The 288358-nt window shown below is 42.7% G+C and overlaps 6 protein-coding genes across 13 annotated transcripts; 3 read left to right on the plus strand and 3 right to left on the minus strand.

Annotated features, from left to right (window-relative positions):
- Positions 1–580: 580 nt before the first annotated feature.
- Positions 581–92807, minus strand: LOC124150270 (echinoderm microtubule-associated protein-like 2). Of its 3 annotated transcripts, none has more exons than XM_048380810.1 (27): positions 92706–92807; positions 46177–46338; positions 45641–45710; positions 43845–44011; positions 42914–43034; positions 40633–40835; positions 38945–39039; positions 38001–38178; positions 35159–35387; positions 24709–24810; positions 23477–23663; positions 22763–22912; positions 22064–22136; positions 19704–19808; positions 18816–18902; positions 17721–17864; positions 16104–16244; positions 15688–15801; positions 14243–14395; positions 13306–13446; positions 11284–11354; positions 10387–10487; positions 7659–7765; positions 7387–7486; positions 6497–6589; positions 4046–4179; positions 581–1663 (listed from the first exon to the last, which is right to left on the minus strand). In XM_048380810.1, the coding sequence occupies exons 2-27, from the start codon at positions 46288–46290 to the stop codon at positions 1541–1543; spliced, it is 3303 nt and encodes a 1100-aa protein (XP_048236767.1). In that variant the 5' UTR covers positions 46291–46338; positions 92706–92807; the 3' UTR covers positions 581–1540. The 3 variants fall into 3 exon arrangements, with proteins under 3 accessions (XP_048236767.1, XP_048236768.1, XP_048236766.1); XM_048380811.1 differs by lacking the exon at positions 92706–92807 and adding an exon at positions 73699–73894; XM_048380809.1 differs by lacking the exon at positions 92706–92807 and adding an exon at positions 46977–49649.
- Positions 92808–99395: 6588 nt separating this feature from the next.
- Positions 99396–107171, minus strand: LOC124150319 (protein KTI12 homolog). Its single transcript, XM_046522297.2, has 9 exons — positions 107012–107171; positions 106814–106865; positions 105073–105125; positions 104001–104056; positions 103246–103325; positions 102310–102469; positions 101641–101703; positions 100435–100503; positions 99396–99619 (listed from the first exon to the last, which is right to left on the minus strand). The coding sequence occupies exons 1-9, from the start codon at positions 107163–107165 to the stop codon at positions 99476–99478; spliced, it is 831 nt and encodes a 276-aa protein (XP_046378253.2). The 5' UTR covers positions 107166–107171; the 3' UTR covers positions 99396–99475.
- A 2229-nt stretch (positions 107172–109400) lies between these two features.
- On the plus strand, positions 109401–116368 carry LOC124150320 (deoxyuridine 5'-triphosphate nucleotidohydrolase-like). The gene is made up of 6 exons (XM_046522298.2): positions 109401–109614; positions 110268–110359; positions 112829–112873; positions 113845–113919; positions 115322–115392; positions 115997–116368. Exons 1-6 carry the CDS (start codon positions 109412–109414, stop codon positions 116051–116053), a joined length of 543 nt encoding a protein of 180 aa, XP_046378254.2. The 5' UTR covers positions 109401–109411; the 3' UTR covers positions 116054–116368.
- A 3702-nt stretch (positions 116369–120070) lies between these two features.
- LOC124150317 (dTDP-glucose 4,6-dehydratase-like) lies at positions 120071–155501 on the plus strand. 2 transcript variants are annotated; one of them, XM_046522296.2, is made up of 14 exons: positions 120071–120110; positions 128028–128089; positions 128827–128883; positions 129577–129631; positions 130689–130780; positions 131138–131251; positions 131973–131987; positions 144546–144699; positions 145796–145848; positions 147366–147492; positions 149371–149456; positions 150671–150784; positions 152999–153100; positions 153800–155501. In XM_046522296.2, exons 1-14 carry the CDS (start codon positions 120071–120073, stop codon positions 153947–153949), a joined length of 1221 nt encoding a protein of 406 aa, XP_046378252.2. In that variant the 3' UTR covers positions 153950–155501. The 2 variants fall into 2 exon arrangements, with proteins under 2 accessions (XP_046378252.2, XP_048236835.1); XM_048380878.1 differs by lacking the exon at positions 131973–131987.
- Positions 155502–174323: 18822 nt separating this feature from the next.
- Positions 174324–221451, plus strand: LOC124150316 (cytoplasmic aconitate hydratase-like). Of its 4 annotated transcripts, none has more exons than XM_048380791.1 (23): positions 174324–174385; positions 187044–187142; positions 187784–187952; positions 188722–188859; positions 190782–190934; positions 193824–193893; positions 195126–195309; positions 196254–196393; positions 198754–198925; positions 200323–200423; positions 201418–201546; positions 202021–202168; positions 204702–204837; positions 207200–207284; positions 207651–207807; positions 210295–210359; positions 210935–210994; positions 211902–212006; positions 212775–212920; positions 214873–215020; positions 216847–216969; positions 218105–218290; positions 219576–221451. In XM_048380791.1, exons 1-23 carry the CDS (start codon positions 174373–174375, stop codon positions 219684–219686), a joined length of 2838 nt encoding a protein of 945 aa, XP_048236748.1. In that variant the 5' UTR covers positions 174324–174372; the 3' UTR covers positions 219687–221451. The 4 variants fall into 4 exon arrangements, with proteins under 4 accessions (XP_048236748.1, XP_046378251.2, XP_048236747.1 ...); XM_046522295.2 differs by lacking the exon at positions 174324–174385 and adding an exon at positions 179204–179298; XM_048380790.1 differs by lacking the exons at positions 174324–174385; positions 190782–190934 and adding an exon at positions 179205–179298.
- A 6150-nt stretch (positions 221452–227601) lies between these two features.
- LOC124150276 lies at positions 227602–266937 on the minus strand. Of its 2 annotated transcripts, none has more exons than XM_046522248.2 (3): positions 266552–266937; positions 231965–232114; positions 227602–227878 (listed from the first exon to the last, which is right to left on the minus strand). In XM_046522248.2, exons 1-3 carry the CDS (start codon positions 266733–266735, stop codon positions 227775–227777), a joined length of 438 nt encoding a protein of 145 aa, XP_046378204.2. In that variant the 5' UTR covers positions 266736–266937; the 3' UTR covers positions 227602–227774. The 2 variants fall into 2 exon arrangements, with proteins under 2 accessions (XP_046378204.2, XP_046378205.2); XM_046522249.2 differs by having other exon boundaries at positions 231971–232114; positions 266552–266925.
- Between the last annotated feature and the right edge of the window lie 21421 nt (positions 266938–288358).

Raw genomic sequence — 288358 nt, forward strand, 5'->3', positions numbered from 1 at the left:
ATCTGTAAAGGGACACAAAGTATGGGGGTTCATCTGTTAGCTACCACTGACAAGATTCGGTGTCAGCTCAATGGCCTGTTTGTGTTCCTGTACTGTTCATCTGTTCTCAAGATGTTTAGATCTGACAGTTCATCTGTTGTCAGGATGTTTAGTTCTGACATTTCATCTGTTGTCAGGATGTTAAGTTCTGACAGTTCATCTGTTGTCAGGATGTTTAGTTCTGATTGTTCATCTGTTGTCAGGATGTTTAGTTCTGACAGTTCATCTGTTGTCAGGATGTTAAGTTCTGACAGTTCATCTGTTGTCAGGATGTTTAGTTCTGACAGTTCATCTGTTGTCAGGATGTTAAGTTCTGACAGTTCATCTGTTGTCAGGATGTTAAGTTCTGACAGTTCATCTGTTGTCAGGATGTTTAGTTCTGATTGTTCATCTGTTGTCAGGATGTTAAGTTCTGACAGTTCATCTGTTGTCAGGATGTTTAGTTCTGATTGTTCATCTGTTGTCAGGATGTTAAGTTCTGACAGTTCATCTGTTGTCAGGATGTTTAGTTCTGACAGTTCATCTGTTGTCAGGTTGTTAGTTCTGACAGTTCATATGTTGTCAGGATGTTAGTTCTGACAGTTCATCTGTTGTCAGGATGTTTAGTTCTGACTGTTCATCTGTTGTCAGGATGTTTAGTTCTGACTGTTCATCTGTTGTCAGGATGTTAGTTCTGACAGTTCATCTGTTGTCAGGATGTTAGTTCTGACTGTTCATCTGTTGTCAGGATGTTAGTTCTGACAGTTCATCTGTTGTCAGGATGTTTAGTTCTGACTGTTCATCTGTACTTAAGTGTGTCCGATTCTGTTTCCATTAATAATAATTGGAAAGATTGATACAAAGTAGAGCTTCTTCGTGCCTTATTGGACCAAGCATACATTGTCCATAAGTTGTCTTAGAGCTATAGGGGCGGTGGAGTAGCCTAGTGGTTAAAGCCGAAGGCCCGGGTTCGATTCCCCAATGTGTAAATCCCATTTCTGGTCTTCCCCTGCCGTGATATTGCTGTAATATTGCTAAAAGCGGCGTAAAACCTCCCTCACTTTGGTGAGTGGACTTTAGAGATGGGGACTTTTTGGAATAAGGACCAGGAAGGTATTCACAATCATATGTCAAAATAATCACGACATGAATATTTGTTTCCTTGGCAAAGGGATCACTGTGACACGATCAAAAGCCTGTTGCAAGACTGAGGGACTTGTGTAGGGGGGCTTATTTCCAGATAAATGATCATGAATAATCTTTTTCTTCCCATGAACACACAAAGTAACTTAAGTGTGTTTCAAGGAGGGACAACGTAATGTAGGACCATGGGCTAATTTGAAGACAGATGATGTTTAATGTGTGTGTTTCAAGGCGGTGAGGGAATGCACGTATATATAGAACCATGGGCTAATGCTAAGATAGATGCTGTTTGGTTCAGGACAATTGGGACCTACAGTTCTTATTATAGATGATACGTAAGAATAACGTGTCGAGACAAAGTCACTTGACTGTGTTTGTTCTATACAATCTTCCACTGCATGACACAGGAGTCGCGCCCGCCGATGGTGAGGACGTACTTGCCGCTGGGGGAGAACCTCACGGTCTGGACGTTCAGGTGGCATTTGTAGGTGTGGCTGAAAGCCTGCAACATGCACATAAACAGGTACAGTAAACTACGGTTATAACGAACACGGTTATAACGAACTGACGGATATAACGAACTTACTATTTTGTCCCGACTAACTGCTGTAGTTATACTGTATATATGCTTATAACGAACTACGGTTATAACGAACAGAAATTAGTAGTCCCTTTGAGTTCGTTATAACCGTACTTTACTGTATATGTCATCAGAGCTACATATAAGCTGCGTATTTGCGAAAAAATACTCTCCAAAAGTATTCAAAATCCAAGTACTTTCAATTATATAGCGTACGGAAACGCATGCATTCATGGATGCATCAGCATGCGTACAATGGAGCTAATTTCCGCAACACAATTACGAACTAATATGCTTTCCGAGTCAAGCCTATTGTTAGAACCGTCATACATGTATACATCCAAAACCTTTTTTTTTAAATCTCAAAATGTTAACTCATTTTGGGAAAAAACAACAACAGAGTGATGATACCAGTTTCGATCTGTCCGATCTTTTTTCCCATGCAGCATTTCGCTGCGGTAAAACGTTGACCCATTTCCGTGTAGATGGAAGTCATTGTTGGGAAAGACCCGTGAAGATCCGGGGTAGAATAGGTCTACAGTAACCCATGCTTGACGTAAAAGGCGACTATGCTTGTCGTAAGAGGCGACTAACGGGATCGACTGGTCAGGCTCGCTGACTTGGTTGATGCATGTCATCGTATCCCAATTGCGTGGATCGATATTCATGATGTCAATCACTGGATTGTCTGGTCTAGACTCGATTATTTACAAACCGCCGTCATATAGCTGGAATATTGCTGAGTGCGGCGTTAAACAACAAACAACAACAACATTGTTGTGAAAACATGTGACTAGTTTTGTTTTCATAATATGTTTGTTTTCTACCTTTATATTACATACATATTTAAACTGAAATGTGTCATACTCCCACTCCCGATGCTGACGGTACCCCGCGTATCGGTGGCAGCTGTACAACAACCACTTGCTCGTTCATTTACATGGTATTAGTGAATACAACCAATCTTATTAAAATCAGATCAAAGCTCCCGCAACCACCAAACAAAGATCTGAGGACATCCCATTACGGGTCACGTCAGAACGAACTTTCATCCGACCAATCAGTGAGTCGCTAACCAAATCGGTGAAGTGACTGTCGAAATGCGTTTTCTAATCATGCAACCTCGGAAAAAGGATAACACGGGTATTCCGAACGACAATTACAGGATGAACGACGCATCCCGTCAACATCATCTGGGTTAAACATTTGAAACGTAGGAAGCTGTCCATACCCCATGGGAAGTATTGCCGTACAATTTCGGCCATCTATTAGACATTCCAGAATGTCCTATTGTTAATTTTCAAATTAATATATTTGTCAAAGCATAGTCCCGTATGGAACTCGCCAGTTTGGAACTAGTGCCGTAAAACTGGAAAAAGCTCAGCCTGGTTCCCTAGGTATGCTGCGCTGGCGCTACACTGACCCAGGCAATGACTGCACAATCGCCTTCTCCACTCGACGAACAAACATGGCGGACACGCATCATCATCAATACTCTTGCAAAGTGTTTGTTTTTTTCTCGTCATTATAGTGGGCGTTCAATAACTCCACGAAACCCACCACTTTACAATGGGAGAAAACGGGGCATAATCGGCGACATTTGTGTTATCAGATTTGCTACAATAAAGATGCTAACGGTATTTTATTGACATAGTGGCTTAATTCCATGTATTATGTGTACGATTTCGTGACAACAGTGAGCTGACACGAAATATTAACGCACATATCACTGTTGAAAATGGGGTCTGTGTCATTGTTTACATTTCACCGATGTGACGGCCACTTTCGAGTCTCTAAACAGCGTTGATGAAAATGCTAAGAAAAACATTCAACCACCCGTTCTAGCGTTTTTCAATAGTAAATACATGTCGTGTCCGCCATGTTCGTTCGCCTAGTGGAGGCGGCCATTGTGCAGTCATTGCCTGGGTCAGTGTAGCGCCAGCGCAGCATACCAAGGGAACCAGGCTGGAAAAAGCTGCATTCAGATTGGCTAATGTCGACTTCTTGTTAGTCATTTGATTGGTCGGTCTAAATGAGCAACGTGAACTATAATGGATTGATTGAGTTTGATTTTACGCCGCTTTTAGCAATATTCCAGCAATATCACGGCGGGGGACACCAGAAATGGGCTTCACACCTTGTACCCATGTCGGGAATCGAACCCGGGTCTTCGGCGTGACGAGCGAACGCTTTAACCACTAGGCTACCCGACCGCCCCGAACTATAATGGAATGTCCTGAGAACTTTGTTTAGCGGTAGCGGGAACTAGGATCTGATTTCAAGGAGATTGTAGACACCACCTACCCCATCTTTGGGACAGGGGTATCTGAAGAGGCTAAGGCAGCCGTTGTTATCTCCCATGGCGATGACGGTCTTGTTGGGGTTGACGTCTATGGTGTTGACAGTCGCCTCCTTTGCCTGCTTGGAGGACCAAATACCTGGTGAACATAGAGAGCATGTCAACACAACATACCGAGAACACACCTGGTCAACACAGACACCTGGTCAACACAGACACACCTGGTCAACACAGACACCTGGTCAACACAGACACACCTGGTCAACACAGACACACCTGGTCAACACAGACACACCTGGCATACAGACACACCTGGTCAACACAAACACACCTGTCAACACAGACACAACTGGTCAACACAAACACACCTGGTCAACACGAACACACCTGGTCAACACAAACACACATCTGTCAACACGAACACACCTGGTCAACACAAACACACCCGGTCAACACAAACACACCCGGTCAACACAAACACATATCTGTCAACACAAACACACCTGGTCAACACAAACACACCTGGTCAACACAGACACACCTGGTCAACACAAACACACCTGGTCAATACAAACACACCTGTCAACACAGACACACCCGGTCAACATAAACACACCTGGTCAACACAAACACACCTGGTCAACACAAACACACCTGGTCAATACAAACACACCTGGACAACACAGATACACCTGGTCAACACAAACACACCTGGACAACACAAACACACATTTGTCAACACGAACACACCTGGTCAACATAAACACACATCTGTCAACAGAAACACACATGGTCAACACAAACACACCTGGTCAACACGAACACACCTGGTCAACACGAACACACCTGGTCAACACAGACACACCTGTCAACACAATCACACACCTGGTCAACATAAACACCTGGACACCACAGACACACCTAGTCAACACAGACACACATGGTCAATACAAACACACCTGGTCAACACAGACACACCTGGTCAACACAAACACACATATGTCAACACGAACACACCTGGTCAACATAAACACATCTGTCAACAGAAACACACCTGGTCAACACAAACACACCTGGTCAACACGAACACACCTGGTCAACACGGACACACCTGGTCAACACAAACACACCTGGTCAACACAAACATACCTAGTCAACACAGACACACCTGGTCAACACAAACACACCTGGTCAACACAAACACACCTGGTCAACACAAACATACCTGGTCAACACAGACACACCTGGTCAACACAAACACACCTGGTCAACACAAACACACCTGGTCAACACAAACATACCTAGTCAACACAGACACACCTGGTCAACACAGACACACCTGGTCAACACAAACACACCTGGTCAACACAAACATACCTGGTCAACACAGACACACCTGGTCAACACAAACACACCTGGTCAACACAAACACACCTGGTCAACACAAACACACCTGTCAACACGAACACACCTGGTCAACACAGACACACCTGGTCAACACAGACACACCTGGTCAACACAGACACACCTGGTACACACAGACACACCCGGTCAACACAGACACACCTGGTCAACACAGACACACCTGGACAACACAAACACGCCTGGTCAACACAAACAAACACCTGGTCAACACAGACACACCTGGTCAACACAGACACACCTGGTACACAACTATGCACCATCAGTGGCCCTGCAATAACTAATTGTGACAACAATATTTTGCTGCTACTTTGTAGCTGAGGCAGCATGGTTTCTGTGGTACTCTCGTTGATTACGCATGCCCTTGCCCCGTGGGGGTTCGGGTTTAAAGTAAGCCCCAGCAACCTATGCTTGTTGTAGAGACGACTGCATGGATTGGATGGTTTGTCTCGTAGGCTTGGTTCATTACATGTCATCGTATCCCATCGTGGTGAATCGTGGCTCTTAATATCAATCAAGACTCAGCTATTTACAGGCCGCCGTAACTGTAACATTGCTGAGTGCAGCGTAAAAACATCTTGGAAAATAAACGATTCTGATTGGTCAATCAGAGGTTTTAAATCACAATAACTACTTTTGATTGAAACAGCTGATTTGACGCCGCGTTACCACCGAGGCTAATATTAATAGAACGTACTTCTTTCTCAATCATTGTCGGTAGGCTTTGTGAACACTTGTACTCGTATATTATCAAATGCAACGTCTGCGTGGCCATGCACAGAGAGTTCTTTTCAAGGTTTATTTTTTCGGGGAATATGGGGATACAATCTGGCACTTTTCTATTTCCGACAGGGACGTTACCTCTTGAGCGGTGTGACGTCACAATAGTGACGTGTGTTAGACAGTGAAACCTTGCAAGACTTGTTTAGTTTTTAGGGGTGCAGAATAAATGTTGGCTCCAATTTCAAGTAACCAGGTAAAGGTTACAGGTAACAACCCTACATTTCCCAAACAAATCTACATGTTGTACCCACCAGCGACAGCGTAGTCCACGGTGCAGTTGCTGGTGCACCATGACAGCGACACTGCGTTCTTTCCCTCCTCCCGCGCACACGTCGTTGGATTCCCTGTCAACACACGCCACAGAGTCAATCATGTCAATCATTAAAGATGTAGGTTACTAGGCTCCCTACCTTAGTCACCGAGTCAATCATCAGAGACGTTGGCCATTAGACTCCCTTCCCTTACACCCCAGAGTCAATCACGTCAATCATTAAAGATGTAGGTTACTAGGCTCCCTACCCTCGTCCCACAGTCAATCATGTCAATCATTAAAGATGTAGGTTACGAGGCTCCCTACCCTAGTCACAGAGTCAATCATCAGAGACGTTGGCCATTAGACTCCCTTCTCTTACGCCCCAGAGTCAATCACGTCAATCATTAAAGATGTAGGTTACTAGGCTCCCTACACTCGTCACACAGTCAATCATGTCAATCACGTCAATCATTAAAGATGTAGGTTACTAGGCTCCCTACCCTCGTCACAGTCAATCACGTCAATCATTAAAGATGTAGGTTACTAGGCTCCCTACCCTCGTCACAGTCAATCACGTCAATCATTAAAGATGTAGGTTACTAGGCTCCCTACCCTCGTCACAGTCAATCATGTCAATCATTAAAGATGTAGGTTACTAGGCTCCCTACCCTAGTCACCGAGTCAATCATCAGAAATGTAGGGCATTAGACTCCCTTCCTTTACGCCCCAGAGTCAATCACGTCAATCATTCAAGAGGCACGCTACTAAATGCAGTGGCTTATAATATACTCATGATTAACAACCTCGAAAATGTTTATACCGACTCTACGTATAGATATGGCTTCTCCAATATAAGAACAGTAACAATGGGTTAGTGACGACACATACAAAAGAACTGCTCAGGAGTCGTCGAGCTTGACCTGAGCAGGTGCGTGTTGCCGACCTTCTCTCTTGACCAGTCGATGGCGGTGACCGGTCCGCGGTGACCCTAAACAGAAGGTTACAATAGCGGCGAAGTGGAACATACAAAAAACACGGTCATGTGATCCTTAGCAAACTCTGAGTAGTATATGGGATAAATTGTTACGTTTTTGTGAGGTGAAAATCGGCCATGTACGTGTTGGTGATTAAAATAGAAGAGCAACTTTCTATGTACTCACCTTGCACTTGCCGAGCATTTCCCAGGCCTTGTCCCCCTCCTCTTTATCCTGCAGGGAGTAGATGTACACCGCCCTGTCGTGACCCCCCACCGCCAGGGACGCGCAGTCTGAAACAGCGTCCCATTAGATTTGAATGAGCTACATTTGAAACTTCAAATAGTCACTCGATAAGTTACAGGTAACATGGATCTAAAGCGAAAGCGCGGTGTGTGTTTCTCATTTATTTAAGAAACAAACGACAAGTGGGAGTTGTTTATCGTACAATAAAATGCTGCATGGAGAATAAACCATGATGGGCGCATTGTACGATAAACAACGACCACGGGGCATTTATTTCTTATATGAGATAGAAACAGTATGTACAGCCTCTTTACTAAAACGTACAAGATTTAAAAATAATTGCCCGTATTTAAATAATGTTCACTCCCTCAACAGAATCCGATCTCGGCAATGTCGGAAAAGACCTTTTTATGCACAGGTGGGTATTTCCCGCATATTCTCACAATCCTCACGTCAATGACCTGTACCTTTACTCCCAATAACGATTGCCATATTTCTTTAAGATACGATCGTTCGGCCATCGCGTTTATCTGCGTTGCTCAGCTACATCTATGAGGAACAACTCACAAGACATTCCCCTCTCAAAATTAACGTCGTCAAACATACGACGTCATTAAGTTGCGAGCGCATGTTCGAATCTCCAGAAATAACGTCATGATAGAACAATGTTTTATCGTGAAATAAACCACGCTTCGTTCTTCACTGTTTTTTGCGAGTTATCACGTAGTTGTCTTAAAAAGTGAAATACATTGGATGTGACTGCGCTAGGATCAAGATGTTGAGGCCACGCTGCTTGTCGTCAAAGGTAACATAACTGTTTATCTCCTAGATGACACCCTTTTTCCAGGGCCCTGTTCCACAAAGCGACCGTAGCGCCCAGATGATCGTAGCGCCCAGATGACAGTAGCGCCCAATTGATCGTAACTCCCTGATGATCGTAGCGCCCAGATGTCCGTAGCGCCCAGATGATCATAACTCCCTGATGATCGTAGCGCCCAGATGACCGTAGCGCCCAGATGATCGTAACTCCCAGATGATCGTAGCGCCCAGATGACCGTAGCGCCAAGATGATCGTAACTCCCTGATGATCGTAGCGCCCAGATGACCGTAGCGCCCAGATGATCGTAACTCCCTGATGATCGTAGCGCCCAGATGATCGTAGCGTCAAGATGATCGTAGCGCCAAGATGATCGTAGCGTCAAGATGATCGTAACTCCCTGATGATCGTAGCGCCCAGATGATCGTAACTCCCTGATGATCGTAGCGCCCCGATGATCGTAGCGCCCAGATGATCGTAGCGTCAAGATGATCGTAGCGCCCTGATGATCGTAGCGCCCAGATGATCGTAGCGCCCTGATGGTCGTAGCGCCCAGATGATCGTAGCGCCCAGATGATCGTAGCGCCCAGATGATCGTAGCGCCCTGGTGATCGTAGCGCCCTGATGATCGTAGCGCCCAGATGATCGTAGCGCCCAGATGATCGTAGCGTCAAGATGATCGTAGCGCCCTGATGATCGTAGCGCCCAGATGATCGTAGCGCCCTGATGGTCGTAGCGCCCAGATGATCGTAGCGCCCAGATGATCGTAGCGCCCAGATGATCGTAGCGCCCTGGTGATCGTAGCGCCCTGATGATCGTAGCGCCCAGATGATCGTAGCGCCCTGATGATCGTAACTCCCTGATGATCGTAGCGCCCAGATGATCGTAGCGCCCAGATGATCGTAGCGTCCAGATGATCGAAGCGCCCAGATGATCGTAGCGCCCAGATGATCGTAGCGCCCTGATGATCGTAGCGCCCAGATGATCGTAGCGCCCTGATGATCGTAGCGCCCTGATGATCGTAGCGCCCTGATGATCGTACCGCCCAGATGACCGTAGCGCCCTGATGATCGTAGCGCCCAGATGATCGTAGCGCCCAGATGATCGTAGCGCCTAGATGATCGTAGCGCCCTGATGATCGTAGCGCCCTGATGATCGTAGCGCCCAGATGATCGTAGGGCCCTGATGATCGTAACTCCCATACTTTAACATAGACGTACGAGAGTCGTAGTACTACGATCACTTTATGGAACAGAGCCCAGTACCTCATCTTGGAAGCCAGTGAGGTGAGGTGAGGTGGAATGGGGTTTAACGTCGCGTCAAAGATTATTGCACTTATATAACGAGTGCATACACGTGTGTGTGTTTGTGTGGCTGCTTGTACTAGTCCGGACTCATGCCGATTTATAGTGCTAGCTCACTGAGATACCATGCCGCAGTTTAACATGAATGCCCCACTCAGATACAGTATACTGACTCCGAGCCGACCAGTCCTTGTTTTAGCCCCTTAATGCCGAGCGCCAGACAGGGTAACAACAAGTACCATCTTTTAACGTTTTTTGGTATGACGCGGCCGGGGATCAAACCCCGTACCTTCCGCTCTCCGGCGGACGCTCTACCACTAGACCATGGAGGCGGTCGGAAGCCAGTGGGTAACTAGGTAGGAATATAGGTCCCCAGCAACCCATGCTTGTCGCAAGATCCGACTAAATGGATCTGTGGTCATCGGTGACTTGGTTGATACATGACGTGGTGTCCCAACTGCGTGTCAATCACTGGTTTGTATGGTGCAGAAACGATGGGACCTGAGATATCGTTGAGTAGGGCGTTTTACAACAAACCAACACTTACCCGGGGCTAGTCTGATGGAGTCCAGTCTGTCCTTGGAGATCTTCTTGTTGCAGACCTCCGTGACCGACAGATCCTCCGCGTCCAACCCCAGGATCACGAGGCTGCAATGCAAGTAAGGTAGGTGAAATGGGGTTTAGATCCGTGAAGATCCGGGGTAGAATAGGTCTCGCCGTAAAGGCGACTATGCTTGTCGTAAGAGGCGACTAACGGGATCGGGGGGTCAGGTTCGCTGACTTGGTTGATGCTTGTCATCGTATCCCAAATGCAAGGATTGAAGCTCATGATCTCAATCACTGGATTGTCTGGTCCAGATTCGATTATTTACAGACCGCTGTCATATAGCTGGAATATTGCTGAGTGCGTCGTTAAACAACAAACAAACAAACAAATAAACAAGAGATGGGGTTTAACGTTTGGTTTCATGTTATTGCACATATATAGCAGCGTGTGTGTGTTTGTGTCTGCTTTGACATGTCCAACAAATGCCGGTTTTCTCCCCTTAATGTCGAGCACCAGGCAGGGAAACAACAAGTGCCTTCTTTTAAAATTATTGGTAAGACACGGTCGGGGATCGAACCACCGACCTTCCGCTCTTCGGGCCAACAGTCTATCCACTAGACCACGGAAGCGGTCCAATCATTCTGACACAGGTATTAGCACCGTGAGGCATACATGCCCCTGGAGATTCGTGTGAGAACTGGTCCTCAGCAACCTAGCTGAATAGATCGGGTGGTCAGACTCAGTGATCGACATACCATTGGTCGGTTCGGAGGATTAGGTAAAGCACAAGATATTGGCTAATTAGAGGTAAAATATATTCGTAGTTACTTTAGAATTGTACAAGATAACATGGGATATAATGTTAGTAAGATGACTTAGATGCATTGTTCAACATACTGTCCGTCGTGTGTTCCCAACACCAGGAGTTTGCCGTCAATGCTGCAGTCTGCACACAGGAAGGTTGCCCCCTAGGAACATAAACACATCATAGCGTTAGCATATCTTAACCAACCTACCCGTGAAGATTCCGGGGTAGAATAGGTCTTCAGCAACCCATGATTGCAGTAAAAGGTGACTATGCTTGTCGTAAAAGGCGACTAACGGGATCGGGTGGTCAGGCTCGCTGACTTGGTTGATGCATGTCATCGATCCCAATTGCGTGGATCGATGCTCATGATATCAATCACTGGATTGTCTAGTCCAGACTCGATTATTTACAGACCGCCGTTATATAGCTGGAATATTGCTGAGTGCGGCGTTAAACAACAAACCAAACCAAACCAAACAAAAACCTTAACCAACCCTTAAAATATAACAAATGTCATATTTGGGATAACACTTTCTTAGTAAAGTACAGATTCTCGTACTGTTTTGGGCTGAGTCCAGTCCGGGATTCGAACCCACACTGCCAGAGTGAGGCACCTGATCGCCGGCACACAATACCAGCGATATAACCCACTCAGCCACCGGTGCTTCCACAAAAATGAAAGTCCGACATCTGGTAGTCTAGATCACGCACTTTGCATACCCCTCTGACAAATGTAAATTGGCACGGCTTCCGGTGTATTCATAACCCTTAAAATAGTCTGCACAACACAGACGGTAATATATCTTTGTACCACTGACGCATCACAGCGTTAAAATACCTGAAGATACCCTTAAAATACCCTACACAACCAATTATTGCTACATCTTTGTACCACTGACGCATCACAGCGTTAAAATACCCGAATATACCCTTAAAATACCCTACACAACCAATTATTGCTACATCTTTGTACCACTGACGCATCACAGCGTTAAAATACCCGAATATACCCTTAAAATACCCCACACCACCAATTATTGCTACATCTTTGGACCACTGACGCATCACAGCGTTAAAACACCCGATATACCCTTAAAATACCCTACACAACCAATTATTGCTGCATCTTTGTACCACTGACGCATCACAGCGTTAAAACAACCGAATATACCCTTAAAATACCCTACACCACCAATTATTGCTATATCTTTGTACCACTGACGCATCACAGCGTTAAAATACCCGAAGATACCCTTAAAATACCCTACACAACCAATTATTGCTACATCTTTGTACCACTGACGCATCACATCCTTAAAATACCCGAAGATACCCTTAAAATATCCTACACAACTAATTATTGCTACATCTTTGTACCACTGACGCATCACAGCATTAAAACACCCGAATATACCCTTAAAATACCCCACACAACTAATTATTGCTATATCTTTGTACCACTGACGCATCACAGCGATAAAATACCTGAATATACCCTTAAAATACCCAACACAACTAATTATTGCTACATCTTTGTACCACTGACGCATCACAGCGTTAAAACACCCGAATATACCCTTAAAATACCCTACACAACTAATTATTGCTATATCTTTGTTATGCTGACGGCATACCTCTGTTAGTCCCGAGTGTCACCTCAACATACATCTATAAATACCCAACTGAGCGTTGTATAATTCGCCTAGCATCTTAGATCGTACTTTGATATGGATAAATCAGGACATGCAAACTCTTCGTGAACACCCGGTTTTCCGTGATCCATTCCTATTATTTTCAGTACCATTTTGTCTTTTACGCCCTAAGGAATCTGTTTCAGCAGATTATCGAGACTGATTATTCTCTGGCGTTAACATACTGAATTTTGAAGCCAAGTATAACCCCATAAGAGGTATAAGTGGGTGAGTTGGGACTTTCGACATTTTTAACAGTATTTCAGTTATATTACAGCGAGTCAGCTTGATGTGGGAGCAAAGCCCAAAGCAAATAAGACCTAAGCGATTAACACTTTAAAACTCGTAGGTTCCTGGGACGCCTAAGGGACGCAACTCTTGTGGCAATGTAGACGACTAGGTACCCGTACAGGTTTCTACCTTCATGACTATTTTCCACACAGGTTGATGGATCTCAGTGCTGAACTTGCAGATGATGCCATCCACCCCAGCTGTCAGGAAATCTGCTCCGATGAATGACTGGGGCATCGTCGTCAGCCCTCGCAGCTCATCAAAATGTCCCTGAAATACGAACAATGTAATACGTTGTAGATATAACACACGTGCGGATATAAATGGGACAAGTGGGAGTTGTTTATCGTACAATAAAGCACTGCAGGGAGAATAAACCCCGAGTGGTATATTTTCCCTGCAGTGTTTTATTGTACGATAAACAACGAACACGAGTCGTGTATTTCTTGTATGAGATGGCAACATTATGTTTTGTTTTGTTTGTTTGTTTAACGCCACACTCCGCAATACTTCAGCTATATGACGGCGGTCTGTAACTAATGGTGTCTGGACCAGATAATCCAGTGATTGAGATCATGCGCATCGATCCACGCAATTGGGACACGCGATGACATGCAACAACCAAGTCAGCAAGCCTGACCACCCGATCCCGTTAGTCAGCTCTTACGACAAGCATAGTCGCCTTTTCCGGCAAGCATGGGTTGCCGAAGACCTATTCTACCCCGGATCTTCACGGGTCGGCAACATTATGCGAGTGAGTTAAGATTTAACGTCGCATAGGCATTATTTCACCTCTATGTACAGCCTCATTGGGGATGATGATAAAATGTACAAGCATTAAAAACATTTACATGTTGATGATGACTCCCTCAAAAGAATCCGACCTAGGCAATTTCGGACAAGTACATTTCATGCATAGGTGGGAATTTCCCGCATATTCTCACAATCCACACCTGAGCTTTTAGCGCACCAGCATAGAAAACATGACATAATCACGACGATAGGCTAGTGCTTGGCCTGTCTGCTAATACTTTAAGTTTGTGTCCATACAGAGGGTTATCTTTACCTGTGTAAGAGGCAACATCTCAAGTGTAGCGCCATCAAGCGGGGATCCTTTCGTTGCCATGACGACAGACAACAAGGAGTTCATGGTGGTTCCTAAGAGAAGAGTCTCTTTGTGTATCTGAATCATCCTGACTCCGCCCTCCGACTTGGAAATCTGCAACAGATGAGGGGTTGTTTAATGACTCTTTGATATCATCACCAAGATACACGCATGAGGACGGCAAGAACCGATGCGATTATGTTCAGTAATGATGGTTTCATGCCGTTTCCACACTCTCCAACTCAGAGCTCCTTGCGGTCGGGACATCTCACAATCCTTTCAACAAAATACTTGTTTTTCATTTTGAAAAGTCTACACATTTAGATCAACATACGTTATAAAACGGTAACTGTCATTAAGAAAATATCCTAACACGTGAAAACTATTTTACCCTTTGTTTACAAGGGCTGTACGGTGCTGTATTCGAAGAGCCTCGGGACAGACAACCCTTGATTCCTCCAAACTAACTACTCCACGATTCAAACAGCGTATTGGAGTTTTAGGAGCAGAATTTATTGATGTCAACTTCTTTATCACGAGGGACACAACGTTTCGGAGTATATGCTTACTTCTTCATCAGGTGAATGGGGGCGGTGGGGTAGCCCAGTGGTTAAAGCGTTCGCTCAACATGCCGAAGACCCGGGTTCGATTCCCGACATGGGTACAAAGTGTGAAACCCATTTCTGGTGTCCCCCGCCGTGATATTGCTGGAATATTGCTAAAAGCGGCGTAAAGCCATACCCACTCACTCATTAGGTGAATGAATGCCATTTACGTCCTGGCTTCCAGTGGTCCATACCTATCAGCGCTAATTACTGTAAAGTGTTGGCTGCATTGTCTATTGCTAATCACCTATCAGCACCAATTACCTGTTGGCTTCCCTTGTTAAGTTTCCATCTCTTGTGATCTTATTATTTTTGTTGTTCTGACATGTACACACACACACACACACACACACACACACACACACACACACACACACACACACACACACACACACACACACACACACACACACACGCAGCATATATTATCCGAAACGTCGTGTACGTCATAATAAAGAAGTTGACATCTATAAATTCTCTTCCTTATGTGTATCGGCGTTAAATGCCTTTCAAAGACGTTATTGGAATATGTAATCCATGAGGCGGGACCAGCAAACACTTCATCCACTGGGCTACCCTGGTTCATGAAGTCATCACCTTTCCCTGTCGACATTGTACAACAACAAGCGGTAAAGTGTACCGTATTTCCTCTATTAGACGCCGGGCCTCTAATAGAAGCCAGGTCAATTGTTCAGTGCAAAAAATAGAAGCCCGGCCTCTAATTGACGCCGGGTCAAAGGCTTGTCCGAAATATATAGAAGCCTGGGCGTCTAATGGAGGAAATACGGTATAAATTGTTACCTCGACTTTCCCGGCCCCGTCCATGTTCTTGGTCCACTGCCAACTGTACATGACCCCGTCCCGCCCGCCGGACACCAGGTGGTGGCGGTGATGTAGCACTGTGAACACCGGGCCCTGCAAACACAGTAGTACACCCTCACGAAACAATGTGTGTGAGTATGGTTTTACGCCGCTTTTAGCAATATTCCAGCAATATCACGGGTTCGATTCCCGTTATGGGTACAATGTGTGAAGCCCATTTCTGGTGTCCCCTAAAGGTGGCGTAAAACCATATTCACTAACTCAAAGCACCGGTACTTCTAACTAGTAACAAGAATGCCAAATTACGCGGTCCTAAGTCTAACCAGGCCGCAACTTTGCGACACGCTGTTGGCGGGGTGGTCGCAGCCGGCTGCGTATCGGGTGACTACACCTACATCATGTCCATGCTTGACGAAGTTGGTGATCTTGTTGCCGCCGTCTCCCCAAACGTAGATGGTGCCGTTTGAGTCGCCGGTGACGAGGTCTCCCTTGTCTGTGTGGGTCAGACAAATGACGAACTTGGCCCGGAGGTAATTCTGCAAGCAGAGGCACACGCACTTCGTGAGTACAGACATAAACAGTTTCTAGGGTTGTTATACTGCTCAAAAGGTCATAGGGATTGTCATAGGGATTATAGCGCAACCGTAGATAAGCTCCGCCCACCGTGATTGAGACAGGCGCGATTTTTTATGATAAACTACAGAAACTTTATTGACTAATATCCAGATATGGAGCCATTTCTGGTTGTTGTTATACTGCTCAAAAGGTCATAGGTATTGTCATAGGGATTATAGCGCAACCGTAGATAAGCTCCGCCCACTGTGACACGACTGATTCGATTTTTTAGGATCTTTAGAAACTTTATTGACTTTTATCTAGATATGGAGCCATTTCTGGTATCCATGGTTTTGTCATTCAAGTTCATACGAAGTTTGGCGGTCTTTGGAGATTTTGTTTTCGTACGGTTTTCAAAAAGCTTCTCTCGACATTCAGTTGTGTTTACGCTGCCAGTCACTGAAACACCGCCACCTTGTGGGCTCTATATAGTCAGGGTGGGGCTTTAACAAGTCATATGTAGTGTGTAGGTTTACGCCGCAATGAGAAGCATTCAAGCCATAAGAAGGCGGAGAGTTGATAATCGAAACCAGTGGTTGATAGCATGAGCAATGATACACAAATGGCAGGGTGACTCGGTTCAGCCAGGAATTTTATGATAAAAAAATGCAATTATACAAAATAAAACTATGTACAAACGAGTATTTAAGGCTAACAAATCATCACTTAAGTCTTTGAATGGCATTTAGAAGTGATACACATAAGGAAGATAATTTATGGATGTCAGCTTCTTTATCATGAGGAACACAACGTTTCGGGGTACATACTTACTCCTTCATCGGGTGAATGAAGATGATGAAGGAGTAAGTATGCACTCCGAAACGTTGTCTTCCTCATAATAAAGTGAGTGAGTGAGTGAGTTGGGTTCAACGCCGCTTTTTAACAGTATGCCAGTTATATTACGGCGTGTCAGCTTAATGTGGGAGGAAAGCCAGAAGTGATGCAGATGCAGGTTTCAGACGTTTACCACTTCGGTGAAACACACGAGCACGGGTATGGTGCTGACAAACCTAGAAACATAATTGGGCCGAACCGGGATTCGAACCCACAATTATATATTTCTGGCGTGCCCAACTGCACCGCCTTAGACGACTTGGCCACTTGTGCCCCCTCCTCATAATAAAGAAGTTGACATCCATAAATTCTCTCTCTCATCGCAGGTTTGTCCAATGGCGGCCATCTTGAAAAATGATGTCATGTACAGTTAGTAAATCACAACATGTCAGACAGTTGTACTTGAAAGCATATTAAAGGTCATTTTTCTATTATTGGATTTATGAAGAATGTAATGACAAGGGGTTTATGCTGCTCTGGGTTTCCCAGGGGAAACAGATAGATGAGACTGGCTTTTAATATACGTGAATATCGCTAAGTATCAAGCAACATCAGAAGCTTACATCGTACTCCGGTTTGGCGTGTGTGGTTATCTTATTGGTCTCCGGATAGACCTTCCACCAGGCCAGATGTTCCTTGCCAATAGACACCAGCAGGTCGGTGTGGTGGGGGTTGAAGCCAATGTCGCAGATGACGTCCACGTGCAGCTGAAACACAGAAGGGTATGTGTAGGAGAGGGGAGGGTCTCGCTGCTTCTGTACTGCAGTTGAATGGGTTTTGTAATGCAGTGTCACGAGGACGGTCTGTCACAGCTTGATATAACTTTGGTGGTTTACCTGCCTACCCACCTCGATTATCCTGTGTAGAACATCTTTATTCTATATCGATAAACACCCGTGAAGATCCGGGGTAGAATAGGTCTTCAGCAACCCATGTTTGTCGTAAAAGGCGACTATGCTTGTAAGAGGCGACTGACGGGATCGAGTGGTCAGGCTCGCTGACTTGGTTGATGCATGCCACCGTATCCAAATTGAGTGGATCGATGTTCATGATATTAATCACTGGGTTGTCTGGTCCAGACTCGATTATTTACAGACCGCCGTCATATACCTGGAATATTGCTGAGTGCGGCGTTAAACAACAAACAAACACAGCAGATAGTGAGCCCGATCAGCTTGTGTCAGACAGCCGGAAAGAAGCCAGAGATTAGTGCCCATCAACAAACAAACAAACTATAGTGATAAATGCCCAGGGGCAAATCGTTATCATGATTGGACGGTTGACGACAGAGTCAAGACAATCAAATAGGGATTTAAAACGGAGCAATGCTAGATAATGGGTAGATATTTATCATAATTGTATGACCAAGCGTTGTTATATTGCCAGGCCACTGTGATACCATGCCGCAGTTTAACATGAAACCCAACATAGACACATTATACCACGACCCAGCCAGTCCTCATTTTATTCCCTTAGTGCCTAGCGCTAGGCCCTTTGGTATGAAATGGTCAGAAGGTCGAACCACCGACCTTCCGCTTTCCGGCAGATGCTCTGTCCATAACACAAGGAGCCGGTCTATTCAATTATTATGTTCATATAACTAGGCCTTCAACAGTCAGGATAATAAAGAATAAATATTGACACTTAGCTTGACGTACCACGGTGCTGGCAACATGGGTGCCGTCAGCCACGTTCCACAGGGACAGCGTCTTCTCCTGACTGTTGTCCACCGCCGCGAGCAGATCCTGGAGGCGATAAAGATCTCAAAGGTCATATCAAGCTCACGTCGTACCACTGAATACCAAGGTCACTTCACTACGCTCCAGGTCAAGGTCATATGGTCACATCATTTAGTACCCTCACACATATGACAATGTGACGGGCGGTGGGGTAGCCTAGTGGTTAACGCGTTCGCTCGTCATGCCCCAAACCCTGGTTCTCTCTCCCCACATGGGTAAAATGTGTGAAGCCCATTTCTGGTGTCACCTGCTGAGATATTGCTAAAATATTGCTAAAAGCGGCGTAAAACCATACTAACTCACATTGTTTCGTGTTGTGACATTCTACACAAGGTTCACAAAAGCAGCGCTACACAAAAACAACGTTTCGTTTTGTCATGAACTCACACCGTCTAAAACATTCCTTAGCAAATCTAGGGTTTGGTTGTGTTCAACTACAGCAAGCACGTAAGACCAAACAAATTCACATGTTCGTCAGTATCGACTTTTGCAGAAAATCCGTTAGAACAGATTAAACCCTCCCCTGATGATCACGAAAGATCAAACATCAGTAATGCATGCTTGGTAGTTACATCAATTCATATAAAATGTCCATAACTTTCATCTCTCGGTAACTATCTTTATTGTATGGAATCCTAGAAGGGCCATTGCCGCATTGTCGCGTGGCCAAAATGTCGCATTGTCGCACTGTGATTAATTTATGACTCGTTTTGCTTTTTTTTTGTTAGGGCGACAATGTCCCTTCAAGGATTCCATAATAGTCATCCCAACAACGGAAGTCCGTCCTCCGTGTGTCCATCAACCTACCGAGTCCTTCTGGAAGGAGAGGCACATGACGGCCTTGATGAAGTTTCCCAGACCCAGGACATGGACCGTCCCCAGGGTGTCGGCCCGCCACACCCGGATGTGTGCCTACAACAACAGATGGTGCTCTTTAGGTTGGTTTGTCCTTTAACACCGCACTCAGCAATATCCCAGCTATATGACGGCGACCTCTAAATAGTCGAGTCTGGACCAGACCCACCAGTGATTGATATTATGAGCAACGATCCACGGGGATCAATGGTAACAATGGCAACACGGGGAACAATGGGAACAATGGCAACACGGGGAACAATGGCAACACGGGGAACAATGGGAACAATGGCAACACGGGGAACAATGACAACACGGGGAACAATGGGAACACGGGGAACAATGGCAACACGGGGAACAATGGGAACAATGGCAACACGGGGAACAATGGCAACACGGGGAACAATGGCAACACGGGGAACAATGGCAACACGGGGAACAATGGGAACAATGGCAACACGGGGAACAATGGCAACACGGGGAACAATGGCAACAATGGCAACACGGGGAACAATGGCAACACGGGGAACAATGGGAACAATGGCAACACGGGGAACAATGACAACACGGGGAACAATGGGAACACGGGGAACAATGGCAACACGGGGAACAATGGGAACAATGGCAACACGGGGAACAATGGGAACAATGGCAACACGGGGAACAATGGCAACACGGGGAACAATGGGAACAATGGCAACACGGGGAACAATGACAACACGGGGAACAATGGGAACACGGGGAACAATGGCAACACGGGGAACAATGGGAACAATGGCAACACGGGGAACAATGGCAACACGGGGAACAATGGGAACAATGGCAACACGGGGAACAATGGCAACACGGGGAACAATGGCAACACGGGGAACAATGGGAACACGGGGAACAATGGCAACACGGGGAACAATGGCAACACGGGGAACAATGGGAACAATGGCAACACGGGGAACAATGGGAACAATGGCAACACGGGGAACAATGGGAACAATGGCAACACGGGGAACAATGGGAACACGGGGAACAATGGCAACACGGGGAACAATGGCAACACGGGGAACAATGGGAACAATGGCAACACGGGGAACAATGGGAACAATGGGAACAATGGCAACACGGGGAACAATGACAACACGGGGAACAATGGCAACACGGGGAACAATGGCAACACGGGGAACAATGGCAACACGGGGAACAATGGGAACAATGGCAACACGGGGAACAATGGCAACACGGGGAACAATGGCAACACGGGGAACAATGGGAACAATGGCAACACGGGGAACAATGGCAACACGGGGAACAATGGCAACACGGGGAACAATGGGAACACGGGGAACAATGGCAACACGGGGAACAATGGCAACACGGGGAACAATGGCAACACGGGGAACAATGGCAACACGGGGAACAATGGGAACAATGGCAACACGGGGAACAATGGGAACAATGGCAACACGGGGATCAATGGCAACACGGGGAACAATGGGAACACAGGGAACAATGGGAACACGGGGAACAATGGCAACACGGGGAACAATGGGAACAATGGCAACACGGGGAACAATGGCAACACGGGGAACAATGGGAACAATGGCAACACGGGGAACAATGGCAACACGGGGAACAATGGCAACACGGGGAACAATGGCAACACGGGGAACAATGGGAACAATGGCAACACGGGGAACAATGGGAACACGGGGAACAATGGCAACACGGGGATCAATGGCATCACGGGGATCAATGGCAACACGGGGAACAATGGGAACACGGGGAACAATGGCAACACGGGGAACAATGGGAACAATGGCAACACGGGGAACAATGGCAACACGGGGAACAATGGCAACACGGGGAACAATGGGAACAATGGCAACACGGGGAACAATGGGAACAATGGCAACACGGGGAACAATGGCAACACGGGGAACAATGACACGCACTCAACCAAGTCACGGAGCCTGGTCACCAGACCCATGCAGTCGCCCAGAATAGCTTGCCGGGGACTTATTCTCATCCTGTATCCCCACGGGGGAATAACATACTAACAACACGCACGGCCAAAGTGTGGAGCTCTAGGGCCAAATATTGGGAATAATTTCAAATCAATTTTAGTCATGATGTTGGGTATTTTTTAACTGAACCTTGAAAAAATTGCATCTCTTTGACAATTTCCACTCTTATTACGACCCCTGTATTCATTTGGGATTCGAACGGTTGACGGCGTGATGTGCAGAGCTTTACCCACACGGTGTGTTCTCAGGGTGACACTTAGCTTGACGTACCAGGGTGGTAAATTGCCTACTTACCTGCGACTTGTCATCCTTCTTCCCCGCATACTGACCAGTGGCTACTATGTTGCCGTTGGAATGGACGGCCATACTGAAACAGCACGAAGAATGTCAACTGAAGCCATGTAATAATACATAAATATTTTTCATATCTTGGGACGAAACAGAAAAATCGGATTTCTGAAATTGGAAATCTTACCCTTGTCAAACACGAAGTACGATTATATTTGTTTGTTGTTTAACGCGGCACTCGCAATACTCCAGTTATCTGACGGTAGTCAGTGAATAATCGATAATGCAATCTAGTGAATGACATCGTGAGCATCAATCTAGGCAACTGGGATACGATAACATGCATCAACCAAGCCAGCGAGCCTCTTACGACAAGCATGGGTTGCTGAAGACCAATTTTAACCCGGACCTTCACGAACGCCTCTTACGACAAGTATGAGTTGCTGAGAACCAATTCTAACCCGGATCTTCACGAACGCCTCTTACGACAAGCATGGGCTGCTGAAGACCAATTCTAACTCGGACCTTCACGAACGCCTCGTACGACAAGCATGAGTTGCTGAAGAACAATTATAACCCGGACCTTCACGAACGCCTCGTGCGACCAGCGAAGGGGCCTATTCTGACCCAGGATGTCCACAGGAGTATATCTGTGGACCAAGTTTTCGAGAAAATCCATCAAAAGTTTGGGGCGGTTGTACTGACCACTTGATGTCTTCCGTGTGTTCCTTGTAGTGACGTTGTGTGTGGACGTCACGGTTGTACATGACAGCGATGTTGGAGATGAAGTAGATGATCTCGTCGTTGTCCAGGATGTAGATGTTGCATCGACAGTCGTTGCCACGGTAACCATACCTAAGTATCGATATCTCTTGTCAGAACTTTCATTTCCAATTTTTCCAAATTTGACCTTTTATGTTTTGATTTTCTTGCATTGTATAATCATGAAGCTTAAACTTGTTTTATTTGTTTGTTTGTTTGTTTGTTTGTTTAATATCCGTACTCAACAATAGTCCAGCTATATGACGGCGGTCTGTAAATAATCGAGTCTGGGCCAGACAATCCAGTGATTGGTATCATGAGCATCGATCCACGCAATTGGGATACGATGACATGCATCAACAAAGTCAGCCAAAGTGACCACCTGTCTCGTTAGTCGCCTCTTACTACAAGCATAGTCGCCTTTTATGGCAAACATGGGTTGCTGAAGACCTATTCTCTAGCCGGATCTTCACGGGTGAGGAGTTGTTTAGTAAAACACATGAACATGTATTGATAGACTATTCAATTAGTGATGTTGAATGGAAGAAACAAGAGATTTGTCTGACTTTAATGTTTGATCGTCTGACGGAAAATACGTATTTATACATAATAGTAGAAGCGTTTTATATAACTTGCGGTAGCGCAGTGAAGACTTACACCCAGTCCAGCTGTAGCCTCTCCTGGGGCGGGTCTATAGGTAGGGAAGAGTCTTTGTATGCCTCTGGCTGAACGACCTTAACCTTCTTGCCGTGAACCTCCAAGGTCACGGCGTGCTTGTTGCTTTCATCTATATCCGGTTCCAGTGGAGGCTCTGGTTCCGGTGCAACTGCGCCTTTTGGTGGTCCTGGAAATATTAGGGGTGCTGATAAGTTAGTTTGAAGACAAACGATATATGTCATTTCCTCGATTTAAAGGTAGTTATCAATCGCTCATTGCAAACGCTGCTTAATCACAGATCGTTTCAGCGTAAAAGTATTCACATGAGTGAGTGAGTATGGTTGTACGCCGCTTTTAGCAATATTGCAGCAATATCACGGCGGGGGACACCAGAAATCTGCTTCACACATTGTACCGATACGGGGAATCGAACCCGGGCCTTCGGTGTGACGAGCGAACGCTTTAACCACTAGGCTACCCCATCGCCCCTATTTGCATTAAGTACTTACATAAATTATATAACGATAAATGTAACCGTATACCGAAGGGTTTGTTTGCTTGTTTGTTGAACAAACATGGTCTGACAAAGGTTATTCTTAGATTCGGAATCCTTGAAAAGTAATCCTGTTAGCTCTTCTCCATGTGTAGTGTAATGAAATATAGTTTTGCACTAAGCTATCACAACGTCAAGGCATTCGACAAGCGCCCCGTGTTTTAACTGTGATATTTCAGGGCAAAGCTATATTTTATTACACTACACGTGGGGATAGAGAAAACTTTATTTCTGAAGTAAATAACACAGGTTTATCACAACATACAAGAAGTCACACTGACTTCTCCGGGGTGTTTGTAGTGACATGGGTAATCCTGCGTGGCCCGTGAAGACCCGGTCTAGAACAGGTCTTCAGTAACCCATGCTTGCCGTAAAAGGCGACTATGCTTGTCGTAAAAGGCGACTATGCTTGCCGTAAAAGGCGACTATGCTTGCCGTAAAAGGCGACTATGCTTGCCGTAAAAGGCGACTATGCTTGTCGACTAACGGGATCGGGTGGTCAGGCTCGCTGACTTCATGCATGTCATCGTATCCCAATTGCGCAGATCGATGCTCATGATGTCAATCCCTGTATTATCTGGTCCAGACTTGATTATTTACAGACCGCCGTCATACAGCTGGAATATTGTGGGTGCGGCGTTAAACAACAAACAAGCAAACAATGCTTCTTATATTTGACCTTGTGTGCTTTGTTTGGTCGGAGTGCCACTGCCCTCGTCTGACGGCTTGTCCACTTCAATCATTGGTGGCGGCCCAGGGGCGTCATCCGGGGACTTTTTCGCTGTAAGGAGACAAGATATTATATCCCTCGTCCCTGCTGTTTACTGGTATATATTCATTAATTCTCATTCGGTTTAGTTTAATAAAATATTACATGGCAACACATATTTGTGAGATGTATTCTACGTCAAATTGAACAGTAGTGCAATTATATTACAGCGTGCAAACTTAAGGATGACCGACTCCGTGGTGTAGTAGGGAGAGCGTCTGCCCAGACAGCGGAAAGTCGGTTTCGATCCCCTGGTCGCGTCACACGAAAAGACGTAAACAGATGGTGCTTGTTGTTACCCTGTCTGGGTATTAAAGGGATAGGTGAGATGAAATGGGGTTTAACGTCGCGTCCAAGATTATTGCACTTATATAGCGATGTGCATGCACGTGTGTGTGTGTGTGTGTGTGTGTGTGTGTGTGTGTGGCTGCTTGTACTAGTCCGGACTGATGCCGATTTATAGTGCTAGCACACTGAGATACCATGCCGCAGTTTAACATGAAAACCCCACTCAGACACAGTATACTGAATCCGAGCCGACCAGTCCTTGTTTTAGCCCCTTAATGCCGAGCGCCAGACAGTACCATCTTTTGGTATGACGCGGCTGGGGATCGAACCCCGGACCCTCCGCTCTCCGGGCGGACGCTCTACCATTAGACCACGGAGGCGGTCCTTAAAAGATAGAAAAGGACTGGTCGGCGTGAAGTCGCTGTAAGGTGTCTAAGTGGGATATCAATAATAACATTGCGGCATGGCATCTTAGTGAGCTAGCACTATAAAACCAGTATTAGTGTGGAAAAGCACAGACACCTTAATAAAGAAAGACTAATATTGAGCAGTTTAACAATTTGCTGTGAAACCAAGGTTCATAAACATAGCGAAGCTGCCACGCGAATACACCACCATCGGATCCTGGCACAACTAAGCGAAGCAATTATGTACAGCGACTTTCGGCGTCTCAGACCAATGTGCTGCCAGTGCCTCAATAGTCAAAGCGATGATTTGAGTGAGTGGTTATTGTTTTACACCGCTTCTTAGCAATATTCTAGCAAAATCACGGCGCGGGACATCAGAGATGGGCTTTGAACCCGGACATTCGACGTAATGAGTGAACACTTTAACCAGTAGGCTACCCCTCGCCCCGATAATTTCAATTCAGACATCCATGTACCAAATCTCACACAACAAACACCCTATTTCATTTAATTAAATGGTCGTAAGTTAATCCTTTCCGTTAACAGTAGAACTAGTCGCCCAGTATTCACGATTTAAATTGTTCAATTACAATATAATTTCTCTTAAGTATAGAACAAAACACACGAGAAAGTAATAAATGTCTTCGAAAAAAGTCTAAAATCACACAGGTCGTAGTCCAGTTTGGTAAAACCACCAAACCACAGCTATGGGATTCGAACCACGACTAGCAGATCCTTGCAGGTAAGGGGCACAACTCTGAGCAGTGAACTGCGACACTTTACTACTCGACCAACCGTGCTGTTTTTTACTTTTTACAGAAACGTCGATATAAACTGCAGGGCCAAAGAAATGTTATCAAAACATTACTCGGCCGAAACACTACAACTGTACGGTTGAAAACATAACTAAGACACCCGTACAAATACATCACCATCGAATAACCATTTCTTGTTTGTTCATTTTTAATCACCATCAAATATGGATGTATTCTTTCTTTTCTCAAGCAGTTTATTACAAAGGCTCCGGTGTATTGCTTAACCGTATTTTTATATATTTTTATTTCTTATTGTGTAATTGCATCAATCACCATGACGACAACATGCATAATTACAGGTGTAAACAAATATGATATGTGTGCACGTGCTTGATGGACCATGTACAAGTGATATTGACATGCCTGGCAAAAACAACATCACACGTCAACAACACACGTGACACCTGCAACACATCAGTTTCAATCTAGGTCCAATATATCTTAGAGGCCATATTCTATCTTTCCAAATCTTACAGATCGATCCAGGAAATCGACTGACTATTAATGTTTCATAACAAGCATGTGGACCGTTTGTAAGTAGAAACACGTTCTTAAGGATGAAGGCCGGGGGAGTAGCCCCGTAGTTAAAGCGTTCGGTCGTCATGCCTTAGGCCCGGGTTCGATTCCAAACATGAGTTCCCTAATATGTGAAGCCCATTTGTGGTGTTCCGCGCCATGATACTGCTGACACTTTGCAAATAGGAAGTGGGAAAGGCTTTATACCGTCTTAGCAATATCCCAGCAAGTATCACGTCGTGGTACCCGAAATAGGCTTCAACAAGCACACATCTGCACGGGGAATAAATCCAGGACTTCGGCGTGACGTGTGAATACTTTAACCAACAGGCTATCCCAACAGCATACACAAGGGTGTGTGTGCTGAACAAATGTAATTAGGGGTTTTGAATATTTTGGGGATATATTTATGAAATTATGTGCTCAGTCTTCACTACAAAAAGATGTCCCCCAAAACATTCATCATCCCTAACATTTTCGGTAATAACAGAATGGGCGAGGTGAACATTTAACATCGCATCGACATTATCTCCCCCACATAGCGATGTATGTAATCACTGCTGGTATTCTTTGCCTTATCCTCTGAGCATCACTTCAAATAGACAGGGGCGGTCGGGCAGCCTAGTGGTTGAAGCTTACCTCGTCACGCCGAAGACCCGGGTTCGATTCCCGACATGGGTACAATGTGTGAAGCCCATTTCTGGTGTCCCCCGCCGTGATATTGCTGGACTATTGCTAAAACCGGCGTAAAACCATACTCACTCACTCACTCAAATAGACAGGATGGCTTGACAATAGCCTAAAGGATATCGTATTTTAGCCCACTGTCCTCTCCTCTTACATATTTACAATCATGCATACATTAATACTATAGCAATGTGGGACACTGGAGGTTTATAGTCAGATGACGCCCTTGCCTCGGGAAGATGGAGATTGTCGTTGTATGACATACCGTCGTTTCCCTTTTTACATAGAAAAACATGCCTTGTCACTAGCTATTGGGATATTGTCATTAGATAGCCGACTGTCCACCCATTGTTACGCACTGACAATGATGCATGCATTGCCACCAGACAGTGGGAGCTTGTCGTTATATCGGCAAATGCACATTACTCTTATATATGACAATAATGGATGCATTAACTAAGAGGAGATTGTCTTAAGAAAATATACTGTGCCTTGTCCCTTATATACTGATTATACTAATGGGAGCTTGTCATTACATATCCGACTGCACGATACACTTATATACTGACAATGTATTAACACTAGCTAATGGGAGCTTGTCATTACATATCCGACTGCTCGATACACTTATATACTGACAATACATTAACACTAGCTAATGGGAGCTTGTCATTACATATCCAACTGCACGATACACTTATATACTGAGACTAATGCATGCATTAACATCATGGAATGGGAACTTTTCTATAGATTACCAACAGTACGTTACACTTATATACTGACAATACATTAACACTAGCTAATGGGAGCTTGTCATTACATATCCGACTGCTCGATACACTTATATACTGACAATGTATTAACACTAGCTAATGGGAGCTTGTCATTACATATCCGACTGCTCGATACACTTATATACTGACAATGTATTAACACTAGCTAATGGGAGCTTGTCATTACATATCCAACTGCACGATACACTTATATACTGACAATGTATTAACACTAGCTAATGGGAGCTTGTCATTACATATCCGACTGCTCGATACACTTATATACTGACAATACATTAACACTAGCTAATGGGAGCTTGTCATTACATATCCGACTGCTCGATACACTTATATACTGACAATACATTAACACTAGCTAATGGGAGCTTGTCATTACATATCCGACTGCTCGATACACTTATATACTGACAATGTATTAACACTAGCTAATGGGAGCTTGTCATTACATATCCGACTGCTCGATACACTTATATACTGACAATGTATTAACACTAGCTAATGGGAGCTTGTCATTACATATCCGACTGCTCGATACACTTATATACTGACAATACATTAACACTAGCTAATGGGAGCTTGTCATTACATATCCGACTGCTCGATACACTTATATACTGACAATACATTAACACTAGCTAATGGGAGCTTGTCATTACATATCCGACTGCTCGATACACTTATATACTGACAATGTATTAACACTAGCTAATGGGAGCTTGTCATTACATATCCGACTGCTCGATACACTTATATACTGACAATACATTAACACTAGCTAATGGGAGCTTGTCATTACATATCCGACTGCTCGATACACTTATATACTGACAATGTATTAACACTAGCTAATGGGAGCTTGTCATTACATATCCGACTGCTCGATACACTTATATACTGACAATACATTAACACTAGCTAATGGGAGCTTGTCATTACATATCCGACTGCTCGATACACTTATATACTGACAATACATTAACACTAGCTAATGGGAGCTTGTCATTACATATCCGACTGCTCGATACACTTATATACTGACAATGTATTAACACTAGCTAATGGGAGCTTGTCATTACATATCCGACTGCTCGATACACTTATATACTGACAATGTATTAACACTAGCTAATGGGAGCTTGTCATTACATATCCGACTGCTCGATACACTTATATACTGACAATACATTAACACTAGCTAATGGGAGCTTGTCATTACATATCCGACTGCTCGATACACTTATATACTGACAATACATTAACACTAGCTAATGGGAGCTTGTCATTACATATCCGACTGCTCGATACACTTATATACTGACAATGTATTAACACTAGCTAATGGGAGCTTGTCATTACATATCCGACTGCTCGATACACTTATATACTGACAATGTATTAACACTAGCTAATGGGAGCTTGTCATTACATATCCGACTGCTCGATACACTTATATACTGACAATACATTAACACTAGCTAATGGGAGCTTGTCATTACATATCCGACTGCTCGATACACTTATATACTGACAATACATTAACACTAGCTAATGGGAGCTTGTCATTACATATCCGACTGCTCGATACACTTATATACTGACAATGTATTAACACTAGCTAATGGGAGCTTGTCATTACATATCCGACTGCTCGATACACTTATATACTGACAATGTATTAACACTAGCTAATGGGAGCTTGTCATTACATATCCGACTGCTCGATACACTTATATGCTGAGACTAATGCATGCATTAACATCATGGAATGGGAACTTTTCTATAGATTACCAACAGTACGTTACACTTATATACTGACAATACATTAACACTAGCTAATGGGAGCTTGTCATTACATATCCGACTGCTCGATACACTTATATACTGACAATACATTAACACTAGCTAATGGGAGCTTGTCATTACATATCCGACTGCTCGATACACTTATATGCTGAGACTAATGCATGCATTAACATCATGGAATGGGAACTTTTCTATAGATTACCAACAGTACGTTACACTTATATACTGACAATACATTAACACTAGCTAATGGGAGCTTGTCATTACATATCCGACTGCTCGATACACTTATATACTGACAATACATTAACACTAGCTAATGGGAGCTTGTCATTACATATCCGACTGCTCGATTCACTTATATACTGACAATACATTAACACTAGCTAATGGGAGCTTGTCATTACATATCCGACTGCTCGATACACTTATATACTGACAATGTATTAACACTAGCTAATGGGAGCTTGTCATTACATATCCGACTGCTCGATACACTTATATACTGACAATACATTAACACTAGCTAATGGGAGCTTGTCATTACATATCCGACTGCTCGATACACTTATATACTGACAATGTATTAACACTAGCTAATGGGAGCTTGTCATTACATATCCGACTGCTCGATACACTTATATACTGACAATACATTAACACTAGCTAATGGGAGCTTGTCATTACATATCCGACTGCTCGATACACTTATATACTGACAATGTATTAACACTAGCTAATGGGAGCTTGTCATTACATATCCGACTGCTCGATACACTTATATACTGACAATGTATTAACACTAGCTAATGGGAGCTTGTCATTACATATCCGACTGCTCGATACACTTATATGCTGAGACTAATGCATGCATTAACATCATGGAATGGGAACTTTTCTATAGATTATCAACAGTACGTTACACTTATATACTGACAATACATTAACACTAGCTAATGGGAGCTTGTCATTACATATCCGACTGCTCGATACACTTATATACTGACAATGTATTAACACTAGCTAATGGGAGCTTGTCATTACATATCCGACTGCTCGATACACTTATATACTGACAATACATTAACACTAGCTAATGGGAGCTTGTCATTACATATCCGACTGCTCGATACACTTATATACTGACAATGTATTAACACTAGCTAATGGGAGCTTGTCATTACATATCCGACTGCTCGATACACTTATATACTGACAATACATTAACACTAGCTAATGGGAGCTTGTCATTACATATCCGACTGCTCGATACACTTATATACTGACAATGTATTAACACTAGCTAATGGGAGCTTGTCATTACATATCCGACTGCTCGATACACTTATATGCTGAGACTAATGCATGCATTAACATCATGGAATGGGAACTTTTCTATAGATTACCAACAGTACGTTACACTTATATACTGACAATACATTAACACTAGCTAATGGGAGCTTGTCATTACATATCCGACTGCTCGATACACTTATATACTGACAATACATTAACACTAGCTAATGGGAGCTTGTCATTACATATCCGACTGCTCGATACACTTATATGCTGAGACTAATGCATGCATTAACATCATGGAATGGGAACTTTTCTATAGATTACCAACAGTACGTTACACTTATATACTGACAATACATTAACACTAGCTAATGGGAGCTTGTCATTACATATCCGACTGCTCGATACACTTATATACTGACAATACATTAACACTAGCTAATGGGAGCTTGTCATTACATATCCGACTGCTCGATACACTTATATACTGACAATACATTAACACTAGCTAATGGGAGCTTGTCATTACATATCCGACTGCTCGATACACTTATATACTGACAATGTATTAACACTAGCTAATGGGAGCTTGTCATTACATATCCGACTGCTCGATACACTTATATACTGACAATACATTAACACTAGCTAATGGGAGCTTGTCATTACATATCCGACTGCTCGATACACTTATATACTGACAATGTATTAACACTAGCTAATGGGAGCTTGTCATTACATATCCGACTGCTCGATACACTTATATACTGACAATACATTAACACTAGCTAATGGGAGCTTGTCATTACATATCCGACTGCTCGATACACTTATATACTGACAATACATTAACACTAGCTAATGGGAGCTTGTCATTACATATCCGACTGCTCGATACACTTATATACTGACAATGTATTAACACTAGCTAATGGGAGCTTGTCATTACATATCCGACTGCTCGATACACTTATATACTGACAATGTATTAACACTAGCTAATGGGAGCTTGTCATTACATATCCGACTGCTCGATACACTTATATACTGACAATACATTAACACTAGCTAATGGGAGCTTGTCATTACATATCCGACTGCTCGATACACTTATATACTGACAATACATTAACACTAGCTAATGGGAGCTTGTCATTACATATCCGACTGCTCGATACACTTATATACTGACAATACATTAACACTAGCTAATGGGAGCTTGTCATTACATATCCGACTGCTCGATACACTTATATACTGACAATACATTAACACTAGCTAATGGGAGCTTGTCATTACATATCCGACTGCTCGATACACTTATATACTGACAATACATTAACACTAGCTAATGGGAGCTTGTCATTACATATCCGACTGCTCGATACACTTATATACTGACAATACATTAACACTAGCTAATGGGAGCTTGTCATTACATATCCGACTGCTCGATACACTTATATACTGACAATACATTAACACTAGCTAATGGGAGCTTGTCATTACATATCCGACTGCTCGATACACTTATATACTGACAATGTATTAACACTAGCTAATGGGAGCTTGTCATTACATATCCGACTGCTCGATACACTTATATACTGACAATACATTAACACTAGCTAATGGGAGCTTGTCATTACATATCCGACTGCTCGATACACTTATATACTGACAATGTATTAACACTAGCTAATGGGAGCTTGTCATTACATATCCGACTGCTCGATACACTTATATACTGACAATGTATTAACACTAGCTAATGGGAGCTTGTCATTACATATCCGACTGCTCGATACACTTATATACTGACAATACATTAACACTAGCTAATGGGAGCTTGTCATTACATATCCGACTGCTCGATACACTTATATACTGACAATACATTAACACTAGCTAATGGGAGCTTGTCATTACATATCCGACTGCTCGATACACTTATATACTGACAATACATTAACACTAGCTAATGGGAGCTTGTCATTACATATCCGACTGCTCGATACACTTATATACTGACAATGTATTAACACTAGCTAATGGGAGCTTGTCATTACATATCCGACTGCTCGATACACTTATATACTGACAATGCATTAACACTAGCTAATGGGAGCTTGTCATTACATATCCGACTGCTCGATACACTTATATACTGACAATACATTAACACTAGCTAATGGGAGCTTGTCATTACATATCCGACTGCTCGATACACTTATATACTGACAATGTATTAACACTAGCTAATGGGAGCTTGTCATTACATATCCGACTGCTCGATACACTTATATACTGACAATACATTAACACTAGCTAATGGGAGCTTGTCATTACATATCCGACTGCTCGATACACTTATATGCTGAGACTAATGCATGCATTAACATCATGGAATGGGAACTTTTCTATAGATTACCAACAGTACGTTACACTTATATACTGACAATACATTAACACTAGCTAATGGGAGCTTGTTATTACATATCCAACTGTAGGTGACACTTATATACTGACAATGCATTGACACTAGCTAATGGGGGCTTGTCATTATATATCCAACTGTAGGTTACATTAATATACTGACAATGCATTTACACTAGCTAATGGGGGCTTGTCATTATATATCCAACTGTAGGTTACACTTATATACTGACAATGCATTAACACTAGCAAATGGGAGCTTGTCATTACATATCCAACTGCACGTTACACTTATGTATTGACAATGCATTTTCACCTAGCAATGGGAGCTTGTCTTTCAATGGTCTACTGTGCCCTTTCCCTTATATATATTGACAATAATGCATGCATTCACTCTCGCCAATGGGAGCTTGTCGTTATGTAGACAGCTGCTCGTTACTCTTATATATGACAATAATGCATGCATTAACACTGACCAATTGGATGCTATCGTTACTGCCTGCCTAACTGGGGCAATGTCGTTGACCTACATAATGACATGCACAAAACATGCTATCAAGAAAGACATACACAAAGCGTGTGTTGATTCTGGCAAGGCGAATGTGCTATGTATATGCATTCTAAACTAGCTACCGATATTAGTCAATACTGTAAGCCCGCGTATGTTATACAAAGTCCCTGTGTAGCTGTGGACTATGATGCATGCACTAGCGCTACCCAGAAGATTATGTCAGTATACAGCATGCTGGTTGTACCGCTGTTCATTAGAGCCCTGACTGTGGATACGAGGCTAGTAGATGCAATCAGACCACGCACTCGTAGGAAACCTTAGGAGAAACGGTTGGAAAGACACAGAAACACAACTCAAAACCATGTTACATAAAGACTAAATGAATTTTGTTAACGACGCACTGAGCTATATTCCAGCGGTCTATAAATAATCGAGTCTGGACCAGACAATCCAGTGAGTGACATCATGAGCATCGATCCACGCAATTGGGATACGATGACACGCATCAACCAAGTCAGCGAGCCTGACCACCCGATCCCGTTAGTCGCCTCTTACGACAAGCATAGTCGCCTCTTACGGCAAGCATGGGTTGCTGAAGACCAATTCTAACCTGGATCTTCACGGGTTGTATACAATGTGCATTAGCAGATCGCCTCAATACAAAAGAAATATATTAGCATTTTCTTCTTCTATATAAGTACTACTGTTTGGACACTTATGACAAAGAACATCTCAACATGAATTTTAATGTATTGATTGTTTACTAGTTTTCAGTCTGTTTTTAACAAGACCAGACCTTACCTTGTTTGACAGATGTGTCCTTACTCTCCTTCTCTTTGCTATCAGGTACTGCTTTGACCGGATCTGGCTCTGTCTTCTGATTGGCTGGTTCAATCTTTGGCGAGGGTTGATTGGCTTGTTGGGGTGGGTTCGGCTGCTCATTGGTTGTCGTTGCTTGAGGGACACTTTCGTCAACGGACTTCTCTCGACTTATTGTCGATAATGTTGATTTTTCTTTTTGTAATGATGCCTGTGAAAGAGAATATGTGGGTTTTTCTTATCCAGCTGCATTGCAATGTCGGGAAGATCTGACTGTCGGTTTAGAGAAGGGCTCTATTCGCGGTGATTGGACAGTGGCAGTTAGTTTCAAGCCATTCGTCAGTTGTCTTGGTGATCTTCATGTGTATCACACGTAACTGAACAAAATCCACATAAAAAGATTTGACAATTATTTAGGAATGTTCACAGATGATTTACGCTCCCAAAAACATTCCGGATTCAAAGTTAGAAGGTTTCCGGACAGTTTCCGGATTATTTCCGGATAGTTTCCGGATTATTTCCGGAACACGGAACCTGGCTTTTCATGCTGTGTCTGCTTGCTCTGATCTACAGCGGACATCATTATAACAGTTGATATTGTCACACCCACATAATTTTTCAGAACAACCACCTAGTCCAGTAACGATTTTCTTGGTAGGACCTGAAACATGATTATTTTTTGGTAGGACCTGAAGCATGGTTACTTTTGTACCAGTATCTACCCGAACGAATTGGTTGTTTCAGACTAATCCCAGTGACGCGTGGCTATTGTTTCAGTCAGATAATGAAGGAGGCCGTGTATACTTCATGAAGTCAGATGCGGCCTACTTCATGCATGAATTTTGTTCGAACTGTAACGTTGCCAGATATTGAGCAATGTGGATCTGGAGTAGATAGCCGCAAAACTGTAGCAAATGTTGCAGTAGAAATATTGCCGATGTAATCTGAACCCTCGCTGGTTTCCCCTCTATGTAACGTAAACCGGAAACGCCAGACTGCACCCAGTCTCGATAATCTGCCGAAATAGATTCCAATGGTAAAAGACAAAATGGCGGTGAAATTATATGAATGGATAACTGAAAATACCGGATGACACCGGATGTTCGCGAAAAGGGTGAGCATGCCCTGCCCGCCATGCTATGGTTTGTTCGTTAGTTATACAAATAACGTTAAAATGACCGTAGATGTAGATGTAGATGTAATGCATACGAGCCGTGATGCTTGCCGTACCAGGCGACTATGCTTGTCGTAAGAGGCGACTAACGGGATCGGGTGGTCAGGCTCGCTGACTTGGTTGAAGCATGTCATCGATCCCAATTGCGCGGATTGATGCTCATGGTATTAATCACTGGATTGTCTGGTTCAGACTCGCTTATGTACAGACCGCCGTCATATAGCAAGAATATTGCTAAGTGCGGCGTTAAACAACAAACCCACCAACCTAAAGACAATACACGTAGGTGTGGATGAACATCTCACATCACTCACATCCTTTCTTGATCCTTTGTATTCCTCAGGTCAGAGCTCATATGTACATTGAGACTAAGCGTGTGTAACTGTTTATTCTCAGTGCCATTAGACGGTTCAATGACACATCGATTGAACAGTTTCCACATACCTCAAGTTATGTTTGCAACATTTATTTATGGACTTATGGATTAATGAGTGAGTGAGTGACGTAACTTCAACGTATTTTAGCATTATTCAAACACCAAGACAGCGGACGACACCGGAAATGACATCAACACTTTGTACCCATGTAGGGAATCGAACCCGGACTTTCTAATGGAACAACCAGGCCACCCTCCACTCCACTATAGATCTAGGACCTGAGTTTGTGCAGTATGTAACAGTGTCAGGTGACATTAAGGAGGGCCTATTGATTGAACATATATCTGACAGACGCACGTGCCTGCAATCCATCCCCGTCACGATCTGTGTGTACGCTGTGTATTGATCCACTCATCGTTAGAGTGGCATGTCATCTAGACCATTGTTCAGCTGGAGATGTTTACACCAGGGAATTCTGAGATGTACCGGAGGTACCGATGACGCCTTTATGGATACGGTAGTGATGAGATCGCGTTTAACTGTATTTCACATTGGTCAGATGATGGCGGGATCCGTGATGATCCGGGTTAGAATAGGTCTTCAGAAGCCCATGCTTGCCAATGCTCAAAATGTCAATCACTGGATTGTCTGGTCCAGACTCGATTATTTACAGACCGCCGTCATATAGCTGGAATATTGCTGAGTGCGGCGTTAAACAACAAACATACAAAGAGTTGACGTGGGAGTGAGTGAGTGAGTGAGTTGGTATGGTTTAACGCCGCTTTTAGCAATATTCCAGCAATATATGGCGGGGAACACCAGAAATGGGCTTCATACATTGTACCCATGTCGGGAATCGAACCCGGGTCTTCGTCACTAGGCTACCCGACCGCCCCGTTGACGTGAGAGGAAAGCCCAACATGATCAATGTCTCAAGCGTTTTACCACTTTGATGAGTATGGGTATGGTTTTACAAACCTAGAAACACAATCAAGGCGAACTGGGATTTGAAACCACGACCATAGGTTTCTGAAATTTGAAGGTTATGAGGTGAGGTGAAATGGCGATTATATAGCAACGTGCTAACGTTGGATCATCGTTGGGTCAACGTCTCAATGGTGGCTGGACAAGAGGGAGATATATTTAAGTATATATTTATGGGAATGTCAGTGATATTCTCTTAAACGGACCAGATCCTAACATTCACATACGTCTGGGTGTTGATGGGGACGAGAAACACCCTGTAGGTGATAGGGCTGACGTGGGTACTCACCTTCTTCAGAAGACGGGAGACAACTCTTGTCTTGGCGCCACTGGACAGTTCCTCGATGGGGTTGGAGGCAATACTGAAGGCAGCCAGTTTCGCCTTCTCTGGCAGCTCGGCAAGTTCCGGGCATCTCCGCCACGCCATCTGCTGAGACTTTTCCAGGAAGCTGAGAAACTCAGGCCAGCTGAAATGAGTGAATAAGTGAGTTATTTGGATTTAACGCTGCATTGAACACTGAGTGAGTGAGTTGTTTTTAACGCGCTTTAAACATTATTCCAGTTATATCGCGGCGTGTCAGCTTAATGTACGAGGAAAGCCTTAAGTGATGGAGGTCTCAGACGTTTACCACTTCGGTCAAACCCACGAGAACGGGTATGGTGCTGACAAACCTAGAAACATAATCGGGGCGAACCGGGATTCGAACAAAGAATCATAGGTTTCTGGCGTGCCCAAGGGACGCAACTCTGCACAGCGAATCGCGGCGCCTTGGACGACTGGGCCACCCGTGCCCCCCAGTATTTACGAAGAATTTAATGGTAAACATGCGGATGAAATTGCCAAATCTGACGCATCAACACCAAATGATGTCTGATCCAATTCCTTATTTTAACCTGTACCACATGTACCCGTGTTTGTTCAGGTGAACACTTGACCTGCCTCTGCACAGCGAATCGCGGCGCCTTAGACGACTGGGCCACCCGTGCACCCGCATTGAACAGTATTTCAGTTACATCACATCATTTTAGCTTAATGTTAAAGGAAAGCTCAAAGTGATGCAGGACCTAGACGTCCTGTGAAACGGACACGGGTATGGTGCTGACAAACCAATCTGAGATTCGAACCCATGATCTGGTACGCCAAAGTTGTTTTTTTCTAAACATAACACTGACATTTGATATGAAAGGTATAAAGTATCGTTCAGTATCATTGTGTGAAGTGTATTGTCTCACCTGATCATATCGTTATGATCCTCGTCACATCTCTTGAGCAGATTCTTTAACAGAGCTCCATACAGTGGCGTCCGCATGTCACACACCAGGAAAACCTGCAGTAGACGCGCATTCATGTCAACATATTACCCCACGTGGCGACAGGCATACACCGGGGACACTTCAGTGTAGTCATTACACACCGTCATAGAGTTCACATCGTACATCACAAAATAATATCTCCTATTTTGTTGTTATTTTTATCAATTTGTTCCCAGTATGTAAGAGGTGTTTTACATAATATCTTCCCATCTCCGCTTACCATTTCCCTGGCTGCCTTCTCATTCCTGCTTACCATTTCTATGGCTACCTTCCCATCCCCCCTAACCGTTTCCCTGGCTACCTTCCCATCCCCGCTTACTGTATCCTTGGCTACCTTCCCATCCCCACTTACCTTTTCCTTGGCTACCTTCCCATCCCCGCTTATCGTTTTTTTGGCTACCTTCCCATCCCCGCTTACCGTTTCCCTGCCTACCTTCCCCTCCCCGCTTACCGTTTCCCTGGATATCTTCCCCTCCCGCTTACCGTTTCTCTGGATATCTTCCCATCCTGCTTACTGTTTCTCTGGATATCTTCCCATCCCCGCTTACCGTTTCTCTGGATATCTTCCCATCCCGCTTACCGTTTCTCTGGATATCTTCCCATCCTGCTTACTGTTTCTCTGGATATCTTGCCATCCCGCTTACTGTTTCCCTGGCTTTCTTCCCATCCCGCTTACAATTTCCCTGGCTATCTTCCCATCCCGCTTACTGTTTCTCTAGATATCTTCCCATCCCGCTTACTGTTTCTCTGGATATATTCTCATCCCCACTTACCGTTTCCCTGGCTATCTTCCCATCCCTGCTTACAGATTCTCTGGATATCTTCCCATCCCACTAACCGTTTCTCTGGATATCTTCCCATCCCGCTAACCGTTTCTCTGGCTATCTTCCCATCTCCGCTTACCGTTTCTCTGGATATCTTCCCTTCTCGCTTACCGTTTCCCTGGATATCTTCCCATCCCGCTAACCGTTTCTCTGGATATCTTCCCTTCTCGCTTACCGTTTCCCTGGCTATCTTCCCATCCCGCTTACTGTTTCTCTGGATATCTTCCCTTCTCGCTTACCGTTTCTCTGGATATCTTCCCTTCTCGCTCACCGTTTCCCTGGCTATCTTCCCATCAAGCTAACCGTTTATCTGGATATCTTCCCTTCTCGCTTACCGTTTCCCTGGATATCTTCCAATCCCGCTAACCGTTTCCCTGGCTATCTTCCCATCCCGCTTACCGTTTCTCTGGATATCTTCCCTTCTCGCTTACCGTTTATCTGGATATCTTCCCTTCTTGCTTACCGTTTCCCTGGCTATCTTCCCATCCCGCTTACCGTTTCTCTGGATATCTTCCCTTCTCGCTTACCGTTTCTCTGGATATCTTCTCTTCTCGCTTACCGTTTCCCTGGCTATCTTCCCATCAAGCTAACCGTTTATCTGGATATCTTCCCTTCTTGCTTACCGTTTCCCTGGCTATCTTCCCATCCAGCTTACTGTTTCTCTGGATATCTTCCCATCCCGCTTACCGTTTCTCTGGATATCTTCCCATCCCGCTTACCGTTTCTCTGGATATCTTCCCTTCTCGCTTACCGTTTCCCTGGCTATCTTCCCATGCCGCTTACCGTTTCCCTGCCTATCTTCCCCGTCCTGTTCGTGTCCTTGCCCTGGAAGTCCTTCCTGAGGACCTCGATGTCGAAGAACGTCCTGTCCTGGATCAGCAGGTCCTCGAGGCGACACAGGAAGTCGTAGTCGCGCTGCTCCTTGGACATCTCCTGCTTGGAGGTGAGGTCGTTGCGCATCAGACGGGCCTTCACACTGTCGCGCCCTGCCACACAAAGTACACATGGATATCGCGAGGTGAGGTGAAATGAGACACAACTTACAAACTTACATAGCGACGTGCATGTACCTGTGTTTGTGGCTGCTTGTGTTAGTCCGGACCCATGCCGATATAATTTTGCTGGCCCACTGAGACACCTGGCCACAGTTTGTCATGGTTACCCCACTCGACAAAATGTACTCAATCAGTCCTAGTTTAATCCAAATAATGCCGAACAAAAAGTACCATCATCTAATGACATTAGGCTAGGAGATCTAAAACCCGATCTTCTGCTTTCCGGACAGGCGCTCTACCATTAGAACACGTAGGGGGTCTGAAGGCTATGAAAAATCACTTAAAACATTACTTAAATGTCACTAGAGGTCCTTCTTCGAGTTACAATGACCTCCAAGTTAAAAGCCAAGGAGGCGTTAAACCCAACTAGCTCACCTTGAATGACTCTCCAAGCAGGTGTTGGTATGAATGTCCGTCTGTTTGAATGATTGACTTTATAACTGTCTGAAAGAGTGTATCTGTATTTACCAATGTATGTTGAACTGAATGAGCGCATGTATATCAGTCTTTCTGAATAAGCGTCTGTTTGTCTGAGAGCCTGGCTGTCTGAGTGCCTGACTGTCTGAGTGTCTGACTGTCTGAGAGCCTGACTGTCTGAGTGTCTGACTGTCTGAGTGCCTGACTGTCTGAGTGTCTGACTGTCTGAGAGCCTGACTGTCTGAGTGTCTGACTGTCTGAGTGCCTGACTGTCTGAGTGCCTGATTGTCTGAGTGCCTGACTGTCTGACTGTCTGAGTGTCTGAGTGTCTGTTTGAGTGACTGACTGTCTGAGTGCCTGGCCGTCTGAGTGTCTGACTGTCTTAGTGTCTATTTGAGTGTCTGACTGTCTGAGTGCCTACCTGTCTGAATGCCTGACTGTCTGAGTGTCTGAGTGTCTGTTTGAGTGTCTGACTGTCTGAGTGCCTGGTATGTATATCAGTCTTTCTGAATGAGCGTCTGTTTGTCTTAGAGCCTGGCTGTCTGAGTGTCTGACTGTCTGAGTGTTTGACTGAGTGTCTGGCTGTCTGACTGTCTGAGTGTCTGACTGACTGTCTGAGTGTCTGGCCGTCTGAGTGTCTGACTGTCTGAGTGCCTGGCTGTCTGACTGTCTGAGTGCCTGGCTGTCTGACTGTCTGAGTGCCTGGCTGTCTGAGTGCCTGGCCGTCTGAGTGTCAGACTGTCTGAGTGCCTGGCTGTCTGAGTGCCTGGCTGTCTGACTGTCTGAGTGCCTGGCCGTCTGAGTGTCTGACTGTCTGAGTGCCTGGCTGTCTGACTGTCTGAGTGCCTGGCTGTCTGACTGTCTGAGTGCCTGGCTGTCTGACTGTCTGACTGTCTGACTGTCTGAGTGCCTGGCTGTCTGAGTGTCAGACTGTCTGAGTGCCTGGCTGTCTGACTGTCTGAGTGCCTGGCCGTCTGAGTGTCTGACTGTCTGAGTGCCTGGCTGTCTGACTGTCTGAGTGCCTGGCTGTCTGACTGTCTGAGTGCCTGGCTGTCTGACTGTCTGAGTGCCCGGCCGTCTGAGTGTCTGACTGTCTGAGTGCCTGGCTGTCTGACTGTCTGAGTGCCTGGCTGTCTGACTGTCTGAGTGCCCGGCCGTCTGAGTGTCTGACTGTCTGAGTGCCTGGCTGTCTGACTGTCTGAGTGCCTGGCTGTCTGACTGTCTGAGTGCCCGGCCGTCTGAGTGTCTGACTGTCTGAGTGCCTGGCTGTCTGACTGTCTGAGTGCCTGGCTGTCTGACTGTCTGAGTGCCCGGCCGTCTGAGTGTCTGACTGTCTGAGTGCCTGGCTGTCTGACTGTCTGAGTGCCTGGCTGTCTGACTGTCTGAGTGCCTGGCCGTCTGAGTGTCAGACTGCCTGAGTGCCTGGCTGTCTGACTGTCTGACTGTCTGAGTGCCTGGCTGTCTGAGTGCCTGGCTGTCTGAGTGTCAGACTGCCTGAGTGCCTGGCTGTCTGAGTGCCTGGCTGTCTGAGTGCCTGGCTGTCTGAGTGCCTGGCCGTCTGAGTGTCTGTGTTCCTGTTTGTTGCAGCTCACCTGTCTTCAGATGAGCAGCCATGAGGCACTTGTACAGCCGCTCGTAGTCCACCCCGCCGTGGTCCTCGTAGATCTCCGTCATCATCTGCAGCAGGCGGTGGGAGAACTTGATCTGGTTCTCCTGCAACACAGGACAAAGAGGTGATAGTGGTCAACATGGAGGTCAGCACTGAGGTCAACACGGAGATCAATGTGGGGTGAAGCACGGAGGTCAAATTGGTGGCGGTATGAAGGTCAACATGTAGGACAACACAGAGGTCAACACCTTTACCATCACGGCGATGAACATGAAGTTTTAGAAGCTGCGCAACACGGGGGGGGGGGGGGGGGGGGGGGGGCGGCATTCTCGCAATGTGATAAATAAATAGTCCTCGACGTGACTTCGTTTCTGACAATTGACCATTAACGCTAGTTAAACGTCTTTCTTGGAGACACTGTTTTCCAAAATGGATAACAGCAATGTGTCCTTTACCTACGACCATAGGGCACGCTAGTTGAATGTCTGTCAGAGAGACCTTGTTCGCCAGATTGGATCTTTCTATCATTTTCACAGCCTTTGTTCTCCACAGTTTGACCTTGACCTCTACCTTTAAAACATCTGACCGTGAACGCTAGTTGAAGGTCCTTCTGGGAGACTCTGTTCTCCACATGTATCAACCAAAGCATGACCTTGACCTTGACCTCTACCTATAAAACATCTTACTGTCCTTCACATGTATCAACCAAAGCATGACCTTGACCCTGACCTCTACCTATAAAACATCTTACAGTGAACGCTAGTTAAAGGTCCTTCTGGGAGATTCTGTTCTCCGTGGGATCAACCAAAGCATGACCTTGACCTAGACAGAGGTCTAGGTCAAGGTCATGCTTTGGTTGATCCCACGGAGAACAGAATCTCCCAGGGGTGAAGCACGTGACTAAAACATCTTACCGTGAACGCCAGTTGCAGGTCCTTCTGGGAAACTCTGTTCTCCACAGAGCCGTATCGGCGGAGACTCATGTGTGTCGCCCGGAGTCTCTGCCTGCTGTGGTCCGCCAGGGCTTCGATCAACAACAGGGCGAGTTTCTCCTCCGGGTCCACCGTCTCAGGGCCATTGTCTGCACCAATACAAGAACAGAGACACCCACGAGGCCGTCATAGAATCATAAGAGTGAGTGAGTGAGTGAGTGAGTGAGTGAGTGAGTGAGTGAGTGAGTGAGTGAGTGAGTGAGTGAGTGAGTGAGTGAGTGAGTGAGTGAGTGAGTGAGTGAGTTAGTTAGTTAGTTTCTCCTCCGGGTCCACCGTCTCAGGGCCATTGTTTGCACCAACACAAGAACAGAGACACCCACGAGGCCGTCATAGAATCATTCGCTAAAAGAGTGAATGAGTGAGTGAGTGAGTGAGTTCGGTTTAACGCCTCTTTGACAGTAGCCATTTTGTCTTTTGGCATGTCTTTAGTCACATGATCACATATGCACTGAAACAAATCCAGTATTCATTTATTGATGCTTGAATCTGGAAATGTTTACATGTAAGACGAAAGAAGAGAAAATAGTTTCAGCTTTAGATGTCGATGCAAGCATCAATATGGTGTCTTCTTACGCAAGAGTGAGTGAGTAAGTGAGTGAGTGAGTGAGTGAGTGAGTTGGGTTAAACGCCGCTTTTAACAGTATTCCAGTTATTTCGCGGGGTGTTAGCTTAATCTGGGAGGAAAGCCCGAAGTGATGCAGGTCTCAGGCGTTTACCGCTTCGGTGAAACCCACGAGCACGGGTATGGTGCTGACAAACCTAGAAACATAATCGGAGCAAACCGGGATTCGAACCAACAATCATAGGATTCTGCACAGCGAATGGCGGCGCCTTAGAAGACTGGGTCACCCGTGCCCCCCATTCGCACAGGTTGGTAATGTCGTGTCATCGCACAGAAGAATCATTGATTATGCGATAGGAATACAATAGTAATTATTATCATCAAATGAATTATTAATATTGAATTATAAATTGTAGGGACTAAATAGTAACACACGCCTCATTATTTTTTGTTGAATACAACATCAATTATTGAGATCTCTATTACATGCAGACTCAGAAAACCTAATAATCGATTTAGCGATACCAAAACATCATATTATTGCCCACGTTGTGTGGCGGTCGGGTAGCCTAGTGATAAAAGCGTTTGCTAAAAGTTCAGTTTCCACCCTTGTCGAACAAGGCTGGAATTTCTGGGCTCAGTCGTAGTGCCACCAGTGGCTATTATGAGTTTTATCCCTTCTATGCCCTTCCAATTGACCAATCAGATTCCATCTCTCATATCACTTGCATTAGCTTTAAAGGAAATGGCGACGCCGAGTCAAGACGATCTGATCGATTTTCAAGATCTATATTGTAATACAACGGGTCTTACCTCGCGAAGTGCATCAAATCACGTGTGCACCTTGATTAAAATCATGAAAATATTTGGAAATTAGCTGTTAACGCCCAGTTGATGGAACACATCCTTTGCAAATCCTGCAGTCGACCGAAATCTGCACGTTGAAATCCATGTTGTTTACGAACTTGATGTCGATTCTTAACGCGAATTTGATTGGATTATGCATAGACTCCTTAGTCCAACCAAAGCGTAACTCCAAAATTCCAACCTAGTTCGGCTTGTTTGGAAACTGGACTTTTTCAGTCAGTTAACTGCCCGGGAAGATGACAGTCTATATGGGGTTTCAATAACAGATCTGCATGTGACGTCTTCTTACCTTCCTCTTCCCCACGTCTTCTCCTCGCTGAACGCGGCCCCAGGGCGGAGTGGAGGCGCCCTCTTCTCCCCTGAACACACAAGCGCATGAGTGAGTGAGGGACTTGTTAAACACAGCTTTAAACAGGAGTAGATCAGTTATTTTACGGCTTAATGTGGGAGGAAAGCCCAAAGTCAGACCAATTTGGCGAAACGACGGTAGGTTAAAACAAACCAAGGATCATAATCGGAGCGAATCTTGGATTCGAACCCACGAAAAGCGGATCCTGTCTGTGCTTTGGTACGCAAGCTTTCACAGCAACTCTCGATGCCTGAGCCCACTGTGCCACCAGATTAAATATATCATGTAGGTGTATGGATCGGAGTAATAGTTGTTTTTTTCAACATGCTGTCACATTTAGGAAATAATAAATATGTGTTTTTCCGATTTGTAGCTGTTATTGAGTATTCGATGCCCGGGAATTTCAATTGGCGTCATTGCCAATTATGTGTGTTTGTTTAACGTTACGAGACTGTGAGAAATGTCAGCTGTCTTACCGTGTCCATCCCTTCCAGAGAGGTGTTTGAGCTCGACTGGGTAATGGACTTGCTCCCGGGACGCCCCCTTCCCCTTCCCCTAGGGGTGGTCCCCCCTACCCCTGGAGTCGGCATCGGGGTGTCGTCACTGCTGACCTCTACAGTTGAAGTATCCGAGTCAGACTGAAAAACACAAAACATGTTGTTTTGTTTTTTTGTTTTCATGGGAGATAGGGTAGAGGATAAGGTGTTCGCTCGTTCTGCATAATACGGGTTCTATTTTCTCTAGTTGGTGCAAGACAAACATACATACACACGCTGACACAGACACACGTGCATGCACGTCGCTATATAAGTGCAATAATCGTGAATGCGGCGTTAAAATCCTTTTTAACTCAACTCAATACATTACGTACCGAACAAAGGAGACTCCCAGGAGAAAAGTCCTTGTAACTGTTTACAGACCAGCGGAAATTATCATTTCAATTAGTGAAAAAAAACTTTCCACAACGGCAGAATAATTGATCTGTCGAGTACCTGACAGGCAAACAAATACAGTAAACTACGTTTATAACGAACATGCTTATAACGAACTGACCGATATAACGAACTTCTTTTAGTCCCGGTCATTTGTTGCATATATGCTGTATATATGCTTATAACGAACTGACCGATATAACGAACTTCTTTTAGTCCCGGTCATTTGTTGCATATATGCTGTATATATGCTTAAAACGAACTACAGTTATTACGAACTAAAATTTGTGGTCCCTTTGAGTTGGTTATAACCGTAGTTTACTGTAACCAATTCTACAACAAACCTCATAGGAATCCATTGTAGATATGTCCATTGTGTGGTTGTTTCCTGTAGTATATGACCTGTTGCAATAGCTACAGTGACACGTTCACTACCGTAGTTCACCAGTCAGGCCTGGGTTCAATGTCTTCACACTAAGCTCTTCGTTCGCCAATGACAATGTTGTTTTAATCAAGTTCCAGTGAGTGAATACTCGGCTATATATGAACCGGTTAAACAGTTACAATTTGCATCCGTGTGTAATGTATGACCATTGAATAAATCCGTATTTGTAATTATATGTGGAACATTGTGAACCTTCCATACATGAGCAGTTCATAATAAACTTCTTCAAAATTAAAGATTTTGGGGTAACAATGGTTTATAAATAAAACAGTCTGCGAGTTCTTCTGAACATATTTGTAATATAAATTATCTGTATGATCCGAATGGCAAAACTATTACTCTTCTTTGCAATGAGTAATAACTTGACCCACTTCCTCAACATACATCGTATTGCTTATTTGGTGGTATTGTCAACATGAACATATCCCGCACGGTAAATCACCGACAGTCAAATACAACGATGCACCGCAATGATGTTCCTGTTATCTCATAAACCTTGGCTCAGACTAAACTGATGTGCAGTTTGGGTGTGTAAGTCTTCTATCAGCACATCTGAAATATTGGACACCTCACCCAAGAATCAATTACTTCAAAGTGTAAACAAGTCATCACTATGTAGCACAGCTTGGTACTTTCTTGACTGGAAAAAATACATTTATGTTGTTGTCAATGAAACTTCTGAGGATTTATCGGAAACTGGTATCTCTTGAAAGTCCCCCATTTTCAATTGAACATCTGTTTCCTTGGTATAAATTTTCGTAAAGCTGCTTCAGTGATGATCTCGCACCATCCTTTCTTCTTGTCCGTCACAATACTCCCGTTGTATAACAAGCAGTGTCATACATATATGAACTCAGACACAACGAAATGAGGCAGTATTGATGGTGCATATGTATAATTCACAAGCTGTCGATAACATTTCATTATATGAACAATGTAAGAAGTATTGATGACCTTTAAAGGTGATCACTGAATTGGGTGACAGTCATTACGTTTGTAAATCTTATCATTCGTGACGTTACAGAGTCTATATATCAGGATATCTCTATTGATTTTGTTAAATATGTCGATTGTCTTGCACTTGGTGCTGTTTCTTAAAGGCGGTGGTCTGTCTGCATCGATGTATACATCTGGAGATCTAGTTCCATTTACCAATAGCCGGTGCCCCTGACGAACAAGAAATATTAACGTCGACGCTTGAGAATAACCAGCCTCAATTTTCCTACGAACACAGATCCCATTTGATGAAAAAGACAAATAGCGGAGACAATTATATGAATGGAACACACAGACTCATTTACTAGCACAGTCTCGTTCACAAACAGCTTAGATACAGGCACTCATGACACGTAGAACCTTAAGGATTAAGATGGTAACTGTTGCATCGTACAAGCTGTGTCTTATTTTTTTTACAATGGAATTCAAATCAACTAGGAAATTTACTCATGTGCATAATTTAAGGCTCCAAAGCAATTCGTTCCAATGCGTGGTTCAGCAGTGATACTGATCTCCCTACGCACGGGGTCCCTTCTGTTCAAGAACCATTCTGATCAGGAGCTCTTTGCTTTAAGATCTCTTCTCCTTGGGACTGTGGGAACTGTTTCCTCTTCCCTCCTCTTCAAAATCTCATCTCTTTATGAACTCTTCTCTTGGAACTCTCTACTTACCAGGGTCGCTAATCTTTAGGAGCTGTTAAAAATCTCCTCTTGAAGAGCTGCTCCTTTCAAGATCTATTCTCATTTCCAATTCCAACTATCGCTTCTCCTTAGGACCACTCACTCATCAATAGGAACTCTTCTCATTGAGGACTCTCCCCACTGGTAGTTCTTTTCTTTAAGAGCTCTTCCCAATGGGAGTCCTCATATATATAGCTTCACCTTTGGGGCTCTAATGATTAAGAACGCTTTCCTTCAAAAACTCTTCTCACTGGTAGCTCTTAGATCTCTTCTCCTCAGGATCCCTTATCAGTATGAACGTTCAATTAGATGGCACTTCTTGACGAATCTGACCATTCTCACTTCCACCTCTCATTTAGGGCACAAACCATCACGCACTGATCCATATTAGGAAATCTCATCGGGAAGACTTCTCCTGTGTTTATGGTTCTGGGTCAGCTAGACACGGTGCTACCTTGTATTGAGTAAACCTTTCGATCGATAGCAGTTACTGGCTCTGCTTCCGTGATTTGACTCGGGACACAATAAACATCAATACAAATATTCTATGTTAATAATAAAAATATATAGATCCCGTTTTTTCGAACGAATGTCTTGTCAGGACAAAGGGTATCATAACATTGACACAGATGGGTTAAGAATCACGCACACAGAATTGTATCACACTGTTAATTCCTTGTGTGTCGGCGTTCCATGATATCGGAAATCCATACGTTAATCAAAAGCAAGGAAATCCGTCAACCTTGTTGAATTCCTGGAAGGTTAGTGTCAGAAACCTTCTTGTGATCAGCTCACAATACAACAATACAACAGCTCCTCTCCAGATAGAAATGTAGAATGTTCCGATTCCAAATGACCAAATCTAGTTCCTCAACAACATTATGGTGAGTGAGTGAGTTGGGTTTAACGCCGCTTTTAACATTATTCCAGTTATATCACGGTGTGTCAGCTTAATGTGGAAGGAGAGTCCGAAGTGATGGAGGTCTCAGACGTTTACCACTTCGGTGAAACCCACGAGCACGGGTATGGTGCTGACAAACCTAGAAACATAATCGGGGCGAACCAGGATTCGAACAAAGAATCATAGGTTTCTGGCATGCCCAAGGGATGCAACTCTGCACAGCGAATCGCGGCGCCTTAGACGACTGGGCCACCCGTGCCCCATACAACAGTATGGCCAAGCTGTATTCCGCTTATTCGAGAGACGTAAGTAGCAAGAGTCTTGGTCTTATTTTGTCCACACCTACCTATTTTATGTACCCTTGGTCAGTACCCAATACCATGCCGAAGTATACATAAACCAGATCTTGATCTCTTCATAACCATTTATATATATGTTTGATTCCAGCAAGAGCACAGTTATGGCCAATCGGACGTCACAATTACATTTCTGTTTAGAAACGGCCTCCTTTCTGAAACTTTCCTCCACAGGGTGGTATTAAACCACGATGACCCTTTTCCAGTAACCTTGGTCTTCTTTCTTCAAAGCATGACTAGTAAACCTCAGTGATCAGAGTAAAGGTCTCTGAAGCACTCGTTCCCATTTTAATCTCAACATGACGCCAATGAAGCTCCTGTGTGTTCTTCGTGCTGTCTGATCCTTGAAAAGGGCAACATTGTGACTCACATATTCAAATATCCAGTTTCTGCTCAAAACAATAAATGGTGAACAAGCTTCCAGCCCAAAATTACTTTAACAAAACTGTTGCTTATTTCTTCTTCCTCTAGAGAGGCTGCATTGTCCCAGGGCATGAATGTAGAGTCCCTGCACTTATATATATCCAGTCCCCACACAATATCAGGATGTGTCCAGTCCAGGATGTGTTCAGGGAGAAGGCGGTAATAAGTGCTTCACTTGTGCCCAATCCCTTTGTCTTTTTGGACAATAAAATATGTTTAATAATAATAATAATGTGTCCAGTCAAATAACGCAGCAACCTAACACGTTTCCATCCCTGATGACGTCACCAAATCCAGTTCTCAGGCCTTTGCTCAATTTGTTTCTCTGTTTCTCACTGTTTCCCTTCCTTCTAGATAGGTAACCTGTTCAAATTGACACACAAGTTCCACTATCCAAAACCAATAACCTCGGTGATACAAGTCATGGTTATCAAAGCAGCAATCTGAGTTTCCAACCTTAAATCCCTTGCCCAGACCAACTCAAATCGTCTAAAACTGGAAAGGCTGCATTGTCATCATAGCCTGAATGTTCCTGTGCTTGTATATCTCCACAGCAAGACCAATCTCAACACGCCATCAGGATCCAGTCAAGGAATGCAGCACCTCACGATTCCGACACTGAATGACTTCAACAAACTTATTCCCAAACCATTGCTCGTTTTCTCTGCGCCGAGAAATCCAGCATTGTCCTAATGGTGAGAATGTGTCAGGACCTGTGAATATATGTCTTCAAAACACGTCAATCACCACACACTATCAGGTTGTTTCAGCAAGAATACCCAGCAACCGAACTCCTAATCCTGAATTACTTCAAATAATTCATTCCAAAACCATTGCTCGTTTCCTCTGCATCTGGCAAGCCTGCGTTGTCCTAATGGCTCGAATATTCCAGTACCTGTGTTTATATATCTCAACAACAAGACCGATACGATGAGAGCACTGGTGCCAGTCTCCTGACAACAGCAGGATGTTTCCAGCCAAACAATGCTGGTGACCCGCCTCTTGATCCCTCTATACGGCACCTCACGCCTGATTCAGGATCGGTGTATACATCTATTGTCCTCGTCATATCTCCCTCTCGGGAGTTCTATTGTTACCTTTGTTCCCTTCTCACACTCCATCAGTTAACGGCTTGATACTCAGTGTCGAGAGACCGCCATTGTTCTCTCTATACAATCAGGAGTAGTGACCCGGGTCATTTGTTATCGTCTGTGACAGGAAGTCAATGAAAATCAGCAGACGACAGTTCGGCGGCCAATTAGGGGTCAAGTCAAAGCAGTGGTGGGAGTAGATATTGGGTTTAACGTCGCGTTCAAGATTATTGCACTTATATAGCGACGTGCATGCACGTGTGTGTGGCTGCTTGTACTAGTCCGGACTAATTCCAGTTTTATAGTGCTAGCCCACTGAGAAACCATGCTGCAGTTTAACATGGATACGCCACTCAGACACAGTATACTGACTCAAGGCCGGCTGGTCGTAGTTTAGTCCCTAAATGCCTCGCGCCAGGCAGGGTAACAACAAGTACCGTTATTTAACGTCATTTGGTATGACGCGGCCGGGGATCGAACAACCGGCATACCGCTCCCCGGGCTGACGCTCTATCCACGGGACGAAGGCTGCAAACAGGTAAGTAGCACATTTAGGCACATAGGCTGCTTTGAAGATTCTGGATGAGAAATGTTCCTCAGAAACCCATTCTAGACCAACTCGTGTTATTCCGCGACAAGCCGAATAGCGACTCGTGCCCTTCTCATGGCCATTTTTGCGACCGAATTCCGTCTTAGCGCAAACGGGCATACCTAAAACAATTGTCAACTCTTTGCGTAATGGTTCACATACATTTCCCCATATATTATATATTTTTCAGATGCAATTTAAAGCACATCGGGACATGCGGAATTATACGGTATCATTGAACACATTTAACTGTGTCTTGGGTATATGTTTAGATGCAAGACATATGTAAAATTAAAAACTATTTCTGAGGGATTCTTTGAGGAAGAACTTGGAATCATACGCGCATTCTGATTGGTTTGTCGTATTTTCGCACATAATTTTCATCGATAGGGGGACGAGTCTTCTTGCAGGTTACGGAAAGGGACGAGTGGTGACGAATGTCAGCAACCCTTGCTTCTCGTAAGGACAACGTAAAAAATCGAGTGGTCAGGCTCAGTGACCTGGTTGCCATAATTTGGTGTGACGGGGTCGGGGATCGAACCACTGATCTTCGATTCTCAAAAGTGCTCAACAATTTTAACTGTACCAAAAAGCCATTTTGATCACGATTCGGACTACATGATCAACATGCGTTCATCAATTACTATAATTATTATTATTATAGTATGTTCATTGTGATTGACAAGATTCAGGAAAAACATGGCAAATATGCGGACCTCGCTTTCGAAATGTCACTATAATAGATAATATGTAATGGATAAACAAGTTATTATAATGGGCACACCTCTGACATGGTTTTGGTGTGACCCAATGTAATTTAAACATGTGTGTGCAAGTGAGTGACAGTTTTATACACACAGAGAGTAAAAGAACATATATATAATATATAATACATTGTCAGTTCCCCCTTGGGACATCCTCGATGATCCAGGGAATTCTATTCTATTCTATTCTATTCTATTCTATTCTGATAAATTCCTTGACCCATTTTATCCCGAACCGAAATTTAGGACGCTAAAATATCCAGCTAATCTCACAATCGAGAGAAATGTTGAGCTAAATATGCATATAAAACGTCAACGCCTGAGAATAACCAGTCTCGATTATCCATCGAAACAGATTCCATTGGGCGTGAATTGGGCGTGAAATGCGAAATAGCGGTGAAACGTATATGAATGGATCACTGAAAATCAATAATGACACCAGGTGAGCATGTCATGCCGGTAACACCCACCATTTACGCAATTTGCATTTAAACTGGGGCGGACGGGTAGCCTAGTGATTGAAGCGTTCGCTCGTCACGCCGAAGACCCGAGTTCGATTCCCGACATGGGTACAATGTGTGAAGCCCATTTCTGGTGTCCCCCGCAGTGATATTGCTGGAAGATTGCTAAAAGCGGCGTAAAACCATACAATCAATCAATGCATTTAAACTTCTAACGGAGTAGGTACAACGCAAACATACCGGAACAGCAAATGCAAAACATTAATGAATGAGAAAAAACAGGTGTTGGGTGAAAGAGAGGGTCTCCAGTGAGCCTTAGCTATGACCACAATAACAAAGGTTCATAAACAGTTAGCTTGAAGACGAGTATTAAGGGGAGTACCAGCCAAACCTTAGAGGATTTTAAAACTTGTAATTCAGTTGCATACAATAAAAGGGCGAAAAAATAATGCATTTTATATTAAAATGTAACATTCAATGTTTATGAGTGTGTGGTGTTATGTGGGTGGAGGTGGGCGTTGCCATGATTAAATTTTGCCGCCACTGTGTGATAGCTAGCCACCGGATATGGAAGTATGCTAAACTAAAAACCGGACAATCCTGTCCTTGGAGAAGTAACTCCTACCGTTTAATTTTTTTTCACTCTGGAAAACACAGGTACGCAGCAAACATACCGGAACAGCAAATGCAGAGCATTAGTGAATGAGAAAAAAACACATGTGTTGGGTGAAAGAGAGGGTCTCGTTTAATGACATGGGAAAACTTTACATTCAGCAAAAGGGAAAGAGCCAGCAGAAACTCTTAAACCCCCAAAACGAGAAAGACACCCTTTTACCCCAAACACACGTCCAGACACAATCGGGAAGCATATTTGTAACAACAGTCCTGTAATGATTGAGAACAGCTTGAAGAATTTGATCAACATACGCCAAGTAGGCAGCACTTTTCCAATCACCCATGAGCTTCACGATTCCCCCGGCACACCACAGCCAAGCGCACAGGTGGCACCACCTCGCCTGAAGCTATGACTTGATACATCACCCTCTACCCTGGCCTTGGTAGCGAGAGCTTTGAGATCTGTAGTGAATTTTGAGCTGGTCATTGCAACTGGTTTACCCTTCTGGTAACTGAGGAAAAAATGGTGACTCCAGAGAACCGCCATTGTTCACATTGAACAGGTGAAGGATCAATCTCATTAAAATCAGATCTTAGTTCTCGCTACCGTTTAACAAAGATCTGAGGACATTCCATTAGGGGTCACGTCCGCCCAATCAGAGCGTCGCTTACCAGATCATGAAAGTGACAGTCGGAATGTGATTTCTAATCATGCAACCTCGAAAACTTTAAAACGGGGTATTCCGAAAGATAATTACGGGCTTAACGACTGAATCCATACAATATAGACCATCTATTAGCTATTAGAGAATGTTCTTTTGTTCAAGTTTCAATCTTTTAAGCGAGAACTTGTCAAAATATGTTTCGAAGCGTAGTCGTCAATTTGAAATTAGTGCCGTAAAGCACGAGAAAGCTGCCTTCTGATTCGCTAATTCGTAATTCCATTGGTCGGTCAGAGTTCGCGCAAGGTCGGACTGACGTGACCCGTAATGGGATGTCCTCAGATCTTTGTTTAGCGGCAGCGAGAACTAAGATCTGATTATAATGAGATTGGTGAAGGATAGCTCTAATGTAACAAAGGGAATGTGGGTGAATACACGGTATTATTGCCATATGCAGTGAAATGTCTTTTTGATATTTGCACAGTGTGCAATTAGTGATTCTCGAAGCTGATTGGTCAGTTAAACTTGTCAATTTTCATTGGACGACGGGACTATTTTTCTCTCATTGAGTTCATTCACAAATTCAGGGCATTCATCCACATGTTTTACGTGCTACAATCTCACTTAATCGAGATGTATAACACTAGAACATAGTTTCATATCAACCACATGACTTCACATTATAATGAATAAATCATTTATTTCGCATGAGTTTTAGTTGACAATAAACGTAATTACAAAAGACAAAACTAAGTCCGCTTTGTTTGTAAACAAACATGGCTAACCATATGACACCTGTCCAAGTAAATGACCTCGTTAAAGTGGACGGAGATCTGACTGAAAGAGTTATTCGCATAATTCAACCTCATACATTCTTTCCTTAAACAGAATAGTTTTGGACCAATTCACTCTCACTCCAAGTAGACAGTCCGAGTTCTCTAAGTCAGGGAAAAGGTTGGACTTGCGAAATAATAAAAAAAACACATCAAACAGCATAGCAGCCCACAAGTTTACATGTAAATGGTTGCTGAATTCGAGCTCTCATTTGAGTTGTAGCAACATGATCGGTGTCATAGGCGTCTTCCTATGTACAACACATCCTTAATTCTTGAAATTCCTCTGAGAGTAGACTTCAGAAGCCAACTATCTTGAAACTGGTGCTCATACCAACGCTCAAGATGCAACATTCGCACAATATTCAAATACTGTTTGATTGAAGCAGGCTTCAATCTTCTTGCTAGGAAAAGGGGCATAGAGCACAACATGCCACACTGTGACAGGGACGGGAGCCCACCCTACTAACTCACAAAACTTCAGATATGCACTCAAATGCGACTTGTACGTTCTCACAGTATTCTCTCAGAAAGTCGATGCACGGTCCTCAGAAACGTCCTAGATGAGCAAGGATTATATTTTGCCGCCACTGTATGCTTGCAAGCCACCGGATATGGAAGTATGCTAAACTAAAAACCGGACAATCCTGCCCTAGGGGCGGTAACTCCTACAGCTTAATTTATTTTCACTCTGGAAAAACACAACAAAGTTAGTGTTTTGTTGCCTGAAACTGCACAGCAGTTCTCCTACCTTTCAACAACGACCTGTGAACAAACCAGACTATCAAGTGATCGACGGACCAGAAAGGCCATGGGAAGCGTTACATTTCTCTGTACAATAATGGAATTTGTATATGTTTGACATTGACTATTGAGAACTGGAGCACCTCTCTTTTAGATTGTGTGGAAGGGATTCAGTGATTACTTTGTCTGACCAAGGTGTGCTGCTCACGTGGGACTCATTAAACTCTGGTACGTTTGTAAACGCATTAGCTATGTAACCAAGAGGTTAATGAGTGCAGCAGTCATCCATTCAGATCTCACTTGACAGGATATGACAGGCGGAGTTCAACATCTTAACTAATGGTTTGGATGATGGAGAAGGATGATGTTGTTGTTGTTGATGACCCGTGAAGATCCAGGGTAGAATAGGTCTTCAGCAACCCATGCTTGCCTAAGAGGCAACTATGCTTGTTGTAAGAGGCGACTAACGGGATCGGGTGGTCAGGCTCGCTGGCTTGTTTGATGCATGTCATCGTATCCCAATTGCGTGGATCGATGCTCATGATGTCACAGTTTTATCTGGCCTAGATTCGATTATTTACATACCACCTTCATATAGCTGGAATATTGCCGACTGCGGCGTTACACAACAAACACAAAAACAAATAACACAGTGTCTGTGTGTCTTCAGTCCGCAGAGTTTCCAATGATCGTCAAGTTCTGTTTACAGGTTGATAAAACCTGCCTCTTAAACAGCTGGAATAAACAGCTAATGTTCACTCACTCTTTATTAAAGTATCGAATCTGTAATATTTATTTAATCCCACATTATTAAATCATGTTTAATCTCAAGCGGGTATTTAAAAAACCCTGAACAAATAATTGGTCGCCATAGAGACACAAACAATCTGTTATATATTGTGTGTTTTACAGCGAAAAGTCCACACAGGAGGGATTCACGACTCTCTGATTGTTGACATTCTCTGCCGTGGCAGTACGAGGGAAGGATTTCAGATGAATAGTTCCATTATGGAGAGATCAATGAACACGTGGTATTGGGGAGGCAAAGGGATAATGGATGTTGATTGCGTCCATTTGGGTATTGTCAATATTCTTTCAGGAAATATATTTATTCTTTTTTAAAACAATTGGACTAAAAACATCATTACTCTTGACAACAAAAACACTTGTTGGAGGCTCTTTTTAATAAAGGCTGAATCATTATTGAATATTGTTTGTTGAAGATTGTTTATTCAGTGTGCAAAATATATGCCAGAACGTGGAACATCCTGTATGTTTAATGACAGTGAAACAAAAGCGAAAAAAACATTTCCACAATCTTAAGAAATCTCTGCTAAAATCACAAGCAAATAGTAATGGCACCAAGTGTTCGCGGAAAGGTCAGTCTCATTAAAATCAGATCTTAGTTCTTGCTACCGCTAAACAAAGATCTGAGGACATCACCATTACGGGTCATGTCAGACCGACCTTTCGCGAACTTTGACCGACCAATTGAATGACTGAGAAGAAGTCGACATTAGCCAATCAGAAGGCAGCTTTCTCGTGCTTCTAATTTCAAATTTGCGACTACGCTTCGAAACCTATTTTTTTAGAAATTCTCGATTCAAAATTTTAAACCTGAACAAAAGCACATTCTGGAATGGCTCATAGATGGTCTATATTGTATGGATTCAGACGATAAGCCCGTAACTATCGTTCGTAATACCCCCTGTTAAAGGCTGCATGATTAGAAAACACATTCCGACTCTCACTTTCATGATCTGGTAAGCGACGCTCTGATTGGTCGGATGAAAGGTCGTTCTGACGTGACCCCTAATGGGATGACCTCAGATCTTTGTTCAGCGATAGCGTATCCTGTTCTACCGGTGACAAGTTATCCAAGGTAACAAGCTCACACGAGCTTACGCCACAGATTCCAGTGGCACCCGTGATTGACTACAGGACAGATCCTAGTGGCACCCGTGATCGAATACAGGACAGATCAGAGTGGCATATGTGATCGAATACAGGACAGATCCTAGTGGCACCCGTGATCGAATACAGGACAGATCCCAGTGGGACCTATGATCGAATACAGGACAGATCCCAGTGGTACCCATGATCGAATACAGGACAGATCCCAGTGGAACCCGTGATAAGCTACAGGACAGATCCCAGTGGAACCCATGATCGGCTACAGGACAGATCCTAGGGGAACCTGTCATCGGCTACAGGACAGATCCCAGTGGAAGCCGTGATCGAATACAGGACAGATCCCAGTGGTACCCATGATCGAATACAGGACAGATCTCAGTGGTACCCATGATCGAATACAGGACAGATCTCAGTGGTACCCATGATCGAATACAGGACAGATCCCAGAGGTACCCATGATCGAATACAGGACAGATCTCAGTGGTACCCATGATCTAATACAGGACAGATCCCAGTGGAACCCGTGATCGGCTACAGGACAGATCCCAGTGGAAGCCGTGATCGAATACAGGACAGATCCCAGTGGTACCCATGATCGAATACAGGACAGATCTCAGTGGTACCCATGATCTAATACAGGACAGATCCCAGTGGAACCCGTGATCGGCTACAGGACAGATCCCAGTGGAACCCGTGATCGGCTACAGGACAGATCCCAGTGGAACCCATGATCGGCTACAGGACAGATCCCAGTGGTACCCGTGATTGGCTCAGGACAGATCCCAGTGGAACCCGTGATTGGCTCAGGACAGATCCCAGTGGTACCCGTGATTGGCTCAGGACAGATCCCAGTGGTACCCGTGATTGGCTCAGGACAGATCCCAGTGGAACCCGTGATCTGCTACAGGACAGATCCCAGTGGAACCCGTGATCGGCTACAGGACAGATCCCAGTGGTACCCGTGATTGGCTCAGGACAGATCCCAGTGGAACCCGTGATTGGCTCAGGACAGATCCCAGTGGTACCCGTGATTGGCTCAGGACAGATCCCAGTGGTACCCGTGATTGGCTCAGGACAGATCCTAGTGGAACCCGTGATCGAATACACGACAGATCCTGGTGTCACCGTGATGGACTACAGGACAGATCCTAGTGGTACCCGTGATCGAATACAGGACAGATCTCAGTGGAAGCCGTGATCGAATACAGGACAGATCCCAGTGGTACCCATGATCGAATACAGGACAGATCTCAGTGGTACCCATGATCTAATACAGGACAGATCCCAGTGGAACCCGTGATCGGCTACAGGACAGATCCCAGTGGAACCCGTGATCGGCTACAGGACAGATCCCAGTGGAACCCATGATCGGCTACAGGACAGATCCCAGTGGTACCCGTGATTGGCTCAGGACAGATCCCAGTGGAACCCGTGATTGGCTCAGGACAGATCCCAGTGGTACCCGTGATTGGCTCAGGACAGATCCCAGTGGTACCCGTGATTGGCTCAGGACAGATCCCAGTGGAACCCGTGATCTGCTACAGGACAGATCCCAGTGGAACCCGTGATCGGCTACAGGACAGATCCCAGTGGTACCCGTGATTGGCTCAGGACAGATCCCAGTGGAACCCGTGATTGGCTCAGGACAGATCCCAGTGGTACCCGTGATTGGCTCAGGACAGATCCCAGTGGTACCCGTGATTGGCTCAGGACAGATCCCAGTGGAACCCGTGATCGAATACACGACAGATCCTGGTGTCACCGTGATGGACTACAGGACAGATCCTAGTGGTACCCGTGATCGAATACAGGACAGATCTCAGTGGAACAGATGATCAGCTACAGGACAGATCCCAGTGGAACACGTGATCGGCTACAGAACAGATCTCGGTGGTACCTGTGATCAAATACAGGACAGATCCCAGTGGAACCCATAATCGAATACACGACAGATCCTGGTGTCACCGTGATTGACTACAGGACAGATCCCAGTGGTACCCGTGATCGAATACAGGACAGATCCTAGTGGCCCCCGTGATCGAATACAGGACAAATCCTAGTGGCACCGCGATCGAATACAGGACAGATCCTAGTGGCACCCGTGATCGGCTACAGGACAGATCCCAGTGGTACCCATGATCGAATACAGGACAGATCCCAGTGGTACCCATAATCGAATACAGGACAGATTCCAGTGGCAACCGTGATCGAATACAGGACAGTTCCCAGTGGTACCCATGATCGAATACAGGACAGATCCCAGTGGTACCCATAATCGAATACAGGACAGATTCCAGTGGCAACCGTGATTGACTACAGGACATATCCTAGTGGCACCGGTGATCGAATACAGGACAGATCAGAGTGGCATATGTGATCGAATAAAGGACAGATCCTAGTGGCACCCGTGATCGAATACAGGACAAATCCCAGTGGTACCCATGATCGGCTACAGGACAGATCCCAGTGGTACCCATGATCGAATACAGGACAGATCCCAGTGGAATCCGTGATAAGCTACAGGACAGATCCCAGTGGAACAGATGATCGGCTACAGGTGAGATCCTAGGGGAAGCCGTGATCGAATACAGGACAGATCCCAGTGGTACCCATGATCGAATACAGGACAGATCCCAGTGGTACCCATGATCGAATACAGGACAGATCTCAGTGGTACCCATGATCTAATACAGGACAGATCCCAATGGACCCCGTGATTGGCTCAGGACAGATCCCAGTGGAACCCATGATTGGCTCAGGACAGATCCTAGGGGAACCCGTGATCGAATACACGACAGATCCTGGTGTCACCGTGATGGACTACAGGACAGATCCCAGTGGTACCCGTGATCGAATACAGGACAGATCTCAGTGAAACCCGTGATCAGCTACAGGACAGATCCCAGTGGAACACGTGATCGGCTACAGAACAGATCTCGGTGGTACCTGTGATCGAATACAGGACAGATCCAAGTGGAACCCATAATCGAATACAGGACAGATCCTGGTGTCACCGTGATTGACTACAGGACAGATCCCAGTGGCAACCGTGATTGACTACAGGACATATCCTAGTGGCACCGGTGATCGAATACAGGACAGATCAGAGTGGCATATGTGATCGAATAAAGGACAGATCCTAGTGGCACCCGTGATCGAATACAGGACAAATCCCAGTGGTACCCGTGATCGGCTACAGGACAGATCCCAGTGGTACCCATGATCGAATACAGGACAGATCCCAGTGGAATCCGTGATAAGCTACAGGACAGATCCCAGTGGAACAGATGATCGGCTACAGGTGAGATCCTAGGGGAAGCCGTGATCGAATACAGGACAGATCCCAGTGGTACCCATGATCGAATACAGGACAGATCCCAGTGGTACCCATGATCGAATACAGGACAGATCTCAGTGGTACCCATGATCTAATACAGGACAGATCCCAATGGACCCCGTGATTGGCTCAGGACAGATCCCAGTGGAACCCATGACTGGCTCAGGACAGATCCTAGGGGAACCCGTGATCGAATACACGACAGATCCTGGTGTCACCGTGATGGACTACAGGACAGATCCCAGTGGTACCCGTGATCGAATACAGGACAGATCTCAGTGAAACCCGTGATCAGCTACAGGACAGATCCCAGTGGAACACGTGATCGGCTACAGAACAGATCTCGGTGGTACCTGTGATCGAATACAGGACAGATCCAAGTGGAACCCATAATCGAATACAGGACAGATCCTGGTGTCACCGTGATTGACTACAGGACAGATCCCAGTGGTACCCGTGATCGAATACAGGACAGATCCTAGTGGTACCCGCGATCGAATACAGGACAGATCCTAGTGGCATCCGTGATCGAATACAGGACAGATCCTAGTGGCCCCCGTGATCGAATACAGGACAAATCCTAGTGGTACCCGCGATCGAATACAGGACAGATTCTAATGGCAGACGTGATCGAATACAGGACAAATCCTAATGGTACCCGTGATCGAATACAGGACAGATCCTAGTGGCAGACGTTATTATACAGGACAATTCCTAGTGGCAACAATGATCGAATAACGGACAAATCCTAGTGTCACCCATGATCGAATACAGGACAGATTCCAGAAGTACTCATTATCGAATACAGGACAAATTAGATAAGAATCTTAAAAATAAATCTCAAATCGATAAATAACCTCCAGATATAATTACTACATAAGGCTACAGTCTACTGTTGCACTGACTGCCCGTCACGGTGGCTTTCTCCGTACAATAGATGCACTATTGATTCCGCACAAAGCTTCTCTCCCACAGAACGACACATCAACAGTAACAACGGTAGTCGGAAACACAAAACATTGTAACAGGCATTGTCATGGTATTAGTTGTAGGCGTGTGCATATAGTATGCTAGTCCATGGGAATGTTGCGTGGATTATTCTAGTCTACCCTTGAGTATGACCAGATATCATGGACCTCTGTTGTCAAACCCGGCGTGTCCCATGAGACAGTTTCAATTATACTCACACTAAGATGATAACCAGTTAAGCCAGTTAACCTACCTTCACATAACAATTGGGAACGAATATGAAACATAAATTAATACACTTTGGATCATGACATGTATGCGCATAATAATTTATTCTTTGGTTATATGATATATCATTCTGGAAAAACATATTTCAGAGCTGGGCTTTTAAGTAAAATTGGGAGTGATCGAAAACTGGTAAAAGGCATTGTTTCATGTATGAAAAATTACTTCCGGTTCTCGGTTACTTAGCAACCGCCATCTTTAAACAAGCCAGCATGCTGAGAGATTCACGAACGCGTGACCTGCTATTCTCATGATTATATTACATCCCATGCCGCTACGTGAAATATCACCATACGCTTTTAATAACGAATCGATGACAATAACCAGGGTTCGTATCATAAGTCAGTGCTTCTATTTTGTGTTCTATGAAAAATTGATGAGGTGGTTTTATCGACCCGGGGTGTATTTTGCGACAGGAAGAAAGTCGATATGGTTGGGTAATTTCTTTTTTCTGTAGCTGGCTTAACGGCCTTATTATTTCGACGTCAATCTAATGACAATTATATGAATGGATCACTGAAAATCAGTGATGACACAAGGTGTTCGCGAAAATTGTAAGCAACATAAGCTGATTTTTTTTAATTTCAAGATAATAAGTTGACAAGTTGTCACCACTACTGCTCGTTCACAACTTGCCGTCACCAGTGTAATGTTTATTTGTTGTTTAACACCGCAATATTCCAGCTATATGACGGCGGTCTGAATATAATCGAGTCTGGACCAGACAATCCAGTGAATGACATCATGAGCATCGATCCGCGCAATTGGGATACGATGAGATGCATCAACCAAGTCTGCTAGCCTGACCACCCGATCCCGTTAGTTACCTCTTATGACAAGCATGAGTTGCTGAAGACCAATTCTAACCCGGAATCTTCATAGGATTCGGAACATGAGCTTCACACATTGTACCCATGTGGGGAATCAAACCCGGGTCTTCGGCGTGACGAGCCGACGTTTTACAACTTGGCTACCCCAAAACCCCTTTTTTCAGTCTGAAGCAAAATAGAACCTGGAATACAAATCGAAATACAGTAAACTACGCTTATAACGAACACGCTTAAACGAACTAACGGATATAACGAACTAACTTTTTAGTCCCGACTATATGCTGTAATAATGCTGTATATATGCTTATAACGAATTACGGTTATAACGAACTAAAATTAGTAGTCCCTTTGAGTTCGTTATAACCGTAGTTTACTGTATATTTAATGGTAAAATAAACGGGGGAAAAACTTGTGCTTGTCGCCTTTTACGGCAAGCATGTGTTGCTGAAGTCCTATTCTATCCCGGCTCTTCACGGGTCAACAGAGTAATGACCAACATGTACACTATATAGATGTGTATATCATCGGAATACCTGAAGCGTTAGTTAAATAGTGTTGAATTATCAAGATAACAGGTTGAAATTTCCAATTAATATCTTGAAATTTTAATTTATCATCTTAAGATTTCAACGTCATTATCTTGGATATTGTGTCTTGAAATTTCAACATATGTCTTAAAATTTCAACTTAGTATCTTAAAGCTTAAAATAAAATAAAAAAGCAGATGGCCCTAAAAGGGTTCCGTACTTTTTCATTGACAACAAGTATGTGAGATTTGGGCATAGGACATACAGGCAAAAAGTAGGCATCCCTAAAGGCACCGACTGCGCTCCCCTCCCTGCAGATCTGTTTCTGTGAGCATATGAATCGGGATTTGTGCTCGGAACGGCAAAATTAAAACGAGGTAATTTGGCCAAGACGTTTAACTAGTGCTTCAGGTAAAGCGATGATCTGATATCGTTTCCACATTTGACAAATAGATAATTCCCCTCCACCGATTTTCCCACTTAACTAGAAATAGTGAGTGAGTGAGTATGGTTTTACGCCGCTTTTAGCAATATTCCAGCAATATCACGGCGGGGGACACCAGAAATGGGCTTCACACATTGTACCCATGTCGGGAATCGAACCCGTGTCTTCGGCGTGACGAGCGAACGCTTTAACCACTAGGCTACCCGACCGCCCCTAATTAGAAATAAGAGTGAGCAGTCAGACCGCCTCATCTGTTTCATATCTAGATCCGTGCATGGAGTTCAAAGTGACAACAGAGTATCCACACAAGAGGGATGACATCAGCCTTCCAATAGTCAACCTTCCCTTCATGTCGAGCAATATCCCAGCACCTCCTGCCTTTGATGTCTATATTTGAGTGAGTGAGTGAGTGAGTGACTATGGTTTTACGCCGCTTTTAGCAATTTTCCAGCAATATCACGGCGGGGGACACCAGAAATGGGCTTCACACATTGTACCCATGTCGGGAATCGAACCCGTGACGAGCGAACGCTTTAACCACTAGGCTACCCGACCGCCCCGTCTACATTTGAGCCGCTTTTAACAGTATTACAGTTATATGCAAGCTTAATGTGGGAGGAAAGCCCAAAGTGATGCAGATCTCAGACGCTTACCACTTCGGTGAAACCTACGAGCACGGGTATGGTGCTGACAAACCTAGACATATAATCGGGGCGAACCGGGATTCGAACCCACAATCATTGGTTTCTGGCGTGCCCAGGGGACGCAACTCTGCACAGCGAATCGCGGCCCCTTCGACAACAGGGCCACCCGTGCCCCCTGTATTTACGATGATTAATGGTAAACATGGGGAGGGCATTGCCAAATTTGACGCATCAACACAAAATGGTATCTGATCCAATTCCCTATTTTAACTTGTACCACATGTTCCCGCGTTTGTTCAGGTGAACACTTGACTTGCCTCTGTATGTGTTTGGGACGGATGGGGTCGGATAGGTTCACCTTTTCGCGAACACCCGTTGTCATCACTGACTGAATGCGATTCATAAACACATGCTTATGATATAGTCGGAATCGTACAATGGTCTCTGATTTTAGCAGAGATTTCTTAGGATTATGGAAATGTTTTGTTTTCGCTTTTATTTCACTTTTATTATACATACAGGATCTTTAACGTACGGACACATTTGTGTACACTGAATAAACAATTCTTGATCTTCAATTGAGATTCAGCTTGTAAACAAACAAAACAAAAAAATATTCTTTGTTGTCAAGAGTAATGATTTTTTTTCGTCCAAAATTTTAAAAATGGATGATTATCTTTTTTTTATAGAACATTGACATTTCCCAAATGAATGTAATCAGCATCCTCATCCCCTTGCCTCCCCAGTACCACGTGTTCATTGATCCCTCCATAATAGAACTATTCATCTGAAATCCTTCCCTCGTACTGCCACGGCAGAGAATGTCAACAATCAGAGAGTCGTGAATCCCTCCCGTGTGGACTTTTCGCTGTAAAACACACAGTATATAACAGTATGTTTGTGTATCTATGGCGACTAAGCATTTGTTTGTACGCGTCCTCGAGGCTTTTTAAAATCCGCTTGAGAATAAACATGATTCTATAATGTGAGATTAAGTAAATATTACAGATTCGATACGATAAGAAAGAGTGCGTGAACATTAGGTGTATTTTTCCAGCTGTTTAAGTGGCTGTAGTTATCAACCTGTTTACATAACTTGACGATCATTGGAAACTGTGAGGACGGAAGAGTGAGTGAGTGAGTGAGTTGAACGCTGTCTGCGGTAAGCCCGAGGCGATGTAGGCCTCAGACGTTTACCGCTTTGGTGAAACCCACGAGTGATATCATCTCCATTCTATCTTCATAATCAAAACCATCGTCATCATCACAATTATCATCAACATTATAATAATCATCAACAACATTTATGGCAAGCATGGGTTGCTGAAGACCTATTTAACCCCGGGTCTTCACAGGTCGACACTGTGTTGGAGTGGAACACTCACGTGAGTGAGTGAGTTGGGTTTAACACCGCTTTAAAAAGTCATTCAGCTTTCACGGCGTGTCATCTTGGTGTGGGAGGAAAACCCCAAGGGATGTTGGTCCTAAGCGTTTACCACTTTGGTGAAACCCACGAGTGATATCATCCTCATCCATCTTCACGATCATCATCATCATCATCATCATCATCATCAACATTAAAATCATCATTAACAACAACAACATCATCCTTTGCCATCATCCAAACCATTAGTTAAGATGTTGAACTCCGCCTGTCATATCCTGTCAAGTGAGATCTGAATGGATGACTGCTGCACTAATTAACCTCTTGGTTACATAGCTAATGCGTTTACAAACGTACCAGAGTTTAATGAGTCTCACGTGAGCAGCACACCTTGGTCAGACAAAGTAATCACTGAATCCCTTCCACACAATCTAAAAGAGAGGTGCTCCATTTCTCAATAATCAATGTCAAACATATATAAATTCCATTAGTGTACAGAGAAATGTAACGCTTCCCTTGGCTTGTGTCGACTGAAGACACACCCGCGCGTTAGATTGAGTGAGTGAGTTTAACGCCGCTTGTGTCAACTTGATGTAGGAGGAACGAGGTGATACAGGTTTCAGAGGTTTACCTCTTTGGTGAAACCCAAAAGCAAGGGTGTTGTGCTGACAAACCTAGAGAGATATGCAGGGCAAACCGGGACTTCAAACCCACAATCATAGGTTTCTGGCACGCCTAAGGGACGCAACTCGGCACAGCGAATTTTGCTTAACACGACTTTTGTCCCGTTGTTGGAAAGTGTTTTACAGACAGACAGATGTTTATTCAATATTTTAGATCATATGACCTATAGTACAGAAGTGGTTGGGTTGTTTTTTAGGTATCAACATTGTACAGTCACGTGTAGGTAATAATAAGTTCACATAAAATATTAACGTCTAATTTCAAAAATCTTCTTCAGGAATATTGACAGAGATGATATTGTATAAGCATTGCGGGAGTTCAACAATTTTTTCATCAGTTGTTCATCTTTGTACATAGTTGAAATCATAGGGAGGTATCTATTTCTAAGAAGCTGATAATATTTACAAATGAGAAGTACATGAAACTCATCCTCAACATAGCCTTCATTACAATAACGGCATAAACTACTTTCTTTATCTTGTACATTTTTCTTTCTGAGATTATTAACATTAAAATTATGTAATGATATACGTTATTTACACAAAGATCTTCTCAAAGCTCTATCCTGAAGTTCAGATACACATTTTTCAGGAACAAGTAATGATTTTATATTCGTATAATGGCATAAAAACCTTGAGGATGATATTTGACAGTGCCAATCTATCAAGTAATCTTTGCTTAAGCATGAAGATAAATAGTTTATCATTTCCAACATCTTGAGATATCCATGCAAGAGAAAAACCAGACATACAAAGAATATTCCTGATATCAGACACCCATAAACAATATTTACCCTTTTCATCCAAGGCTTTTAACATATTATAACAATGAAGAGTAAATCTATTTGAATTCATACGAAGTAGCTTCATCCAATATTAACTGCCCGTAGCTGGGATGAAACAAAAAGACTGGTACGACCAGTTTCTCCTAGTGTTTTGACTACAATGAATATATCCATGTAGGCTTTTTCTCACATAAAAGTGCAGACATCCCCAAGAGTTTCGTAAAACTAAGAACACTATGTATATCTGCGTGTATCGGTTTCATGGCAGGCTTTGTCCCCAGTACGTCATGCATACAATATGTTTGTTTGTTTGTTTGTTGTCTAACGCCGCATTTATATCAGCTATATGACGGCGGTCTGTAAATAATCGAGTCTGGACTAGACAATCCAGTGATTGACAACATGGGCATCGATCTACGCAATTGGGATACGATGACATGCATCAACCAAGTCAGCGAGCCTGACCACCCGATCCCGTTAGTCGCCTTTTACGGCAAGCATAGTCGCCTTTAACGGCTACCATGGGTTGCTGAAGACCTATTCTACCCCGGATCTTCACGGGTAGCATACTCTAATGTATAAAGTTTCAGACCATGCGTATATATGTATATATTGTTTGTTTTGTGTGTTTGTTGTTTTGCTTAACGCACTTAACAATTTTACCGCAAAACTGTGGGACAAAAAATAGTACACATTTGACCAAAAAACTACAAACGTTATCCAAACGTTGCTAGGCTGAAGAAACACTGCAAAAGTAAGATCCAAAACTCAACTACCAATACCCGTGTCAAATACGTCACCATCGAATAACCATTTCTTGCTTGTTTCATTTTTAGCCCCCATCAAACCTGGTGTATACCATCTTTTCCCCGGCAGTTAAAAAAACGGCGGCCTGTAAACAATTGAGTGTTTCAGTTACATGTGTGGGAAGCGGGGTGCTGGATTGTACGGAAATGAACGGAAGTGTACGAGAATGTACGAGAATGTACGGGAATGTACGAACTGTATGGCCCTATCCACCCCGTTACAGAACTTTCAGCTCGTTCGACCCGCTACCGACAAATGTAGCAAATTTATCACAGATTAATGCATAAAAATTCCTGTGTGTGACATTCAGATCTGCACTATCCCCGCCTCGGGACTTCCTGTACGGCAACTCTGTGTAGAAACTGCATCAACTGTGACGAGACAAGGTTACACGGTACCTTTTCTGACTGAACATCCCACTGCGGTACGTGATGGTAAATTACATGCTGGATAATTGATGGGTATTTGTCTGCACATTTACCTAGACCGCGGAGGCTGGTGCAAATGCAAATATAAACAAGATTCACCATTCGTCACCACTCGTCCCTTTCCGTAACCTGCTAGAAGACTCGTCCCCCTATCGATGAATGTGATGTGCGAAAATACGACAAACCAATCAGAATACGCGTATGATTTCAAGTTCTTCGTCAAAGAATCCCTCAGAAATAATTTTTGATTTTACATATGTCTTGCATCTAAAATATACCAAAGACACAGTTAAATGTGTTCAATCATACTGTATGATTCCGCACGTCCTGATGTGCTTTAAATTGCATCTGAAATGTATATAATATATGGGGAAAATGTGTGAACTATTACGCAACGAGTTGACAATTGTTTTAGGTATGCCCGTTTGCGCTAAGACGGAACCCGGTCGCAAAAATGGCCACGAGAGGGGCACGAGTCGCTATTCGGCTTGTCCCGGAATAACACGAGTTGGTTACGAATGCCAGTCTTGAGTATCCGTCGGGACAGATTCTATTGGGCGTTGAAGGTGAAATGGCAGTGACAGTTGTATGAATGGATTACTAAAGACCAGTGGTGACACCAGGTGTTCGCGAAAAGGGTGAGCATGTTCTGCCCTACCCGTAACACCTTAAAGTCGATACATTCATGCCCTAAGTCTCTGACAGGCATTCAGAAGTTTTGTTTGTTGGTTGGTTGTTCAACGCATCACTCAGCAATATTTCAGCTATATGCCGGCTGTCTGTAAATAATCGAGTCTGGATCAGACAACCCAGTGATTGACATTTAATGATACACATAAGAGAATTAGGTGATGAAGGAGTAAGCATATACCCCGAAACGTTGTGTTCCTCACAATAAAGAAGCTGACATCCATAAATCCTCTTCCTTATTCATGCCCTAGTTCACAAGTCTTAAAGACCGCCTCCGTGGCCTAGTGGTAGAGCGTCCGCCGGAGAGCGGAAGGTCCGGGGTTCGATCTCCGGCCGCGTCATACCAAATGACGTTAAAAGATGGTACTTTTTGTTACCCTGTCTGGCGCTCGGCATTAAGGGGCTAAAACAAGGACTGGTCAGCTCGGAGTCAGTATACCGTGTCTGAGTGGGGTATTCATGTTAAACTGTGTCATGGTATCTCAGCACTATAAATCGGCATCAGTCCGGACTAGTACAAGCAGCCACATAAAGACACACACACGTACATGCACGTCGCTATATAAAGGTAATAATCTTGGACGCGACGTTAAACCCCATTTCACCTCACCTCACCTCACAAGTCTTACTTTAACGACAAAACAACAAACAAGTCACTACTTCGGTACGTAGCCCAGCTATTACGTCTAGAACCCTAACTAACATAAAACATGAAAGTCCCCAAGTTACCCTTTTACTCAAACCATCAGTAGTACAACAAATAACATTTTAGTGTTTGTATAGAGAATCTCACCCGAGTGTCTTTTGATATCAAATATATCAACACGAGTTGATAAAAGTGGGAAAACTACGAGGCTTGCCGAGGATTTTTTCCAATATTATCAACGAGTGTTGATATATTTGATATCAAAAGACACGAGGGTGAAATTTTATTTTTCATCCAACATCATTCTTCCAACTTTTTCAGTTTGTAGACAGTAATAAGAGTGTCTTAAGTGTAAAAAGTACTGCTAACATCTACAGTGGCAGAGCCATAAGTGATGTCATTTGATTGTGACGTCATGGTAACCAATGACGTCACAATGGTCTGCAAAGCATTGTGATGCAATTTCATTACAGCGATACCTAAAGTGTAGATATCGCTTGATCTCACCCAAGCGATATGTCTTCTGGGAGTCAGTTTTGGATGATAAACACCATTAACATTTAGTTATGAATGCTTAAGTATTTATCTCATCAACCGAGCTTTCTTAATGTAACGATAGAATCTGTATATAAACTGCCAAGCAAAAGTAGTATATACACCCATGTTTGATGGCGGGTAAAAATTACTATTCGATGGTGATGTATTTTATACGGGTATCATAGTTGTGTTTTGGATCGTGTGAAATGTTCCGCTGACTGTCAAATCCATTTTTTAAACACATACTTTCTTCTGCCCGGCAATTTACGAATGCTTAAATATTTATTCAATTAATCTTGCTTACTGTATATAATGATACTCTTCCATATATCTTCCAGGTACTGGCATGTTACAGAGGACTAGATCTACCTCTTACCTGCGCAGTGCTCCTTCCTGCCCTGTAAATGTCTAGACGTGTCGTCAGAGCACAGTGCCAACACTGGTCGATATGTTGCTATGTGTGGAGTTTATACCACTTAGCATTCACAAAGATCCCCGGAGACCTACTTACTTCACGACTAGAAACCACATATACTCGCAATATTCAATAACCACCCTAATGTCATTGAATAATGTACTGTTGTGGACATCGATTGGATGGGTGAGTTTTGGGTGAATTGGGTGGATGAGTGGATGGATGAATGGATGAGTGGGTGGCTGAGTGGGTGGATGAGCGGGTGGATGAATGGGTGGATATGTGGATGAGTGGGTGGATGAGTGGGTGGATGGATGAATGGGTGGATATGTGGATGAATGGATGGATGAATGGATTGAGTTGGTGGATGAATGGATGGATGAATGGATGAGTGGGTGGATATGTGGATGAGTTGGTGGATAAATGGATGGATGGGTTAGTGGATGAGCGAGTTAATGAGTGGATGGATAAGTGGATGTGTTAGCGCATAGACGAGTGCTGAGTAATGGAGTGAGCTCCTGCTGGTGCGAACTGCAGAGTGTGAAACACATCCGTAGTGCGATACAACGGCAGTTACAAACACACGTCTCGACATGTTCCAGGATCCAGCATGCTCAAAGCAGTAATCTCAAAACACTAAAATCTTGTCCCTCTTTTTTAGCACAACGACCTGTTCTACATCTAGCACAAAGTCTTGTTCCTCTATATCTAGCATAACGACCTGTTCTATATCTAGCATAACGACCTGTTCCTCTAAATCTAGCATAACGACCTGTTCTATATCTAGCATAACGACCTGTTCTATATCTAGCATAACAACCTGTTCCTCTAAATCTAGCATAACGACCTGTTCTATATCCAGCTGAAAGACTTGTTCTGTATGTAGCTTTTGCATAACGACATATTTAGCATAATATGTGTTCCTCTATCTAGCATAACGACCTGTTCTATATCTATCATAACGACTTGTTCTATATCTATCATAACGACTTGTTCTATATTTTGCATAACGACCTGTTCCGCTATATCTAGCATAGCGACTTGTTCCTCTATCTTTCATAATGGCCTGTTCCTCTAAATCTAGCATAACTACTTGTTCTATATCTAGCTTAAAGACTTGTTCTGTATCTAGCTTTTGCATAACGACATATCTAGCATAATATTTGTTCCTCTATCTAGCATAACGACCTGTTCTATATCTGTCATAACGACTTGTTCTATATTTTGCATAAAGACCTGTTCCTCTAAATTTAGCATAACGACCTGTTCTATATCTCGTATAACGACTTGTTCCTCTATATCTAGCATAACGACTTGTTCCTCTAAATTTAGCATAACGACCTGTTCTTTATCTAGCATAACGACCTGTTCAGCTATATCTAGCATAACGACTTGTTCCTCTATCTTTCATAATGACCTGTTCCTCTAAATCTAGCATAACTACCTCGTTGATAAATATCTAGTTTAAAGACTTGTTCTATATCTAGCTTTTGCATAACGACATGTTCCTCTATATCTAGCTAGTATTTGTTCCTCTATCTAGCATAACGACCTGTTTTATATCTATCATAACGACTTGTTCTACATTTTGCATAACGACCTGTTCCTCTAAATTTAGCATAACGACCTGTTCTTTATCTAGCATAACGACCTGTTCAGCTATATCTAGCATAACGACTTGTTCCTCTATCTTTCATAATGACCTGTTCCTCTAAATCTAGCATAACTACCTCGTTGATAAATATCTAGTTTAAAGACTTGTTCTATATCTAGCTTTTGCATAACGACATGTTCCTCTATATCTAGCTAGTATTTGTTCCTCTATCTAGCATAACGACCTGTTTTATATCTATCATAACGACTTGTTCTACATTTTGCATAACGACCTGTTCCTCTAAATTTAGCATAACGACCTGTTCTAAATCTAGTATAACGACTCGATCCTCTAAACTAGCATAACGACCTGTTCTATATCTAGTATAACGACCCGTTCCTCTAAACTAGCATAACGACCTGGACCTCTGTATCTAACATAACGCCTTTTTCCTTTTATATCTAGCAACTTGGCCCCCTTATATTTCTCCATCTGTGTTCCCTCTCAGATAATCGTTGACCGAACGCCCGGTAAATAAACGACAAGTGAATATATGTATCTGACCAGATCGAGAAATCCAACGTACCTTGGTCGGCGACGCGTTCCTCCGTCCCTACAGCAGACAAGACACACTCCTCAGATAACGGTTTCTAGCCCAAACAAGTAAACCACATTCGGGTTATCCTTGTCGCCTACAGCAGAAAAAGTACCCTGTGCAAGTGATGCTCTTTTTTACCGAGCAAGTAACCTGACTACAGGAGACAAGATACCCCACGTCAGGGTGTTTTGTTTGCTCGGGGTGGATCAATATGTTGACGACACTGGCTTCAATAGCTGACAATCACGTGGGGCTCCCCCCGGACCCACGCGGCTAACGCCAGACCCCGATTCGGAGAATAAAAATACTTGATTCTTTATTGATCTGATGGAATCACTTCCTCCGATTCACCGGGTCTCCAGTGTGGAGTGAGGAAGCGATTAACTGGGTTGAAAGACCACTTACAGATGACGGGAAAGATTATGAAGACGACGATTCAAAATTGAAGAATGAAAGATGTTTCAAAGACGATGGGGATATGATTAAAGACGGCTGAAAGATTCTCTAAAGATGTTTTAAAGATGATTTGAAGACGACTGGATGATGATTCAGGGGTGACTGAAAGATGATTCAGGGACAACTGAAACTGAATCCAAGACGACTAAAAAAAGTTCAACTACGACTGGAAGATGATTCAAAGACGACTGGAAGATAATCCAAAAACGACTGGAAGATAATCCAAAAACGACTGGAAGATAATCCAAACACGACTGGGAGATGATTCAAAGACGACTGGGAGATGATTCAAACACAACTAGAATATGATTCAAAAACGACTAAAAGATGATTAAAAGACGACTGAAAAATAATTCAAAGACCCAGGAAGATGATTTAAAGACGACTGGAAGATGATTCAAAGACGACTGGAAGATGATTCAAAGGCGACTAAAAATGATTCAAACACGACTAAAAGATGATTCAAACACGCCTAAAAGAACAACCAAACACGACTAAAAAAATATTCAAACACGACTAAAAATGATTCAAACACGACTAAAAATGATTCAAACACGACTAAAAGATGATTCAAACACGACTAAAAATGATTCAAACACGACTAAAAGATGATTCAAACACGACTAAAAGATGATTCAAACACGCCTAAAAGAACAACCAAACACGACTAAAAAAATATTCAAACACGACTAAAAATGATTCAAACACGACTAAAAATGATTCAAACACGACTAAAAGATGATTCAAACACGACTAAAAATGATTCAAACACGACTAAAAGATGATTCAAACACGACTAAAAGATGATTCAAACACGCCTAAAAGAACAATCAAACACGACTTAAAGATTTTTCAAAGTCGACTGGAAAATAAGTCAAAGACACTGGAAGATGATTCAAAGACTATAGGAAGATAATTCAAAGATGCCTGAAATAGTTTTTGAAGATGACTGGAAGATTTCTCCAACACGACTTAAAGATGATTCAAAGACGACTGAAAAATGGCCAGAGATTTAAAGACGGCTACATGATGATCAAAGACGACTGAAAGACAATTCAATGACGACTTGAAATGATGACGAAGCGAGTCACAGCCTTAAGCCAAAACCGGAGGAAAAAACAAAACTAAAGATGTTCCAACGACGGTTTAAAGATGATCTAAGAATGACCTAAAGCCAACAAAAAGATGGCTCAAAACGAATCATGATAATTCACAGATGAATTAAAAGCGATTCAATGCCGAGCGAAGAATGATTGAAAAGATGAATAAAACACAATTGAAAGATATTTCAAAGACCCCATCAGAGAACCATAAAATACCTACATATAATTGCTACAACAGAGTTAGAATTACACAACGCTGGTTGGTAGATTCAAAGCAATGTCAATGTCAAGGCCACCATGAACGGTCTTGTGCGGAAGGTCCGGGGTTCGATCCCCGACCACGTCATACCAAAAGACGTTAAAAGATGGTACTTGTTGGTACCCTGTCTGGCGCTCGGCATTACGCGACTAAAACAAGGACTGGTCGGCTCGGAGTCAGTATACTGTGTCTGAGTGTGGTATTCATGTTAAACAGCGGCATGGTATCTCAGTGAGCTAGCACTGTAAATCGGCCTCAGTCCGGTCTAGTACAAGCAGCCACACAAACACACAAACGTACATGCACGTCGCTATATAAGTGCAATAATCTTGGACGCCACGTTAAAACCCCATTTCACCTCACCTCACCTCACATTAAAGATGAAGAAATTGATGAAATTGTCGTTTCAAATAATCCAAACACTTCGATGGAGTTTCCAAGGTTATCGGGTACAGGAATAGCATTTAAAAACATATTTAAATATATATCAGCATGCCACGGGGCCTCGTGACGTCAAATTTCAAACGATACATGTGCAACTCAAGGAGACATGAAAACGAATAAAGAGATAAAAGGTTTGAATTACGTAAATCAAATTTGTAAAAACATGTGTAATCATCTATGCAAACAAGCACAAGTTTTTTCCGATTATTTTGCCATTAAAGATATTCGATTTGTTTTCCAGGTTCTCTAAAAAAGGGGTTTTGGGGTAGCCAAGTTGTAAAACGTCGGCTCGTCACGCCGAAGACCCGGGTTTGATTCCCCACATGGGTACAATGTGTGAAGTTCATTTTCCGGGTCCCGTGAAGATTCCGGGTTAGAATTGGTCTTCAGCAACTCATGCTTGTCGTAAGAGGTGACTAACGGGATCGGGTGGTCAGGCTCGCTGACTTGGTTGATGCACGTCATCGTATCCCATTTTCGTGGATCGATGCTCATAATGTCAATCACTGGATTGTCTGGTCCAGACTCGATTATTTACAGACCGCCATCATATAGCTGGAATTTTGATGAGTGCGGCGTTAAACAAACAAACACGTTCCGGTGTTTGTGCCGTCATATTGCTGGAATATTGCTAAAAGCGGCGTAAAACCATACTCACTCACACACTCACTCAGAACTAAAAAAGGTTCCCTCAAAAGAGCGGTATAATCCAACATGGAATTATCACTGACAAGATGAAAAAGGAAAGCAATTTAACAAATTAAATACATAACAAATGTGCACGTGACCTTGATGAGAATCTGATAATGGAAACACGCTGAGGTAACATACAATTCTACTTACATACATAATTGTACCCTATCGATCTCTTTGATCGATTTGTAATCAGATTGCCGTATATTCGTATGATCTAAACATAGGAAATGGACAGCAAATACCAATTAGTCTGATGGAGAATTCATCGATCTTCCGTCCACACGTAGGAGTTAAATATCTGTAGCATTGCTAAGGGGATCGATTTAACAGTGGACATTTATTTCTGTTACACCGGAGTACTATCAGTGATGGGTACCCTTGTATGATAAACCAGGTATGCATCCTAGCTAAGGTAAATATGCGGTGCGACTCCCAGATAGCCGAGGGCCATTATTGTATGTATATATATAATTTCTTCCAACGCAAACCGTCTTAAAGCCTCAACCGGTGCTGTGTCGTCCATTGAGTTCCGGGTTTGACTGGGTTCCTGTCTACCTAAACGGGTAAACAGGCGGGGGCCGATTTCTCTAAGGCTGCGATTGGACGACACTAAACATGGCATTCATTGGTCCTCGGCATAGTCTAATAAGAAATAGCGTACTACGGGAATTTTGTGAAGTGCAATTGCACTAAGGGTCAATTTGATATATTTTGTATCGCCTAAAAGAGACTCTCTAGGTATGGACATGTCCGTATTTTAATCCATAATGCGCATCTACAACCGGATATGGTACAAATGTTTGGACTATGCATGCTGGGTAAAGGCGCTGAGCGCTGCGCGAACCAACAGTGGAACCAGTTTAACTCCGCGCCGGAAAATATTCAGAGAACTCCATGCGTGTCGTTAGAAACCCCTGCAATGAGGTGACAATGTGTCAGAGTTTCCACACATCCAAACCGTGGCTCATTTGTGTCTGTTACTTGTCTGGTGCAGACTCGGTTATTTACAAACAGAAGTAATATAACTGGGTGACTCAAAATGCGGCGTAAAACCACATTCACTCATTTTTTCTGTGCCCATTAGATTGGCTGACTTCTTCGTACGATATGAATGAGTAGACTGGGTTTAACGTCGTTATGAACAAAATTTCAGTATTTTCATAGCGTGTCTGATTTTGTGGTAGGGGAGCCTAAAGTGGACTGGCATACTGATGACAAATCAAAAACATAGTCCGCGCGAATGTGGGATTCGAACCCTCGATAAGCGAAAGCTTGCACGGCAAAGGGACATAACTCTATATAGCAAATGGCGGCACGTTAATTGACAACTGGCCTAACAGTGCCACTTTTCTTTCGTCGAATACGGTGTTTGATCACGATGAATAATTATTTAAGTACAATAATTCTTCTAACAGACGGCCCTGTGGGTATTTCTTCTGACAGACGACCCTTATTTTTCGTACATTCTTATGGCCGGCGATCCCAGTGGGGTTTTCGTGTTAGAATTGGTCCACAGTGACCTTTGCGGGTTAAATGGATCTGGTGATCAGACTGATAGGGTGTCAATGGTAGATGGATCATTCACTGAATTGTCTTGACCACACTTGACAGTTACAGATACGCATACTACTGCCTTGAAAAAAAACAAAAAAACAAACAGTGACCCTGCGGATACTCATCAATATTACTCAGTGTGCGGTTGACTCACATTAAGTCACAGAAATAAAGTTATCTTATTTTAAAATATATGTCTACGAAATAAAAATAATAAAATCCAAAAGTAACACAGAACTATTCTTAAATTCAGGAGCTGGGGCAATCTAGACTTGCTCAATAATTCTAGACTTGAGTTGGACTCCTTTTTCAATATATTCTCCAGGGTCTAGGAGACAGACTTGGGTGAGGGCGCAGTGAGGTTAAACCAAGATGAAACAGTCCGGATGAAATGACCCCGAGAGGTCAATTCGGCCATTCGGCTTGTCTCGGAATGACACGAGTGATCACGAATGGAGCTTCCATCGTGACCAACTCGTGTTATTCCGGGACAAGACGAATAGCGACTCGTGCCCATCGCGTTTCCATTTTTACCACTGGGTTCCGTCTAAGGGCATTGTTAAAAGAACTGTCAACTCGTTGCGTAATAATTCACGTATATTTTCCCCCACGTCATGTATATTTCAGATGTTATTTGAAACACATCGGGACTTACAGTATGTATACAGTATGATTGAATACGTTTAACTGTATCTTAGGTATATTTTTAGATGCAAGACATATGTAAAATCAAATTAATCCAGAGAGATTCTTTGACCGAAGTACGCGCATTCTGATTGGTTTGTAGTGTTTTCGCACATGACATTCATCGATAGGGGGACGAGTCTTCTTGCAGGTTACGGAAAGGGGCGAGTGGTGACGAATGGAGTCTTCTTGCAGGCTACGGAAAGGGGCGACTGGTGACGAATGCTTCCAGCCGTCGACCAAGCTTACACTTAAACCGGTTCGTGTGTGTCAGATACCAAAACGAAGGTTTTGATCGCGCTGGTCATGTAAACCGGTTTAACATTCGGGTTCGGTTCGGATTAGGGCAGTAACTACTCCACATGCAGTAAACATCTAAATCCGTCCATACGACATTTATACCGTACGCTAGTCCTACAAATGTTTTTAATTCATGCAGAGTTCAATGTAAGTAAATATATTAAAGCGAATATATTTTGGTTGTTTCTTGTATTATTTAATTAAGTCCGTGTGCGTGCGTGTGTGCGTGCGTGTGTGCGTGCGTATGTGTCTATTAATGCGTGAGTGTGTTTGTTTTTTTGGGGTTTTTTTGTTTGTTTTTTGTTTTGTTTTGGGGTTGTTGTTTGTTTTGTTGTTGTTTTTGTGTTGTTGTTTTTTGGGGGGTGCGTGCGTGCGTGCGTGCGTGCGTGCGTGCGTGCGTGTGTGCGTGTGAGGGTGAGTATATATTGTACCCAACCCCATTCCTCTAAATAGGCTTTCACAAGGTATCTTCTAGAGGAAATTCGGTATTACATAATGATTTGGGACATCAAATATTCAAATGTGTTCGTTAATCTGCAAATGCTACACACGTCCACTCACGTCGCTTTATATCGCCCAGAAATAATACATGAAACAGCTGTCTACTGTATGGCTTGTAGTCAGACAATAAAACAATCTAAGCAGTACAGACGCCGGTAAAGAAACCTATTTTGTTATTAACAATCCACCGGCAATGAAATGTGATAGCTTTGTCGAGTACGGTGAACACACGCTAATTACAGATAATTATCAAGCCAATCAAAGTCCTATCAGCTTTTATTATATCGATCTAACGGTAACTGAGAGTCTGAAAATATCGCCCCCCGCGCCTGGTTCATTACACCGTGATTGGATGTCAATAATAGCTGTGAATGGTTAGTCGAAACAAAGTGATCGATTTGTAGACATTATTGAGCTGTGCTATGTTATACCTTGGACATTGCAAAAAATTGTACTCAGATTTTTACGGTGGAAATAATCGGCCATAAAGGTCCATGATGCGCAAAGAACATCAAGACGATAGTTTGGGTGTGGCAAGACGATAGTTTGGGTGTGGCAAGACGATAGTATGGGTGTGTGTCAAGACGATAGTTTGGGTGTGTGACAAGACGATAGTTTGGGTGTGTGGCAAGACGATAGTTTAGGTGTGTGACAAGACGATAGTTTGGGTGTGGGAAGACGATAGTTTGGGTGTGTGGCAAGACGATAGTTATGGTGTGTGGCAAGGCGATAGTTTGGGAGTATGGCAAGACGATAGTTTGGGTGTGTGGCAAGGCGATAGTTTGGGTGTGGTAAGACGATAGTTTGGGTGTGTGGCAAGACGATAGTTTGGATGTATGTCAAGACGATAGTTTGGGTGTGGCAAGACGATAGTTTGGGTGTGTGGCAAGACGATAGTTTGGGTGTGTGACCCACGATAGTTTGGGTGTGTGGCAAGGCGATAGTTTGGGTTTGTGGCAAGACGATAGTTTGGGGGTGTGGTAAGACGATAGTTTGGGTGTGTGGCAAGACGATAGTTTGGGTGTGTGGTAAGACGATAGTTTGGGTGTGGCAAGACGATAGTTTGGGTGTGTGACAAGACGATAGTTTGGGTGTGTAACAAGACGATAGTTTGGGTGTGTGGCAAGACGATAGTTTGGGTGTGGCAAGACGATAGTTTGGGTGTGTGACCCACGATAGTTTGGGTGTGTGGCAAGGCGATAGTTTGGGTTTGTGGCAAGACGATAGTTTGGGGGTGTGGTAAGACGATAGTTTGGGTGTGTGGCAAGACGATAGTTTGGGTGTATGTCAAGACGATAGTTTGGGTGTGGCAATGCATAGTTTGGGTGTGGTAAGACGATAGTTTGGGTGTGTGGCAAGACGATAGTTTGGGTGTGTGACCCACGATAGTTTAATTTGGGTGTGTGGCAAGGCGATAGTTTGGGTTTGTGGCAAGACGATAGTTTGGGGGTGTGGTAAGACGATAGTTTGGGTGTGTGGCAAGACGATAGTTTGGGTGTGTGGCAAGACGATAGTTTGGGTGTATGTCAAGACGATAGTTTGGGTGTGGCAAGGCGATAGTTTGGGTGTGGTAAGACGATAGTTTGGGTGTGTGGCAAGGCGATAGTTTGGGTGTATGTCAAGACGATAGCTTGGGTGTGTGGCAAGGCGATAGTTTGGGTGTGGTAAGACGATAGTTTGGGTGTGTGGCAAGACGATAGTTTGGGTGTGTGGAAAGACGATAGTTTTGGTGTGGTAAGACGATAGTTTGTGTGTGTGGCAAGACGATAGTTTGGGTGTGTGGCAAGACGATAGTTTGGGTGTGTGGCAAGACGATAGTTTGGGTGTGTGGTAAGACGATAGTTTGGGTGTGTGGAAAGACGATAGTTTGGGTGTGGTAAGACGATAGTTTGGGGGTGTGGCAAGACGATAGTTTGGGTGTGTGGCAAGACGATAGTTTGGGTGTGTGACCCACGATAGTTTGGGTGTGGCAAGACGATAGTTTTGGTGTGTGACAAGACGATAGTTTGGGTGTGGCAAGACGATAGTTTGGGTGTGGCAAGACGATAGTTTGGGTGTGTGGCAAGACGATAGTTTGGGTGTGTGGCAAGACGATAGTTTGGGGGTGTGGTAAGACGATAGTTTGGGTGTGTGGCAAGACGATAGTTTGGGTGTGTGGTAAGACGATAGTTTGGGTGTGGCAAGACGATAGTTTGGGTGTGTGACAAGACGATAGTTTGGGTGTGTAACAAGACGATAGTTTGGGTGTGTGACCCACGATAGTTTGGGTATGTGGCAAGGCGATAGTTTTGGTATGTGGCAAGGCGATAGTTTGGGTTTGTGGCTTTAAGGGAAATGACCGACGTGTAGGCAGACAGCCCCAAGGGTTGGTGCAGCAGACCAGGCATGTTACGTCATGGCGGATCAACCAGACGTCGTCCCCAAATATACACACGGACAAAAGAAACGCGAATACCATACATTTTGGTCAATACATGAAGAACTACTCATTTTCAAAAGATATTTGATTGGTTCGATGCACAAACCGTACAGGCCGCACCGTACGTCCACCAATAGATGTACTCTTCAATACTACTGGTTGACAGGCCGTACCGTACGTCCTCCAATAGATGTACTTTTCAATAATACTGGTTGACAGGCCGTACCGTACGTCCACCAATAGATGTACACTTCAATACTACTGGTTGACAGGCCGCACCGTACGTCCACCAATAGATGTACTCTTCAATACTACTGGTTGACAGGCCGTACCGTACGTCCACCAATAGATGTACTCTTCAATACTACTGGTTGACAGGCCGTACCGTACGTCCACCAGTAGATGTACTCTTCAATACTACTGGTTGACAGGCCGTACCGTACGTCCACCAATAGATGTACTCTTCAATACTACTGGTTGACAGGCCGTACCGTACGTCCACCAGTAGATGGACTCTTCAATAATACTGGTTGACAGGTCGTACCGTACGTCCACCAATAGATGTACACTTCAATACTACTGGTTGACAGGCCGCACCGTACGTCCTCCAATAGATGTACTCTTCAATACTACTGGTTGACAGGCCGTACCGTACGTCCACCCAAAGATGTACTTTTCAATACTACTGGTTGACAGGCCTTGCCGTACGTCCACCAATAGATGTACTCTTCAATATTACAGGTTGACCGGCCGTACCGTACGTCCACCCAAAGATGTACTTTTCAATACTACTGGTTGACAGGCCGTACCGTACGTCCACCAATAGATGTACTCTTCAATACTACTGGTTGACAGGCCGTACCGTACGTCCACCCAAAGATGTACTTTTCAATACTACTGGTTGACAGGCCGTACCGTACGTCCACCAATAGATGTACACTTCAATACTACTGGTTGACAGGCCGCACCGTACGTCCTCCAATAGATGGACTCTTCAATACTACTGGTTGACGGGCCGTACCGTTTGTCCAGCAATAAATGTACTCTTCAATACTACTGGTTGACAGGCCGTACCGTACGTCCACCCAAAGATGTACTTTTCAATACTACTGGTTGACATGCCGTACCGTACGTCCACCAATAGATGTACACTTCAATACTACTGGTTGACAGGCCGCACCGTACGTCCTCCAATAGATGGACTCTTCAATACTACTGGTTGACGGGCCGTACCGTTTGTCCAGCAATAAATGTACTCTTCAATACTACTGGTTGACAGGCCGTACCGTACGTCCAACAATAGATGTACTCTTCAATACTACTGGTTGAAAGGCCGTACCGTACGTCCACCAATAGATGTACTCTTCAATGTTACTGGTTGACAGGCCGTACCGTACGTCCACCAATAGATGTACTCTTCAATGTTACTGGTTGACAGGCCGTACCGTACGTCCACCAATAGATGTACTCTTCAATATTACAGGTTGACAGGCCGTACCGTACGTCCACCCAAAGATGTACTTTTCAATACTACTGGTTGACAGGCCGTACCGTACGTCCACCAATAGATGGACTCTTCAATACTACTGGTTGACAGGCCGTACCGTTTGTCCAGCAATAAATGTACTTTTCAATACTACTGGTTGAAAGGCCGTACCGTACGTCCACCAATAGATGTACTCTTCAATGTTACTGGTTGACAGGCCGTACCGTACGTCCACCAATAGATGGACTCTTCAATACTCCTGGTTGACGGGCCGTACCGTTTGTCCAGCAATAAATGTACTCTTCAATACTACTGGTTGACAGGCCGTACCGTACGTCCACCCAAAGATGTACTTTTCAATACTACTGGTTGACATGCCGTACCGTACGTCCACCAATAGATGTACACTTCAATACTACTGGTTGACAGGCCGCACCGTACGTCCTCCAATAGATGGACTCTTCAATACTACTGGTTGACGGGCCGTACCGTTTGTCCAGCAATAAATGTACTCTTCAATACTACTGGTTGACAGGCCGTACCGTACGTCCAACAATAGATGTACTCTTCAATACTACTGGTTGAAAGGCCGTACCGTATGTCCACCAATAGATGTACTCTTCAATGTTACTGGTTGACAGGCCGTACCGTACGTCCACCAATAGATGTACTCTTCAATGTTACTGGTGGACAGGCCGTACCGTACGTCCACCAATAGATGTACTCTTCAATATTACAGGTTGACCGGCCGTACCGTACGTCCACCCAAAGATGTACTTTTCAATACTACTGGTTGACAGGCCGTACCGTACGTCCACCAATAGATGGACTCTTCAATACTACTGGTTGACAGGCCGTACCGTTTGTCCAGCAATAAATGTCCTTTTCAATACTACTGGTTGACAGGCCGTACCGTACGTCCACCAATAGATGTACTCTTCAATACAACTGGTTGACAGGCCGTACCGTACGTCCACCCAAAGATGTACTTTTCAATACTACTGGTTGACAGGCCGTACCGTACGTCCACCAATAGATGGACTCTTCAATACTACTGGTTGACAGGCCGTACCGTTTGTCCAGCAATAAATGTACTCTTCAATACTACTGGTTGACAGGCCGTACCGTACGTCCACCAATAGATGTACTCTTCAATACTATTGGTTGACAGGCCGTACCGTACGTCCACCAATAGATGTACTCTTCAATACTACAGGTTGAAAGGCCGTACCGTACGTCCACCAATAGATGTACACTTCAATACTACTGGTTGACAGGCCGCACCGTACGTCCACCAATAGATGTACTCTTCAATACTACTGGTTGACAGGCCGTACCGTACGTCCACCAATAGATGTACTCTTCAATACTACTGGTTGACAGGCCGTACCGTACGTCCACCAGTAGATGTACTCTTCAATACTACTGGTTGACAGGCCGTACCGTACGTCCACCAATAGATGTACTCTTCAATACTACTGGTTGACAGGCCGTACCGTACGTCCACCAATAGATGGACTCTTCAATAATACTGGTTGACAGGTCGTACCGTACGTCCACCAATAGATGTACACTTCAATACTACTGGTTGACAGGCCGCACCGTACGTCCTCCAATAGATGTACTCTTCAATACTACTGGTTGACAGGCCGTACCGTACGTCCACCCAAAGATGTACTTTTCAATACTACTGGTTGACAGGCCTTGCCGTACGTCCACCAATAGATGTACTCTTCAATATTACAGGTTGACCGGCCGTACCGTACGTCCACCCAAAGATGTACTTTTCAATACTACTGGTTGACAGGCCGTACCGTACGTCCACCAATAGATGTACTCTTCAATACTACTGGTTGACAGGCCGTACCGTACGTCCACCCAAAGATGTACTTTTCAATACTACTGGTTGACAGGCCGTACCGTACGTCCACCAATAGATGTACACTTCAATACTACTGGTTGACAGGCCGCACCGTACGTCCTCCAATAGATGGACTCTTCAATACTACTGGTTGACGGGCCGTACCGTTTGTCCAGCAATAAATGTACTCTTCAATACTACTGGTTGACAGGCCGTACCGTACGTCCACCCAAAGATGTACTTTTCAATACTACTGGTTGACATGCCGTACCGTACGTCCACCAATAGATGTACACTTCAATACTACTGGTTGACAGGCCGCACCGTACGTCCTCCAATAGATGGACTCTTCAATACTACTGGTTGACGGGCCGTACCGTTTGTCCAGCAATAAATGTACTCTTCAATACTACTGGTTGACAGGCCGTACCGTACGTCCAACAATAGATGTACTCTTCAATACTACTGGTTGAAAGGCCGTACCGTACGTCCACCAATAGATGTACTCTTCAATGTTACTGGTTGACAGGCCGTACCGTACGTCCACCAATAGATGGACTCTTCAATACTACTGGTTGACGGGCCGTACCGTTTGTCCAGCAATAAATGTACTCTTCAATACTACTGGTTGACAGGCCGTACCGTACGTCCACCAATAGATGTACTCTTCAATACTATTGGTTGACAGGCCGTACCGTACGTCCACCAATAGATGTACTCTTCAATAATACTGGTTGAAAGGCCGTACCGTACGTCCACCAATAGATGTACTCTTCAATGTTACTGGTTGACAGGCCGTACCGTACGTCCACCAATAGATGTACTCTTCAATGTTACTGGTTGACAGGCCGTACCGTACGTCCACCAATAGATGTACTCTTCAATGTTACTGGTTGACAGGCCGTACCGTACGTCCACCAATAGATGTACTCTTCAATGTTACTGGTTGACAGGCCTTGCCGTACGTCCACCAATAGATGTACTCATGAATGCTGTACATATTGTCTGTAGGCTTATTTAAGGTTATTTGAAAACTTATTAACCTGGTATACATGTAAGGGAGACCTGCTATGACCTCGAGGACAGAACGGGTTCTCAGTACATCATACTTGTCTTCCTGGGGTGTTCGGGACACAATAGATTCAAAGTCACTCCATTCCTGTCTCGTCGTGAGGAGTCGCTTCACCAGAACCCACTCTTCTCCATCCGTGAGTACTCCGCTAGTAAATACATCACACTGTGCAATAGATCCCCAAAATCTAACGTTTGACTCCCTGTGGGTATTCCAGTTCAGAATATGAACCTACTACAGCCACGCTTTTCTCCCTGTGGGTGTTCCAGGTCAGAATATGTACCTACTACAGCCACGCTTTTCTCCCTGTGGGTGTTCCAGGTCATAATATGTACATACTACAGCCACGCTTTTCTCCCTGTGGGTATTCCAGGTCATAATATGTACCTACTACAGCCACGCTTTTCTCCCTGTGGGTATTCCAGGTCAGAATATGTACCTACTACAGCCACGCTTTTCTCCCTGTGGGTATTCCAGGTCAGAATATGTACATACTACAGCCATGTTTTTCTCTCTGTGAGTATTTCAGGTCAGAATATGTACCTACTACAGCCACGCTTTTCTCTCTGAGGGTGTTCAGGTGAGAATAAGACCTACTACAGCCATGCTTTTCTCCCTGTGGGTATTCCAGGTCAGAAAAGGCCACCAATACCGTCTCAACACGTTTCCAGTGCTTCATGCTTTACACCTTGTGCGTACTCAAGGGCGAAAATGGGGCGGTCGGGTAGCCTAGTGGTTAAAGCGTTCGCTCGTCACGCTGAAGACCCGGGTTCGATTCCCGACATGGATACAATGTGTGAAGCCCATTTCTGGTGTCCCCCGCCGTGATATTGCCGGAATATTGCTAAAAGCGGCGTAAAACCATACTCACTCTCTCACTCCCTTAAGGGCGAAATACGCTCCAGGCGCCTCATGGGGTGGATAGCAATGTTATCTGAGGCAGCGCAGTTTGCTACACCACTGAAGCACAGGGATATTATATTTCAATTCATCCGCACGGGGAACAGTGACATGGATACTCGAGAATTCTCTAAGATGATCGTAACTCCCATACTTTTACATAGGCTCACAATAGTTGTAGTGCTAAGATCGCTTTGTGCAAGTGGGCCCAGGTCTCTGTTCTACAAATCGATCTTAGCGGTGTCATAACATAGAAAGACGACAATCGTAGCGCTTAGATAACTTTGTTGATCGGAGCCTAGGATATGATGGGATACTCAAGGGAACAAGTGTCGGCGTTTTTCGTATTTTTCTATAATGGCAAATGTTCCTTTATAGCATTTTATTAATGAGGAATTCATGGCTCGTTCCAGAGAGACCGATCGATGCTACGTCACAGGACGTTGCGCACTAGTTGTGAGAGAAGGTAATAAATCCCAAATCCCAAGCGCTTTCTGTGGGCGTTGACAAAGTTTGCCTCGAATAAGGCTCAATAAAAGTATCATGTGTTTTAAAAAAGGAATTTTACAGTCAATAGATAATAACCAACAAACAAATTTAAAATCGTTGCGTCAAGAACAACACTTGTTCCAAAGGAAATTATTGTACACTGAGTTTAATTTCATGTTCAATTTCACATTTGATTTCATTTAGGTATCAGCGAAAACGAACTTAGTTTAGAACATTTATAACCCTTGGTCCTCCGCTTGAATTGTCGGTCGGTGGGGTAGTCGAGTGGTTACAGCGTTCGCTCGTCACGCCGAAAACCAGGGTTCGATTCCGTACATGGGGACAATGTGTGAAGCCCATTTCCGGTTTCCATCGCCGTGATTTTGCTGGAATATCGCTAAAAGCGTAAAACCATACTTTCTCATTGTCTTGTTTTGGGTGGGAATTCCGGGGAGAAAACGAATAAGTATGGTTTAACGCCGCTTTTAGTGATCAAACTGTCGGAGGTTCTGTGGTTGTTGCTGACGTCCTCGCAGTCGTTTATCCAGTGCATCTCATAATTGTTCGATTGGATATAAATCTGGAGACCTGGATGTTTTTCAGGATGTGATTCCTGAAAACAGCTGTTGTCAGTCTTGCCGTGTGAGGTCGGGCGTTTTCTTGTTGAAAAATGACGTTCGCTTGTTGCATTATGGGAAGGACACGTGATCGAGGAATCTCATCCGTGTAACGGTTTGCCGTTTAATTCCCAAGAACTTGCACGAAGTCTGTTCTACCAGTGTAGGAGATGGCGGCCCACATCATCACACTACCACCACCAAATCCGTCCACATCATGTATGCAGTTTCGTGAATAACCTCCCCCGCAACGCCTGGAAACACGACGTCTGCCTTCCGCACGGCGAAGCTTGTCTCCATCGCAGTTGTGGCCATACTCTGTTACCTTGATGCCTTTGACGTCGCAGCCGATGATGCAGGTCCGACAAAATGACACCTCGAACCGGTCATCTAGCGCGAATACCTACAGCACGTAAACGGTTCCTCTCTTTCTGGGCTAATATCCTGGTATTGACGTAGGGGTGGCCCTGGTGGTTCGATTCACGTAAATGACGTAGCTGTATGAAGCTGTCCTGTGCTCTAGTAGTGATACGTAGTCGACCGGATCTGGGAATGCCACGTGTTGTCCCTTGTATCTGATAACGGTCTTGTAATGTTTCTTGGTGCTATGTGGAAAAACCTGGCTGTGGCTGAAGATGATTCTCCTGTTTGCAGTCATCTTCCCGAGGCAAGAGAGTTAACTGACTATAAAAGTCCAGTTTCCACCCTTGCCGAACTAGGCTGGTATTATGGAGTTACATTTTGGCTGGACTATCGAGTCTATGCATAGTCCAAGCAAATTCCCGCTCGAAATCGAAATCCGGTTCGTAAACTGTCGTGCAGATTTCGGTCGATTGCAGGATTTGCAAAGCATGTGCACCGCCAACTCGTTGTCAGCAGATATTTTCCAAATCTTTTCATGTTTTTAATCAAGGTGTTCATGTGATTTGATGCGATGCAAGACACATTTTATCACAATATAGATCTTGATTATCGATCAGATCGTCCTGATTTGGCGCCACCATTTTGTGTGAAGCAAACGCAAGTGATACGAGAGGTGGAATCTGATTGGTCCATAGGAGAGGCTTAGAAGGGACATAACTGGTAATAGCCACTGGTGGCGCTACGATCGAGCCAAGTAATTCCTGCCAAGTTCGGCAAGCGTGGAAACTGGACTTTTAAAGTCAGTTAACTCTCTTGCCTCGGGAAGATGGTTTGCAGTAGGCCGATGGCGTTGTAGCGTTGGGCTTCCGTCAGCCCTGGCATGTTTCCGCTGTTCACTTGCTGTAAGATTGTGGTGGCATGCAAATGGAAACCCAACGTTTCTAGCCCAACAAGTGATGTTGCACGCGCACGTCATGTTGGTAGTTTCGGCGCAAGGCTCTCATGTGTTTGTGTTTTGACGATTTTTCCATCTTTTCACCAAAATTCTGCAGTACCTTATCCTTTTCAGACAAATCAATCCCAATCCATGCATGAATGACCAATTCTCTTTTTGTATTAATTTTGTATGGATGTGGGTAATATTCTGTCAGATATTTACTATAGTTTCTTATTTTTGCGTTTCCTTTTTGGCAGAGTATATATGACTGAAATCTCGTTTGCTTCTCCGTGTTCATTTTACACTTTAGTATATTGACTTTTTAATCCATTGTTTCCTAACACATATTTGAAGAAGCACAATGACAAAGACAGATCTCGTCAGGCCTGCTTGCGCTACACTGGATCATTGTGCAGATGCGTTGAATATTTAAAACATTTTGTACAAAAACGACCGTTTCAAATTCGAACACCTTGAAAAATCGATGATTGTTTACGTGAAAAGGTGTTTCCTTCCTGTTAACGCAGGATATTATTGTCTTGTTGTCAAAACAAAAGGGTTTTTCTTTAATCTCGATAAGATGGTTGGTCGCCATTACCTAACTGTGAGCATCGCACCTGAAATCGGACGGTTGGATGGCCAGGTGTTTAAAGTGTTCGTTAGTCAGATCGAACGCCCGGGTTCGATTCTCAGCATATATACGAATATATTCAATAGAAAAGTCTGTTATTGTATATGTATTCACCACCATATTGTATTGTCATCTGTATATATTCATCAAAATATTGTATCGTCATCTGTATATTTTCATCAAAATATTATATCGTCAAATGTATATTTTCATCACCATATTGTATTGTCATATGTATATTTTCATCGCCATATTGTATTGTCATAAGTATAATTTCATCGCCATATTGTATTGTCATATGTTTATTTTCATCGCCATATTGTATTGTTATAAGTATAATTTCATCGCCATATTGTATCGTCATATGTATATGTTCATCACCATATTGTATTGTCATAAGTATAATTTCATCGCAATATTGTATTGTCATATGTTTATTTTCATCGCCATATTGTATTGTCATAAGTATAATTTCATCGCCATATTGTATTGTTATAAGTATAATTTCATCGCCATATTGTATCGTCATATGTATATGTTCATCGCCATATTGTATTGTCATAAGTATAATTTCATCGCCATATTGTATTGTTATAAGTATATTTTCATCGCCATATTGTATTGTCATAAGTATAATTTCATCGCCATATTGTATTGTCGTATGTATATTTTCATCACCATATTGTATTGTTATAAGTATAATTTCATCGCCATATTGTATCGTCATATGTATATTTTCATCACCATAATGTATTGTCGTATGTATATTTTCATCACCATATTGTATTGTCATAAGTATAATTTCATCGCCATATTGTATCGTCATATGTATAATTTCATCACCATAATGTATTGTCGTATGTATATTTTCATCACCATATTGTATTGTTATACGTATTTGTTCACCTCCATGTGGTTTTGCCCTGTGTATCTTTTCACCATCATATCGTACGTATTGCCATATGTGTATTTTCATCAACTTATTGTGTTGTTATAAATGGTGTGTATTTCTACCAGTATGTTGTTATAATGTGTATATTTTCGTCAACATATTGTATTGTTATCCGTACATATAAGATAGCTACGCGATAAATCGCAAAGAATAAAGAATGAAGCGTGGTTTATTTCACGATAAAACACTGTTCTGTCATGACGTCATTTCTGGATAGTCGTATATGCGCTCGCAACTTGATGACGTCATATTTTGGACGACGTAACTTTTGAGAGGGAAGTGTTTACTGTTAGTAAGTTGTTCGTTCCACTAGACTACGCAGATAAACACACTGGCCGAACGATCGCCTACAAATGTGGGAGACGTATGACAATCGGTATTAGGAGAAAAGGTACAGACGTGAAGATTGTGAGAATATGCAGGAAATACACAAATTTAACCCAGCTGTTCGTAAAATGGACTTCTCCGACACTTCCGAGGTCGGATTCTATTCAAGGGTCATCATAATTAAAATTTGGGGACATATCTTTAAATCTTGTATATTTTGTCAACAACATTAAAGTTTTTTTGTTTTTTGTTGTTTTTTGTTGTTTTGCTTAACGCTGCACTCAGCAATATTCCAGCGGTATGACGGCAGTCCGTAAATAATCGAGGCTGGACCAGACAATCTAGTGATTGACATCATGAGCATCGATCCACGCAATTGGGATATGTTGACATGCAAGTATGGGTTGCTGAAAACCTATTCTACCCCGGATCTTCACGGGTCACATCTTTAAAGAGGATTTACATAATGCTGATATCTCATATAGAAATAAACGACTCGTGGTCGTTTAAATGAGTACCAGGAAATTTTCGGATAATACGTATATAATTGTGTTGTACGCATATAATTACAAGGAATCTGTTTTATATAATATGTATATAATTACCAGCAACTTGTTATAATACTTATAAAAGTACCAGCAAATTGTCTTATAAAAGGTATATAATTATCAGGATGTTCTTTCGCGCATGTAACTACCAGGAAATTGTTTTATATAATGCGAATGTAATTATCAGCAAAGTGCAACTGTTGCTGTATTTTTCAGGTATACTGTTATTATACCTATCTATTTTCCAGCAGAGTGGTTCATTTTAAATATACATGCATCAGTAAAGTATGACACTACAAATCACCTTGGCCATTAAGTGTGTCAGATAGTGCACATATAAAATGTGTGTCATGTAATAACAGTATTAATTAGAGAGAGCATATCGTGAAAACTTACCTCACCCCGTGATCCGAGTCGCTTGATGTACAGTATCCATATCTGACTGCCTGAACGACGCTCAACGTGTGTGAGAACACTTTCTACGCCGACTGTGACACATTCGGAACACACCACCCGGTGCTTCCGACAATCAATGGAATATTTTAGCAGGTCTATAGCCCGTATTAGAATAGTCGATTATTCAGTCGCTTAACATACAACGGCCGTCAGATCGAAGGATGTATTCTGCTGCCAGGAATAGGCAGAGGAGATTGTGTATGACTCGGCAATGCGTCGTTAACTGGTATCCAAAGTAATCGGATATAGGAAAATGGAATTTGGAATAATTTACATTTATATTGAAAGTAAAGGAAACTGGTCGAAAATAATAATGTATTCCCCATCAATGAGTGATGTTTCCAATCCGAGTCATTATACTTCGACTGAAACATCATTAGGCAATGCTTCAACGTGATAAAAGGGGTGTTATGTATATGGGAATTCTTTGAAAGTGGTGTCATTTCCAAATCCAAATTTGATTGTGTGGGAAGACTTTGTGAAAGGAAGTGTGATTGAGCGTCATTGTAACAGATCAACGTGGAATAACACGGGGTATTTCATGAAGGGGTATTTTCATTATTTGAATACCGGGCAACGTAAGGTAACGCCCTGTTGGAGAGGGTTGTCATGGTGACGTAATAAAACGGGTCTTACTTCGCGAAGCGCATCAAACCACATGAGCACCTTTATTAAAAACATGCAAAGATTGGAAAATGTCTGTCGACGCCCAGTTGACGGTACACATCTTTTGCAAATCCTGCAGTGCACCGAAAACTGCACATTGAAATCCATGTTGCTCACGAACCCGATCGTTACGCGATTTTGATTGGACTGTGCAAAGACTCATTAGTCCAGCCACAAAATAACTCAATAATTGCATTCTAGTTCGGCAAGGGTGGAAACTGGACATAGACAGTCAGTTAACTCCCTTTCCTCAGGAAGATGGGTAACATTGAGACCCTGTTGGACAGGGCTGACATGGTGACGTTAACCCTTACTGTGCAACGAGGGGTACTGGTGGGCGGAGTTGTCATAGTGACGTGTCTACCGGGCAACGGGTGGTAACATAGAGGGGCAACGAGGGGTACTGTTGAACAGGGTTGCCATGGTGACGTGTCAATTGGGCACTAAGGTAACATAGACACCCCTGATGCATGACATCACATGAACTGCGCCCAAAACAGCCCTGTCCCTTCATGGGTCTCTATGTAACATCCTTGCCCAATAGGGGTCACGGGTGGCCCAGTCGTCTTAGGCGCCGTGATTCGCTGTGCAGAGTTGCGTCTCTTGGGCCAGAAACAAATGATTGTGGGTCCGAATCCCGGTTCGCCCAGATTATATATGTTTCTTGGTTTGTCAGCACCATACCCTTGCTCGTGGGTTTCACCGAAGTGGTAAACGTCTGACACCTGCATCACTTCGGGCTTTCCTCCCACATTAATCTGAGACGCCGCGTTATAACTGGAATACTAAACCTAACTCACTCGCTCACTCCTTGCCTGATAGACACGTCACCATGGCAACCCTGTTCAACAATAGTCATATCACCAAGACAACCCTTATATACAAAGCCAAATACAGTCCCAATCCCCTGCAATAGTAGTTGTTTCAAATTAAGTTTTTGCTTTGTTTTACGCTGCACTCAGCAATGTTCGTGCCGTATTCGTCACAATATTCAGGACCTATGAAGATTCCGGGGTAGAATAGGTCTTCAGCAACCCATGCTTGCCGTAAAAGGTGACTATGCATGTCGTAAAAGGCGACTAACGGGATCGGGTGGTCAGGCTCGCTGACTTGGTTGATGCATGTCATCGATCCCATTTGCGTGGATCGATGCTCATGATATCAATCACTGGATTGTCTGGTCCAGACTCGATTATTTACAGACCGCCGTCATATAGCTGGAATATTGCTGAGTGCGGCGTTAAACAACAAACAAACAAACAAACAAAGCACAATATTCAGTTATATAACGTCGTGTCTGCTTGATGTAGGAGTAAAGCCCGCAGTGATGCAGGTCTCAGACGTTTACCACTTTGGTGAAACCCACGAGCATGGGTATGGTGCTGATAAACCTAGAGACATAATCGGGGCGGACTGTAGATTCGAACCTACAATCATAGGTTTCTGACGCAACTCTGCACAGCGAATTGTGGCGCCTTAGACAACTGGGCAACCCGTGCCACTTGACTTCCTTGAGTCATACACGGCCTCATATTATATCAACATAAGACACGTTACGACTACACTGCACAGCAGCCACGTGTCATGACGTTGGTGACACCGCCTCCGTGGCCTAGTGGATAGAGTGCTATCCGCAGTATGCAAGGTCGGGGTTCGTTCTCCGCCCGCGTCATACCAAGAGAAGTTAAAAGATGATACTTGTTATTTGCCTGGCGCTCGGCATTAAGGGGCTAAAACAAGGACGGGTCGGCTGTGTCTGAGTGGGGTATCCATGTTAAACTGGGGCATGGTATCTCAGTGAGCTAGCACTATAAATCGGCAATAATTCGGACTAGTACAAGCAATCACGTGCATGCACGTCGCTGTAGCAGTGCAATAATCTTGCGTGCGACGTTAAACCCCATTTCACCTCAACTCACGTCTTGGAGACCGAGCCATTCTTTGCGTAGAAGGGGTGATGGATATTTGTCCAAGAAAATGCTGGAAAAAACGTCCCCTGGTTTAACAGAAAAAGGTTTCCTGGGTGTCCTGTAAAACTGTGTCCTGATCCTCCCTTAAGATACCTTTGTGAAGCCGGTCCTATTCTTGAACATACTCTTACTTTAGTCGTACCGCTAATATCCATGGATCCCAAAACAATTGTCTGGTCCACCCTGCCGATAGCTAACCATCTCATTTGCTGACACTCGAACCCCTTAGCTAAACTGCCGGACAAAAGAAAGTATACACTTGAAAATTGGATTTGACCAAAAATTACAAACGTTACTAGAATGAAAACTGTCGCCGAAACACTGCAAACTTAAGATCCAAAACATAACTATGATACCCATATTAAATACATCACCATAGAATAACCATTTCTTGTTTGTTTCATTTTGGGCCCACATCAAACATGGGTGTCACTTTCCTTTGTCCCGTATTGTCATTCTTTGTGAAGCGTGTTCTTACTGCTTTCACAAACACTTCTTGTTTTACAGTACCATATGTCATATCCTCTTTATCAACTCATACACGTCCTGGTGCAAATATGATTAACTGAGGAGTCTCTCAGTTAAATATTAACCAGTAATAACGCTACATGGGAATAACATCTTAAATCTCCCTGCTGTCTGTAGGCGTGTTTGGTCGCCCAATGTCTTGCAGTGTGGTGAACTGAGATCGATGACGTTGTTTCACATGACAATGTCCCACTGTAGGCGAATCAGGGTGGATCGATACCCGTCGGATGCACTTGTTATAGTGTGTTTTAGACTTTACGCTCATAAACATACACACGTAAATGAAATAACCACAAAGAACATTAATAAAACGACAGCCATATATACACTGAATGTACGATTCAGTCGCGGGAAAACAAATCAGTCCCACGTGTACTTGGCAAGGGTAATTCCTTTAAAAAATAGTGTGCATGGAATGTGAAAGAATAAAACTATTCAATTGTTACGAATGAATAAATTGAAAATATGGCAAAATATTTTAGCAATATATAGATCTTTCATTTCTTTATCTAAATTAATATGGATTTATTTGTAAATAAAACAAACAACCACAGCAACGTTTACTTTATTTGTTGAGGTAGAAATTAATTTAATTAGTTTACCACAACTTGGGTAGAAATTGTTTGCTCGGTAGAAGAGAAAAATACACATTTGTCGATATTTTACTTGTTGTTCTAAAAGATTAACATCGATTAAGGAAAGAAACAAAATATGTCATGAAATCATGCCAAGGTCAAGAGTTTTTCCTCTATCAATACGGTAGTACCGGGGGAATGAATGAACTGCATTCTGGGGGAGCGAGCTAGTCTCTGGGGACCCGTTACACCCGCGGTCGGTCAGTACAGACCCATTGATCGAAGAGAGGGTAGCGGCGTGATAAAAACTGAAAACTGAAATTAAAATACAGCTTAGACGTCACTCTATTGTTCAAGTGTAGATTATTTGTAATGAACTGACAGTTTAGTGACCTACTTTCTGCAATACAAATGTTAGGCTCATTCATTAGTTATAATCACGTGCATGACGGATGTGCTGGCTACGGCGATCAAACCGCACAGATTGCGCGTGCAGTACGAATATACGGGCGAGTTCAAACGCAGCACAGGTATCGGAGCACGAAGATAACGATTCTGACGTATTACGAATGTATGCATGAAATTTCAGTGAAGCATATTTGCGTTGTATAAATTTTCATTTATTCATTGTATTTTTTTAACTTCCAGGGTGTATTAAAATCTGATTTTAAATCTCTCACAGAGTACAGTCTATAGAGAGTTGCGTCCCTTGGGCACGCCAGAAACCTATGATCGCGGGTTCGAATCCCATTTCGCTCCGAATATGTTTCTAGGTACGCCAGCACAATTCCCGTGGGTTTTACCAAAGTAATAAACGTCTGTGACCTGCATCACTTCGGGTTTTCCACCCAAACAATGTATGATGTCCACCGTATATAGCATAAATGTACAGTGAATGGTCAACGATCGCTGGACACTATGACCAGGCTAGATTTAGCAATCCTTGTAAAACAAATGTGATGCTGTGCTGCAATCTACGGAAGCACTTTAGGGACAAAAAAATATTTATTACCATGAAAATTCAAGTTACCCGGCAACAATATCATCTCAAAGTAGAAAGTCAAGCTTACAGAAATTAATTTCCTGAATTCAGTTTTTTATCTTGAATTTTCAACTTAATAAGTTGACTTTTTAAGATAAGAACTTGAACGTTTAAACGCGGTTTCTTGACTTTCATGACAAGTATAAACATGGCATAGCCCTGATGGGTTTCCGTAGAAATCTGTTTGGCTGATACATGTTGTAAAATTGGATTATTTCGCACTTTAAACTGCGTATTGATACTTTAAAGTTGATAAATATCTACTTCTCTCAATCCTAAATTTGAAAAAAAACAAACATTCCACTTGGCAAACTGTACACCTATTTAATTAAATATTTAGTTTTATGAATATCTACGAAATAACATATTAGATTTCCCTTTGTTTCACATTCTGCTAACCGGGCGGTTCTAGGTGGCACGAAAGCTTGTGACGTCATCGATGCCTTGAAAGGACGAGTTGTGATAATGGCCTTTTTATGCCACAGGGTCTGAATAAGTTAGGAATTATGCAGTACCTTTAGAAATTGCTATGAAAGTTGTGGGATGTGTTCATGTGGATGAGCACTTTGTTCAAATCAATATTTGCGAAACTGGCCAAATTTCAATGCGTTTCATTTCGTATGTGTCGGCCATCGGCCCATGGTTACATTTGTATTACGATGGATGTGATGTACACAGCTGTTATTGTTCTGACAATAATGTACTACGAAGTGACATCGCTTGATAGATATAGATATAGTCTACAGCTAGAAGTATAATTAATTTACGATCAGTTGTAGACATAATATTTACTATTTGTATAGTTGAATATTCTCAATATTTCTTTGGTACGTGATCCACCCGTAGCTTATTATAACCGGAGCAAACTAACAGAAAATGTTATTTGTCCTCCACATATCCAGCGTTAGAAACACAACGTAATCTTCTGTTTCTGTTTCAACATTGTGGCAAAGGGTTCATTTTAAAGGTGATCCGGCTACCCAGGGCACCAGACTGGGGGAACCTGGACATTGGGACGAGCCATCCCCGAGGCTTATTCTGTCAATCCGCTTTTAGCCAACTGATAAACCGAAATTAAAATCTGAAACAGAATATTTCGATTTCGTGTTTCCATCTTTCTATTAACCCCAGGAAACGGACGTAAAATATCACTTGTTGGCGGGCATGTACTTGAAAAAGAGATTCTTAAAAGCACAGTGTCTTATCCGCGAGTACGACTTCCAGGTTCGATCCCACTGAAATGTAGTGAGTGAGTTGGGTTTAACGCCGCTTTAACAGTATTCCAGTTATATCACGGCGTGTCAGCTTAATGTGGGAGGAAAGCCCGAAGTGATGCAAGTCTTAGACGTTTACCACTTTGGTGAAACCCACGAGCACGAGCACGGTATGGTGCTGACAAACCTAGAAACATAATTGGGGTGAACCGGGATTCAAACCCACAATCATAGGTTTCTGGCGTACCCCACTGAAATGTAAGTAACATCTGTTGTCTGATTTTGATATCATTCTGCACATGTCCTTCAGTTGCCATGGTGATGCCTTTTCAATCGCAAAATAGACCCATGAAGATGGTAGAGAATAGGTCTTCCGCAACCCATGCTTGCCGTCGACTATGCCTGTCGTTAGAGGCAACCAATGGGATCGGGGGTCAGGCTCCCTGACTTGGTTGATGTATGTCATCATATCACAAATGTGTAGATCAATGCTCATGGTATCAATCCCTGGATTATCTGGTCCAGAGCGTCGTCATATAGCTGAATTAAGATTTATAAAACAAACAAAAGCCACAAACACACTACACATGAACAAACAGAAGTGAAAACTGGCAAATGACAAGACATATTCTCACTTTCTAAAAGAAAATTTTATTTACAAATTATATTTACAAATAAAATTTAGACAGTCACATCTTCGTGAGAAAGGCTGGGGTCACCTGAGACTGTTGTTGAGGTATTGTACGAACATGTTTGCTAGTCGCGCTGTATCCTCCACTGGGTGCATCTTGGTGTATGTGATGAACTGACGTCGCTGCCGATGCAACTCCGACAGAGTTATCGTTCTTGTTAGCTCTATCTGGCCTTAATAAGGAAATCAAACCATTCCAATTTTGGTGAGATATTTTGAATTCATATACGATCTCAAATAGAATTTGTCTTACAATCGCCTGTATGTCACCTAAATTGATCACAGAATCACTCCATAACTAATCAGACATTGATCAAAAGTAATTCTAGGACATTGCGGTAAAACCTCTGATCTGTATGTTCAGAGCTATCAGCATTACACTAGACCAGTATGAGGTCCCACTGGGTTCAAGGATATAAGTGAGTGAGTGAGTTTGATTTTACGCCGCTTTAAGCAATATTCCAGCAATATCACGGCGGGGTACACCAGAAATGGGTGTAGATATCGCTGCAATGAAATTGCATCACAATGCTTTGCAGACCATTATGACGTCATTGGTTACCATGACATCACAATCAAATGACATCACTAATGGCTCTGCTACTGAAGCTGTTAGCAGTACTTTTTACACTTAAGACACTGCTTATTACTTTCTACAAACTGAAAAAGTTGGAAGAATGATGTTGGATGATAAATAAAATCTCTCCCTCGTGTCTTTTGATATCAAATATATCAACACTCGTTGATAAAAGTAAAAAAAAATCCTTGGAAAGTCTTGGAGTTTTTCCACTTTTATCAACTCGTGTTGATATATTTGATATCAAAAGACACTCGGGTGAGATTCTCTATATATCGCACACTGATATTTGCCTGAAATTCCAATCACTGGATTGTCTGGTTGCAGCCATCATACAGCTGGAGTAGTACCGAGTGTGAATCTCCATCTGAAAGAGATATTGGTGATGATGGAACAGGAAGGATACTTTCTCCGTGGCGCCGGGGATGGTGATCTTGTCTCCAGGCAGACCCATCTTCTGTGCTTCCATCATGGCCTGAAAATCAGAAACTCTCCATTAATCTTGTGTTTTCCCAGAGTGGGGAAAGTCTTCCTGATGTCAATACCATGAGTTGAAGCAGGATCACGAGGGGAACATGGGGTTTACGTGTCCCGCGGAGGCGAGGGGTTAAAACCTAACGTGGGACGCATGAAACTCCATGTACCCCGAGTGATCCTGCTACAACGAATTTATCTTACCGACATGTTTTATTATATTGTAAAACAATTTAAACAACTTCAAAATTGATAGAAAACAGGTGTTCGATTGAGCTGAGGTAAACTTGTGCTATGTCACGTGACTTCCATTGTCTCGGAAAAATCGAGCAGCTCTTTGCTTTAAAGCATGCAGCCTGATTTGCTCATGGTGGGGTATAATTTGCTCACTGAGAAATTTATTCCCCTCCAAGGGGGGTTACACAGTATTTTATCAAGGTCACATGGACCAATCAGATCTCGTCATTCTGACATGGAGGAATGATACAGGTTTACACAATGACACAATACCTCGAAGCAGCCCAAGGCTTTAGCATCTAGTCAGAAGTGAGTGAGTGAGTATGGTTTTACGCCGCTTTTAGCAATATTCCAGCAATATCACGGCGGGGGACACCAGAAATGGGCTTCACACATTGTGCCCATGTCGGGAATCGAACCCGGGTCTTCGGCGTAACGAGCGAACGCTTTAACCACAAGGCTACCCGACCGCCCTCTAGTCAGAAGCCTGAGTTTAGTCAAATTGTCTTTGGTCTTATAGCTCCATATATTCATGCTTAAACCTACTAAAATGATGCCAAAAGACAATTTCAGGCAGTTTGATGTAGAAGACTACAAGGTGAAGTGACCTGATTCAATTATTCAATAATGGAGACTTGAAGTAAATGTTCATGACAAAATTTTAACCAAACTAAATTTAATTATTCTACAATTTTATACTTTTACTTTTTGAGTAACAATGAGCTGTAAGGTTTTTTCATCACACACAGGTTATTTCAATACAAGTCAAGTTCAGTGACATTCATATTCCATTCTAATTGCAAAAAGAGACAATTCAAACTTCTTTACTAATTGAGTACACATTCCATAGAAAAGGTCTCTTCGTTTCTGGGTAAATATTTGTGTTGTCATGGTTACTTACAGTGAGTGTTTCCTGGGTGATGCGGTCCAGTTCATACAGGAAGTTAGTGGAGGAGAGAGGTTGCTGGAACAGTGAGCAAGTGAGTGGGTTGGGTTTAACGCTGCTTTAAAGAGAATTTTAGTCATAACGTTTGTTTGTTTGTTGTTTAAGCCGCACTCAGCAATATTCCAGCTATATGACTGCAATCTGTTAATAATCGAGTCTGGACCAGACAATCCAGTGATTGACATCATGAGCATCGCAAATTGCAGCCCCTGTGTGAGTGAGTGGTCTTCATAGGGGGCACTAATAAATAAATATTACTTACATCGGTCTAGAATTTGGTCAGGAATCACTTGCTGGAGCAGAGCACTTACTACGGTGAATACAGGAGGTCCACAAACAGTAAAGTCAATCGGAGAAGACCCGTGAAGGTCCGGGGTGGAATAGCAACCCATGCTTGCTGTAAAAGGTGACCTACATGATCGGGAGGTCAGGTTCTCTGACTTGGTTAATGCATGTCATCAAACCAACTTGCGTGGTTCGATGCTCATGATGTCAATCACAGGATTGTCTAGTCCAGACTTGATTATTTACAGACCGCTGTCATATAGCTGGAATATTGTTGAGTGCAGCATTAAAACACAAACAAATAAACAAACAATCTGAGAATGTGTTTGGCACACTTACCGACTGTGTTGACTGGTTTGGGGGCGGTGGCTTCCGGTCAAACAGCGCCTGGCAGATTTGTACAGTGGGGAGGTCGTCTTCCACTTGGACAACAAACAGAGGGCTGTCCCATCTTGTGCTGGAGTTGGGGGACTCAAACCTCATCACCAGCCCATCAAAGCTGGAACATACCATTGAGCCATGAAACATTCACCAGCAGCTTTAACATACAATAACACCTGGGCTAGACAAACTATTATTGGATATTACAGCTGAGTATTGCCTGTATCGATACAATTCGTATCATGATACAGACTGACGATACTTTGTCTGTTTGTTGTTTAACGCCTCACTCAGCAATATCCCAGCTATATGACGCTGGTCTGAAAATACAGACAATGCAGTGACTGACATCATGAGCATCGATCCACGCATTAAGGATCCATGACATGCATCAACCAAGTCAGCGAGCCTGACCACCCCTTTAGTCGCCTCTTACGACAAGCATAGTCCCCATTTACGGCAATCATGGGTTGCTGAAGACCTATTCCTACCCGGATCTTCACTGGTCCAGGGGAACGTCAGATTATGAGAGGCAAACATATCGATGTGGATCGGGTGGTCAGACTTTTGAACTTGATCGTGTCATCCAACTCCAAACGGCGTCGATGTTGTACACAATCTCAATCACTGGATAGCCTTGTCAAGACTCAATTATTTACAGGTTGTCATCATATTGCTGAGTGCAATGTAAACAAACAAACAAACAAATAAACAAATAAACAAACCATAGACATAAGACTTTTGTTTTCGAACCAATTCTTAAAAATGTGGAATAAAACTTAAATCATGAGTACAGGCATTTTGATCCTTCTGAATTTGCTGCAATAATATTTGACATTTGCCCATTTTGGCGGCCGATGTGTCAACAGCTTAGTAACACTGTAGGAGACTCACATGTCCTGAGTGTATCTGTCCTGCTCATCTCGCTGCAGATTGAACTCTGACGCACGCTCCGAGCTGATATCACAGAATATCTGAAAATGAATTTCATTTAGTTTTTGACATTCAACAACATGTAGACATGTTAGAGGCGAGTTAGAACTGCTTAGGTGAGGATTGTATCATACACAGATGCAGAGTGGGGGTGCAGGGAAGTGCATCCCCCGCCCCCCTTCCCCCCAATTTTAATCATGTTGTAGTTTAAAAAATATAACAAACAAACATAAATTATTTTCATATCTATTAGCATTTTTTTTTATATGTCAAGGGTGCCGCAATATTGCTGGGATATTGCTAAAAGCGTCGTAAAACCATACTCACTCACTCTCTCACTATTATGGCTTAAAAAAATGAAAGCATTTGTTCTCAGGCAAAGACTTTAGACTTTAGCTGGGGCTTTGCTTGTTCAAACTAGTATGTAACCATCAACCTGGGAAAGGGCCTCCCTACATAAAGAATCATACAAACTCCTATTGCCGCCATGACCATGACACGAGATGCACAGTAAACCAGTGTGCATGTCAAGGGAAAGGAATTGCATGCTATAATGGATCACATATTTTAAAGTATAAGGATTTTTATTTTATTTTTTAAATGGAAATAAAAACGAAACATGCAACAGACTTAATGATGATGCAGGCAGAGCCTGAGAACCAAGACTTTTTTTTAGCCAAACAATTAATAATTGAAAGTATCGCCATTTCACTTACAACACAGTGCGGTGTGTGGCAGGCCTTCGTGACGCAGAACAGCTCATATCGGAAACCTGAAACACCCAATGGTAATAACACTCAAGAAACAACATCTCAGGCAAAGTTTATGAAAAAACTCTCACATTTGTATTTTAAACCTGTTAAATGCAAGAAAACATGCCAGAGTGGTCACAGACATGAACTGACTGGCAGCTGTTTCTAAACACCTCATACCAGCCGTCTAGAAGCGGACACAGACATGAACTGACTGGCGGCTGTTTCTAAACACCTCATACCAGCAGTCTAGAAGCGGACACAGACATGAACTGATTGGCAGCTGTTTCTAAACACCTCATACCAGCCGTCTAGAAGCGGACACAGACATGAACTGACTGGCGGCTGTTTCTAAACACCTCATACCAGCAGTCTAGAAGCGGACACAGACATGAACTGACTGGCAGCTGTTTCTAAACACCTCATACCAGCCGTCTAGAAGCGGACACAGACATGAACTGACTGGCGGCTGTTTCTAAACACCTCATACCAGCAGTCTAGAAGCGGACACAGACATGAACTGACTGGCAGCTGTTTCTAAACACCTCATACCAGCCGTCTAGCAGCGGACTCACGTGGCCTGGCCTGGCCTGATGTGCCTAGTTTGGTGAGATTGTATTTTTATCTATATAAAATTTGGCTATGCATTCCTGTAAACATTGTATTTCATGATAAAACCAGTATGATTTGATCTCCTTTTTTACCCCATGAAGATCTGGGGTAGAATAGATTTTCAGAAACGCATGCTTGCTGTAAAAGGCGACTATGCTTGTTGTAAGAGGCGGCTAACAGGACAGGTGGTCAGGCTTGCTGACTTGGTTGATGTAAGTCATCGTATCCCAATCGCGTGGATAGATGCTCATGATATCAATCACTGGATTGTCTGCTCCAGACTCGATCATTTACAGACTGCCGTCATACAGCTGGTATATTGTGTGCGGCGTTAAACAACAAACCAATCTCACCTCACACATTATTAACAAAATGAATCGAAGCATGAAACAGTTCAGTTTCCGTGTTGTTCGCCCCAACCTACCCTTTATGTAGTTCAAGGAGTCCAGTATGACGACGTCCTCTTTGTTCAGTAATCTGAAAAGACAAAATGTGTCAGTACGGAATCACAAGCATCATCCCTGAGTATGTTTTGTTTTTGTTTGTTTGTTGTTTAACCTCGAACAGGTCGAATGCCTTCTTTAAGTTAGAGTAACATCTAGTCTCTGAAATGAACATATCGTACAAAAAAAAAAAGTTGTTCAGTTATCTTAATAAAAAATATAATAAAAGGGAGCCCAGTGACTCTCTTCATTTTCAGAAACGGTAATCTAGACTTGCCAAACATTATAGACTTGCATGGGCTGTATTTGATATATCAGGGTCTGTAAGACAGACTATCTTAAAGTCTAAGAAGCCGCAGTAAAAACGTTTTTTTGGTGCCAACATATTGATTTTTAGAACACAGAGCTTGTAACGTAAATATATTTTCGGTTGTAGAATAGCCGGGCCTAAACCCGGCTTGTGTTTCACTAAGGAATTCATTTAGTTCCACCTATGATTTTGTTTGTTTGTTTGTTGTTTAACACCACAATCAGCATTATTCCAGCTATATGACAGCGGTCTGTAAATAATCGAGTCTGGACCAGACAATCCAGTGATTAATATCATGAGCATCGATCCATGAAATGTAGGGTATCTGTCTGCATCTGCTTGCAGCTTCCTCTCTGGAAAGAACATTTTTGTTCGCAAAACTTAACATACCTGGTAGTAAGAAAGGCGGTATTCTTTTAATCACCAATCCACGACTGTTTAAAATACAACATATACATAGACTAGGCACGATGTGCTTTTCAAATGGCATCTATAAGTATTATTATCGCACAACATTTTCGGAATGTATCTGTTGGTAAGTGAATTTTGTGATTGGCTGATACACAATCATGTTATCTAACAGTTGTTATATACGCAACTGTTTTATCTAATAGTTGTAATATATGCTTATTTCAATAGCGTATTTATAGTTTTTGTTGCGTATTTGATATGCTAGGATTTTATTTGTCTGTGTATTTCAGTTTATTTAAAGCGTATTTTACGCAAATACACAGTTTGTCTCGAGCTCTGATGTTAAAACCCAACTCACTCACAGACACCTGCTCATGAACTTGAATTCAACAACCAATCAAAGCCCTTTCTGAACTTTTTTTACAATCAAATCATGACCACATTATAAGACTGTTATAAATATTTTTTTAGCTGGTAAAGATGATGTTTTTTAGTGACAAGACTGAAACATCATGAAAGAACAGTGTAACTTGATTAATTGGACATCTATTTTTGGCATTTTTCCATTTAAGTAGAAAAAACTTGGTATCCAGATACTTATGAGAGACAAAATCTAAAAACAACCACAATATCAAATTTCTTTGGTTTTTCTCAAATGACTTGGACCCACGAAGAGCCGGGGTCTTCAGCAACCCATGCTTGCCATAAAAGGCGACTATGCTTGTCGTAAGAGACAACTAACGGGATCGGGTGGTCAGGCTCACTGTCTTGATTCATGTCATTGTATCACAATTGCATGAATCGATGCTCATGATGTCAATCACTGGATTGTTTGGTCCAGACTCGATTATTTACAGACCACAGTCATATAGCTGGAATATTGCTGAGTGAGGCGTTAAACAACAAACAAAACAGTCTAGCCTTATTTCGTGTCAGAATAGAACAGATGATTTTATTGATGCTTCACTTAGCGACAGGCTGCGGAAACGACGTGCACACACCTCTGAGCTGTTGACTTTAGCGATCCCCGAACCTCTTTCTCTCGCCTGGACTCTGTAAGCACAATATCAACGTGTTGTCATGGTAATAATAACGGAAACATTCAGTGTTAGGTTATTCAAGGTACCATCGTAACATTTTCATAACGATTCCGACACTGGTATTTTGATGATGATGTTTTGTTGAAAATGTCACTGTACCTGCATAAACCGAATTTCTCTCAACTCCATTGTTATGGTCGCTAACAATGTGAATTTTCTTGTTGGGGTAATTTGTTTCTACATGTTTCTTCAATTCATTTGTTCGCCTAGTCTTGCCACTTGATGGAAAACCACACAAAACTACTAAAGGCATGTTAATATTTACCGGAAGTAATGGTAGAGTTACGCACCTAAGCTGGTTCCCGGCTTCCTATTCGCGTCGTCAACTTGTGATATTAGAGACGGGGCTCAGCTTATTCGTACGATACATTTCTATTTTGTCAGAAGAGTCACATCATATATATATTACGAGTTATTCCTTATTCCTTAAATGGAACACCAACCCACGTAAACATAAACATTTTGACGTCATGGAATGGCAAAGTTAGGAATATCTTCTATGCGACATTTATATTGTACATCTATGCGTGGCTCTACATATGTCGACTATACCAATCTCATTAAAATCAGACCTCAGTTCTCGCTATCGCTAAACAAAGTTTGTTTAGAGGTAGCGAGAACTAAGATCTGATTTTAATGAGATTGACATATACAAATTTCCCACATGCGTATCTCGTTCAAATACCTGAGAATATTTTATTCGCTCAAAGTTTTCTGGCAAGTGTATAATAAATATTTTACTCGCATAGCACAATTTGGGGGTGTATTCGAAAACCTACGAAATGTTCATGCAAAGAATACGCTAGACAATATTCACTTTTTTTTCTCTTACATATTGATATCATGTACGTAAAATGCATGAAGAAAATAATATTGGAAATATAATTTCCTACAATTGAGTACAATTTAAAGTTTTAAGGTCTTTCCTGCACCAGATAGTGACACATCGCTTACTTACTTACTTACATTGGAGATTTTACGTGCGCTTTCCGACCGAGAGCGTATTTCGGGGGGGGGGGGGGGGGGGGGGGGGGGGGTGCAACCCGGAATGGGACTTTTAAGGGTTGCTTATGTTGTAATTGGGAGATTTGGTATGGATGCAAGGGTGGGGAGGGACTAAGAGAGCCGTGTGGGGTGTATGGTTGTTTGATTATGTAGTTTTGGGTGGGTGAGTGAGTTGGATGGTTTTTAGATGCGGTTTAATATATCTGTTTTAATTAGGTATACGCCTAGAGCTTTGAAATGCATTACGTTATTTAATGGGTTCAGGATTGTCTCTAGAGTTAGTCCTTGCTGTAGGTTTAGTGTGGTTTGTAGAGTTGTTCTGTGTCTTGTAGTGAGTGCAGTGTATAAGAGGGTGTTGTGGGGTTTCTTGTTGGGTGCAGTGTTTGGGCAGGTTCTTGTTGCGTGTCGTTTAAGTTTTTTAAGGTGGTTATTTAGTTTTGTGTGGCCTGTCTGGAGCTTTGTTATGACCCTGTCTATGTTTTTGGAGGGGTGTAGTACTTTTGGTTTGGTTAAGTTGTTTTTTTAATATTTTCCTAATTTAATTGACAGTCTGAGTTTAGGAAGTTTGTTTGCAATTTCTTTTAGATTTTTTGTTTGTGGTACTTTTGATTTCAGACTTAGAGATTGGTAGGTTAAGGCTTATATTTGGGATTTTAAGGGATAGTTTATCTGCTTCGTCTGCTTTTTCGTTGCCGAAAATACCTACATGGGCAGGGATCCAAAGAAATTGTATGTTTTTCCCAGCTTTAGTTAGTTCGCTTGTGCTTTTGAGTGTTTGGTTAATTAATGTTTGGGCGGTTTTTAAGGTGTTATTTTGGAGTGCCTGGAGACCACCGAGGGAGTCTGTTAGGATGAGGATGTTTTGATGGTTTGTAGTTTGTAGTTTGTTGGCTGTGGAGGGTTGTGGCCATGCCCATAAGTTCGGTTGTAAATATGGATTGGTTGTTTGGGAGTCGGTAAGATTTGGTTTAAAGTAAGACGAGTTCTATGGATGAACAACTTCTTTATTACAATCAGTGCGACATTTCGGGTTAGATCCTAACACCTTTATCAAGCTAGAGGTCGTCTTACTTCATCACACCAACTTCTGTGGTTTGGTTGTGAGACGTGTCCTCTGAAACCTGTGTGATTGGAGATCTGATCTGAAGATCCGTCTGTGTAGATGTGACACCAATTTGGCCAAGTCTCGTGAATGTATGCGAGTGAGGTGTTTTGGGCTATGTTGGGGTCTGTTTGCTTGTTTAGTGTAATGGATAGTGACGTATCTATCTTAGATATTCGGAGTAAGTGTTCATCTAAAAATAGCGACCAATGAAACATTACCTAACATAGTGTATGTCTAATATTTCGAAGGCGTTCACAGCCATCGTCTCATTGGCCTGTACCGGCTCGTATATTGTGATATTAGAGACGGGGCCCAGCTTTAGGGGCTTCTCAGGCATGTGTTTCTATTTTTAGAATTTGACTGGGTTCCTATCTGTGCGCTCTCAAAACATGATTGTTCAGCGCCTCTTTTGGCGCCAAATTGGAGTTATTCTTCTCGCGCCAAAGTTGAGGGCAGTCGTGTCAAGACCTCCGTCAAATCAGTTCTGCAAAATGCCCACAGACAATGTCACGCTCCAGTTTGCCAAACTGACAGAGAATGGCCGTGCACCAACCAGAGGATCAAAATATGCAGCAGGTTATGATTTGTACAGGTAAAAACTTTGAAAACTTGTATCATACCGCGATGTGAAATCTCCGCGGAAACGCGGAAAATCGCGTTTTTTAAAACAGTAGTCCTCGGAAAAAATCGTCTTCCGCGTAAAATTTAAATAAAAAAATTGAAAAAAAAATATGATTCATATTCCCTCAACTGTGATTGTGATCGAAACTGTGCACAGTTTTAAGAGTTAATATATGCTGCATGGCCAACACTTTTTCTTTCTCTTTTTCTTAGCATCATCTAGTCAAAATACATACATACATACATACATACATACATAAAATGAGGTCTATTGCACATATGGAATTTCTTTTTATATTTTACATATATATATATATATATATACAAAAATGAGGTAATATATATACATACTTAATTTAGACCTATTGGATTCAATGTTACTGTCTATCATGCTGACACTGCCATTTCTCTTCCATGATATCTGTCTGCATCAAGTTTGTTAGAGTAGGGGATATGCGAGTTGTCTCCCCTGGTCAGTAACTTTCTGTTACATTAATTTTGGCCTAATTTTGTAGGACTAGAGTCAGTTTAAATTAGCCCCATTGTTGCGTACCCATCAGCATGATCAGAGCTGTAGCAAAAGACCAGTTAAAGCTTCATTGTAATTGAATCCCCTGTTTTCAGTGCCTATGACTATGTGATCCCGGCAGGAGACAAGATCATTGCCAAGACAGACATCCAAATTGCTGTTCCAGATGGGTCATATGGCAGAGTTGGTATGTCGGAATCCACACCAACTAACTCAACTCGTATTCTTTGTTATGAGAGCATGGTTCCCACTGCCACTGGAAAACCTGGAAATGTGTTGGAAATATCCAGTCAGGGAAATATCTGGGAATTCACTAAAAACTTCAAAATCAGGGATTTATCAGGGATTTTTTGCTCTTGGAACTCATACTCTCTATTATTTAATGGTTGTGGCAGCCACTCAAATTTAAGCAATGGAGTTTATTCGTTTGAAAAAGAGGTATTTGTCAAATTTTACTATATCAAGGTCAAGGTCAATGTGGCTGATAGGGATTTGCGCCCCTTACCTCCAGAGCTAACTAAATTCTAAATTTAAAATATTTTGAGTAAAATATTACATTGCCTTGGTATTAGTTTACCATTTGAATTTCAGAAATCAATATGAATGTAAAATTTCAAATCTCATAAAGTTCTACTGTTCAAGTAAACAAAATAATGCAATTAGGATTCTATAAAGCTCTTTGTTAATGAAAAGTGTATCAGTGTTAGATAAATCATTGGAAAAACTTAGGGTGACTTCAGTTGTGGTTATAATTATCTATTCCCTGGTGACCTTTTGAAAGTGCAGATGTATATTTGAATGGTTAGTTTGTGAAATGCTGTGCATGAATGTTGCACTGAAAGTAGTGATGGTATTTACTTTATTATAATGTTACTAATTAGTTCACGTTCATGTTTCTAAAGTTGTGAGATCCTAGTCCTGAAGTCCATTTTCAAAAATTGTAATACTTGTTTTGATTAGGCAATGATTGATGGAGTTAATTTGTAGTTTGAACTCTTTAAATGGTGGCAGATGGATGGCCTTAAGGGGAGGATAATTTCTTGGTGACTTAGTTTTCCTTAAACCAAACATAACACACTTTTGTACAGAAATATCTAAAAAAAGACGTTTCCATTGTTCTATTTTAAAGCTGTTTATAAAATAAAGTTAAAACACCACTCCCAGTTGTTATAATGGAGGCCGTGTAATGCAGTCTGGAAAAGTTCTAAGTTTTGGAAATATCAGGGAATTTTTCGGAAGAAAAAAAGTGGGAACCATGGAGAGTTAAATAATTATTGGGGTGCCCTTGTCCTTGAGGATTTCTGCTACCGTATTTGCTGTAATAAGCACTCGCATGGAAATTGATGAACAAAAAGGATGTACCCAGGTACCCACAAGACTACCCGGACCGTGGTTAGTCACGTGATACACTGTTTAATGACATTAACAATAAAACTCCATGGTTACACTGCAAGTATAGCTCAAGTTGACATTTCTTTATCACTAAGCAAGATTATACATTCGAGGAAGGAAAAAGCGCTAACAACTTCAGTGTATGCATGATCAGATCATTTCATACGTGTATGTAAATGTTTCTTTGCCAGGGCTTCAGTAAAACAATTCCCATTTGGACATTTTGTACCCAACTCATGAGACTACAGCGCGTGCCTGCGTAGGGTCTGGTAATAGGCTGTCAGGTACCTGGGTAGTAAATTTGTCATTGTCCAAGCCCTATTGCATGGCACACTACAAATAAAGGGATTCTATTCTTGGTTTGTGCAAACTGTCACTAGTACACATGATAGACATGTGCACACCCTACTGGTGTCATTTTTCACTAGACCCATGAAGATCTGGGGTAGAATAGTTCTTAGCAACCCATGCATGCCGTAAAAGGTGACTGTGCTTGTTGTAAGAGGCGACTAACGGGATACGGCGATCAGGCATTGCTGTCTTGGTTGATACATGTCATCATTTCCAAATTGATGTCATGATGTCAATCACTGGATTGTCTGGTCAAGACTGGATAATTTTTTGACCACTGGCATATAGCTGGAATATTGCCGAGTGTGGCGTTAAACAACAAACAAACAACATTTTTCACTAAATACAAACAATTGGGGATTCCGGGTTAGACTTGGCCCCCAGCAGCCTATGCTGTTTGTAAGAGGCAACTAAATCTGGTGGTCAGGTTCTGTGAGTTGGTTGATCGTGTCATTTTCCCTCAAAGGCGTGGATCGTTATTGACAATATCAATCACTGACTTATCTGGTCCAGACTTTATTGTTTACAGACCATACCCATGAAGATCTGGGGTAGAATAGGTCTTGAGCAATCATGCTTGTCGTAAAAGGTGACTAATGGTATCGGGTGGTCAGACTCGCTGACTTGGTTGATGCATGTCATCATATCCCAATTGCGTAGATCAATGCTCATGATATCAATCACTGGATTGTCTGGTCCAGACTCGATTGTTTACAGACCGCCGTCGTATAGCTGGAATATTGCTGAGTGCGGCGTTAAACAAACAAAACAACAAACAACACCGAATGCATATGTTGCAATTCCAGTGTTGTGCATCAAAGATTGCTGACTTCTTTTGTCATAAAACACATCACATCACATTATCATGTTTGTTATCAAGAGAAATGTGTATGGTCTGTGTCGTGTGTTTCAGCTCCTCGTTCTGGCCTGGCAGCCAAACATTTCATTGATGTAGGAGGTGAGTACATCATAGATAGATGGACCCGTGAAGATCCGGGCTAGAATAGGTCTTCAGCAACCCATGCTTGCCGTAAAAGGTGACTTTGCTTGTCTTAAAAGGCAACTAATGGGATCGGGTGGTCTGACTTGGTTGATGCATGTCATCGATTCCAATTGCATGGATCGATGCTCATGATGTCAGTCACTGGATTGTCTGGTCCAGGCTCGATTATTTATAGACTGCTGGAATATTGCCGAGTGCGGCAACCCTCTTACAAACGGTAATTTACAGTATCTCAACAATGGTTAATGTGTGGAATTTCCGACAAGACCTTGAATGAACAATGACTGGAAATTGTTGGGGAAAATGTGTACTGGATCTAGTGTAGGGCGAAATGAAGGCCAGGAAGTATTCACTTCGATTGTCTTTAATAAACAAATGACATGTATTTGTAAGATACTGTTGTGTGCAACTGCTGAGGGATGTCAAGATCACATGCAGTGTTCAAAATTAAGGTGGTCCAGGGTTCATTCTAGGAATTTTCTAACAGTACCCCTAATGTGAAAATTTCAAATATTCCATAGGTACGGTTAAATGTTAAAATGTCCCAATGTATTTAAAAATGTTGGCCTTTTTTTCAAATTTAGGGGCTAAAACACAAGGCCCCACCCTAGAATTATCCCTGGTTGTCATGATTTGCCACAATTACATTCAGGTCTAGCACTCGAGAAACCCACAGAAGTACTTCCATGCTTGCCGTCAAAGGTGACTATGCTTAAGAGGCGACTAACAGGATCGGGTAGTCAGGCTCGCTGACTTGGTTGATGCATGTCATCCTATCCCAATCACTGGATTGTCTGGTCCAGGCTCGATTATTTACAGACTGCCGTCATATAGCTGGAATATTGCTGTGTGTAGCGTTAAACAACAAACTGTTGTTTAATCATGTTAATAAATTCCAGCTGGTGTATACATGCTATCTGTTTCAGCTGGTGTTATTGACCAGGACTACAGAGGGAATGTTGGCGTTGTTATGTTCAACTTTAGTAAAGAAGATTTCAAAGGCAAGACTTAAAACAACGTCAATTTTTTTATTTAAAGAGGGACTTTGTTCCACACTATGTGCCTGTCTCAGTCACATTTTGACATCTCCATGGCAGCGGATCCCAATTTGTGGTACTTGTTGTTACCCTGCCTGCTTGGCAATATTTTTTTTGGGGGGGGTAGGGTGGGCGTGATGACAAGGACTGGTTAAAAATACTGTCTGAATGGAGAATCCATTTTAAATTGAGGTATTGCCGTGGGCTACTACTATAAAACTGGTTTTGGTTAAACAATAATAACTATACCTGTACTTCCAGTTGTCTTATATCTTTACCCAATGTACCATAACATTGATAATATATTGCAATAAAAGTGCAGTTTCCACCAAAGCTGTAATTTCGTAATGCAATATTCATTGTTTGAAAGGAGTATTGCACTGTACTGGTAATAAAATGTAGTCCTTACTCCTATAGGAGTTAGGCTTGTTAAAATACAGTAGGAATTTCAGGCATTAAATGATCTAAAAAAAATTAACTGTTAGAAAACAACTTTTCAGCTTGGCTTTCTTCTTGCATATAAGGCTGATAAAGTTTTGCTTTGAAAGTCAGTTTGACCTATTGAAACATTTTATGGCGGGTTTTTTTTGTTTTTTTTGTTTTGGTGCAAACTCACCTTCAGAAAGACATAAATAGTTGTGTACATTCACGCTAATTGTAGTTTTCATTTTGCCAATAAATATATGTGGTCAGGAATCGGCAAAGCGTTCAGATAAGTGACTCCTCTCTACAGGGCATACAATAATTTTAATGTGCGCTTTGGTGATTTCGCCTAAGTACACAAAAGAACTGGTTTTATGCTCAAAATTTGTAAACCTCATTTTCAAGAGGCCAACTGCTAAATAATTACATTTATGAAAATCCTCCCTTCCCACCATGTCAATTTGGGAGGGGGAGTCGTAAAGAAACAAGAATGTATTTTACCTGCCCGTTTGCTCATCACGATGAAGGATGGGTTCTATTCCCCAGATGGATACAACAAATGAAGCCTATATCTGGTCTCTCCGTGTTATGTTGCTGGAATATTGCTTAAGAGATGTAAGACCCAACTTGAGACTAAGCACTTGGAAACCAGTGAAGATCTGGAGTAGAATAGGTCTCCAGCAGCCCATGCTTGCCGTAAAAAGGCCACGGTGCTTGTCGTAAGAGGCAACTAACATAATCAGGCTCGCTGACTTGGTTGATGCATGTCATCGTATCCCAATTGCTTGGATCGATGCTCATGATGTCAGTCACTGGATTGTCTGGTCCAGACTCAATTATTTACAGACCGTCGTCTTATAGCTGGAATATTTCTGAGTGTTGCGTTTAACAACAAACAAACTAAGCATTTGGTCTTGGCTAATGTTTATTTCTTTGTTTTCAGTGAACAGTGGTGATCGTATTGCACAGCTCATCTGTGAAAGAATATACATTCCTGAACTGAAAGAATTGGAGGTAATATTCTATACTTATTTGACTTGCTGTCACCTTGCCCCTGAGGGCGTATTGTAATATCTTAATTCCAAACTAAGTGCTATTGGCAGCTAAACTTAGAATATATTTTTTCTACATTAGGATTTATGTCAAAATTATTTTTTTTAAATTGCAAAATTAAAAGGTATTGTTAGTTTTCAGGGTTTTAATGTATATGCTTTTCTGTGTTTCATGTTTTTGACAATATTCAGGGTTTGCCTGTTCTAAAAGAGGTGTAACCAGTAATAGTTTGAGAGAAATATTTGATACTCAAAAAACACTTGCATAGACGGATCCAGAGGGGAATCTGGATGGACCCCCCCCCAGTAAAATTGACCCGGACCCCTCCTTTTCAAAAATGCTGGATTCTAAACAGGGATAGGAATTAGCTCTAACCCAGTAGCCCGGGCCATTTTTGTTAAGGTATCCTAAGGGCTAGTAGAATTTCCATCATTTTAGGGGGATTGCTATATGTTATTCAGGCTTGTAGACATTCTTGGTTATTTGCCATTCCTGCTATGTTGAAAATGTTTCCATATCCCCTATAGGCCACTGAACTACCCTTCTTTCTTCTGTTCCTTCACAGGAGCTGGGCAACACTGAGAGAGGGTCTGGCGGGTTCGGATCCACTGGCAAGAACTGATGGGCGTAATTGTTATATATGTGCAATGTAGGTGTCAGACAGTGGCAGTTGTCCTCCAAGAACGTGCTATATTGAAGGACAATGCAGTGTGAATGAATGCTGACCAAGCATTTAATCCCTGGGTTCTACGACGATGTCCAGGTGTAGCAGCTTTTGGACATTCATATTTTGCATTTATTTTCTCCATCATGTTTACCTTTAAGATGGTCATTCAGAGGGCCTTAGATATCATCTTCATGGGTCTGATATCATCAAATACCGTTTTGTGTTCTGTTAAGACATGCAGCTATTCAATAAACCTTTTGTATATTGTTATTTGCAAGTTATTACCTTTATTCTCATTTATGTTATTATTTGGGAGGAAAAGGGTTGCCATCTTCCCGAGACAAACGGGTGGCCCAGTCATCTAAGCCACAGCAAATCGCTGTGCAGAGTTGTGTCCCTTGGGCACGCCAGAAACCTATGTTTGTGGGTTCGAATCCATGTTTGCCCCGATTATGTTTCTAGGTTTGTCAGCACCATATACGTGCTCGTGGGTTTCAAGGAAGTGGTAAACGTCTGAGAGCTGCATCAATTCGGGTTTCCCACCCACATTTAGCTGACACACGTGATATAACTGGAATAATGTAAAAAGCAGCGTTAAACCCAAACCAGCTCACTCTCTCACTCACTACAGTGGTGCATGGCTGGAGGTAGCATTGTTTTTTTTAAAGGATGTAGTTCGTATATTGGATTTCATCACACGCTGGTCAGATGTGTTTCCTGGCAACAGACCACATCTTTACGCTGCCTTGACTAAATATGTTGACTTAGCTGGCGGTTTAACTTCATTTCGATGTCAGTACGGTAGACCCTGGCTTATTTATTAGTTCGATGCAACATTACATCTCTGAACCAATTTTATCTTGGCATCCAATTTCAGAACTCTTTAGTCATATCAGTGTACACAGCTGATACCAGTAAATTAGGCTTCTGACTTTGACGGGTGGTGGGGCAGCCTAATGGTTAAAGCGTTTGCTCGTCACGTCAAAGACCCGGGTTCGACTCCCCACATTGGTACAATGTGTGAAGCCCATTTCTGGTGGCCCCCGCCCTGATATTGCTGGAATATTGCTAAAATGGGAATAAATATTCCATTGAATTGTCACTCTTTGCAAGGGAAAAAAACTATACTAATGCATTTCAACATTGAAATATTGGCATCAGCGTACCAGATAAACATTTCATGACGTCCATCATACTGTACATCCGGAAAACCACTTAAAAGGGCTCAGCATTCAGTGTACCAAGAGGAGATGTATAGCAGTCTCAAGGGGCAGTCGGGTGGCCTAGTGGTTAAAGCGTTCGCTCGTCACCCTGAAGACCCGGGTTCTATTCCCCCCGTGGGTACAATGTGTGAAGCCCATTTCTGGTGTCCCCCGCCGTGATATTGCTCGAATATTGCTAAAAGCGGCGTTAAACCAAACTCACTCACAATAGCAGTCTCAATGAAATTGCATAACTTATACGTAAGATCCCGCGACGTAAGGAGGTGTTAATTGAATTTTATAGATAGCGCTGGATATTAAGGTTCCTACTTCCCTCGTCATACCGAAGACCCGGGTTCTATTCCCCACATGGGTACAATGTGTGAAGCCCATTTCTGATGTCCCCCGCCGTGATATTGCTAAAAGCGGCGTTAAACTACACTCACTCACTCACTCACTAAGGTTCCTGCCCGGAGGGGCTTATGATAAGTGGGGATACGCCGAATGTTTGCTGAATACACATGCATATTAAACAGACAAAGGGCATAGGATATCGGTGCACTTGGAAACATATTGAACCAATTATGTGTTTTAGATGAATGAATTTTAAAATAAAAGTATTGAAATGGTTTTCGCTTTTTTTAAATAAAAGTATTGAAATGGTTTTCACTATAACGTATAGCTGTATACTAGTATTTAAGAAATATACGACGAATGGGAATTGCTTATCGTACAATAAATAACTGCAGGGAGAATAAGCCGTAAGAGCTGCAGACCCTGATTTGTATATTCTCCCTGCTGTGTTTTATTGTACGATAAATAACGACCATGAGTCGTTTATTTCTTATATGGGATATCAACATTATATACAGCATCTTTCCGGATGATGCTGAAATTTACAAGCGTTAAGAATAGTTGCCCGTATTTTATTAATGACGACTCCCTCAATAGGATCCGACCTCGGCAATGTCGGGCAAGTCGATTTAACCACAGGTGGGCATATTCTTACAATCCTCAAGTCGATTATCTGTACCGTTTCTTCCAATACCGATGGTCAATCCTCTCCCGCTTTCGGGGGTGATCGTTCGACCATCGCGTTTTTTTCTGCCTTGCCCAGCTACTCCCCTCTCAAAATAACGACGTCATCAAGTTGCGAGTGCATGTGCCAATCTCAAGAAATGATGTCATGATAGAACAATGTTTAATTTAGGTTGGTTGGTTAGTTGTTAACGCCACACTCAGCAATATTCCAGCTATATGACTACGGTCTGTAGGTGAGGTGAAATGGGGTTTAACGTCGCGTCCAATTTTATCTAACTTATACAGCGACGTGTGTGTGTGTGTGTGTGTGTGTGTGTGCTTGTTCTAGTCCGGACTAATGCCGATTAATAGTGCTAGCTCACTGAGATGCCATGCCGCAGTTTAACATGAATACCCCACTTAGACACAGTATACTGACTCCGAGCCTACCAGTCCTTGTTTTATCCGTTCATGTCGAGCGCCAGACAGGGTAACAACAAGTACCATCTTACCGTCTTTTGGTATGACGCGGCCGGGGATCGAACCCCGGACCTTCCGCTCTCCGGGCGGACGCTCTACCACTAAACCACGGAGGCGGCCGACTTGATCCAAGACGTCTGACAGTCGACGAAATACTTTATATAACGGACGATGGTTACAACTAACTAAAAGAGTGGTCGTTATAAGCCGTAGTCTACTGTACTCTTGTAATCTTATTTTTACTACCTATTTCATACGTTTCTAGGTAAGCTCTGAGTGCGAAATCGGCTCAAATGGAAGCGCTCGTAAAATCTCCAATACCATCATAATCATTGTTCTGTTATAAGTTTTATTTGTTGGTGCTCGAGGAGGTAAATTTTAAAAAAAAACTTGCCGTTATTATATACTTCGATTTCAAGGATAGATTTCGAGTTTGATTTGATCTTTGTTTGTTTGTTGTTTAACGCTGCACTCATCAATATTCCAGCCATATGACGGCGGTCTGTAAATAATACCGAGTCTGGACCAGACACTCCAGTGATTGACATCATGAGCATCGATCCACGCAATTGGGATACGATGACATGCATCAACCAAGTCAGCGAGCCTGACCACCCGATCCCGTTAGTCGTCTCTTACGACAAGCATGCGTTGCTGAGGACCTATTCTACCCCGGACCTTCACGTGTCTGAAAGCATAAATATATTTGTATTTCGATTTTCACAATTATTCTTTTGAAAAGATAACGACTCTCTTTTACAATACATATTTCAATCTTCATCGATAAGGAGTCTAAACATTAAACATGTTGAATACCCAGAGAAAACCATCAAAACCGTATGTGAATATAATAAACATTAGAATAAATATTTAAGGCATCAAAAATATGTTTCTAATCAAATCCAGATTTTTGAAATAACAAGGTGCCAGTTTCTCCTTGACTTCATTTTTTGTGTGTACACAAAACAGCAAACAGCGAATGAAAGAAGAAAAACAGAGAAAGTAAATTATTTCAACTTTCACAATTACTATTTTTGAAAACCTAACGACTCTCTTTTACGATACACGTTTTAAACTCCGATTTTAAAGCAAAATCGATTCAAAACCCTTGTTCGTAAGTGTGAAGCCGTGATATTGCTCAAGGCGGCGTAACACCATACTCACTCACTCATTTACCCTTGTTCGTAATATTGCTTTGCTGTGGGTTTAAAAAAACAGCGGGATACCAATTGACGGGACACCGTCTGTCACGTGATTTCCATATTGCAAAATGGCGGAAAAGCAACGTGCACGCGTGCTTATACTGGGAGGTAAGGCTTATGTTTATGACTCAACCCATTCTTGAGTATGTTAGGCGTGCATTGCACTTATGAACTGACTCATTGATACGAATTTTAGCTAAATATGATTGAGAAGTATTTCAAATTAACGATTTTTATTCAAAATCTTCTGTGTTGTTTTTCTACTATATCAGCTGATGACAGCGATGGCTGATGAATTTATCAATAATTCCATGTGTCTGGCTTTGGTCGGGGTCGATGTTTCAGGTAATGAAACTTGTTCATCGTGAGTCAGAAGCTTACGCCTTTGCAGTTGAACCTGCATATAATTTATTCTTTACCTGGCTAGTGTTTAAATCTGTGATGTGCTGTTCTATAATAGGGTGGATTCAATTGGAAGACGATCATAGGGATTATTCAAGTCATTGTGTTTGTGAACATGAATGTTATATTTATGTCATACAGAAAACTGTTCTGTCTTTCACACGAATGAGGGTCGAAATGTTTGACAAATATTAAATGATAAGACTTATAAGCTGATCATAAGGGCAAAATTAGTTATTCAAGGATAGAACTAAAGGAGGCCCGGGGCTAGTTCAAATTCCTGCAGGCTAGTATTGAGTTTCCCCATTGTTTTAAAATTACAAGGACAATTTCACTACAGGAACAGATATTCCTTTGACATAAATGCTGCACTTTATAGGGATAAAACTGACACTGTGGTCTAGTGGTAGAGCGTCTACCTGGAGAGAAAGTCATGGGTCAGATCCCCAGCTGTGTCATACCAAAAGATGTTAAAAGATGGTACTTGTTGTTACTCTGTCTGATGCTCATTAAGGGGCTAAAACAAGGATTGGTCGGCTTGGAGTCAGTATACTGTATCTTTGTGGGGTATTCATGTTAAACTGCGGCATGATATCTCAGTGGGCTAGCATTGTAAAATTGGTATTACTCCAGACTAGTACAAGCAGCCACACACACACATATATTAGTATATAAGTGCAATAATCTTGAACATGATGTTAAACCCCATTTCACCTTGCCGAGCCAAGCCTATATTTTAAACCGTTATAAACATCTTAAACATTATTTCATTTTTTTAAGTCCCAAAATGCTTACTCATCACAGCACTCAAAGCAGAAATATTTAAAAAGAGTGTCCACTTATTTCAAGATACCCAAGAAAGTAAAAATATATTGAATACTCAAGGAAAACAATCACTACGAAAACAAGTGAGTAAATACTTAAGCATGTTAAGGCCAGAAACATTTATGTTTGATTTTTGGCCGAATGCGTGTAACCATGGTAACATATATCTGGGGCCCAGCACCGGACACTGTATATGTTGTCAACTGTTGGACAATGGATTGAGAAAATTAAGGAAGTACAAGGTTTCTTTCATAAGACACCAACACATATCTCATATCACTTCCTGATTTTCGACACAATTGTTATATATCTAGTTTCTTCAAACCGTTCATACTGTCTGTGCCAAATCATTTTGAGTCTACTAGGTGAAAGGTTGGTGGTTTGATTCCCAGCCTCGTATCAGAAGTATTTATTGTTATTCACCCGTGAAGATCCGGGGATCAGCAACCCATGCTTGCCGTAAAAGGTGACTATGCTTGTCGTAAGAGGTGACTAACGGGATGGGGTGGTCAGACTCGCTGACTTAGTTTATGCATGTCATCATATCTCAATAGTGTGGATCGATGCTCATGATGTCAATCACTGGATTGTCTGGTCCAGACTCAATTATTTACAGACTATAATCATATAGCTGGAATATTGCTGAGTGCGGTGTTAAACAACAATTAAAACTGTTCCTGGCCCTTAGCATTAATATGATTATGGTGATAAAACAAGAGCAGGAACACTGTCTGAGTGGGGTATCCATGTTAAACTGTGGCATGGTATCTCAGTGGGCTAGCACTGTAAAACCGTCATAAACACATCTAGTACAAGCAGCCTCACAAACATGAACATGTTCATAAGTACAATAATCTTGAACGTGACGTTAAACAATACCTCACCTCAATCATGAAAATCTCTGCAAATATTATATTTCAACTGAACATTGAACCGTTTTGAATGTCTTGCATGTTGTGATACTAGATCTTGGCATGATAGACGTAAAGCTAGTATAATCTTTTATGGACTATGCTACACATGCATATTCATTGGGCTCAAAGTGACAAAAATGGAAATATTCAGATAATATAAGGGTAACGCTATTTTTCAGGGCATTATCATTTGCAGAAGCCCGAGGTCTTCTATTAACTGCCTGACGAAGGAGGGCAGTTGAAAAGACCGAGGGCTTCTGCAAATGATAATGCCCTGAAAAAAAGCGTTACCGTTATTACAGCTACAATGGATGGAATTTGTCATCAAATAAAAAGAAACAACAATGTCGATTTTGAAACATTTACTGCAATCAACATGAATGTCACTGACCCACTTTTACAAATATGGAAACATCATAGAACAAACCAGATGACGCCACTATTAAACGTTACGTCACCTTTCCCTATCCTATGACGTCACCTAACAACGGGCGTGATAATGGCCCATCGTCAAGTAATATGAGGGCATTATCAAGTTACAGTGGCCCACTCATTTCTGATAACATGCGGGCGTTTTTATGATAATTCTATCCATTTTAGCTATAATGACAGATAGTCAGATACTTGATGGGCAGAAAATGTATTCTATTCAAGGAAGGGGGGCCACGGGTGGCCCAGTTGTCTAAGAAGTCGCAGAGTTGCGTCCCTTGGGCACGCCAGAAACCTATGATTGTGGGTTCGAATCCCGGTTTGCCCTGATTATGTTTCTAGGTTTGTCAGCACCATACCCGTGCTCGTGGGTTTCACCGAAGAGGTAAACGTCTGAGACCTGCATCACTTCTGGCTTTCCTCCCACATTAAGCTGACACGCTGGAATACACTGTAGTTCACTGAAACTTACTCAGACATATACAAGTCCAAAGGAATGAGTACATCGTCAGAAAGAAATGCGAACATCAGCGACTTTTGGTGTAACCACTGAGCAGAAGTGAGTTTTTGTCATCAAACAATATGTCACGTGACTAACCACGGGTCCGGGTAGTCCCGTGGGTACCCGGATCCTTCTCGGGACCCACCCGACCCAAGTACCCGAGTTATCCGCCCCAGCCCTAATATGTTGCCTTGGTCATTACCCCCAAAAGTTTGTTGTTTAACGCCACGCTCAGCAATATTTCTGCTGTATGGCAGCAGTCTGTAAATAGTCGAGTCTGGACCAGACAATCCAGTGATTGGTATTGCGAACAACGATCCACGCCATCAGGGTTGGATGAAACGGCATCAACCAAGTCAGCAAGCCTTCTTTCCCGATCTGTTACGTTGTCTCTTACGACCAGCATAGGTATAGCTGGGGACCAATTCTAACCTGAAATCCCCATGGGGGGGGGGGGGGGGGGGGGGGCTGTGTTAAGGTTAAACCTGAGGGGGTGTTTTATCTGACTTCTAAACCAAATGCAAAATCTGAAACAACATTTATCAATAATTTTATTTTTCCAACACACCTTCGGGACGTAATACACATCATGCAACGTTCATGTACTTAAAAAGAGACTGCTAAAATATTGTGATTTATCAGCGCCTCTATAGCCTAGTACTAGTTGTAGCTCATAGACTAGACTACGAGTATGAAGGTTGCAAGTTCAGTCCACTTGGGCTGGGATGGGTAACTCGGGTACTCGGGTCGGTAGGGTCCTTAGTAGCACCTGGGTACCCACAGAACTACCCGGACCTGTGGTTACTCACGTGACATATTGTTTAATGACAAAAACCCACTATAGCTCAGTGGTTACACTACAAGTCCCTAATGTTCGCATTTCTTTCTGACGATGCACACGTTACTTTTGATTTGTATATGTTTGAGTAAAGATAAAAATTCAGTCAACTTCAGTGCACGCATGATATGATTGTTTGATGCATGTATTTATGTTGTTTTGCCAGGGCTGCGGTAAAACAATCCCCAATCAGACATTTTGTTCCCAACTCTTGAGACCTGCAGTGGGTACCAAGGTTGGGTCAGGTAATATGGTGTTGGTTACCCAGGTAGTAAATTTGGACTCGTCCCAGCCCCACAATCCACAGAAATATTTTTTTGATGTTACATCTATCCACACATTTCCTACAGTTAGCATTGTAATGCGTAGCCGACCATTTGATTTTCAGGGGTGGGCAGGCTTGGATATGTCACAACAATGTGTTTTTTTGGCCAACAGTCAGAAGTTCAATATATTTCAAGCATTCACCCCCCCCCCCCCCCCCATGAATATCAAATGGTCGGACTGTTATGTAGAGGATTAGAGGATGTAATTTAATAGCGGGGACTTTCAATAGATTATCCAGGGGACAGAGTTATATTCTGTAGGAAGTTCCTCGTTCCTGCTACAGGTTTATTCTATGAAAATAAGACTTCATTAAAACAATGACAACACTATATAGAGTTTTATGAATAAATGTAGGCGTTCACAGTTCTGTAGCAGGGCCGGGGTTAAGGAAGAGTTGCTTGTGCAGACAAGGGTTAAGCAAACTAAATTGCAGGAATGTTATCTTGCCTAACATTTTCCTGTGTGTGTTGAGAAGGAAGAGAAAGTTTGTCATCTCCGTGGTGGTGATAGCGGATTGTTTACAAACATTACTTTCTTGAACACAAACTCAGTCAATTTGTTACTGGATGTTGGTCAAGAAAAACACATCTGTTCATGAAAAAAGCAAACATTTGCTGATAACGCAAATACTGTCTTGTGATATGAGCCATTTTATATGTGGCTTGCAGAAAGAAATGGAGACTTGCTTACTGAAATAGAAAATGTTCAAGCCAGCATGATTAGATAGCACGATGCAGTTTTGATTCCGTTTGTTGATAAGCGTAATAACATGAATACCTGTGTTTTTTTAGGATTTTAAAACAAATTCCCCTGACGGGCAAATTGGAGTTAAAAGTTGTTAAAAATTGTGATTTTTTATTCAAAGTTCATTTTTCCTCAGTTCAAATTGATATTGCTGGAATAAAGAGGCATAAAATCATACTCACTCACTCACTCTTAAATTTAGAGGTAGGCCTATTTTAACCTTGTATTTTGAGGTTGCATTTAATGTAATGATATATGTAACTAAACATTAAAACCTCTTCCCATGTATCGGTCCTGTTTTCAGTGGAATACAGGATATTTCTACAAAATCATAAAATTAGTTGAAATGAATTTGGAAAACTCTTATTTCCATTTTGAGAATTGTTAATGGAATTTGCAGCAGACTTGGGCTAAATATCGGCCTGTGCCAGTGTGAGCAGGTCGAGATATTAGCTTGGATAAGGAAATAAAATGTGTCTGTTTCGGGTCGTATTCCAGAAGTTGGTTGCAGATCATCGAGATAAATGTCTGGTGGTGTCAACTGCCACCTGCTTAATTTTCCTTGGCCGTCAAGACATTAAGTGTAAACTACAAAGTGAATTGATGCGAGAATTTAATTCTCTTCTTTCTCTACAGGGGCACTGGTGGCCCAGTTTTTTAAGGTGGTGAACTCACTGTGCCAAGTTCGTCATTAGGCATGCCAAAACCTGTGATCCTGGGTTTGAATCCTTGATTCAGTCTTGTCATGTCTCTTGGTTTGTCTGCACCATACTCTTGATCTTGGGTGTCACAGAGATCTACAGAGTTTATTCTGGACTTGAAAAAAGGTAGACCTTACCACCAATTAACCCCCAAAATGTGATACCCGACTTGCCAATTCCTTTGAAACATGTGAAGTGTATACTTTGTTTCTGGGTCCTCACTTTACAGGCAACGCTTGAAAATCCGGGACGGAATAGGTCTTCAGCAACCCATACTTGCCATAAAAGGCGACTATGCTGGTCGTAAGAGGCAACTAACGGGATCGGGTGGTCAGACTCGCTGACTTGGTTGATGCATGTCATCGTATCCCGATTGGGTAGATCACTGCTCATGTTATCAATCACTGGATTGTCTGGTCCAGACCCGGTTATTTACAGACCGCCGTCATAGAGCTGGAATATTGCCGAGTGTGGCGTTAAACAATAATAAACAAACACACAACAACATAATCATGAGGAGCAAGAAATTCATTTTAACGATACTTTATAAACAAAACCATGTTGCCATTGTCCTGGTTGTAGGGCCTGCTTGAAGGTGAGACATCCTCTACTATATAAATATACATTGTCTGGCTTTTGTTTGACATCAGCATGTGTGAGAGTGTCACATATAGGGTGCTGCCGAACATCTTGTTTCTTATAAACAGAAAAGACATAGGACAAAGAATGTTTGAGAATCTGATACACACTGAGTGGAAAAATACACTGTTAAAAACACCCATGTCTGAGGTGTTTAATGTGTCTTCAACAAGCAATGTTGTTATTGATAGGGGTGGTGTTATGGGAGTTTGTTCCCCGTGGAATACTGTTCAAGCTGGTATATCTCAACATTGCTTCTTTTAACAAGGGCATGTTCCACAATTACATTTCCACAGAGGGAAAAGAGCATAAATTGATAGACAAATGTTTGTATGATCTCCAAATCTAGAGTGTCAATATTACCAAAAGGAAATGTAAATTTTTCAAATTTGAATTGATGGCATGTAATTTGAATACCCCCTGTAGGGTCATCCTCGGGCACCTATATGACATCAAGCCTCTTTCTTTTTTGTGTTAGAGATTTAAATGATTAAAAAAATTTCTGGTGAATGGTCGAGAAAAAACCATGGGAAATATTTTTTTCAAAGTGATCCTGAAGAAGAATTGTGGGAAGGCAAATAGGATTGAAATATTTTTTTCAAACATACTTTTTCTTTCCCTATATGTATCAGCTATTGACTTACAAGAAATATTGCTTTAATTGTTTAAAAAGTGTTCTTTTTTACTGAATGAAGTGAACAAGCATGGATTTATCTTGGCATCCAAACCAATCATAATTGGCAGGCAAATTGGAAAATAAATTGCTATTTTGTCCATTGGAATTTTTTTTTTAAGTTCTTTTTTTCTTTACATGTTTTTGAAATTCTATTCTTAAAACTTTTAAATTCATTCAACATTTGTGAAATGTTAGATTTAGATTAGCAAACCCAACTTCAGTATCAGTGGTAGAAGTGAAGGGATCCAGGTCCATCACGGTTTGATGCTAGGACCATGAAGAGACTTGAAACTTTGAAATGAGTGAGTGAGTGAGTTTGGTTTTACGCCACCTTTAGCAATATTCCAGCAATATTATGGCAAGGGAAACCTGAAATGGGCTTCACACATTGTACCCATGTTGGGGATCGAACCTGGTTCTTCGGTGTGACAAGCTAATGCTTTAACCACAAAGCTACCTGACTGCCCCTTTCTTTGTAATGAAGATTTTGACAAGGACCCAATGACTTTCACCATGTACACCTTACATATGAACATGAAATGTGATGATAACTGTTCTGTGATTCCCTTGTTACCATGGTTACTTGTGGATTTGAGGAGACATGCAGCTATTGTGTGGTGCCACATGTTTATCCTAATTCTGCTGCAGAGTTGCCTCCCCTGGACAAGTCAGAAACCTATGATTGTGGGTTTTAATCTCCGTTTGCCCCGATCTAGGTTGGTCAGCACCATCCCCTGCTCATGGGTTTCACCAAAGTCATAATTGTCTAAGACCTGCATAAGATCGGGCTCTCCTCCCACATTAAGTTCACTCATCGTGATATAACTGGAATAACCGTGATATAACTGGAATACTGTTCAAATCAAGGGGTTTAACCTGACCCACTCACACAATTTTTTCTTAGGTTGGAGCCCACCCACCCACCCACTCACTCACTCAGCGCTGGATTGATGGAGTCTACAGAGGACACCACTTGATGCTAGTACATGAATAGGAGGAGTATTACGGTCTATATTTTCTGTTTTCAGGTACCGGCTTTATTGGGAGGAACCTGGTACACTACTTGGTAAAGAATGAATTGGTTGCAAAGGTAGGCCAATGATATGGTTGCTAAGGTAGACAAATAATATGGTTGCTAAGGTAGCCTTATAAAATGGTTGCTCAGGTAAGCTGATAAGATATATGCTAAAGTACACGGATAATATGGTTGCTAAGTTAAGCTAATAATATGGTTGCCATGGTAAACTGATAAGATATATGCTAAGGTGCACAGATAATATAGTTGCTAAGGTAAGTTGATAATATGGTTGCCATGGTAAACTGATAAGATATTTGCTAAGGTAAGCTGATAATATGGTTGCTAAGGTAAGCTGATAATATCATGAATATGTTTGCCATGGTAAACTGATAAGATATATGCTTAGGTAAGCTGAAAATATGGTTGCCATGGTAAACTAATAGTAAGTATGCTAAAGTAAGCTGATAATATGGTTGCTAAGGTAAGCTGATAATATGGTTGCCATGGTAAAGTGGATCAGGTGGTTGATCTTGGTGATTCAGTTGTTAACATGACATCATATCCCAATTGCGTCGATCAATGTACATGTCAATTACTGGATTGTCTGGTCCAGACTCGATTGTTTACAGACCGCTGTCATATTGCCTGAATATTGCCAAGTAAGACATTAAATACCCAACAAACAAGGGAGACAACTCATACAGTGTTTGGAGGGGAGATATTGATGGCAGTCTTCTTGTCTTTTCATGGAGAACAAGTCTACAACTGAAAAAAGTTGCTGGTGATAAAGAATGTTGCTTGTGTTTCAGGTGCGTGTTGCCGACAAAGTTCCCCCCCAGATGGCGTGGCTGAACCCCCATCATACAGTGAGTAGCCATGGTAACAGTGATAAAGGGTGCCGTTGCACAAAGCTATCTTAGCGCTAAGGTGATCGTAGCTCCCATACTTTGACGTGGACTAAGCGCTAAGGTTGTTTTGTACAATGACAGCCTGATTGCCAGGTTCTTTACCTCCACTCATCCCTCCTTATTGACAAGCCCTTTCTTATACCGGGGCACGGGTGGCCCAGTTGTCCAAGGCACTGCTATTCGCTGTGCAGAGTTGTGTCCCTTGGGCATGCCAGACGCCTGTGATCATGAGTTCAAATCCTGCTTTCCCTGACCATGTTTCTAGGTTGTCAGCACCATACCAGTACCCGAGGGTTTCACCTTAATGGTAAACATCTAAGACCTGCATCAGTTTGGGCTTTCCCTCCACATCAAGCTGACATGCTATGACTACTAAGGCTTGAAAAATAAAAGAACTGGTTCTCACTCTAAGGCTATGGCTTATGAAAATATAGTGAGGGCTGGAGGTGTTTTTGGTGTTGTTGTTGTTCAAGCTAGTATGTACTCAAATTTTGTGTATTTAATATCGTGAAATCATGTGGTACTTTAGTATAGGTTTAAGATTATATTTTTTTAACAATGGAAATAAAACCTGAGCCTGAGAACCAAGAATATTAAATTTTTATCCCAAATCACTCTCTGACTTACAATTACTCTTTGTTTGTGTTTCAGGAATCCTTCAGCAGCCCCAAGGTGGAATTCCGACACTCCAACCTCATCAACCCAGGTATCTCTTGTATTCACACTGTATACCCAGGGCTGGTAACTTGCACCAGGTACATGTTGACATGAATACCAAGTTGCACCAAAAAAAAACGATTGCACCCTGGTCAGATCTTTGTTTAGCGGTAGTGAGAACTAAGGTCTGATTTTAATGAGATTGTATTAGGGTGCACTGGTGCATGGTTGGTTTATAGCTAAACAAGCCCTGATATCCCTTGGATCCTTGTGGATAGTGTCAAGTCCCAAAATGCAACAATATGTTAATCCAGAAATCTGTACGTCAAAGAACCTAGTGTGAACCCACAAACAACCAACAAGTCGTATACAATCAACAAATGAATTACAAAACTAAGCCTGCAAATCAATACAAATTACTGCACAGCAGTTACAATGGCAGTACACAATAGAGTGGTAGTACAATATTCAATGGCAGTACACAATAGAGTGGTGGTACAATATTCAATGGCAGTACACAATAGAGTGGTGGTACAATATTCAATGGCAGTACACAATAGAGTGGTGGTACAATATTCAATAGCAGTACACAATAGAGTGGTAGTGCAATATTCAATAGCAGTACACAATAGAGTGGTGGTACAATATTCAATGGCAGTACACAATAGAGTGGTAGTACAATATTCAATGGCAGTACACAATAGAGTGGTAGTACAATATTCAATGGCAGTACACAATAGAGTGGTGGTACAATATTCAATGGCAGTACACAATAGAGTGGTGGTACAATATTCAATGGCAGTACACAATAGAGTGGTAGTACAATATTCAATGGCAGTACACAATAGAGTGGTGGTACAATATTCAATGGCAGTACACAATAGAGTGGTGGTACAATATTCAATGGCAGTACACAATAGAGTGGTGGTACAATATTCAATGGCAACAAATGATATAATGGCAGTGGTTAGTATCAAATACAAAAATACAGCGGTGATAGAAAAAGTCAGTAATAATAATAATCACGTGATAATAATATATATTCACCGTGTACGGTAACTTTTGACAGATTTTCTCATCCATCTGACCCCTTTTTCTCATTCCAGCTTCTGTAGACAATGCGTTTGCCGATGACGGAGAGGAGTTTGACTTCGTAATAAACGTAGCTGCAGAGACAAAGTATGGCCAGACTGAACCAGTAAGTACCTTCCCCATGAAGATGCGGGTTTGACTTGGTCTCTTTCGCCCGTGTAGATTCGGGTTAAAATTAGTCTTCAGCAAACTGTGCTTGTCGTATATGGTGACTACAGGATTGGATGGTTAGGCTCACTGACTTGGTTGATGCATGTTATCGTATCCCCATTGCATAGATTGGTGCTCATGATGTCAGTCAGTCTGGTCCATACTTGATTATTGACAAGGAGGGCATTGTCTGTCTGAGACACAACTCTGCCATCACTCACTCACTCACTCACTCACTCACTCACTCACTCACTCACTCACTCACTCACTCACTCACTCACTCACTCACTCACTCACTCACTCACTGTTGTAGGTCTACAAGGAAGGTGTTGTACGTCTAAGTCACAACTGTGCCGTCACTGCAGCGAGACACAAGGTCAAGGTCTACATGGAATTTTCTACTGGTCAGATGTACTCTTCAGATAAGGTGAGTTGCCTCCCTTGCTATTAATGTCCAATTGATGATGAATGAAGGACACATATCTGCCAAACTTTCTGTAGACGGAGCAAGGTATTTTGTGGAGTGATATTTGAAGGAATAACGACAATTATTTTCTTAAAAATTTGGTACAAACTGTAATTATATGAGTGAGTGAGTGAGTATGATTTTACAACTCTTTTTGCAATAACCAGACAATAACCAGGGACACCAGAAATGGGGTTCACACATTGTACCCATGTGGAGGATCGAACCCGGACCTTCAACTTAACAAGCGAACGCTTTAATCACCAGGCTACCCCACCACCCCTTTAATGATTGGGATAGACAAGAGCAGTCAGTACTCCGATAACCTTCAATACATTATATATTTGAGGTGCAACGATCTGTTATTCGATCAGTAAACTGATCATACTAATTGGATTCCTGAATTTGATTATTGATCACATTATCATAAAATCAATAACAAACCGATTCCCCACATCGGTACAATGTGTGAACCCCATTTCTGGTGTCCTCCCCAACCCCCCCACTTGATATTGCTGGAATATTGCTTAAAGCAGCGTAAAATCATACTCACTCACTCACTTAAAATGGACACATATATGAGGTTTCGAAAGCTTATCAACAATCGATTATTGATTTTGTTTCCCAGTACATTATACATAATGAACACTTTGTGAACTGATGCTGACTTTACTGTTCCAAGCCTGAAGACGATATTGTAAGTACTCCATGCAAGTGTGTGTTGTGTTTGACCTAGATAGCAGTGTCGTCTTGAGATGCTGATGTTGTGTAGCCCTAGTGCATCATTCTGCATGTTTCAGCCTCATTATCATCCTTGGTTTGTCGGCTCTTGGCCATCTTCCCAGGCAAGGGAGTTAACTTATGATAAAAGTCCAGTTTCCACCCTTGCCAAACTGGGCTGGTATTATGGAGTTACATTTTGGCTAGACTACCGAGTCTATGCATAGTCCAATCAAAATCGTGCAAAATCGAAATCCGGTTCGTAAACTGTCGTGCAGATTTCGGTCGATTGCAGGATTTTCAAAGCATGTGCACCGCCAACTCGTTGTCAGCAGATATTTTCCAAATCTTTTCATGTTTTTAATCAAGTGCTCACGCTTTGCACACTGTAAGTCCCGTTTTATCACAACACAGACCGTGATTATCGATCAGATTGTCTTGACTGGGTGCCACTGTTTTGTTTGATGCAAATGCAAGTGATACGAGAGGTGGAATCTGATTGGTCTAAAGGAGAGGCTTAGAAGGGACATAACTGGTAATAGCCACTGGTGGCGCTACGATAGAGCCCAGGAATTCCCGCCTAGTTCGGCAAGGGTGGAAACTGGACTTTTAAAGTCAGTTAACTCTCTTGCCTCGGGAAGATGGCTCTTGGCCTGTGCTCCCGACCCGAGCTCGTGACCCGCGCTCGTGGGTTTCACCAAAGTAGCAAGCCTGTCACTCGGGGCTTTCCTTCCACAATAGACTAATGCCCTGACATAACTGAACTTTGCAGGTCTGTCAAGTACATGCTGAACTGGTGCCATTTAGAAATTTTAGAATTTTTTATTTTTTATGTTTCCATGACAACAAGATGGACCTAGGTTCCAAACTCTTCTTTTTTTCACAAGTTCCACCTCGGTTAAAAAAGGTTAGGGTTTGTGTAGATTTAATTATGTCAAATTCTGCAACAGGGGCGGGGGATATAGCCACGTTAATGGCAAACTCTTGTTGTAATTTGGGAAAGTTGGCAGCTATGGTTGAGAAACCCAACTCCCCCACTCCCTCCAGCTGCATGCTTCACCAGGATGATGATCCTCAGTTTGTCAGCTCGATATCGTGGTACTCTACCACAGCAGACTTTCCCCTCACGTGAAGTGGACACGCTGTCATATAACCTGTTTCCTATAACCTGTTTCCTATAACCTGTTTCCTAAATATTGTTCAAATTAAACCAAATTTTTCCAAGACATTTTAGAATTCTACATTCTTATTCGACCACTAAAGATATCAATATACGGTAGGTGATGACATTGCTGATGACTGCTTTACTGCCAAGAAAATATTTATTCTTTTGCAAACCAGCCATTTGGCAATTTCAAATACTGATCTTAATTCTTAAACGTTGCTAAATAACGTCGTGTGGTTCTTACATTATCTACAGCAAGCGTGGCAATATATTTCAGGCAGGAAATTTGACAAACAAATACTTGTTGAGAGTGTATTGTAAGATTCAGTGACATCAACGTGGACCCGTGAAGATCCAGGGTAGAAAAGGTCTTCAGCAACCCATGCTTTGCCGTAAAAGGCGACTATGCTTGTCGTAAAGGGTGACTAACGGGATCGGGTGGTCAGACTCGCTGACTTGGTTGATGCACGTCATCGATCCCAATTGCGTGGATCGATGCTCATGATATCAATCTCTGGATTGTCTGGTCCAGACTCGATTATTTACAGACCGCCATCATATAGCTGGAATACTGCTGAGTGCGGCGTTAAACAACCAACAAACCAACATCAACGTGGCTTGACATTTGTCCTTTCTCTACCTCCTTCGGCTTTGAATGAAATCATGTTTGAAACCTATTGACCTCTACACAGTAGTTTATCTTCTAGATCACGCCGTCACTCTCACTGCATGTTGAATGTCACTACTAGCTTTGTCCTTGTTGTCTACCATGACTCTGTCATTATGGGATTCCGGGCAGAATTGGTCCCTATCATGCCAGCGCTGAGGGGTGGGTACTTAAGCAATGGTTCAGACAGATTCGAGACCTATGTCAAGGACTACTCAGCTGACGGGTACTCGTGCAATGGTCTGGTTGAGATGGACTCGAGTCCTACGTCTCGGACCACTCGACTGACGGGTACTCGTGCAATGGTCTGGTTCAGATGGTCTCTAGTCCTACATCAAGAACCACTCGGCTGACGGGTACTCGTGCAGTGGTCTGGTTTAGATGGACTCCAGTCCTACGTCTAGGACCACTCAGCTGACGGGTAGTCGTGCAGTGGTCTGGTTCAGACGGACTCCAGTCCTATGTCAAGGACCACTCGGCTGACGGGTACTCGTGCAGTGGTCTGGTTTAGATGGACTCCAGTCCTACGTCTAGGACCACTCAGCTGACGGGTAGTCGTGCAGTGGTCTGGTTCAGACGGACTCCAGTCCTATGTCAAGGACCACTCGGCTGACGGGTACTCGTGCAATGGTCTGGTTGAGATGGACTCCGGTCCTTCGCCTAGGACCACTTGGCTGACAGGTACTCGTGCAATGGTCTGGTTCAGATGGACTCCAGTGGTAAGTCAAGGACCACTCGGCTGACGGGTACTCGTGCAGTGGTCTGGGTTAGACGCAGTCCAGTCCTATGTCAAGGACCACTCAGCTGATAGTAACTCATGCAGTGGTCTGGTTCAGATGGACTCCAGTCCTACATCAAGGACTACTCGGCTGACGGGTACTCGTGCAGTGGTCTGGTTTAGATGGATTCCAGTCTTACATCAAGAACCACTCGGCTGACGGGTACTCGTGCAATGGTCTGGTTCAGATGGACTCGAGTCCTACGTCTCGGACCACTCGACTGACGGGTACTCGTGCAGTGGTCTGGTTCAGATGGACTCCAGTCTTACGTCTAGGACCACTCGGCTGACGGGTACTCGTGCAGCTGTCTGGTTTAGATGGACTCCAGTCCTACGTCTAGGACCACTCGGCTGACAGGTACTCGTGCAGTGGTCTGGTTCAGACGGACTCCAATCCTACGTCAAGGACCACTCGGCTGACGGGTACTCGTGCAGTGGTCTGGTTCAGACAGACTCCAATCCTATGCAAGAACCACTCGGCTGACAGGTACTCGTGCAATGGTCTGGTTTAGATGGACTCCAGTCCTTCGCCTAGGACCACTTGGCTGACAGGTACTCGTGCAATGGTCTGGTTCAGATGGACTCCAGTGGTAAGTCAAGGACCACTCGGCTGACGGGTACTCGTGCAGTGGTCTGGGTTAGATGGACTCCAGTCCTATGTCAAGGACCACTCAGCTGATGGGTACCTGTGCAGTGGTCTGGTTCAGATGGACTCCAGTCCTATGTCAAGGACCACTCGTCTGACGGGTACTCGTGCAATGGTCTGGTTCTGATGGATTCCAGTCCTTCGTCAAGGACCACTCGGCTGACGGGTACTCGTGCAGTGGTCTGGGTTAGACGCACTCCAGTCTTACATCAAGGACCACTCAGCTGACGGGTACTCGTGCAATGGTCTGGTTCAGATGGACTCCAGTCCTTCGCCTAGGACCACTCGGCTGACAGGTACACGTGCAATGGTCTGCTTCAGATGGACTCCAGTCCTTCGTCTAGGACCACTCGGCTGATGGGTACTCGTGCAATGGTCTGGTTCAGATGGACTCCAGTCCTTCGTCTAGGACCACTCGGCTGACGAGTAGTCGTACAATGGTCTGCTTCAGATGGACTCCAGTCCTTCGTCTAGGACCACTCGGCTGATGGGTACTCATGCAATGGTCTGGTTCAGATGGACTTGAGTCTAATGTCAAGGACCATTGGGCTGACAGGAACTCAAGCCTGGGTCTGCTTCAGATGGTCTCCAGTCCTACGTCTAGGAACACTCGGCTGACGGGTACTCGTGCAATGGTCTGCTTCAGATGGACTCCAGTCCTTCGTCTAGGACCACTCGGCTGATGGGTACTCATGCAGTGGTCTGGGTTAGACGCACTGCAGTCTTACATCAAGGACCACTCGGCTGACGGGTACTCGTGCAATGGTCTGGTTTAGATGGTCTCCAGTCCTACGTCAAGGACCACTCTGTTCGACCTTGGCCAACATTGGCAAGACTGAATATTGGAGCTAGTTTTGTGCATGTGACAGTCACATGACAGTCACATGACAGTCACATGACACAGCACAGCCTGGGGGCAGCCGACTAACCTTTTACTGTTACAGGGGAAGTGTACACGCAAAAATCACTTTCTTTCTTTTTCTAAACAAAACGCAATTTTAGAATTAGTTAGTATCTGTGTATGAAAACATACACTCACTTTTTCCACAGTGAAAGTAGGAAGCTCACAATATTGTGAAAATGATATGCCGTTAGGAGGCCTTCGTTTTTCGAGCTAAACAGACCTGAGTTATCCCCCTTAGATAATGACGTAATTGGTGCCAATTCAACTGGGTCTATTCTCAACGCAAAGATATCAAGTACCAGTTTGCGGTAAAACAACATGGCCTACGACACACTCCGGCGCAGTGGTGACTCAGCATAACACTATGCTGGCTGGCATCTGAGACGCTAGAATCACACACCTGTACCTACACCACGTGAAGCGGCTCTAACAAAGCATGATGACGTCATAATGTTTATCAATTGGCACCAATGACGTCATATTGCAAGGGGCATAAGCCATGGTGTTTTTGTTATGTAAATAGAACACTTGGTAAATGTGAAATATAAATCGTTTTAATGCAAAAAATATGTTAATTAATTGTAATATTTTTTACTTATCCTGCATTACTCCTTAATGCATTCACTGTTACTTACGACAACTAGAAGGACAGCGCTGCGAAGGTCCTGGGTGAAGAAATAAAGTTGTTGTTCTCAAGTCCCAATCAGTGGCCTTCCGTCGCTGTCCTGTGACCTTGATGACAACTAAGGTCATCTTCACATCACTGCTTGTCGCAGCACAGCTAGGACGTGTCCAAGCGGAGCTCTCCTTTTGGATTAATTTTAGACCTTCAGTTTGTCTACAATCTTAAAAATTGATCTGCGATGGGTGATGTATTCTTTTCATATTACTTTCACCATGTTGTGTAGTTTTATGTGAATTAATTAGGCGTGAAAAGACGCTTGTCTTTTTTCCCGCCAAAATATTGTTGTTCGCCGCCATTTTGAATTGTGTTACAATCGTTTGCCTGCCAAGGTAGTCATATTGTTTACAATTCTCAGCTACGTATGTATAACATATTCTTATGTTCTTAAATATTACTAGCTTTGGCGTAACAGTGAGTTGCGTATACTAAAATTATTGTATACTTTTTCAACTCGTTAAACATATGGTTGCCGATAGATTAATATCAAATCTACGGCTTTCTTCCAGTCCCGCTTCATCAACAATTCTTTTATTGCGTACCTATGTTTATGCGATTAAATAGTTTTTTGTTGGTATTTTTGGTTTTACATTGAGTTGCGTATATGAACTATTGTATACTCTTGCAACTCGTAGTTTTTGCCGATAGATTATTGTTCAATTCTATGGCATTCTTCCAGTACCGCCTCATCAACAATGGCGTAATTGTGTTTAATTTCAACATATTTTATTGACATATATGGTCAACGGGATTGGGCAAAAGTTATCCAACTTAGGTGGCCCTTTCCCTACTCTATATGTACAGACATTGAATATACATATATATATGTAATTGTGTAACTTATGATTGAGCGTGGTATTAATTGTTGTGGGAAAAATCTTACAAAGATTATCATCCACGTTGTTTGGTTTGCGCGCAGATGTGCTCTCCAAACCCTAAATGAAAATATAAATACCATTGGTTTACATTGGGTTGCGCATACAAAAATATTGTATATCCTTGCAACTCATAAATTTGCCGATAGATTAGTGTTCAAATTCTTCGGCACTCTTCCAGTATTATCTCATCAACAAGGGTTTCATTGCGTAACATACCTTTGAGCATTTTACTAATTGTCGTGGAAAAAACCTTACAAGATTATCATCCACGATTGGTTGGTTTGCGCGCGGATGTGCTCTCCAATCTCTAAATGGAAATAGCCTTGGTTTACATTGAATTGCGTATATAAAAATATTGTATACCCTTGCAATTCGTATTTTTGCCGATAGATTACTGTTCAATTCTACGGCATTCTTCCAGTACCATTTCTTCAATGGTTTAATTGCGTAACATAATTATGTTTGCTCGGTGTACATATTGTCGTGGAATAATCGCCCAAAGCTCTTTATCCACGGTCATAGGCATGCACGTAGATGTGCTCGCCAAAATTCAAAATGTAATTTTTATGTAAATCTCTAATCCAACGAGTTTACTATATAAAAGCAGATTACTCACAATCATATTTTGCAGTTATTCCGTCGTGAGACGAGAGGAATGTCACTATCGCAGAATAGCGAATGACATATGGTTCTGTCATTACCACCCAACCGTTATTATCGGCAGGTATTATGACGACTGTGATTGCAGAAGTACACCATCCACCGAAATCAACAATACCGGAGGATTTTGTGAGTATCGTAACTGCTCCTATTTTTTCAGCCGCCGGACACTTCCAGATACATGTATGATAATCTGTGACGTCGGCGACAGCACCAGCGTATCGAGATGCTATGATGGGGGTAGATTAGACACAAGCCTTGATCCAGTCAATACTTTTGAGCTTTGTGTCTGATTTATCTGCGCCGAGCGCAGCACTTGACTACAACCAAAGCACTTCTATTACGCAATCGGCGCACGATCAGCTTAGCGCTGTTCCAACATATCCAGCATAGACCTGCGCCGAGCGCAGCGTCTGACTGATACCCAAGCGCTCCTATCACGCCAGTGACGCACGATCAGCTTAGCGCTGTTCCAACATATCCAGCATAGACCTGCGCCGAGCGCAGCGTCTGACTGATACCCAAGCGCTCCTATCACGCCAGTGACGCACGATCAGCTTAGCGCTGTTCCAACATTCCAGACCTGCGCTGAGCGCAGCGTCTGCGTATCAATCAAGGTCTCTACAATGACGTTAGCCCAAGGCTTACAGTGTACTCGGTTACGTAACCGGCACATGATCAGCTTAGCACATGTACCCGATTGGGAAGCAGACCATCTCGTGTCAGTAACGCCCTCCCCTGATAACAGGGTAAATAAGAGGGACACCACTAGGTCATTGGAGGAAACCTTCTCCAAAACTCACATTTGCTCCGTGATTTAAGCGACCAATATCGTCAATGTTTGCAGTGGATCAGAATCTATTAGAGGATAACCCTATCTGATTAGATCACTTCCAAACTATGGTGTTTTTCCTACAGCGTCAGTTTGACCACAGGAAAATTCATCTTGAGACCGTTCTGACGGTGATTACCGTTACACCCAAGACTTTATAGCGTTTCCAACTGAGATGCTGGTTTCAAGGGCAGTCTATTACGTCAACCTTGATCATCTACTCCCCTGTTCAACGAACAGATCGCAGACACGCACGTCAAGTTCCCAAAAAGCTTGGAAAGTCCAAGTCAGGGAATTATAAGCCTAGACGCGCGTTTCTCAGGGAAGACCAGCATTCCCTTACTGAGAAAGGGAGTGGCAGAGACAAGTCTCAAGGACGATTTCGTACTTATCGCACTATATCATGGTGTCCGTATAAGGGTAGAGTTAACCCCACCGTTGACCACAGTTTGATTGGGAAAATCCAACATAGACATACTGTTGGTAAGAAGAGCTGTAGAGTGGGTTCACAACCCAGTCTTTACTCCGGGGTTTTATCCTCACACCTACCTGGTACTCATGAAGGACCCAGACAAGATGAGAATGATCCACAATCTCTGTGTTCAACGAACGTTTGATTCTTCATCAGTCTGTCTATCCATCCCAACCGTAGACTTTTCAGGTCCAGTTCATTGGGGTTCACTACCAATGGTAGTATTTCCCATTTGACATGTCAGTGACACTTATGGCTATTTACAGGAGTAATGAAGCCAATAACTATCTACACGTGACGAACACTTGGTTCGAGTCGTAGATGGAGGGCGATCTACTGTATCATCAACACATGTCAATAACTGGGATAGACATTCAACGAGGCGAAGTCGGGAGTATTCTCCTTCCTATTGACTTCAGTTCATAGGAGACCTGTTTAAGACAGACCAGGATATCCTATCTGTACCGAGGGACAGATGGCACAAGTTTCTACTTCTTTTGTCATCTACTCTACACCAACCACACACACTTCGCCAGTGGCAAGTGTTGCTAGGGTTAATCACCTCGGCACAGGAGTTAACTAGCATGGGCCGCTTACAACAGCGACCAATTCAATTTTTTTTTTTTCCCTGAACCCTTACATCAGGAGTCAGGATCCACTCAAGGCCATCACTCTACCAACTAAGCTAGAGCCTCAATTTGTGGCGCTGAATGTCTGCGGAGTCTGTTTATTCGGATTTTCCCCGAATACACACCTGTTTGTGGACGTCCCTTTTCAGGGGTGGAGTCTTCACTTACAAGACCAGATAAGCTCAGGGCTATGGCCCGGCGCACAATGGAAGTGGCACATAAACAACTTGGAGTTGGAAGCTTTAATTCTGGCTATATCACATTGGCAGAATCAACTACAGTTAGCCCGACTCGCTATATCCACAGACAACAGCACTGCGGTGTGGTGCCTGTGCAATCGGGGAACAACACACTCCCACTCTCCACTTCTAAGGACATTCAGATTTCTTCCATCTAGTGGATCGGCTGTGACTAAGGTTCATAGTTCAGCACATCCCCGGATGTAGAAACATACTGGCCGATACTTTATCACGTCCAGACAGGGTGGCTCCCACTGAGTGGAAATTTCTCACAGAAGCATTCCAGTTACTGCTTCAGGAATTCAGGCAACCAAACATTGACTTGTTTATTACTTGCCTAGGCCACCAACTCATGACGTATATCTCCCCGTTGCCGGATCCGCAGACTTGGGCGGTGGACGAGTTCAGTATCACTTGGGAAGGGCAAAGAACTAAAACTCTTCTGCCACCACTTTTACTTCCAAGATGCTACAGGGGATCAAGGAGACAAGGTATCTCGATCTCTCCTTTGGTCGCACCATGGTAACCGGCGAGAGGGTAGTTCGTCAAGCTCGGAAAAATCTAAAACGATTCACTTCCCCTCTCACAGTGGTCCAACCTACTCATCCACCCTCAACAGAAAATTGCCTCACCCAACGTCTGCACGCATGGTTCGTCTTTAAAAGGCGTTTAAGTGCGAAGGGTTATTTCGACACGGGCAGCAAAGCTATAGCTTTAGTTCATCGTTACTCTCCCAGAGACGACGATGACAAGTGGGGATCACTTGAGACTTTTTACAGGGAAGAAAAGAATCAAGACCCTACGATTGCGTCACAATTCCTAGAGGAATACCTCCTACATTGCGTACCCAAAAACACTTGGAAGGTAGCACCATTACTACGTAATTGGCTGCAATTATCTTAGTGTTGGCCGTTTCCGGAAAATCACAGTGTGATTAAGGTCACGGAACTACAGGCCATATTATGCTCATTCAGGTTTGAGGATCAGAAGGCCAAGTTCCAGCCACCTGATTGGGACTTGAACGTGGTACTTCGAGGTTTGCGAGGGCCCCCTTCGAGCCCCTCATTGCATCCTCATTTTCAAGCTCCTTCCCAGCGCGTGACACCTTCGTTACACTCTCGGTATAGTATAGAGAGCTCCGCGAATGGGCTATCGCTGTGAGGAGCTTGGACCTCACCAAGGAAACAATGGTTTCTCTTGGCATTAGCAATGGCGGTACGGGTGAGCGAACTACATGTGGTCGACTCAACCCGGATCCGTTTTGAGCATGGGACGCACGGAACAGGACATCTAGGGTTATGCTGGGATTTTATTGCTAAAATCTACTACCAGGCCAACCCGACCGTTCTTCACCATCCCACCGATATCGACTATTGTGGGAATCGTACATGGTGAAGTTCTCCTGGGCTCGGTGCGAGCAGTTCGAGTTTTCATTCGACGCTCCAAGACAAGGCGTGGTTCGTCCACGACAGAAGTTAGTCGCATAATCGCAAACACCATATCTATATGGTTACGCGCAGTAATCCTTCAGGCCTACGAGATCATCAAACGGAACTCGCCGAGAGCGAATTACCCTCAAGATCTCAAGGTGTCAGCCTTACCAGGGCTCAACACGGCAATTGTGGTTTTGGAACAATCACGGAAGGATATTTCTGGAGATTCGACACATATTTTCGTTAGTCATAACCTTCGCGTTGTGACTCTCGAGGATGTCAAAGACGTTCGAAGTTTGGCCCTCTGGTTGTTATCCTGCAGATTGCCAACCACTGACGCAAATAATGAACTCGCCCTATACAGAGCCAGTCAACTTCCATGTGCAGTCACTCAGTCGCCACCAGTGGAAGAATATTAGACAATCTTGTTTGTCAGCGACGGCTCTATGACGCAGTAAGTAAAGAATTAGCTGAATAGCTATTATTTTCTTTATTACTAAGCGTGTATAGGGAATTTCTCTTTAATTCCTATGTTCAATGTTTTTGATTTTTGAACAACCCTACCGTAATGGCGTTTTTGTCTGAACTTTTCCGCTTCACGGTTTATCGACCAAATGGGGTCGTATTGCAGGGTGTGAATTATTGAGGTTTCTGTATTCTGAAGGTTGACCCACCTCCAAACCGTCCGATACAGATGCATTAAGGAGTAATGCAGGATAAGTAAAAAATTTAGTAAAATCTAAATATTTTTTACATTTGTATACTTATCCTGCATTACTACGCTTAAGGCCCACCCGTCGTTAGACTTGCCTCCCCACTTTGGCTTCAGAAACCTCAAAAGTATGTTTTTCTAAGAGCTTGGGCGACAGGCAGTGATGTGAAGATGACCTTAGTTGTCATCAAGGTCACAGGACAGCGACGGAAGGCCACTGATTGGGACTTGAGAACAACAACTTTATTTCTTCACCCAGGACCTTCGCAGCGCTGTCCTTCTAGTTGTCGTAAGTAACAGTGAATGCATTAAGGAGTAATGCAGGATAAGTATACAAATGTAAAAAATATTTAGATTTTACTAAATTTTTATATTTTTGTCTATGACACTACTAGGTTAACACTTTTAATGTGGAAAAAGTACAAGAAAAATAGCTTCATTTCCGTGTGAACTTGCCCTTAAGCACAGAAAAACCTGTCTTAAAAAACCAGGCATCGCTTTATAGGAACTGTATTCAGCAGAATCAGACATTACACGTTTTGCAGTGAATATCACTTCTCCGTAGCCGCCTTTGTTATTTAAGATGGTACCAGGATAGGCCAAGTGCACCCATATCAAGGACTTGGGTACCGCACCAGGGGAGATAACTCACATATTTACCTGTCTAATATGTATAGTGCAGAGATAGAAGAGAAATTTCAAAGTATAATCTCAGGATGCTATTTGAGGCTCTATCATGCTGAGAATAATATCAAAATGTTGATTATGTGTCAAAGGCATTTTGTGCACGCCAAGTTGGTGGTTCCAGGACATTACAAGTGTCCTTCGATGCGATACATAATACATACCAGGGATTTGTCTAGAATTCCAAACAAAGTGCCCTTGGCAGGCAAATGTGAACACAATTGTTATTTAGTTCATAATCAGGATTTCTGAGGGATTAGTAATAAAACGTACAACTGTAGGGATAACAACTTCTGGCTTATTGCATATGGAGACGTTTCAATGTAGATTCTTAAACTGTTATCAAACTTTCTTGAAGGTTGATATTTTTGTAATTTCAGCGGTATGTTCTTTTGTCCTTTGAGATGATGTCCTCAGACACATATTCTTGTGTCCTCAGACAAATATATTCTTCAGAGCTCCAGATAAGCTGCGTATCTGTGTAAAATACGCATCAGAAATGCAGAAATACGCAGTAAAATAAAATCCAAGCGTATCAAATACGCAACGAACATACACTACAAAAATAAAACTTGTGCGTATCATCAAAATATTGTAAAGTAGCCCTGTGTATTTGATTCGCAAATCAGCAACTTATTTTGAAATTATAAACAGGCATTCTGTCAACCTTGCCAAACTCCACGATGACAGTTACATCATGATCGTTTGCAGTCACACTTTCTTGTGGAAGTATCATGGTATTTTTGAGTCCTATAAAGCTCTCGAACCCACACGACACCAGTTTGCAGGGACTAGATGAAGTGTTTTTAAATGTTTAACTTAAATACCCATATGTGTAAAAACTAGTGGGTAACAGAAATTTGAATACTCAGATAGAATTACTGATACCCGATGATTTTAAAATGCATGGGTAATATACCCACAACACCAAAAGCTTATCTCAAGCTCTGTTCTTGTATCAGACACCTATGTTCTTGTGTCCTCAGACACCTATGTTCTTGTGTCCTCAGACACCTATGTTCTTGTGTCCTCAGACATACATGTTCTTGTGTCCTCAGACACCTATGTTCTTGTGTCCTCGGACACCAATGTTCTTGTGTCCTCGGACACCTATGTTCTTGTGTCCTCAGACACGTATGTTCTTGTGTCTCCAGAAAGCCAACAAAGAGGACTGCAAGTGTGACCCCTGGACTCACATGGCCCGACACAAGCTGGAGGTCGAGAGGGACCTCGAGAACATCCCCGACCTCAACTACATCATCGTGAGACCCGCCATCGTCTACGGGCCAGGGGATAAGAATGGTTTAAGTAAGTAATATATCCTGATTGGATTGTTTTCAATGCTGGCAAAAGAGAGGTACTCAAGGGTAAAATATGATCTGCAAAAAATTAATGAGAGAAATACCAGCTGTAAGGATGGAAGGTCCCTGTGAGCTGATTTCTTCCATTTGGCGGTCGGGTAGCCTAGTGGTTAAAGTGCTCGCTCGTCACGCCGAAGACCCAGGTTTGATTTCCAACGTGGGTACAATGTGTGAAGCACATTTCTGGTGTTCCCTGCCGTGATGTTCCTGGAATATTGATAAAAGCGGTGTAAAAACCATACTCATTTACTCACTCCATTGTCTGCATCCAATGTTTACCTGTAAAAGTTTGATGCCTAGTGTCATGTGATATTGGACTAAGAGTTTCATTGTTTGTGACATTACAAACAACATTTTACAGATTTTTTGGGGAAAAGAAAATATTTAAATTTAAAGTCAAGAAAAAGTGTGTGAAAATCATCCTCGATTATATCAATGTATATAGGGTAAAGTAAAAGGTGACTATGCTTGTAGTAACAGGCGACTCACTGACTTCGTTGATGCATGTCATCGTATCCCAATTTATGGGATAGATGCTCATGATGTCAATCACTGGATTGTCTGGCCTAGACTCGATTATTTACAGACCGCCGTCATATAGCTGGAATACTGCTGAGTGTGGTGTTAAACAACAAACAAACAAAACATTTTAATAGGGCTCAAAATGACTCTATGTTGGCAAATGGGTCCAGGATACTGATCAAAACAGAAAGGAGATATAATTGAGGATGGAAACTCATTGAAAATCCAACAATCCATCCAAATAAATGTTAATCACCTGGCATATTATTGCGGCTGGAGGATGATGACTAGAGGAGCTGGTCGAAATAATTGAGACAGGTCCAGACCATCCAGTGATTGACATCATGTGCATCGATCTTCGCAATTGGGATACGATGACATGCATCAATCACGTCAGCGAGCCTGACAACCCTTTCCCATTTGTTGCCTCTTATGATCAATTTTAACCCGGAATCTCCACATGACTATTGCATTGATAGGCACAAACCTTTATGTGATAATATATGTATGTTTGTCGGCAGCTCCGCGACTGATTATTGGTGCAATATACAAGTACATGAAGGAGAAGATGAAGGTGAGTGTCCACACCCTGGAACGTAATGGGGGGGGGGGGGGGGGGGGGGGTTAGCCCTGTGGTTAAAGCGTTCAAATGCCGGAGTCCCTGGTTCAATTCCCCACGTATGTACAATGAAGCCCCTTTCTGGTGTCCCCCGCCGTAATATTGCTGGAATATTGCTAAAAGCAGCGTAAAACCATACTCACTCACTCTTTTGTATGACCAAGGTGGGAAACCTCCCTTGTTTCCTGTGTGACCTGGTATCAACATAGTATATACCTCCGTGGTCTAGTGGAAGAGCCTATCCCGGCCACGTCATACCAAAACATGTTAATAGATTATACATGTACTGGTTGTTACTCTGCCTGACCCTCGGCATTATGGGGCCAAAACAAGGACTGGTCGGCTGGGAGTCAGTATACTGTGTCTGAGTCGGGTATTCATGTTAAACTGTGGCATGGTAAAATCGGCATCAGTCCGGACAAGTACAAGCAGCCACACACACACGTGCATGCACATCGCTATCTAAGTGCAATAATCTTGGATCCCATTTCACCTCACCAGGTATCAACATCTAAAAAACAAGTTTTATCTTGGACTTTAGTGGTAGTTTGTTACACTGTCGTTACCCTGTATCTTCAGATATAAGACAGCTACGCGATAAATCACAAAGAACAATGGAGAACGAAGTATAAAACTTTGTTCTATCATGACGTCATTTCTGGAGATTTGAATATGCGCTCACAACTTCAGGCCTCAAAGTTTCAATTTTTACCAAGTAGCCAATGACTACAAGTATTTTTTTCCAGGAAGCCAGTGGTAAATTTAAGAAGTCGAGCCAATAGTGTAGCCAAAAGCATTAAATTATCTTTTGTCAAATAACTTCTATTGTATATAAGTGGAAACTGTACTTGATTTTTGTTATTTGTGACTCGAATAATGATGCAATTTATGTTAGTAGATTATATAGGTATATCCTTGCTTATCCAACTGAAATAAAATACTAATTCCATTAATATTTATGTATTTCTGTTCATTGTCGAATACAGGAGGAATTATACGTAAATTATCTTTTATGAAATAAGTATTATAATATGTACAAGTTATAGCACTAGTCTTGGAATTGTTTTTTAATGGTAACTGTACTTGATTTTTGTTACTTGTGACTCGAACAATGATACAGTTTATGTTACGAGATTATATAGGTATATCCTTGCTTATCCATTGAGTATTGTCAACTTAAATAAAGTACTCATTACATTATTATTTATGTATTTTTGTTCGTTTATTTCTTAATTAACATTTACTAGTCACTAGTAGTGTCTTACTTACATCTGAGTAGGTCTTGTATCATATTATAACTTACACTGAAAGATGGAGCTTGGGGCCAAGGCAAATCTATTACATCCTGCAGGTCAAGTGGATGATTATTGCTTGTAAAACCTGAGGGTCATGAAAAAAGCACATTCCTTCATCTTCAACCTCATTTCACAAGGTGGCTTTAGTTTTGTAACATATGGCCCTTTAACCATCAGATGCTGTGGACCAAAGACCTGAAGATGAACACGATCCATGTGGAGGACCTGTGTGCCGCTGTGTGGACCTTGTGTCAGCAGGGCAAGCCAGGACAGATATACAACCTGGTGGACAAGGGCGATACCAGTGAGTATGTCAGATATACACCAGGTGACATGAAGGGCAGATAGACAACCTGGTGGACAAGGGCGATACCAGTGAGTATGTCAGATATACACCAGGTGACACACAGGGCAGATATACAACCTGGTGGACAAGGGCGATACCAGTGAGTATGTCAGATATACACCAGGTGACACGCAGGGCAGATATACAACCTGGTGGACAAGGGCGATACCAGTGAGTATGTCAGATATACACCAGGTGACACACAGGGCAGATATACAACCTGGTGACACGCAGGGCAGATATACAACCTGGTGGACAAGGGCAATACCAGTGAGTATGTCAGATATACACCAGGTGATACATGCAGGGCAGATATACAACCTGGTGGACAAGGGCGATACCATTGAGTATGTCAGATATACACCAGGTGATACATGCAGGGCAGATAGACAACCTGGTGGACAAGGGCCATACCAGTGAGTATGTCAGATATACACCAGGTGACACACAGGGCAGATAGACAACCTGGTGGACAAGGGCGATACCATTGAGTATGTCAGATATACACCAGGTGATACATGCAGGGCAGATAGACAACCTGGTGGACAAGGGCCATACCAGTGAGTATGTCAGATATACACCAGGTGACACGCAGGGCAGATATACAACCTGGTGGACAAGGGCGATACCAGTGAGTATGTCAGATATACACCAGATGACACACAGGGCAGATAGACAACCTGGTGGACAAGGGCGATCCCAGTGAGTATGTCAGATATACACCAGGTGACACGCAGGGCAGATATACAACCTGTAGGACAAGGGCGATACCAGTGAGTATGTCGGATATACACCAGGTGACAAGTATGTCAGATATACACCAGGTGACACGCAGGGCAGATATACAACCTAGTGGACAAGGGCGATACCAGTGAGTATGTCAGATATACACCAGGTGACACACAGGGCAGATATACAACCTGGTGGACAAGGGCGATACCAGTGAGTATGTCAGATATACACCAGTTGACATGCAGGGCAGATATACAACCTGGTGGACAAGGGCGATACCAGTGATTATGTCAGATATACACCAGGTGACACGCAGGGCAGATATACAACCTGGTGGACAAGGGCGATACCAGTGAGTATGTCAGATATACACCAGGTGATACAAGCAGGGCAGATATACAACCTGGTGGACAAGGGCGATACCAGTGAGTATGTCAGATATACACCAGGTGACACACAGGACAGATATACAACCTGGTGGACAAAGGCGATACCAGTGAGTATGTCAGATATACACCAGGTGATACATGCAGGGCAGATATACAACCTGGTGGACAAGGGCGATACCATTGAGTATGTCAGATATACACCAGGTGACACACAGGGCAGATATACAACCTGGTGGACAAGGGCGATACCAGTGAGTATGTCAGATATACACCAGGTGACACATGCAGGGCAGATATACAACCTGGTGGACAAGGGCGATACCAGTGAGTATGTCAGATATACACCAGGTGACACACAGGGCAGATAGACAACCTGGTGGACAAGGGCGATACCAGTGAGTATGTCAGATATACTCAGGGCAATACTTATACATTCTTGTTAAAATCAAACCTTTTACTCTGATATCTCCACACAAGATCTCACCAGGTGAACCCTGAATTGTTTGGATTGATGCTCATGATATCAATCACTGGGTTGTCTGGTACAGACCCGATTATTTACAGACCACCGTCATACAGCTGGAGTATTGCTGAGTGCAGCTTTAAACAAACAAACAAACAAATATAAAAAAACTTTTGCTTGTATTTCAGGAAATTATTGCGTCAAATACGCAGAAATTACGTGTCATGTTATTGTGAACTTCTCCATTTGCAGCACAAGGGAGAATCAGTGAGCTGGTATCGGAAATCTTTGACATCAACTTTGACTTTGTCGGCTCCATAATGTCAAATATGGCCAAGGTGAGTAATAGTTTGTATGTCATGTTAGTGCTACATTCCCTTTCATCATCTTGGAGGACAATTACCATTGCATGTCATCGAATCCCAAATACATAGAATGTTGCTCATCGGTGCTCATGATGTCCATCAGTGGACTGTCTGGTCCAGACTTGACCACCGTCAAATAGCTGGAATATTAATGAGTGTGGTGTTGCACAACAAAGAAACATCAGACACACATATCTCGCTTGTTCTTTGGATTTAAGGACCCTATAAGATACGGGGTAGAATAGGTCTTCAGCAACCCATGCTTGCCATAACAGACGACCAACGGGATCGGGTGGTCAGGCTCACTGACTTGGTTGATGCATGTCATCGTATCCCAATTGCGTAGATCAATGCTCATGATGTCAATCACTGGATTGTCTGGTCCAGACTCGATTTTTTACAGACGACCGACATGTAGCTGGAATATTGCTGAGTGCGGCGTTCAACAACAAAGAGACATCAGACACACATATGCCTGGTCAAGACTCGATTATTTACAGACCACCAACATATAGCTGGTATATTGCTGACTGCTGTGTTAAACAATAAATAAAGAAAACCATCTGTCGCTGAGAACAGTGGCCAAATTTCTGATATTTGGAGCACCTCCGTGATGTAGTGGAGAGAGTATCTGGAGAGAGGAATGCCTGTGGTTCAATCCCATGCTGCGTCATTATACTCATACCAAAAGATGTTACACTTTAGTACTTGGCACGCTGTCTGGTGCTCGGCATGAAGGGGCTAAACCAAGGACTGGTCAGCTCGGAGTCCGTATACTGTGTCTGAGTGGGGTATTCATTAAACTGCGGCAGGATATCTCCCCGTGGGCATTCTGGGTTAGAAATGGCTCCCAGCAACCTATGCTGGTCGTAAGAGGGGGGTTCAACTTGGTGACCTAGTTAATTGTGTGTCTACGTACCCCAGCTGCGTAGTCATATCGGTGATATCGGTGGATTGTCAGCTTCAGACAAGATTATGTACAGACTGTCATCAGACTGCTGGAATGTTTCCACGCATGCACGCACGCACACACAGAGACACACACACACTAAATCTTTAAATATCCTGTCATTATAAAATTCATATGAAAATGATTGGGAATGCCCAAAGTAAGATATCATGTCATACAAAACCCAAATTTGGAAAGGTGAAATTCCAAGGGGAGATAATTCCTCTTTTGGTTTCAGTTGAACATGACGAATGTGGTGGAGGACATCAACGACAAACACATGGCACCATGGGCCGACGCCTGTCAGCGAGACAACATCGTCAACACACCGCTCAACCCCTTCATTGACCAGGTACAAAACTAGTCTCGTTGTGGTTGGCGGAGCCATCGCTGCATCTCAGCTGTCTATGGCACAGTGGCAAGACGTCATTGACAAGTTGAAATATGAATGATCAATATCAACACAAGGGATCGACTTAACTGTGGCCACAGGGCTTGCTGAAACGTAAAGTAGATGGCCCGTCAAGGCTTGTGAAAATGTCACCCAGCAACCCATGCTTGCCGAAAAGGCGACTATGCTTGTCGTAAAAGGCGACTAACGGGATCAGGTGGTCAGGCTCGCTGACTTGATTGATACATGTCATCGATCCCAATTGCGTGGATCGATGCTCATGATGTCAATCACTGGATTGTCAAGTCCAGACTCGATTATTTTACAGACCGCCGTCATATGGCTGGAATATTTCTGAGTGCGGCGTTAAACAACAAACAAACAAACAAAATGTCACCCCTTCTCTGTGTATGTTTAATTTTTGTTTATTGGACACTGCTGTATGAGAAAATATTTAGGGGGATGGGGTTGTGTGAATGGTTAACTTGAAGAAAAATATATGTCGATCATCTCGGTAGAATGGCTACCGGACGCCATTTTGTAATGTTTATAACAATGTCTTTATTTGCTCATAAAACACAAGGGGGAACGGGTGACCCAGTCGTCTAAGGCACTGCGATTTGCTGTGCAGAGTTACATCCCTTGGGCACGCCAGAAACCTATGATTGTGGGTTCGAATCCCGGTTCGCCCCGATTATGTTTCTAGGTTTGTCAGCACCATACCCATGCTCGTGGGTTTCACCGAAGTGATAAACGTCTGAGACCTGCATCACTTCTGGCTTTCCTCCCACATTAAGCTGACACGCCGTGATATAACTGTAATAGTGTTAAAAGCGGCGTTAAACCCAACTCACTCACTCACTCATAAAACACACTGAAAAGCCAAGATATAACCTCAGAGCACAGGAAGAGGTGTTTTAGCGGGGAGGAGTTCTAAAAGATTTCAGAGCCCCATTAGGTGGCTACACGACCTCAGCTTCGGCCACTTCACAGCCTCCACCATATAGGTGTAGGCCAGCTAGTTTGGAGAAGGGCCAGTAACTTTTAAAAGGAGCAAGCCCTGCTGGCTACATACAAATTTGTTGTTAAATCTACCACTGAACACTCAGCTCCAAATATTCTGCACATTTGCATAAAGTATGCAAAGTACTTCAACATAACTCTATAACTGTTGAGTTGACTGTGTACAAATACACAGCAAGAAATTCAGTCACCCAATAATATAACAGCACTGTAAGTAAGTAGATGATCCACCAAACAGTATCTTGCTGTTTGATTTTTTCTTATGAGAACCAATCAATATTTGGGGCGCTGGGTATCCTAGTGGTTAAAGTATTTGCTTTCCCACATGGGTACAATGTGTGAAGCCCATTTCTGGGTCCCCCGCCGTGATATTTCTGGAATATTGCTAAAAGTGGTAAAACCATACTCACTCACTCACCAAATCAAAACACTTAAGAGACCGGGTGGTCAGGCTCGCTGACTTGGTTGAAGCATGTCATTGTATCCCAATTGCGTGGATCAATGCTCATGATGTCAGTCACTGGATTGTCTGGTCCAGACTCGATTATTTACAGACTACTGTCATATAGCTGGAATATTACTAAGTGCGAACAAACAAAGTTTGGTTGGTATTAGATAAGGAGGTCCTTTTTCTGCAAGACATTCACAGATGTATTTCAGATGGTTCGCAACAAGGCAAGCCGATTACCGGTGATATTCTGCTTGTTCAAAAGTGAAACATAAGTACCGTATTCGACGTAATAAGTGCCCAGGGCGCTCTCAAAATCAGAAATAGGGGGCTCTTATTAGAATATTATTTTGGTGGAAAAAAAACAAAGTTGAAAGATAAATTTTGTGGTTGATGCTGACAGCCTGAAATGTTAACATGCGACAGATATATTTTTCCAGAATTCAATTGCCCATAATTTAGGGTGCATATAAGACAAGAGTGCGTATTATACCCATATACATAAGTCTTGTGTTCATTGATCAATCGGAAGGGGTGCTAATATCGCCATGGGCGCTTATTAGAGCAGGGCGCTTATTACGTCGAATACGGTAATTTGATTGGATAGCTTTTTAAGCATCTTGTCAGTCCAACGCTAGATGCAGGTATATTATGACCGGATGTGGGAGGCCGGAGCTGATGGTGGTGGTGTGTGTGTGTTCCAGGAGCTGCTGTACAACAAGCACCTGTGTCTGGACCCCGCCCGACTGACAGGCATGGGCTTCACCTGGGAGAGGCCGAGTCTGTGTGTCGACACCCTCCGAGAGGTGAGCACCTTCTTACAGGATCCATGATGGATGTACAGATTAGATAGTCCTCTTTCCACCTTTTATGTGCTTTTTTTTAACCCTTTCAGCCCTATTTTTCCACATGAAACAACGTCTAATTTTTTAATTTGACAACTGACCATTTTGAGGCAAACATTCTGGAACCTAACAAATTAAATAAACAGGTCTTACAGCCTATCACCCTATCTTAAGCCATAGACCGCCTCCGTGGTCTAGTGGTAGAGCGTCTGCCCAGAGAGCAGAAGGTCCGTGGTTCGATCCCTGACCGCGTCATACAAAAAGACGTTAAAAGATGGTACTTGTTGTTACCCTGTCTGGCACTCGGCATTAAGGGGCTAAAACAAGGACTGGTCAGCTTGGAGTCGGTATACTGTGTCTGAGTGGGGTATTCATGTTAAACTGCCGCATGGTATCTCAGTGGGCTAGGGGCGGTCGGGTAGCATAGTGGTTAAAGCGTTCGCTCATCGCACCGAAGACCCGGGTTCTATTCCCGACATGGGTACAATGTGTGAAGCCCATTTCTGGTGTCCCCCGCCATGATATTGCTGGAATATTGCTAAAAGCGGTGTAAAACCTCACTCACTCACTCACTCACTCGGTGGGCTAGCACTATAAAACCAGCATCTTGAACACAATGTTAAACTTTTCTTCACATGTATAGGTTGTTGTACGTTTCAGGTCCTGGACGACTACATCAAGATGGGGCTGTTTCCAACATCGTTGCTGTCGGGGGAGGTGTTCTACAGTCAGCCAGTCGGGGACTTGGTGGACGGGGAGGCAGGGGAGGCAGGGGAGGATGGAGAGGGAGGGGAGGCCGATACCGTGTGATGCGCACCACTGCGCGTATGGTACAACCACACGATGTAGATGTTTTAGTATCACGTGGGATGATACATGATTTATACACTTGCTTTTGTATATGTTGGTACGTTGTGTATACATTGATGGTGTGCGCGTGAAATGATGACAGGTTGCCTAGCAACTGAAATATATGTCACAGAACCATGTAAAAGCGCTGTTTACTGATGTTATGCATTCCAAAACAGCTTTTCCCGATATGACTGTGAGTGTCAGTGTTTGTATTTGGCCAAGTGTGTTCAGTTTGAAAGCTTACATTCTTCTATGTATACTACTCAACATTTGCTAAGGGCCACATCTTTGAGTAAAGATGACTATTTTGACCTTTGTCAAATGTTGACTTGTAAGGCTAAAAAAAATTATAATCTTGGTTCTCAGGCATAGCCCACATCAACATAAAGTCTGCTGCATGTTAAGTTTTTATTTCCATTTTAATTTATTTTTTTATAAAAATCTGAATACTTAAAAACAATGCGATCCAATATAGCTTTCAATTACTACCCTTTACATGCGCACTGCTTTACTGCGCAACTTGTGTCATGGTAATGACGGCAATAGGAGTTTGTATACTTGTTAATGTAGGGAGGCCCTTTCCCAGGTTGATGGTACGCAACTGATTATTTGGTAACATGCTAGTTTGAACAAGCAAAAAAAAAAACCACTAGCCACCCGCTCTATTTTTTCAAAAGTCTGTGCCTGAGAACTGATTCTTTAATTTTTTAAACCTAATAGTAATGATATATAGATAGTTATGCTGGCATATACATAAAGGTTATTGCAATAACAGTGGTTCATTTAGTAGTTTAGTATTACCAGTGTGTGACACTCGTGGACAATGAAAATTACAGGTTCACTCCATGTTGGTACTTGACCCCCTGTGCCGTCTGTGGGATCAAGTAAATATAGTTCCAGGGAAAATGTAAAACATGCTTTTATTTTGTAGAATTTACATTTAAATCGGGCACCTTTCAATACATACGTTTCAAATTGAAATGCATTCCTGTGACACATAGGGAGAAAGTAATATCACATAGGGAGAAAGATATCACATGGTGAGAAAGTAATATCACATAGGGAGAAAGTAATATCACATGGTGAGAAAGTAATATCACATAGGGAGAAAGATATCACATGGTGTGAAAGAAGGATATCACTAGAGGAGAAAGAAACATATCACAAGGAGAGAAAGAAACATCACATATGGAGAAGGAAACATATCTCATGAGGAGAAGTAAGATATTACATAGGGGGAAGGAAAGATATCACATGGGGAGAAAGAAAGATATCACATGGGGAGAAAGAAAGATATCACATGGGGAGAAGGAAAGATATCACATCTGGAGAAAGAAACCTATCACACGGGGAGAAAGAAATATATCACAGGGGAAAAAGAAATATATCACATGGGGAGAAATAAAGATATCACAAGGGAGAAAGAAAGATATCACATGGGGAGAAGAAAGGATATCACATGGGGAGAAATATAGATATCACATGGGGAGAAATAAAGATATCACAAGGGAGAGAGAAAGATATCACATGGGGAGAAGGAAGGATATCACATGGGGAGAAATATAGATATCACATGGGGAGAAAGAAAGATATATCATGAGAAGTCAGATATTACCTGGGGAGAAAGAAACATATCACATGGGGAGAAAGTATGTTATCACATGAAAAAACAACCCAGAGTGGATGGAAAACAACACGTAAGACAAGGACTTATTGTTATGAAGGTGGTCTATATGGAGAAACACAGGGAAATATAGGGGAAACTCAGATCACAAGGGGGGAAATATGGTGGGGAGAAAGAACAGTATCATAGGATGTTGGAAAACAGCCTGACACCAGAGGAAATGTTTGTTTTCAATAGCTACAAATGTTTATTTAATGCTTATAATGTATGCATACAACAAAGTTTATTTTAACAGCTTTACTATGTCAATATTCCTCGAGTCTGTATTATATGCAACACGTGACCATACACCATATCAGAACTAAGCATATCAATATTGTGGGCGGTCGGGTAGCCTAGTGGTTAAAGCGTTCGCTCGTCACGCCATAGACCCGGGTTCGATTCCCGACATGGGTACAATGTGTGAAGCCCATTTCTGGTGTCCCCCGCCGTGATATTGCTGGAATATTGCTAAAAGCGGCGTAAAACCATACTCACTCACTCACTCATATCAATATTTAGTACTGAGTATATCAAATTCACTACTTACTTAAACTTGTTTGTTATGACCATTATGTAAATGTTTGTTTATATATTTTGCTTGTTATTTGGACCCATTTTATCTTTTAAGCATTTCGACATATTTGTATACAGTGCTATGTATGTTTCACATGTGTTCAATACAATTATGTGATCGGACAGATATTTTTGACACAAATGGATTGCCTGAATTGATTAGCAATATGTTTATATATGTGACGTCACACCCATTACCAAAATCATCAGACCCGTGAAGATCCGGGGTAGAATAGGTCTTCAGCAACCCATGCTTGCCGTAAAAGGCGAATTTTGTCCTCTCTTCAAATTTAGCTGATTCTGCTCGGTTTCCAAATTCATTCCCATGATTGACCAACAAGCTTTGACAACTTACAAATTTCAAACATGTCACCTAAAAGTGACTTACAGCATTCATGCACTCAGTTTCTAGGTTTTGAGTAGATATTTACATAAAGTCCAAATTTGCTTTTTGACAAAAACTATTCAAAGAAAATTCACTACAGTTACAACTCTTTGATCAACAATTTATTTGTTGATCACCTAAATATTAGTTGACCATGTTGCCTATGGAATGACACACATTTTACGTGCAATTTTTCTGTCATCAAGGTAAATGATAGGGAATTAAAAAGAAGTTCCGTCACTGCCAAGTGTTGGTCAGCTCATGACTTGAAGACAAAGGAGCGTGATATGAATATTATTATTTGCTTTTGTGATGGAATATTGTTCCTAAACATGAAAAGAGTGTCAAATTTGTGTAGCTTATGAATTGTATTGCGACCTCACTATCTACAATGTATTATTACAGCCGTAGTCCATACGCTTCCACTGTTGCCAGTATTACCTGAAGCTGCTGATGCAGTAGAGAATATTCACCTTTACAATCGCACAAATATTCCAATTGTGGTGTACCTTCATGTCAGTGTGTTCGTTCCTAGACGTTTGATGCATCCTTCATGTAGTAGGCCTTGACTTTTGTATCAACATTAATGTAGTTGACCTTTGACCTTGACATTCATGTGGTTGACCTTGACCTCTTCAACATTCACATGGTTGACATGGATCATTGAGCAATCATTCTTGTCGTTGACCTTGACCTCGACCCCTTCAACATTCATGTGGTTGACTTTGATCATTGAGCAATCATTCATGTCTTTGACCTTAACGTATTTTTTCATCACGTATATTATCGACCTTGTTATTAAAATGTCAACCTTGCAACAATTCATACCCAAATGGCTGACAGGCCATACCTCTTCTTTATTGAAATATACATGCCATATCTCTCCTTTATTGAAGTATACAGACCATTTTTCTCCTTTATTGAAGTATACATGCCATATCTCTCCTTTATTGAAGTATACATGCCATATCTCTCCTTTATTGAAGTATAAATGCCATATCTCTCCTTTATTAAAGTATACATGCCATATCTCTCCTTTATTGAAGTATACATGCCATATCTCTCCTTTATTGAAGTATACAGACCATCTTTCCCCTCTATTGAAGTATGTAGACCCTTTTTCCCCTCTATTGAAGTATGCAGGCCATATCTCCCCTTTATTGAAGTATACAGACCATCTTTCCCCTGTATTGAAGTATGCAGACCATCTTTCCCCTGTATTGAAGTATGAACACCACATATTTACTGTTTTGAAGTACATAGACCATACCTTTCCTTTATTGAAGTATACAGACCATTTTTTCCCTCTATTGAAGTATGCAGGCCGTATCTCCCCTGTATTGAAGCATACAGATCACATCTCTCCTTTATTGAAGTATGCAGACCATATCTCTCCTTTATTGAAGTATACAGACCATTTCCCCCCTCTATTGAAGATGCAGATCATTTTCCCCCTCTATTGAAGTATGCAGGCCATATCTCCCCTTTATTGAAGTATGCTTCACTGAAGTGTACACACCATATCATGTTTTAGCCATTTTCACATTTAGTCTTAAAGATGTTGGTCCAGCAATGCTTTAATGACAACAATCTTTATGTGTGTAATGTACTGTACTTATCTATCAAAGGATCAACATCTCCTTGTGGTACCAGAACATATGGTGATAGATCATTTCAGCATGCTGGACCATTGCTATGGAACAATGTGCCACAAGGAATCTGAGAAACAGAAAATCTGACAAACTTGAAATGAACACTCAAAACCTGTCTGTTCAAGAGAGCCTTTGAAAAGATCAATCATGGTCTAAGCACATTTGAGAAGTTGTTAATTGGAAAATGCGCTATACAAATGCTTAATTTAATTAATTAATTTAATTATTGGAGATGTAGCTTGGGCAAATGACAATGTAAACAAACACTAACAGGCTTGTACAATGTATCTAAACCAGAGATATGCCAGAGATATCCCGTCTTCATTCTGAACATAACCCATTGTAAGTGTAGAACAGTTGAATGTTGAGGTCAAACCAAGATATCCTTAATTACTAATGCGGGGGCGGTCGGGTAGCCTTGTGGTTAAAGCGTTTGCTCGTCATGCTGAAGACCCGGGTTCGATTCCCAACATGTGGACAATGTGTGAAATCCATTTCTGGTGTCTCCGGCTGTGATATTGCTGGAATATTGCTTAAAACAGCGTAAAACAATACTCACTCACGCACTCACTATTAACTAATGCAAGAAACAAAACCACATCGAATCAACTAATCAACGACAATTTTCTCACGTGTAGCTGGGTCAACCTGTAAATCAGGCTAGGACTCTGTAACTTTAACACGACTGACAGAAGAACACTTTAGATCTAGTACCATACTTTTTTTTAAATATTTTATTGAGTTTTCATTTTTGTAACAATTTCAAAGTGTAAGCACTTGCTTTTTGTGCTGTGTAGTAGCTACGCCATTGCTTTTACTAATCAAATCAGCTACACAAAATAGACCTGACAATAAGACCAGACCTGTTTTATTTCTTCTTTGGCTGATTTCCTGAGGCAATATTCAAAGATGATGGAGGCCAAATATTATAGAATAATGGTTGATTACAAAAAATGAATTTGAACTTGATAGAAAATTGAAATAACATTTGAAGATGTCTGTTGATTGTTAAGGCATATGGTTTATTGTTTCAGAAAATGTTTAGCATTTAAACAAAGAAGTGTAATTGACCAGGTAGAGAATAGGTCTATGCTTGTAAAAGGCGACTATGCTTCTTGAAAGAGGCAACTAATTGGATCGGGTAGTCAGGCTCACTGACTTGGTTGATACATGTCATTGTATCCCAATTGCGTGTATCGATGCTCATGATGTCAATCACTGGATTGTCTGGTCCAGACTCGATTATTTACAGACCCTTGCTGACTGAACAACAAACAACAAGCTTTAAACAAACAGCATGTGATTGACTATAGGTTTTTTGGAGAGTGGCCTTGTTTTTCAATAATTTGTCCGTAACAATGATGGGGGAAAAAATAAATTAACAAATAAAAAATATACACAAGAAATGAAATTGTATGTGAGACATTGTGGAAGTCCAGAAAAGATGTGTTGTGAAAAGACAAAGTATTCGTATTCGTAATTTAAAAAAAGTATTTTTTTCTGAGGAGAACATTGTGTGGCTGAAAAAACCTGATATTGTTTCTGTGTAATTAGGGCAAGTTGCAAGATTGATTATATACATCAGTAAGTTGAGTAAGGTGATAAACAGAGGGTTTTTCTACAACTTGTGTCCAGTTTCCTGGCCTAAAGGTGAATGTCTTACAGTCAAAGGAAAGTCCTTCATAGTTGCCTTTCTGTTGGGGTGGATGCAGCATTATCAAAACATAAACTCATAAAAGTCAGATCCTTTATTCAGATTTGATGTCTTTCTTCATCAAGATCTGACAGATTCATCAAAGGAGGTCAAGTCTGGTGACTGAGTTGGGTTTAAAGCCGCTTTTAACACTATTCCAGTTATATCACGGCGTGTCAGCTTAATGTGGGAGGAAAGCCCGAAGTGATGCAGGTCTCAGACGTTTACCACTTCAGTGAATTCCACGAGCACGGGTATGGTGTGCCAACAAACCAAGAAACAATCGGGGCGAACCGGTATTTGAACCAATCATAAGTTTCTGGTGTGCCAAAGGGACGCAACTCTGCACAGCAAATCGCGGCACCTCAGACAGCTGGCCCACCGGTGCCCCCTCAAGTCTGGCGAACTGAGCCATCAATAATCTTGAAGGTATTCAGACTTGTCTCGAAAACAGATGTGGGCTGCTTCCATGGTCTAGTGGATAATGCGTCTTGAACCCCAACTGCGTCATGCCGAATGATGTTGAATGATGGTACTTGTTGTTACCTTGGCTGACACTCGGCACTAAGGGGATTGGTCGGCATGGTGATGTTTTCGTGTCTGAGTTGCATATTCAAGTTAAATTGCGGCATGGTATCTCAATGGCTTAGCACTATAAAACTGGAATTTGTCCGGATTAGTACAAGCAGACACATACTGTCCATGAAGCTAGATCTTTATAATAAGCTGAGCTTGTAAGAAGCAACTAACAAGATCAGGTGGTCAGGCCCACTGACTTGGATGATTCATGTCATTGTATCCCAATTGCGTGGATCGATGCTCATGATGTCAGTCACTTGATTGTCTGGTCCAGACTCGATTATTTGCAGGCTGCTGTCACATAGCTGGAATATTTCTGAGTGCAGCATTAAACAACAAAGAATCAAACAAACAAATTGTTAATTGGGTGATATGTATCAAGTCTCAGAAACACATAGGTTCCTTGATCATAGGGGTGGTCGGGTGGCCTAGTGGTTAAAGCGTTCGCTCGTCACGCTGAAGACCCGGGTTCGATTCCCAACATGGGTACAATGTGTGAAGCCCATTTCTGGTGTCCCCCACCGTGATATTGCTGGAATATTGCTAAAGGCAGCGTAAAACCATACTCACTCACTCACTCACTCCTTGGATCATGATGTGACCTTCTTGGGAGCATGTTTCAGATTTTGATAGAGAAACATCAGATAAAAGAATCTAATTTCAGTGATGTTTTATTTTGATTATATTATATATATTATATTTTGTCCATTATGTATGTCCATATTTGTGTATTTCGCTTCATGTAGCAACAAGCTTTCATTGTATATTCCCACACCCTTGTACTTACAATTGTTGAATGTTATGGATGTACAACTTATTAAGGGAAAAAATTCTATATCATATGTTAAAGTGTTTTGACAACTCTCCCCAGGGAGATGAATAGGGATCATGTGGAATTTAAAAGTGGTGTTTTATCATCATCATTATTGTTATTACTATTATTTTCATATTATTATTTTTTTATTATCATTACATAGTTTGTACTTTTGCTGTGCAGAGTTGCATCCCTTGATCATGCCAGGATTCGCTGATCAAGGGTTCAAACGCCCCTACTCGTGGGTTTTACCAATGTGGTAAATGTCCTTCACATTAAGCCGACATTAGGTGGCGTAAAACCAAAATTACATCATCATGATTGTTGGTGACCTTCACCTTAAGCTTACTGGTATGTCTATATTTTGTATGAGGTCAAATATCTTGAAATTTATATGAATTTATGTGATGTAAATGTCTTTGATGACTTGTTTAAAACAATGACCATGACCTTGGGTTGTGTGTACTGGATGGAATAGGAGAATGACCTTCACCTTTACCTGACCTTGAACCTGGTTCATATTGCTGCATTATTGTTGTCCTAGACTTGTTTATGTGTGGGTATATTTGCATAATGACTTTTTCTGTATCACAAATTAATACAGATGCTTAGGTATTTACCATGTGCACTAAAAATACAATCTTCCCGAGACAAGAAAGTCCACTAGCCTTTTTATCAAAGTCTTGTCTAGGCTTTGAGACAGGCTAGTGGACATGTTTGCCTCGGGAAGAGGTAAAAATACTTAATGTGTTCAAACATTTATTTATTGAAAATATTTATACATATAATGCGTTGTTGCTTTTGAATTTTCTCTGCATTTGAACTTAAAAGTCAATACCTAAAATGGCATGTGGCTTAGGGAGCAGGTCAAAGGTTTGATGTGGAATAAGAATTTTTAATTCTTTATGTTTTGAGACATTCCCCCTCACACCCCAAAAACTTAATTGTGAAAATGTTGACATTTTAAGAAAAATATCAATTCATAGCACAGCAAACTGTGGACTAATACCAACACCTCAAGGAATATTTTCAAATATTTTTTATCTGTGGTGGCACGTGGTCCTGTGCACAGCACACAGGTCACAAACCAAGTGATGTGAAGCAATTTTTGTCGCGGTGAGTCCTGGGTTTGGTGACCGTGTTCGGCGGTTTGGCTCCTGAGAGGTTCTAGAGCTTCGGCCCTGCCTCACCCCACGCTGAAGCACATCTGGTGTCTTCTTGGGCAAGTGACTTGTGCCGAAATGTGCCTCTGTTCTCTGGGTACCCGGTAGGATGAGATGGCAATGTGGTTGTTAACCTTTTTGCACCTCACAGGCAGCCTGGGTTGTATACTCCCCAGGGAGCTGAGAATGATGGTTGATTGCACAAGGACCCATTGTCCGGGGTAATAATAGTATAGCGCTTTGAGCATGCCCGAGTGGTGTGGATATTGCGCAGTAGATCTATTATTATTATTATTATTATTATTATTATTGCTATTGCTATTATTTTTATTATTAATTATTTTACCAACAGTTGCCATGCTGTTCATTTACAGAGTAACAAAAATGACGATTACTGCTGTTTGTTTTGAATTGTAAAGGGGCGGTCGGGTAGCCTAGTGGTTAAAGCGTTCGACCCGGGTTCGATTCCCGACATGGGTACAATGTGTGAAGCCCATTTCTGGCATCCCCGCCATGATGTTGCTGGAATATTGCTAAAACGATACTCACTTACTCATTGAATTGTAAATCCTATGATATGTTTATTTTTGTGGATTGAAAACATTTTTAACACCCTAACCCTGAAATCACCACCAATGGTCTTTTTCTCAGATAAAAATATTGAGTTTACGTCATCCCAATTAAGATTTTTATCCGACATCAAGCGTTTGAACTCTACCGATAATATACCATGCTTAGTTCCACCACAGCAGTGTACAGGAGGCTGTTGGGTAGCCCAGTGGTGTAAGTGTTTGCTTGGCACACCAGGATCAAGGTTTTATTCCCACAAGGGTACAATGGCACCTTCTTTGTCACTGCACTGTCATCTTGCTGCCATAATCCCTGTTTCAGGTAAAAAAGTGTAAATCCATATTTCATAATTGAGTGTAGTAATATTCATGGTGATAGTTTAGTTGGTGTCTGTCCATTGAAACTGGTCTTTTTCAGATGCCATTGTAGGGAATTTTCCACATATCAATTAGGGACCAAACATTTTGGTATTCTAGGGTATGAGAACTGGGATTTTATTTTTAAAAATTAAAATATTTGTCTTCAGGTAATAATTTGGGGCAGTCAGGTAGCCTAGTGGTTACAGCGTTCACTCGTCACACCAAAGACCTGAGTTTCAATTCCCCACGTGGGTGCAATGTGTGAAGCCCATTTCTGGTGTCCCCCGTGATATTGCTGGAATATTGCTTAAAGCAGTGTAAAATCCATAATCACTCACTCACTCACCAAAATAACTGTTTGCTTGACATGCTTGGTCCCCCAGCTTGTAGATTTTCATTTCTAAAGATCTGGTGATGTTTATCCCAAAGTTAATAGCCCTGGGATGGTTGGGTAGCTGTGTGGTTCAAGTGTTGGCTCATGTCTCTGAAGACCGGTTCGATTCCCTACATAAGCCCCTCTGATGACCATGGTAGTGTCCCCTGCCATGAATAATATACTCACCGTCAAAAGAAACGCGAACCATAGAAACATGTAGTGAAGTATGTGGGTAAAGAGGAGATGTTTCCAATGTGTACCACCTAATGACAAAACTAACACAATGTGTACCACTTAATGACAAAACTAACACAATGTGTACCACTTAATGACAAAACTAACAACCAGTCAAGTGTTATCAGAGTGGCTTTATTCTTACCATGATAGGGGCGGTTGGGTAGCCTACTGGTTAAACCGTTCGCTCATCACACCGAAGGCCCGGGTTCGGTTCCCGACATGGGTACACTGTGTGAAGCCCATTTCTGGTGTCCCCCGCTGTGATATTGCTGGAATATTGCTAAAAGCGACGTAAAACCAAACTCACTCACTCACTCACTCACTCTTACCATAATATGCTGCACATGATTTCCAAACTTTACACGCTAATCCTGCACAAGACAAATGGTGCTATGACGTTGGTCTATGATGTCACGTGTAATGCATTCATGAGCATCTGTTCACACAACAAACGGGGCGGTCTGGTAGCCTTGTGGTTAAAGCATTCACCCGTCACGCTGAAGACCCGGGTTCGATTCCCGACATGGGTACAATGAGTGAAGCCCATTTCTGGTGTCCCCCGCTGTGATATTGCTGGAATATTGCTAAAAGCGGCGTAAAACCAAACTCACTCACTCACTCACACAACAAACCATTACATACTTCATATATTAATCCACATGCATGGTATTGGCATTTTCTTTTGTCGGTGAGTATAATAAAAGCACCATAAGATCCATGTGGTCTTGTGTCTAGTTAGACAGTCCAACAGCTGACCCTGACCCTGACCCTGACCCCGACTGTAGGTCAATGTGAACACAAGCAAGCTTCAGTATGGTGATGTGGATGTGAAATAAATCACTTTAGATGTAGTTATTGTCCTGTTTTTATTCCCGGAGAGCAAAGGTTGGTGGTTCGATCCCCAGTTGCGTCACACCAAGAGACATTACAATATGGTACTTGTTGTTACCCTGCCTGGCACTCATCATTAGGGGGTAAAACAAGGACTGGTCGGCTCGGAGTCAGTATACCATGTGAGGTATCCATGTTAAACTGCAGCATGATATCTCAGTGGGATAGCAGCATACAACCGGCATTAGTTTCGACTGGTACAAGCATGCACCCTCCCACATACACACACGTGCATGCATGTGGCTATACCCGTGATGATCCGGGGTAGAATAGGTTTTCACGAACCCATGTTTTGCTGTAACAGGCGAGTATGCTTTTCGGAAGAGGCGACTAACGGGTTTGGGTGATCAGGCTCGCTGACTTGGTTGATGCATGTCATCGTGTCCCAATTGCTTGGATCGATGCTCATGATAACAATGAGTGGATTGTCTGGTCCAGACTCGATTATTTATGCAGACCGACGTCATATAGCTGGAATATTGCTGAGTGCGGCGTTAAACGAGGAAGACCTATTCTTACCAGGATCCTCATAGGTCTGTGGGTGACATGCTGTCTAAAGGCCAATCTCATTAAAATCAGATCTTAGTTCTCGCAATCGCTAAACAAAGATCTGAAGACATCCCATTAAGGGTCACGTCAGAACGACCTTTCATCCAACCAATCAGAGCGTCGCTTACCAGACCATGAAAGTGACAGTCGGAATATGATTTCTAATCATGCAACCACGAAATATTTAACACGGGGTATTCCGAACGACAGTTATGGGTTTTATGATTATATCTTTACAATCTAGGCCATCTATAAGCCATTCCAGAATATTCTTCTTATCAGTTTTAATTTTTTTTAATCGAGAATACGTCAAATTATGTTTCGAAGTGTAGTCGCCAGTTTGGAACTAGTGTCGTAAAGCTCAAGAAGGCTGCCTTCTGATTGGCTAATGTCGATTTCTTGTCGGTCATTTCATTGGGCGGTCAAAATTCGCGAAAGGTCGTTCTGACGTGACCTGTAATAGGATGTCCTCAGATCTTTGTTAAGCGGTAGCGAAAACTAAGATCTGATTTTAATGAGATTGTCTAAAGGCCTCCAAACATTGAAGCAGCCCTGTACATGCGTCGGAATTCGGAGAAAGAAGAGGAAAATAACGACCGTGTTTTTCTCTCTCCAAAAACAACCCTATACCAGCTGGGCCCAATTCAAGAAGGCGTTTTAGAGCTAGGGTTGTCGTATGTGTCGGAATAAGGTGAGGTGAGGTGAAATGGGGCTTAACGTCGCGTCCAAGATTATGGCACTTACAGCGACGAGCATGCACGTGTGTGTGTGTGTGTGTGTGTGTGTGTGTGTGTTAATGTTAATGTGTGTCAATGCCGATTTTATAGTGCTAGCCCATGCATTGAGATACCATGCCGCAGTTTAACATGAATACCCCTCAGACACAGTATACTAACTCAAGAGTTGACCAGTCCTTGTTTTAGCCCCAGCGCCAGGCTGGGTAACAATAAGTACCATCTTTCAACGTATTTTGGTATGGCGCTCTACCACTAGACCACGGAGGCGGTCGTGTCGGAATAACAAACAACCGTGTATTTTTTTAAAAACAACCCTTGGCCCTCGGTCTGTATAAATAATCGAGTCTGGACCAGAGAATCCCGTGATTGACATCATGAGCATCGATTTACGCAATTGGGATACGATGACATGCATCAACCAAGTAAGCGAACCTGACCACCCCATCCAGTTAATCTCCTGTAGCGTTTAGCATAGTCGCCTTTTACAGCAAGCATGGGTTGCTGAAGACCTATTCTACCCCGGATCTTCACGGGTCTGACCTCACTGATTTCAGTATGAACGCTTTTGTTTATAAAAAATAAAGAGAAAGAAAGGTCGAGTCAAGTAACAAATTAGTCCATTGAGCCGCATAATACAATTTGTATTCCTAGTTTATTCCTAATTCCAAAGGCTGGAATAATAATAATAATAATAATTTTAAAAAATAATAATAAAACACAGGCTAGGCTAATAATATATATTTATCATCAGAATGTATCGGCAATAAATTGGGTAAAAAACAAATTGAACAAATTCAAATTCAGTCTTTCAATTTTGGTAACCTTTGCGTTACAGTCGTGGTGAAATGTATGGTGGCATTTCCTCATAGAGATGCCCAGCGATTTGAAAGGGAGAGAAAAGTACGTCCCTTTACCTCATAACCACGACAAGAAGTATTATTACAACGTCAAATGTTTCTGCGATGCTACATTGTACATGCCCGCGTTCGCTGGGCCTGCTTGTCTTCAGTGACCGTCTAATACCATTACATGCCCTAACGTAGACCACTTCCTGGAGGTGAACACGTCCCTCGACTCGCGCTAGTCCGGGACCACGTCCCGCTCAGCCTCGTTTCCGTCTGGGGAGGACATCTCCATGGTGGCACGTGATATCTGCCGCCGCCAGGTCAGCAACTACACCGGCCATGACGTCTCCCACGGACATATAACACCTGAATGTTACCGTGACGGGCATGTTTGTTTATTTGCTTGTTTGTTGCTTAAGGCCTTATGGTTTTTTTGTCCGTTCACAGGTGTGTGAACTCCAAATATCAGATCACGTGACTACCCCTTCAGCCAATCAGCATGAAAGAAATAGTGTAAACTTCAAAGTATATGAAATTATTTCTTAATAACCTGAACACCGGCGCGCGCACTTTGGGCAGGGAGACTATACAAATACCCTCGATGTAGACTCCCGACCCGTGAAGATGCGGGTAGAGAATAGATTTTCAGCAATCTGCACTGAGAGTTCACAAATAGATCTTAGATCTACGACTGTCTAAAGTCTATGTTGAAGTATAGGAGTTACGATCAACTCAGCACTAAGTTCGCTTTGTGGAATCGGGCGCATGTCTAACAAGAAACATATTTATCATCAACACATAACATTTACAATAAAATATACTGAAGAACAAAAGTTCCTGTGACATTGAATAAGATTTAATGCAAAGTTATGTTTTTTACCAAATCTGAAACAATTTCGGTTTGCACAGATAAAAGACTCCTGTAAGTGTTCAAATGGTTTAATTTGCCATACTGACTTCAGAAAATGCGTGATTTCATTAAAAAAAACATGAACGTGCCAAAATGTCAATTTACAAATCAATAGCTTGTGTGTCCACCTCTGGTTGCGATGCAAGCAACACATCTCCGTCTCATGGAATGGACCAGGCGTCGCACAAAGTCCTGTGGGATATCTGTCCATATCTGCTGGAGCATGTTGCGAAGTTCCTGGAGTGTCTGTGAAACACGTGGTTGACGTCGAAGGCTCCGATCCATCTCATCCCACATGTGCTCGATTGGTGAGATCAGGGAAGCGAGCCGGCCAGGGGATGACATTCACGTGGTTTTGTTGAAGAGAATCCTGAACAAGTCGAGCAATATGAGGCCGGACGTTGTCATGATGAAAGGTAATGCCTGGGCCATGACGACGCAAAAACGGTAGAACAACAGGGCCGATGATCTCGTCGCGGTAGCGCTGTCCATTGAGATTTCTCTCTACCACTATCAAACGGGTCCTCTGTCTTGCTGTAATCCCACCCCATACCATAACGCTGCCGCCCCCGAACCGATCTTCTTCCAAGACACAATGATTGACGTACCGTTCACCTCGACGTCGGTACACTCGAATCCGTCCATCGATGTGGCTGAGGTGAAAACGAGACTCGTCAGTGAATAGAACTGGTCCCAATTGCATGGCCGTCCAGCGTAGACGCTGTCTGCACCACTGTAGACGTGCTTGGCGGTGGTTTCCTGTCAAAATGGGACGTCTGGCGGGTCTTCTGGCGACAATCCTTGCACATCTGAGGCGACGACGTACGGTTTGTGAAGATATTCGTCGAAGGCCAGATATGCTTCTTGCAGCCACTGTTGCTGGCTGGAATCGAATTCGTAGGTGTGTTGTTCGAATCCAGTTGTCTTGTCGATTATTGGTTACGAGTGGCCTGTCTCTGACTGCATTCGTCTGTTGCCAACGTTGCCATAAACACGAAATGGTGTTTCTGTGGACGTTAAATTGTCTTGCAACATCACGTTGACGCGATCCTGCTTCAAGCATACCAATGGCTCGCAGACGCTCATTTTCGGACAGGCGTGGCATTTCGTAATGTTGAATAAATTGCGTAATCGTGTTGTTTTTCTGAGTGGTTGTTGTCAGCACGATGCTAAACAATGCATATGGAATCCCGTTAACGCACATGTTATTATACCCATTCTTGGGTAGTGCAATGCATGGGGCTTGCATAAAAGTCAACTTTTGCATGGAATGCATGCTTTTCTGTAGCAGTAACGTTTTTGTGACTTGATTCCATACATGTTACTACAATATTGAAAACCAAACTTTACTTGTTTGAAAAATACACTAAAATATTGGTATCACAGGAACTTTTGTTGTTGAGTATATACCCGTGAAGATCCGGGGTATAACAGGTCATCAGTAACCCATGTTTGCCATAAACGGCGACTCTGCTTGTCGTAAGAGGCGACTAACGGAATCGGGTGGTCAGGCTCGATGACATGGTTGATGCATGTCATCGATCCCAATTGCGTGGATCGTTTCTCATGATGTCAATCACTGGATTGTCTGGTCCAGAGTCGATTATTTACAGACCGCAGTCATATAGCTGGGATATTGCTAGTTAAACAACAAACAAATAAACAAACAAAGAAATAATTTTTCCAAAATGTTTAATCCACACAGATATTTTTGAAACAATATGAACAATACTAATTTCAATTCAGTCCCTGTTTTACTTCTTCAGCATGTTTTAACTATTATGAGATTACCTCCCTTACATACTCAATTTGACAAACGATGTCTTTCAACGGTAAATGAGCGCAGTAGCCTGGTCAGGAGGGAACTGGGTCAAACCGCATTCCGCTTGTGATGAACCGGCACGTAGGCACTGACCTCCGGCCTCTCATTATTACCGTAAACTCTCTGACAAATGTCGTGTATTTCCGGGTTTAAATAAAACAAAAACTGAACAACTAACAACATATCGGGATTTTTTTAAAAAGTAGACTTAATATGACATGTTCTAAACAAATGTTTAAAACAATAGAACTGCATGCAATTTATATTCAGTTACACATAAGTCACATATACATGTTAGAAAGGTTTTAGAAACCTAATACAAATATTATGAATAAAATGTTACAAAATCGTATTTCACAAAGCATTTGTCTTTGTTACCTGAGTGGCTTTACGCCGCTTTTAGCAATATTCCAGCAATATCACGGCGGGAGACACCAGAAATTGGCTTCGCACATTGCACCCATGTCGGGAATCGAACCCGGGTCTTCGGCGTGACGAGCGAACGCTTTAACCACTAGGATACCTCATCGCCCCTTTGTAGTGTGTGATTGAGCTTGTAACAGTATTCCAGTTATATCACGGCGTGTCAGGTTAATTTGGGAGGAAAGCCCCAAGTGATGCATGTCTCATACGTTTACCACTTCGGTGAAATCCACGAGCACGGGCATGGTGCTGACAAACCTAGAAACATAATCGGGGCTAACCGGGATTCGAACCCACATTCATAGGTTTCTTGCGTGCCCAAGGGATGCAACTCTGCACAGCGAATCGCGGCGCCTTAGACGACTGGGCCACCCGTGCCTCTCGCCTATAACTAGAGATCTTGTTGTGGAAATTTCGCTAAATGTACGTCGTTTATATAAGTACATTCAGCTCCTAAAGTTCCACACACTTCGCCCCTGAGACATGTTAGTATGTACACACCACGGCTGATTGTAATATATTCGATTCTTGTTGTGTAGACAAACTAGTGGTTGATATTATGAGCAACGTCCCACGCAATCGGAGTTGCTTTCAAGAGATCACCATTTTCTCAACATCCATGTTACAGGACACACAATCTCATTAAAATCAGTTCATAGTTCTCGCTACCGCTAAACAAAGATCTGAGGACATCCCAGTACGGGTCACGTCAGACCGACCTTGAGCGAACTTTGACCGACCAATGGAATGACCAATCAGAAGGCAGCTATCTCGTCCTTTACGGCACTAATTTCAAATTGGCGACTACGCTTCAAAACATATTTTGACAAATTCTCGATTAAAAATTTGAAACCTGAACAAAAGAACATTCTGGAATGGCTAATAGATGGTCTAGATTGTATGGATTCAGTCGTTAAACCCGCAACTATCGTTCGGAGTTAAAGTTTTCGAGATTGCACGATTAGAAATCACGTTCCGACTGTCACTTTCATAATCTGGTAAGCGATGCTCTGATTGGTCGGATAAAAGGTCGTTCTGACGTGACCCCTAACGGGATGTCCTCAGATCTTTGTTTAGCGGTAGCGAGAACTGAGGTCTGATTTTAATGAGATTGCCGGACACATGGTCAATAAAAACGGAGAAATAAAAACAATCTAAGATATTTACTTTCGTGTTGTATGAAGGCCGGAACAGTTCATTTCTAGTTAGACATATATATCTAGACGAGCTATAAAAACTATACATATCTTAACGATGAAATTTCTACTTTTATATGAACATGGAAGACACGAGGGTGAGATTCTATTTATCACCCAAAATTATGTTGCCATTCTTTTCAGTTTTTAAACAAGTCAGTGTCTTGAGTGTAAATATTACCGCTTACCAGCTTCAGTGTCAGAGGGGATAGTGACGTCATTTGATCGTGACGTCATGGTAACAATGACGTCACAGTGGTCTGCCAATCAATGTGTAGACTGGGTTCCTGTCTATCTTAACTAGTAGGGCGTAATCGCGCTAAGCTTGCGTCGCGTACCAACAGCGGAACCCGTTTAAGCATTGTGTTGCAATTTCATTGTCGCGCTATCTCTATCACTAGGGGCCCGTGAAGATCAGGGGTAGAGTTTGCCCTCAGCAACCCATAATTGCCGTAAAAAGCAACTCTGCTTGTCATAAGAGGCGACTAACGGGATCGGGTGGTCAGGCTCGCTGACTTGGTTGATACATGTCATCGTATCCCAACTGCGTAGATCGATGCTGATGATGTGATTCACTGGATTGTCTGGTCCAGACTCGATTATTTAGAGACCCTGTCATATAGCTGGAATATTGCTGAGGGCGGCGTTAAACAACAAACAAACTGTCGCTAAGAGATATGCCTAATCTCACCCAAGCGAAATCTCCCGTGGAGGCCAGTTTCGGATGATAAATACTAGAGCTGGGACGGGTAACTCGAGTCGGGTGGGTCCTGAGTAGAACCCGGGTACCCACAGTACTACTACCCGGACCCGTGCTTAGTCACGTGATATATTGTTTAATGACAAAAACTCACTATAGCTCAGTGGTTACACTACAAGTCGCTAATGTTCGCATTTCTTTATGATGATGCACACATTCCTTTTGACTTGTACATGTTTGAGGAAAGATAAACCTTGAGTCAACTTCAGTGTTCGCATGATTTGATCGTTTCATGAGACCATATATCTATTACATTGTCTCTGGTTTCATACATGTATCTAAACAGTTTTTGCCAGGGCTGCAGTTAAACTATTAGACATTGTGCTCCCAACTCTTGAGACCTACAGTGGGTACCCGGGTAGGGTCGGGTATTAGGGGGTTGGGTACCCAGGTAGTAAATTTGGACTCGTCCCAGCCCTAATAAATACAAATAGTTTTACATCTCTTTTTATATTTTCTCAAGTTAAGTTGTGTAGACAATTTCAAGTGAAATGGATGATTAACAAATACAAATTTTGTTCAGTGGACTATATCGCTGCCATGGCCTGTGGCAGAGATACTAGGTTGACTGTAGGCAACTCAGGGTAGGCGAGAGCAAGGATGGGGTGGCAATAAAAGCTCGGTTTATGCTGGTACGTTAAAGTGAATTCTCATGAAATTGTTGCAAATCGCCCACATTCATCCCGATGTTGATAACTTACACCACATGACGTAATCGCAGTTTATCACACAATGGATGGTGTTATCCATGCGATATACGGATCTGATGAATATGCAAATCGGATCACCAGGCATTGTATCCTTACGCGGCGTCTGAAGTCACTTCAGTGAACGAAGATATGGATTTAACTTCGATTATTTCTAGAATCCAATTATGCTCAAGGGGTCATTACCCTCGTGTGTTTCCCTATGGTAAATGTTCTCTATAAAGAATACAGATACAAACGGCCGGCAAAAGAAAATAGACATCCATATTTGATGGTGGCTACAAATGAAACAAACGAGAAATGTTATTCGATGGTGATGCATTTAATACGGGTATCATAGTTGTGTTTTGAACCTTGAGTGTGCAGTGTTTCGGCGACTGTTTTCAGCCTCATAGCGTTTTGAGAACGTTTTCAAGTTGTTTTTTGGTCAAATCCAATTTGTATGTGCATACTTTCTTTTTCCCGGAAGTTTATTATGATCGCCAGAGGCAATCATTAATCAGTTTTTCTGTGCAGGGTTGTGTCTCCCATCCGTATCAGGATCCGCTAAAAACGCTTTCATGTTACAAATTCGGTTTGACTTTGATCCTTGATTTGGCTTCCACGTGTTAATGCATGATGGGCAATTATTTTGTGATTGGATGTTGCGTTGAGTAGAAACGCATCGGCACAGTATCGTAAACGTACACCTCAACCATAGCGACATTCAGATAATTACTTCGCTAATTCTGTCGGTAATATGGACGCTGGATTATTAATAGTGACAAGTGTACTCTTAGTATGACTAGAATTTGGAATTCGGCAAGGTATAGCGAGTTGTCATAGTCTGTCTCCCAGACCCTAAAGTACAAATTAAAAATATATATTCAACTCAAGTCTAGAATGATTTAGCATATCTACATTGCCTCTGCTTAAAATTTAATATTTTTCTGGGCTCCTTTTGGATTTTATATTTTTTATTGAGTGAGACTCGTACGTGGTACGAGTTGAAAGCGCGATAGCCAATTAAAACTGTGTTCAATCTTATTCCACTTATTTAATTATTACTATATTGTGCCTGATGAAACTCGTACGTGCGAGAAATTGAGAGAGGCCCAAGAGTCTAGTAGAGGAAATACGGTATAGAAACAACTGGTGACGTCGTACGTTTGTTTAGTTGTATACTGCATCAAACGTGTATCGGTATCGTGTATGTCCCAGTCAGGTATACAAGACAATCCACCAATATTATACTTCCGTTGAAAAATATATTCATGAGAGCTAATATCTCAAAATCTTTTTCTCCAAATTTAACAATGTCTATGATGGTGATTCTGTGCAGCTGCTTTCTTAAAGCATTTCCATAGCTTTTCCAAAATTAATTACGCATGTAACCATCATTTAATACTTTATTGATTTTTATTCAGGTAGTAAATAGTTAGTTTCTACGAATATACAATCGCACACTTGCTCACGTGACTTTACAGCAGACAAGATGGCGGCGACAGGTAAGAAAGTGTGCCTCGGCTCTCGCGTTTCTTCCAACTTGTAATTGTCCTGTCTTTTAAACTTAACATGTTTTCAAATTTGCATTGAGACGCAATCCCCGTTGTAAATATCTTTAGAGAAAAAATGTAGAGACTGTCATTACTTAATTAACACAATGTTTCAAGCCAACAGCATCAGTGGCAGTCTAGGCCGACGATAGCACTAGCAGGCGATGTTTGTTGAAGGACCTGCATGGGTGGTCGAATCTTGCCTCATAAATACATTTACACGAAAGATGACATTCTCGAGTTCTTTGAATGGATTTTGATGCATATTTTGAAATGAGAAAGAGAGCTCTATGTCGACCCATTTTCTTCTATTGATTCGTTGTGGTATTGTACAACATGTTGTAACATACTGTGACTGACTAAAATGTTAGTCCATTTTCTCACTGTTACTGCTGTGTTAGCATGGTTGGGTCTTAGGACATTTATAGTACAGAGGGAGTGTGCATGATATTCAACTCATGTGTATATATCGTTTATACATTGTTCAACAATGGAGTGAATGTTGTGTTATTTCAACCATGGTGACGCTGCTTGGCGTATTATTTCTATTATTATTATTGCAATCGTGATTATAATCATGATTATGATGTAGGCCTAGGATATTAAGTAATATTTTGTGAAGTATTTTGTTAAAACTGTGATAAATCTTGGAAATGAATCCTTATGCAATATCGTTAGGTTTTGTTGATTACAATAGTCATATTTGCAACCTCTTCTGCGATAATATTGCATTTTTGACAATTTTATTCAACATAATACAATTGCAATACTGTTATTTTACTGGTCATTACTTTTTGTCAGCATTGTCCCAGTATTGCTGAAATATTGCACATGGGAACATGGCACAGTTTATTTTTAAAACACTGTTTATCACAACTTTTGAAATTCATGTTAGTCCACTGTCAAGTACAAGTAAAATCAAATGTTGGTAGTCCTCATTGATTTGTTGCGTTGGGGATTCTTATTCTAAACCAGTTATGAATACTTCAATTTTCAACAAATTGGAACTGAATAAAACTGACAGAATAGTTAACAGTTTTGTGACGTTCAAGCAGAACTTACTGTGAGGACTCAGAGCTCCAGATAAGCTTTCGGTGTTGTGGGTATTTTACCCATGCATTTTAAAATCATTGGGTATCAGTAATTCTATCTGGGTATTCAAGTTTCTGTTACCCACTAGTTTTTACACATGTGGGTATTTAAGTTAAATATTTAAAAACACTATTCATCTAGGCCCTGCAAACTGGTGTCTCATGGGTTCGAGAGCTTTTTAGGACTAAAAAATACCACGATACTTCCACAAGAAAGTGTGATGGCAAATGATCATGATGTAACTGTCATCGTGGAGTGTAGCAAGGTTGACGGAATGCCTGTTTATAATTTCAAAATAAGTTGCTGATTTGCTAATTGAATACGCAGGGTTACTTCACATTATTTTGATGATACGCACAATTTTTATTTTTGTAGCGTATCTGTAATGTTTGTTGCGTATTTGATACACTTGGATTTTATTTTACTGCGTATTTCTGCATTTCTGATGCGTATTTTATGCAGATACGCAGCTTATCTGGAGCTCTGGGACTAGTGCATTGGTGTGGACTACTCTTAATAAAGACAAATTTATAATATTGTTACATGTATGTCATGGCAAAGGGCAGATTGTTTCTGATCAGTCGATTTTCTAGGACATTTACTACTTGTAATCCAAATGGCCTAAAGATTTTGTTCAAATTTGGTAAACATGGTAAAAGAACCAAACTAAATAATCCTTATCAAAAGTTGATATCACGAAAGTGACCTAAAGCCATTTGTCTCTACCTTCATGTCTAAATCACTGCTAACACTGACAATTCTACAGCTAGCACATTTCTCTACATAGAAAACACAGTATGTATGTTTGTCTTCAAACGGTGTACACAACATGTCACTGGGAATGCTTAATTAATCATTGATCTATTGGTCCCATGAAAATCCTGATAGAGAATAGGTCTCCAGCAACCCATGCTTCATGACTAACGGGATAGTGTGGTCTGGCTCGCTGACTTGGTTGATTTATGACATCGTATCCAAATTGCATGGATCAACGCTCATGATGTCAATGACATATATGTAATGCATTCTTTCTCTCTCCCCCCCCCCCCCCCCCCCAAAAAAAAAAACAACAACACACACACATCTAAACAGTTTTGTTTGTATGGGGAAAAAAAGTGCGCACCATACTCAAGAAATACAGTACTAATATCAGCCGTATGTATTCGTGGGTTATGGCGATGCTATGTAGTAAAATTTATTACTGTAATGAATTTGTCTGTAGTGGAAATGCCTTTTTTTCAAGTTTGCTAGGGGACATTCTTTAAGCTGGGATTTATCCTGAATTCCAAATCCAAACTAAGTGCCATTGGCGGGCAAGTTGGGAAAAAAATCAATATTTCGCTCAAGTTGTCACTAGAATACATGTCACTTGTGTAAAGCCATTACAATATATATTAATGTAATAATATGTGTTGGGGAATTTGTAATTCTAATTTTGGAATATATGCCAATATTTGCTGCAGACTTGTGGCCGAATAGCGGCCTCTGAGCAGGACTAGATGAATCCTGGTAAGGAAACTAAATTTCTTGAAAATAGTAGAATACACAGGTGTGAATGCAGTGAACTTGCAGAACTAATTCTTCACAATTACCACTAGAACAGTCACCCATGAGGTTACCATCACAACAAACAGACATTTTGAAACTTCTGTTAAGGTTGATTACTGGATGTCAAGATGTGAAAAGCCATGTACAGATTTCCCTGAAATAGATTCTGGAGCACATTCTTAAGTTCAGGGTGGGGCCTTGTGCTGTGAGCCCCTAAATTTGAAAAAAAAGGCCTACATTTTCAAATACAATGGGGCATTTTAACATTGAGCTGTATGGGCGTACCTCTGGAATATTTAAAATTTTCATATAAAGGGCCCATGTCAGGAAAGTAGAATGAACCCTGCAAGTTTATTTTCTCTTTGAATATATTTAATATTCAAAATAACTGAAAATACAGTGTTTCAATTTATGATAAACTAGTGCAGCCAATATTTTGGTGGTGCAACCTGATTAATTCACTTGGTTGCACCTGGTGCAGGTGATAAAACAGAATGATATTGTACCCTGGTACACTTTTTCTTTTCTTTCACATTGAGTAAATCCTTTTCAACTCATAAATCCCCAGTCATATTTTAGGCTAAAACAAAATAATAGTCTTGCTTCTCAGGCACTGCCCAAGCTGTCATAAAGTTCATTGCCATTTCGTTTTTGTTTCCATTTTCCATTTTTTTTGTGCATAGTGTTAAAGGATTAGGATGTCATCGTATCCCAATTGTATGGATCAACGCTCATGATGTCAATCACTGGATGGTCTTGTCCAGACTCGATTATTTACAGACCGTCGTCATATAGCTGGAATATTGCTTGGCGACTAACGGGATAGTGTGGTCTGGCTCACAGACTTGGGTGATTCATGTCATCGTATCCTAATTGCATGGATCAACGCTCATGATGTCAATCACCGAATTGTCTGGTCTAGACTCGTTTATTTACGGACCACCATCATATATCAATATAGCTGGAATATTGTTGACTGTAGCATTCAACAAGAATCAATATGAATATGGTGAAGTTGAACTTGTGCTTTGATCAGTCAAGTCCATTCTGCATGCCAAGATTCTATAATCATCATGAGACTGCCCCCGTGGTCTAGTGGTAGAGTGTCCGCCCGGAGAGCGGAAGGTCCGGGATTCAGTCCCCAGCCATGCCATACCAAAAGACTTAAAAATATGGTATTTGTTGTTACCCTGTCTGGCGCTCGGTATTAAGGGGCTAAAACAAGGACTGGTCGGCTCGGATCCGGTATACTGTGTCTGAGTGGGGTATTCATGTTGCGGCATGGTATCCCAGTGAGTTAGCACTATAAATCGGCATCAGTCCGGACTAGTACAAGTAGACACACACACACACACACATGCCTTCACGTGGCTATATAAGTTCAATAATCTTGGACAAGACGTAAAACCAAATTTCACCTCACCTCATCATGGGTTTGAACTGATTAGTTTCTTGGTCTGTCAGTGCCATCGTCCAGTTGTAACATCTTTTGAATGCAGCGGTAGAAACTAACACAGAGCTCCAGATAAGCTGCGTATCTGCTTGAAATAGGCATCAGAAATGCAGAAATACGCAGTAAAATAAAATCCAAGCGTATCAAATATGCAACAAACATTACAGAAACACTACAAAAATAAAACTTGTGCGTATCATCAAAATATTGTGAAGTAACCCTGCGTATTCGATTAGCAAATCAGCAACTTATTTTGAAATTATAAACAGGCATTCCGTCAACCTTGCCAAACTCCACGATGACAGTTACATCATGATCATTTGCCATCACACTTTCTTGTGGAAGTATCGTGGCATTTTTTAGTCCTATAAAGCTCTCGAACCCACGAGACACCAGTTTGCAGGGCCTAGATGAATAGTGTTTATAAATATTTAACTTAAATACCCACGTGTAGAAACTAGTGGGTAACAGAAATTTGACTACCCAGATAGAATTACTGATACCCAATGATTTTAAAATGCATGGGTAAAAAACCCACAACCCCAAAAGCTTATCTTGAGCTCTGCTAACAGTTTTAGTCCACTAGTCCTTATAACATGTATAATGATAACAAAACCCTTAAAATGGCAAATTTCTTCTAGTCCTTATGATACCTTAATTATTGGGCAGTTTGGCAAGGACTACAGGACTAGGGCCAATTTCTACCGCTGGAATGTTGATGTATTGATGACGTATTTGACATCAAGCAACTCGGAGGAGATTCAAGGGTCAGGCAAGCATATTTTGAACATCTGTTGACACCGCAGCTCATGATAATTGAATTGTCATGAATGCTGTGGGAGTAGTTTTTTTGGTTCATTTCATGTGACTGCAACAATAATGTTACCTGGTTACTGCTAGCTGCAGCTTGCACAACAGACATGAGTGATAGAGTCTGATTGACAAGATGTACTGAGCTGAATCCAACCATTCCTTCATTCTATTCAGGGGGCACGGGTGGCCCAGTTGTCTAAGGCGCCGCGATTTGCTGTGCAGAGTTGCGTCCCTTGGGCACGCCAGAAACCTATGATTGTGGGTTCGAATCCCGGTTCGCCCCGATTATGTTTCTAGCTTTGTCAGCACCATACCCGTGCTCGTGGGTTTCACCGAAACGGTAAACGTCTGAGACCTGCATCACTTCGAGCTTTCCTCCCACATTAAGCTGACACGCCGCGATATAACTGGAATACTGTTAAAAGCGGCGTTAAACCAAACTCACTCACTCCCTCACTCATTCTATTCAACCACACTGTAGCTTCAACAAAGGAATACCAATTAAAATACTGGAACCATTTTATTACATTTTAAAATAAGCAGGCTAGACTTTAAAGTTTGTGAGATATAATCATGATAAATAACAGTTGTGAGAAAACTTTATGGATAACAACTTCCGTTTGGGGCATATAGTGATATTCAATATAGATTCTTACACCGTTATCAGGCTGGAGTGACAGCAACCATTATGAGGACTAGTGGACTGAAACTGTTAGTTTCTACCGCTGCCCGGGTAGTAAATTTGGACTCGTCCCAGCGCTATTTCATTCAAAGAACATTGTCACAAGGTATTGCTAAAAAATATGATTTCAAAGTGTATCCTTCAGGCACCATTAACCTATTTCAACTGTTAATCGGAAAGGCATTTCAAAATTTGAGCATTAGGCCACACACATTTTATTTTTGTATTTTACGGGCACCCTGTCCCTACTGTAAAGCAGCTGGAACAGAAATAAGTTAAACATAAAAATGTTTGTGTTTATTATGTCGCCTGCTGGTAATCACTGGTAATATAGATCCTCTTATCATGCTTATTGGATATGAAATGTTATATATATTATTTCCATGTCAGCGATTCAAGAATGCCAGCTGCAGTTTTAACTCCAGGGCAGAATAACTTTCATCATGTTCATCTAAATAAATGACTCACATCAGTGTACATAGGTATTTATGTTTAATTTTATTTCGACCGTACTTGTGTGAAGAAGCTGAAATAACTACTTTCACGTGTTGATATACATGCATGTCCAGCAAGCACGCACTACATACACAACATGCACAAGGACACACAACACACATGAACACATGATCACAATGCACATGAAACCAACATACATAAACACACAACACACACGAACGCAATGCACATGAACACATGATCACAATACACATGAAACCAACATACATAAACACACAACACACATGAACATAACACACATGAACACAACACACACACATGAACGCAATGCACATGAACACAACACACATGAACACAACACACATGAACACAACACACATGAACACAACGCACATGAACACAACACACACACATGAACGCAATGCACATGAACACAACACACATGAACACAACACACATGAACACAACACACATGAACACAACACACATGAACACAACGCACATCAACACAACGCACATGGACACAAGGGCGGTCGGGTAGCCCAGTGGTTAAAGCGTTCACTCGTCACGCCGAAGACCCGAGTTCAATTCCCGACATGGGTACAATGTGTGAAGCCCATTTCTGGTGTCCCCCGCCGTGATATTGCTGGAATATTGCTAAAAGCGGCGTAAAACCCCACTCACTCACTCACATGAACACAACGCACATGAACACAATGCACATGAACACAACGCACATGAACACAACGCACATGAACACAACGCACATGAACACAACATACATCATCACAACACACATAAACACAACATACATCAACACAACACACATAAACACAACATACATCAACAAAACACACATAAACACAACATACATCAACAAAACACACATAAACACAACATACATCATCACAACACACATAAACACAACATACATCAACAAAACACACATAAACACAACATACATCATCACTACACACATAAACACAACATACATCATCACAACACACATAAACACAACATACATCATCACTACACACATAAACACAACACACATCAACAAAACACACATAAACACAACATACATCATCACAACACACATAAACACAACACACATCAACAAAACACACATAAACACAACATACATCATCACTACACACATAAACACAACATACATCATCACAACATACATCAACACAACACACATAAACACAACATACATCAACAAAACACACATAAACACAACATACATCAACACAACACACATAAACACAACATACATCAACAAAACACACATAAACACAACATACATCAACAAAACACACATAAACACAACATACATCATCACAACACACATGAACACAACACATGAACACAACACACATGAACATAACACACATGAACATAACACACAGGAACATAACACACATGAACACAACACACATGAACATAACACACAGGAACACAACACACATGAACACAACACACATGAAGACAACACACATGAACATAACACACAGGAACACAACACACATGAACATAACACACATGAACATAACACACAGGAACACAACACACACACACAAAAGGTGAATGTCCTGTGAGAAGGTCCATGTGGACATGCTGCCTGGATTCCCAGGGTGTTATCTACAGGACAGGGTCGTCATTGTCGTTATCGGTGGGGTCAAAGTCCCCTGGGCAGGCAGTGTTGGGCTGCATCACTGAGGGCACCCAAGTCACAGGTCAACACGAACAACATCAGTGACGAGAATGGAGATCCCTTATCATCACTTATCATCACTTATGATATAAGTTGATAATAACAAGTTTAGGACAAGTGAGTGAGTGAGGTTAAATTTAACGTTGCATCAGCACTATCCCAGCCATATAGCGACGAGACCAAGTTAATATATCCACAATTTAGTCATTAATGCAAAGTTCTATTTAGAAACAAGTTGTGAAACATATTTCAGCATACTATATTTAGAAACAATTCACGAAACACATTTGAGCAATATTATATATACAGTTCGATTGATGCATGTCATCGTATCTTAATTGTGTGGATCAATGCTCGTGATGTCAATGACTGGGTTTTTAGGTCCAGATTTGATTATTTACAGACCACCCTCATGTAGCTTGAATATTGCTGAGTGCGGTACTAAACAACAAACAAACAAAAAGTAGGTGGGAGAGTACACCTGTACACTGGTCATTGCTGGTTTCGGAATGTTGATATACAGTGTGTAAACTCTGTGTTAACAATGATGTTTGTATTCACTGTCCGTGGGTGTCCTTATTCAAGGTTAGATATCTTGAGGTAAGCAGCATCTCGCATGTTCTGTAAGTGTCATGATGTTTTCAACAACTCAAACATGTTGAAGGTTGAAACTACAGGATCAAGTTTCAGTTGAAGGAAGAGAATTTATGGATGTCAGCTTCTTTATTATGAGGAACACAACGTTTGGGGGTATATGCTTACTCCTTCATCAGGTTATAAGTATGTACAGGCATGAGAATGTTCTGCGGATCTGCGATTTTCCGTGAATTTTAGTGACCATAAATTTGTTAAAATCTGCTGGCTTCCCCAATAAACACCCCCAAAATATCGACCACGCTCCTTTGCAAATATGTTTCAGCTGAAAAGGAAAATATCCATTCTCATCCCTGTAAATCGTGTATATCGTGGTATATCGTATATATCGTGGTATATCGTGTATATCATGGTATATTGTGTATATCATGGTATATTGTGTATATCATGGATATCGTGGATATGGTATATTGTGTATATCGTGTATATCATGGTATATCGTGTATTTCATGGTATATCGTGTATATCATGGTATATACTCCGAAAAGTTGTGTTTCTCATACTAAAGAAGTTGACATCCATAAATTCTCTCCCTTATGTGTGTCACTTCTAAATGTCATTCAAAGACTACATGTATGTGGTCAATGTTAATATAAGACTCACAACCGCTGCCCATCCTGCACTGACATAACTTGCATCCGTTCAGAGCCTCAACAACAACAACAACAACAACAACAACAATTGAAGTTTCAGTTTGTCAGTTGTTCACCTCTCATATCACTTGCATTTGCTTCAAACACAATGGGGGGGCAGTCGGGTAGCCTAGTGGTTAAAGCGTTCAATCTTCACGCCGAAGACCCGGGTTCGAATCTCGACATGGGTACAATGCGTGAAGCCCATTTCTGGTGTCCCCCACCGTGATATTGCTGGAATATTGCTAAAAGCGGCGTAAAACCATACTCACTCTCTCACTCAAACACAATGGGGACGCACAGTCAAGATGATCTGACCGATAATCAAGATCTTTATTGTTATACAATGGGTCTTCCCTCGCGAGGCACATCAAATCACTTAAGCACCTCGATTAAGAACATGAAATAATTTGGAAAATATCTGTTGACGCCCAGTTGACTGTACACGTCGTTTATGAACTGAATGTTGATTTTGTTAGGCGATTTTGATTGGACTATGCATGGACAGCCACAAGTCCAGTCCTGTCCAGCCCAAATGGAAACGGGACTTTTATATAGTCAGTTAACTCCCTTGCCTTTGAAAATGTACCAAATCGTTTGTTTTTCGTAATTCCTCCCAAACATTCAAATGACATATAATTTGAACTGGTTACACAATGCCTTGACATGTTATTGTCTGAAATTCAAGATTATGATTATAAACAGTACAATGTTATGGTCAGCTGCAGTAATTCTTAAGTTATGATGGATTTATGTCCCTTTGCAATTAGCAATGGAGTGAAATTTATGGTCCATACTTGCAAAAAGTGGTCCATAAATTTTGTCAAAATGGGGCCCAAGGTCCTTGAAGAAAGTATCCAATCACTGCAGTGATTTAGACTGGTAGTTAAGTGAGGTGAGGAGATAAGATAGTGGGCATCTGGAGCATGTGTCGGTGTCTTGCTGGCACTGTTTGTGCCACATTGTGACGAGAATATTCAGTGTCTTTACAAACATCCATGTTACAGAAGACAGTACATTAACTAGGGTGCCCGTGAAGATCCGGGGTAGAATAGGTCTTCAGCAACCCATGCTTGCTGTAAAAGGCGACTATGCTTGTCGTAGAGGCGACTAACGGGATCGGGTGGTAAGGCTCGCTGACTTGGTTGAAGCATGCCATCGATCCCAATTGCGTGGATCGATGCTCTTGATATCAATCACTGGATTGTCTGGTCCAGACTCTGTTATTTACAGACCGCCATCATAGCTGGAACATTGCTGAGTGCGACGTAAAACAACAAACCAACCACCCAACCAACTGTTATTTACAGACCGCCATCATAGCTGGAACATTGCTGAGTGCGACGTAAAACAACAAACCAACCACCCAACCAACTAACCGTTCCCCAAGGCGATTGTAGCGCTACTACAGATAACCTTAATGCTATGATAGCTTTGTGGAACAGACCCCAGTATATTATCACAGAATTACATTTAACATCCTGAAGAATATTCAAGAGATTTAACTCTGAGCATGAGAAGCATGTTTAACATTGACACAATATCATCATAAAAGTCTGGGTCCAGATCACCTGCTCCCAAAACCAGGCCATGTACCAGGGATTTTCGATAGTGCTACAAGTTGTTCTATCCTGACGACCTGTTAGTCATGAAAGTCCTTGACCCTTGCTGGGCCGTAAAATTTGCAAATATTCTTCAATTACAAGGATAGCAAACATGCATTTACTATAAAGGAATGGGTGTTTATTCTTTTTCTGTAACTTCAACAGACCCCCACCTCCCTCGACACATGCCCGCGCAAACACACTCACACACACATACAAGGTATTATATTCCATCAGAGCGCGAGATAAGCTGCATATTTACATATAATTAAATCATTAAATCATCTGAAATACGCACACAAATTAAATCCTATCATATCAAATTCTCAACCAAAAACTATAAATATGCTATTGAAATAAAGTTAATGTGTATATTACAACCATTAGAAAAACGATTGCATATTTTACAACTGTTAAATAAAATCATTGTGTATCAGCTGATTGCCAAATTCAATTTCCGATTGCAACAAACATACTGATAGATGCCAATTAAAAAGCCCATTGTGTCTAGTCTATGTATCTTAAACAGTCGCTTATTGGTGATTAAAACAATACACCTTTCTTACAATGCTAGGATTTGTAAACAAGGAAAGGCTTCCCGGGGAGGGTGTCGCAAGCAGACACAAATGGGTATACTAGTATTCACATAGTTTTAAATGAGGGGGCACAGGTGGGCCAGTCGTCTTAGGCGCCGCGATTCGCTGTGCAGAGTTGCGTCCATATGATTGTGGGTTCGAATCCCAGTTCGCCCCGATTATGTTTTCTAGATTTGTCAGCACCATACCCATGCTTGTGGGTTTCACCGCAGTGGTAAACGTCCTGCATCACTTTGGGCTTTCCTCCTACATTAAGCTGACACGCCGCGATATAACTTGAATACTGTTAAAAGCAGCATGAAACCCAACTCCCTCACTCACTAGTTCTAAATAATTTACATGGATTGTTATGAAACAGGTTTAAAGTTAAATACCCCAAAAACCAACAGCTTATCTATAGCTCTGTTCCATGGTATTGTTTTGATAGCTCAGTAACTACTCTTTGTACAGATAAGATAGGAATACTCTCATTAAGACAGGGGTGGTCGGGTAGCCCAGTAGTTAAAGCGTTCGCTCGCCTCGCTGAAGACCCGGGATCGATTCCCGACATGGGTACAATGCGTGAAGCCCATTTCTGGTGTCCCCTGCAGTGACATTGCTTGAATATTGCTAAAAACAACGTAAAACCATACTCACTCACTCTTGTAACAACAAGCATGATCTGATTATTTGCACTTTTGAATTTGTGGGCGCTGGCTGATTTGTCATCTTCTGATGACTCATTGTTTTATTCTTATTTAATTTTATTATATTTGTAGCTGAAGTCACTCAGTAGTAGTAGTTTGAAATATTGCTGAGTGCTGTTTTTTGTTGGTTAAAACTCAATCTCATTAAAGTCAAATCTACATGCTTGTTAACGCTACCCATAGATCTAAGGACATCCCATTATAGGTCGCGTCAGATCAACCTTTCACAAACTTTGACCGACCTCTGAAAGAAATGACTAAAAAGAAGTCGACACACCAGAAACCTATGATTGTGGGTTCGAATCCTTCACCCCGATTATGTTTCTAGGTTTGTCAGCACCGAACCCGTGCTCGTGGATTTCACCGAAGTGGTAAACGTCTGAGACCTGCATGACTGCGGGCTTTCCCCCCACATTAAGCTGACACGCCGCGATATAACTGGAATACTGTTAAAAGCAGCGTTAAACCCAACTCAATCACTCAGTAGTAATTTGGTCCTAGTTTTTATGTTGTGTGTTTTACACAGACAGCAGCTGGACCATGCCAACTGGTGTTCTGGCAGTGGCTCAAAGCAGACATTGGACTTGTGTGGAGACTTGAGCATGTAGACACTCAACCTGGGCCTTTGTTGTGATGCATTTTGTGTTACCATGGTAACAGAGTGTTTGTATTTGCAGCAGGGAGCAACCCGTACAGCGGACTGCTTAAGGACGTCACAATCGATGGGAAGGACTACAAGTATTACAGCCTACCTGGTCTCAATGACAGTCGATATGGTGAGGATAGTTTAGTTCCTGATGAATTCTGCAGTATTATCATGATCATCAAAATTCTGCAGAAAAAATCCACAATTCTGCGACAAAAAAATGCATGACCATATCCCCTAAAAATTAATACAACCTAACAACATTTTCTTTTTCTTCTTCAAAATTTCAATCTCTTGCTTTTATGGTTATACATGTTATATGCAAACATAGTTTACATGGTTTATGGTGTTGTTTCAACATTTAAACACCATAAAGTGAGAATTATTATATATTCAATTCAATCATATTCAATGTCACAGGAACTTTTGTTGTTCAGTATATGTTAGCCCATTGGTTTCACATAGTCGTGAGAGGCGACTTATGGGATCTGGTGGTCAGGCTCGCTGACTTGGTTGATGCATGTCATTGATCCTAATTGCATGGATCGATGCTCATGATATCAATCACATGATTGTCGGTCCAGACTCGATTATTTTACAGACCGCCATCATATAGCTGTAGTATTGCTGAGTGCGGCCTTAAACAACAAACAAACAAACGATAATGGTAATATATGGGCTGTTATGGACTGATCCTAAGAGACTTTTTTGGTATTTAGACTAGTGGATGATGTGAATGATGAGTGCCACCGCTGTGATGCGTTGTTGCAGACAAGCTTCCCTACTCTGTGAGAGTCCTGCTGGAGTCGGCCGTGAGGAACTGTGATGAGTTCCAGGTCCTCAAGAAGGATGTGGAGAACATACTGGACTGGGAGAAGCAGCAGGCCAACAGTGTGGAGATCCCATTCAGGCCCGCCAGGGTCATCCTGCAGGATTTTACGTGAGTATTTACCACGGGATATCCCCTTCAGACCCCCCAGGGTCATCCTGCAGGATTTTACGTGAGTATTTACCAAGGGATATCCCCTTCAGGCCTGCCAGGGTCATCCTGCAGGATTTTACGTGAGTATTTACCACGTGAGATTCCATTCAGGCCTGCCAGGGTCATCCTGCAGGATTTTACGTGAGTATTTACCATGTGAGATTCCCTTCAGGCCTGCCAGGGTCATCCTGCAGGAATTTACGTGAGTATTTACCATGTGAGATTCCCTTCAGGCCTGCCAGGGTCATCCTGCAGGATTTTACGTCAGTATTTACCATGTGAGATTCCCTTCAGGTCTGCCAGGATTTTACGTGAGTTAAGCCCTTTGGGTCCCATCGTGTGTTTCTGTGATCAATGTGATCAATGTTCCTGTAATATTTCAGTGTGTTGACCTTTCCATGAATGAGTGAGTGAGTTGGGTTTAATGCCGCTTTTGACAGTATTCCAGTTATATCAGCTTAATGTGGGTGGAAAGCCCGAAGTGATGCAGGTCTCAGACGTTAACCACTTCAGTCAAACCCACGGGGCGAAACGGGATTCGAACCCACAATCATAGGTTTCTGGCGTGCCCAAGGGACGCAACTCTGCACAGTGAATTGCAGCACTTTCGACGACTAGGACACCCGTGTCCCTTCATGTTTCCATGAGTTTCTGTGATTTTTCACTATTTTTTCAGGGTGTTTCCGGGTATTTCTTTGACATTTCAGTGTCTTTCTGTGTGTTGTAGGGGTGTTCCTGCAGTTGTAGACTTTGCCACCATGAGAGACGCCATGAAACGTCTTGACGGAGATCCAGAGAAAATCAACCCAGTCTGCCCAGCCGACCTTGTGATAGATCACTCCGTGCAAGTGGATGTGGCCAGGAGGTGAGGTGGATGTAGTTGCTGATGTCGCTGTCTTATATTTAGCATCTACACCTTTGTGTAAAATGACTCTCAAAAGTCCAGTTTCCACCCTTGCCGAACTGGGCGCCAGCAGTGGCCAATACGAGTTATGTCCCCTCTATGCCCCTCCTATTGACCAATCAGAATCCATCTATTATTTTATATTCTTATATTTTAAATAAATAATTATTTTTTTAAGCCTTAGCTAGGTCTATTTTAGGTAGAGGAATAATGACCACTAAGGTGTGGGTGTTACGACTATCATAAAGCTACATTGAGGTGAGGGAGTTTCGACTATTGTAAATTTGTATTGAGGTGTAGGAGTTACGACTGTCATAAAGCTATATTGAGTTGTGGGAGTTACGACTGTCGTAAAGCTATATTGAGGTGTGGGAGTTATGACTATCATAAAGCTATATTGAGGTGTGGGAGTTACGACTGTCGTAAAGCTATATTGAGGTGTGGGAGTTATGACTATCATAAAGCTATATTGAGGTGTGGGAGTAACGACTATCGTAAAGCTATATTGAGGTGTGGGAGTTACGACTATCGTAAAGCTATATTGAGGTGTGAGTGTTACAACTATCGTAAAGCTATATTTAGGTGTGGGAGTTACGACTATCATAAAGCTACATTGAGGTGTGGGAGTTACGATTATCGTAAAGCTATATTGAGGTGTGGGTGTTACAACTATCGTAAAGCTATATTGAGGTGTGGGAGTTATGACTATCATAAAGCTATATTGAGGTGTGGGAGTTATGACTATCATAAAGCTACATTGAGGTGTGGGAGTAATAACTATCGTAAAGCTATATTTAGGTGTGGGAGTTACGACTATCATAAAGCTATATTGAGGTGTGGGAGTTACGACTGTCGTAAAGCTATATTGAGGTGTGGGAGTTATGACTATCATAAAGCTACATTGAGGTGTGGGAGTTATGACTATCATAAAGCTATATTGAGGTGTGGGAGTTACGACTGTCGTAAAGCTATATTGAGGTGTGGGAGTTATGACTATCATAAAGCTACATTGAGGTGTGGGAGTTACGACTATCGTAAAGCTATATTGAGGTGTGGGACCTGTTTGTGGTCACAGTGCGTGACATGTTTGAAACATTGCTCATTCTATAAGCCACTGGCTTGTATAGTCCTGAGTCCCATTCCTCAAAGCCATTTAGCGGTACGACTGTCATAAGTCTGGTTTAATGTATGGGAGTTAAAATTGTCTTAGCGCTATGCCGCTTTGTGTTACAGGGCCCAGACCAGTGTTAGAAATATTTTTAAAACCCAACAAGGCAGTCGGGCAGGTGAGCCATAAATGTTACCTGCCGATCTTCAGACATTATTGATATTGAAAAATCAGTTAAAAATAAAAGAAACAAATCACGTCTTGATTAGGTTAAATAATGCTAAAAGTTTCTTGAGAATCTACAAGGAGTTATGATAAACCTGAATATATAAGTTGGCTTAAAATTATCTGCCAGACAGTCAGTATATTATGATATCACAATATAGTCGATATTGCCTGAATATTACTCCATCTTAAAACATTCACCAGGCACGTGTGGCCCAGTCGTCTAAGGCGCCACAGAAACCTATGGTCGTGGACCGAATCCTGGTTCACCCCAGTGATGTTTCTTGGTTTATCAGCACCATACCTGTGCTTGTTGATTTTTCCAAAGTGATAAATGTCTTAGACCTGCATCACTTCATGCTTTCCTCCCCAACATTAAGCTGACATGCCGTGATATAACTGGAATACTGTTCAAAACGGTGTTAAACGAAATTCTATTACTCATTCACTACACATTCACTCGCCAATTTCGTTTATCTGGAAACAAAGTTTAAAGAATTTATGAAAAGTAATAGTTTTAATTTTCTTGAGCAGTAGCGTTTATTTTCAGTGGTCTGCAATATTCACCTAACCCCGGAGGCGGGGTCACACCAGTTCAAAGTTCAAACCCAGGGTCAAGGTCAACCTCTTGCAGAGTATGCTCCTCTTCAGGGATGCCTGTTTTAGATTCTCTATGTCCATTTCACGGCCACAAAACCGGCGGGTTGGTTTAATTTTACATTTTTGAGCAAATTTGCATAATTTTTTTATTTTTCCCCCCACTCTCCTGTTGTTATTGTATTTCTTTGGCTATGTGGGTTTTTGGTCAATTGTAGCTGTAGATTTTATTACTGCATGAGCGAGTGAGTGAGTGAGTGAGAATGGTTTTACGCCACTTTGTAGCAATATTCCAGCAATATCACGCGGGGGGACACCACAAATGGGCTTCACACATTGTACCTATGTCGGGAATCGAACCCGGGTCTTCGGCATGACGAGCGAACGCTTTAATCACTAGGCTACCCGACCGCCCCTGTTACTGCATGAATTTCTGCACATTATATTCTATTTCTATTTTCCATGCACTCTTAACTTTATAGTTTTGTGTGTATAATAATAAAAAAATAATGAATTTATATAGCGCTATATATGGGAGAATTTTGAGGACAGGTAAAAGTCTTTGGAGAAAAGTAAGTTTTTCTCAGCCTCTAGAAAACGAAGAAAGTATCTGATTGTTCAAATGAGGGGAAATTTGGTGTGTTTCTCAGTAGCGTTTGCTTCAAATCACAAAGACTATTGCTTGCTTTTTTCACTTTTTTTTCCCGCATGTTTCAATCAAAGATTCATCCCACCAACCTTCCTCAAGGATCCTTTGTGTGTCCGCATATTATCCTTGTAGGTTTCACCAACGTCTGTACTTCACATTGGTGGTCCTTGTATCATTCACTGGATTCTCATATTCCTAGCTTAATTATTTACAGGTGCCTTGGTTTGTTTGAAATATTGCTGAGTGCTGTTTTTTGTTGGTTAAAACTCAATCTCATTAAAGTCAAATCTACATGCTTGTTAACGCTACCCATAGATCTAAGGACATCCCATTATAGGTCACGTCAGATCAACCTTTCACAAACTTTGACCGACCTCTGAAAGAAATGACTAAAAAGAAGTCGACACACCAGAAACCTATGATTGTGGGTTTGAATCCCGGTTCGCCCCGATTATGTTTCTAGCTGGTTTCACTGGTGCATCACTTCGGGCTTTCCTCCCACATTAAGCTGACACGCCGCGATGTAACTAGAATACTGTTGAAAGTGGCGTTAAACCCAACTCACTCACTCACTCACTAGTTTCAAACTGGCGACTTCCATTCCAGACTTCGCTTTGAAGACTTATTTTGACAAAGTTCGTGATTCAAAATTTGAAAACGGAACAAAAACAAATTCTGGAATGTCTAGTAGATGACAGATTGTATGCCAGTACTTCTTACGGGCTATGGAAAATCTCTTCCTTTTGAAATGTTATCCCATTAAAGTGAGAGACAATGATTTCGGAATACCCTGTGTAACCATTTTCTAGGTTGAATGATTAGAAAACAGATTCCAACTGTCACTTCCAAATCTGGTAAGCGATGTTTTGATTGGTCGGATGAAAGATCATTCTGACATGAACAGTAATGGTGATGTCTGCAGATCTTTGTTCAGCGGTAGCAAGAACTTAGATCTGATTTTAATGAGATTGGTTAAGACTCCGTCACTCTTGCAGTGGCAGAAATTTACTTTTACTTATTTACAAGACGATTGGCAACATCCTGATATTTCTCATCCTTGGAATTCCTTTATCACAAGAATGTAAGATTTCCTGGAGTGTCTGGGCTTGTTTCAAGTTCTGACCCTGAATTGGGGACCGCCTCCATGGTCTAGTGGTAGAGAGTCTGCCCAGAGAGTAGAAGGTCGGCGTCATACCAAAAGACGTTAAAAGATAGTACTTATTGTTACCCTGCCTGGCATCCAGGGGCTAAAACAAGGACTGGTCGGCTTGGAGTCGGTATACTGTGTCTGAGTGGGGTATTCATGTTTAACTGTGGCATCGTATCTCAGAGGGCAAGCACTATAAAATCGGCAAGTCCGAACTAGTACAAGCAGCCAAACACACACATACATGCAAGTCGCTATATAAGTGCAATAATCTTGTTAAACATTAAACACCATTTCACCTCACATCACCTTAATTGGGACTTCTTAATTTTACTTGTTATCTGTAACATAACTAAAATACTTTTAAAAGTTAACCCCCCCCTCACAAACACAGTTTTCCAAAATTACAATTTTATTACAAGTTTTGTTGCATTATGTTGCACTCTTATAATTTGCTTTTTTTCTTATACATATTTTCCCACATCTACTAACCTGAAAACACTGTAGTGCCATCTGTTTTTTTTATTTGTTTGTTATAATACACATATATTATAAGCTATAAATTATGAAACAGTTTTTTGACATCCAATTTTTATTAAATAATTTGAAAAAGTGCTAAATGCAGCATTTTTGCAGCTGTTCACGGCAGCATTTGTACAAATTCATTTTTTATTAATCAATGAAGATATGAGAATTTCCTCAGATTCCCAGAATTCCGGGATTTTCACTCTCAGAATGATGTAAAATGCACTTATTTTAATCCTTGTTTTTGAAATTAAAAAAAAATACAACCTACATTGGCGATGTTCCTCCAAAAATCAGTTTTGCTGTTCTCATGTCTGGCAATGTCCTATTCAAAATTGATTGATTATGTTGATTGCATTACTGTATGACATGATGTACAGTCACTTCCCTCAAAGATTCCTCAGCAATTGTCGACAGTGATAAACCTTCTCAAACTAAATTTCTCCACAAATGGCTTCTGGGACCTTCCTTCAGTTTGTGTTGAGTGTTTCTTGGTGTTTTTTGATAACACGTGGAAGGCCTGTTTGACATGTTCGTGTGATTTTTGTGGGCCCAAATTTTATGTAAATTGTATTTGTTACCATGGTTACAGTGTTGTAAGAGGTTGACCTTAGCTCGTTGTGATTGCTACGAGAGTAGTGATATGTTGTCAAGACAACCAAATATTGTTTCAGTGCTGATGCTCTGGAGGAAAATGAAAAACTTGAATTTGAGAGAAATAAAGAAAGATTTCTCTTCCTAAAGGTAAGCACTTCTGAACTGATGACAGAAACTTTGACAGAGAGAATGACGGTACGTGACGTAATAGATGGGCAGCGTATCATGACAGCAGATCAGATTATGACAAATGACCTGGTTCAATTCCCCACATAAGTGCAACATATAAAGCATATCTTTGGTGTCCCCCTGAAGTGACAGGGCTGGAATATTGCTGAAAGCAGCGTGGGACTTATCCATCTACCTGACTGACTGACTGACTGACTGACTGACTGACTGACTGACTGACTGACTGACTGACTGACTGACTGACTCACTGACTGACTCACTGACTCACTCACTGACTGACTCACTCACTCACAACTGACTAACACCACACTCACTGGCTATCATATTGTCTCCTCGCTGTCACTGACTCACTAACTCACTGACTCACTCACTTGCTGTCTCATTCGCTATCTCACTATCTTAACGTTGCTATATAAGTGCAATCATCTTGGATGCGACATTAAACCCCATTTCACCTCACCTGTCACTATAATACTTACCATCTAACTCATTTGCTATCTCACTCACTAACTCACTGTCACGCACTCACTCACTCACTCACTCACAACTAACTAACACTACACTCACTTGCTCTCACATTGTCTCCTCGCTGTCACTCTCACTCACTCACTCACCACATCCACCCATCACTGGCTCGCTCGCTCGCTCACTCACTCACTCACTCACAACTGACTAACACTACACTCACTTGCTCTCACATTGTCTCCTCGCTGTCACTCACTCACTCACTCACTCACCACATCCATCCATCACTGACACACCCACCCACCCACTCACTCACTCACTCACTCACCACATCCACCCATCACTCGCTCGCTCGCTCGCTCACTCACTCACTCACAACTGACTAACACTACACTCACTTGCTCTCACATTGTCTCCTCGCTCTCACTCACTCACTCACCACATCCATCCATCGCTGACACACCCACCCACCCACCCACTCACTCACTCACTCACTCACTCACTCACCACATCCACCCATCACTCACTCACACACCCACCCACCCACTCACTCACTCACTCACTCACTCACACATCCACCCATCACTCACTCACTCACAACTGACTAACACTACACTCACTTGCCCTCACATTGTCTCCTCGCTGTCACTCACCACATCTACCCATCTCGCACTCATTCGCTATCTCGCTATTCACTCACTCACTCACTTTCTCCCTGACTGCAGTGGGGTGCCAAGGCGCTGAAGAACATGTTGATTGTGCCCCCCGGCTCGGGCATCGTGCATCAGGTCAACCTGGAGTACTTGGCCCGAGTGGTGTTCAACCCCGATGGAGTTCTCTACCCTGACAGTGTTGTGGGCACTGACTCTCACACCACCATGATCAATGGCCTGGGAGTAGTTGGATGGGGTGAGACACTTCATTTTTCCTTAAAGTTTTGGGGCAGTCGGGTAGCCTTGTGGTTAAAGCGTTCGCTCGTCACCCCGAAGACCTGGCGGGTTCACTTCCCGACATGGGTATAATGTGTGAAGCCCATTTCTGGTGTACCCTGCCCTGATATTGCTGGAAGTTTCAGTTAAACCGTGTAAAAAGTGAAATGAGTAAAATACAGAAAGTCAAATTAGATATCTGGCCTCGATTGAATGCTGCATCCTTTTGCCATGTAGTTTTTGCATAGTTGTTTTACCCATGAAGATCCAGATTAGAAAAGGTCTTTGGCAACCCATGCTTGTCGTAAGGGGCGAGCGAGTGTGCTTGTCGTAAGGGGCGAGTGAGTCTTTTATAAGAGGCACTAATGGCATCAGGTGGTCAGGCCCGCAGACTTGGTTAATGCATGTCATCGTATGTGTGAAGCCCATTTCTGGTGCCTCCCGCCATCATGAAATTGCTAAAATATTGCTTAAAGTGGCCCCGAACCATACTCACTCATTTCTCACTGAAGTTACCAAATTGGAATGCAAAAATGGTGTCATGTTATTATTGTAATAACTAATGTTATTAGTAATTATTATTCCTTTGCAAAGGTGACTTGCATTCAACTGAAAACAGCACCAATAAACAAGAAGAGGTTTCAAGTTTGTTTGAAATATTTGCATTGAATGAAATATTAAAATACCCCTGAACATGCTGAATGTAAGAAAATAAGGACCTTTAAATTTTCAATTTTGCATTGAATGAAATATTTTTCCCAATTTTGTCTGCCAAGGCTGCTTGATTTGGAATCCTAGATGAATTCTGGACATAGAATTATGTCATATATTTAAGATGTTTTGAAACATGGCAACATCAATAATTTAACAAATCCCAAACTTAACTTTGTGTTTATAGATCCAGTGTTCTGTGTGTCTGTGTAGGTGTCGGTGGTATTGAGGCTGAAGCTGTGATGTTGGGCCAGTCGATCAGCATGGTGCTGCCGCAAGTCGTGGGATACAAACTTACTGGCTCTCTCAACCCTCTAGTCACCTCTACTGATGTCGTTCTCACCATCACCAAGGTAGGTAACTCTGTGTAGACCACTCCCTCAACCCTCCAGTCACCTCTACCGATGTCGTTCTCACCATCACCAAGGTAAGTAACTCTGTGTAGACCACTCCCTCAACCCTCCAGTCACCTCTACCGATGTTGTTCTCACCATCACCAAGGTAGGTAACTCTGTGTAGACCACTCCCTGAACCCTCCAGTCACCTCTACCGATGTTGTTCTCACCATCACCAAGGTAGGTAACTCTGTGTAGACCACTCCCTCAACCCTCCAGTCACCTCTACCGATGTTGTTCTCACCATCACCAAGGTAGGTAACTCTGTGTAGACCACTCCCTCAGCCCTCCAGTCACCTCTACCGATGTTGTTCTTACCATCACCAAGGTAGGTAACTCTGTGTAGACCACTCCCTCAACCCTCCAGTCACCTCTACCGATGTTGTTCTCACCATCACCAAGGTAGGTAACTCTGTGTAGACCACTCCCTCAGCCCTCCAGTCACCTCTACCGATGTTGTTCTCACCATCACCAAGGTAGGTAACTCTGTGTAGACCACTCCCTGAACCCTCCAGTCACCTCTACCGATGTTGTTCTCACCATCACCATGGTAGGTAACTCTGTGTAGACCACTCCCTCAACCCTCCAGTCACCTCTACCGATGTTGTTCTCACCATCACCAAGGTAGGTAACTCTGTGTAGACCACTCCCTCAACCCTCCAGTCACCTCTACCGATGTTGTTCTCACCATCACCAAGGTAGGTAACTCTGTCCACCTGGAATGCCCCTAGCCATGTTGTGACATAGCTATTTTGATCGATAACTAATGTTGTGTGTGGACTTAAATATTTTGAAAAAGGATATAAAAATAAACAACATAAGAATTTCCAAATACATCTATCAGAAAGCACACTTGGGTCTTATATTTCGAGCCAACACAAATATAATGGACACCTTGTGGAGATTCCAGATTAGAATCCGTTGCAGGCAATATAACAGTTCCTAAGAGATAACCGAATGCATTGGACCCGTGAAGATCCGGGGTAGAATAGGTCTTCAGCAACCCATGCTTGCTGTAAAAGGCGACTATGATTGTCGTAAAAGGCGACTAACGGGATCCGGTGGTCAGGCTCGCTGACTTGGTTGATGCATGTCATTGATCTCAATTGCGTGGATCAATGCTCTTGATATCAATCACTGGATTGTCTGGATTGCCTGGTCCAGACTCGATTATTTACAGACCGCTGTCATATAGCTGGAATATTGCTGAATGTGGCGTTAAACAACAAACCACCCAACCAACCAACCTAAGAGATAACTGAATGCATCGGGTGGTCAGCTTCAGTCACTTGGCTGATTGAATGTCATTTTACCCTGACAGCGTGGATCGTTGCTCATAGTGTCAATCGCAGGATTGTCTGGGCCCTGTTCCACAAAGTGATCTTGACACTCAGGTGATCGTAACTCCCGTACTTTAACAGTGAGTGAGTGAGTATGGTTTTACGCTGCTTTAAGCAATATTCCAGAAATATCACGGCGGGGGACACCAGAAATCGAACCTGGTTCTTTGGCATGATGAGCGAACAGTTTAACCACTGGGCTACCCGACCACCCCTCCATACTTTAACATTGGCTTACGATAGTTAGAGTGCTATTGTGATTGTTAATTCCATACTTTAACATGGGTTTACAGTGGTCTTAGTGCTAAGGTGATCGTAAATCCCATACATTAACATAGGCTTATGGTAGTCTCAGTGCTAAGGTGATCGTAACTCCCATACTTTAACATGGGTTTACAGTAGTCTTAGCGCTAAGGTGATCGTAAATCCCATACATTAACATGGGTTTACAGTAGTCTTAGTGCTAAGGTGATCTTAAATCCCATACTTTAACATGGGTTTACAGTAGTCTTAGTGCTAAGGTGATCGTAACCCCCATACTTTAACATGGGCTTACAGTAGTCTTAGTGCTAAGGTGATTGTAACCCCAATACTTTAACATGGGTTTACAGTAGTCTTAGTGCTAAGGTGATCGTAACCCCAATACTTTAACATGGGTTTACAGTAGTCTTAGTGCTAAGGTGATCGTAACCCCCATACTTTAACATGGGCTTACAGTAGTCTTAGTGCCAAGGTGATCGTAACCCCCATACTTTAACATGGGCTTACGGTAGTCAGGTCGATTTGTTTAAGGGGAAGGCCCTGGTCCAGCAGCAATTATTTACAGACCGCTGGGTTAATGATGGAATATTGCAGAGTACGGCATTTAGCAAGAAACAACAGCGAAGGACAATAAACATGCTAAGCAATCGGAAAAAGTTTTTTAAGGAAAAGAAAATGTCATAGTCTTGTTCTCAGTTCATGTTTCCTACATTTCAGCATTTACGTCAAATAGGAGTTGTAGGAAAGTTTGTGGAATTCTTTGGCCCGGGAGTGACTGATCTGTCCATCGCTGACCGAGCAACCATCTCCAACATGTGCCCCGAGTACGGAGCCACCGTGGGCTACTTCCCTGTGGATGAGATGAGCATTGTGTATCTCCGACAGACAGGTGGGGTCAGACTTACACCTAGTCTCTGAAATAGAGAATCTCACCCGAGTGTCTTTTGATATCAAATATATCAACACGAGTTGATAAAAGTGGAAAAATTCCGAGGCTTGCCGAGGATTTTTGCCACTTTTATCAACGAGGGTTGATATATTTGATATCAAAAGACACGAGGGTGAGATTTTATTTATCATCCAACATCATTCTTCCAACTTTTTCAATTAGTAGACAGTAATTAGCAGTGTCTTCAGTGTAAAAAGTACTGCCAACAGCTTCAGTAGCAGAGCCATTAGTGAAGTCATTTGATTGTGACATCATGGTAACCAGTGACATCACAATGGTCTGCAAAGCATTGTGATGTAATTTCATTGCAGCGATATCTACAGTGTAGATATCGCTTGATCTAATCCAAGCGATATCTCCTGTGGGAGCCAGTTTTGGATGATAAATGAACATATCATACCGGAAAAAAGTTGTTGAATTATCTTAATAAAAATGTAATAAAAAGGAGCCCAGAGACTCACTTCATTTTCAGAAGTAATCTAGACTTGCCAAACATTATAGACTTGCATGGGCTGTATTTGATATATTTGTATCAGGGTCTGTAAGACAGACTAAGGTCGGGTTTGTACTCGATGTTATCACAGCTGGAGTCTGTGCCAAAAAATTTTGGCTTTTATCATCATTTTCAGCATATTTTAGTGTTATCATATTGACTATGTTGATCCGGGTCAGAATTTATCTTCAGCAGCCCATGCTTGCCGTAAGAGGCAATTATGATTGTCATAAGAGGCGACTAATGGGATCTGTTGGTCAGGCTCACTGCCCTGGTTGATGCATACCATCGTATCCCAATTGAGTGGATTGATGCTCATGATGTCAATCACTGGATTGTCTGGTCCAGATTCGATTATTTAGTCACACTGCCGTCACATAGCTGGAATATTGCTGAGTGCGACATTAAACAACAAACATTCAAAGTTATCAGAATATACTAACTTTCACAATTAAATCGCAGTCTGTGTCTGTTGAGTAAGTTTAACATAGAAAGATGATGACATTTGAAAATTATAGACTTGGTTTTCAGAGACTTAATGTATTTCTGTCGATTGATATTTAACATGCTGTTACTGTTATCATGGTTACTACATGTATTATCTGCCGGATATAGATGAGTTGATGGGAATATTACAAATCTGACTAAACATTGTTGAAACTTTAACACAAACCTGGATTTATGACGAATATGGTGTAGTGATCGCAGCATTATGCTGTGTTGGTGCACTTGCTTGCAGCATAATGCTGTGTTGGTGCACTTGCTCGCAGCGTAATGCTGTGTTCATGGTGTTGGTGCACTTGCTTCAAGGACACAGTTACATATTGTCATGTTTATTTTTCAGGCAGAGCGGAAGAGAAGCTGAACTTCATTGAGAAATATATGAAGGTGAACAAGATGTTCCGTGACTTCAGCGATGCCTCTCAGGACCCAGTCTTCTCACAGGTAGATCCTACATGCTTATCTTGCTGTCCCGTGATTCAAGGCCCAATCTCACTGTCCACGATTCAAGGCCCAATCTCACCATGCTCACTCTCCACGATTCAAGGCCCCATCCCACTCTCCATGATTCAAGGCCCCATCCCACTGTCCATGATTCAAGGCCTCGTCTCACTCTCCATGATTCAAGACCCCGTCTCACTCTCCATGATTCAAGGCCCCATCCCACTCTCCATGATTCAAGGCCTCGTCTCACTCTCCATGATTCAAGACCCCGTCTCACTCTCCATGATTCAAGGCCTCGTCTCACTCTCCATGATTCAAGACCCCGTCTCACTCTCCATGATTCAAGACCCCGTCTCACTCTCCATGATTCAAGGCCTCGTCTCACTCTCCATGATTCAAGACCCCGTCTCACTCTCCATGATTCAAGGCCCCATCCCACTCTCCATGATTCAAGACCCCGTCTCACTCTCCATGATTCAAGGCCTCGTCTCACTCTCCATGATTCAAGACCCCGTCTCACTCTCCATGATTCAAGGCCCCATCCCACTCTCCATGATTCAAGGCCTCGTCTCACTCTCCATGATTCAAGGCCTCGTCTCACTCTCCATGATTCAAGACCCCGTCTCACTCTCCATGATTCAAGGCACCATCCCACTCTCCATGATTCAAGGCCTCGTCTCACTCTCCATGATTCAAGACCCTGTCTCACTCTCCATGATTCAAGACCCCTGTCTCACTCTCCATGATTCAAGGCCCCATCCCACTCTCCATGATTCAAGGCCTCGTCTCACTCTCCATGATTCAAGACCCCGTCTCACTCTCCATGATTCAAGGCACCATCCCACTCTCCAAGATTCAAGGACCCGTCTCAGGCTTCATGATTCAAGTCCTCCATTCACATATTGCAGGCTGAGGCCTGCCCCCACTCTCCATTGATTTACTCTAGAATTCTGTGCCAGAACTACAGAATCTAAAGTCTAGTGTATTTTTTCAGATTGTTGAACTTGATCTTGCCAGTGTAGTGCCATGCTGCTCAGGGCCTAAACGTCCGCATGACCGTGTGTCTGTCTCCGACATGAAGTCAGACTTCTTCAGCTGTCTGTCCACCAAGGTCGGCTTCAAGGTCAGTAACCTGGGGCCAAAAGTGTTGCCCTTGTAGGGGTGTAATAATTGACTGACCTATTGGTATATTGCAATTGTCCATGACCTGATGGCATTGGGGTGCAATAATTGACTGACCTATTGGTATATTGCAATTGTCCATGACCTGATGGTGTTGGGGTGCTGTAATTGACTGACCTATTGGTATATTGCAATTGTCCATGACCTGAAGGTGTTGGGGTGTAATGATTGACAGACCTATTGGTATATTGCAATAGTCCATGACCTGATGGCGTTGGGTGTAATAATTGACAGACCTATTGGTATATTGCAATAGTCCATGACCTGATGGCGTAGGGGTGTAATAATTGACAGACCTATTGGTATATTGCAATTGTCCATGACCTGTTGACGTTGGGGTGCAGTAATTGACAGACCTAAAAGCGGTGTAAAACCAAACTCACTCGCTCACTCACTCTGTGTTATGTCCTTGTAGGGTTTCGGCCTTCCCGAAGACAAGCTGTCAACAACAGTGCCTGTCGTTTACGACAACCAGGAGTACACAATAAGCCATGGCTCTGTCGTCATCGCTGCCATCACCAGCTGCACCAACACCAGCAACCCCTCCGTCATGCTAGGAGCAGGTGGGTACACGCAACATGATGATGCCCCTGGGTACACGCAACATGATGATGACCCTGGGTACACGCAGCATGATGATGCCCCTGGGTACACGCAGCATGATGATGCCCCTGGGTACACGCAGCATGATGATGCCCCTGGGTACACGCAGCATGATGATGCCCCTGGGTACACGCAGCATGATGATGACCCTGGGTACACGCAGCATGATGATGCCCCTGGGTACACGCAGCATGATGATGACCCTGGGTACACGCAGCATGATGATGACCCTGGGTACACGCAGCATGATGATGCCCCTGGGTACACGCAGCATGATGATGCCCCTGGGTACACGCAGCATGATGATGCCCCTGGGTACACGCAGCATGATGATGACCCTGGGTACACGCAGCATGATGATGCCCCTGGGTACACGCAGCATGATGATGCCCCTGGGTACACGCAACATGATGATGCCCCTGGGTACACGCAACATGATGATGACCCTGGGTACACGCAGCATGATGATGCCCCTGGGTACACGCAACATGATGATGCCCCTGGGTACACGCAGCATGATGATGCCCCGGGGAACATGTGGCCACAATGATGCCCTGGGGTACACGCGGCATGATGATGACCCAGGGAACATGTGGCCACAATGATGCCCTGGGGTACACGCTGCATGATGATGACCCAGGGAACATGTGGCCACAATGATGCCCCTAGGTACACGCGGCATGATGATGCCCTGGGGTACACGCGGCATGATGATGACCCAGGGAACATGTGGCCACAATGATGCCCTGGGGTACATGCAACATGATGATGACCCAGGGAACATGTGGCCACAATGATGCCCTGGGGTACACGCAGCATGATGATGACCCAGGGAACATGTGGCCACAATGATGCCCTGGGGTACACGCGGCATGATGATGACCCAGGGAACATGTGGCCACAATGATGCCCTGGGGTAAACGCAGCATGATGATGACCCAGGGAACATGTGGCCACAATGATGCCCTGGGGTACACGCCGCATGATGATGACCCAGGGAACATGTGGCAACAATGATGCCCTGGGGTACACGCGGCATGATGATGACCCAGGGAACATGTGGCCACAATGATGCCCTGGGGTACACGCAGCATGATGATGACCCAGGGAACATGTGGCCACAATGATGCCCTGGGGTACACGCAGCATGATGATGACCCAGGGAACATGTGGCCTCAATGATGCCCTGGGGTACACGCGGCAAGATGATGACCCAGGGAACATGTGGCCACAATGATGCCCTGGGGTACACGCGGCATGATGATGACCCAGGGAACATGTGGCCAAAATGATGCCCTGGGGTACATACAGCATGATGATGATCCAGGGAACAAGTTGCCACAATGATGCCCTGGGGTACACGCAGCAAGATGATGACCCAGGGAACATGTGGCCACAATGATGTCCCTGGGTACACGCAGCATGATGATGACCCAGGGAACATGTGGCCACAATGATGCCCTGGGGTACATGCAGCATGAAGATGACCCAGGGAACATGTGGCCACAATGATGCCCTGGGGTACACGCAGCATGATGATGACCCAGGGAACATGTGGCCACAATGATGCCCTGGGGTACATGCAGCATGAAGATGCCCGGGCTCCACGAGGCACCATGATGCCCCTGGGTACACGTGGCACCATGATGCCCTGGGGTACACGTGGCACCATGATGCCCCTGGGTACACGTGGCACCATGATGCCCTGGGGTACACGTGGCACCATGATGCCTCTGGGTACCTGTGGGCACCCATACAATGAGTTTATATGTTTTTTTTCAATCGCAAAGCCGACCCGTGAAGATTCCGGGTAGCATAGGTCTTCAGCAACCCATGCTTGCCGTAAAAGGTGACTATGCTTGTCGTAAAAGGCGGGATCGGGTGGTCAGGCTCGCTGACTTAGTGGATGCATGTCATCGATCCCAATTGCGTGGATCGATACTCATGATATTCTGTATGCATAAAAATTGTAAATGGTTCCGGATATTTACATTGCATGTCCAGCAGGATACAAAAAAGTTTGGCTGTTTGAATCAAATAATTACATTAAGTAATACGTTACCACTGTTATACCGAGGCTGTTGTCCCCCACAACTGCTCTTATAACGAAATCTTCCACAGAGATCTCAATTACCTCCTTAGCCACCTAGCTGCCATGTGACAACCTTCACTCTTGTCTCTTGCGAGAGCAAGTGCTCGGGGGACGGGCGGGCAGCAGCCCAGTGGTAACGTATTACTTATAGAATATTCCGAATAGGAAAATTCTGCAAAACCTAACAATGATCTGACATCAGTGAAATTCCTAGAAATCAATGCAGTGGACCCACAAATTCATGTCAATCTTATTACAGGGAGTTTTGGACTCGAAAATGGATAGACCCAGGTAAGTCCTGAATATCTGAAAGTTCTTACACTCGATCTTTCAACCCTGAAAATTATATGGCTTGATTTCTTGTTAAAAACTGTACTTTACACATGCTTCCGCTGTTTCAGGTCTCCTGGCCAAGAAGGCCGTGGAAGCAGGTCTATCAGTGAAGCCCTACATCAAGACTAGTCTCTCCCCGGGGAGCGGAGTCGTCACTTACTATCTCCGCGAGAGTGGGGTCACGCCCTATCTGGAGAAACTAGGGTAAGGACTCACAGCCAGTCATGAAGGGTGAAAAATGTGTTTTACTAGTCATTGTTTTCATGGGCAATGTTTTCATAGTCTTCTTGGGCATGGTTTTAATGGTCTTCTTGGGCATGGTTTTAATGGTCTTCTTGGGCATGGTTTTAATGGTCTTCTTGGGCAATGTTTTCATAGTCTTCTTGGGCATGGTTTTAATGGTCTTCTTGGGCTTGGGCATGGTTTTAATGGTCTTCTTGGGCATGGTTTTAATGGTCTTCTTGGGCATGGTTTTAATGGTCTTCTTGGGCAATGTTTTCATAGTCTTCTTGGGCATGGTTTTAATGGTCTTCTTGGGCATGGTTTTAATGGTCTTCTTGGGCATGGTTTTAATGGTCTTCTTGGGCAATGTTTTCATAGTCTTCTTGGGCATGGTTTTAATGGTCTTCTTGGGCATGGTTTTAATGGTCTTCTTGGGCATGGTTTTAATGGTCTTCTTGGGCATGGTTTTAATGGTCTTCTTGGGCAATGTTTTCATAGTCTTCTTGGGCATGGTTTTAATGGTCTTCTTGGGCATGGTTTTAATGGTCTTCTTGGGCATGGTTTTAATGGTCTTCTTGGGCATGGTTTTAATGGTCTTCTTGGGCAATGTTTTAATGGTCTTCTTGGGCATGGTTTTAATGGTCTTCTTGGGCATGGTTTTAATGGTCTACTTGGGCATGGTTTTAATGGTCTTCTTGGGCATGGTTTTAATGGTCTTCTTGGGCATGGTTTTAATGGTCTTCTTGGGCATGGTTTTAATGGTCTTCTTGGGCAATGTTTTCATAGTCTTCTTGGGCATGGTTTTAATGGTCTTCTTGGGCATGGTTTTAATGGTCTTCTTGGGCATGGTTTTCATGGCCTTCTGGACCATGTTTTTTTCATGGCCTTCTTGGGCATGGTTTTCATGGTCCTCTTGGGCATGGCTTTCATGGCCTTTTTGGGCATGGTTGGCCTAGTTGTCTGAAGAACAATTCACTCTGCAGATTTGCCTCCCTTAAACATGCCAGGATCTTATGGTGGGTTGAAATCTCCTATTCATCTTGATTGTGATCCTTAGTTTGTCAGCACCATGCTCATGGGTAAAGTGGTGAACTTAGGTCTTGACCACTGACATGGGTTCGAACCCAGATTCGCCCCGATTATGGTACCAGGTTTGTCAGCACCATACCGGTGCTCGTGGGTTTCACCAAAGTGGTAAACATCTGACACCTGCATCACTTCAGGCTTTCTTCCCAAGTTAATCTGACATGCCGTTATATAACTGGAATACTGTTCAAAGCGGCGTTAAACCCAACTCACTCACTCACTCATTCACTCACCATTAGACATGTTTTATTGCTTGTGAGCAGATAGAGACCTTATGTCCCGATGTTATGCAGTGTGACTGAGTATTGTAGCAGTGCATCTTTGTGATCAGGGGCATCAACAAGACTATATGGACTACGGGGACACGGGTGGCCCAGTCGTCTAAGGCACTGCGATCCTTTGTGCAGAGTTGTGTCCCTTGGGCGCGCCAGGAACCTATGATTGTGGGTTGGAATCTCGGTTTGCCCCATGCTCGTGGGTTTCACCGAAGTGGTACCATGAAGATCCAAATTGGTCTTCAGCAAATGATGCTTGCCATAAAAGGCGACTGTGCTTGTCGTAAGAGGGGACTAACGGGATTAGGTGGTCAGGCTCACTGACTTGGTTCATGCATGTCATTGATCCCAAATGTGTAGATCAATGCTTTTGATATCACTGGAATGTCTGGTCCAGACTTGATTATTTACAGACCGCCGTCATATAGGTGGAATATTGCGTTAAACAAAGAAACAACAAACTTACGCATTGCATTGTTTTTTTTAACCACTCAATCAAGCAGAGGCAGAGGGAGGGTACCCAGGACGTACTCACGTCAATGTTGATCATCCCCCACCAGCGTGGATCATTGCTCACAATGTGAATCATTGGATTGTCTGGTCCAGATTCGATTATTTACAGGCTGTTGTCAAAGAGTTGTAATATTGCTGAGTGTGGCGTTAAACAGCAAACAAACTTACAGCCATCTGCTGTACAAATAAACAAACATCATTGAGACACTGCACTGTGGCCGTATGTATTCACAGGTGATATAGATCTTATATCAACCTGTGAGATACGGATCAGGTCATGACATTTTAAAACTCGTTAACAATTTGAGCATTTTGAGTTAAAAATATATATTATGATCTCAAATATTTACATGAAAAGGACAACTTTCACTTTATGGTGGCAGAGCTGTTATGATTTTAGACTGGGAATGTCACTTTGGATGTGGATTCTTTCTATTTTTATTTGTGTTTTTTTCTGTTATTTTTCACAGGTTCAGTATTGTAGGGTATGGCTGTATGACGTGTATCGGGAACAGCGGGCCGCTCCCTGACTCTGTAGCAGAGGGGATAGAGAAGGTAACGACACAATTGTTTGATTTTTGATTTACAGAATGGGAATAAAAAAGATAAAAGCAATATACAGAATATGAAATATTTTATTTTTTTCGACTGCTCTCTGTCATGTCATTTGTATCCCAAATGCATAAATCGATGCTCGTGATGTCAATCACTAGAATGAATGGTCCCTACTCGACTATTTACAGACCGCTGTCATATAGCTGCAATACTTCCGCGTTCGGTGATAAATAACAAACAAAGACATGCTATATATTTTTGGGTTTTATTTGTTTATTTTTTAATCATTTAAGTTCAGGGTTATGCCATTTAATGTACTTGTTTATTGGAACTGTGGACTGTAAGTCTGTGATGACCTTCCCTCAGGGGGAACTAGTGACCTGCGGGGTTCTGTCTGGCAACCGGAACTTCGAAGGGCGTATACATCCACTGACAAGAGCCAACTACCTGGCTTCTCCCCCGCTGGTGATTGCCTACGCCCTGGCGGGAACTGTGTGTATAGACTTCGAGACACAGCCACTCGGTAGGACTCTATTCTTCTATCCTTCTGTCGCATGTTTGTATGTATTATTTGTTTAGTGATTCCTGGTTCATCAACAAATTATATAAATTGTAAAACTCTAATTAAAAATGGCCTAATTTGTGTTAATAATAATTATTATTAACACACAAACACAACAGAGAGGGAGGGAGAGAGAGAGAGAGGGGGGGGGGGGGGAGAGAGGGGAGAGAGAGATAGTGGGAGAGAGGGATAGTGGGAGAGAGGGAAAGAGGAGTGGGAGAGGGAGGGAGAGAGAGAGGGGAGAGGGAGAGAGAGGGAGAGAGAGGAGAGGGAGGGAGAGAGAGTGGGAGAGGGAGGGAGAGAGGAGAGGGAGGGAGAGAGAGGAGAGAGGGAGGGAGAGAGGGAGGGAGGGAGAGAGGGGAGAGGGAGGGAGAGAGAGGAGAGAGGGAGGGAGAGAGAGGAGAGGGAGGGAGAGAGAGTGGGAGAGGGAGGGAGAGAGAGGGGAGAGGGAGGGAGAGAGAGAGGAGAGAGGGAGGGAGGGAGAGAGAGAGGGAGTGGGAAAGAGGGAGGGAGAGAGAGAGGGGAGAGGGAGAGGGAGGGGGAGAGGGAGGGAGAGAGGGAGGGGAGAGGGAGGGAGGGGGGGGGAGAGAGGGGAGAGAGAGATAGTGGGAGAGAGAGATAGTGGGAGAGAGGGAAAGAGGAGTGGGAGAGGGAGGGAGAGAGGGGAGAGGGAGGGAGAGAGAGGGGAGGGAGAGAGGGAGGGAGGGAGAGAGAGGGGAGAGGGAGGGAGAGAGAGAGGAGAGAGGGAGGGAGAGAGAGAGGGAGGGAGAGGGAGGGAGGGAGGGAGAGAGGGAGGGAGGGAGAGAGAGGGGAGAGGGAGGGAGGGAGAGAGAGGGGAGAGGGAGGGAGAGAGAGAGGAGAGAGGGAGGGAGAGAGGGAGGGAGAGAGAGGGAGGGAGGGAGAGAGGGAGGGAGGGAGAGAGAGAGGAGAGGGAGGGAGAGAGAGAGGAGAGAGTGGGAGAGGGAGGGAGAGAGAGGGGAGAGGGAGGGAGAGAGAGGGGAGAGAGGGAGGGAGAGAGAGAGGAGAGAGTGGGAGAGAGAGGGAGAGAGAGGGGAGAGGGAGGGAGAGAGAGGGGAGAGAGGGAGGGAGGGAGAGAGAGGGGAGAGAGGGAGAGAGTGGGAGAGGGAGGGAGAGAGAGGGGAGGGAGAGAGGGAGGGAGGGAGAGAGAGGGGAGAGAGGGAGAGGGAGGGAGAGAGAGGGGAGAGAGGGAGGGAGAGAGGGAGAGAGTGGGAGAGGGAGGGAGAGAGAGAGGAGAGAGGGAGGGAGAGAGGGAGGGAGAGAGAGGGAGTGGGAAAGAGGGAGAGGGAGGGAGAGAGAGAGGGGAGAGGGAAGGAGAGAGAGAGGGAGGGAGAGAGAGAGGGGAGAGGGAGGGAGAGAGAGAGGAGAGGGAAGGAGAGGGAGTGGGAGAGGGAGGGAGAGAGAGAGGGGAGAGGGAAGGAGAGAGAGAGGGAGGGAGAGAGAGAGGGGAGAGGGAAGGAGAGAGAGAGGGAGGGAGAGAGAGAGGGGAGAGGGAGGGAGAGAGAGAGGAGAGGGAAGGAGAGAGAGAGGGAGTGGGAGAGGGAGGGAGAGAGAGAGGAGAGGGAAGGAGAGAGAGAGGGGAGAGGGAGGGAGAGAGAGAGGAGAGGGAGGGAGATAGAGAGGAGAGAGTGGGAGAGGGAGGGAGAGAGAGGGGAGAGGGAGGGAGAGAGAGAGGGAGGGAGAGAGAGGAGAGGGAGGGAGAGAGAGTGGGAGAGGGAGGGAGAGAGAGGGGAGAGGGAGGGAGAGAGAGAGGAGAGAGGGAGGGAGAGAGGGAGGGAGGGAGAGAGAGAGGGAGTGGGAAAGAGGGAGAGGGAGGAGAGGGAAGGAGAGAGAGAGGGGAGAGGGAAGGAGAGAGAGTGGGAGAGGGAGGGATAGAGAGGGGAGAGGGAGGGAGAGAGAGAGGGGAGAGGGAGGGAGGGGGGAGGAGAGAGGGGAGAGAGAGATAGTGGGAGAGAGAGATAGTGGGAGAGAGGGAAAGAGGAGTGGGAGAGGGAGGGAGAGAGGGGAGAGGGAGGGAGGGGGAGAGGGAGGGAGAGAGAGGAGAGGGAGGGAGAGAGTGGGAGAGGGAAGGAGAGAGAGGGGAGAGGGAGGGAGGGAGAGAGAGAGGAGAGGGAGTGGGAAAGAGAGGGAGAGGGAGGGAGAGAGAGAGGGGAGAGGGAAGGAGAGAGAGAGGGGAGAGGGAAGGAGAGAGAGAGGGAGTGGGAGAGAGAGGGGAGAGGGAGGGAGAGAGAGAGGGGAGAGGGAGGGAGAGAGAGAGGGAGGGGGAGAGAGGGAGGGGAGAGAGGGAGGGAGAGAGAGGGAGGGAGAGAGAGGGGGTGGGAGGGGGAGAGGAAAAGAGAGAGAGGGTGCCACAGAGTACAATATATATGATATGCTATTAGGAAGTCTTCTGTATTTTGATGTTGAGACATGTTGTGATGTTTGTTCCAGGCACAACCCCAGAAGGCAAGGAGGTCTACCTGCGCGACATCTGGCCCACCAGACAAGAAATCCAGGTGAACTAGGAGCACATAGGCTTTAAAAAAGAAAAGAATGGTTCTCAGGCAATGACTTTTGAAAATATTGTGTGGGTGGGTGGGCGTTTGGTGTGGAACTCAGTGGCTGTTCATTATATTCAAGTTATGTGTTTCAATATTTGTCATTTGTGTTGAAAGAAGAAATAAATACTATATTCATTTCTATTACATTGATCTCTGCTACCCATGCATGACGTACAAGGCTACTCAATGGATGGGGTGATCAACCTTGTTGACTTGATAGATTGTGTTATCAACATCATTGGAGGCTGCTCATGAATTGATCACTGTTATCTTGTCCAAACTTGATTAGTTACAGACTGCTGGAATCTAGCTGGAATATTGCTGACTGTGGCTTTAAACAACAAACAAACAAACAAACAAACAAACAAACAAACAAACAAACAACCATGCAGTAATCAGAACTTTACGTCTTGTATTTCTAAGGTCAACCTGAAGATGTTTTATGTACATTTTGTTCCTCGCCCTGCATGTTGTTAAAGTGTTTGCCATCTTCAACCAGTCCTTAAAGAAATAACATTTTCTATCCACAGGAAATTGAAAAAGAAAACGTGGTACCAGCCATGTTCCAAGATGTTTACTCTAGAATATCAGTAAGTACTTACTTAAAGTCATGCAGCATGTGTTTCCCCATTGCCCTTCCTGTTGGGCTACACGGCTAGAGTAGGTGACGTGACACGTGCTGTCGTATCGCATCACTACAAAGTATTTCACCGCAGACCTATCACAGACTCACAAGGGTGGTTGGGTAGCCTTGTGGTTAAAGTGTGTGCTCGTCATTCCGAGGACAAGGGTTTGATTCCCGACATGGGTACAGTGTGTCAAGACCATCTTTGGTGTCCCCGCTGTGATATTGCTGGAATATTGCTAAAAGGGGTGTAAAACCGTACTCACTCCTCACTCCAAACTCACTTCTTTAATGTTGTATTACACTGCCTCCGTAGTCTAGTGGATACAGTGTTTGCCTGGAGAGTGGAAGGATGGTGGTTCGATCCCTGGCCGTTTCGATCCCTGGCCGTTTCATATGTATGATGGTATTTATTGTTACCCAGGCTGGTGCTCAGCATTAAGGGTATATGACAAGGACTGGAAGGGTCGGAGTTAGTATACAGTGTCTGAGTGGGGTATCCATGTTAAACTGTGGCACGGTATCTCATTAGGTTAACATCATTAAACTGGTATACGTCGAGACTAGTACAAGCAGCCAGAGACATACACAGACACACACTTATATGCACACAGACAAGCACATGCACACACATACAAGCACATGCACACACATACAAACACACTCTTACATGCACAGACACACGCACTCACACAGACAAGCACATGCACACACACAGACAAGCACATGCATACACACACACACACATGCACACACACACACACATACAAACAAAACTTTTGCTTGTCAGCATTATATAGCAGAATATAAGCGCAGTAATGTTGACTGCGAGGTTGAACCCCATTTCACCTGCCCTTAATGTTCTATTGCAGAAGGGAAACACTAGGTGGAACTCGCTGGAGGCTCCGGAGACCATGCTCTTCCCATGGGAAGACAGTTCCACCTACATCAAGTCACCGCCATTCTTTGACGGCATGGTGAGTTGTACCGTGCTGAGACACACTCGACTGTTCCGAGGGAGATCTACCTCACTGCCTTTCCATGACCCCAACAACCTATGCTGGTCATAAGAGGCTGTGACCAAACGGATCAGGTGGTCAGGGTTTGAGAGGGCAGTCAGGTAGCCTAGTGGTTAAAGCGTTTGCTCGTCACGCCGAAGACCCGGGTTCGACTCCCAACATGGGTTCAATGTGTGAAGCCCATTTCTGGCATCCCCCGCCGTGATATTGCTGGAATATTGCTAAAAGCGGCGTAAGACCATACTCACACTCAGGGTTTGATTTTGCATCATCATACCCTGGCGGGGTGTCGATTGTTTACAGGTGGCCATCATTTGGCTGAAATATTGCTGAGTGCAGTGTTAAACCTGTATCATGTGTAAGTGGGTCCATATAATCCCTGACCAAGCTGACAAAGCATAATAAACCCCAGCCCATTCTCAACATCCATGGCATTGCCCCTTGTCATGCTATATTTCCGTCCTCTAGTCAAGTTTTGATCCATGGTAAGCTCTGTTATATGAGGGGCGGTCTGGTAGCCTAGTGGTTAAAGCGTTCGCTCGTCACGCCGAAGACCCAGGTTCGAATCCCGACATGGGTACAATGTGTGAAGCCCATTTCTGGTGGCCCCCGCCGTGATATTGCTGGAATATTGCTAAAAGCGGCGTAAAACCAAACTCACTCACTCACTCACTGTTATATGACATGTCACTGTTTGCTGTTTGTTGAGGTGGTGTGTTGTTACAGACGAGGGAGCTGCCGACCACCCTGCCCGAAGTTACTGATGCCCATGTGCTGCTGAACCTTGGGGACTCAGTGACGACCGATCACATCTCACCTGCTGGGAGCATTGCCAGGAACAGCAGTGCTGCCAGATACCTCTCCAGCAGAGGGTAAGAAGTGGATCTACGTAGTTGTATTACCTAAACTTAATTTGGCACTGCCTCGTGGCCCAGTCGTCTGTGACACTGCCTTGTGGCCCAGTTGTCTGTGACACTGCCTTGTGGCCCAGTCGTCTGTGACACTGCCTTGTGGCCCAGTCGTCGGTGACACTGCCTTGTGGCCCAGTCGTTGGTGACATTGCCTTGTAGCCCAGTTCTCTGTGACACTGCTTTGTGGCCCAGTCATCGGTGACACTGCCTTGTGGCCCAGTTGTCTGTGACACTGCCTTGTGGCCCAGTCGTCGGTGACACTGCCTTGTGGCCCAGTCGTCGTTGACACTGCCTTGTGGCCCAGTTGTCTGTGACACTGCCTTGTGGCCCAGTCGTCTGTGACACTGCCTTGTGGCCAGTCGTCTGTGACACTGCCTTGTGGCCCAGTCGTTGGTGACACTGCCTTGTGGCCCAGTCGTTGGTGACACTGCCTTGTGGCCCAGTCGTTGGTGACACTGCCTTGTGGCCCAGTCGTCGGTGACACTGCCTTGTGGCCCAGTCGTTGGTGACACTGCCTTGTGGCCCAGTCGTTGGTGACACTGCCTTGTGGCCCAGTCGTTGGTGACTTTGCCTTGTGGCCTAGTCATAAATGATTGTTCGAATCCCAGACATGTCCCGATGATGATTATTCTGGGTTTGTCAGGACCATGCCTGTGCTTGTAGCGTGATAAATGTATGATGTGCATGGCATCTTGTCTCACGAAAATACTGTTGAATGCACTGTTGAACCCAACCCAACTCACTCACTCACTGGGGGCACGGGCGGCCAAGGCGTCTAAGGCGCCGCAATTCGCTGTACAGAGTTGCGTCCCTTGGGCATGCCGGAAACCTATGATTGTGAGTTCGAATCCATGGTTCGCCCCGATTATGTTTCTAGGTTTGTCAGCACCATACCCTTGCTCGTTGGTTTCACCGAAGTGGTAAATGTCTGAGACCTGCATCACTTCGGGCTTTCCTCCCACATTAAGCTGACACGCCGGAATATAACTGGAATACTGTTAAAAGCGGTGTTAAACTAAACTCACTCACTCACTCACTCACTTTTAGACCTGTGAAGATCCGGGGTAGAAAAGGTCTTCAGCAACCAATGCTTGACGTAAAAGGCGACTATACTTGTCTTAAGAGACGACTAACGGGATCGGGTGGTCAGGCTCGCTGACTTCGTTGATGCATGCCATCGTATCCCAATTGCATGGATCGATGCTCACGATGTGAAACCCTGCATTGTCTGGTCCAGACTCGATTGTTTACAGACCGCCGTCATATAGCTCGAATATTGTTGAGTGCAGCGTTAAACAACAAACCAACCAACCAACCAACCAACACTCACTTTTAAAATTAGGGACACGGGTGCCCCAGTCGTCCAAGGCGCTGCGATTCATTGTGCAGAGTTGCATCCGTTGGGCACGCCAGAAATCTATGATTGTGGGTTCGAATCTTGGCAAGCTCTGATTATGTTTCTAGGTTTGTCAGCACCATACCCGTGCTCGTGTGTTTCACTGAAGTGGTGAACGTCTGAAACCTGCATCACTTCGGGCTTTCCTCCCAGTTTAAGCTGACACACCGTGATATAACTTGAATACTGTTAAAAGTGGCGTTAATCCCAACTCACTCACTCACACTATTGAAATTATTGTTGATGCAGTTATTAATCTTTTAACCCTAGATTTACAAAAACAATGCCACTTTTAAACAAAGCATTACTATTAAAAACTTAGGCAATGCAGATGCTAGTTATCATGAACTGTAATGTCAGTCACTGGTTTGTCTGGTCCAGACTACATTATGTACAGGCCGCCTTGCTTGAATAGTGTTAATTGTAGCATTGAACACCTGCAAGCAAATTGAATAAATATGCTGAACAAATTCAATGTCAATCCCAGATTTAACCATGTATGTGTGTTTGGTTCCAGCCTGGTGCCACGTCAGTTCAACTCCTATGGCTCTCGTCGAGGGCATGACTCAGTTATGGCACGTGGAACATTTGCCAACATCCGATTGGTCAACAAGTTTGTTAGCAAGCCAGGTCCCAGGACTGTCCATATACCTAGTGGAGAGGAGGTAATATATACAGGGGTGATCCCGTGAGGGGGTAATATATACAGGGGTGATGCAGTGAGGAGGTAATATATACAGGGGTGATGCAGTGAGGAGGTAATATATACAGGGAGGTAATATATACAGGGAGGTAATATATACAGGAAGGTAATATATACAGGAGTGATGCAGTGAGGGGGTAATATATACAGGGGTGATGCGGTGAGGAGGTTATATATACAGGGAGGTAATATATACAGGGGTAATATATACAGGGGTGATGCAGTGAGGGGGTAATATATACAGGGGTGATGCAGTGATACAGTGAGGGGGTAATATATACAGGGGTGATGCAGTGATGCAGTGAGGGGGTAATATATACAGGGGTGATGCAGTGATACAGTGAGGGGGTAATATATACAGGGGTGATGCAGTGATACAGTGAGGGGGTAATATATACAGGGGTGATGCAGTGATACAATGAGGGGGTAATATATACAGGGGTGATGCAGTGATACAGTGAGGGGGTAATATATACAGGGGTGATGCAGTGAGGTGGTAATATATACAGGGGTGATACAGTGAGGTGGTAATATATACAGGGGTGATGCAGTGATACAGTGAGGGGGTAATATATACAGGGGTGATGCAGTGATACAATGAGGGGGTAATATATACAGGGGTGATGCAGTGATACAGTGAGGGGGTAATATATACAGGGGTGATGCAGTGATACAGTGAGGGGGTAATATATACAGGGGTGATGCAGTGATACAGTGAGGTGGTAATATATACAGGGGTGATGCAGTGATACAGTGAGGGGGTAATATATACAGGGGTGATGCAGTGATACAATGAGGGGGTAATATATACAGGGGTGATGCAGTGATACAGTGAGGGGGTTATATATACAGGGGTGATGCAGTGATGCAGTGAGGGGGTAATATATACAGGGGTGATGCAGTGATACAGTGAGGGGGTAATATATACAGGGGTGATGCAGTGATACAGTGAGGTGGTAATATATACAGGGGTGATGCAGTGATACAATGAGGGGGTAATATATACAGGGGTGATACAGTGAGGGGGTAATATATACAGGGGTGATACAGTGAGGTGGTAATATATACAGGGGTGATGCAGTGATACAGTGAGGGGGTAATATATACAGGGGTGATGCAGTGATACAATGAGGGGGTAATATATACAGGGGTGATGCAGTGATACAGTGAGGGGGTAATATATACAGGGGTGATGCAGTGATACAGTGAGGGGGTAATATATACAGGGGTGATGCAGTGATACAGTGAGGGGGTAATATATACAGGGGTGATGCAGTGATACAGTGAGGGGGTAATATATACAGGGGTGATGCAGTGATACAGTGAGGGGGTAATATATACAGGGGTGATGCAGTGATACAATGAGGGGGTAATATATACAGGGGTGATGCAGTGATACAGTGAGGGGGTTATATATACAGGGGTGATGCAGTGATACAGTGAGGTGGTAATATATACAGGGGTGATGCAGTAATACAATGAGGGGGTAATATATACAGGGGTGATGCAGTGATACAATGAGGGGGTAATATATACAGGGGTGATGCAGTGATACAGTGAGGGGGTAATATATACAGGGGTGATGCAGTGATACAGTGAGGGGGTTATATATACAGGGGTGATGCAGTGATACAGTGAGGTGGTAATATATGCAGGGGTGATGCAGTGATACAGTGAGGGGGTAATATATACAGGGATGATGCAGTGATACAATGAGGGGTTAATATATACAGGAAATACGTACTAACTGGTGCAGCTGGCTATGATTGCTACGGTATTTTGTTGTAGATGGATGTGTTTGATGCAGCAGAGAGATACCGCAAGGACAACAAGACGCTGGTTATTCTGGCCGGCAAGGATTATGGGTCCGGGTCCTCACGAGACTGGGCAGCAAAGGGTCCATTCATGCTTGTGAGTCCATCATTTGTTTACACACTTTATTAAAAAATTGTCACAACGAAGACCCTGGTTCGATTCCCAACATGGGTACAATATGCGAAGCCCATGTCTGGTGTCCCCCCGCCGTGATATTGCTGGAATATGGCTAAAAGCTGCGTAAAACAATACTCACACACTCACTCACCTATTAAAGAATTCCTAATTCATGTTATTATACTCAGAACTAATGTTATGGTTATGTTGCGGAGAAGTGTGTTCATTGATAACTGTACTTAGTTTTAGATTACTGCATTAAATACAATGTTCAACATACCTCTGAATTTTGGAAAATAATCATGATGAAAATATTCCGAAATTTTCTTCCAAGATTTGCCGGCCATAGGCTCTCAGTTTGGAATCCTAGATAAATCCTGAACAAGATTTAGTTTATACCTGCTGGGAGCGCCATGGCTCGGCAGTCTAAGGCACTGAAGGTCACTGAGCAGAGTAGCCTCCCTTAGGAGTGCCAGAAACCTGTGATCATGGGTTCAGACCCCCCTTATGTTTCTGGGCTTGTCAGCACCATACCAGTACTTACGAGTTTCACCAAAGTGAAAAATCAATTTAGACCTGCTTCACTGCAGGCTTTCCTCCCTCATCAAGCTGACAGACGGTGATATGACTGCAATACTGTTCAAACAATTCCCCCAATATGGTGAACATCCACCACCTGGATCCCCCATCACTTGTGAATATACAGATTATATTTCATCGACAGTATCATTTCTCGTAAAACATGTGCCACGGTCTATCAGCCATCTAGTCAATATGAGGCAACAGTAGGGTTGATATAAAGTTCATGCACAGAGTAGGGCTCTTTTGTCTACCGACCCATGCTCCCCGTACAAGGCAACTATGCTTGTTGTAACAGGATCAGGTTGTCAGGCTCGCTGACTTGGTTGATGCATGTAATCGTATCCCAATTGCGTGGATCGATGCTCATGATGTCAATCACTGGATTGTCTGGTCCAGCCTCGATTATTTACAGACCGCCTTCACATAGCTGGAATATTGCTGAGTGCGGCATTAAACAACAAACATTTGACTTCCATGAGTCATATGTCAATGTATTAACCGGCCCTACTGACTCTGTTATTCCTTTCCTCAGGGTGTACGAGCTGTGATAGCGGAGAGTTATGAGCGTATTCACCGCAGCAACCTGGTGGGGATGGGTCTGATCCCCCTACAGTACCTGGACGGACAGAACGCCGACACTCTCAAGCTCAGCGGGAAGGAGACATTCAGCATAACCCTCCCTGATGACATTCAACCTGGCCAGGTCATCGAGGTCAAGGTCAGTTGTCAATTTTTAGGGGGCTGTCAGGTAACCTAGTTGTTAAAGTGTTTGCTCGTCAAGCCGAAGCCCTGAGTTTGATTGCCCATATGGGTACAATGTGTGAAGCTCATTTCTGGTGTCCCCTGCTGTGATATTGCTAAAAGCAGCATAAAACCAAACTCACTCACTTACTCAACGCGACGTTTGGAAACAGGTGCTAGTACCTTCATCAACCATGTGGAGACCTGTCACGCAACTGTCTTCAATGACTAAACACACAGAAAACAGAAAAAAAGTTCAAATGCAATTTGGGGCGGTGGTTAAAACGTTTGCTTGCCCACATGGGTACAATGTGTGAAGCCCATTTCTGATGTCCCCTGCCATGATATTGCTGGAACATTCCACAGAAGTTCAAATCCAATTTGGGACGGTGGGATAGCCTATTGGTTAAAGTGTTTGCTCGCTATGCCAAAGGCCCGGGTTCCATTCCCCACATGGGTACAGTGTGTGAAGCCCATTTCTGATGTCCCCCGCCATGATATTGCTGGAACATTCCACAGAAGTTCAAATCCAATTTGGGGCGGTGGGATAGCCTAATGGTTAAAGCGTTTGCTCACCGCGCCGAAGGCCTGGGTTGGATTCCCCACATGGGTACAGTGTGTGAAGCCCATTTCTGAAGTCCCCCGCCATGATATTGCCAGATTGTTGTAAAATTCACTCACTTAAATCCAGGGGGGCGTGGGTGGCCCAGTCGTCTAAGGCGCCGCGATTCGCTGTGCAGAGTTGCGTCCCTTGGGCACGCCAGAAACCTATGATTGTGGGTTCGAATCCCGGTTTGCCCTGCTTAATGTTTCTAGGTTTGTCAGCACCAAACCCGTGCTTGTGGGTTTCACCGAAGTGATAAACGTCTCAGTCCTGCATCACTTCGGGCTTTCCTCCCACATTAAGCTGACACGCAGTGATATAACTGGAATACTGTTAAAAGCTGCGTTAAACCCAACTCACTCACTCACTCAATCAATCACTCACTCACTCACTCAAATCCAAGTTTCAAAACAACTGCCTTGTCAGCCATAGTCAGTGTTACAATGTAAGGGTTACAATTGTATTAGTGCTACGATTGCTTTGTGGAATGGGCCTTGACGGTTCACAGCAAATGAATACTTGATCAACACTGAACCGTGTCTACAATTGTAATACAAGGTTGATCATCTATGCTATACTGTCATTGGTTTTATGATTACTTGTCTTTCTATTTGCGTCACGTGATATTTGTAGATGACATATTTTCAATCTTCTACAGCTTGGTGACAGTCGATCATTCCAAGCAAAGGCTCGCTTCGACACTGAAGTGGAGTTGATGTACTTCCGCAACGGTGGTATCCTTAACTACATGATCCGGCGCATGCTGTAGACAAGGTCGCAGTCGGATGTCACCAACATCGGTCCTCGTGGCGAGAACCAGATTCCCATCTCAATGTATTACTCTTGAACACTGCACAGCCCATAGCAATTTAGGCATTATAGTCTTGCTGAATATTCTCACACATGTAAAAATGGATTGACTCAGATTACCAAATGTACTGGCCAAATAATGTGACCGGAATCTTCTGTTTTTGAAGTCTACTGCTCTACTTTTGATAGGGATAATCAGATATGTCATTCTATTTAACTGTAAATTTTACATTATAAGAATCAGTTTGTGTATAATGGACAGATGCATATGTCTCTATTAGAAGTGGAGTAGTATGTTTTTTATCTAACTTTGTTTGGGTAGTCCACTTTCTCTCAGTCAAGGTTAAGGGTCAAGCAGTAATTTCAACATGTTCAAGGACCCACTATCTTATATTCAAAGGGGCATTCTTTTGTTTTAAAAACAAATTCCAGTTAACGAAAAAATGAAAAGATGACCTTTTTTGATAAAATGTACTGCTGATGAATTATCTGAATAACCTGAATTATCAACTATGTTGGATAACAATATGAGTTTAGTCACTGGTTGATAAAATCCCAGGTTTGGAAACTGAAATAACCGATCCACAAACTGAAAAAAAAAATAGCTTGAAAATCTCAGGGTTGGCTTTGTAAGACTGTTAGGTAGACAAGCAGATTTTAACACTTGAGAATACTACTTAATATCTTCATACTTGACTCTTTCAACTGTTCACATAAACTTCCAATAACCTGTGGTGTGTTTGTACTGGTATTACTGTGGAGAGTTCTCTAGGGGAGATAACTTGGTAGAAAACAGTGAATCCCACTAGAAACAGGATGCATGTTGAAATCAAATGTATCACTTTCTAAATCAGTCAAATTATATGGAACTGCCCTTAGTCACATGTAATGAAATCCTATCCTGTGTTACAGTGTATACAGTGTTACCATGATTACATACTTGTTATGTTGTGGGTGAGATTGTTTCTTTGTTGAAAGATGGTATTTGGTGTACAACTGTTTATGTTTGTATGACTTACTTTTTTAGTTTTAAACCGATGTTTTACTTTTTTGAGAAATAATTGAGACGATTACTATCCAGATTTTGTTGTTGCTTAGTAAAGGATTTATGACTGACTTAAAATTAATAATTATATTTTTCAGAAGCCAGTAGCGATAAAAAGGTTCACTTGGATATTGTCTCTATTTTATATCCATTTACTGCTATAAGGAATAAAGTAGAGAATAAATGTTGACGCTACATGTTACGAATCAGTTGATTCGATGAAGTTATTTCTCACATCGTATCATGTTAAATGGGTCGCAATAGAAATGAGTCTGTGGTGTAGCCTTCATAATAGAAATTGTCGCTTTATGCTAAACGTCAGAGCTCAATTTCGTACTCTGATTTGATGTTCCTGAAAGTGTTGGAGAACCATCCTCACGGTCCACCATTATAAACAAGTAGATATATGAAGTCACAACTTGTATGAAATCATGAAGAAAGTATTTTCCTAGGTTGTATGAATGGTTTCTGTACTGCACCTAAGCATTACATATTTGCTCTGCATATTCCTGATAAAACCTTGCTTGTGTATATGGGTGGATGCCGATGTCCGCGTGACTGTCATTTGACTGATAGAATCATTGTATTTAGTTGTATGGAAACATGTATATGACGGGAGGGTGTTGTCAAACTGCCAGTGGATTTTCATGTATGGCAATAAAAGTAGAATTGTGATACAGGTACTTGTTTTGTGTTGTATTTGTTATCTACATTACTGCATCCTCAAAGTGACTTTCGGGCAGCCTATACCATATGCTTCAGGTAAAGGCCATGGGTTCCCTGCTTGTAGTGTGTGGCTGGGACAGTGGATAGCCTAGTGGTTAAAGCGGACACTCATCAAAGCTTTTTGTTGTTGCTGTTTAACTCTCTCAGCAATATTCCTGCAGCACGACTGTGGTCTGTAGATAATCATGTCTGGACCAGACAGTCAATGATTGACATCATGAACATCGATCCACGCATTTGAGATTGATGACGTGCATCAACAGAGTCGGCAGCCTGACCACCCGATCCCGTAAGTCGCCCCTCACGACAAACATAGTCGCCTTTTACGGCAAGCATGGGTTGCTGAAGCCCTATTCTAAGCTGGATCTTCATCAGACAAAGGCCTGGGTTCGTTTCCAAATATCGATACAATGTGTGAAGACCATTTCTGCTGTTCCAGTCAGAGCGTTGCTTACCAGATCAGGAAAGTAGCAGTGGGAATGTGTTTTCTAATCATGCAACTTTGAAATAGTTAACATGGGAACATTCAATTAGTTTCTTTTGTTCAGTTTTCGAAACTCGAATCAACATGTTTGTGTTGACTAGTTTTCTAGTTTTTTTCAAACCCTGATGCTAAATCAAATATTAAGATTTATATCTATCTAGCATGTCGTAATTACCCTATTTATACAGTTTGTTTTAACTCAGAAATATTCCAACTATGTGACCGCGAGCTGTTATATTCCCTGCGAATAACTGTGAAATTGCTGATGCAGTTAAACAATGTTCATTCACTCACTCACTCACTCTGTAGATGTTCGAGCCAACTAAATCTGACACAGGACCAGACCCTGGAACATCCACTCTCTGAACTTGTGTAGAATGTTGTCCCTTATCTGCCATTATTCATCAATATGAAAATCAGATCCTTGCAGATTATTGCTACCACTTAGGACCCACCTCACCGAGGGGAGCTCACTCACTCGCCCGACCCATGAAGATCTGGTTTAGAATTGGTCTTCAGCAACCTTTGCTTGTCGTAAGCGGCGACTAACGGGATCGGGTGGTGAGACTCGGTCAGGCTCAGACTCGGTTAATGCATGTCATCGTATCCCAATTGCGAAGATCGATGCTCATGATGTCAGTTACTGGTCTTGACCGCCGTCATACAGCTGGAATATTGTTGAGTGCTGCTTTAAACAACAAACAAAATGGGGATCGGTGGTCATAAATTTATACTTCCGAAAAAAAGAGTTAAGGACCACCGTATTCTTTCACATTATTGCTAATCTGTCCTGACAGATTAACTACTGTAACATGTAACATGAAAGAATCAAGTGGTCCCTAACTTTTGTTAGTGGAAAATTATGACCAGGTTGTTGGTTAAACATCAGGCCCCAGCGGCGGGGAATCGTTACTCACAGTAGCAACCAGACCGCCTCCGTGGTCTTGTGGTAGAGCGTCCGCCCGGAGAGCGGAAGGTCCAGGGTTCGATCCCGGGCCGCATCATACAAAAAGACGTTAAAAGATTGTACTTGTTGTTACCCTGTCTGGCGATCGGCATTACGGGGCTAAAACAAGGACTGGTCGGCTCGGAGTCAGTATACTGTGTCTGAGTGGGGTATTCATGTTAAACTGCGGCATGGTATCTCAGTGAGCTAGCACTATAAATCGGCATCAGTCCGGACTAGTACAAGCAGCCACACACACACATACACGTGCATGCACGTCGCTATATAAGTGCAATAATCTTGGACGCGACGTTAAACCCAATTTCACCTCACCTCACAGTAGCAACCATTTGTTCGCCTGCCAAGACTCAATATTGGCCAAATCTCGCGTTCTTGCACACTGCTGTCTAGCTGTCTTTAAATGTTGAAAACACGAGAATGTCCCTTACAGCATTCCATAGCCACGGCATCCTTGTACAAGTCTTTTCTTCTTCACAACAGTGTTGCGGAGTTGCGTCCCTTAGACGTGCCGGAATCACATGGTTGTCGCTTCGAATTCCGCATCTTTAGTGTTATTTCAGAGTAGCAATGTAACTATATTTATCATATAATGGGTGTGTTTCTCGGCAGGATAAAGCCAACGGATAAAAACGATATCCGTTGGGGTCATATGCGGATATAGATGCAAATATCAAAGGTCAAGTTTGGACGGCTTTCAGTGTTTACAAACAAACATGGCGTAGCCCTTGTCATTCGGCCATCGAGGAACCATCGGGAATCTGGAGAAACTACAGGGATAATTGCTATCATTATCAAAAGAACTGTCTAATATACTGAATATCAGTGTCTAACTGTGACATAGATAAGGCATTTGCTACGTTTTGGCAACTTTGGAGATATAAATTGTGAAACAATTTTGAGAGGGCACAAGGCCTAGCCAAGCGGGATTAGTAGTCATACCTGGGCTTGTAGACCTCAGCGGCATGGAACCTTCTCCACAAATATAAATAGTTGGATTTGGCCGAAATATGTTTGAATTGTTACCTTGTTTCGTTTTGTCGCTGTGTGTACATCTGACTGCACTTCTTAACGTTATGACAGGATTGACTGTCAACAACGTCTGACCGTTGTCGTGACAAGGTTAGAGTTGGGTTAGAGTAGCTTCACGTTGACAAAGGTCAGTTACTCTAGCTGGGACCTACTTTTAATGAGTAGCACATACATTTCTTCTATTGGCAAGTTGAAGTCCACAGCCAAGGAACATCATGTTTGGTTTCTGTTTTTTTTATAGCCCTTTGGAAAATTCTTGAAAAACCTGTCACTGATATTGAGGGTCAGATTCACTCCCAAGTACATACATTCAGTACAACACGTCAACGCCAGAAATGAACCAGCCTCGATCAACCGACCCCCCCCCCCCCCCCCCCAACCAAATAATTTATTTTATTCTGATAAATGACACGGAAGGTCGATAGCAATTAAAACAACATTTGACCCGAGAACGTTGACCTTTGAAATGACAAGGCCATCACAATTTACAAAAGTATTCCTCATATTTATTTCTGCAAAATTAAACTATTGGTTTTATTCTTCTTAACCGAAATGTACCTAACTCTAATAACCATCTATGCGTATGAATCTTTTACATATAAACACATTTATTAGGACACTGACCATTTCGATGGAAATCGCTTTCTTTAGTTCTGACTTAATGATGTGTATGTGTTTGTGTTTAGGTTCATTCGACTACAAACAATCGTTAACTGCATCTGAGCATGCATGAAAACACATTACCATTCAAGTTCCTTTATCTAAATGTCAGAGAATGCAATTTTTGATAAGTACAAACATCGAGAGTACATAAAACAGATGGTGACATTTAAAATGGGGTTACTATTGCGAAATCTGTGTATTTAGTCATTGAAGACAGTTGCGTAACGGGTCTCCACATGGTTGATGAAGGTCCTAGCGCCTGTTTTCAAACGTCGCGTTGAGTGAGTGAGTGAGTTTGGTTTTACGCCGTTTTTAGCAATTTTCCAGCGATATCACCGTTGGGGACACTAGAAATTGGCTTCACACATTTTACCCATGTGGGGAATTGAACCCGGGTCTTCAGCGTTGCGACCAAGCGATGTCACATTAGGCCCTTCCATCTCTCATATAGGATGGTGTGGGGCGGTTGGGCGGTGGGGAAGGAAGCCTTGTGGTTAAAGCTTTCGCTCGTCACGCTAAAGACCCGGGTTCGATTTCCCACATGTGTGAAGCCAATTTCTGGTGTCCCCAACGGTGATATTGCTGGAATATTGCTAAAAGCGGCGTAAAACCACACTCACTCTCTTCTTTTCTCGACATAATCAGCTCATCAGTTTTCATCCCCTTCGTTTGCATTTTGTTTATTGTTTTGTGGCGACACGAAAACAGACCCCGAAACACTGCAAACTTAACGTCTAAAACGCAGCCATGATACCCGTATCTAACACATCCCCATCTAACATCCATTTCTTGCCTGTTTCATTTTTAGACACCATCCAACATCGGTGTATACTTTCTTTTGCCGAGCAGTGTCCTTCATTGTATAACATATTACATATTACATATTTTCACTTGGAAGTCACAATTCTTTATGGCGATGTTTCATGCTCTTTGATACATAACACCAGCACATTGAAATGTGTGCAAAAATATATTATATCAGTAAAAATAATTTATTAATATTTATATTTTGCTGCAAGTTTAACTTTGAAGTTTAACTTAGAACAGATAACATCTTTATATTTAAAAGTGTGCAAACATATATCATATTAAAAAGGACATTTGGTATATATTTTTTTACATCACATTACATTACATTTTTTTCACATTTTTCATGTTGTTTTACCATTTACAAACCATTCCCAGATGACTGGTATACATGATTCATCACAGCAGTAATTATTAATGTTACTATCCAATTTAGTTATTTTAATGTTAAATATTTACATGTTTATCCGACCCGTGAAGATCCGGGTTGGAATAGGTCTTCAGCAACCCATGCTAACCGTAAAAGGTGACTATGCAGGTCGTAAGAGGCAACTAACGAGATCGGATGGTCAGACTCGCTAACTTGGTTGATACTGTCATCGTATCCCGATTGGGTGGATCGATGCTCATGATGTCAATCAGTCTGGTCCAGACTTCACTATTTACAGACCGCCGTCATATAGCTGGAATATTGCTGAGTGCGGCGTAAAACAACAAACAAACAAACAAATAAACATATTCATCCCTTGATTGTATAATGTTTATGGAAAGGGCGTCATAAATTGAACAACTTTTGCCCGATCCATTTGACTTCGGAATGTCAATAAAATATGTATAAAAATTCCAACAAGTGCACAAAAGTACCTAATCGTGTTGGGAAAGAAAACCCGAAAGATAAACAATTGCCTGATCTTATCACTAGTTTCACCTTTGTTTAACGGACGTGTCGTCCCTGAAGTTTTCAAAAGTTTATGAATTGATAATTTATTACGTTGTTGAGGCCTATTGTCTTGTTGTTATCAGGGTTAGGCTAAAAGGTTCAGGGTTTGTTTTACAGGTATTAACTCAAAACCAACCTGTCAACATTGTTCGGTTAATGTCAACACTTTGCGTATTCAGCAACCCATGCTTGCAGTTAAGGCGACTATGCTTGTCGTAAAAGGCGACTAACGGGATCGGGTGGTCAGGCACGCTGACTCGGTTGATAGATGTCATCGATCCCAAGTGCGTAGATTGATGCTCATGATATTAATCACAGACACGATTATTGACACGAATAAAGCTGGAATATTGCTGAGTGTCCAATCTCATTAAAACCAGATCTTAGTTCTAGCTACCGCTAAACAAAGATCTGAGGACATCCCATTACGGGACCTTGCGCGAACTTTGACCGACCTTTTGAAGGACTGACAAGAAGTCGACATTAGCCAATCAGAAGGCAGCTTTCTCGTGCTTTACGGCACTAATTTCAAATTGGAGACTACGCTTCGAAACATATTTTGACAAATCCTCGATTAAAACTTTTAAACCTGAACAAAAGAACATTCTGGAATGGCTATTAGATGGTCTAGATTGTATGGATTCAGTCGTTAAACCCGTTATCGTTCGGAATACCCAGTGTTAAAGTTTGCATGATTAGAAATCACATTCCGACTGTCACTTTCATGATCTGGTAAGCGACGCTCTGGGCGGATGAAAGGTCGTTCTGACGTGACCCCAAATGGGATGTCTTCAGATCTTTGTTTAGCAGTAGCGAGAACTAAGATCTGATTTTAATGAGATTGCTGAGTGCCGCGTTAACACCAAACCAACTAACCAACCAACTTTGTGTATTCACCATGGAAACCTGTGAAACCAAAAGTATGCATTATCGTGTGTTATATTTCATGTTTCCCTGTCAACCTGACATTCTCAGGCACTGTCTCATATCGCAGGGGATATCGAGTTTCTGTGTGTTGTCGTAAATAATGTCCTTACAATCCGAACAGCAAGGACCAATCTTGGAACCCTCGGGCGTATCACTCATCCATTGACAACCCGGAACCGACCTGCTAATAGTCAATGGCGACCAAAAATAAAGCCGAAACATAAATATTGCTTGTCGCGAGTACTCCACAGCGCGGAGTCAAACAAACTTAACCACAAAACAAAGATTATAAATCAATAATTTTATTGAGAAATCCACTGTTGCAAGTTTGTAGAGCACTTTCATTATAACATCCTCCGTTCTCGTCAAGCTCTCGTATAGTCATAAAATCTCGTCAAGCACCGTGTTCAGCTGCACCGAATGTTTTCCTGTGTTATGATTGGCTGGGTTTGCGCATGCTCAGTGTTGACTGTGGAAGCAGTTCGTTATCCTCATCATCCGGCAAAATTCGTTCCAGGGCGGGAGGACACCCATGTCTCTCTTCTTAGCAAGTTCAGGGTCACCTGGAAGAACACGGACTTAGGTTGAAAGAAAATATTACATAGGTACACATTTCATGTGTTTCATGGGAGGGGCGGCGGGGTAGCCTAATGGTTAAAGCGTTCACTCGTCAGGCTGAAGACCCGGGTTCAATTCCACACGTGGACACAATGTGTGAAGCCCATTTCTGGTGTTCCTCACCATGATATTGCTGGAATATTGCTAAAAGGGGCGGAAAACTATACACACTCACTCAATGTTTCAGTTGACATTCCTAGTTGAGTCGTCGGCCTGCCTTGAAAATAAAAGTGTCCAAACTCACTCACTCACTCACCCATCCACCCACTCATCCTCTCTCCCTATCATCCACCCACCCACTTTCTCACTCAATCAATCACCTTATTCAAACTAGGGTTCGTCTCCTATTCAGTATAATTATATGTTTGTTTGTTGTTTAACGTCGCGACCAGCTTTACCTGGGAGAGATATGTCCTCGATTAAATCTGTGCCAAACAAACTAGAAATTGATGTTATGTGCCTCTTGCTATCCTAGGTTACCGGGAGCCTATTCTTATCGAAAAACCCACGGTATGAAAAGCATAAGTGGCTGGGGACTTATTCTAACACGTTTTTAGTTTTCCAGGTGAATCTTGAATTATCCTTCCCTAATTCAATATAACAATAGGTTATTGTGTGAATCTTGAATCATATTCTTCCCCAAGTCAATATAACAGCAGGTTATTGTGTGAATCTTGAAATATACTCTTCCCCAAGTCAATATAACAATAGGTTATTGTGTGAATCTTGAATCATATTCTTCCCCAAGTCAATATAACAGCAGGTTATTGTGTGAATCTTGAATCATATTCTTGCCCAAGTCAATATAACAATAGGTTACTGTGTGAATCTTGAATCATAATCTTCCCAAAGTCAATATAACAATAGGTTACTGTGTGAATCTTGAATCATAATCTTCCCCAAGTCAATATGACCATAGGTTATTGTGTTTATCTTGAATCATAATCTTCCCCAAGTCAATATGACAATAGGTTATTGTGTGAATCTTGAATCATAATCTTCCCCAAGTCAATATAACAATAGGTTATTGTGTGAATCTTGAATCATATTCTTTCTTTCAGTCATGGAATAACAACCACCCGTTCGGATAAACTCGGAAGCCGATACGAAGGCCTGTGATATATTTGACCGTCACACGTAATCCACTGCACTAAATAAGAACCAGTTGTGCGGCCAGCCGCTTTTGTAAGATGGAGCGTACAGTGAAGTAGCTTGCAGCTATGGATGGATGATATGGTGTAAGATTGTTATTGTGTCTTTAAAATCTCCATCACCCTGTAATTAAATCTTAATTTAATCATGTTAATTAATATTTAGTCTTGTATTTTTTAACATCGTCGCCTATTCTGAATGTGTTCACAGATAAGGGTACCATTTGGTACAAGACTGTGGATGGTGTGTACTCTGAAATGTAGCAGGGTGAGTGAGTGAGTTGGGTTTAACGCCGCTTTTAACAGTATTCCAGTTATATGACGGCGTGTCAGCTTAATCTTGCCCGAAGTGATGCGGGTCTCAGACGTTTACCATTTCGGTGAAACCCACGAGTACGGGTATGGTGCTGACAAACATAATCGGGGCGAACCCACAATCATAGGTTCCTGGCGTGCCCAGGGGACGCAACTCTGCACAGCGAATCGCTGCGTCTTAGACGACTGGGCCACCCGAAACGTAGCAGGGGCAGCTAGTCATATTTTGTGAGTTCATTGCAACTTTTAAGCCTTAGCATGATCTATTCCTTGGAGTTTGCAGCTCAAAAATATATCCGTCGTAAATTCGAAAATATAAATTTATAAACTAGGAATTATAGTTAATTTGAAACATTTGTGTAACCACTGACAGGTTGCTGCACAGATCAATTGCCATGCAAAGCGAGTTTTGTGAACGAGACACATTATACTTCCGGTGTAAGTATCACTTGCGGTAAATGTTTTATTACATATATCGTTTGTGTCTTTTTCAATGCAACTCTAACACAATTGAAAAAAGTCGTTGACTTATTCATAGAAACTGTGTGATTAGTGCAGTAAATATTATTCAAGATTTGCTTATGGTGACCCTTGATGATCAGGGTCAGAATAGGTCTTCAGCAATCCATGCTTGCCGAAAGAGGCGACTGTGCTTGTCGTAAGAGTGAGTGAGTGAGTGCGTTGGGTTTAACGCCGCTTTTGACAGTATTTCAGTTATATCGCGGCGTGGTGTGGGAGGAAAGCTCGAAGTGATGCAGGTCTCAGACGTTTACCACTTCGGTGAAACCGTCGAGCATGGGTATGGTACTGACAAACCTAGAAACATAATCGGGGCGAACCGGGATTCGAACCCACAATCATAGGTTTCTGGCGTGCTCAAAGGGACGCAACTCTGCTCAGCGAATCGCGGCGCCTTAGACGACTGGGCCACCCCGCTTGTCGTAAGAGGCGACTAGTGAGTGAGTATAGTTTTACGCCGCTTTTAGCAATAATCCAGCAATATCACTGCAGGGGACACCAGAAATGGGCTTCACATATTGTATCCATGTCGGGAATCGAACCCGGGTCTTCGGCGTGACGAGCGAACGCTTTAACCACTAGGCTACCCGACCGCCCCTAAGAGGCGACTAACTGGATTGGGTTGTTCTCGTGTTACGGGCGTCACGTGCATGCAGGTGAAGCGGAGACCATGCTACAGTCTGATATATTTCATATGTAAGGAACTCCAAATATCGCCTTAGCTCGAACCAAGCGACACGAACTAATATTTAATGGTCATTTTCCAGTCCTTACACATTTTGCCTGAAAAAGGCTCAAAATTCATTTTTATTTCGTGACTACTTTTGTAGGATTTCTGTAGTATGATTGTGTTATATACACCTTTTTCACGGCAGGGGACAATCTCGGAGGGATGTTTGACAGAAGTAATTTACAATACATCAAGTTTGTGTTAGTGATCTGATTATTGCGGGAGAAGGTCCAGTGGAGAGGGAGGCTATTTTTACAGACTAATAACACATGGACTTTGAAGGGAACGGGAGAGAGAGAGAGAGAGAGGGAGGGAGGGAAGGAGAGTGACAGAGACACACACAGAGAGACAGAGGGAGGTGATTTATCTAACGAGAGAGAGAGGGAGAGAGATAGGGAGAGGGAAGGAGAGAGCCAGAGAGAGGTGATTTATCTAACGAGAGAGAGAGAACAGATTTATCTAACAAGTGAGGGAAGTGTTTTATCTAACGAGAGAGAAAGACGTGATTTATCTAACGAGATAGAGAAGTGATTTATCTAACGAGAGAGAAGTGATTTATCTAAAGAGAGAGAGAAGTGATTCATCTAACGAGAGAGAGAGAAGTGATTTATCTAACAAGAGAGAGAGAGAACAGATTTATCTAACAAGTGAGGGAAGTGTTTTATCTAACGAGAGAGAAAGAAGTGATTTATCTAACGAGATAGAGAAGTGATTTATCTAACGAGAGAGAAGTGATTTATCTAAAGAGAGAGAGAAGTGATTCATCTAACGAGAGAGAGAGAAGTGATTTATCTAACAAGAGAGAGAGAGAACAGATTTATCTAACAAGTGAGGGAAGTGTTTTATCTAACGAGAGAGAAAGAAGTGATTTATCTAAAGAGAGAGAGAAGTGATTTATCTAACGAGAGAGAAGTGATTTATCTAACGAGAGAGAGAGAGAAGTGATTTATCTAAAGAGAGAGAAGTGATTCATCTAACGAGAGAGATAGAGAAGTGATTCATCTAACGAGAGAGAAGTGATTTATCTAACGAGAGAGAGAAGTGATTTATCTAACGAGAGAGAGAGGTGATTTATCTAACGAGAGAGAGAGAAGTGATTTATCTAAAGAGAGAAAAGTGATTCATCTAACGAGAGAGATAGAGAAGTGATTTATCTAACGAGAGAGAAGTGATTTATCTAACGAGAGAGAGAAGTGATTTATCTAACGAGAGAGAGAGAAGTGATTTATCCGTCGAGAGAGAGAAGTGATTTATCTAACGTGAAGAGAGACTTTGAAGTGATTTATCCGTCGAGGGAGAAAGAGATATATATTTACCCTCACCTTTACTTTTGAAGTCTGTATCCCGTGGTTGGGCGAGCTTTATGTTATCTGGTAGGTCGGAGCTATGTGCAGAGGCTTGCAAGAGGCCGTCAATGTTATACAGCAGCTCAAGGAGGCGGGTCCGGGCCGGGGACGGCTGCGAATCTGAAACAATCAGTGAGTGAGTGAGTGAGTTGGTTTGACGCCACTTTGAGTGAGTATGGGGTTCGAGGTCTGAATAGCTCTCCAGCACATCATGTTCATCCTCGATTATCAAGTGTTTATTTCTCCCTTCTGTTACGATTAATATCCAGGACCCATTAATCACCGTTTCGGAAGTGACGTCACCACCACCATCTCTCCTATCGCCATCGTAGCACAGATCTTCTCATGCTTATCAGAGTTATTTGTTTTTGACGACTTTTGTAGTCCAAACGAAGCTATGGTAGCAAATGGGTACAGGATGTGTATCGTGATATAATGCCCTGGATTATCGAGGATGCATCATGTTTGTCGTAGAAGTTAGAGCTCTGAATTTGGGTGTCGTAGCAAGTGTTGGCATGGTGTCAACGCGCTCTTCATCATATAGTTTATTAACATCATCATCATCATCATCATTACTATGAGTAGCACCGCCACCACCACCATCATCATCAGCATCAGTAGCCAAACCGCCACCACCACCACCACCAGCACCGCCGTCATCATCAGTGTTTTAAGAGTCGTAACAGATTTGTAGGCATATCATCATCACCAACCATCTTCGACAACTAAACGCAACGTTAACGTGACTCAGAATAACGCCGTGACTAGTATAGACTGATTATTATTTTCAACCATCTCATCTGACAAACGCAACACAAAACCTGACGATATCTATCCTTGCTTGAAAAACAGTTTCTGCAAAAGGCTAAACAGTATTTTGTAAAATTATATTTTTATTGAGCTAAACTACCTACCCTAGAAGATACACATTGCGACTCGTTCAGCAATTATTGAAGCTCTACTCCTGATACTGTACACATTGAACCCTCGTTAATCTGAAAACCTTTCCCTCCGAACAATTGTGAGCACTGATCCACGTTAGTTTGACCAGTTCTAACCCGGATCTTTACCATGAACATTTCTGCATGCGCATGTTTAATTAATCTGGATAATGTTAACGAAATACGTGATTTGTCTTAATCCGTTCACATTTACCGTTTTTCATTGCACAAAAGACACAAGGAAAATTTACAAAACTAAACAAAACAACAAAAAAACACAGTAAAAAACTGTCGTGACATTCAGCGATGATATCACATTCCACGTTAAAGAGACACTACCCTTGATATTCAACTGATCTACACATACTATTCACACAATATCTTCCTTAGAAGATGCAACAAAAGCTATTATCTTTTGACAAGTTGTAACACGACCTATTTTATAAGTAAACGGCATGACTGTATCCATCAAAGTCGTTTAAGATGATTTATGATCGTATTTTATATCATTATATATCCAGAATTAGTTTGATATTTCCATATAGCGTATTTATCGTTCAATGTTTTGTTGTTGTTTTTAAAAATGGCGCTGTTCTGTACAAGTCCTGGGTGAAGGTCGGTCACGATTAGCATCTAAGACTTGAGGGGCGGTCGGGTAGCCTAGTGGTAAAGCGTTCGCTCATCACGCTGAAGACCCGGGTTCGATTCCCGACATGGGTACAATGTGTGAAGTTTGGTGTCCCCCGCCGTGATATTGCTGGAATATTGCTAAAAGCGGCGTAAAACCATACTCACTCACACTCACTCACTAAAACTTGAGTTAATTAAAACGAACTCAAAGTTGAAAGTCGTTGTCACTCAAGTGAGGGAGAATTGTTTTACGCCGCTTTTAGCACTTTTGGGTGTAAAAGGCAAAATGGTGGTGAAATGTTTACGAATTGATCAATAAACCTCACCATTGCACCCAACCACTTTTGCAACTTTCAATTTTTATTCAATCTTAAAATCAACCGTAAAATGAAGACATTTCTTACAATGTTGTTTGTTTGTTGTTTAACGCCGCACTCAGCAACATTCCCGCTTTATGACGGCGGTCTGTAAATAATCGAGTCAATCCAGTGATTGACATCATGAGCATCGATCTACGCAAAGATACGATGACATGCATCAACCAAATCAGCGAGCTTGCAATAGACTGATTCCCATGACAAGTTAAAATATACACGGTGTATTGTAGTGCGATGGCCCTTAGTACAGTCGAACCTCGTTGTGTCGAACCACCCTATCCCGTTAATGTCCTCTTGCGACAAGCATGTAACTGAAATATTGCATACAGTGGCGCAAAACAACATTCACTCACAAATAGGTTGCCTGGTTTAGTTTGCAATGCACGTGTTATTTTCTATGTATACTACCGAACGTTTAGTAGAATTTATCAGATATATCATCTCTTGTTTCATGCACACTTGGTATTTCATAAACATCAATTTGGGTCTACCCCATTTTAAATCGTAGTATATTTGTTAGTTTTAATTGATAGCTACAATTGACTATAATCGCCAGCGACTGAAGGCATGTGTAAATCCTGCTGGGGAGCCGTGAAGGAAGCAGAAGTATTGTAAGTCCCCACGGTCCCCAGTATTGTAAGTCCCCACGGTCCCTAGTATTGTAAGTCCCCACGGTCCCCAGTATTGTAAGTCCCCACGGTCCCTAGTATTGTAAGTCTCCACGGTCCCTAGTATTGTAAGTCCCCACGGTCTCTAGTATTGTAAGTCTCCACGGTCCCTAGTATTGTAAGTCCCCACGGTCCCCAGTATTGTAAGTCCCCACGGTCCCTAGTATTGTAAGTCTCCACGGTCTCTAGTATTGTAAGTCCCCACGGTCCCCAGTATTGTAAGTCCCCACGGTCCCCAGTATTGTAAGTCCCCACGGTCTCTAGTATTGTAAGTCCCCACGGTCCCTAGTATTGTAAGTCCCCACGGTCCCCAGTATTGTAAGTCCCCACGGTCCCTAGTATTGTAAGTCTCCACGGTCTCTAGTATTGTAAGTCCCCACGGTCCCCAGTATTGTAAGTCCCCACGGTCCCCAGTATTGTAAGTCCCCACGGTCTCTAGTATTGTAAGTCCTCACGGTCCCTAGTATTGTAAGTCCCCACGGTCTCTAGTATGGTGGCCTAACTTTGGATGCTGGCGATCTCTAGCTCGATTTTATCATATATTGTTATGTATTGTAATATCGTTTTATCGTTCCATATTAGTTATAAATATGTCTGTGATACTCTTGTTATTTTAATGTTCTTTGCTGACAGGTTTTTTAGAAAGTTTATATTTCGTATGTGTGTTTAAATCGTTGTAGTCACGATATGGTTTAAATACTGCCGACGTGATGCAAATCTTAACTCACTCACTCACTCATAAACATCAGTTTTGTGTATGATGGAAAGATGAATATATCCCTATCAAAAGTGGGGCAGTATAGAATATATATGTGATCTTACATGTGTGAATTTATAGCGTGTGCTTTTGAAAACTGATAAGCTATTTCGTTTTTCTGCGGAAAGTAATATTTCTAAAATTTTCCCTATCTTCTGACTCATAGCGTGATGAACTGCTCGACTATTGTTTATCGAGATCATAAAAAAATATTTTCCCCAACACGACAATCGCTAATTTATCTAAAAAATGAAAAAGACAATCGTCACAACTCGTTCACGTGGACCATGGTGGTAGCCAGCCGCGTGACAAACACGATTCGCTTTTGGGTATGTGTTTCACAATGACAGCCTTACGTATGTTTCACAATGACAGCCTTACGTATGTTTCACAGTGACAGCCTTACGTATGTTTCACAACAATCTTTTTAACTATATGTTTCACAACAATCTTTTTAACTATATGTTTCACAACAACAACCTTTTTGACTATATGTTTCACAACAACAACCTTTTTAACTATATGTTTCACAACAACAACCTTTTTAACTGTATGTTTCACAACAACAACCTTTTTAACTATATGTTTCACAACAACAACCTTTTTAACGATATGTTTCACAACAACAATCTTTTTAACTATATGTTTCACAACAATCTTTTTAACTATATGTTTCACAACAATCTTTTTAACTATATGTTTCACAACAATCTTTTTAACTATATGTTTCACAACAACAACCTTTTTGACTATATGTTTCACAACAACAACCTTTTTAACTATATGTTTCACAACAACAACCTTTTTAACTATATGTTTCACAACAACAACCTTTTTAACTATATGTTTCACAACAACAATCTTTTTAACTATATGTTTCACAACAACCTTTTTAACTGTATGTTTCACAACAACAACCTTTTTAACTATATGTTTCACAACAATCTTTTTAACTATATGTTTCACAACAACAACCTTTTTGACTATATGTTTCACAACAACAACCTTTTTAACTATATGTTTCACAACAACAACCTTTTTAACTGTATGTTTCACAACAACAACCTTTTTAACTATATGTTTCACAACAACAACCTTTTTAACGATATGTTTCACAACAACAATCTTTTTAACTATATGTTTCACAACAATCTTTTTAACTATATGTTTCACAACAATCTTTTTAACTATATGTTTCACAACAATCTTTTTAACTATATGTTTCACAACAACAACCTTTTTGACTATATGTTTCACAACAACAACCTTTTTAACTATATGTTTCACAACAACAACCTTTTTAACTATATGTTTCACAACAACAACCTTTTTAACTATATGTTTCACAACAACAACCTTTTTAACTATATGTTTCACAACAACAACCTTTTTAACGATATGTTTCACAACAACAATCTTTTTAACTATATGTTTCACAACAACAACCTTTTTAACTATATGATTCATAATAATAATCAATTAGATACCTGTTTCACAATAACATTTTTTTCCGGAATATGTTTCATAATATCAATCGTGTAGATATGAGTCTCACAATAACAATCTTATAGACGTGTGTTTTACAATAACAATTTATTAGATATGTGTTTCACAATAACAATTTATTAGATACGTGTTTCACAATATCAATCGTTTAGCTATGTGTTTCACAATAACAATCTTTCAGGAATGTGTTTCATAATAACAATCTTTTTTATATATATTTCACAATAACAATCTTTCAGGTTTATGTGAGGTATATGCTTTCGCTCGTCAGATACAAGAACTATTCTCTCGTTTCATAAAATTTGTATTACACGGGAGCTCGTTTAGTATTCTATACGGCATTTAGGATATGTTCTGTTATATAGTTAAAGCCACAAATCAATTTAACGTGGATACTTAGCGATATGTAGGGTCATCATCAGGATCATCATCATCAATCATCAATCATCATCACCATCACCATCACCATCATCATCATCATAAGCACCAACCTGTTGACCAGCCCGCCGAGGCCGTAAACTAAGCAAAGAAAAGAGTTAATTATCAGTGTTCGAGAAACGCCGACTATTCACTAATGATATTTTACTATCGTGTCCATGTACATCATGATCACCTCGTTAAATTGTACTGGGGGGGGGGGGGGTCGTCTAAGGCGCCGCGAATCGCGGAGTGTGCAGAGTTGCGTCCCCTGGGCACGCCAGAAACCTGTGATCGTGGGTTTGAAATTCCGGTTTGCCTGCATCACTTCGGGCTTTCCTCCCACATTAAGCTGACACGCCGCGATATAACTGGAATACTGTTAAAAGCGGCGATAAACCCAACTCACTCACTCACTCACTCACTCATATTTTCAGGTATTGAAGACACGGAGACTCTTCTGTTTCATACCATCAGTTTGCATTGATATATTGAACTAGCTGTTGTCGTGTGTCTTGACGAGGTGAGAGGATGGCGGAAGAAAATATTTGTCACGTTAAATTATAAAATTGAAATCTACACCGTCGTGTTTTGGAAAGAAACAAAAATAAGTTAATATCATGTTAACCCAGACACTGCAGTCGAGTAAGTGGGTGAATATGGTTTTACGCCGCTTTTAGCAATATTCCAGCAATATCACGGCAGGGGACACCGGGAAATGGGCTTCACACATTGTACCCATGTGAAGAATCGAACCCGGGTCATCGGCGTGACGAGACAACGCTTTGACCACTAGACTACCCGACCGCCGCCAGAGCAGTCGAAAGATAGGACGCCGGAGAATAATGTAGATATCCGTTTCTCCAGTGAATGGACAAAATGGGATCTACTTGCTGGCATGAATACACAATGCCATTTAGAAAGTGGTTAAATGTACCAAATTGTAGGGATCTAGAGTACCAGTTGTCGCAAGTACCAAGCACGGCCATTACAAGTACCAAGCACGACCATTACAAGTACCAAGCACTGCCATTACAAGTACCAAGCACGACCATTACATTACAAGTACCAAGCACGACCATTACATTACAAGTACCAAGCACGACCATTACAGGTACCAAGCACTGCCATTACAAGTACCAAGCACGACCATTACAAGAACCAAGCACGACCATTACAAGTACCAAGCACTGCCATTACAAGTACCAAGCACTACCATTACAAGTACCAAGCACGACCATTACAAGTACCAAGCACTGCCATTACAAGTACCAAGCACTACCATTACAAGTACCAAGCACGACCATTACATTACAAGTACCAAGCACGACCATTACAAGTACCAAGCACTGCCATTACAAGTACCAAGCACTACAATTACAAATACCAAGCACGACCATTACAAGTACCAAGCACTGCCATTACAAGTACCAAGCACTACCATTACAAGTACCAAGCACTACCATTACAAGTACCAAGCACTGCCATTACAAGTACCAAGCACTGTCAATACAAGCACCAAGCACTACCATTACAAGTACCAAGCACTGTCATTACAAGCACCAAGCACGACCATTACAAGTACCAAGCACTACCATTACAAGTACCAAGCACTATCATTACAAGTACCAAGCACTACCATTACAAGCACCAAGCACTACCATTACAAGTACCAAGCACTGTCATTACAAGCACCAAGCACGACCATTACAAGTACCAAGCACTGCCATTACAAGTACCAAGCACTACCATTACAAGTACCAAGCACGACCATTACATTACAAGTACCAAGCACGACCATTACAAGTACCAAGCACTGCCATCACAAATACCAAACACTAACATTACAAATACCAAGCACGACCATTACAAGTACCAAGCACTGCCATTACAAGCACCAAGCACAACCATTACAAGTACCAAGCACGACCATTACAAGTACCAAGCACTACCATTACAAGCACCAAGCACTACCATTACAAGTACCAAGCACGACCATTACAAGTACCAAGCACTACCATTACATTACAAGTACCAAGCACGACCATTACAAGTACCAAGCACGACCATTACAAGTACCAAGCACTACCATTACAAGGTGACCTATGACAACTAGAGTTCGTGTGTGTGTTGAGACAGTATCACCTACGTTCTGTAATGGTTAGCATGTTGAGACAGTATCACCTAGGTTCTGTAATGGTTAGCATGTTGAGACAGTATCACCTACGTTCTGTAATGGTTAGCATGTTGAGACAGTATCACCTAGGTTCTGTAATGGTTAGCATGTTGAGACAGTATCACCTACGTTCTGTAATGGTTAGCATGTTGAGACAGTATCACCTACGTTCTGTAATGGTTAGCATGTTGAGACAGTATCACCTACGTTCTGTAATGGTTAGCATGTTGAGACAGTATCACCTACGTTCTGTAATGGTTAGCATGTTGAGACAGTATCACCTACGTTCTGTAATGGTTAGCATGCTGAGATAATTGATAAAAAAACGGAATCAATCAGACATGTGTCAAAACATCAACCACCTACGACTTTGTCAGCCCTGTTGTTTGAAACGAAGTCGTTCCAGCAAACATGATACTAAGGCATCAACACGGCGGCGACAAATCATCACGTCTTTATTAAAATGGCCAAGAAATTAAATTCACAATAAAATAATATCCCAAAATGCTCAATTAACGCAGGCATGTTTAAAACAAAATGAATAATATTAGTTTCAATTTATTCCATGATTGACATCTTACACCATTGTTTTACTAATATGCGATTACCTCCCTTACAGACTGAGTTTCCACAGTGAACGAGCGCAGTAGCTTATTCGGGCGACATGGCCGCCGTGCGTACAGCACGTTCGCAGTCTCCCAGTCAATATTGCGGTGAACTTTCTGACAGTTGTCATGTATGTCAGGGTTTAAATAAACGTATGACCTGAACAGCTAACAACCGATAAGTCCCATAGGCTTTTCGACCCGTGAAGATCCGGGGTGGAATGAGTCTTCAGCAACCCGACCGCCCCCGTGCATGTACGTGTGTGTGTTTGTGTGATTGCTTGTACTAGTCCGGACTGATGCCGATTTATAGTGCTAGCTCACTGAGATATTATGCCGCAGTTTAACATGAATACCACACTCAGACACAGTATACTAACGCCGAGCCGACCAGTCCTTGTTTTAGCCCCTTAATGCCGAGCGCCAGACAGGGAAACAACAAGTACCATCTTTTAACGTCTTATGGTATGACGCGGCCGGGGATCAAACCCCGGACCTTCCGCTCTCCGGGCGGACGCTCTACCACTAGACCACGGAGGCGGTCTCAAACCATAGAAACATAAAGAGAAGTATGGACGAAAAATAGAGATGTTTCCAATGTGTACCCCCATTTAATGATAAAACTAACAATCGGCCAAGTGTTACCACAGTGTCTTTATTCTTATCACGATATGCTGCACGTGATTTTCAAACTTTACACGCTAATCCTGCACGTAACAAAAGGTGCACCTGTGATGCGTTCATGAGCGTCGGTTCACACAACATACCGGTGTGTTCGTGTGTGCATAGAACCAATCTAATATCTTGAATAAGAATATTATATATTAACCAACATGTATGGCGTTTCTTTTGTCGGTGAGTATGCATGTATATTCCTTTACACAAAACAAGATACAAATTTTACAGACACAACACGCAGAGCCTATACACGATAAAAAATATTGAAATAAAATCACTTGAGTTCAGAATCAGAGTTCAGAGTTATGTTCATGAATCACGTGCAGCTATATGTCCCACGTCCTGCACGTTTACTACGTGGTTCACGAAATATCACAAAGACCATTCGTTAAACCATCATAAAGAAAAGCGATTGTATTGCCAGAACTTATCTTCTCGAGTGGGCAACGGTTGTCACACAGTTTTGTTGATGGCGTCCATGTGATATCTAATATATATCTGTCAATCAATCATGTCACAATCATTTCAGAAGCATGTGGCAAAACAGGTGCGTGGGTTTCGCATTATCTATTTTTAGGTCGATTGATGTTTGAAGAACAAAACACTTGTTCGTCAATTCAGAAAATTACTAACCATTGACCGACAAGCATGGCTGTTCAATAAAAAACGGACCACAATGTATGTGGTCAAGCGGACAGCGTCTATGAAGTTTATATACAACGCAAAAAGTTGTTGAACGCCACGTTCAGCAATATTCCAGCTAAACGGCGCCCTGTATATAATGCTTTTTGTTTATTTGTTGTTTAACGCCGCACTCAGCCATATTCCAGCTGTATGACGGCGGTCTGTAAATAATCGATTTTGGACCAGACAATCCAGTGATTGACATCATGAGCATCGATCCACGCAGTTAGGATACGATGCAAATAATGAGACAAGTGATTGATATTATGAGCCACGGGGTGGGGCTGGCTCACAGTGATTTTATACGGCACTAGATATATTTACATGTACAGTCTCATGCATACTTATTTTTTCAGACCCTTGAAAATTTTGCTTAGAATAGATCTTCAGCAACCCATGCTTGCAATAAAACGCGACTATGCTTGTCGTAAGAGGCGACTAACGTGATAGGGTGGTCGGGCTCGCTGACTTGGTTGATGCATGTCATCGTATCCCAATTGCGTGAATCGATGCTCATGATGTCAGTCACTGGACTTTCTGGTCCAGACTCGATTATTTACAGACCGCCGTCATATAGCCGGAATATTGCTGAGTGTGGCGTTAAAAAACAAACAAAAAAACTTATTTTTTCAAGCAACTTCGGGTGCAATTAATTGTTTTCGATTACCTAAACCCCCCCAAAATCTGGATAACTATATAATTAAATAAGAATTTGCCCTAACATAAGGTATGAATGTCTCTCTTTCTGCTGTATCAGTAATTGCTATAACAGGCTTCACTATTTGGTGCTGTCACCAACAAAATACTCTTCACAACACGATCCATTCCGAAACATTCCCGAGTAGTACCGGGAAGTCGCGAGTGGTTCCGAATGCTTCGATTGATAAATCGAACCTTTTTGCACCTTCACGATACATTCCTACCAACTTATTACTGTTTTACCCGAGCCGTCAATCGGCCCACGGTATTGGCCTATGAATAACGACCGGCGGCCTACATCGTCGTGTCAAAAGAGAGATATTTGAGACATGACTTATTTTTCCCCATATTCCTCCGCATGTTCCGAGACTAAACATCGGACAAAGATGTACATGCTATTGGCGTGGATGGGACTAAGTGATCTTATCTGATCACCCCCACTCCATTAGCACGATTCATCACTGTCAGGCTCGGTAAAGAAAGGTGCAGATTCCAAACAGGTATGACAGATCATTTCAAGCTTTGGATGATGATTTGGTTTGAAATAAGTTTGAAGGAAAATACTATTTTTATAGGCACGCTTGTGTAAAAATCGTGATAGATGATGGTTTGGTGTGATAAATTCCGCTTGCCTCCCTCGATTCCGACCAGAATAGATACATAAGGTGTCTTTTTGTAAAATAATTAAAAGAACATCGATTTTTCATAAATAATGTCACAAAATAAGTTTGAATCAGAAAGGTAAAAAGAGGCTATTGCTAAATTTACCATGTTTATCGTCATTCTGGCTGTGTATTAAAATTACAGAAATTTACCCAGGGTTTCTCTAAATGGTCAAGACCCGGGATTCTGGGTAACCCCACACGTAACACTCACATGGATCTTACTCAACTTATTGCTGAAATATTGCTTAATGTGGCGTTAAACAACAAAACCAAACCAAAATCAGAATAACCTCAAATTGTTGTTTGTTTGTTTGTTTGTTGTTTAACGCCGCACTCAGCAATATTCCAGCAATATGATGGCGGTCTGTAAATAATCGAGCATCGATCAACTCAATTTGGATACGACCAAGCGAGCCTGACCACCCGATTCCGTTAGTCGCCTCTTACGACAAGCATAGTCACAAATAGTAGGCTACTAGGAACAGATGGATAGGCCGTATATTTGGATAAAATTCGAACCCATCAGTAGTTTGTTTGTTTGTTTGTTGTTTAACGCCGCTCTCATCAGTATTCCAGCTACATGACGGCGGTCTGTACATAATCGAGTCTGGACCAGACAATCCAGTGATTGACATCATGAGCATTTGGGATACGATGACATCAACCAAGTCAGCGAGCCTGACCACCCGATCCTGTTAATTGCCTCATACGACAAGTCGCCTGTTACGGCAAGCATGGGTCGCCGAAGACCTTTGCAACCCCGGATCTTCACGGGTACCAGCCCTAACAATGCTCATCAGTAGATCTTAGTGTTTTTATATGGACTATCATTATATGAGGACAGCGTTAAATGGGTTGTTATCCAGCCTTGGGACCAACAACGTTAGCATTGTGCTGTCACTACCCCTTGTGTACAGTACATACACCCTGTGCACTCAAAAGAACCCACTCGTTCGATGGTAGATGACCAGATGGTGGCGACACAAATACGTACATACTCCTGAACACAAGTTGCGAAACGTGTGGTGTCACCCTGGGCAAGTGACTTAGTTCAAAATGTGCCCCTGTATATAATAATAATAATGATGATGATGATGATGTCCTGAACACAAGTTGCGAAACGTGTGGTGTCACCCTGGGCAAGTGACTTAGTTCAAATGTGCCCCTGTATATAATAATGATGATGATGATGATGATGATGATATTAATAATAATAATAATAATAAAGCAAAAAACATTCCGTGGTGTAAAGTACTTATCAGTTACATCTATATTACATGACACGAGACTGTTATAAAAATAAATACTGAATCTGCACGTCAGGAGATAATTATTGACATTTGATATATAACAGTTTTCGTATAACAGTAATTACCACCCACGACTTTGCCGTACATTGTTTGGCAATACTGGTGACCAGTGACTGACGTAAAGCTCCACCCACCTATATCGGTGTCCAGTGACTGACATATAGCTCCACCCACCTATATCGGTGTCCAGTGACTGACATATAGCTCCACCCTCCTATATCGGTGTCCAGTGACTGACAAATAGCTCCACCCTCCTATATCGGTGTCCAGTGACTGACATATAGCTCCACCCACATATATCGGTGTCCAGTGACTGACATATAGCTCCACCCACCTATATCGGTGTCCAGTGACTGACATATAGCTCCACCCACATATATCGGTGTCCAGTGACTGACATATAGCTCCACCCACCTATATCGGTGTCCAGTGACTGACATATAGCTCCACCCACATATATCGGTGTCCAGTGACTGACATATAGCTCCACCCACCTATATCGGTGTCCAGTGACTGACATATAGCTCCACCCACCTATATCGGTGTCCAGTGACTGACAAATAGCTCCACCCTCCTATATCGGTGTCCAGTGACTGACATATAGCTCCACCCACATATATCGGTGTCCAGTGACTGACGTAAAGCTCCACCCACCTATATCGGTGTCCAGTGACTGACGTATAGCTCCACCCACATATATCGGTCTCCAGTGACTGACATATAGCTCTACCCACCTATATCGGTGTCCAGTGACTGACATATAGCTCCACCCACATATACCGGCGACCAGTGACTGACATATAGCTCCACCCACATATACCGGCGACCAGTGACTGACGTATAGCTCCACCTTCATATCTTGGCGACCAGTGACTGACGTATAGCGCCACCTTCTTATCTTGGCGACCAGTGACTGACTTATAGGTCCACCCACCTATTCCGGCGACCAGTGACTGACTTATAGCTCCACCCACCTATTCCGGCGACCGGTGACTGATCTAAAGCTCCGATAATCTACAATACATCCTCAGTTATGCAGGGTATTACATCCCATTTCTATGGTGATAAATACCATGCAACGATTGCTACCACATGCCCGTATTGAGCCCTATTCAAAAGACAGGATGCGAAAATGCTGTCCAATCAAATCAGACCCTTGAGCGAGACAAGTATGTGCGTAATGAGTGATGAGATCGATGGACATGGTGACGTCACTTCCCGTCACGTCACGTCGATGTGGAAGCAAGTGGGCCAAGGGTATGCATCATTATGGACATATAACGCCTTTGTTAACCGAGGATGATAGGTTATTAGTTAATTAGCTTGGCATCCCCTTAGGGACTACTGGCACCTGAATTGCTGTTATGATTTTGGTTTAAGGTTTAATCATGAATAACTCTACAGTGAATACTTTAAAGAATACGTTTTGCATCCGAGGTGAGTTGGACATAACGAATGATAGATAGAACGAAAAGCTGAAAAACCGGAACGGTTTCATAGAACGAAAAGCTGAAAAAACGGAACGGTTTCATAGAACGAAAAGCTGAAAAAACCGGAACGGTTTCATAGAACGAAAAGCTGAAAAAACGGAACGGTTTCATAGAACGAAAAGCTGAAAAAACGGAACGGTTTCATAGAACGAAAAGCTGAAAAAACGGAACGGTTTCATAGAACGAAAAGCTGAAAAAACGGAACGGTTTCATAGAACGAAAAGCTGACCAAAACAAATAGTGGGATAACGCAAATACTTCAATAGAATGGCGGAACTACTTTCTTTCTCCAGATTGTTTTCTCCTGGAAAACCATGATAATGCATGGGCCCTACTCCCGAAACTTTAGGAACTTTCACCCGATGCCGGACGAGAAATGATTGTTCGTGTGCCAAGACGTGACATTGCTGAAATTAGTGCTAGATTTATTTATTATTATCTCAAAACATAAATCTAATAGTGAGTGAGTGAGTTAAAATTAACGTCGCATCGGCATTATTTCAACCATATAGCGACTTAAATTTGATATATCACGCGAGTAAAATGACACTTTATGATGGAGGTAGTTTCGTTCTGTCTCCATTGCACAATGTTTTTTTTGTTTTGTTTTTTAAAAATAAAAAAATAAAAAATGTAAAAAAAGCACAACGAAACTACAGAGCAGAACATTTCCTTTTTTTTCCTTGTCAAATAACATGTCGCTTCGGCAATCATAACAATGTCTGCTTTATCAGATCTCTGAATGAGATAACATTTCATCTAACAAGAAAATACCAATGTCCTAAACAGTTATCACACCATCACACTCATCATTTAGAATTATTCATATTTTGATGAAGCCGACATTCATTTAGCTTAAGGATCCCGTATCTCACGCGTTTATCGCGTTCCCTGTTTGTCAACGTCACTTATTCAGGTTGTGTTGGGCTCGTCGTGCGCCGTAATAAAACCATGCGTTACAATGAATGACATTTTCATCTTGTTGTTGTAGGGTGCGCGCGCATACTAACACAGACAGATGGGGGACATCATCTAATAACACTCGTAGGTAGCGTCCCTATATTGAATTATATCACATCGCTCTCTCGGAATCCTGGCTCGACACCGCCAAACAATTCGGAGACGACGACGTTAAAAATATATTATTCTCCATGCGTGTTGAGTATTGTTTTACGACGCGTTTTGCAATATTCCAGTAATATCAGGGGGACGCCACAAATGGGCTTCACAAACTGTCCCCATGTCGGGAATCGAACCCGGGCCGACGGTGTGACGAGCGGACGCTTTAACCACTAGGCTACCCCTTCGCGAAGGATCTCGATGTGTTTCAGGTTTATTGCTCCATCTCATGGGGATGGGGTTGTTGGGGTTGGGGTTACCAGGCCAGGGGTCCTAATCGGATCAGGTGGTGGGGTAGCCTAATGGTTACAGCGTTCGTTCGTCACGCCGAAAGCCCGGGTTCGATTCCCGACATGGGTATTAATGTGTGATGACCATTTCTGAGACTTTTTCTGTGGTTGATTAGAACGTACATTTGGATATAACGAACAGTTGGATATAACGAATAATTGGATATAACGAATAATTGGATATACCGAATATAACAGCTGAACAAAACGAACGGTTTGATGGAACGAACGGCTGAACAGAACAAATAGTAGACTACAAGGAACAGATGGATAGACCGTACAGTTGGAAAAAATTCGAACCCATCAGTAGTTTGTTGGTTTGTTGTTTAACGCCGCACTCAGCAATATTCCAGCTATATGACGGCGGTCCGTACATAATCGAGTCTGGACCAGACAATCCAGTGATTGACATCATGAGCATCGATCCACACAATTGGGATACGATGACATGCATCAACCAAGTCAGCGAGCCTGACCACCCGATCCTATTAGTCGCCTCTTACGACAAGCATAGTCGCCTTTTACGGCAAACATGGGTTGCTGAAGACCAATTCCTCCCCGGATCTTCACGGGTCAGTAGTGATATTGATGCGACAGTCTACACAATGAACACATTTCTGTCATAGTCAAGTGACAATATACAGGGGGTGTTTATCTCCTGTAACACACAGTGAGTGGGTGAGTAAGTTGTGTTTAACACCGCTTTTAACAATATTCCAGTTATATCACGGCGTGTCAGTTTAATGTGGGAGGAAAGCCCGAAGTGATGCAGGTCTCAGAGGTTTACCTTTTCGGTGAAACCCACGAGCACGGGTATGGTGCTGACAAACCTAGAAACATAATCCGGTCGAACCAGGATTCGAACCCACAGTCACAAGTTTCTGAGAGACCACACACACAAACACACCACATATACACAAACACAGATACACGCACACACACACACAGATATACGCGCACGCACGCACGTACACACGTACACACGTACACACACACACACACACACGCACACACACCACACACCACACACTACACACACACACACACACACACGCTCCAATCAGAAGTCTACATCATCACAGAATTACAAGGAATTTCGAACTCTGGTCTGGAAACAGCCAGCACGCTAAACTTCAAAGTCAATCAGCCATCCCAAATTTCAACAAGGCGTCAACACATCATGAACAACTCCCACTGTTTTCACAATGACTGAAGTCCAACCCAACTTAAACAGAGAAGAATAACAATTAATCATGCTCCTCTCGCACGCCCAACTAAATTCTACGAAAACTCATTTGTTAAATCAACACGCTTTTAAATGAAACCAGACTTACACGCACATATTTTGTCTCCTGTTCAGCGGTTTACGAGAGTTTAATGTCTGCCATTAACAAACACAATGAACTTCTCCACCGCGCGTTAATCCTTATCAACTGAAAGGCGCTATTCCATTAGTTAGTTACCTTTTAAACCTGTTCACGATGTGCACCCCAAGCATGACGATTCGAGCATACCGCTAATATTATACTTGAACTAAACAATTATAAACACGAAACAAGTACTGGGTACTATTTCAGGGGAATGGTTCGAAAGCATTGCTCGTCACACACTTGTATCTTCGGCTTAACAAAAAAATATTCCCACTGTCTTCCTACGTGTGAGGTGTGTTTTGCAGATACAATAAATAATCAACGAGTGTAACAATAAGATTAATACTAAGGTGATTGAATTTGCAATAAATAGCAATAATAAAATGCAACAACTCCGAGGCACGATCTGACCGGAAGTGGTGTTTATACCGGAAGTGGTGACATTGTTTCAGAAATCCGATCATCTGTGTTATTGAGATGTTATTAGCGGGCTCCGGTGTCGATACTGATGACCACAAACTAATCACGTGCGGGATAAAGTATGAATATTATACACTCAATAAAGTGTCCATTGTAATATTTATTGGTGGGGTATAAAGTTGAATATGACACGATCCAGCACGTCTGTTCCACAGGTAACACGTGCTAGTCTTCTAAGGTTACCAACGATCCTGGCGAGTGAGATAGTGAGGTTTAACGCCGGCGTATGAGTGAGTATTCCAGTTATACCACGACATGTCAGCTTAATGTGGGAGGAAAGCCCGAAGTAATGCAGGCCTAACTCGCTTACCACTTTGTTAAAGCTGTGGAGCTAAAACAATTTGGGCGAACCGGGATTCGAACCCACGATCACTGGTTTCTGGCACACCACTGACGCCTCAATGGTCTACAAAGTATTGTGCTGCAATGTTATTGTACGGATGTCTACTTTGGAAGCGAGACGGTCAGGTAGCCAAGTGGTTAAAGCTTTCTCTCGTCGCGCCGAAGACCCGGGTTCGATTCCCGACATGGGTGAAGCCCATTTCTGGTGTCCCCCGCCGTGATATTGCTGGAATATTGCAAAAAGCGACGTAAAACCATACTCACTCACTACCTTGGAGGCCAGTTTTGGATGATAAATATCAACGAGTCCATTGCCCTATTCCAATCAGTACAAAAAGCCTCTTAAACGCAGGGTGACCTGTTGAGCTATATAGGGCGTTGCAGTTACCTTCGACTGAAATATGCCCACAGTTCTATCGACTACATATTCATTTACCACATTATTGGCCCAATCAATGGGCCAATATTGCAGTCAGAGGCATCCCTGAGGTTTTTGCTTCCCCTTAAGATCAACGACTGTTGTATGGATCACACATATGTGAGGCAAATGTGATTAGATTCATTTATACCAACACGCACGCTTGTTAAAGTGGACGTCATTTTATTCAGCTGTCCGATATTACACCATTTAGGACTAATTTATCCCAAAACTTTGACTCTTAAAAAATATCTTTTCAGGTTATTAATTGATATTTGTTATTCGCTTTCAGTTGTTTCCAGCAGGCATATTGTTTAAGATCAGTTGTTTGAGAAAAATATAATTTTTCTTTTCATAATCATTGACTGGTGAGGTTGTTGCTAGGATACATCAAAACAACGTTCGCTTATATGATTAGCCATCATGAATCACTTTAACCGGTACACTTACACTTTAACCGGTACGCTACCACATCGCCCAGAGAGAGAGAGAGAGAGAGAGAGAGTGAGTGAGTGAGTATGGTTTTACGCCGCTTTTAGCAATATTCCAGCAATTTCACGGCGAGAGAGAGAGAGAGAGAGAGAGAGAGAGAGAGAGAGAGAGAGAGAGAGACGTCCAGTCCTTATTTTAGCCCCTTAACGCCGGCGGGGGCCAGGCAGGGTAACAACAAGCATAATATTTAACGTCTTTTTGTTTGATGCGTCCGGACTCGAACCACCGACCTTCCGGTCTCGGGAAAAACGCACTTGTAAGACAACGAAAACGTCCCCTTCTAAATATGTGTAAAACATCAAGCATACTACGTCCAATGTTAAAACAGAGCAAGCTCCCCAGTAAAAAATCCCAAGTGAAGACTCAGACTGCGCGTATATGTTCTTAGCTCAAAGAATCCCTCCTTAATATTTTTGTTTATAAGTAAATTTATATTGATATACCCAAGTGAACTGTTAATTTTAGACAACATTCATGTGATGATCAAAACAATGGGAGAAAACCGGAGCTGGTACAACTTGACTGGTTTTTTGTCTGTGCCCGTTTGCGCGAAGACAGACCCAAATGGATATAATGGGCACGTGTCGCCACTCGGCTTGTTCACAAATGACATGAGTAATAACGAATGACTTTTAAAGAGCCAGTTTTAGGGATATGATCATTCAAATGTCTCGAAACAAAACCGATGAGAAACGGCACAGCTGCGGAGCTCGGTTTACAGATAAACCTGTAATTATTGCACATGTTCATTGCCCAGGAATACCTTCAGGATCTACAAACAATAAACAAGCATCAATATAAGAATAGAAGAAGTTGCTATCCATAAAAAGTGCCATGTGTTCATGTACTTTCAACTTCTAAATACCTGTCAATAAAATCGGTAGGACGCTGTATGGAGCTCTGTGAAGCGAGGCATCCTACGTCGTGAAATGGAGTGTAGTGTGTTCACGTTTTGTGTCTACTGTAAATCTATAAGGAGGGTTTATGACCTGCCGCCCCCACTAATGACTGTTTATTGATTAGGCTGAAGATTATTTAGAAGTTCCACAAAAACACTTGTATGCTTGAATTACTTATTTCTCAAATCAACCCAAGAACATGTTGACGAGACGTTTAACAAAACCATCAAGGTTGACGGAGCACCGTCTCAAGACAATATTGCGAATTTCGATATCAGAAATTATCTCTGTATTCGTGAACTGGCAACGTGTACACGGTGGTAGTGAACTTGACACTACCGGGATATGTTGATATTGATAGACGTATTGACATATTGAATAGATTGAAAATATTAATATCGGGTCCTAAAAAAGACGGAATTCATTCCGATTCAAGACTGAACAGAAGAAGTAGCCTAGTGGTTAAATCATTCGCTCGTCACGCCGAAAACCCGGGTTCGATTCCCGACATGGGTACAATGTGTAAGCCCATTTATGGTGTCCCCCGCCGTGAGTGAGTGAGTGAGTATGGTTTTACGCCGCTTTTAGCAATATTCCAGCAATATCACGGCGGGGGACACCAGAAATGGGCTTCACACATTGTACCCATGTCGGGAATCGAACCCGGGTCTTCGGCGTGACGAGCGAACGCTTTAACCACTAGGCTACCCGACCGCCCCTCCCCGCCGTGATATTACTGGTATATTGCTAAAAAACCATACTCACTCACTCAAGATTGAACGAGGAAATTAAATAGTTCTGACAAATTAGAATCCGACAAATATTTTTTTTCGTGAACTATGGGGAACAGTAAAGCATCACTTGATTCACCCGTGGGGAATAGTAAGGTATCACGTGATTCACCCGTGGGGACTAAATGTATGGTGCGGTCGTTTCCAAATTCTATCAGGCGAAATCCAATCTCCAGGCAACATAGCTCTACGTCGAAGACGCAGAATGTTTACCTCCAATTTGATCCCCATGAATATTTAAAGCCATGCCGAACTAGTGTTGACCTCCCACCATTCTATAGAGAGAGTCGTCATTATTAAAATGCGGGTAAATATTAATTTTTAGAGCTTGTATATTTTCACCATCCTCCAGAGGTTGTAAATAATGTTGATATCTGATATAAGAAATGAACGACTCGTTGTCGTTGTTTATCGTATATTGTATCTAAAATGGATATAATTATCATTAAACCACCCGCATGTTATCAGAAATGAGCGGGCCACTGTAGCTAATACCCTCATATTGCTTGACGACAGGCCAGTATCACGCCCGTTGTTAGTCGACGTCATAGGATAGGAAATGTTGACGTCACGTTCAATAGTGACGTCATCTGGTTTGTTCTATGACGTTTCCATATTTGTAAAAATGGGTCAGTGTTGATTGACACTGTTGATTGCAGTAAATGTTTCAAAGCCGATATTGTTGTTTCTTTTTATTTGATAACAAATTCCACCCATTTTAGCTATAATAACGGTAACGCTTTTTTTCAGGGCATTATCATTTGCAGAAGCCGTAGCTCTTTTCAACTGCCCTCCTTCGTTGGGCAGTTAATGGAAGACCTCGGGCTTCTTCAAATGATAATGCCCTGAAAAATAGCGTTACCCTTATAATAAAACACATGGTTGTTTATTCTCCCTGCAGGGTTTTATTGTACGATAAACAACGACCACGAGTGCGCATCTCGTGGTTTATTCCCCCGGCAGTGTTTTATTGTACGAAAAACAACAACAACGAGTTAAAAATTAATTTGCAGCCATGCGTCGACGTATGACCATTTTAACCAATCACATTTGATCTCGCACTTCCCCGTTTCTCGCGAGATTTGAATCACCCCTGTTCTTCACCACACTGGCCGAACTATAACGTAAGACTGTGAGATATGAGTGTGGTGTACAGTTCCTTTCCATCAACAATGACGGAATTCATTTGCTGACTCACAGTCTGCGACAGGTTCTTGCTTGTGGAAGAAACTCTGTAATGATGGATTGTTATTGGTTGCCGGATCTAGTGTCACAGCACGTGTGAGCGTGCATGAAGCGTGCGCACACCCCGCTCGGCAATGTGCGGGTTTTAAGGAAGGCTCTGAATGTTTTTGTATGATTTTTTTAAACATTACTATTATGTTTTAACTGTTACCGTGGGTTGGCACGCAGAGAATGACGGAATTTGACAATGATGAAATGATATATACTCAGCATTATTATTGACGGGTCACGCAGGTTATAAAAGATAAAAGTATTAAAAAACCCGTCGCATTTTCAATTTACAAGAGTGCATCAGGAAACTGAACCATTTCATACCCACATTGACTGTTACTTGTCATGTATTGCACGTGCATGGATACCTTTTACATCACCTTCAGTGAGTGAGTGAGTATGGTTTTACGCCGCTTTTAGCAATATTCCAGCAATATAACGGCGGGGGCCACCAGAAATGGGCTTCACACATTGTACCCATGTTGGGAATCGAACCCAGGAACCTTCAATCACCTTCAATTTTTCACCCAATCATGCTATACGAGAGGGGGAAATACGCTCAGAAGAAATTGCTCGTTAAGATGGACAGGTTGGATGAAAATTTGTTTGTTTGTTTGCTTGTTTGTTTGTTGTTTAACGGCGCACTCAGCACTATTCCAGCTATATGATGGCAGTCTGTAAATAATCGAGTCTGGACCAGACAATCCAGTAATTGACAACATGAGAATCGATCCACACAATTGGGATACGATGACATGCATCCAAAACGTCAGCGAGCCCCGTTATTCGCGTCTTGGGACAAGCATAGTCGCCTCCTACGGCAAGCATGGGTTGCTGAAGACCTATTCTACCCCGGATCTTCACGGGGGAGACAAGCATGGGTTGCTGAAGACTTATTCTACCCCGGATCTTCACGGGTTGAAAAAAGGGGAGGGTAGTGAGTTATTTGGAGAGGGGGTAGTTTGTGGAAGCTGCTGTGATTAGAGATCAAATGGGATGTGGGTCTTGGTATTCTCTCACGGAATATAGATTTGATTGAGGGCAAAACTGAAACATGAAACACTGGACATAGATCATGGTGTTTGTTTTCTCCTGTCACAGGAAAAACTGAATCAGTGTTTATAGCGGTCGGTCGTCACCCCGAAGACCTGGGTTCGATACCCCACATGGGGACGATGTGTGAAGCCCATTTCTGTTGTACTCCACCGTGTTGATGGAATATTGCTAAATACGGCGTAAAACTATATTCAATCACTTATTCACAAGACAAGACAATTTATTCAGTATAGAGGCGAATGGCCCAAAATACAGAAATATGGGAGTTACATTTCTAAGAACTATAACTCACACTTTATAGGAGAAAGGTGAGGTGAGGTGAAGTGAAGTGAAGTTAAACGTCGCGTTCAAGATTATTGCGCTTGCATGCACGTGTGTGTGTGTCATTAGACATTCCCCTCTAAAAAATGACATTTGTCCAATATTTGACGTCATCAAGTTGCGAGCGCATGTTTGAGTCTCCAGAAATGACGTCATGATAGGACAGGGTTTTATCGTGAAATAAACCACACTTCGTCCTTCATTGTTCTTTGCTAATTATCGCGTAGCTATCTTATATTAAGTAATATTAAACACAATTCTTATTTTTTGCTTATTTAATTAGGCATACACGGGATCAGTTCTTTGTGTTTATCTTGAGTGTTGATTTTATTTATTAATATGTTTACTGCGCTGTCATTTCTTATACATTTACTAATACAGGAAACTACGCTTATAACGAACGCTCTTATTACGAACTAACGGATATAACGAAATTATTTTGTTGGTCCTGGCCATTTGTTTAATATGCCGAATACATGCTTATAACGAACTACAATTCGTGGACGCTTTGAGTTCGTTTTAACCGTAGTTTATTGTATTGTATAATAAAAACACTTTGAAAAACATTGCAGTGTGTGAAAGAACTGATGCTCCGGCAAGTGGCATTGTCTGGTTGCCGTGGTAATCTAATCAGCAGGTATTCCCTCACAGACAAGCGTGGTACTCTCCATCTCATGTCAGGGTTGTGTCACATCTCAACAGCGTGTCAGCCCACCAGCAGGTTCATTTGATTAGCATGACGTGTCTGGCAGGCGCAGTTCAATTAAAACCAACTCTCGCGACAATTCGCGGGATTTCGAGACCTTTGAAAACAAATCGTCTGATTAGATTAAAGTAGAGAACTGAACTTGAACGTTTTTGCTTCGTACTGAGAGCACACATCACACACTGGATTATCCAACACCCTGCTTAATGCGTGGTGAAGAAAGACGGCATTTTTAGATAAGGTTGAGCGAAGGACGGACGGACGGACGGATGGACGGTTGGACGGATATATAAACCTTTTTCCTATCTACAAGGTCGAATGCCTTCTTAAAGTCTATGAAGGCGCAGTAAGAACGGCCTTTGGGCCTACACAGATACTTAGAACACAGAGCGTGTAATGTAAATAAAATATATCACCGAGTGTAGAATAGCCGGACCTAAACCCGGCGTCTTCTTCACGAAGCAATTCATTTAAGTCCAGCCAAGAACGTTAAGCGATTTTTTAAAATGTTTGTAAATAGTTACCCGAGATATCTCAGAGAGAATCTTCTCTGTAGTTAGTAACAAATGTACAGATGTCACAATCAATAAACAATAAACTACGGTTATAACGAACTCAAAGGGACCACTAATTTTAGTTTGTTATAACCGTAGTTCGTTATAAGCATATATACAGCATATGTACAACAAATGGCCGGGACTTAAAAATAAGTTCGTCATATCGGTCAGATTGTTATACGCAGGTTCGTTATAACCGTAGTTTACTGTAATTATATACTGTTGTATCGACGCTACACAGTAATATTTTGTCTTTGCAATATAATGATTCCTTACAGTAATCTAAACCATTGTTGAGGCGCTATAACATCGGTTTCCCGAGATTTTGACACATAAGGCTTAAGAGTCCTCCAACATCATTTGCAGATTGATTTCATTGATGTTTCCTCAATAAGTTTCACGTTGTATCTGACAACATCGTCTAAAATCATGTTTTTCACTCAAGAACCTTCGTAGATTTGATTCACACATGTAATTTCTGAAATATTAAACAACCCATACTTCTCTGACTTGAGCCTTGCACAATCCTTGTTACACCACGGGGGTTGACGTCATGAACTACACTTTGATGATTTGATACATGTAGCTCCTGCCCTCAAACCACAACATCGTAGGGTACCAGTTTGGCTAAAGCTGCATTTATGTCGTTATTGAGTCACAACTTTGAACCCTTTTTTAACAGAGATATCAGTACCGAAAGCAGAACACACACTGTCTCTCCTCTCCTCTCCTAATTTATAAGTACAGTAAACTACGGTTATAACGAACTCAAAGGGACCACTAATTTTAGCTCGTTATAACCGTAGTTCGTTATAAGCATATATACAGCATAAATACAACAAATGGCCGGGACTAAAACATAAGTTCGTTATATCGGTCAGTTTGTTATAAACGTTTTCGTTATAACCGTAGTTTACTGTAATTGTATTCAGTGGCATCTCAGACTTGTGGGTGGCATTAGACTTAGTGTATACAATAGTTTTCAAGACACCAACTGTAGGCAGATGATCTGACTCCGTTAAGGACTTTACCTCAAATCTGATAATACTGGAAAACATTTCAGTAGATGCTATGAAGTAATCCACTGTATTACATCCTGGGGGTGAAATAAAATTAAGGCTACCGGGTTTGTCAAAAGCTGTTCTTCTATTTACAATGTGTGTGAGTGAGTATGGTTTTACGCCGCTTTTAGTTATATGCCAGCAATATCACGGCGGGGGAAAATGTACCCATGTGGGGAATCAAATCCGGGTCTTCGGCGTGACGAGCCAACGCTTTTACCACTAGGCTACCCCACCTAGAACCACAATAATGACCAACCGTGACGCAATCAGAGTCGTCATTAAGTTACTTTGATCCTGTACTCTGTGAGTCGCACCTTTACAATAATTGATTGTCTTCAATTGTTACTGAAATAAACCACATGTCATTAACAGCGTTACAACCCCCCTTGTGTCTGGAGTTAAATATTTAAATCAACAAGCGGGGTTGAAAATAAGGAGATTAAAAATAGGAACACGAGACCGTTTTGTCTGCTAGTTGTATGGAATCTGTGAACAAAGCATGTTGGTACCATGGGATTTGTGCCGTGCACGTCACCCTTTCATGAACCTGACACCTGCATCCCACGAGCATCCCACGAGCAGATCATAACATCGTGGTGACATCGTACGTATTGAACAAAAGCTCAAACATTATCTGCAGTTACCATCATGATCGATCTTCATCACTCGCATCTTTCCGTAACCTTCAAAAAGCACTCGGTTCACCTCGGTCAAATAGGTCACCTCGGCCTGCATTGTGAAGAATCCATATTGGAACTGTATTTTCTAGCTTTATTAGTTCACGTGACTATCATATTACACAACACAATAGGAGGACGGCAGTTATGACCCTTATGTAAATGTTACTCGATATCAAACTGTATACGTAATATTAGGAACCATTTTTTTTTTCGCAAAATCGCCTGTCATGTTTGCTCGAAAATGTGGAGGGATCCATATAAATGGGGTTTACAGTAAAATCATTCAGTATCACTACTCCATTGTTGCCTGAGGTATCTTTTAGGTAACGGAGTAAGCCGAGAAGACCCAAATGCTTCATCAACACTCGCCTCTTTCCGTCTCTATTCGCCCCTTTCCGTAACCTGCAAGAAGATTCGTCAAAATAGTCGCGCAAAGACGGAACCAAGTCGCTAAAGTCGCTAAACCCACTCGATCCACCGTGAATGCACAACAACCCACTCGATCCACCTTGAATGCACAACAAACCATATAAACCATTTCACCTTGAATACACAATTCCCCACTTCACCCTATCCACACTGAATACCCATTCCTCATAAGCTATGCTGGAATCTGTTCAGAGCGAGTCCAAATCGTTTTATTACGGCAATATTAAAATGATACTTTATTTCTTTACGATCCAGTTCCGCAGTGACCATAAATCACCGAACTGGTCAGCCCCACATCCAGTCTCGTGCAGGATTCAACACAATTAGTGTGTCAAACATTTAAGCCGTATTCACAGAGGCATTTGTTTAATTATAACTTCGACTTAACCGTATCTCGACGTTTGTGCCGCCCCACAACACATTTACGATGTTTGTTAATACGTCGAAGCACCGTATTGTAAACACACGACCCTCGGTTGACGTTCCGAGAAAGGGTGTCACGCGGGAAACGCCTGTCTTAACAAGCGGAAGTTGTAAATTAGTCGTGGCCTGGCCTCGCTTTGACATGCAGGGGATAATTTGTTGCTGGCATATCAGGTGTCATTGATGCGGTCTCTTCCTTGTGTAAAATACTGCTGCTACAACTATTGCTACCTACCACTTCTACTACTACTACTACTACTACTAGTGCTACTGCTGCTGCTACTACTACTATTACTCCTCCTACTACTGCTATTGCTACTACTATTACTTCTACTACTACTACTACCAATATTAATACTGTTACTGCTACTACTACTACTACTACTTCTACTATTACTTTTACTACTACTACTACTTCTGCTATTAGTACGACTACTACTACTGCTACTATTACTTCTACTACTACTACAACCACTAGTAAAACTGTCACTGCTACTACTATTGCTGCTGCTGCTGCTGCTACTTCTATTTCTCATGCTGCTGACTACATGCCAGTGTGATATTGCTGACTACAGACCACTGTGTTATAGCTGTATTCCAAGGTTCATTCCACTACCATGCCATTGCCGCTACAGGTAATAACAAGAATGCCTTTACAATATCAACAATATTTCATATCAGTAATCACAGCCAACCAACAGGTGAACCAATATGTGTGAAAAATAGATTAACTAAAAATATCGATCGCCTCTTATTCCCCGGGGTTCCAATGTATGACAATACTCCAGCTGTATGATGGCGGTCTGTAAATAATGGAGTCTGGACCAGACAGTCCAGTGATTGATATCATGAGCATAAATCCGCGCAATTGGGATCGATGACGTGGTTTTACGCCACCTTGAACAGTATTTCAGTTACAGATAAGAAATGATGTTGACAAACTCCACCAATATTTGGAATCAATCCCATGCACGGCCACACACAGACTGCCTCAAAGCATCAACGGTGAGTGAGTGAGTGAATTATGACTAGTTTCAGCTTAATTTACGACGTAATCTCAAAGTGATGCATGTCACAGATTCGCAGACTTTAGTGAAACCCACGAGTCTACAGCCAAGCAAGATCACATCATTGTGGAGAACAAAAACATCAAACTGTCTTAAAGCCACTTTGTAACTGGATATAGAAAAAAACATCAGTTCCTAAACTACTCAATCTGAACGGTCATGTTTGATGTCTTGTCAATTGTTTTACCGACACGCAGTCCGAAGCCGTCTTTTATTTTCCCTGATGCCAGACATTGAAGTATCAGATACAGATAAAGAATTGGGGATGGGGATTCCAGGAATCAAATAAAAATGAAAATGGAATCAATAACGTGTTACTTTTGTCACACTGATATCTGAGAAGAAAAATACCCATTTGTTATAAGCTCTCCGAAACCTTCGCCTTGTGTTTTGCACTTTCCCTCTTCTATCATATATGTGTCTCAACTGCCGGACAAAAGAAAGAATACACTTGAAAATTGGATTTGACCAAAAACATACAAATGTTATTAAAACGTTATTAGACTGAAAACAGTCCCCTAAACCCTGCTAACTAAAGGTCCAATACACAACTACCATACCCGTGTCAAATACATCACCATCGAATGTTCGTTTCATTTTTAGCCATCATCAAACATGGGTGCATACTTTTATTAACCCGACAGTTAATATGGTGATCTGCCTCTTTCAGTAGTGAGCTGTACAGGGGTTTATGAGCTGCAGTCGTGGTGAATCTGGTCAGAGTTGCTGGTCGGTCAGGCTGGCTGACTTGGCGTGTCATCGTACCCCGACGGTGTGAATCGTTGTTCTCAATATGAATAACTGGATTGTCTGGTCCAGACATGATTATTTACATGCCGCTGTCCTTAAGCTGGAATATTGGAAGAAAGATTGGCTGCGCTGTCTTGTACATCACGTGACAGGAGACATTCCCATGGAAACACTGGAAATCTTAGAATACCCAAAGCACGACTGGTCCAGTCCCTTCAATCATGTTTACCATTAACTGTCTGTGCAACAGCTTCCAGTACCAATAAGAGAGCGTCTTATATATAACACTTTAAGGTCTATCTTAGAAACTACAATCTAATGGTGAGGTGAAATGGGGTTTAACGTCGCGTCCAAGATTATTGCACTTTGTTGTGTGTGTGTGTGTGTGTGTGTGTGTGTGTGTGTGTGTGTGGCTGCTTGTACTAGTCCGGATTGATGCCGATTTATAGTGCTAGCCCACTGAGATACCATGCCGCAGTTTAACATGAATACCCCACTCTGACACAGTATACTGACTCCGAGCCGACCAATCCTTGTTTTAGCCCCTTAATGCCGAGCGCCAGTCAGAGTAACAACAAGTACCGTCTTTTAACGTCTTTTGGTATGACGCGGCTGGGGATTGAACCCTGGACCTTCCGCTCTCCGGGCGGACGCTCTACCACTAGACCACGGAGGCGGTCACAATCATAATGACGATGACGACGGCGGCGGCGGCGGCGACGGCGACGATGATGTTGTAGATGATAACAATGGTAATAATGTTGGAAGGTTAACAATCACATCACTATCTCATCCTACTGATTTAAGAAATAAACGACGAGTGGGAGTTTATCGTGCAGTAAAACACTGCAGGGAGAATAAACCATGAGGGGAAATAACCCACACTTCGTTGTTCATTGTTCTTTGCGATTTATCGCGTAGCTATCTTATATTACACATTCACTGCTGGATGAACAGCCATATTTAGAAACACTCAAAACGGGAAAAACCCGTGAAGATCAGAATAGGTCTTCAGCAACCCATGCTTGCCGTAAAAGGCGACTAACGGGAACGGGTGGTCAGACTCGCTGACTTGGTTGATGCATGATCGATGCTCATGATGTCAATGACTAGATTGTCCGGTCCACACTCGACTATTTACAGACCGCCGTCATATAGCTGGAATATTGCGGCGTTATACAACAAAGAGAGAAACAAAACAAACAAACAAAACGAGAAATGAGTCGATTATGACGTGACAAGCATGTGGCGTCACATAAAACACTATGACGTCATGACGTCCATAGAGACCGACCGGCTTGAAGGGTTTTTATACAAGAAGGTGTCTTGGCAATCAGATGGCTATTTATTCACGATTAATGACAATATGACATCTCGTTATCTTCTTCATCAAATGCCCCGTCGATGGATGGATCTCATTTCATCATACGTCAGACTTAATAAATGAACGCGAAGGTTTTGTGCCGCGTTTTGCAGTACTTCAGCCATGTTACAACAGAGTGAGTGAGTGAGTGAGTTAAAGCTTTACGTCACATCGGCAATATTTCAGCCATATCGTGACGATGTTACAACAGAAATGGGCTCCACAAATTGTACCCAAGACGGAATCGAACCCGGGACTTCCGCCAGGACAGCCTTCACGTCCACGGCTTGGGTAAGAAATTGCAAATAATAATAATAATAATGAGTCCATTTGTATGGCGCTAAACTCCATACCAGCTCGTGTGGTCATGGCGCTGACATTATTACCCCGGTCAATGGTTCAGTGCGCACTCGATTTTCATTCTCAGCTCCCTGGGGATATACAACCCAAGCTGCCTGTGAGGCGCTAGAAGGTTAACAACTGCATTACCATCTCATCCTACCGGGTACCCACTCACTGCTGGGTGAACAGAGCAAAGGAATCTCGTCTTTGATATTGACGTGTTGATGGGTCGCTAACCCGTTTATCCAGACGGAGTGTCTGTATTAACGAGGTTCTGTACAGGTCATCTGTGATTGACACAGAAAATACTGTATTCGTGCCTGTTATAGACCATTTATCTACCAACGAGTTGTTTCATAACGAATGTAGCCGGCAAAAGCGATAAATGGTATCTTACAATCATGTTCCTCAGGCATTGCTAAAAGTACACCATTTGAGCATTCGTCTATTCTCATGATCGCAGTGGCGCATCAACACAACGGACATCAATGACGTCATCCGAATTACTGCTTACTACTCGTACCTAGTGTGACCCTCCGCAAAAACAAAATCAGTTACATCTGTGGATTATCAAAGCGATGATGATGATGAGTGAGTGAGTGAGTGAGTGAGTGTGTGAGTATGGTTTTACGCCGCTTTTAGCAATATTCCAGCAATATCACGTCGGGGGACACCACAAATGGGCTTCACACATTGTGCCCATGTCGGGAATTGAACCCGGGTCTTCGGCGTGACGAGCGAACGATTTAACAACTAGGCTATCCGACCGCCCCTGATGATGATGATGACGACGATGATGATGATGATGATGATGATGATGATGATGCAAACAAGATAGGCTCAAAGAACATTGACTAAACACTCTAAAACCAAAATGTTCCGTCTCATACGTATGAATTCGACTAAAGCATGATTACAATCAGGAATGAAGTCCGCATAATCTGACCTTAGGTCATCACCATGGAGTAGCCAATCACACACAGGGAACTCTATCTCACTCATGCTTGGTACCCGCTATCGCAAATGGGTTATTAACACACAGGTGTGTAGGAAAAGCGGATCTGGTGCCAACAGGTCTCAGAGCTGTACGCAAGCTAACTGAGTTATACATAAAGGTTATTACACAGACCGACCTCAAACACAGATACCACATCGCATTGCCCTTAATTATCACGTGTGTCTGGTCGTCGTGTGGCTACTAAATGTCACAGCCACTGACCACAGCGATGGATGACCACCCAGATGCAAATTGTTATAAAGTCTTTGAAAGGCATTTATAAGTGATACACATAAGGAAGAGGATTAATGGATTTCAACTTCCTCATTCTGAGGAAGTACAACGTTTTCGTCCATCTCGTCCTTAGAAGAAGCAGACACCATGGTTACAGCCAAACAAGCACTTTTTTTTAGCAAATTGTTATGAAGTCTTTGAAAGGCATTTGGAAGTGATACACATAAGGAATAGGATTAATGGATTTCAACTTCCTCATTCTGAGGAAGTACAACGTTTTCGTCCATCTCGTCCTTAGAAGAAGCAGACACCATGGTTACAGCCAAACAAGCACTTTTTTTTAGCAAATTGTTATGAAGTCTTTGAAAGGCATTTGGAAGTGATACACATAAGGAATAGGATTAATGGATTTCAACTTCCTCATTCTGAGGAAGTACAACGTTTTCGTCCATCTCGTCCTTAGAAGAAGCAGACACCATGGTTACAGCCAAACAAGCACTTTTTTTTAGCAAATTGTTATGAAGTCTTTGAAAGGCATTTGGAAGTGATACACATAAGGAATAGGATAAATGGATTTCAACTTCCTCATTCTGAGGAAGTACAACGTTTCGGAGTATATGTGGGCGGTCGGGTAGCCTTGTGGTACAAGCGTTAGCTCGTCACGCCGAAGACCTGGGTTCGATTCCCGACATGGGTACAATGTGTGAAGCCCATTTCTGGTGTCCCCGCCGTGATATTGCTGGAATATTGCTAAAAGCGGCGTAAAACCATACTCATTCACTCACTCGGAGTGTACGTATGTCTTGTTTGTTTAATTTTTGAGCCACCATCCAACATGGGTGTATATTTTCTTTTGCCCGGTAGTGTATTTCCACTGATGTTTTGTGGTCGTGTTTATATTATAAAGAAGGGGATATGTATGCAATACTGCAAGGGTCATTCTCGGGATCTCGCATTCTCGCGAACTCGACCTTCGGAAACGAGCTAAATGTACCAAAAGTGCGAGTGATGCAGGTCTCAGACGTTTACCACTTTGTTGAAACCCACGAGCACGGGTATGGTGCTGACAAACCTAGAAACATTATCGGGGCGAACCGGGATTCGAACCCACAATCATAGGTTTCTGGCGTGCCCAAGGGACGCAACTCTGCACAGCGAATCGCGGCGCTTTAGACGACTGGGCCACCCGAGCCCCCCAAAAGTGCGAGAATGCGAAAGGGGCGTGAGTCTCTTTTTATGAACGTTATCTCCACCGTCGGGATAACAAACAGTTGAGGGAAGAATCAGTCACATTGACCTATCGACAACTCAGCCAGTTATATAAATCATTGGGAAGTAGGGTCGACTTCTGTAGTAGCGAGAAATAAAGGCACAAACGAGTCGCTGTTGTAAATTAGGGAGATAACCATGACGTGCTATCAGATTTGCGGGTATTATTGATAAATCACTACTCGGTATTTTCATTCTAAACCAACTGCGGAAGGCGAAGGTTTCAAAAAGCAATACAGTAAACTACGTTTATAACGAACACGCTTATAACGAACTGACGGATATAACGAACCTACTTTTTTGTCCCGACTATTTGCTGTCGTTATGCTGTATATATGCTTATAACGAACTCCGGTTATGACGAACTAAAATTAGTGGTCCCTTTGAGTTCGTTATAACCGTAGTTTATTGTATGTCCGCGTGTCAAACTACTCAATAACACCCGCAAATACCAAAAACGCGTAATGTTAAAATAAATACAGAAGGTTATAAGCAATATTCTTTATTATTTGCCCGTGAAGAGATCACCCGTTTAATAAACATTCAGCTGTATTACACATTGTGTAATACCAAAACGCGTGCTGATGTACTCTCGGAACACGTTTCACGAACAAATATTGAAAGCTCACAACATCCCTTGGCTTATTCAACGACATAGCGTGTGGAGTTGATAGATCACTGAGAGGAGCTTATGCACACTCGATGACCCCAGCAACCTTGCTAGGCTGACGTCACATGGCATTGTTTCGCCGATGGATCTTGCAACAAAACTCCACAAATTACGTCATCGGGTATTGTGACGTTTTTGTAAACTTTGAGGTGCAAGACCCGCTCCACAAGGCGATCGTATTGTAGCGCAACGACATTCGTTAGTCTAAGTTAAAGTATGTGAGTTGCGATAGTCTTAGTTCAACTTTTGACGTGTTTGAGGTATTATTCTGTTAAACTCAATTGGACTTACCGTGTAGGTGTCAGCCGATCAAAAACGTTATAAATGGCAAGTAATAAATAAAATACTAAACTCGCTCCCGTTTAAAACCAATTTTATGAAACTCTTGAATAGTTGTCACTCGTTTCATAAAATTGGTATTACACGAGAGCTCGTTTAGTATTCTATATTTATACACTTCCTTGATACATGACGTCATTCTTGAATACTTAAGTCATAATGCAGTGGGTGATGTTTACCAGACAACTTCTTTGATAAATATTAATATTAACGCATAAAAGATACTGAATGACATCTTTTTCAAATATTGGGACATGATACATATCAATAATAGGTTAATTGTTTAAGCTTCCGCGTCTAAGAAGGTTTACCACTTCCGGGTCAGAGGAGGGGAGAGAGTTTGGCTTAAAGCCACTTTGAGCAGAAATTCATTTGTATCAGAGGTTCTCAGCTTAATGTGGAACGCACAACTATAGGATCCTGGCGCCCCTAAGGGACGCAACTCTAGACATTGACTTGTGCCGTCGAGTCATTACTGCGTCATTTGCTGAACCGAATCGTCTAATCAAATTCACCAGCAAAGCAAACGTATAAATGTCCCGGGGAATTTAAACAAATTTATTCATAAAACATGCATGAATTTCGATGGATTAAAGTTTACTAGCAATCTGTGAATATTTCCATCAACTTTTATTTTATGAATATAGTCATATACTTTCCACCATGTAGAAATTAAATATTAGGGTCCAATCTCATCAGCTTATTGGCCTTTTCAAAAGACCTTTTAAGTTCGATAATCTTAATTCCGTCTGATAATCAACTAACGATTCAGGTCGGAAAGGGTCCGAGAGACAAGCGCAGATACAGCTTTTTGTAAATAAAACAGTGCTGTAATTGATTGGCTATAAGCCTGAACACTTATATATATAAACTGCCGGGCAAAAGAAAGCATGTGAAAACTGGATTTGAACAACAAATTACAAACGTTATCAAAACGTGACGAGGCCGAAAACAGGCTCGCAAACTCTGCAAACTCAAGGTCCAAAACACAAGTAGGATACGAATACAGCACCATCGAATAACATTTTTTGTTTGTTTCATTTGAGCCACCGTTAAACAAAGATGCTGTTCCCGGCGTTTACCTGTAAAACTATCTCAATAACCTATTTCAAATGACATTCAGCTCTAAAAATTTACACACGTAGAAATATGTGTGTGGCGTGCGCGTTGAGAGACTCGGACGAAAGCTAAACGATAGTATAACGATCTTGTACACTCAAAGGAAACAAAGGTGCACAAAAGTCACTTACCTGCAAATGGCTCCAGGGAAAAGGCGGTGGCCAAGGCTAGGGTCCCAAGGAATACGGCGGTCAACACGAGCGTGTTCTGCTGGCCCCTAATCATGTTGCTCGCGGGGTGGTGAAAAGACAGAACCGCGCTGGAAGCCGCCAGTTTTGTTCTGTTCTGTGCCCAACCCACGTGCGCGTGTTGCATGCGACTTGCCTCTCACTCTTGACTGACAGCTCGTTTCACAGTACACAATGTTTCTCTTCTTGCCAACAGTTACCAGTGCTTGCAGATATAGAATTTCTGGGTTTATATGCCCGTAAGGAATTTCAATGCACACCTGGCCGCGGTCACTGATTGGTTTACCTGGTGTGCAGACACGGACGCGCGGACACTACACCGTGACCCACGACTCTTGATCCTATTGATCGTAAATCGTCACTTATAAAGTTGTCAGTATCACTGGGAGAACCCTTCTGATTGGTATAGGGATAGCGTCGGTCAGAATTTGCCGATATGCGTGGGGAGGATTGTCGGAAGTTGAAACTACCGCTGAGATCGTCTGTTATGAAGGATAGGCGTGTTTACTACTTCGAAAATCGCAGGAAGTACGTGGAAATCAAGTACAATGCCTTAGCGCTTGTTTCAACTGCCAAGCAAAAGAAAAATACATCCCTGTTTGATGGTGGCTGCTGAAACAAACAAGAAATGATATTCGATGGTGATGTACTTGATACGGGTATTTGTGTTTAGGACTTACGTTCAGTGTTCGAAATAGACATCGGCCCGTAGGCCCGAGGCCGACATATTTGTTCTCGGGCTGATAGATTAAAAAAATCAGCAGATTATTTTAAGCTGTAAAAATGGTAAATAAATCACAACACTGAGACTGCTTGGTGAAACAGGGCCAAGCGTCAAAGTACTCCGCTTGTTATCTCTTTCAACACCACACCGTAGCCACGTCAAAATAATATTTAGTTTCAAATAATTAATTATTTAAATCTATTACTTTTCACAAAGTTAGAACATGCGTATTTCTTTTCAATTTATCATAATGTATCAATAGATTTAATATTATGAACCTTTTCCCGCAATATTATTGAAAAGGATATAATCAGCGGCACTTGCTTCGACAAGGGGTCAACATCGAACATGTCAAAGAGCAATATAAAGACGTTTCAAGCAAATCGTAAATAAATAAATAAAGTAATAAAAAGAATCAACACCATATTTTTCAAAATTGTCAAACCCACACCTAAGTTACTGTTTCCATGTTTTCGTGCGATCGTGTAATGGAAGTGAAATGACATCGAAGCATTCGACGCCTCGATTTTAAGGCTCGGACGCGATGATTAATGCCAAAATATATGCATGAGAAATCTTTGTCACAAGTCGTAACCTAGCACGGTATTTATCTTGCTTCATCTATCACAACACGGCTTCATCTATCGCCACACGGCTTCATCTATCGCCACAGAGTCTCTGGGAACTCGGTGCGATGGCAGTAAAAGCTTCTGGTTGACTGGTTGTGTTATGTAATTTTATTGCAAGAGTATGCCTCCTGCTTCTGCAAAAATGTTTGGGCCCTTAAGCCTCTCAGTTTACTCTGCTGAGTTTCAGACACAGTTTACGTTTGTTGTTTGTTTGTTTGTTGTTTAACGCCGCACTCAGCAATATTTCATCTGTATGACGGCAGTCTGTAAATAATCGAGTCTGGACCAGACAATCCAGTTATTCAAATCATGAGCATCGATCCACGCAATTGGGATACGACGACATGCATCAACTTAATCAGCGAGCCTGACCACCCGATCCCGTTAGTCGCCTTTTACGACAAGCATAGTCGCCTGGTACGGCAAGCATGGGTTGCTGAAGACCTATTCTACCCCGGATCGTCACGGGACGCTTACGTTTGTATTTGTTTTAATGTCAAGGTCATAATATACCAAAAACAGTTTACAAACAGGAAATGTTTATTCTTTGGAGATGTATTTTACACGAAGATCATTGTTGGTGTCAAGTGTATCCTTTTTTTGTCTGAAGATAATCTAATACTGCCTGCCTTAGCTCTTATGTATATATTTAGTCATAACTTATGTATCAGACAGTCAGGCCCTCAGCTAAATTATCACTGACGTTATCAAATAGTTAAATATAAGTTGCCCTGCACATTGTATATAGTTGCACAATTTGTCTTCCGCAACCCATGCTTGTTGTAAGATGCGACGAAGGGCACAGTGCTGCAAGGGTCAGAGTTGATCGATGCATGTCACCGTATCCCAATTGCGTAGATCGATTCTCGCGATTTCAGTCACTGGATTGTCTGGCCCAGACTTCAATATTTACAGACTGTCGTCGTGTAGCTGGACTATTGCTGGATGCGGCGTAAAACAACAAACCGACGTTGATGGTGGTGGTTGGGATTTTATGGAAAAATAGATTGTCCCTGAACATTCTTGACAAAAATAACTATACTACAGACCTCTGGAAAAAGCCAAACAAATTGCCTGCCACAAAAATGACATTGTTGCAAGGTGATTTTTTTCTTTTAAAAAAAGTCAGGAACATAATTTTAATTAAAAACATGTCTGGGTTTGCAGCTGAAGCTATCTAATCTCGATACAAATCCCAGAAGGCAGGTCAATTTTGACGATATTTTAGATTTATCAAGGGGATAGAATATGTTGACGATGCAAACGTAGTTCCTCTCATAATGACTAGGAACCTGATATATGGCTGTATATAGTTATATGATATCACCTTGTGTTAAGCCGGCCAGTGGGGGAGGAACTATGGAATATCTGCTGACCACGTGTTCCCGACCTCCTAACCACGTGTTACTGACCTGCTGACCAGGTGTTACGGACCTGCTGACCACGTGTTACTGACCTGCTGACCACGCGTTACTGACCTGCTGACTACGCGTTAATGACCTGCTGACCACGTGTTACTGTCCTGCTGACCACGTGTTACTGACCTGCTGACCACATGTTACTGACCTGCTGACCAGATGTTGCTGACCTGCTGACCAGATGTTGCTGATCTGCTGACCAAGTGTTACTGACCTGCTGACCAGGTGTTACTGACCTGCTGACCAGGTGTTACTGACCTGCTGACCAGGTGTTGCTGATCTGCTGACCACGTGTTACTGTCCTGCTGACCACGTGTTACTGACCTGCTGACCACATGTTACTGACCTGCTGACCAGAAGTTGCTGACCTGCTGACCAGATGTTACTGACCTGCTGACCAGGTATTACCGACCTGCTGACCAAGTGTTACTGACCTGTTGACCAGGTGTTACTGACCTGCTGACCAGATGTTACTGATCTGCTGACCACGTGCTACTGATCTGCTGACCACATGTTACTGTCCTGCTGACCATGTGTTATTGACCTGCTGACCACGTGTTGCTAATCTGCTGACCACGTGTTACTGATCTGCTGACCACGTGTTACTGACCTGCTTACCAGGTGTTACTAACCTGCTGACCAGATGTTGCTGATCTGCTGACCACGTGTTACTGATCTGCTGACCACATGTTACTGTCCTGCTGACCATGTGTTACTGATCTGCTGACCACGCGTTACTGACCTGCTGACCACGAGCTACTGACCTGTTGATCACGTGTTACTGTCCTGCTGACCAAGTGTTACTGAACTGCTGACCACGTGTTACTGACCTCCTAACCACGTGTTATTTACCTGCTGACCACCTGTTACTGACCTTCTGACAAAGTATTACCGACCTGCTGACCACGTGTTTCTAACCTGCTGACCAAGTGCTACTGACCTGCTGACCACCTGTTACTGACTTTCTGACCACGTGTTACTGACCTTCTGACCACGTGTTACTTACCTGCTGACCACCTGTTACTGACCTGCTGACCACCTGTTACTAACATGCTGACCGAGTGTTACTGACCTTCTGAGAAAGTATTAACGACCTGCTGACCACGTGTTACTGACCTTCTAAGAAAGTATTACCGACCTGCTGACCACGTGTTACTTACCAGCTGACCACACGTTTCTGTCCTGCTGACCACGTGTTACTGACCTTCTGACAAAGTATAACCGACCTGCTGACCACGTGTTACTGACCTTCTGACAAAGTATTACCGACCTGCTGACCAGGTGTTGCTGATCTGCTGACCACGTGTTACTGACCTTCTGACAAAGTATTACCGACCTGCTGACCACGTGTTACTGACCTGCTGACCAGGTGTTACTGACCTGCTGACCATGTGTTACTGACCTGCTGACCACCTGTTACTGACCTTCTGACAAAGTATTACTGACCTGCTGACCACGTGTTACTGACCTGCTGACCACGTGTTACTGACCTTCTGACCAGGTGTTGCTGATCTGCTGACCAGGTGTTACTGACCTTCTGACAAAGTATTACCGACCTGCTGACCACGTGTTACTGACCTGCTGACCATGTGTTACTGACCTGCTGACCAAGTGTTACTGGCCTACTGACAAAGTATTACCGACCTGCTGACCACGTGTTACTGACCTGCTGACCAGGTGTTGCTGATCTGCTGACCACGTGTTACTGACCTTCTGACAAAGTATTACCGACCTGCTGACCACGTGTTACTGACCTGCTGACCAGGTGTTGCTGATCTGTTGACCACGTGTTACTGACCTTCTGACAAAGTATTACCGACCTGCTGACCACGTGTTACTGACCTGCTGACCATGTGTTACTGACCTGCTGACCAAGTGTTACTGGCCTTTTGATAAAGTATTACCGACCTGCTGACCACGTGTTACTGACCTGCTGACCACGTGTTACTGACCTGCTGACCACGTGTTACTGACCTTCTGACCAGGTGTTGCTGATCTGCTGACCACGTGTTACTGACCTTCTGACCACGTGTTACTGACCTTCTGACAAAGTATTACCGACCTGCTGACCACGTGTTACTGACCTGCTGACCATGTGTTACTGACCTGCTGACCACCTGTTACTGACCTTCTGACAAAGTATTACTGACCTGCTGACCACCTGTTACTGACCTGCTGACCACGTGTTACTGACCTTCTGACCAGGTGTTGCTGATCTGCTGACCAGGTGTTACTGACCTTCTGACAAAGTATTACCGACCTGCTGACCACGTGTTACTGACCTGCTGACCATGTGTTACTGACCTGCTGACCAAGTGTTACTGGCCTGCTGACCATGTGTTACTGACCTGCTGACCAAGTGTTACTGGCCTTTTGATAAAGTATTACCGACCTGCTGACCACCTGTTACTGACCTTCTGACCACGCGTTACTGACCTTCTGACCAAGTGTTACTGGCCTACTGACAAAGTATTACTGACCTGCTGACCATGTGTTACTGACCTGCTGACCACTTGTTACTGACCTGCTGACCACGTGTTACTGACCTGCTGACCATGTGTTACTGACCTGCTGACCAAGTGTTACTGGCCTTTTGATAAAGTATTACCGACCTGCTGACCACGTGTTACTGACCTGCTGACCACGTGTTACTGACCTGCTGACCACGTGTTACTGACCTTCTGACCAGGTGTTGCTGATCTGCTGACCACGTGTTACTGACCTTCTGACCACGTGTTACTGACCTTCTGACAAAGTATTACCGACCTGCTGACCACGTGTTACTGATCTGCTGACCAGGTGTTACTGACCTGCTGACCACCTGTTACTGACCTTCTGACAAAGTATTACTGACCTGCTGACCACGTGTTACTGACCTGCTGACCACGTGTTACTGACCTTCTGACCAGGTGTTGCTGATCTGCTGACCACGTGTTACTGACCTTCTGACAAAGTATTACCGACCTGCTGACCACGTGTTACTGACCTGCTGACCATGTGTTACTGACCTGCTGACCAAGTGTTACTGGCCTTTTGATAAAGTATTACCGACCTCCTGACCACCTGTTACTGACCTTCTGACCACGCGTTACTGACCTTCTGACCAAGTGTTACTGGCCTACTGACAAAGTATTACCGACCTGCCGACCACGTGTTACTGACCTGCTGACCATGTGTTACTGACCTGCTGACCAAGTTAATGGCCTTTTGATAAAGTATTACCGACCTGCTGACCAAGTGTTACTGACCTGCTGACCACGTGTTACTGACCTGCTGACCACGTGTTACTGACCTTCTGACCAGGTGTTGCTGATCTGCTGACCACGTGTTACTGACCTTCTGACCACGTGTTACTGACCTTCTGACAAAGTATTACCGACCTGCTGACCACGTGTTACTGACCTGCTGACCAGGTGTTACTGACCTGCTGACCATGTGTTACTGACCTGCTGACCACCTGTTACTGACCTTCTGACAAAGTATTACTGACCTGCTGACCACGTGTTACTGACCTGCTGACCAGGTGTTACTGACCTGCTGACCACGTGTTACTGACCTTCTGACAAAGTATTACCGACCTGCTGACCACGTGTTACTGACCTGCTGACCACGTGTTACTGACCTTCTGACCAGGTGTTGCTGACCTGCTGACCAGGTGTTACTGACCTGCTGACCATGTGTTACTGACCTGCTGACCACGTGTTACTGACCTTCTGACAAAGTATTACTGACCTGCTGACCACGTGTTACTGACCTGCTGACCACGTGTTACTGACCTTCTGACCAGGTGTTGCTGACCTGCTGACCAGGTGTTACTGACCTTCTGACAAAGTATTACTGACCTGCTGACCAAGTGTTACTGACCTTCTGACAAAGTATTACCGACCTGCTGACCACCTGTTACTGACCTTCTGACCACGTGTTACTGACCTTCTGACCAAGTGTTACTGACCTACTGACCACCTGTTACTGACCTGCTGACCACGTGTTACTGACCTGCTGACCACGTGTTACTGACCTACTGACCACGTGTTACTGACCTTCTGACCACCTGTTACTGACCTTCTGACCACGTGTTTCTTACCTGCTGACCACCTGTTAATGACCTGCTGACCACCTGTTACTAACATGCTGACCAAGTGTTACTAACCTTCTGAGAATGTATTAACGACCTGCTGACCAGGTGCTACTGACCTGCTGACCAGGTGTTGCTGATCTGCTGACCACGTGCTACTGACCTGCTGACAAAGTATTACCGACCTGCTGACCAGGTGTTACTGACCTGCTGACCAGGTGTTACTGACCTGCCGACCAGGTGTTGCTGATCTGCTGACCACGTGTTACTGATCTGCTGACCACGTGTTACTGACCTGCTTACCAGGTGTTACTGACCTGCTGACCAGATGTTGCTGATCTGCTGACCACGTGTTACTGATCTGCTGACCACATGTTACTGTCCTGCTGACCATGTGTTACTTACCTGCTGACCACGCGTTACTGACCTGCTGACCACGAGCTACTGACCTGTTGATCACGTGTTACTGTCCTGCTGACCACGTGTTTCTAACCTGCTGACCAAGTGTTACTGACCTGCTGACCAAGTGTTACTTACCTCCTGACCACGTGTTACTTACCTGCTGACCACCTGTTACTGACCTTCTGACCACGTGTTACTTACCTGCTGACCACGTGTTACTGTCCTGCTGACCACGTGTTACTTACCTGCTGACCACCTGTTACTGACCTGCTGACCACCTGTTACTAACATGCTGACCGAGTGTTTCTGACCTTCTGAGAAAGTATTAACGACCTGCTGACCACGTGTTACTGACCAGCTGACCACACGTTTCTGTCCTGCTGACCACCTGTTACTGACCTTCTGACAAAGTATTACCGACCTGCTGACCACTTGTTACTGACCTGCTGACAAGGTGTTACTGACCTGCTGACCACTTGTTACTGACCTGCTGACCAGGTGTTGCTGACCTGCTGACCACTTGTTACTGACCTGCTGACCACTTGTTACTGACCTGCTGACCACTTGTTACTGACCTGCTGACCACGTGTTACTGACCTGCTGACCACGTGTTACTGACCTTCTGACCAAGTGTTACTGACCTACTGACCACCTGTTACTGACCTTCTGACCACCTGTTACTGACCTTCTGACCACGTGTTACTTACCTGCTGACCACCTGTTAATGACCTGCTGACCACCTGTTACTAACATGCTAACCAAGTGTTACTAACCTTCTGAGAATGTATTAACGACCTGCTGACCAAGTGTTACTGGCCTTCTGATAAAGTATTACCGACCTGCTGACCACGTGTTACTGACCAGCTGACCACACGTTTCTGTCCTGCTGACCACCTGTTACTGACCTTCTGACAAAGTATTACCGACCTGCTGACCACTTGTTACTGACCTGCTGACAAGGTGTTACTGACCTGCTGACCACTTGTTACTGACCTGCTGACCACGTGTTACTGACCTGCTGACCACGTGTTACTGACCTTCTGACCAAGTGTTACTGACCTACTGACCACCTGTTACTGACCTGCTGACCACGTGTTACTGACCTGCTGACCAAGTGTTACTGACCTGCTGACCACGTGTTACTGTCCTGCTGACCACGTGTTACATACCTGCTGACCACGTGCTACTGTCCTGCTGACCACGTGTTACTGTCCTGCTGACCATGTGTTACTGACCTGCTGACCAAGTGTTACTGACCTGCTGACCACGAGCTACTGACCTGTTGACCATGTGTTACTGTCCTGCTGACCAAGTGTTACTGACCTGCTGACCACGAGCTACTGATCTGCTGACCACGTGTTACTGACCTGCTGACCACGCGTTACTGTCCTGCTGACCAAGTGTTACTGACCTGCTGACCACGTGTTACTGTCCTGCTGACCAAGTGTTACGGACATGCTGACCACGTGTTACTGACCTGCTGACCACACGTTTCTGTCCTGCTGACCACGTGTTACTGACCTGCTGACCATGTGTTACTGACCTTCTGAGAAAGTATTACCGACCTGCTGACCACACGTTACTGACCTGTTGACAGTTTTCTTACAAATCAAGATCATTCTAGAGTTACTGCCAACTGCACTGGGATATATTGCTACAAAATTGCTAAGTCCTTCAACTGTATTTCCACTGTGTCTGTTTTGTTTTGTTCGCACATGACTTCATCTAACAGGAATTGCCAATCTCGAATGAGTGAGTGAGTGAGTGAATTGGGTTCAACGCCACTTTTCACGCTATTCCAGTTATATGACGGCGTGTCAGCTTGATGTAGGAGGAAAGCCTGAAGGATGTAGGTCTCAGACGTTTACTATTTTGTTGAAACCTAACACGACTGGTGAGCGGATCTGGTAACTATGAACTAATTTATGACAGCATTCAGGTGTTAAAATGTGAAAATATTGTATTATTTTCGTTATTAGAAAAGAATTATACATGTTGATGTCAAACCGGTTCGCATTTCACAACAAACACGAAGTCTTCAGATCTCCAAGTTAAAACGCAATACATTCACATGTAAAGAGTCCAAGATGATTTGGAACGTTTTTCTTATTTTCATATTTACTGTAATCACCGTAAACGTCACATGAGCGAATATAGGTTTTCTAATTTACATCACCCAAACTGTGAAACACGATTAAAGCATTGTTGTAAAATCCAGTGCTGTAGTTGTTTGTTGTTGTACAATGCTGTAGTTGTTTGTTGTTGCACAACGATGTAGCTGTTTGTTGTTGCACAATGCTGTAGTTGTTTGTTGTTGTCCAATGCTGTAGTTGTTTGTTGTTGTCCAATGCTGTAATTGTTTGTTGTTGTACAATGCTGTAGTTGTTTGTTGTTGTACAATGCTGTAGTTGTTTGTTGTTGCACAATACTGTAGTTGTTTGTTGTTGCACAATGCTGTAGCTGTTTGTTGTTGTACAATGCTGTAGTTGTTTGTTGTTGTACAATGCTGTAGTTGTTTGTTGTTGCACAATGCTGTAGTTGTTTGTTGTTGTACAATGCTGTAGTTGTTTGTTGTTGTCCAATGCTGTAGTTGTTTGTTGTTGTACAATGCTGTAGTTGTTTGTTGTTGTACAATACTGTAGATGTTTGTTGTTGTCCAATGCTGTAGTTGTTTGTTGTTGGACAATGCTGTAGTTGTTTGTTGTTGTCCAATGCTGTAGTTGTTTGTTGTTGCACAATGCTGTAGTTGTTTGTTGTTGCACAATGCTGTAGTTGTTTGTTGTTGCACAATGCTGTAGTTGTTTGTTGTTGTACAATGATGTTGTTGTTTGTTGTTGTCCAATGCTGTAGCTGTTTGTTGTTGTCCAATGCTGTAGCTGTTTGTAGTTGTCCAATGCTGTAGTTGTTTGTTGTTGCACAATTCTGTAGTTGTTTGTTGTTGCACAATGCTGTAGTTGTTTGTTGTTGCACAATTCTGTAGTTGTTTGGTGTTGCACAATGCTGTAGTTGTTTGTTGTTGCACAATGCTGTAGCTGTTTGTTGTTGCACAATGCTGTAGTTGTTTGTTGTTGCACAATGCTGTAGTTGTTTGTTGTTGTACAATGTTGTAGTTGTTTGTTGTTGCACAATGCTGTAGTTGTTTGTTGTTGCACAATACTGTAGTTGTTTGTTGTTGCACAATGCTGTAGCTGTTTGTTGTTGCACAATGCTGTAGTTGTTTGTTGTTGCACAATGCTGTAGTTGTTTGTTGTTGCACAATGCTGTAGCAGTTTGTTGTTGTCCAATGCTGTAGTTGTTTGTTGTTGCACAATGCTGTAGTTGTTTGTTGTTGCACAATGCTGTAGTTGTTTGTTGTTGCACAATACTGTAGTTGTTTGTTGTTGCACAATGCTGTAGCTGTTTGTCGTTGTCAAATGCTGTAGCTGTTTGTTGTTACACAATGCTGTAGTTGTTTGTTGTTGCACAATGCTGTAGCTGTTTGTTGTTGTACAATGCTGTAGTTGTTTGTTGTTGTACAATGCTGTAGTTGTTTGTTGTTGCACAATGCTGTAGTTGTTTGTTGTTGTACAATGCTGTAGTTGTTTGTTGTTGTCCAATGCTGTAGTTGTTTGTTGTTGTACAATGCTGTAGTTGTTTGTTGTTGTACAATACTGTAGATGTTTGTTGTTGTCCAATGCTGTAGTTGTTTGTTGTTGGACAATGCTGTAGTTGTTTGTTGTTGTCCAATGCTGTAGTTGTTTGTTGTTGCACAATGCTGTAGTTGTTTGTTGTTGCACAATGCTGTAGTTGTTTGTTGTTGCACAATGCTGTAGTTGTTTGTTGTTGTACAATGATGTTGTTGTTTGTTGTTGTCCAATGCTGTAGCTGTTTGTTGTTGCACAATGCTGTAGTTGTTTGTTGTTGTCCAATGCTGTAGTTGTTTGTTGTTGTCCAATGCTGTAATTGTTTGTTGTTGTACAATGCTGTAGTTGTTTGTTGTTGTACAATGCTGTAGTTGTTTGTTGTTGCACAATACTGTAGTTGTTTGTTGTTGCACAATGCTGTAGCTGTTTGTTGTTGTACAATGCTGTAGTTGTTTGTTGTTGTACAATGCTGTAGTTGTTTGTTGTTGCACAATGCTGTAGTTGTTTGTTGTTGTACAATGCTGTAGTTGTTTGTTGTTGTCCAATGCTGTAGTTGTTTGTTGTTGTACAATGCTGTAGTTGTTTGTTGTTGTACAATACTGTAGATGTTTGTTGTTGTCCAATGCTGTAGTTGTTTGTTGTTGGACAATGCTGTAGTTGTTTGTTGTTGTCCAATGCTGTAGTTGTTTGTTGTTGCACAATGCTGTAGTTGTTTGTTGTTGCACAATGCTGTAGTTGTTTGTTGTTGCACAATGCTGTAGTTGTTTGTTGTTGTACAATGATGTTGTTGTTTGTTGTTGTCCAATGCTGTAGCTGTTTGTTGTTGTCCAATGCTGTAGCTGTTTGTAGTTGTCCAATGCTGTAGTTGTTTGTTGTTGCACAATTCTGTAGTTGTTTGTTGTTGCACAATGCTGTAGTTGTTTGTTGTTGCACAATTCTGTAGTTGTTTGGTGTTGCACAATGCTGTAGTTGTTTGTTGTTGCACAATGCTGTAGCTGTTTGTTGTTGCACAATGCTGTAGTTGTTTGTTGTTGCACAATGCTGTAGTTGTTTGTTGTTGTACAATGTTGTAGTTGTTTGTTGTTGCACAATGCTGTAGTTGTTTGTTGTTGCACAATACTGTAGTTGTTTGTTGTTGCACAATGCTGTAGCTGTTTGTTGTTGCACAATGCTGTAGTTGTTTGTTGTTGCACAATGCTGTAGTTGTTTGTTGTTGCACAATGCTGTAGCAGTTTGTTGTTGTCCAATGCTGTAGTTGTTTGTTGTTGCACAATGCTGTAGTTGTTTGTTGTTGCACAATGCTGTAGTTGTTTGTTGTTGCACAATACTGTAGTTGTTTGTTGTTGCACAATGCTGTAGCTGTTTGTCGTTGTCAAATGCTGTAGCTGTTTGTTGTTACACAATGCTGTAGTTGTTTGTTGTTGCACAATGCTGTAGCTGTTTGTTGTTGCACAATGCTGTAGTTGTTTGTTGTTGCAGAATGCTGTAGTTGTTTGTTGTTGCACAATGTTGTAGTTGTTTGTTGTTACACAATGCTGTAGTTGTTTGTTGTTGCACAATGCTGTAGTTGTTTGTTGTTGCACAATGCTGTAGTTGTTTGTTGTTGTACAATGCTGTAGTTGTTTGTTGTTGCACAATGCTGTAGTTGTTTGTTGTTGCACAATACTGTAGTTGTTTGTTGTTGCACAATGCTGTAGTTGTTTGTCGTTGTCAAATGCTGTAGCTGTTTGTTGTTACACAATGCTGTAGTTGTTTGTTGTTGCACAATGCTGTAGTTGTTTGTTGTTGCACAATGCTGTAGCTGTTTGTTGTTGTACAATGTTGTAGTTGTTTGTTGTTGTACAATGCTGTAGTTGTTTGTTGTTGCACAATGCTGTAGCTGTTTGTTGTTGTACAATGTTGTAGTTGTTTGTTGTTGCACAATGCTGTAGCTGTTTGTTGTTGTACAGTGCTGTAGTTGTTTGTTGTTGTACAATGCTGTAGTTGTTTGTTGTTGTCCAATGCTGTAGTTGTTTGTTGCTGCACAATGCTGTAGTTGTTTGTTGTTGTCCAATGCTGTAGTTGTTTGTTGTTGCACAATGTTGTAGTTGTTTGTTGTTGCACAATGTTGTAGTTGTTTGTTGTTGCACAATGCTGTAGCTGTTTGTTGTTGCACAATGCTGTAGTGGTTTGTTGTTGCACAATGCTGTAGTGGTTTGTTGTTGCACAATGCTGTAGTTGTTTGTAGTTGTACAATGCTGTAGTTGTTTGTTGTTGTCCAATGCAGTAGTTGTTTGTAGTTGTCCAATGCTGTAGTTGTCCAATGCTGTAGTTGTTTGTTGTTGCACAATGCTGTAGTTGTTTGTTGTTGTCCAATACTGTAGTTGTTTGTTGTTGCACAATGCTGTAGTTGTTTGTTGTTGTTCAATGTTGTAGTTGTTTGTTGTTGTCCAATGCTGTAGTTGTTTGTTGTTGCACAATGCTGTAGTTGTTTGTTGTTGCACAATGCTGTAGTTGTTTGTTGTTGTCCAATACTGTAGTTGTTTGTTGTTGCACAATGCTGTAGTTGTTTGTTGTTGCACAATGCTGTAGCTGTTTGTTGTCGCACAATGCTGTAGTTGTTTGTTGTTGCACAATGCTGTAGTTGTTTGTTGTTACACAATGCTGTAGCTGTTTGTTGTTGCACAATGCTGTAGTTGTTTGTTGTTGCACAATGCTGTAGTTTTTTGTTGTTGCACAATGCTGTAGCTGTTTGTTGTTGTCCAATGCTGTAGTTGTTTGTTGTTGCACAATGCTGTAGCTGTTTGTTGTTGTCCAATGATGTACTTGTTTGTTGTTGCACAATGCTGTAGTTGTTTGTTGTTGTACAATGTTGTAGTTGTTTGTTGTTGCACAATGCTGTAGCTGTTTGTTGTTGTACAATGCTGTAGTTGTTTGTTGTTGCACAATGCTGTAGTTGTTTGTTGTTGTACAATGCTGTAGTTGTTTGTTGTTGCACAATGCTGTAGTTGTTTGTTGTTGCACAATGCTGTAGCTGTTTGTTGTTGTACAATGTTGTAGTTGTTTGTTGTTGTACAATGTTGTAGTTGTTTGTTGTTGTACAATGTTGTAGTTGTTTGTTGTTGTACAATGTTGTAGTTGTTTGTTGTTGCACAATGTTGTAGTTGTTTGTTGTTGCACAATGCTGTAGCTGTTTGTTGTTGTACAATGTTGTAGTTGTTTGTTGTTGTACAATGCTGTAGTTGTTTGTTGTTGCACAATGCTGTAGCTGTTTGTTGTTGTACAATGTTGTAGTTGTTTGTTGTTGCACAATGCTGTAGCTGTTTGTTGTTGTACAGTGCTGTAGTTGTTTGTTGTTGTACAATGCTGTAGTTGTTTGTTGTTGTCCAATGATGTAGTTGTTTGTTGCTGCACAATGCTGTAGTTGTTTGTTGTTGTCCAATGCTGTAGTTGTTTGTTGTTGCACAATGTTGTAGTTGTTTGTTGTTGCACAATGTTGTAGTTGTTTGTTGTTGCACAATGCTGTAGCTGTTTGTTGTTGCACAATGCTGTAGTTGTTTGTTGTTGCACAATGCTGTAGTTGTTTGTTGTTGCACAATGCTGTAGTTGTTTGTTGTTGTCCAATACTTTAGTTGTTTGTTGTTGCACAATGCTGTAGCTGTTTGTTGTTGCACAATGCTGTAGTTGTTTGTTGTTGCACAATGCTGTACTTGTTTGTTGTTGTACAATGTTGTAGTTGTTTGTTGTTGTACAATGCAGTAGCTGTTTGTTGTTGTACAATGCTGTAGTTGTTTGTTGTTGTACAATGCTGTAGTTGTTTGTTGTTGCACAATGCTGTAGCTGTTTGTTGTTGCACAATGCTGTAGTTGTTTGTTGTTGCACAATGTTGTAGTTGTTTGTCGTTGCACAATGTTGTAGTTGTTTGTTGCTGCACAATGCTGCAGTTGTTTGTTGTTGTCCAATACTGTAGCTGTTTGTTGTTGCACAATGCTGTAGTTATTTCTTGTTGCACAATGCTGTAGTTGTTTGTTGTTGTCCAATGCTGTAGTTGTTTGTTGCTGCACAATGCTGTAGTTGTTTGTTGTTGCACAATGCTGTAGTTGTTTGTTGTTGCACAATGCTGTAGTTGTTTGTTGCTGCACAATGCTGTAGTTGTTTGTTGTTGCACAATGCTGTAGTTGTTTGTTGTTGCACAATGCTGTAGTTGTTTGTTGCTGCACAATGCTGTAGTTGTTTGTTGTTGCACAATGCTGTAGTTGTTTGTTGTTGCACAATGCTGTAGTTGTTTGTTGTTGCACAATGTTGTAGTTGTTTGTTGTTTCCCAGCACTTTAGTTGTTTCCCCCTATGTTGTAGGTGTTGTTCTTGCACGTTGTAGCCCAGTGTTAGCTGTGCCTGTAGGTGACGAATGATCCCCTCGTTTGTCTTCACTACTCCTACGTCTAGCCCGCCATGACGTCCTCCCGCCGTCACCGTCACGGCACCCGTGAATCATGCCCCAAATAATACCATTACGAGATGCCCTGATACGATTATATATTTATAGGGAGTAAGACAATCTCGTTTGATATGATTTATATTGCATGGGCCGAATATCTGGCCAGTGTCTACAGTGCAATATTTATCATATACTAAATGCCTTTTGACCTTTCAACAAGAATGACACTGTTTTCCTAATCACTTTGGAATGACGTATTTCAGGCATTTCATCTCAAAGTTAAAATAGACATAAACTTCAGGGCAAAAGATAATAAAAAAACACTTGAAAATTGGATTCGACAAAGAAATTACAAACGTTAATAGGCTAGCTGACCTGTTCCCAGATACCCATTGATATGATGCATGTAATATCGCCTATGATACCCGTATCACATACATCACCATCGAATAACCATTTATTGTTTGTTTCATCTCTAACCACCATCAAACTTGGGTATATTTTCTTTTTCCCGGCAGTTTTTTTTATTACCTTAACATATGAGAACAGTTGTATTTTGAAATGTCAAATGAATAAATTTTTTGTTTGGAAATTTTTAAGTCAGGATATTGTGGACATTTTGTAAATGGAAGGATGAAATAATTTGCAATATTCCGGTAGGAAAAAGCGGATGTTGTGTTTTTTAAATACCAAGTGTTGTGTCTTCTGTTAAGGCTAAAACTGAATTCTTTGTAGGTCGTTTATTATATTATATACCAGCTAGTTCGTGCCAAGATTGGCAATCAGGTACCTGAAAAAGCCTTGTCTGTCTTTGAACAGACATCCTTATAAACTGACGGGCAAAAGAAAGTATACACTTGAAAATTCACCCTTCACTACAACAAACAACTACAGCATTTGACAACAACAAACATCCACAACATTGGCTACAACAAACAGCTACATCTCTGGGTTACAACAAACAGCTACAGCATTGGACAACAACAACAAAACTACAGCACTTTGCTCGACAAACAACTACAGTATTGGACAACAAAAAACACCCACAGCACTTTGCTCGACAAACAACTACAGTATTGGACAACAAAAAACACCCACAGCACTTTGCTCGACAAACAACTACAGTATTGGACAACAAAAAACACCCACAGCACTTTGCTCGACAAAAACCTACAGCCCTGCGTTACAACAAACAACTACAGTGTTTGACAACAACAAACAACTACAGTATTGTACAACAACAAGCAACCACAACCACAGCACTGGATTTTACAACAAAGCTTCCTTCGTGTTTTACAGTTAGGGTGATATAAACGAGAAAATCTATTGGCTCATGTGAAGTTTACAGCGATTTTAGTAAATATGAAAATAAGAAAAACGTTCAGAATCTGGTTGGCCTTTTTACCTGTGAATGTATTGATGCTCATTGTTGTGGACTGTGACATTGCGACGCCATGTTCCTTGAGGCGTGCCGTGCACGTCACCTGTTGAGGAGATACCCATGCTATGTTTTCAATGTGGAGCTAGGTTACCTGTAGATTTAACCGCTCTAAATTGAATCTGGAACCGAACGGTAAGCTAACATGAGGTGCGTATCCCTATAGCAAACTTAGCAAACTCTGCAAGGCTTTCGTTCTTCACCGAGCGTCACCATTATGACGCCATATCGCTCATTGTGACGCAAAATATATGACGTCACAGTCGTATATAGAAAAGCGCCAAATTCCAAGCTCTCTGTTGTCTCCAAAACTTAAATACATTCTCTTTGTAGATTTCTATCGTGTTTTCTGCACGAAATGTATTACCACACATCCTTTGAATATTGAAGTAACCGCAACTTTGCATTTTGTATTATTTAAATATGCCTACCGACAATGACTGAAAAGAAGTACTATTCTATGAACATTAGCTTACGCGGTGATGCGGCCGTCAAACCAGCTGTTTCAATCAGTTTATTGGGATTGAATAGCCTCTGATTGACCAATCAGAATCGAGTAATTTCCAAATTCTTGGTAGAATCACTGATATGATGCATGTAATATCGCTTATGATAACTGTGTCAAATTCGTCACCATGGAATAACCATTTTTAGCCACCATCAAACATGGATGTATACTTTCTTTTTTCCGGCAGTTCAGAAATCAAGATGTTTCATAAAAAATCGAGGAGTAGATTCCGAAAAAAAGCATAATCCTTTGTGACGAGAGGACTGAAAGACTATGTCGGAATGTCGGAATATAATAGCCCCTTCAGATATAAAGTTTTTGGCCGGTGAGGAAGTCTGTCGGTTAAAGCGTTCGCTTGTCACGCCAAAGACACGGGTTCGATTCCCGACATGGGTACAATGTGTGAAGCTCATTTCTGGTGGCTCCCGCCGTGATATTGCTGGAATATTGCTAAAAGCGGCGTAAAACCATACTCACTCATTCACTATGATTTTTGGCGAGTGAAAATGTTTTGAACTATGTCAACCGACTCCCGAGATAACGTTCTTGTGTTTATAATACTAGTCCTGGGATAAAATAGCAGTGAGTGAGTGAGTGAGTGAGTGTCACGGCCGAGGACACCAGATATGGGCTTCACAAATTGTACCCATGTCGGGAATCGAACCCGGGTCTTCGGCGTGACGAGCGAACGCTTTAACCACTAGGCTACCCGACCGCCCCTGGTGAGTGACTGAATGAGTGAGTCATTGTATGAGTATATACTAGCTGGGACTGTCAACTTGCCCGAGATGAGCTCTAGTCCCCTATAAGATTATTTAACTCTGTGGTCTAGTCAGAATCCAAAATGACGCTTGGACGGTACGGATTGCCCCGTCGCCTAAGGCGCCACAATTTGCATAGGTACGCCAAAATGTATGGACAAAGGTTCGAATCCCGGTTCGCCCCGATTATGTTCCTAGGTTTGTTAGCACCTTACTCGTGCTCGTGGGTTTCACAGAAGTGGTAAACATCTGAGACCTGCATCACTTCGGGCTTCCTCCCACATCAAGCTGACACGCAGTGATATAACTGAAATACTGGAGAGCGTTTAACGTCGCTTTGAATAGTCCAGTTTTATCACGGCCTGTCAGCTTAATGTGGGAGGAAAGTCTGAAGTGATATAGGTCTTAGAAGTGTAACCCACAAACCAAGAAAAAGAATTTGGGGCGAAACGGGATTCGAACCCACGATCCTAGGTTCCTGTCGTGTCCAAGGGACGCAACTCTGCACAGTGAATTGTGGCACCTTAGACGAACGAGCCACCAGGGGAACAGAGGTTGAGGGACGTGATGACTTTTTTGACATTTGAAAAGAAACGTTTTGTCTTTTTCCAGAACTGAGGTCGCCTTTGATCTCACTATAACCTTGACGTACCCTGTCGTATTGGGACCATACTTGCCACAGATGTATTTGCGTGGAAGTGACGGAGCGGCAGAGTATTACCGGCCTAGATAGGCTGCCATTCAACAGTAGAAGTGTTGAGGTCGCTTTAAAATGCAATTGACACAGGTCGCTGGCATTTACTGCTTAATTAGGGAATGGTAATTTAGAATAGTATAAGTATAGTTTATAGCTTAGTATAGTGAGTGAGTGAGTTTGGTTTTACGCCGCTTTTAACAGTATTCCAGTTATATCGCGGCGTGTCAGCTTAATGTGGGAGGAAAGCCTGAAGTGATGCAGGTCTCAGACGTTTACCACTTCGGTGAAACCCACGAGCACGGGTATGGTGCTGACAAACCTAGAAACATAATCGGGGCGAACCGGGATTCGAAACCACAATCATAGGTTTCTGGCCTGCCCAAGGGACGCAACTCTGCACAGCGAATCGCGGCGCCATAGGCGACTAGACCACCCGTGCCCCCTAATTTAGTATAAGTGGGTGGTCCGGTTGTATTGGTCTTAGGACTGTATCATATATTGAATCCCCCCCCCCCCCCCTCAAGTTGTGATAAACTTTGGCAACCACCTCCCTACTTCTTTGGCCGTGTCATTTTTTCATAATGCCCCCTCCCGCCCCCCCCCCCCCCCCCCCCCCCCCCTTCGATGTCAGCGGATCCTGTAATGACTGAGGGTCTCTTGGGATTTTCCTGTATGTAATTTTGATTGGAGAGATAGATTATTTTCTCCTTCACTGTTCATTCTTTGTGAAATGAGATTTGTCCATTTTTAAGGTTTTTTTTTCAGGACGTACAGCATATCCAGCAAACAAATATTATTTTGTAAAACTTCACGCAATTTTTCTCCCCAGCATTTTCTGGAACGAATTAATATTGTTTCTCAAATGTCAAAGAAAGAAAAACAGTGAGAAGCATCTTCCGCCAATCCACGTTCCACGTTCAAGATTATTGCATAGGCTGTCCCTGAGGAAAGCCTGTTTGCCAGCAGTGGAAGAAAACACACATGCTTATAACTTCTTGATTATGCAATAAGTCAAGACGTTTTCTATTATTTTTTTTAAAAACCCAGAAGCGTTTTTCAGCCGTTTGACTTATTTGTGCAGTAACGACACGAATCAAGAACAACATCGCATGTTGACAGAGCGGATCCTCTGATCAAGGTCCAAAGGGGTCAATTCCACTGAAATCTTGTGACCGAAACTGAGTATTTCGCAAAAGATAATAAATTTATTCCAGAAAGAGAACAATTAAGCATCAGGTTTCACACACACAAAATATTCGTTGAGTATTCTGGAGTTCTTGCATTTCCGCATTTCAGAAAAATATATTGTTTGTCCGAATTTAGTGTCCGCAGGTATATTCTGGTTGAAACACAAATCCACAAAAACACAAAAATATTATTTTAAATAAATATATGAAATATTGAAATAACATACATATTTTCGTCTGTAACGGTCAGTTTTTCGAATCATCGATGCCACACTCTGTTGTTTGGTCGTCGTTAAACCGAGTGCTTGGTCGTCGGTTGTCCGCCGTTTACCCGAGTGCTTGGTCGTCGTTTACCCGAGTGCTTTGTCGTCGTTTACCCGAATGCTTGGTCGTCGTTTATCCGAGTGCTTGGTCGTCGTTTACCCGAGTGCTTTGTCGTCGTTTACCCGAGTGCTTGGTCGTCGTTTATCCGAGTGCTTGGTCGTCGTTTACCCGAGTGCTTGGTCGTCGTTTATCCGAGTGATTGGTCGTCGTTTACCCGAGTGCTTGGTCGTCGTTTACCCGAGTGATTGGTCGTCGTTTACCCGAGTGCTTGGTCGTCGTTTACCCGAGTGATTGGTCGTCGTTTACCCGAGTGCTTGGTCGTCGTTTACCCGAGTGATTGGTCGTCGTTTACCCGAGTGCTTGGTCGTCGTTTACCCGAGTGATTGGTCGTCGTTTACCCGAGTGCTTGGTCGTCGTTTATCCGAGTGCTTGGTCGTCGTTTACCCGAGTGCTTGGTCGTCGTTTACCCGAGTGATTGGTCGTCGTTTATCCGAGTGCTTGGTCGCCGTTTACCCGAGTGATTGGTCGTCGTTTATCCGAGTGCTTGGTCGCCGTTTACCCGAGTGATTGGTCGTCGTTTACCCGAGTGCTTGGTCGTCGTTTGTCTGAGTCCATGGTCGTCGTTTACTCGACTGCTTGGTCGTCGTTTACCCGAGTGATTGGTCCTTGTTTACCCGAGTGCTGGGTCGTCGTATACCCGAGTGCTTGGTCGTCGTTTGTCTGAGTCCTTGGTCGTCGTTTACTCGACTGCTTGGTCGTCGTTTACCCGAGTGATTGGTCGTCGTTTACCCGCGTGCTTTGTCGCCGTTTATCCGAGTGATTGGTCGTCGTTTACCCGAGTGATTGGTCGTCGTTTACCCGAGTGCTTGGTCGTCGTTTACCCGAGTGCTTTGTCGCCGTTTATCCGAGTGATTGGTCGTCGTTTATCCGAGTGCTTGGTCGCCGTTTACCCGAGTGCTTGGCCGTCGTTTACCCGAGTGCTTGGTCGTCGTTTACCCCAGGGCTTGGTCGTCGTTTATCCGAGTGCTTGGTCGTCGTTTACCCGAGTGATTGGTCGTCATTTATCCGAGTGCTTGGTCGTCGTTTACCCGAGTGCTTGGTCGTCATTTACCCGAGTGCTTGGTTGTCGTTTATCCGTGTGATTGGTCGTCGTTTACCCGAGTGCTTTGTCGCCGTTTATCCGTGTGATTGGTCGTCGTTTACCCGAGTGCTTGGTCGTCGTTTACCCGACTGCTTGGTCGTCGTTTACCCGACTGCTTGGTCATTGTTTACCCGATTTCTTGGTCATTGTTTATCCGAGTGCTTTGTCGCCGTTTATCCGAGTGATTGGTCGTCGTTTAGCCCAGTGCTTGGTCGTCGTTTACCCGACTACTTGGTCGCCGTTTATCCGAGTGATTGGTCGTCGTTTACCCCAGTGTTTGGTCGTCGTTTACCCGAGTGCTTGATCGTCGTTTATCCGAGTGCTTGATCGTCGTTTGTCCGAGTGCTTGGTCGTCGTTTACCTGTTGTCATCCCTGATTGGCTATCAAGACATCAATGATGATCATC

The sequence above is a fragment of the Haliotis rufescens genome, unplaced genomic scaffold (genome assembly GCF_023055435.1).
Source record: "Haliotis rufescens isolate VD_foot unplaced genomic scaffold, xgHalRufe1.0.p SCAF_33, whole genome shotgun sequence".
NCBI lineage: Eukaryota > Metazoa > Mollusca > Gastropoda > Lepetellida > Haliotidae > Haliotis > Haliotis rufescens.

Coding starts and splice junctions, on each gene's coding strand:
- LOC124150319 (XM_046522297.2), bottom strand. CDS start 107,165: ATGCCTTTAGTAGTTTTGTGTGGTTTTCCATCAAGTGGCAAGACTAGG. Junction 105,126..106,813: donor CTAAAGTCAACAGCTCAGAG/GTGTGTGCACGT, acceptor TTGTCTTTTCAG/ATTACTGAACAAAGAGGACG. Junction 101,704..102,309: donor CAAACCAGTCAACACAGTCG/GTAAGTGTGCCA, acceptor TCACTGTTCCAG/CAACCTCTCTCCTCCACTAA.
- LOC124150320 (XM_046522298.2), top strand. CDS start 109,412: ATGATTGTTCAGCGCCTCTTTTGGCGCCAAATTGGAGTTATTCTTCTC. Junction 109,615..110,267: donor GCAGGTTATGATTTGTACAG/GTAAAAACTTTG, acceptor CCCTGTTTTCAG/TGCCTATGACTATGTGATCC. Junction 113,920..115,321: donor TAGTAAAGAAGATTTCAAAG/GCAAGACTTAAA, acceptor CTTTGTTTTCAG/TGAACAGTGGTGATCGTATT.
- LOC124150276 (XM_046522248.2), bottom strand. CDS start 266,735: ATGCAACACGCGCACGTGGGTTGGGCACAGAACAGAACAAAACTGGCG. Junction 232,115..266,551: donor TTCCCTGGAGCCATTTGCAG/GTAAGTGACTTT, acceptor TGATTGTTTCAG/ATTCGCAGCCGTCCCCGGCC. Junction 227,879..231,964: donor CTTCAAAAGTAAAGGTGAGG/GTAAATATATAT, acceptor GTGTTCTTCCAG/GTGACCCTGAACTTGCTAAG.
- LOC124150270 (XM_048380809.1), bottom strand. CDS start 47,006: ATGGACATATCTACAATGGATTCCTATGAG. Junction 38,179..38,944: donor GATCATAACGATATGATCAG/GTGAGACAATAC, acceptor CACTCATTTCAG/CTGGCCTGAGTTTCTCAGCT. Junction 17,865..18,815: donor CCCATGTTGCCAGCACCGTG/GTACGTCAAGCT, acceptor TCTGTGTTTCAG/CTGCACGTGGACGTCATCTG.
- LOC124150316 (XM_046522295.2), top strand. CDS start 179,253: ATGACGTATTTGACATCAAGCAACTCGGAGGAGATTCAAGGGTCAG. Junction 195,310..196,253: donor CCTGGGAGTAGTTGGATGGG/GTGAGACACTTC, acceptor GTGTCTGTGTAG/GTGTCGGTGGTATTGAGGCT. Junction 198,926..200,322: donor TGTGTATCTCCGACAGACAG/GTGGGGTCAGAC, acceptor TTTATTTTTCAG/GCAGAGCGGAAGAGAAGCTG.
- LOC124150317 (XM_046522296.2), top strand. CDS start 120,071: ATGGCGGAAAAGCAACGTGCACGCGTGCTTATACTGGGAG. Junction 144,700..145,795: donor AGGGGATAAGAATGGTTTAA/GTAAGTAATATA, acceptor GTTTGTCGGCAG/CTCCGCGACTGATTATTGGT. Junction 153,101..153,799: donor GTGTCGACACCCTCCGAGAG/GTGAGCACCTTC, acceptor TGTACGTTTCAG/GTCCTGGACGACTACATCAA.